Genomic DNA, 218,230 nt, shown 5'->3' with positions numbered 1-218,230 from the left:
TCCAGTGAATTCATTCTTTCATTGCTATGTCTTTCCAATATTTTAACATCTTTTGTGAATCACTGATACTACTGCTAGGTACAGTGCTTCAGGAATACTTGTATTAATGTCAGAGGCAAGAGAAGACTGAGGTATTGCCTTCCCCAAACTTAGTATTCTCATTCATATGTCCAGAATTCATTGACTCTTTTGGATGTACAAGTGGGTGAAGGCCTCAAAGGACAGGATCCTCTTGCCCTACTTGTAGCTCAGGACCCACATTATAAGTGTGTATTCTTAACACTTCTGTTTGGAGTGATGGGAACAATATTTGTTTGCATTCAGTTATGCTGTTTTTGAAACTTACTTATCAGATTGTTTTATCAATCTGTTCTTTTAATTATTTGTCATTCTCCTAACCACTGCACTCTCTGCAAATTTTATCAGCAGTGATTTTAATGTTTTCTTGTAAGCTATTCAAAATAAGTTAACCAACAAGGAGTCAAGATCGATATACTCTTTATGATGACATTTGAAGTCTGTCAGCCATTATTTTATTTAATATGCACCTTAATGATTTTCTATTACAATAATTATTTATTTTAAAAAAATTTATTCTAGTTTCTCAAAGTTTTATCAAGTTAAATACTTTACAGAAGTATCAGTACATTTCTACAACACAGTTACATTCTCACAGAAAAGCATATTGAGTTATTCTGAAAACATGTATATTTCTCCAGACATTCCTATAGATTTGCATTAACTAAATTATCTTTCTTTAGTTCTTTCTTAATGGAGTCTCCTATTAGTCATTCTGTCATATACTGGGGATCGATATTAAGTTGATAAGACTACAATACTTATATATTTTTTTTCAATATTGGCACAACCTTTGCTTTCTTTTGGTGCTCTGGAACTTCTCCAATGTTCAAAAACTGACTGGGAATGAATATTAACAGTCCATAATGCTCTTTGCTGGCTGATTTAAAACTCTTGGATGTGATTAATCTGTGCATGCTGATTTAAGAAATCTAAATTTAGAAGCTGCAGATAACTAGATTTCCCTCGGTTTTTTCCTTTCAATGTAAATCAAAAATATGTGTTTTAAACAGTGTGATTAAAGATCTCTGTTGATCTGTTCAGTCTCCTGGTATTATACTGTCTGTTTGAAAATTTGTGGGTGGACGGATCTCTGAAATTCTAAAGGTTTTCTTTTAAAGGGGAGCTGCGCATTTCTTTGCAGATTACCTTTGACTTACTATGAACCCTTCTGATAAATGTCTGTCAGTTACTTTAGCAATTCATGCCTTATAAGCAGCTCAGTCCTTTTTCTAACCTTCGCAGGAGGTGGTTCTTGTTTGTTTTTCACTTAATAACTTTCTGTGTGCTTTCTCATTCATTTGCAAGGTAGTTCTGAAAAAAAAAAGTCTTAAAAACTAAACCTTTTGATTAGTAAGGTTCTCTATTCCAGAGTCTATATCATGATAAATGTACTGCAGACACTATTTACTGACTCCCTTTTTCAAAAAGTTTTTAAGATATTTAAATCTTTGGAGAAAGTACAGGAAAGAATTTCTGTTTTATAGTGGAGGAAACAATGGAATGACCAACTACATACATGTATATTTGTACATATGTAATGTATAAAATAGTGACAAAATCATAGAACAGTTTGTGTTGGAAGGGACTATTAAAGGTCATCTAGTCCAAACCCACTGCAATGAGCAGAGACATCTGATTTAAACCTGTGATTATGCACATGTTCAAGCTCAACATCCTGAGCATCCCACTGATTTTGCAATAATAAAACTCAGTCTTTGAACATTTACAAGGTGGAGCCCTTGGCTTCCAGGAATTCTGGCCTTGTGGTTTTTTCCTCTGCCACCTGCCATTCACCTTATTTCTTGACTCAGATTTGCATTCACAGTAGGAGTCATAGATGGGTATTTCCTAAATCATTGTGAAAGAGCTTCATAGTTGCTGTCATCTGCATCACTAAAGCATCATTGTAATATATTTCATTAAAGAATCTCTGTGGCATAACTGGTATGGGAAATCAATGATAACAGAATAAATATGCACAGAAATTATAAAATGACTACATTTTTGACCTGAGATATTTAAAATATACATGTCTTGAAATGGGAAATTTGAAGGTACAAAGAAGCAAGTTAAGCCCCCAAATCAATGAATCTGGATATTTCACATTATTTAAAAGAGGTACAGAAAAGGGATTGGGAATGACTTGAGAAAACACATTTAAAATAGTTGTATTAAAAGCGAATGAAGGCTCATGCTTATCCTACAATGCAGCTCTGTGGTGCCTGTTCAGTCATTCCAAATGGACCTTCTTTACTTCCTCAGGTCTGCGTCTCCTTCTCTTGTGCCTTGAATTTTGTGCTTTCTATTGAGACCCACCACACTCGGAGCAGTTTGTCAGCACACTGAAGCTCTTTAAAATGCATGCCATGTGTGCACAAAATATCTTCATTTATCAGATTAGCTCACAGATCAGGCACTATTCAAAAGAGCAGAATGGTGCCAGAAAAAGGATGTCACCTCATCCTGTAGTGTAACTGAATTTCCCCTTCGATCAAATGCTGGGAATTAAAACCAAAATAGACACAAATTACTAATTTTCAACTTTTACACCCTTTTAACTGACAGAGTTAAATTACATTTTAATAAAGTAAATGCTTTTTAAAACCTCTTTCCACACATTCAGGCTGTATTCACACATTCCCTGCCAGCTGCTTCCAAGACAGCTGAGAGATGACCATCTCCTGCACATCCACAGCTGCTGATTGCTGCCCCTCTAATCTGCCTCTGGAACTGCTCTTGTAAATGCTCCTCTACTCATTCCAGCCAGAGCAAACCAGGTTCAGTTAAACAGTTTAAAGGTGCTGACCAAGTCCTTGCTACAGATTTGTCCTGATGGGGCTGTGTGACGATGGCCAAGCCTTGCCTACAAAACCATTCCAAGCACAAGTCTCTTGCAGGGATGCAGATGTTTTAGCAAACATCCATAGTCATGGCATACTTGGTATTGTGCCTGAGGTTAGTTACACAGTCCAGAAGAACCAGTCTCCCACTGCTGGGCTGAAGCACTTTGGGAATATAGTGACATGTATTTCTATCCTACTGGAGCAGGACAGAAAGAATAAAACTTTTGCTTTGTTGGTGCTTTTGTATTTATGAGGTAGACACACTTATCCATTCAGTCTTGCACAAAAGTCGAGTGTGTCCTAAACATCTGTATTAAGTAGGTAGATAGGATCGGTTCTTTCATCATGTAGTGTGGCCCTCCCTGTATAACAAATGTAGCAGTATATTTTATAGTAATCAAGTATGATGTTGAGAAATGGTGGAGCAAAGACAAATAACTTTAATTGGTAGAAGATGTGCTAAATTATCCTGGATTAATTATTGAGTAATATAATCAAATATCAAACCTGATTTCTAAATGTCAGGAATAGCGAGAAGGAAGAAATGCTATTCATACAAACCATCCAATTAAAATCAGAGACTTATGCTTTTGTGTCCTGAATTTAGCTTTCAGATTATAGATTTATATGAAAACACACCCTCTTGTGACTAAATCTCTTCCTACTAACCAACAGAGAAGGATAAGAAATATGAGCTATATCAAATACAGTTTGCACTATTATGTAAAACAACTGGTGTATTGCTTTCACAGCATGTCAGCTGAGGGCAAAATATGTTCTTTCATTATTTTGAAGTTTCCCTACACAAATATAGAAGACAAATGATAGGAGAAATCTGCTTGGTGGGGGGGGAGAGTAGAAGAACACACAAAACCCTACCTGCTATTGTGAGATTTCTGACATAAATTAAAGCATGAATTTGAAATTGATATAATAGTTTTGGTATTACTCTGCATATGAATACAAAATACTTAGAATCCTAGAATCATCAAGGGTGGAAAAGACCTCTAATATGATCAAGTCCAACCGTTAACCCAGCACCATCATGTTTTCTCAACACTTTCAGGGATGGTGACTCCACCACTTCCCTGGGCAACCTGTTTCAAAGCTCAACCTTTCAGTGAAGATATTATTTTCTAATAACCAATCTACACCTCCCCTGGTGCAACCTGAGGCCGTTTCCTCTCACCCTGTCCCTTGTTACTTGGGAGAAGAGACCAACCCCCACCTTGCTACAACCTCCTTTGGTAGTTGTAGAAAGCGATAAGGTCTCTCCTCAGCCTCCTTTTCTCCAGGCTAAACAACCCCATCTCCCTCAGCTGCTCCTTATAAGACTTGTTCTCTAGTCCTTTCATTAGCTTCATTGTCTTTCTCTGGACAATTCCTCTTATTTGATTAAAAATTTTCATACAAAAATGGTTATGCATTAGACAGCATAATTTATACAACCTGTTTCGTGAATAAGCGCTAGCAATGGATTCTACATGACTTGTTAGATTGTTTCTCTGACCCTTATTCCTAGGCACTTATAAATAAATATATTGCCCTGTGGCTTCACTAAACCTTTGAAAAATACATTTCTATGCAAATCTGTGAAAAGTTACATAGTAGTGTCACCCTTAGCATTGCACAAGATGTACAGTACCTTAGCGGACTGTGGAACAGCCTGACAGCTGATGTATTTGAAGCTCCAGGCCCTTTTCAGTAGGGACATTAGAATTAGAGGGCATAAAAAGCTGGACTATGAAGTACAGAGGACAATTTTGCCATATTCAAGAGATGGACTGGATGACCTGCTAGCTCCTCCTATTGATATCTTAGTTATGTACTGATAATACACAATATTCACATAGTCATTTGCTAACTCTTACTAATATTGCTTAAGAGGTCAAATAAGTGATACTCTGATCCAGAAAATGCACCAAGGGAATGCTTGGCAGCTACCAGCCTCCAGACTAATGCTGGTGTGTAATGGCCAGCAGTGACCATGCTGGAAGGTGGCAAGGCTGTGACTGACTCACTGCTTCTTTAACCAACACCACCCAGCTTTCAGGTGAACCATAGCAACAGAATAAGTTAAGCTATAGGCTTATGTTACGGGGTGATGTAGTGTATATCCATCACAGGACTGTAATGAAAAATCACTTTATAGCAATTTTATTGTTCTAATAGACTCTTAGAGCAGGAGGTTATTGTAAATAACAGTTAAAGAGGTTACTGAAATGAGGCTTTTTCGGTTATGAAGACATAATATCTTCAAATGAGGTACTGTATGTCAGATTTGCTGCTCTTTTGCTAATGCAGAACAAGAAAGCATTTGAATACTGATTTTTTTAATCTGAAATGAGATAAGGAGCCTTTCAGGCCCCACAATACAAATAATTAAAAATTGAGTGTATTAGCCACTTGAGAGAAGATGTTCAACCCATTTTTTTTTTTACAAAATCTTTTTTTTTAACTGGAAACCAAAGAGTTTTCAAAAGAGAGCCTGTTTCAGCAAAATTCTTGGATAAAAAGGACCTGCCCCCTTTATTAGCCTGTATGATGACACCCAGACAAGTATCACGGTGTCTGTGAGATCATAAGATGATGGTACTCCCTAGGGAATTAACTGGTCAATATATTGTTTAAACTTTCTAAGAGTTTGGTTTGCGGTCAACATAAGTATCAACATCAAGATTTGTTTTTCCAGATCTACAGCAAATGACCTTTACATAGCAGGAGTAATTGGCAATGATTGTAGACTGTAGTCCACAGATTCCTGTTTTTGGCTATTGTGAGAAAACAAGAGAAAATAAGTCCAAGTCTATCATGTGTGGAAAGTGTCTGTAGTTTTTTAGTGCTCTCCTCAGCCCACCTGTTCTCCATCATGATGGACCCATGCAGTTACACCACATACCTAAACAATCTGCATCTCAACATAGTTCCTCTTGACATTTTCTTCTACTCTTCCTCTTTCACATCTGCAGATGCCAATTCTTTCTGGGCCCTGCAAACTTCTCCACCATCTCTCATCCCAGAATTCATCCTACTGTTACATTCCAGGTGCCAGGGGATACAATCCCTTTATGCTATTATCCACCACAGTGATATTGTATGAACAACAACAACAACAAAAAAAAAAAGCAGAGAAAATACCTCGGCCCTTGCAGGGCACACTGAAACATTATCAGCATAGCCCAGTTCCTCAGTGTATAAATCTTAACTCTTATAAACTCTACTGAGAGTATACAAATATATTGCTTTTAGAAATTTAGGAATTAACCAAACGTTATCAGGTTTTTCAGGAAGAACAGGAGGTATGGCCCTGAAACTACCTTCTGCTAAATTTGAAAGTCCTCATTCAAATTATAGAGCTGCTGGGCGTGTAACCTTTTGGCTGAAATATTTGTAATGATGCTATAGAAAGCATTTCTTCTTGTTTCTGTCTCACAAATTCCTTCAAGGGGAAAAATAAAGTCTGAAATAGAAGTATGTGCTCCTAGGGCTAAATTAAGACTGACAAAGGTATAAGCAACTGAGAACAAGGCATAACAAGGGGAGACAACTACAAATTTCACATACAGTACAGTGAGGGGTCTATTATACATCTTCCATGTAAAACAATATCTTGATCCCCTTTTTAGTCAGAACAGTATTAAATTAGTCTTTTCTTAGCATATAAGGAAAGATACCTACTTACAAGACATCTTTCAGTTGATGTAAAAATCTAGATAGGCTCCACCTTATACACTGAAGACATTTTGAGAATACAAACATGTCAGATACAGAATGAAGAGTCAGACATTTAAAGGGAAATGATGGCAAGCATAATTACCCAATTAAAATTCAGAATTATTTTAAAGAACGTTAGACATATTTTTAATACTGAGTAAGTATGTATTTATTACATGACACTGTTTAAAAGTCCCCAACCCTTTAGGAACACACTGGCCAGAAAGATACTGTGGGATTATTATGGTTATGACCAAATAAATTGAAACATTCATAGCTAATGGTGGTAGCAAATAGTTGAGCATTGCAGGAAGCTGCCATTGGTAATTTACATATTCACTACTAATTGTGCCTGTGCATCATAGAGTTTGTTCATATTTGAATTTGCTGCCCTCTGAACCAAGTTATTTTCCAGTGGCATATATTCACTTTCACTGCAGGTAACTTTCATTAGTGGTAATTAAAGGACAATTTTTACCGCATTATGCTACAGGAAACAAGAAGTGGTTGCTAAGATTGATTAATATCTAAACTAAGTTCGAGACATGTAATCAATCTCATAGGCACAAGAGATTGTTCCTGTTATATAATGAAAAGTAACAGGAAAGAAAAATCCTATTTATTCTGAATAGCCAATGCTTATCCTTTAAATTCTGTTGGATTGCACTAAATGGCCTGATTTATTTTTAAATGTTGCCAACAGAGAATAGCCTCAGTCTATGTGTAATGACTTTTTACCCTCATTATCTGCACAGTCTGTGTCTGGGCTCTGACTGGGACAATACCAAGGAGGATGTCAATGTTATCTTAGTGTGGAAGTGATTTTCTAGTAGGCGACTGCATCTGAGGGTTGCTGTGCATCCAATCCCATTCCTTTTGCCCTCGGTGCTATTGAAGATAGTCCTTTTCAAACACTGCTCAACCACACTCGGTATCGCTTCCAGTGGAAGCTTTACTGTTTCACTGGGAGTTGGAACAGACCCAAGAACTCTAATGTGTTTTTACTTGCTGAAAAAATACTATTATGTTGTGCCTTATTTTGCCATCCAAATATTGTGCTGGGTAATACTATCACTGCTGAATTGCTGTCAAATATTTATTTTTATTGGGGAAATAGCACTCCTTCTGTAGTAGCATGATGTTATCATTTAATTATTTTTTCTTTCCTGCTTTGTGATGGAAAGCTGCAATTCAATGAAGTATATATTTAAATGCAAAAGAGGCACACCAATTAATCAGCACAGAATACGAATGCTTTTAATCTGCATCAAAAAAACTGGCGGTGCTTAGAAAAACACCAATCTTTTAAATAGAAAGTACATAAAAGTAATTCCTATCCATGCTCAGATTTCCTCAAATACAATGAAAAATTGCAATTGTGTGATTAAATATCTTCACAATAATATATTCTTTTAAAGCTTCGCATTATGCTAAGCACATTTTGATGAGTCTTTAATTTCTTTTTATTAAGAATAAAAATGGACTTATATAAATAATTTTAACTGTTAAAAAAGTAAAAAATCCACAGAGATAGCTCAGATAGTGGCTCTGAAACACATATGTTTATTGCTTTCTGGTTTTTATTCATCCACTGTACCAAATACAGAAACTTAGTACTGAAGATAGGAATAAATTAGTCTAGGTATATATAGGCTTGGTTAGGTACAGCCATCAGCGTGAAGTAATCAATTTTGAGGTGTGTATAAATTAGATGACTATTATTACAATCAACTCTGCATTATCTGGGATCATAGGAGACTGGGAATTGAAGGAGAGCAGAAAAACCTGGACATTGGAGATGCTCCCAGGAACACCAGAGACACTTCAGTTCTGTGTATGGTAAATGTAGTCCAAAAGAGTTAATTAATTCTGTGTTCAGCACTACTAAGCGGTCTCAAGGCAGTGTTTGGAGTGTTGCATGAATTTGCAAAGCCATCTTAGGCTCTGCTTCTCAAGGAAGCAGTTATAGCTCTGCAAACAGTGCTTGAGCCAATAAGTCCCACTAAGCCTGGGGTGGCTCTATATGCATTCACTCTGGAACACTTTTGTTTGTGCTATTCTCATACCTTTATCAAGCTGTGCAAAACAGAACAGAAATTGTGCTAAAGGTGTTTTCCGACTTCAAAACATTTCTCAAGACTTTAAGCAGTATTTTTTTTCCTGCTAGGGATGCTCACTCCATAGAGCTGAGTGAGTAGGACACTGCTGATGTGGGCCATCCACCCTTTCAGCGCCTGATTTCAAATCAGGGACACAGGAGACTTGTCTTTGGGTCTGCTATATATCCTTTCACTGCTAATTATGCAAATATTACTTTTTCCTGAGTAAGATGTCTCTCTGTCTGCTTTAGACCAGGAGCTCTATGCAAGGTGAAAAACCTTTCCCGGGGAAATTTTTATTTCATATATACACATCAAAGAAAGCCTTCCATTTTAAAGGATTGGCATCCTCCAACAAACAGCTATTAAATCAGGAAATCCCAACCTACTCTCTAGTGAGTGGGCCAAACCTGCATGGGTCTATTCAGAAAGCTGACTTTACTCCATACCTACCTCTTGCAATAGAATGACTCTTTTCATATTTAAATTACCCTTCCAAAGCCATAAAATAAAGGAAGGAAAAAACCTCACTCGCTAATATAAAGGATTACTCCCAAAAATCCACCTTCTGCTTTAAGTGGTTTCTTTAAAGTCAGCCTTTCCTCAAAATGTTTTTATAACAACATAGTTTAGCCTCATTTGTTACTGGTATAAGAAACAAATCTTGTCATTTGTCACAAATAGCCATCTTCCCTGGTGTAGGTCTAGGAAGAAAGAAATAGACTTTCTTGATGTTCTGAATAGGTATGGTTGCATCACCAGGGTCTAGATCTTCCACTTTTCCCATGCTTCCCAGTGGATGCCTTCTCTGCCTTGGCAGTATTTTGAGGGATTAAGAAGATAAACCTACCTTGTGATGGGCAGCTGGAGACAACAGCACAATGGACCCAGATCGGGATCTGAGAATGGAAGATATGGGAGGAATTCTTTGATGCAGTGAAAGTGGAAAGAAAAAGTCAGGAGGCAACCTGATGGCCAGAGGCTGAGCTGAGAAAGACGAAAGAATGGAGACCAAAATTAAATAGGCCAAAGGAACAGGAGATCCAGTGAAATATGGGAAGAGAACAACTGAGATGACAGATGGAGAAAAAGGTAGTGGACATGGCAGAAAAGGAGGACAGTTGACACCAGAGCACTGCTGAGGAGCAAAGATAAGCATGCAGGAAGGATGAAGAGGAGAGAGTTTTGTGAAAAATGAGGTTGAGACAGAAGGCAAATCCCGCAAGTGAAAATATATTGGAGGAGAAAGGTCATGTCAAAATACAGTAAAACTATTTATTTTTTATGCCACTCTTATCTTGTGCATTCCTGAAGCCACAATTTTGAATCTTATTATTTGTGTGCTCCCAGCAGCTTGGGCTGCCTAGCAATGCCTGGCTGGCTGTGCCGGCTCTGCTGCACAGAGCTCGCCGGCTGCCTAGCAACTGGCACGAGGGTGCACTGGGGTCCCCGGACCAGGCTCAGGGATGCAGTCCTGCCCTAAACACCCCTGCTCCTGTGGCAAGGCATGAGGGAGCATCTCTGGTTGTTAACAGCTGTGACGAAAACCTTAAAAATATTAATTGGAAAAAAGGGCATGTGGAGGTGACCATAAGAGCGCAGAAAGCATGACAAATTGTCACCAAGAAGCAGGAACAGCCCCATTCATCTCTGCAATACTGAGACACCCTGTGATGATAACTGAAATATCAATATGGGTAAATATTCTCGTTCTTCAGTAAGGCTCTGTGGGCTGGATCTAAAGCACAGGAAAGCAAACTAACACAGCTATGCAGCTTCTTGGGCAGCTACTTCTAATTTGGTGTAGGAAATACCAAAAAGGCAAAATTTGGTTCCAGGAAAAAAAAAGTTACAGCATTAAGTAGTCATACAGCATTGCCTCAGTACAGCCATACTTATATAACTACATCACCATAATCAACAAAAATTTTCTTACAAGAACATGAGACTTGGCATTTGGCAGCAGAGCTGATATGGCTGAACGAGCCCTGTGTCCTCTGTGCTTCCAGCTGCCCCCTCAAATCCCTCATCTCCCTTTCCATTGCACTGTCAGAAGTGCTCATGCAGCTAAACAACTGAATCAGGAATCGATCCAGCTAAGAAACAGTCCAACAAAAAATAAAGGGTTATTTTCCAATCAACACTACTGAGGCAAGTACTGTTTGTTCCCAAGGGAAAAACAAAGACACATGCCAATCTGTGGCCTAGAAAGGGGAATAGACAGTTACAGAGCTACACAAATTACAGTGCAGGAGAAGTTGCTTTGATGCTCCTACTTTGATGCTGTTCTAAACAGGTGCATTTAGAATAGAGTCTCATTTTTCTCTCCCAGTCAAAAATGGGTTATGTCCCAGAAAGACAGCATTGCCCCTGGAGATCATCATGCCCCACTGAGGAGGAGCAAATCTCAGATGGAAAGCTGAGACACTGAGGGGTATATAAGCATATTTTACTCTGGATAGGATCTCATTCAGGTGATTATTTATGTGGAGTTTGATGAACATAATTTTTTCCTCTACCAGTCCAGCCACCCCAGCCAGGAAAATTTTAATTCCTAGCTCTCTTACTCATTCGAAATATCTTGAGTAACTTCTAGGTAACTTCTCCTTCTAATCAGCACTTTATTGTCTGGTGCAATTAGAAAGTGTGATAGCTCAAAAAAACCCCAAACCCATCCAAAACAACAAACTAAAACAAAGCAAAAAATCCAACAGAATAAAACAGTTTCTAAAGAAAATACCAGCAAATGCAGTTCAGTTGCACACTACTGTCTTCAGCAAATACCAGCTCAAGTTCAAGATTTATTGGCTGCAGCTCAGTGCTAGATCTGTGGTTCTGCTAGATTTGCCAAGCACTTCTGTAGCTACTCGAATGTCTCTCTGTGCTTTCAGGTGCTTTGGAGTTGCTCAATGTACACACCATGCACAGTCATGGAGCCAGCTTGGATCCATTCCATCTGTGTCAATGAACCCTCCAAGAACCTCAGACACGAGGAACACACTGCAAAGACACTCAAGTGAGCCTGCAGAGAGTCATTTTGAAAGCAGGAGGGCCTGCATAGGACAGAAGTTAATAAGGCCTGCTGATCGAATCAGTTGAGCATGTCCACATCAGAATTCCCAGTACCTCTTATATTGGATGGCCCTCACAGCAGTAATGTCATGGTTGTATGGCACTCAGTTAAAAAGTCCTGCTGGAGTTGACCTGGAGCCAGTTTGGGTGTTTCTGTATCTACCCCAGGTGTATCCCCCAGCTGTGGGGATAACACCCAGCTGTGCCCCGGAGGCTGCAGAAAAGCCACAACGCAGCTGTCACAAGGTGGCGATCTTTGATGTGCTCTTCCAAGGTCTTCTTGAGTTGAGAACACATTTTGACATGGAGTTGGTAGGGGGTTTTTTGTTTATGCAAGGCTTTTTGGGTTGAGATTCACTGGAGGGAATGAGGCTGAAAGCCCTCCTGGAGCCTCTGCTCTACTGCTTGACGGGGATGCATTTCTCGGGAGCCACCATTGCCCTGCTCAGCAGCTGTCTGGCCATCTGCTTGTAAGACAAGGTTGCCCACCAAAGTGAAGCACAACATATATGGCAAAACACACGCCACTGATTTCTCTCATATTGAAAGAAGTTAATGTGCAAGGCCCCAAACATCTGCCGTTTTTTGGTACAGGGGCAGCCATAACATATTAAGAAGCGCCAACAACAGTTGTGCTACATTTGAGGATGTTAACAGCTTCCACGAAGCCAGTCTGTGATCTGTAGGCAATTACAGATCCAAGTCAATGTATGTTAAGCAGTTTGCAGCCAGCCTGAACAGAGAATTCAAATTTGTCACTGTATTATGCTAGCTGAAAACAAGGAGAAGCCAGTGCCCAAGGCAGCACAGTTGCCCTGGGACACATTTAAAGCTTGTCTATATCTCAATACAGTTTCAGAACACTATTTTACATAAAAAGGATACCTGAAATCCAAAATAAAATGTTTTGTTGGAAATTACATGCTGTCCTAAAGAGAGTTATTGAAGCCACTTTGGAAACAATTTTGCTAAGCTGCCAAGTAAATTTCCAGAAGATAGCTATGTAGATGAATATCTATCCCACAGAAAGTGCTACAAATGTATCAGCTCCTTCCTCTCCCCAAACAGCCCTTTCTTGGCACCTGTCTAGCTGTTCCCAGGTAGGGGCTGGTTTTTTGTAACTCCAGCTGCAAAACTTCCCAGGCCCACTGGTCCTTCCCAGGATCCCTATTCTTCATCCTTACCTCCACAGTTCTAGGCTGAGATGCTGGACTTTGCTGACCTCAGAGGGGAACGGAGATCTATGTTTTCTTCTTTCCAATTTGATTTAGAGACAGCAGCAGTAATACCAACCAGAACAGTTGCAAACAGAAGACAGACTCCAGAAGACATGTAAAATACCACATGACTATCCAGTGACCATAATCTGGTCTTACTATAATGTGCTTGAGAGTATTTTTTTCTGATACATTCTAAGCATGCTGACTTTTCACTGCTGTGTGGATTTCTCTGGGACAACTTCTAAAATGCAAGGACTAGCACCGGTTGCATTAGTAACTGTGGGCACACAGCACATGGCATGAACAGCAGGCCATGTTACTCATTGCAAAGGCAGGCTTGGCCATCCCAGCAAAGCAGTCACCTGCTGTTATTGGCTTTTCTTCCGGCAGATTCAGGATTTTGGTTACAAAAAACACATACGCAAGAAAGATTGTGCTAAATAATGACCAGACCCTCGTCTTCCGTACCTTTGCAACAGCCAGAGGAGGACCTGAACAATGATTAACAACTGAGGTAAATGAGTTGCAGGATTAATGTATTTACTCCTATAGTCAAATATTTACACTCTTCTTATAAAACTAGATCCAGGAAATGGCTAATTGTCAGTAGTTATCCTGGGCAGGTCTTCGCAAAGATCTACACGAGCTGGATTCATTATTTCTCCCATCCCCTTGGGGAATAATAACCACCGGAAGGGACTAGTTGCCTCAAATCATGATCCCTGCATCTTTTTTACCAATTTTGTTGTCATCTCTGGAATGGGCTGCCCAGGGAGGGGGTGGAGCCACCCTTCCCTGAAGGTGTTTAAGGAAAGACTGGACATGGCACTCAGTGCCATGCTCTACTTGACATGGTGGTGTTAGGACATAGGTTGGACTGGATTATCTCAAAGGTCTTTTCCAACCTAAATGATTCAATGACCTTTCAAATTCCTAGCTTGTCAGGTGGTCAGATAAACAGACTCTTTTGGTCTCTCCTGCAGAGGGATGCTTGGGACTGGGGCTTTTCTGAGGGGGGTGAGGGAAGGACACCAGAGTCTCCGCTCGCCTCTGGGCAACCAGAGGGACACCACGGTCTCCCCTGGTCTCTGGGTACCCAGAGGAACGGCCCGCCAGCCCCACTGCCGCCCTCCCACCCCAAGGGCCAGGCTGGCCGGTGAATCCCGAGCTCGGCTCCGCCATCTCCGCGGGCGGTGGCCATGAGCGATGCCCGCGCATGCGGTCGGCTCTGCCTACAGCTCCCGACTGCCTCTGCACAGCGGGGGCGGGTTTTTCCCTCTTCCTTTTTTTTTCTTTCCACTCCCCTCGGAGGGGGAAGGATGGGTGGGGAAAGCGAGCGTTCACGAAAGCGAGGCGAGGAGGAATCCCACAATACCAGGCGGGTTGCGAGCCCGGCGCTGCCGCTGTCTCTTTAATGCAAGAGGAAGCGATGCGGAGGGGTGGAAAATGGCAGAGTTGCAGATGTTGCTAGAGGAGGAAATCCCTTCTGGCAAGCGGGCTCTGCTCGAGAGCTACCAGAACCTCACTCGAGTCGCCGACTACTGCGAAAACAACTACATCCAGGTGAGGGGCGGCGGGGCAGCGCACCGGGGGCCGCCGGCAGGGCTCGGCTGGGCTCGGCTCTCCGGAGCGGGCGGCGGGGCCGGAGCCGCCCGAGGGGCAGCGGCGCTTGGCTGCTCCCGCCGCGGCTCCCGCCCCGCAGCCGGTCCCCAGCGTTTGCCTTTTCTTTCAACTTTCCCAGCTGAAGGGCCAGGCTTCCCTCCCCCCGCTCCAGAGGGGAAGGGAGGGGGTTATTATGTCAGTCCGACTCCGAGGGTGTGTCTTTCCCCCCCCTCCTTTTTTTTTTCTTCCTTCCCCCTCTGTATTTGTTTATCATGAGTCACATCCCGGAGACCTCCCGGGGCTGGGGTGGGGAGTGAGTGAGGCGCGGGGGCCCCCGAGCCTCTCTGTCTGGGCGGCTCAGCCCCGGTATCCCGGGTTTCCCCCCGGCTTCCCGGCGGCGGGGCTCCCTCCTGGGGAGCCGGCGGGCCCCGGGGCGGCGGCCGGGGCGGGTGCTCCGCACGTGGGGCGCGGGTGCCGGGCGGCCCCGCACCGCGCTCCGCCGGGGCCGCGCCGGCAGCGCGGGGCCGCCACCGCAGCGGCTCGGGGGCGCGGAAGGGGCCCCGCACACGGGTGACATCACGGAGCTCGGCCGCGGGGCGATCCGCGGTGGGAGCCGCGCCGGGTCCTCCTCGGCGTGCGGGTCCCGGCGGGGCCGAGGGAGCCGCGGTGCTGCGGGTCCGCATCGCGGCCGGCAGCGGCGTGCGGGGGCAGGAGGCTGCCCGTGCGCTGGCACTGCCGTGTGAGCGTGAGGCGGTGTTTCAAAATGGCAATCTGTGCCTCTCGCAGGCTGCCCGACTCAAACACCCTTCAACAGTGATTGCAGACCGGGGCTCTGGTGCTGGAAGAGGCTCTATTGGTTGTAGCGTCTCTCAACCGGTCGGTGTGGATTTTTTTTTCCCCTCCTCTATACTGCCAGTGGTTCTTGGCCTTGCTTTGAGTCTATTTTTATGAAGCTACTTTAAGCACAATTTACTATTATTATTTTTTCAGGATTTACATCACATGACTCTGTAAGTCTGCATACTTGGTCATACTGATGTGGACACAGACCCATCCAGAGAGGCTGAAATGCAACTTTTTTTTTTTTTCAGTAAAAAAATTGAAGACAAAAGGCAAATAAACACGACTTGACTTACTAGACAGCTTGTAAAGTGAAGTTTTTGAATTTAATACTAGATCACCTGTGATGAGTATTTAGTATAGGTTATTAAAGTCTCTGTTATCCATCATTGCTGGTAAACTATTTTACTGTTAAATGGAGCAGCAAAAATGGAAACACAGTTTTAATAATATGAAGTTATTTTTTTTAAAAAAAGAGATATTTGGATTAAAACTGTTCTAACAAGCCATATTTTCAAATTTTGGGGGTTTTTTTTGTGGTATATGAGGTAGTATGAGTTAATGTCTATTTATGCTTCCGAGTTGTTTGCTCCACCCAAAGAAAGCTGCTGATATAAATGCTTCTTAGAGGCGAGGTTCATTTGGTTTTACTCATGGGAAATATGACAAATACATGGCTATGGTAATTGCGGCACAAGTTTTGACCTGTCTCCTGCTCCTGACTTTTTCCCTGTGTCAGAAAGTTACGGAGAATCTTCAGTTACATCATTTTCTTCAGTCATAAAACTTTTCTTTCTTCCAGAAAATAACCCAAAATACCCCACCACTTGAGCAAGTTCCCATCCGGTCATTTGGGGAGGCTTTTCTTTTTCCCTTTTTTTTTTTTTTGTTTAATTTGGTAGCTCATTTTCACCTCAAGTATCAAGGTCAGCTGGATGTGGGATTGATGTGGTCTGTTTTATCTGTGTACAGCTGTGTTTACCCCTCTTGAAAGGAAGCTGGAATTCTAAAATTCCTAATGAAGACTTGCGCAGTGGCTTTGGAAAATGCATACCTCACTCGTATTTTACACGTATTGTACATTTGCTCAGTTAAAATGGTAAATATATTGATAAAATTACATATTTTTTGATGTTTGATGGAGGTGGGTTTTTTAATCAGCACTTGATGCAAAGCCATCTGCTGTCCAGTTGGACTACTGAACAGATTATACTGCCAGTGCCTGTGGTGGGGCCACTGCCGGATTAGGCAGTATGACACAGGGCACTGGGTTATGAGATTTGGGAGTATGTGTATTGTGGGATGGCAAGGGAGAAAAGGAGAGGGAGAGGCTTAACATGCACATAATATAAAATGTATGTGTTTAATGTAATTCAGCATTTTATAAAAAAGACAGACCAGAACAAAGAACCTGGCCCTGAAGTGAATGTTAAAATACTTCACAAGTGGCTACATATTGTAACTTATCTAGTAGCGTTTAACTGAATCACTTCAGCCTCTTTGAAATTGGGTAGCTTGGAATTTAGAGCACTTTCTCTTTTTTTCTGTGGGTAAGGCTATGTGCTCCCTAGTAGGAAAAATTACTGTGTGCTGTCACTCACTCTGCATTGTGCCATTGAGGTGGAACAGGTTTGTCTGACTATTCTGAGTGCTGGCACTAACAATTTGTAGTAATTGTAATAGCAGACAGAACGATGTTCTCAGCCTTATGGTTTATATTCTTTGCTGACTTAAGGAGGAAAGTAATTTACCACCCCAAATATTGCTGTATTCAAGCTATAGCTGTATTTTTTTTTTGTTTAAAAATATAGGAATTTTGTCTCTTTTACTCAATCTGAGAATTATTCTGGTAAAATTCCAGTCATGCTGATTTTTTGAAGGGAGTTTTCCTTCAATGTCTTTAAAGATTCCTCAAAAAAAAAAAAAAAAAGGAAGAATGGGGGGAAAACTCACCTGGTGGGAACTTGGCTCCCAAATGGTGAATGTAGATTTTGGGACAGTAAGTATCCCTTTACTGAAGCATTTAGGAAAGATGACAGCATTTGGGACTCTCAAGCGGAAAACTGCTGTTCTTAGAAAAGCAGGAAGCAGTTTCTTGCTAAGGCACATTGGGACAATATCGGAATGCCAGCCAGTAACACAGTTTGCCATTCAAATCGTGTGTATTTTGGTTATCTAGAATGTTTATCTGTTAGGAAGGGAAAACAATTTGGGAGAAACAGAGCAAATAAGTTTCTAAGGAAGAGCTGCAGTGCTAAAAGTGCAGTACAGGATGGTGGCAGTCTGGGGGGGGATGGGAGAGAGAGAGAGAGGAGAAAAAAAGGAAAGGAAACCAAATATAGAAGTAGTAATTGAAGTACGTAGTGATGGGGTTTTTTTGGTGGTGATTTTGGCTTTGAATAGAAGGAAAAAGGCATTAAGTATCTGATCTGTGACAAGATTTAAAATCTACAGTGTTTCTGGTTGGAAGCTTCAGTAACAATCAGATAGAAAATTAGATTCCTATTTTCTTTTAGATCAGAAATTTAAACTCTAAACAGTTTTAAGAGGAAGTTTTGAACCTTGAATCTTTAACTGGAAGCATTTTGTCTCCTGAAGTAATTTTCCTTAAATATAGATACATTTTGAAAATATTAAAAAAATTTATTATAAGTTCCCATAGCTAATGCCTTCCCCAGATCCTTGGACTAGTCCCTTTTGGTGTGCTTGTAACTGAAAGGTTATCTGAAAATCTGTAACATAAAGCTGAAGATACTAGTGTGGAGTTTCATCAGTATCCTAGACTGAATGAACTAGATCAGAACTAATACAGGAACAACAAGAAATTAAAACACTTGCAGTTCTAGTTATGATCAGCTGAAAGGTATTAACTTCCATAGAGATTCTCCAGTCAGTTTTCCGGCTATATTGAATTATTTTCATGTTTTAACAAACTTATTTACAATAATTAGCTTGTGAAGCATTAGAATGACACAGGAAACCAGCATCTGCAGTGTTATTGCACTGATAACTTTCTTTGGAATAACTACAGTTGACTGGTGTAGCCCAGAGAGGCCTCTCTGTTGAAAAAATGCTGCTTACAACTCTCTCCTACTGTCTAAATTAGGTGTTTCTTTATCCTTGTTTATGCATATGCAGATATATGATTTTCGTCAGTCTCTTTGCTTCTAGACCACTTGAAGATCCATTTGCAATTTTTTGTTTTTAAGATCAAGTATAATTTTAATATGATTGTGAGAACCTTTAAGTGAATAGCTTACACTACTTGTGTAAATTCTGAGCTTGATGGTCTCAAGTGGGTACATTTAGCAGCTTTATGAAAATACATAAATAAAAGACCTTTTAAGGAAGTAAGTGTTGTGTTGCCTAAATGTGTGGTTTTTTGTTGTCATGGTATTTCCTTCTGTAGCTTCTGACTGATATGTGGAAACTGAAGGGTGAATTAACAAGCTGTTCTGGGTAAAATGGACAAATCCAGAGACAGATTTGTTTGACTGCTATTGCAAAAAATTTGAAGTATCTTTCCAGTCAGTAGAGAAATAAATGTAGGGGTTTGAGCAGAAGTGTTGCATGCAAAAAGTTTCATAAATAACTTATATTTCAAGATGCATGGAGGAATTCTTTGTTTGAAAAATTGAATATCCCACACTTCCTATACAGTAGATAGCATGTATTCACCAAGAAATACCTTTTTCTGTGGCATTTCTTCAAATGTTGGTAACTGGTTGGACACTTGATTTCATTGCCTGGTGCCTGGAAAGTGGCTTAGATTAGTTCAGTACAAAGAAGTTCACTCAGAATGTCTAATTCAGGAAATGACCTGCTCTAAAAGGATAAACTTCTTAAATTGTCACTAATACAAATCCTTTATGTGCTGTGAGAACTTGCATGCTTTTATGTTCATAGGTTAATTAGTTTGTATTGAGAGTAAATACAGTGAGTTTTTTTTTTTCCCCTGGTTTTGTTGCTCAGTTTGGAACATTTTACAAAAAAAGCAAATTAAGCTAGTTCACTTGCTGTAACACCAAATATAGTTCAAAATTAGAGAACTTCAGAGCGATGACATAAAATATGAGCATGTCATCCATTATGCTTTGTAGGTTTAAATAATATTCTTTAAGAAAAGATGTTAGGCTATACTTTCAAATGCTGTTCTTTTTTAAGGTAGTTTAAACAAATTTTTGCCAGCAGTATAAAAGGCACTGGGTGTTTTATGTGTAGCTCTTTCTAAAAATGACAGTACAGGTACAGGGTTAGGCTGGTGGGTTAGGCTTGTAGCTTTTCTGTGCCTTGTGTAGGTCTTCTGTGCCTATGCAAGTGTAGGCATTGTCTGTATTTTGGAAAATACAACTTTATATTTAGCTCAAAAGGAGCAATAAGGCAATAGTGCAACTTCACTGAATCAGCGAGTGATTACCCTGCATATGCAGGAAATGGATCCTAAAGTGTTGTATGTCTGGTTTGTGTCCAAAGGAGGTAGATGACATGAGATGAGCTTTTCCGAATTTGAAATGTTTCCATTATTTTTGTTACATTTGGTTTAAGAAGCCAGCAAGATGTTGGCTATTATTTCTGTTCCATTTTTCACTAGTATTACAGCAGATTATGTCAGCACTGTGTTACCTTAATCAGGCGGAGTAAAGTGGATTGGGATAAGCTTTTACAGGTGTGTATTCTTTCTTCCACGAGGGAAGCACTGTCTGCTCTGTTCTGTTTGTGCACATGTCAGAAGGAAGAAGCTTGCAGGTTGTCTGTGGTCAGTGTATGCTAAGTGTGATCTTTGTTCCCTGTGCTGCACTTGCTGTGCCCAGCCCTGTGGAATTGTTGGAAGGAAGAAAGAAGCATGAATAAGAGAGGCAACAGTCTAATACTTACTTCCCTCTGATTCTCTGGGAGTTGATGCAGTAAGTAGCTCTTATGGTAAAGAGAAAACAGATTGGCCTTGGGAAGATCTCATAAAGTGGATCCCATTGTAATGAAGGTAAGAGTACAGGAACAGGCTGAGTACAAGTAGAAAGTGTTGTACCTCTGAGGGCAAAGTTCCAGTAACTATCTGATCTAAGTTTAACAGGAAAAAAACCCCAAACCCTAACTCTGGAACAAAAGAACTGATGCAACTTCCCAATATCTTTGCTTAGCATTTTGAACTGGCTTTGTCTTGTAGAAGCATAAATGGAGTAATGGAATTTATAACTGACTCGGAAGGTCATATAGGGACATGCTGTCAGATTTGGGAACAGAACCTGATTGTGTGGACTTCAGTGCTGTTCACAAGGGTTCCCTATGCCACCCCACCCCTCTCCAAATTGCCTCTGTTATGCTACAACAGAGCAAGAAGTGCGTATCCACAGAAACATGGAGACAGTGTCCACAGAGGCAGTGCAATGAATCCCTTGGGAAAATATGCACCTGAAACCATCACTGAACTCATTAGCAGCAATTGCTTTTCAAGAATTTGATGTATCTCCTCTCATAAAAACCTTGAGGTTCTAATTTTTGGCTTTGCGAACTTCTGGAGTTACATAATGCTCACAGTACTGTTTGTCTGTGTGTTGGTGGGTCTTGGCAGAGGCACTAGAAGATGCCGCTCTATTTCTCATTATTGAAAGCAGTCTGTGTTTGACATTTCTGATGACTGAAATCTTGCTTATCTACAGAACAGTGGGGTGGCATCTGTGTGGACAGTGTCAGTTCTGATATAGAAGGCGTCCTTAAGGGGTAAGAGGGTATCTTGCTCTCTTCCGTGCCTGTGTTCAGTTCCTTTTTAGTGACTTGGAGTCTAAGGAGGCATAGTGTGGTTTTTATTTGTTGTTGCGTGGTAGGAAATGACTTGTGGGCTGTCAGTTACTCGGTGTCCAGGCTTGCTCATAATTACCCAAGCGTTCTTGCTCTCTTTAGTATTTGTGTTACCTGGAGCGGTCTTCCTCTCATGCTATTCCTTCCACCCCATCCTGATTCTGAGCACTGGTGATAGAAGGGGTGGGCTTGGTCACAGAGATCTTCCCTCCACCCCTAAGTAAAGGGAAGTAACTGCTGAATTTGTAATAGTAGATACTGTGCCTCAGCGTGGTTCCTCCCTTTTCCTGACCTTCCTGGTGAGGCAGCTGCCGCAGAGGTTTCAGGTCTCCTGTGGGTTGCAGAAATAGCCCTTTGCAGCTTTGTACAGAGCTCTCAAGGGCCAAGTCCAGGGTGCTGCAAAGAACAGGTCATGATGTGCTCCTGAACAGAGCAAGATGGTATCTGCAAGTGCCTTTCCTCCTGCGCCTTTAGCCTGTCAGTGTGTCCTTCTGACAGCACTGGAGGTGCTCAGTCAAGTGTTTCATAGATTTAGTGCTAGGTATTGAAATAGAAGATAGAGCGTTTCTAACAGGTGGGCTCTTTGAGGAATCAGTTTATTGTATAGCAGATGAAAGCAGAACTAAACTCCCCTCTTGATATTAGAGGGAATGTGTTATTTTCCTTGGGTTAATTAACAGGAGTGTAGGTGCCACCTTTGCTTGAGACTATGCAAATAGCATCGCTCATTACTTATGCAAGCCCTTAATGCTGTTAACAAGAGCCATGCATGCTTTGCAGATCATATATTTGTTACTGTGATGCTGATATTTTAGAAAAGGGGGGATGGGGAACCCTGCATGAGAATTTCAGCTTGGAGTGAAATATGGGTGTAGCATTTTCAGGTACAACTTGTAAAAATCAGCAGCCTGTATTAAGGCTACCTGTATTGGTAGGTAACCTGCCTGCTGAACTGACAAAGCAAGTTAGTTTAATTCTGAAAAAGATTGACTGCTTACCAGGAGACTTTATTTTTAATAATAGTCTTGTTGAAGATTCCGGCTCTAATACGTTTAGTAGGTGCTGAGTTTGGCAAACTGAAAAAGTATCTGAAAATCAAAACTTCTCTTGTACTGGGCCTCTCCTATGGTAAGGTCTCTTCATAACCTCCACAGGTAATGTGCGCCATACTTTATCTTTCGACATCACGGAATATTCTAAAAGAACACTGAAGTTGTCTCTTGTGCGATGAAATACATCTTTCTTATGTTCCTAATGTTTCTTAAGATAGCAGATATATTTGTGACAGGTCATCCCTCCCTCTTTCTTTTTCCTCCTCTCTTTGAAGAGCCCAAAGTAATATATTCTGTGTATTCTTTATATGGCAAAAGTTAAAGTGCAAGCATTCTGCTCCATGTGTGAGGAAGCTCAGATACTGCAGTGATGTACAGTTAAAGAACTCATGGGGAAGATATTCTGCCTCACTATCCTAATTTTATTGTAGCGTCCAAGAGAAATAGGAGTAAAATGTGGTACTGTTCTTAGTTTTGTTAAGAAAGCAGGAACGCCTCTCAGAACTCGTGCAGAGGAGTCTTGCTAAAACAAATGTTGGTTTGACATCCTTAGAGTTGAGTGTAATGTTTTTACTGGGTGGTCTTAAGGCTATAAATAGTTCAAGAAAAAACATTGCTTGTTTACCGCTTGAAGCATAACAATCCTTGGAAAAGAATTGAAGTGTAGACTGCTGGCTACTCTCACAGAAGTGTTTCACATGATTATACTTTTTCAGAGCTATACTTTATCAGCCAAGCGTGGAGTTTTTTGTTGGCTTTTTTTTCCCAGCTAATCTTTCACCAGATGCGTATCTTTACTTTCATTCTCTGATCTCCATGTTGTACTTTGCGATCAGTTAATCCACCAACCAGTATTTGTCCCGCGGCAATCATTGTCAGCTGAGCATCTTATTTGACTTCACTGTAGCAGGTGTGCTACAAGTTAATACTTGAGTTGTGGTCCCTATGCAGTGATTGTGTGTTTTCTGGAGCCTATGATAAGAAAAGGTCTGCATAGAACAAAGAGACAAGAGAAGAACAAGGTGTCCAGGCAGGTGCATCAGATGAATGCATGAACATCTAAGTAGCTGCAGAATGCTATGCCATGGCTTGTCTTTTCACATTCATATACCTAGTAATGTTAGTCACTTTAATGTCACTAAATGTTCCTAGTGACATTTCTCTCTTTCCATGAGCTTCTCTTAGCCTGTGATCTTAATGTGAATTTGCTGATTTCCCTCTCACAGCTCAAGTCTCCTTTCTGCTTGCTGAGATTACTTGTTAGACCTGTTGTCTCATTTACTCTTCTCCTGCTGCCAAATACTGTGGACTTTTGGTTCTGCTGCCGTTGACGCAAGAGTGTTCTCATCACAGCTTCTGCCTCTGAAACTCTCACCCGCTTTCTCTCTACATTGTTTACTTTCAGTCTCATTTCAGATCTCCTCTGAAAACCTATTGTCCCCTGCCTGTTTCTTTTAATTAATATCTTTCTATTATTTAGCTGCATGTTTTACTGCCTTGCAGCTTAAATTATGCAGCTTTTTTTCGTGATGTCTTTCAGACAAACAGCTTCTACTAGCATGGGTTTGAATAATTTGAAACTTGCTGCTACTGGAAACGTTTATATGCATTTCTTTTTTAGATTATCTTTATTGGCACAAAGTTGAGACTAAAGCCTTGGCTCTATCGTGATCTGTAACTACCTGAGAAAGCCAGGATGAGCAGGATACAGAGGAAATAGAAGGCAGCTGGGAAGACGTGATGTGGAATGGGACTGACATGATTCTCCCTAATAGTAAAACTCTTAGGAGGCCTCTGATATATGCAGCCAGGCCTTTCCTTTATAAGAAATTTGTCTTGTTTGGGAAGCTGGTCCTTTTGTTGCTCTGAGACCAAGGAGTGGAAAGGGCTTAATAAAACTTCTCTACTTGAAGGTCTTTGGTTCTCTTAACAGTGAGGGAAAGTGTATGTGTCGGGAGGAAGGGAGGAATGGTGTTCTCTTAACATACCTGTGAAGACACAGATATGCATTAACGAAGTAGAGCTGGACCTGATCTTGGAAGATTTTTATAAAATATGATTGTACCCTCCAGGGTTCCCACTAGAAGCCTCATGGCAGGTGGCCTGGATGATGTTTTAGTCAAGATCTAAAGAGTATCAGACTAACAAGTAAAGAAATGATGGATCAGTGCACTTAACATTGGCAAGATCTTCGGAGATCTGACTGGGGATTGTTCAGCTTTTGATTTGCTGGCTGACTCGCAGGATTTCTAAATCTCTGGGAGGAGTTATTGTTTCTATGATTCAAACTCCTGGCTTTAGCTGCCTTAGATAAAATGTGCATCTGGTTTGGAAGTGCTTGGCTCTACAAGGGCTCTCTTCAAATACCGTGGGTGTGTTTCCTGCTGCAGCATACCATATGTTCACCCAGCATTGAAATGGTCTGGTCGCTGCAGTAGTCCTGAGATTTGTCTTAATTGGCTACAGGTCTTGAATCTAATTTATAAGGTATCCTTAGCTTTGAATGTTAGAGAAAATTGTTGTTGCCATAGATGTAATTGAAGCTTGAGCTCATACAACTGCTGCTTTACTGTGGAAGAAGTCTTGTATCACTTCAGTAGTGGGTGTGTCATTTCATTCCTCTTTAGCAGTCTGTCCTTTAACTAGTGGGGAAGGATAACAGCCAGTGGAAAACTTTCTAGCATACATTCCCTCTTTGAAAACCTACTGTCCAGGAACAAGAACTGTAAAATCAGCTCCTGTCAGTACTCTGCGGTGAATGAATATTGACTGTTTGGAGACGGAGGGAGGTATTTTTGTAATTATGAGAGAAGCTTGTTTACTGGGGATAGAAGCCAAGTATGCAGGGATACGGTACCTGTTGGTTTTCTACTTCTCTGTTGAGGGGAGAAATGTTGCTGGTTTTGGTCCTGAATGTGGGATGTGTGGGGGATTTGAGTGTGTTCCTTGGGCATGGAAGGGGCTTAAGAGCAGATAAAGCATTATCTATGTTGAATAACTTTCTGCCTTCCTGACAGAAAATTGAAATGTTTTGAAGGATGATTGGAAAGCAATTTGGGGGTCTTGAGAAACTCCCAGGTTTCTGGTAGGAGTAAAAGCACAGGAGGAATGGGAGAGGGACTGTGTAACCCTCCTTCACTGTCTTCAGCCACTCTCTTGCTACCTCTGGTGCTGAGAAGGACAACATTAAAAGCAAATACTTTTACTGTTTGTTTCTTACCTACAGCAGAGAGCTGGAGAGGTACCTTTAGTTTTTTTCCCAGACTGGTGTAAGGGGTTACTGCAGCAGCAGTGAGTGGGGGAGTATGAACTGGAACAGGTACTTACTGGCTGAATAACATCCCACGATGCCTGGGGGAATGAACGTGGGGAATACTGTGAGTCATACTTGTCAGTCTCATAAAGCAGGAGGCTTTTTAAAATTGGCCTTGGAGGGGAAGAGGTGTTTAATGGAGCAGTTGTGAAGGAGTTATGCAAATGGAGAACATAAATAATGAGCAAAGACACTCATTTAAGCTTCTTGCCTTCTCAGAAAATTACTAAATGCAAACAACTGCTGTGAAAGTTAAGAAAAATACATCATCATTAAGTGGAATGGGTGTAAAAATGTGGCCATCCTTGATGATAAGAAAATTCACCTTTTATGACTAGCAAAATTAATTTCTGTAGTTGTTGAACTGGAAACATATTTGCTGTTGGTTTGTTTGGGTTTTTTGCTTTCCAGTTTCCTTTGAAAAACAACAAGGCAGGAAAGTGAAAAGCAGTATCCTAACCCAAGAGCTGGTTAGGAAGGGAGGTGGCAAAAAGACCGATCTTCAGTTTTGCTTTGAATATATCTTCAGTGTTTAGACTGGATTTGTATAAAAAGTTTTTCCATTTCTATCCCCCTATTCATGCAAGAGTTAATTTACATGTAAATACTATGTATTCTTTGGTAAAACTGAGAGCATGTTTTTAGGATATAGCTGCTTTTTTTTTTTTTCCTCCCCTGACACAGCCACTTTTTGCTGTTTTAAATTAAAGAGTTTTCAACAGAGCTTATGAAATGTAATTGTTCCAGTCCTGGACTTGCTTGCAGATGCTCACATTGTAATAGGAATCTTATCTCTGGTAGCTAAGCCTTGCCAGCAGACTTAATGGGCTTAAAATTTGCTTGGACTACTACTTCTGCCTCTTGCAGTCTAGGGAGGCCATCCCAAGCTTTGAAGCAGTTGAATATGACAGATACACTGTCCCACATGCTGCTACATGATTGTAGGTGTCCTCCCTTGGCCTCCCCTGTGTTTTAACCCAGCTCCTCCTGGGCGTGCAGATGCAGAGGCAGTGTGGGTATGGGTGGGTCACAGCTGTGGCTGATGTGTTCCTCTTGGGAAGGACTGTTTCTCCAAACACAGCTCCTCTGTAGCTGTAATAAGGCCATCATCTGTCAAGCTGATTACAGACGAGATAGCAAGCTGCCCTGGTGGCTCTATGTCAAGTGCCGAAATGGAATAGTTCAGGTGTTTTACTACTGGAGGGGGAGACAGGGAGTGATGTGGGTATGACTATTCTTATGCATCTGGTTGCATGGAAATGCAAGCTCTGATGTCATCTGTACGACTCTTTACACTTCCTGCATTTGCCTAAATCTGCCCTCTTCTACACTGTACATGAAGGGGAAGCAGTCTTTAAAATCATGGGAAAGGGCATCATAAAAACACCAGTGGAACTTCAACACTGATTAGAACTTAGCTGTAATTGTGTCTGCCAGAGGCATTGCAGCTGTATTTCTAGGAAAAGTTACTCACTTGAAGTACTGCTGTACTAACACCACAACAATTGTCTCACCAAGGACTTTGGTGAGACAAAGTCTCACCAAAACAAAGCAATTCCCTCACTCCTGAACTTGGTCTTCAATTGAAGAACTTTCTTGCTTTCTTCTGTTGGTTTCTGTAAGTTAAGTTTTTACCTGTTGCTGGATGTGGAAATAACCAGAACTAAATGATTTTAAAACACTGTGATATTATGGTAATCTACTCTTCTGTTCATTTTTTTTTGGGGGGGGGGGTGTTGAAGAAACAATGAGGTATTATTGACTCTCATCCCTACTCTGTCTCCTTCTCTTCTCCATTCTCCTGAGCCATCTGTTTGTTCTGTTGTGTGTAGTTTTTAGAGAAGCTAACTTCCTACTTGTTGCAATTGAAATAACCCAGTATTCAAATAAGCTTCTGCATATAAGGTTTTGGAAAGTTGTTGCTAACCATAAGATCAAATTTTAACATAATAAAAAGTAATTATTCAAAAATAAGCTGAATGTAGTGTGCTTACAGCCACTATCAGATAAAAATTGTAGTCAGGTCCAGGAGCATATAAAAGTCTGAGCAATATTAGCAGCTGTTTATGGGATCAGACAGAAACAGAAACTAGGTTGATTTTTCTCCACTTACATGCAAGTTATTGTAAAAACAATCACTCCTTGTATTGCAGTCCATTGCTTTATTACCATGAGATCACTGTATAGCCTGTGTGCTATGTGAGAGTATGTCTTGTGCTGGCAAACAAGCTACTACAAAACTGTGGAGATCCACTGGTTTCTGGTCTTAAGTACGTTGCACCAGTGTTGTGAGATGTGTGATGGTTTCCTGCTGGAGTGAGTGTATTCATCTTTGAGACACTAAATAGTCAGCTGTGTGGAGAATTTGACCCTATAATGGCCATTGTTTTCTTCTTTGTTTTAAGAATACTGTGATGTTTGGGAACCGCCTGAACTGTAAAATCTGGGTAGCAGCTGTGTGTCGAAAGTGACTTTCTTAAATGTGAGTACTCTTCCTGAATTAGGAACACTTGCAGTCCAGACATTTGCTGGATGTCAGAAGGCCTGTGTAACTCTTGGCTCTGCATTTTAGTGTCTTGAGATTCTTTTGGAGCTGGACATGCCTGTTAATGACATTCTATGCTCTCTTTCCCCACTTGCCTCCCTGCTTTGTTGTCCTGGTCCTGTCATATCTCTGACATCTCCATGTGAAGAAAACCTGTTGCCGTGCAGAGTGTACCTTTGAGCTTGCTTACTTTTGGACGAACCCCTTTTTGGATGCTGAGGTTCACCATGTGGCTGTTTTGCACAGAGCAGTTGAGGTTACCCTATTGTCTGTGTTCAGAGCACTGTTGACACGGATTCATAAAATACCAGGTTGGAAGGGGACCTTAAGGACCATCTCCTCCACTCTTTCTTAGCAAAAGCATTATCTAGGCAAGATGGTCTAGCACTTCCCTGAGGAGATAATTCCAGTGACTGACTGTTTGCGCTCATTGTGAAAAATGTTCCTATTGTGTCTAATCGGAATCTACCCAGAAATAACTTATAAAAAGGGAGTCTTCATCTTCTTTGTATCCACCCTTTAAATACGAAAACATCTGTGGTGATAACCTGTGATACCAGGACATGCTGAGATGACACTGTAATTTGATCCTTTATGCTAAGTCTTGTTGTCTTAACCTTGCTTGCTCAGAACTGTCTGATATGATTTCAGGCCTGCCTAGAGGGTAGGGAGGACTAGAGTGAGGATCTGAAAAGAAAAAGGTAATCTTGGAAGCTTGCCTATGAAAGGTTATTGAATTTTAGCATGTTGCTTGTCTTCATGTATAGATTTGTTTTAGAATTCTGGGCTTAGACCTTCTGTTTGATTTGCCAAAACAGAAAAAAAAAACTTATATGTGAGCACTCATGAGTCCTTGAGAGTAAACTGAAGAGGTAAACAATGATAACCATTGTTATCAACATAATGAAATTAAAGTTTTTCACATAGTATGAGCTGAAAAGCTTTGCTCCAAAGCAGGTTACTCTGAGCTGCCTTGATTCAAAGGTTTGTATGACATGAAAATCTGCCCAGTTCCAATTTTTCTCTCCACTTAAAGAAACTCAAGTTTGGTTCTGTATCGCTGCCACTATATTACAAGGAGGATATTAAGGTAACTAATATATGCTAAAGGGACTCCTTCCTACTCCCACCAAAAAAGAAGTGAAAAATAACTCTGATGTATCAGGGAGCATGTCTTGCTAGATGAGCTAAAATTTGTGTGTGGTGCTGTCACTTAAGAAAGTAAACAGAAAGCCATTTTAATTTCAAGCCCTATTACAAACAGAAAACAAAAAATCAATATTTGAGAGACAGTGTATAAAGAAACTAATAGGGAGTTAGGGAACTTACATTCTATTATCTGCTGTATAGCGTGCCAAAATAATCATACGCTCCAAAGCCTTGGGTGGCTTTCTTAGTGTTGAAGGAGGAAGGCTGCTATGGAAGTGCCCAGGTTTTCTTTTTCTATCTGACAGTCTGAGGGTGGCATTAGAACCACAGACTCACAGAATTGTTTAGGTTGGAGAAGACTTTCAAGATCATCAAGTCCAACCATTACCCCAGCAGTGCCAAGTTCACCACTAAATCATGTGTTAAGTGCCACATCCAACACGTCTTTTAAATACCTCCAGGGATGGTGACTCCACTACTTTGGAGCTCTGGTTGGTATCTCTGATGTCAGAGCCTGCTTTTTGTCAGCTCTGAAGAAATTTGTGTTTGATGTCATAAGGCATACTGTCATTACTTTACAGTAAGAAGGTTTCTGTCCTGAAGCTTGTATTGTCTACATCATATAAAACACAGCAAATAAGATTTGGAGCAAATTTCTTACGCTTGCTGCATCTATGGTCTTGTGTGTACAAGACTGTGTGAAAATGGCACATGGACATGTCTGTTTCTGTCATTTGAGTTCAGTGTGGCATGCCAATATGATTGTATGCACAGACTAAAACAACAGGCAGTAACAATGTATTGTGCCAACATATATGTTTATTGTGACATCTCCTTTATTTGATTTGGCAAAAGAACTGGAAATTGTGTTTTCAACAATATATATGTAAATTTCTTGGTTTTTTTAATAGGGAGAGTGGTTTAGTCCAAAGCCAACACGAACACTGTTTGCTGCATTGGGCAGAAAATGCTCCTAACAGAGCAGCTGGCGTGTACCTTCCCAGGCTCCATCTGTCAGAGTCTGCATTGCTTTGGAAATCACATTCCTATTGGATAGATTTGTTTCTTCCTATACTGTTTGCAGCCTGGATTAAAATGAAATTCCTAAGTTGATTTTTTTTTTTTAAAGCTAGTTATTGTTTAAAGCACATATATTTATGTTTGTGTGTGTGTATATATATATGTATGTATGTGTATATATATAGGATATATACGTGTCGCTTAAACTATCCTTGGGAATAAACTTCTCTCCTTAATGAAAAAGCTTTTCTCCCTCTACCTTCCTCAAAAGAGATAATGATTAAAAAATTGAGACTCTTCTGTTTACAGTTACTCAACAGAATGAAAAGCAACTTTCAAGTAAAAGAAAATCTGCAAGGACACAGTGAGGTTGACTAAATTGGTCTCGGCCCATAGAAATGCTAATTTGCTATCAGGGCTATTTAGGACTGGTCAGGGGAATATTATTGATGGAAATGAAGGATTTGCTTCTAGCTGATTGTCTGGCATGTACAGGATTTGGGGGAAGGGCCTGTCTGAAACAGAGTTTGTGAATTACAGGCAGTGCTGGTTGCACTGCCCTGTATGTTTGTTGAATAATTCGGTATGTGTCTTGACCCTTGAGATAAAGTAGCTGACTAGTCAATGATTTTTGTCAAGATAGTGTTTCTGAAAAGAAACAGGCTGAAATCTTGCTTGTGGGCTGCGGTGTAGTAATGGTGGTGATCACCTCATCTTCTGGTGCCTTGAATGAATTCCAGCTTTATTGTGTACGGTCTTTACCTCAGGAGAAGAGATTTCAAGTTCTACCAGTTCCTCTGCGTTTTGTATAGCTGAGTTACAGCATCTTATCTTGGAGAAACTCAACAGACATGGTATTATTTCATACCAATGGGGTTTTTGTTGTGGATGCTGGAAGGAAATTTACTTGAGTTGTAAATGCTAGTCTGGCTGTGTTTATTGAGGATTTCTGCCTTAGTAGATGGGAAGAATTACTGTTTACTGAATGAACTTGAAAGAATTTAATCATCCTCATTTTAATTTTGGGGTTACCCTATTGAGAGGGATCTTGTGGTTAAGAACTACTCTGAATGGTTAGGCGTCCTTCTATGCCTCCTCTGTCTTTAAATTCCTTCAAGCTCCTGCAACAATGTTATTTAAGTGGTTGAGAGGTTTGATATTTCTATTTGACACTACCTATCACTATGTGTAGAGAGGTGTGTTGAATAGTCTGTTCTATTTCTCGTTTTCACTGTCAGTGAGGGATTGACTGCCAGACCCCTGGAGAGAAGGCCTTGGACAGGAGGTGGTCACGTTCAGTGACTGCAATATGTTGCTATTAACAGCTTGCAAGCTACTGGGTAATTAAAGTCTTGAGCTTTCACTCACAAATTCAGGAATGGTAGAAAAGTACAACAAAAGTTATGGCAAAAATCACTTCAGTAAAATGCTGGAGCATTTTGCTACTGCACATATTGTAGCACTGATCTTTGTGATGCAGAATTTTAGTTGAGATTTGCCAGTGATCTGGAACATGTGGTTTTTTGGCTTTAGTTCCCTTTCATATGGAGGCTTGGTTGGTCGTGTCATTTTATCAGGCTGTACTTGGACTAAGTCCCTTCCTGTTCTTTGTCCCCACATAAATGCTTGCTTTTTAAATTTCCCACAGTTGTGTTTATTGACAATAATAATGATGATATGAATGGCAGAGCAGGTGGTTCCAGTAACATGAATAGGGATAGTGGCTGATCTGCTGATGTTGAAGAAAGACAGTAGATGAAGTGTCTGGTGGCCCTCTGAAGTCTTATCTGTTGTGCTGTGGGAGGATGTCTCTTGTCCTAGTATGTTGGGCAAAGGTTGAGTTTAAACTTCTGAGCTAACTCTCCTGATGGCTTACTTCACTTTCCAACAGGGGAATTGAGGTGCTGATCAGCGAGGAACAGTCTATAACTTGTAGGCAGGTAAATTCCAGGCCAAATATAGCTCTGTGGATGTTGGGAAGTACTCAGTGCATCATCCCCTTGAAGTAAATGTTAGTCTAATGCATTACAGAGAGAATTTCTTCGACAGGATGAGCACAGTAAACCTGTTCCAGGAGACAATTGATACATCTGATTGATGCTCTCTTTTTACCTGCATGGCATATGTAGTGTAAGCAACCTGTATTTGTAAATTTTGAAGCCTTAGTTTCCCTTGCCACTTTGGAATGATACATCCCTTAAGGCTCTGTCTGTGATGAGAGAAATCCTGAATGCTCTGTGCTGAGCACCTGCTAGTAATAACCACAGTCTGTTTAGATCTACTTGGATGACTTCCAGGTAGATAGTTTGCTCCTTAAAGTTCTTCAGAATATAGAAACTTGTGGCACTTGCTGCTGTGACTTGCCTGTGTGATTCTCTTCTTTCATTTATAACTGATACTCTGATGTAATAACTATTGGTAACAGGCAAAAAGTCTACCATGGTGCAGTGTGTTTACAAAGCAGTCTAACAAGCTGTATGAACTACAGATATGGGGGAACCTGTGTCTGTGGGCTACCCACTTATTTCTGTACATAGCTCCTTGGTTATTTACAGTGATCTCTGGATTTACAGGTTGTGATATTCAACTTAAATTAACTTTGCCTACTGAGCTAAAAGTCTAATCTAGTGTGTATGGCATATTTAAGCCTTTGAAACACATTAATGCAGCTTGGATGTGGAATACTTGGTCTAAGCTGAACATACATTGTGAATAGTATAGAAATGCCCAAGCCTTTTGCCATTAGGAGTCAGAACTAACAAATAAACCCTTAAGACTAGCTAGGAGTTATTAAAAGCCTTATCAGATCAATGAAGCAGTGTCTTCAAACTCATAGATGCATCTGGAAGTTCCACATAATGTTACAAGCTCTTTCTTAAGGGAAAAGTTAGCTCCTGTTTTCTGAGCAGGGAAACCACTTTTCAGAAATCCATTCCTTCTACCTTGGAGTGTCCCCAGCTAGTTCTCAGGGAGATTAAAATACTTGTCTAGAAGTCTCCAAGCCACTGCCTGAATGTATGTCTTCACCTATAGAAGTTCTATAGAAGTATTTCCAATTGACTTGAAAATGAGGTGCTGTAGATTGTAGCTAATGTAAGCCCATAAGCTAAAAATTTTGGCTGCATGGCTTGATTTGGATATCTGAGCTAAAATGGCAAGACTTTAGTGAAGGAAGCAGATCTTTGAAACCTCAGCTGTAGTATTTGTCGTATCGGGAAGTATACATTCTATAAATGACAGAAGAGAATACTGATGAAAGTATTGATGACTTTTGCATAGTTGCATTCTGTGAATGCTGATACATGACAGATTGCTAAATCTGCAACTGATTGTAGTAATCCTGATTTTCTCTTTAATCAGTTAATGATAGGTGGAATTCTTTTTTTAAAAAGAGAACCAAGAGGTAAAACTGAACAATTATCTTGTGTTTACTTGTGAAGCAAACACAGATGCACTGCACTGTTGGATTTGTTAAATGTGCATGAGCAAAGGCATATAAAACTGAGTGTAAAGCTGTCCCTGTAGCTTGATTGCTGCACATCTGAAGAGGTATACTTAACAGCTCTGTTTAGCTTAGGGATTTTTAGGCTGCTTTAGGGCAGTTCTCTGTTAGTAGTTCAACCTGGATGAGTTTTTCTGTGCTTGAATTTGTACATATTCCAACAGCTGAAGAAGAAAAATGTAGAACAACACATGCCACATATTAAAGAGACATTATTTTTATTTGTTTCTGCTGTGGCAGCCAGCCTTGGTGTGACCTGATGAGCTTCTTTTTCACCTTTATCAAATGGAGTCAGTTCTTCTGGTGGGGAATTTGTCTTAAAGGGAGTTTCAAGCACAGTGAATTGAACTGAAAATTCAAAAAGGGAAGACAGAGGTTGGACAACAGGAATGAGGGTATGGGCTGGTCCATTTGCAGTAGAAAGTTTGACTTCTGAAGATGATTTGCAGTGTGAGCTGCAAATTTTGGAGGAAGCCTGTATGAACTGGAAGGTGGTGGGAATTAGCTGAGAGAGAAAGCTGGGAGGAGAGATGGCTTGAAAACTGCACAGACAATGTTGTGGGAATGTGCCTGTGTGGGTGGTAGTTTGGAGAGGGGAAAAAATGCGACTTGTAAAGATCAGCTGCAGATGGACAGGTTCCTTGATCATTTGACCTTGACATGTCACTGAACTGAAGACTCAGTAAAAGAGCTTCTTCATTCCTTTTGCTGTGGCAGTTGCTTGGGTGCAGAACTTTTTAAGGAAGCTTTATAATTGAAGTTTGCATTTGACAAAAATACATGATATGCAGTGTGGAATGCCATGCAAGTTTAACTGTCTTTTTATGTATCCGCTTGAATTATAGGAGAGGTTTTCTTTTTTTTTTCTCAGTATTAAACCTAGTTATGTGAAAGCAATTTCAAACAGCAATTTTGCCATAGTAACTTGACTGTTAGAGGTCAACTGAGGATACAGGTGAGAGCTTTCAGGAGGGAAACTTGAAAAGCTGTGATCTGTATTTAAAGAACATAAGAACATCCACTTTGCTACTATAGGACATGTAAACTTCCATTTATATCAAGGACAACCAGAGAAAAAACAGTATTTTTGAAACTTCTGGTACAAGATCTTATAGTAATTCTGAACCATCAGGAAAACAAGTCAGTTGACAGTCTTTGTATCATATTCTCTTAAAATTTGAATAGCTAACTGGTGCTTATGTATGACAGCTAAAGTATCTAAGGGAATGTAAACATCTGCATTTTCTTCTATACTGCTCTTAGTTTTTACTTTAAAAGGGAGGTGAAAGTAACAATTTAAGAACACTGGAACTCCCATCTTCTTTCTGTTGCTATCATAATTTTTGGCTTCTCCCTCTACCCTCTCCCCTTTGCTCTCTGTGAAGCTTTTAGCTTATATCTTGTGGACGCCTGCAGTTCTAATTAAAAAATGTAAAAGACTATATGTCAAGTTAGTTCTAATCTAAACAGTTAATCTGCAAACTGAAGTCGCCTGAATTATCTGCAAGGTTTGAAAATGTTTCTAAACTAGTTCTTTATGGGATGTGAAATACATTCCACATCACAACTATGTTAATTTAATCCTGCTGCCAAACTAGTACTTAGAGCAAATAACTAAACCATTTGGTGCTTAGGCAAATGAGGACAAGGCACTTGATCAACGAATCATTAAAGACTAAAAGAAACTTGTTGAAGTCTTGTCATTTGACAACACTCATTAATTGGGTGCTGTGACTTTGTCACCTGTTAGTGTTTAGTCTAACAGTATTTAGTTGAAACTTTGTAATAAGAAAACTGCTTACTAGAGCTACACTTGAGTTTAACATAAAGTTACACTCGTGTTGACTGCTGCTTTATTGGCTGTGTCTTGTTCAGTAAACGTTTTATTTCAGGTACCACTGAGGCTGCTACCTCATTTTCACCATTGCATTTTCACCATTGTCCGTAGTGACGGAACTATAAATTATCAGTTGTTTTCTTTAGTCTGTAGTTCAGTAGGACAGCATTTTTGAGAAGTCATTGCTAGTGGTGTTTTGAAGTTTAAAATGCCTCTTTGGAAAGGTGCTTTTGGAAATTTGTTTCTTGAACCTGTAGTAGTAGTTGTCTTGCAGATTCTTCACCAGCAAAATTTTTTTTCTAGAAAAGAAAATTGACTTTTACTAGTGTTTTCTGGCAGCTAGAAATACCAATACTCTTTTTTAGGTGAAAGGTATTTGCTTGCATTTGGAAATAGTTAAAAATAGAGTTTTATGTACTATGTCCTTAGTACATGTAATAGCTGTTCTGCCTTTTGACAACAGATTGCATTGAACTGTTCTTGCTACTTCACATTGTAGGAAGGCATCTGTGTATGAATCCGTTTGAAGGGTGGCATTAACCAAGTGTTCTAATAAGTGTCAGAACATTGCTAGGAATGTTAGTCATGAATATGAACAAAATTCCATGATTGGGAAGGAATTCACCCATGTTTTAAAAACTCTGTAATTAAAAGGTAGCCTAGCACAGCATGTGTTGCAGTATTTAGGTCACAATGCAACTTTTATAATGTATATGAACAACTTGCCTTCTGGTTTTCTTCTTAAAAATGAGAGGCAGGATTTAAAAATGAATGAGTGCCTGGAAAGTGGAAAACATAGGACTCACTTGAATGCTAATGGAATGTCTTTGTTTCCTTACTTTGTGCTTAAGATTGTAACTCTTGCATACAATGTGTGTAGAGTGTTATTCAGAGAAATCAACAATAAAAATTGAAGTCTAGTTGGAAGGGGCTATTATTATGAACCTTTTCTTTTGGTTGCTAAGATCAACTGTCTATTCCACAAATAAATAAAATTGGAATGAAACTGTGCTAGCATTGAGTCATTACATACTGCAAACTCTTCTTTGTGCAGTGTACCTCTCCTACAAATTGAAGAAAAGAGAATTCTGGATAGCTGCAGTTTGCAGGTTAGGTAACAGATAAAGAGCTGGCCTCCACTGCCAGCTCCCCAGGTGATACAGGGAGCACTTCAGAGTGTGTTTTGTGTGTATGTGTGTTTTCCTCGTGGAGGTGGTGTTGATATCTCCCATCCTGACAGAGAGAAGGGACTTGCTTGGGCCATGCAATTCAAGTTATATAAGTTGCTGATCTTGGACAGTAAGCTGTCCTCTGACTAGAGAGCAATGCCTCAGGACAAATTGAGGACTTTACCTTAACAAGGTGTGATTTCAGTGGGAAAGTGATCCTTTCCATATATTTTTGCCCTTTAGGGAGAAACTTATGCTCCTTTCTGATATCTCAAAATATATGTGTCTTTGCAGTCAATGATGAATCTTCTCAGCTGTCAAGGAAAGTTTTTATTAAGGTTTTGTGTGAGGAGGGATAATTTCACAAATATTCCAGCATGCAGGAGGCCTCTGTCCATGCTATCCTGATGCTCTACGTGCCTTCTCTTGGATTGTAGGAGTAGTAGCCAGCATAGCTGGCGGGTTGGCTTTGTAGATTACATGTGTAATAGGGGCACCCAACTGTGGGAAAATATTTTTTGGTCTCAATTGGCCTGGGCTGCATGACTTCATAAGAGAAGGCAAAAGGTGCATTTTAGTGCATTTTCATTGGGAATTGGAGGCTTTTTGAGAAATGGAGGATCGGACAGGCTGTAGAAACTCAACTCCAACAAATCACAATAGTGTTGTTTTTCCTACTGAATGAATTGTTTCTTGGTATGTAATTTTATTATGGTTCAATATTTTTCAAATTTGTTATCTTCTCCGTATGACTGAGAATTTTTAAAATGTACATGCAGATTAAATACTTTGACTGCACAGTCAGATCTTCTTGATTACAGATTCTTCTAAATATAGGTTGTATTTTTTGTTCCTGTCCTTTGCCCCCACCCTTTTCCTGGCCTGAACCAGATGTCTTGTTCGTTTGCTTTACAGGCTCCAGATAAAAGGAAAGCATTAGAAGAGACCAAAGCCTACACAACTCAGTCTCTAGCTAGTGTTGCTTATCAGATCAATGCACTGGCCAACAATGTATTACAACTGCTGGACATCCAAGCATCCCAGCTACGGAGGATGGAGTCCTCCATCAACCATATCTCCCAGGTAATCTTTTTTTTTTTTAATAGAAGGCTGACAGTGTTGGAGGAGGCATTATTGTGTCTCTTGTGTTATTGAGCTGGATAATTTATGTTGATTTCTTTGAATTCTCTGAGTATTAAGATAGAAAATGGTAAGGCTTTTTTCTTCCAATATTTATGAAAGCCACTTTGTGATGAAGGTCATATCCAAAATAAAATAGCTCCTGTATCAAGAAATTCTGGAGTCATATTTGGTTTAAAGCAGGAATTAATTTTTAAGATTCCAAGATCTGAAGCCGCAGTTGAGGGAGGGTTAGAGGGAAGGATTCTATTTCTGAAGTAAATCCAGTTAGAAGAGCCATGTGAGTGGTGGTGTTTTACTTAACTTTGCAACATATGCGCTAAGTTCATTTGTTTTAATACCCTTGCAGGATGTAATTTCATGTGCTCTGTTGAGGGGCAGAAGGATTCACATGCTGCCCATTACCTGCTCAAGCCAAACTCCTTCCCTGCCAAGCATGAGTGAGCAGACCTAACTTGTACTGTGACTGCAGTATTGCTGGAGTTGTTGCAGTGAGAACATGGAAATAGCTGACAGGGAAGAACAGGCCTATCCCTGTCAGTGCCAGCCTGTATCCCCGTGGCTGAAGCTTCTCCCTGGCTGTCTGCTTCTGGGGGGAAAGAGTTGCTGCTGCTGCCTGCCTTGTACCTGATCATTTGTCTGATTGCATGCTAACTCAGCCAAAAAATGTCTGCTGTGTTTAGAAGTGGCTTGTTGCATAACCAGGTGTGTGTCATACTAGTGCCAGTGAAGGCAGGGACGGGAGTCAATTATTTCACCCTTACAGTGCTGTTTTCTTCCTTCCCGAAGCCTAGCCATGATGATGATGATGATGACAGTGCTGTTCTGAAATGGGCTTGAGTGAGTTGTTAAAAGCCCAGTGTCGTTCTTTCATATGCTCTTCTTGAAATTCAGTCAGATCATTGTTGGGCTTTGATAGTCCTGTGTCTATGTAAGATGTTTCATAAACAAGTCTCAGAGCATTCAACCTAGCATGTTCTTCAGTGCAGCCAGTGAACTAAAAACCTTAGTTGGTCAACCAGTATCCTGTTAGTGGTACATCTTAGACCAAATACTTGAAAGAAAATGCTGCTCGTGGTCCCTGCTGTCTGCCTCCCCAAGGGCCCTGCTAATCTCTCCTTACTGTTCTTTTGGAGTTGTGGTTTCTAAACCTCTTCTTTGAAATGGGAGCGCAGTGGTTCGCTGAAACATGTCAGCAGAGAGAAGATTCCCGTGCACGTGAAAGGGCCCTCCTATTAATAAACCTGTCGAAAAGGCTTGTCAAGTTAATATGTGCTGAGAACTAGACAGTGTTAAAAGCTGTGTGAAGTATTTTAGAAAAGTACCTGCCACTGAAAAAGGAAAGTAAGAGGAAATGCAGTTGCTGTAGATAAGTTTCTTGTTCTGTTAAATATTCAGAGTTCTTGATGCTGGGATTATGATTAAGTCTGAAGAAATGACTGGATACAGGACTGAATGTACAGATTTTCCCAAGCACTGGATGCCCCTTTATACTAAGCACATCTTTTTTACGTGTTTCAGAGCTGCAGTGTGAGTGAAGCAATTATTGTTAAATTCTCATTGGCCCACTAATATGACTAACCATGGAAAAAGCCAAAATGTTTGATACTAGCACAAAAGGTGTTAACCCTCCGTACTATTTGCTGCTTGAATTGAAGGCGCTATGCTGGAAGCTGTTGAGTCACCTGATACATGAACTGTTTGCTAAAGACTGTGAACAATCAGTGCTTTGTAGAGCTTTTGAGGAGTGTTTAGCAAGGTCACTTGCTTGTAGTTTCTGTCTTGGTTGGCCTTTCCTGAAGCTAATCCTTGCTTATAAATGAACCTCTACAGACTAATTTTGTAGAATTAAACTGGATACAGATAATGCACACATACCAGCTCAGCTATTTGCTTTGAAATGTTTCTGCTCAAATGCTTCAACTGCGTTTCTTAAATCTACTGTGCACTTGCTGTGATAGACTGTTTTTAAATGTTTCAAGATCTCCAGAGTGTCTTTCCCTGTGCCTGTATCAATTGTGAATATTTTCATGTCACTAAAGCATGGGGATGAACAAATTCTCAAAATGGCATTCTTTTCCAAGAAAGAAGTATTGCCTAGAAACACAAATCTGACTCAATTACTCAATTTGGAGTTTGCGAAAAAGAGCATCTATCTGTGAAATAAGGTACAATTTGATAGTTCTTTCTATCTGTGAAATAAGGTACAATTTGATAGTTCTTTCTAAGGAAGAAAATCCTGTGGCTCTTCCGACCTATAGGTAGTTTCTGTGCTCATAATGTTTTTCAGTTCCCTATGCATGTTCTCCAGAATGACTCTTGACAAAATGACTGGGTAGTTAATCCTGATTAGTAGCCACTTAGTATTTTTTCTGGGTGTGTATCTTCACTGGAAAAAGCACTCATGAGTGAGGTGATAGATTAGTGTGTTATATTCTTACTGGAGCCTAATTTTACAGGTGGAAAGTGTGCCTGGTTCTGTAGCAAATAAATTACTCAACTTTGGTTTCTTGTTGAGCACAAACACAGAGAGGCTTCTCATGAGTAATCACAGTGTGGTGAGGGAGTGCTGTTCTGAGCACACAGAGGCAGTGAACAGCTCCAGGAGTGGCTTTCACATAGCAGCCAGAGCAACAGCAAAAGCCTGCCCAGCTGTATCTGTATTTTTCTACCTAGATGTCTTTCAGCAGGTTCTGGAGTGACCTGCCATGTAATGATTTACTACACCCAATGTATAAAGCTATGCACACACAGCTCAGCTAACCTATGAAGGTTTAAATCCTTCATATTGACTTTGAGCGTTGCCAAGCTGACTTGACCTTTCCAAGCTGCTTTAATACGGCAGAGCAGAGACTTCACTGTTCTGAAGAAAGTTCGCAAACCCTTCTAGTGTAAGGGATCCTACTCATCCTGTTAGGCGACATTTGGGGGGAAAAGATAGTAAGCGTATGCTTTGGACCAATATGAGAATCAAGACTTCATTAAAGGTATTAAGTTCAGCGAATGTGACACCAACCTACAAGAAGGGCTGGAAGGAGAATCCAGGGAACTACAAACCTGTCAGCCTGACTTCGGTGCCAGGGAAGGTCATGGAACAGATATTCTTGAGTGCCATCGTGCGGCATGTGCAACCAGGGGATTAGGCCCAACCAGCTCGGGTTTGTGAAAGGCAGGTCCTTCTTGACCAACCTGATCTCCTTCTGTGACAAGGGGACTTGCTTACTTACATGGAGGAAAGGCTGTGAATGCGTCTGCCTGGACCTTAGTAAAGCCTTTGACACAGTTTCCCACAGCGTTCTCCTGGAGAAACTGGCTGCTCATGGCTTGGCCAGGAGTGCTCTTTGCTGAGTAGAAAACTGTCTGGATGGCCAAGCCCAGAGAGTGTTGGTGAATGGAGCTACATCCAGCTGGCAGCTGGTCACCGGTGGTGTTCCCTGGGGCTCAGTTGGGGCCAGTTCTGTTTAATATCTTTATCAATGATATGGACAAGAGGATCAAGGGCACCCTCAGTCAGTTTGCAGACACACCAGGTGGAACGTGAATGTTGATGTGCTGGAGGGTAGGAAAGCTCTGCAGTGGGATCAAGACAGGCTGGATTGATGGGCTGAGGCCAGTGGTATGAGGTTCAACCAGGTGAAGTGCTTGCTCTTGCAGTTGGGTCACAACAACCCCATGCGGCACTACAGGCTTGGAGAAGTGTCTGGAAAGCTGCTTGGCAAAAAAGGACCTGGGGGTACTGGTAGAGAGTGACTGAACATTATCCATCAGTGTTCTCAGGGGGCCAAGAAGGCCAGTGGCCTCCTGGTTTATATCAGAAATAGTGTGGCCAGCAGGACTAGGGAAGTCATCATCTCCCCTGTACTTGGCACTGTTTCTTGGGTGTACTCCCCTCTTCCCCACCTCCTCTTGGAAATGAGAGCTGACTTAAACACGTACTTTAAGATAAGTTTTTTTGCTGCTTCATTTCCACAAAGTTCAAGAGAATGAAGATGAGACAGCCAAATTCGTCAGAGGAGAGAGGTTGACAGGGACATCCTTGTTTACTTTGTCAAAACTGAAAAATGTAACAGATCAGCGCTCACATTTATGTCAGAGCAGCAGCAGTACTGGGTGTAGCAACTATTCCTTTTTTTTTTTTTGTCTACATAAACAGTTTTTAAATAGCCCAATATTTAAATCCAAGCATGAAGGAAGCAATAGACTCCTTTTTAAGAAATGATAATTTTCACCAGGGAAACACTGCCTCCCTCAAACATTCAGTGTTAAGATTTTCTTCTGCATCTGAAGCTCTCCTCTAATGCAAAATAGGGCCTATTGAAAAACAATATGTTCTGAAAGCTTAACTCTCAGCAAAAAAAATGGAGAGACACATGCACATCTTTTGTTACCATTAAAAGTTAGAAGCTTTTAGAATAAAAAAAAAACAAAAATGCTGAATTAGTTCAGAAGAATCTTGCCTGTTACAATCCATGTCTAATTAATTGCACGCGTAATTCAAGGGTTGCATGCAAGCAGAAAGCCAAATGTTTCTGTTGTGTGGTTGTCTAGCTAAAGTCAGGGCAACAGTGCAGGTATGCAGATGTCTTCTTGTAGGCCTTCTGAAACTTAACAGCTGCAGCCTGTGTTGAACCACACATAGACACCACCCCCAAATACTAAGGCCTTTTCCGTTGAGTGAGCCACCAGTCAGGACTGGTGTGGATGAGGTTTCAGAGAAGCTCTGCTGAAGATGTTCTGGGGTTTGAAGGAGTGAGCTCCTAAGTGGTAGCAAGTTGGTATCTGATGACAGGGAAGGGGAGCGCAAGAGCTGTTAAACTCAGCGGGTCTCTGATGCTTGAAGAGGCATAAGGCAATGCATGTGCAGTGGGGATTCTTGATGTTTGAGTTTGTGGGAAAGAACTTTCAGAGTGTGCATGTACTTTGGACTAATGTGATACTGCATTTACAGATTGTGGTGTATGATCACAACACAGTCTAACTTCATGTTTGAAAGCTAAGAAGTAGAAAGAGGATAGAAAATGTAACAAATCGTGCTAACGAATGTGGGTGGTCATGCCTAGGAACAAGCAATTATGTGAAGTATTTTAGTACACTTACAGATGGGAACAAAAGACCTTTCCAGATCCTCTTAGTGGTGACTGTGCTTCCAAAGTACAGCTGTCCAGGTACTCTTACCCTGAAGTTGCCTCTTTAAAAAGAAAATGTTTAAAACCCTGACCTTTCTCTCTCACCTGAAGAACATATGGGCTGGATGAAAAAAATTGTTAACTGGAAAGCAAATTAACCAGAACTAGCAAATGGTTGATTGCTGCTAAGCAGGGTCAGTACTGGAGCCCACACTGTTCAGAACATTCTTTGGAGACCATTCAGAACATAAAACATGTCCTCAACAAATTGGGGAATAACTCTAAATTAGGAAAGGTGATTCATATGCTGAATGGCAGAGCTTCAGTACAGAGGAGCGTTATTGAACCAGCAAAATCCTTGGGAAACTGGGTAAGGTGCAAGGCCCTCCACCTTACGTGGAATAACCCTGGTGGGAGGTGACTCTGAGTAGCCATGTGCCGGAAAGAAGCTGGTATGCTGATGGGTGCTGTGCTGGGCATGAGCCAACAACACGAGGCCATCTGAATAAGTGAAGCAGTGTGGCAGGGCTGCCTTGGGAAGAGTGTGGCTGGCAGATGAAAAGCAGTGATTATTATCTGCTCTGCAGTGATGAGACTTCATCTGGAGCACTGTGCCCCTGGGGTTTTTTTTTTGGGTTGTTTGGTTGTTTTTTTTTTTTTTGTCATCCCTGCCTTGCTCAGGAGTGATTTAGGAAAGTGGAGATAGTTCAGGAGAGAGGGATGCTGAGATGGTCAGGGGCATGGAGCATGCAGCCTACAAGGAGAGGTTGAAGGAGTTCTGTTTGTTTGGTCTGACAAAGAGAAAGCAGTAGCTTATGAATACGTGAGCCTGTCTGTCTTTGCAGTTAGTCTTTTACTTGGTAGTGACAGTGTAATGTTGAACAGTTAGCCACAAGTTGAAGCTCAGCAGGTTAGTACATGGAGTTGGGAAAATCGTTTTTATCTTGGAGCACTGGAACAGGTTACCCTCTGCCTTGACTCTTTTCAGTGTTACACTGCACTAGCTAGGTATATACTAAAAGTTGACTTGGTATCGTTGCAAGGCACATTCTAAGTTATAGGAAATAATTGGTCAGTGGGGCAGACAATTATGAAGTCAGGGGAGAAACTGCCACCACATGGCTACAAATTCTTATAAGCTCCACTTCCACACATCCAAAAGTACATGAAGAGCCCAAAAGTATCTGCAGGAACTAGAGCATCATCTTATGTCGTATACAGTAGAAAGAAAGGGTCTTCTATCTGGTTCCCTTGAATTGCTTGTGCTTGTCACAGACACAAATATTCTAAATATGGCAAATAAACTTGTACCTTTTGTTTAGATTAACCTTGCCTTGGGTGACGTTCCCTCTCCTAATAAAGTACTGACAGTTATCTCTGTGGCCTTTGCTTCACATCCTGTTCTTCCTGTTCTCTCTGTGATAGAGGCCAAGGCTCGAGAAGTTGCACTGTGCTTGCTCTGGTTATCTGTCTGCTTATGAAAATTGTTGTTAACTTTGTGCATATCAGCTTCTACATGATATATATAAATTGCTCAGAATGTAGTATAATGTGTAAGGGTTGCCTTGTCAGCTGTTCTGTTGAGAAATTCCCTTCATGTCCATGAATGAATTCACACAGGATCTGATTTCTGTGCAGTTCAGCTGATGCAGTCAAAAAAATCCCCAGCACATGACCAACAAAAAAATCAAAACAAACCTGCCCATGATAGTTACATACACCTATGAGGGCCTTTCTGTGATGGGGGAAGAGCAGCTGTTTTGAAGAAAACTGGAATGCAGGGTTTTGAACATATTTTTGGGGAATGGGAGAACTTGCTAACTTTAATAGCCATTGACTGTAATGAATTCCTTCATACGCTTATTCCCGTTCCAAAGTCCGGTGAAAGGACAGTCCGAATGCATAGTTTTCTATATTTTTTAGACCATTAAAGCCTCCTTACTGCTCAGTGAGTATTTGGCTGTAAGCTCTAGATACCTCATTAAGTAGTAAATTAAGAGGCCCGATGCAGCTTCTTGTTTTCTGAAATCAAAGCAAAAAATCCTGGGACTGTGAACATTACTCTGAAAGGCCTTTTTGATAATTTTGTGCATCAAAGGAGTCGTTGGTGTTTGTGCAGTCTTTTTAATGAAAACCCCTCATATCTGGAAGTTATACCACATAGATGAATCACGTCACTAACCTGCTAAGTCACATATTGGACTTTTCAAGGAGTCTTGGGGTTTCTTTCTTCAGATGCTTCTGGTTAGGTTGTTACCTGAAATTAATTTTCCTTCTATTTCAAGTCTTGGTAAACCAGCATTCTTCACATGTGAATAGCTCCTGGTTTACATTGAATGAAGGTTTTGTTATGTCTGACAGTGTTTTAGTTGCATAAATGCAGAGTATGAGGTGATGATAAGAACATTGTGCTAATACAGCAGAAGGCGATCAGCTACCGAAGCATTTAGTCAGTTGCCATGCCCGTACCATCCAACACAGCCATTTGGGACATTGGTTTTTTTGGGACATGGCAGCTGTAAAGTGTTATGCTTGAGCTGACTGTATTTGGGGGAAAGGAGGGGAAAAGCAAGTACAAGACACTTACTGAGGAACAGATGAGTCTTGGTTGTACTGCATCATTGAAGCTGCCCCTCTTCATAGTCTGCCACTCAAGCAAATGAACACAACCTGCTGGGTGCTTGTGGCTGGACTTCTTGTGCCTTTCAGAAGGGAATAGGGGAATTGCTTGGTGCCTTCTGCTGGGGCACGTAAGTGCTTAGTTAATGTTGATCTGCAGATGGAAAATCAAGTAATGATTTACATGAGTGTTTTACAAGTCAGTACAAATGCTCTGCCACTTTTTATGATGCTGCTGGGTTTGACTTTATTCTCTTTATTGGCAGGGTCCTCTTCTGGGACCTATTGATACCTGTAGTGCATGTCTTGTAAAAGCTTACAGGCCATATACATGCAGAGAACACTTATTATAATTTCCATTTCGAATACTCACTATAGATGTAGAAATGACCACCATAAAATAGGTCTGCCTCTTCCTTAATTTCAAAAAATAGATTACTAAAACTGTCATTTTCCTTTCTAGCACTACTTTCTGGTTCCAACAAATAATTACATTATTTAATGATTTTGCCTAATAGTGTGCCTAATTATATCTTCTGGGCACAAAAATGTAAGTAGTATCTGACCATAGAATCATAGGTCTTGTATGTTGTTTGCTTCCTCTTTGAGAATCTGCTGAATAGCTATGACTTTTTGCTGAATGTATCCTGGTGTGAGTGCTAATGTGCTGTGGTTTTGTAGCTTTAGTTGTTCATGCCTAAAAGCACTTGCTTTTTTCCCTCACATGTTGTCCTAGGGTGATTATTTACAGTGGGTCCATCAGTACAATTCAGTGTGATCTCACACCAGGATCGAAGCATACCTTGCTATTTCTCTGACCGGCTTCTCTGTCTTTGCTTGCAAGAGAGAAATAATGTCTTGTCAACCTGATCTTGTAATGCTATCTCAAATTCCTGTATATGGCAAAACCAGGAGCAACAAGGGTGTGATTAAAAGCTATTAGGCTTCTATACAAAGTAAGAACAAGTAGGATGGGGACCTTAGAGTTAACTGGGATCGTGATGGAAATAGTAAACCAAATCATTGCTTCAGGAAAGGTCAGCTGGGCCATCGTTTGAAAATACAAGAACAAGGAAATTGAATAACAACTGAAAGGCTTGATTTGCATGTAGGAAATTCTGCTTCCTTGTTGAACTCAGTGTCTTATAGGATTGCTTTTTTCTTCATTTTAAGTTATAGTTTTGAACTATGTTCAAAACTAGGCTGTATAAGGTTGCAGGATAAGCCTTCAAACCACAAATCAACCTTTATCTGACTGGAAAGGAGATAAACGTCGTCTTTGGGAAGCTGATCCTTCTTTGTCCATTTATAGGATTTTCTTATGTGTGTTGTTAAGTCAAGTATTGAGCAAGTTACAGCAATGGCCAGATGTACAACAGGACTAAAAGACATGAGTTGTACAGTGGATAAGGTTTGTTTCCTAAGCTAGGCTGAAAAAGGTGTTAACTGAAGTTTTTGAGCAGTGTACATATTTTTCTCTCTAAGAGTTCATAGGCAGTGTGTGGTAAGCTAATAACATGCCAGCTTGTGTGGACTAGCAATTTGTTTATTTTTCTAAATAGTTCTTGAGCTTCTAATTAAAACTTAGATTAAAAAAAAAAGAAACTTAACTTGAAATTATGCAGTTGATCTCTGTGTGTGTGTGTGTTGGCAAATGAAACATGGCATTTGAGAGTGGAAGGATAGTAGAAATATTTGTTATTCCAGTGTTCCATCTCCAGGCACTTTTTGCCTGCTGTGATGATGAGTGAGATGCGGAAGTAACTGAGAACAATCTCCATTTGGGAAATGGAGAAACCTCTAAGTCGTAACAAAAATGTGCTAACTTCATGTCATTATGGATCATTAAGATAAAGAGAGGGGTCCAGTCAAAAACCCTGAAACAAGTTAGACTTTTGTAACTATCTAATCTCTTACCTATGTCACTGAATTTTGGTTTAGTTTCTTCAGACAACCTAAATCTCATGGTAAGAGACAGCACTGACAGAGTTATAAACCTGTAAGCTGATAGGAACTAGAAATCCTTTATTTTATTAGTTCCACTCTGCACACTGAGGATGGTCTGCTCGCCACTCATGTATTACTGTTTTAGCCTTTTCCTAAACTGATGTATTATTAAGCATATCACAACATTAACATGCTGTGTTATGAATGATGTTCATCCTTGTGACCTGTAGACATGTCCATTAGTGCCTTATTTTGACTGTAGCATGACAGCTGACAACAGAAGTGCTCAGTATATTACAATTTTGAAACACTCCTGATGTAGTGGTAGTATTTGACAGTACTCTTGGCATCTGGATGCTAAAACTGGAGGAGAGAACTTCTGGGGGTGTCCATGGTGCTTTGGTTTATATAACGAGTTTTTCCCTCTTCTGAATACAGGCTGTGGCACATTAACAAATAACAAAAAGCTCAGGAAGCGGGGGATGGTTTCCGTAAGCTCTCACTGAGAGAAATTCAAGTTCAGTCACTGGGGATTTTGCTGCTTGAAGCATTCCTCCTGCAGTGCAGTGTGCCGTGCCCCTGGGCTGGCAGAGAATATCAAGCTTCAATCCCAGTTAGCTTGCTTCTTATTTCTAGACCTCTAGACAGGGGAGCAAAAGGAGATTGAGGGGACCACAACTCTAAGCTGCTGGCATTTTATTTTCAACTCAACATCTTTATGAGACTGTATTTCCTTGGGCTGCATTAAATGTGTAGACCTTTAGTCAATGCAGAAATTCTTCAGAGGTTCTCCATACTAGAGCTGGCTGAATTGCTTGGAATAAGTGTGTCTAACATATTTAGTATTTTGGAAACTATTTGAAAAACTTTTTAAATATTGATTTCCATGTGAAGTGTTTGCCTAGAGTACATTTAAGAGAATGCTACTGACTGGCCAACTCCTTTGAGAATATTGAAAAGCATCATCTAATGAGTAGAAACTGAATAAAGAAAATGTGGTGTGAATTTTTCCAAATGCATTTTTAGAAATCAGAGGTTCTGCAAATAATTATGTGATTTAAACAACCATCCTGGGAAAAAAGACTGTGAACAGTCTGCAGATCTTTCTCAGATAAAGATAACTTTACTGTGTACTCTTCCCCTTCTGCCCATTTGCCTAGATTTCTTCATTGTTCTTAAAACAGATGCATGGTTGTTGTTTATATTAGCTATATACTTCTGTGAGTAAACACACTCTATACTGCTGAATGGATGGATATACACAGTTTAAGTTCAAAAAGTTCATTGACCTCTCTTAGGAAAACCAGACTTTACCAAAGCAGTGGGGAGGAGACAGGCCACAGAAGTTTGCACAGCTGTCTTTTTTGTAGTCCATTGAACTGTGTTGTCATGTACCCCTTCATCTCTCAGGGAGATATTTGTCTCCTCACCAACACCTCCCTCCCTGATTAAGGTAGCTGTAGCAGTATATTGATCTCTATCACTTTCTTGTGCAATTAGGTTTCTTGCAAACATTCAGTGACTCTTCAGTGTGTGTTTAGCTGTCCAGCACTGCACAGGTCAGTGTCCATGGTGGTTGTTATTGTGGAGTGAGTGCTAAGGCTGCCTCTTGAAACGCTGTGGTGCCATTCAGAGGCTTGTAACCCACCACAGTGTTTGGAGCACCTTTACCAGGGCACTAGTCTACCTTCCTCGTGTGTAAACACTTAATTGGTCAATATTTCTGTAGTGCATCTCTAACTTTTGTCTAAAGTGACAGTAGGAGATGTCCAGCCTCTTTTTTCCTGACGTTCTCTTGTTCCAGACAGTGTTTTGTTCTCTGCCCCTTACGCCCTGAATTGTGGGCTCAATTATCCTGGAGGCAAGGCCTTGAAAACTGCAGACTACTGGCTGCTTCCTTCAACTGGCTTCTTTCTGTGTATCATCTCCAATGGCTGATGATCTTCTTCTCTCCAAGCCTTTGCAATCAGATTTAATCATTATACTAATAACTGCACAGTGGAAATGGCTAATTTCTGAGCACATGATCAGTGTAACTAATGAATTTACTGTAGTGATAGCAGGATAGCACATTCAGCAGCAGGAACATAGTAGTGTACTCCTCTCTGTGTCTACACACATGACTTTCTGTTCAAGACTTGTATTGTCTTTCAACCTACCATCAAGCTGCAGTGTTTGTGTTCATGTGCACTTACACAGGACCCAGCAAAGATCTCATTCTGAGTGCATGCATGTGCAAGTCTGAGATGTGGTCCTGGTGGAGGGGTTGACTGATGGCACGTTTTTTTCTTGGGCCAAGGTCCTCTGCCATAGTGCCCTGCCTTAGACAGAAAACATTTTGCTGGGTAAGATTTTGCTGGCTCAGTATGGGCTAAGTGCTGCTGGGACTGTTGAGGCCATCTGGATGTTACCAACAGATGTAATTGCAGTATTTCATATCAGTCGTGGCCAAGAGTAGGAAGCTAAGGGAAATCCATTTACAGAAACAATGTGCAACTTCCTGTTTGAGTTGTGTGTGGAAATAAAAATGGCAATGGAGAAGTAGAGCAGTCTTAGCAATTCCATCTCTGCCCTGGCCCTTCCTCCCCACCCTGTTAGACTGGTAAACGTCATACATACTTGTGATTTGATTGTCTGTCTTCTGCTTTTACTTAATATATCCCAAATTACAAGAAGTCTGTATGACTCAGTCCAAAATAGTAGTGCAGTCTTAGGAAATATGTGAGGGAATTTTTGTTAACTCTCCTTTTTTGATAGAGTATTCTTATTGATATTGATAGGTTTCCATGTGCAATACTGTGGAAACTGGGCTTTCAGAAGAAGTTTGGGCTGAGGGAAGTTCATGATGCTTCTAAGCTTGTCCTGTGTTGATGTACTTTCAGAAAGGATAGCTGCTTACTGAAGGGGATTTGAGAAAGGAGAGGCTGCATCAGAAAGTTGAACTGTCTTGTTCTATATTTGTCTTTTGAAAACAAAAGTGATGAGCTTGTCAGATCCTTGTTGTTTTAATATTTAAGTGACATGGAAGAACTCTTTACTGCAATAATATGCTGAAGGTAGTAGTATAGATACTAAGTTGACTATAAAGTGGAATAAGTATACTGAAAACTTGTAAGTGGAGTCTGTAGTGGCTGAGGGTTGTTCCTGCCACCTTATTTTACCGATAAGACTCACAGGCAGTGAGTCTCATCTTGCAGTGGGGAGTGAGAATGAGTCTCTTACAATGGGGACAAGAGGAAAAAAATGACCATTGCTGGGTATCCCTCCACTGGAGTAGCACCTCATAGTGTTGTTTGCCATAGAGGCTTGCTTATGTTTCTGTAAAAAATCTTGAAAAAATCTGGAACTTTAGTAATTCTCTTCTGAACAAGCTGCAATCTTCAGCCTTTGAACATTTAGGAAACAAAAGAAGATAAAAAGACGTTTGATGTATGGTAAGCTGTGTTCGTGGCACTAAGCCAAGATGTTTTGTGGTGTAGATAGTATAGCCTTCAGCCATGTGATGTCTGTTTAATGAATACCTACGAGTAACCCTTGGTGCAGTCCTGACCCAGCTGAAAACTAGCACATCTCCCACTAGCTTATATCACTGCCATCAGATGGCATATGGTCAAAGAGGTATAGAAATAACATTGTACCCTGGTTGATTTGTAATCATAACTATGTCGGTAGGTGGTTAGAAGATACCCAGCATCATTCCGACATATGTTGTCTCTGCTTTGTGTCTTAGGGAAGTGGTCTGTCCTAGGACTGTCAATCTTAGACACCTCGAAAGCCCTGAATTCACATGGAGAAGTGGGGTGCCTGGGAGAGGCATTTTTGTGTAATATGTGAGTTATGTTGGTTTTGGTTGTTTGGTGGTTGGCAGGTTTTTTTGTTTTAAGAAAAGTATGTGAAAATTAATGCAGAAAACATTCAAGCAAATACATGTGACACATGAGAATAATCCATTTAACATAAACTTTATTATTGGAAAGTATTTTATTTTGCTATTAGAGATGATAAAATAAGACACTAAAGAGGTGATAAATTAGAGCTAAGGCAATATTACCTCCCTTTCTCTTGGTGTAGGTTCTGTCTCGTCCCCTCCCCAATTTGACTTGCCAAGTTACAACTGAATGTGAGGGATTTGGCTTTGAGCTGTTTTTTGTTCAGGCATGAGCATCCTGACTTGTCATTGTTACAGCTCCTTACCTTAGACTAACTTTCAGAAAATTCCAACTTGTTCTGTTGAGTTTATTTTTTTATAAGCTTTTTTTAGATGGTTTCCTTTTCAGCCACCTGCAGTGCTCTTTGCAATTGCACATGTTCATCTCCTACGACATTGCTTTTTTTGGCACACAAAATGCTTTTCGTTTGACATACAATTTTGTTCTACTCCCATGGTGGTTCTTTAGTGAGTCCAAACTACTGAAGAAGCCGTTTTCATTTTTCCTTTCTGTCCGTGTGCTTTCCTTCAGTCAAAAATATATTTAGGTTTGTATGTTTTGTTTAATTCTAGACAAGTGCATTGCTTCCCGTAAGGAAAAGAGGGACTCATTCAACCACTTTAAAATGCTGCAACTCTTATGTGGGAGCGTGCATAAGGATATTTTACTGCTTCTTTTTTTTTTTTTTTTTAAAGGAACCTCCTCATGTGTGCATATCTTCAGGAGTACCCATTAAAAAAAAAGTTACTAAAATCTAATTTCATGTACTGAAATACACTCCCGCATGCAGTTTGGATTTTGACTTCACTTAATTAAAAGCATTTATCTGCTTTTTAAGACTGAATACAAACGTAACACATTATGACTGCACATCCCAAATGTTGTTTTGTCAAAAATGTATCAGTAGGATTGTACAGTTGAAACACTTCTCTTTTGAAGTGTCTTCCGCTTTAAAGACTGGTTTTAATTAGCAACTGGTATTAGTTAATCACTGAAGTGTCTGATTGGTTCCCTGTGTAGAACAGTAGAGGAGAGGGGATGTATCTTGTTGGTTCTTTTGTTGGAACCCTGTCTTGGTGAAGGGGAGATGGTGGGTCGGAGGGAGGACTGAGTAAGAGAACTGACTTTCAAAAAAGTGTTTGTTGTACAGTGTGAAACTCAAGTAGATGGTTACCAGTTGTTAATTTGCCATATGCTGTGGTTTTGATCTATGTAGAGCTGGGTCTGTGTTTCCTGTTGTGAAGTGGTGGGGGGTGGGGTTCAGCCACAGCTGAATCTCCTGCAAATACTGGAAAGCATATTCTAGAGTGATCAGGGATTTTGTGTTCAGAACAGGGAATAGCACCATGAAAGCTACTTTTCTCTCTCTCTACTCCCAACATGTGATGCTCAAAAGCCATAGATTTTAGAAGGCAGGTAGAGATAAATGCAAATAATCTCCCCATCTCCCCTTCTCTGTGTCCTCCCACAGAGATCTGCATTAATGATGCTTTTTTTTTCTACCTGTGTATTGCACTCAACCTCTTGAAGAAAGTGTTGAACTAGCAGTTAAATTTGAAATAAATAAAAAGTTATCTAGAATACAAAAATTTGTTGTGCTCCCCATGAACATATATCAGAGATCATTAGAGGGCTTTTTTTTTTTTTAAAGAGTAATGTTCATAATGCACGAACCAAACTGCACCATGTGTCTGTTTGGTTTGCTCAAATGGTTAAAATCTTCAAGTAGAGTTTGCCAAAGCACAGGAAGTGTGACCCATAACTCACTTGTGCGTTTTCATTAGCAATTAAAAGCACAGATGGAAGGTGTTTTGCAGAGAAATCTGGGGTAACTTTCTCTGTTTCACTGTGGTCAGAGCAGGCAGCTGTGGCAGCAGTGCCTGTACCTGTGCCCACCTACACTCTGCCTGTGTCTATTCTCAGCGCTGCTGCAGGTGCACAGCTCCAAGAAGCTGGCCCAAGCAGCAAAGCTACTTGCTTGGCGTAGCACAGGAAGTCTGGCAGAGCCAGGAATAGAACTTCAATCTGCTGTTTTCCAGGCTCTTGCTTCTAGCCACAGACCCATCCCACTTCTTCCCTTCACTCGACTGATGTCCTGGCAGACAGCTGCCTCCTGCGTGCAGGGCCAGCTGCTTCTGCAGCGCTGTCTGACCTCCATACTCCAGATGTTTGAAGTTCCATTTCCCCCATGCTTATGTGAACTTTAGCAAAATGCTTCTGGCATTTCTCCAATGCAACGGGGAGGAGGGAGGACTGTTGTCTTTATTTTTTTCTTTCTGTAATGCAGGCCTCTGTACAGCTGCTAAAAATCTCTTCCTCTGTAGGACTTAAACTCCATTTGCCTTCAGTTACCATCTGCCAGTCTTACTTCCCACATCCCTCTCCCTATTCCCAAAGACACTCCTGCAGACCTCCCCTCCTTATGCTCTGTGTTGGCATCATCTTCCTTTCAGTTGGGGAATGTGGGGAGCAGGGGTTGAAGGTGTGATGAGACACTCTGTGTCTCTCCACAGATATTTCTCATTTATAGACCCTTATTCTCTGAGGTGGCATTTCACAGGTGAGACCTACTATTTTCTGTCAGCTGCCCCATTTTACGTTCTCAGCGTCTTCCGTGACCGTGCTCTGAAGAGAATAAGTGAGAATAACATGAGAAGCTTCTTTCCTTCTGTCCTGTCTGAAGGATGAATGTGTCCTCCGTAGCAGTCCTATTTGCGCTTGGCACCAGGAAAGAAAAATCAGGCATGAACTCAAGTCTGGCTCTTGGACAAGTGGCCTGGTTTCTTTGCTCTGATTCTTGTCCTAGAATGTCATGTACCCGCTCCCGGCCCCTCTGCTCTGTCCTTGCCCCACATCCCCTTTCTGCTCAGTTTCCCCAGCAGAACGTATGACTAGATTTGCCAATAGGGTACTCTGAAAAGCATCTATATAAATAATCCTTTAGCTAAACAGGCCTCTCTTTTTCCTTTTCATTGCTATTGTGTAGGTGTATGTGCCACTCCACAGGTTGTGTTTTGGAAATTGGGGTCCAGTTGGGGTCCACTTCTCGGTGAATCCTAGTCTTCCTTTTGGAAGAAAGGTTAAAGCTGAGGCTATCTGTCTATGCCCAATAATTTTTAAGCGTGTTTCTCTGGCTTTTGTTTTCAGCTTCTTGATTTTAATGAGGCTTTTTTTTTTTTTTTAAACACTTGCAAGCATATGTTCTGTCAGTCAGGAATCAATTTTTTTTTTAAAGTATGTCTTGAAATCAGTGTGGTTTAAGAAACATGCTATGGAAGTATGTGCATTATTCTTTTACATTCAGTGCTTCTGAATTCTAAAACCATGCAGAAAGCAAACTGTCCTGAGTAAATGAGATATCTATGGTATACTTCCCTCCCTGACCATTTCCTCCCCACAACTGTCCTGATATCCCAGAAAAAATATGTATATGAAGGTATAAAAGATCTTAACCTTGCTGAAATCTTGTCTGCTTTATGCTGGTGTCAATTGCTTGGAAAATCGGACAAAATCTGCTAGTGTATATAAAGGAAAAGGTTTTAATTCTTACGTCAGGGGCTAGCTCCATAGGATTAAACTGACATATAATCTGTGTTCAGAAATAATTAAGAAATACAGTGATAAACTGTCAAAATAAAGGCCACAACCAACACTTTATAAACCTTTCTCCCCAGATATTATGGATGATATTTGTAAGATGCATTGTTAGCATTGTGATTATATATATGTATATAGTTTATGTATATATTTTGTGTATAAATATATTTTAAATAGATTTACATATGAGTTACTTCTGGAAATAGGAATTAATGTTTCTTTTGTTATTTCTCCTTTGATCTGTCTAGTACCTTTCCCCCCCTCTGCTGATGGTGAACATTTTAATATGGACTGTGAAAGTTGCTGTATATATCTGTGTTGATGGCCTTAGTTCATTGTGTTAATCTGTAAAAGCTCTTGAATGTGAGCCCTCTTTGCAGGAAAAGGAAGGTGACATATCAGATTATGAGACATGGCTTATCTGGCTCCTCTAGCCTTTTACCTTAAGAGGCCTGGATTTACCAGGACTTCAGGAGATGAAGCTTTCTGGAGAGCTTGTCCTACTATTGTCACTTGTCTGCATGCTGAAGGGAATGTGTGAGAAACTTCTATCTATAAATTTACCAGAAAACATTGCTGCATTTGCAGCTCTTAAATCTATTTCAGTTGCCTCCTACATTGCCAGCACCACATACAAAGCAAACAAACAAGGTGAAACTCGGATGTCTAAATGCTTCAGAGGTGATAGGAGACCTGTCTTTCATGGTGCAGCTTCAGAAGGCATGGCAGGATATTCTGAGGATTCTCAAATGACATTTAGACAGTGGGGTTCAGGCAACTATTAGCCATAGTGATGGGTTGTGTATGTGAAATAATAAAGCCTTGAAATCCTTATATTCTGAAAAGAATTTGGGGAACTGAAAAGACCATCTCTGTTTCTCTTCTCTACTAACTTGCTTGTTGCTGGCACTGACTTTCTTCTGTGGATTGACTGATAAGTTGACAGTACTTCAGGAGACTTGACTCTGGTGACTGTCCAAGGGGCTGTTAAAGATGTCTTGAATTCATCTCTTGAAGGGGGAGGTGCTAAGAAAGAGGTGCTAAGAAAGACCTTTTCTCTTTTTGTTGTGAAAGTGAAAGATAACCAGTAAAAAGCCTCTAGTATGGTAACTTGAGATGAAGATGTGTTCAAAGCTAATTAGGGACTTGAATTTCACACAGTTGATGGCTAACTGGACATGATAAAAGGTTGCATCAAGTCTTCTGCCTTAGAGACAGGATTGGTCCCACTAGTTACTGATAACAGAGCAGTACTTCTGAATGTTTCATTCAGGTTTTTTATATGCTTCTCTGGTGTTGGTTAACTTAACCAGATGTTTGTGCTGAAGAACTGGGAAGAAAAAATGCTCACCAAACCGCCCAGTTTTGGTCTATAATTGAGTTGGTGCATTCACAATTAGGGTATTCAAACAATTTCTAGTCAATGGAATTGACAGTTCTAATTCCCAGTGCCAGTACAACCTCATACTTGGGAGAAGATCCCCATGGACTAAACGAGTGCGTGCATAGCGATAACAAGGGTGAGCAATGCCAGTTGTGCTGACACTCTGCTCTCTGTGTCTCCTGTGAGGCCAGGCTTGCTTAGTCTCAGACTCTCCTGGATAACAGATGGAAAAAAATTATTTTAGTTCCATAGGTAAATTCTTAAGTTTCTCGAACAGTATCTTGGTGGGGATCATACAGTATATATATACTAGTCATCAAGTCAAATGCTTGAATTACTAGCACTTTAATCATGAGTTAATGAAATGTGTACTTTGTAACATTGTGCAGGTATGTGACTGTATGTGTCATAAACCCACAAACTACTCACTTGCCTGATGTGCTTTATACCTATAATTGATCTTTTCTGTAGAATATTCCTCTTGCAGTTTAAATATGTTGACACTTCCTGTGTTGAATAATACTGATTTTTCTGTTGAATTTTCTTTACAAAATAACAGCATAAAATGGTGCTCTCACTGAAGAAGTTAGCTGTCTGTCTGAGCTCATTAAAGCTGGGGATTTTATTTTTCTTTTTGTAGGTCAAACTGACTTCTTACAAGTGGCCTGTACAGCGTGCCTTGTCCAGGGTCTCTTCAATGCCATTACTCTATTATCCATAACTCATCTATTAGAGTCTTATTAAATACAATTTCTTTGTGGAAGTAGCAGTGGAATAAATCTGTATTTCTAAAACAGAAACAGGCTTATGTTTTTAGTCTCATCAGTTTATTTTCATTTCAGGGAAGCTTATTATATGAACTATAGAGCAAGACAACGAAATCTGTAATTTTGGAGAATGACAATGAGGGTTAATATTAAAGCTGGGTCTAGGAACAGATTGCAAAGATTGAGGGTTTGGGTAATTTTTATTTATTTAAAGGATGCTGAAAGCACCTTAGTGTTTCTTAAATTATCTTTCCTTTGGTTAACACTACTATTTATAGTCTGGGCGTGTGAACTTGTAGAAAATATTTTTGGTGTTAGAATGTGTTTAGCATTCAACTATATGTATTTTACTGCTATTACCACCTAAATCTGAAGCTGCGGCTCATTTTTACAGGTAGTAGAACAGAACTTACTTTTCATATGCAAATGTAAAGTAGTAAGCTTAGAATCCAGACAGTTGTCCCAGAGGCTGAGGTTGGACACTAAACTTCCTCTGCGTCACTGTCTATCCCACATATTCTAGTTTTATTGACAAGATTCACTGTGAAGCCTGTGTCTTTGCCCAGTATTTTGTGTCACATCAGGCACAGTTTTTGCTGAAGTGAGATGCTATATTTGATGGATTGCCAGCCTGATGGGGTATGTCAGATCTACTGTTCCAATGGGCTTGTCTTTGATTAGAGGTTTTAGGGCTCTTTTTTTAATGTCATTCTTTTATAAGTCTGTGGTTTTGTTTGTATAAAGTAATTCTAATATACTGTTAACATTTAGGTGTGTATATAACACTGATTACCCTGCAACCAGGGTTTTACTTACTTGAAATACAAGTTAGTATGTTAGTAACAGACCCAACTCTATATTCAACATGAACTGAAAAATCAAGAAAGGGATACAATGTCAAAATTACAGAAAACTGCTGCCAGTAAAGCTGCCTGGCCTTCCTTGTCTCCTCACTAGAGAAAGTAGTGGCTTAAGGAAGCCTGTAGATTTTGAGCCTACATTTCTTTTTGTCTGAGTGGCTTAGGGATGAATTGAAAAGTTACTGGCTTGTAGCAGTGTGCAGCACAGGACATTTGTTTTAAGGCCCTTCAGGATGTGAAAATAAAAGTTCTTAAAACCATTGCATGAAATGACCTGAAAAGCTGTCAGTAAAAATGGTGGTGTAATTTTAGGATTTTTTTTCTCTTATGTGTTTGGATGTTAGGTTTTTTTAAATGAAGGAAATGTCCTTGAAGTGACTTTGTGCTCTTCCTCAAACTCATGTGGTGATTTGAGTTTTGGGGCTTTTGGAGGTGGGAAGGGAGTGTGTTTCCTAAGTGGGTTTTTTTTTGGTTGTTGGGTTAATTTGTAACTTTCTACACTGTATCTTAGTCTCTCTTTTGGGGAGTTTTGTTTGTCCACTCCTTTTACCTGCTAGCCACCACTTTCACTGTTAAGGACTGGGGAGTTGTTCTCTCCCCTAACCATTACTCCACACTTCCCAAAAGCCTGGCAGCTTTTTCCAGCTCCACCACACAGGTCAGTGTGTGTGCTGTTACAGCTTCATTTGTGAGGAACTGGGGAGGAGCAGAGTAGGAAACTTGGAGTTTTCCTGGACAACACTTCTGGAGTACAAATCTAAAGGGTATTTGCCTGGTGTAAATTTGTGGTATTAGTGTAATGAGTTATCCTGTCCTTCAGGACAGCATGAGGTTGGCATTACCTTGTTAGTGGAATTGATTTGATAGAGATTATTCTTTTTCTTTTATTCCCTGTTCTTTACCAGCTGTGCATCCATTTGGTGAGAGAAGTGGTGGCTGTGTGAGTATCTGGCTCATAAATTTGAGTTGCAGTGTTTCAGGATTAAAAAAGGTTGTAGAACCTTGAATTGGTTTTCTTTTTCCCTTCCCCTCCCTCCTCCCCCATATCCCTAGATGTGTGAGCTGTATTAAAATATTAAAGATATCCTCAAATTAGCTTGGCCAGATGTGCTGCATTCTCTATTTCTTGTAAATTGTTTGTTCTGGGCTTGCACACTCTAGCACATGGGTAGAGTGCTATGTACAGCACAGAATAATAAAAGAATGACTATTTGCTGTATCATTGCTGTGCTCCACTTGGCCTTGATGCTACTTCTGAGGAAGCAAACAGTTAAAATTTAACTCTGCATCATGTTGTTCAACTGGGTTTTTCATATGACTTGAAGAAGAAAGATAGTGGAGGCAGCTAATAATTAACAGTTCCTTCAACCTCCAAGCTTAATTTTGCTTCTGGATTAGCTGGCATAGTCCCTAGCACCCAGTTAAAATGGCAAAGGGGTTTGAGTTAAATTTTGCTTCCCAAAGGAAACATGTTGTGCTTTTCCCTCTTCTCCAAATCAATATAATGCTGGACTTTTTGTCACTGGATTATGTTGCCTAGGAGTGAGAATCCCATCCCAATACCCCTGATTTTAAGTTATGCTACATATTTATGTTTCAGCCCAGGCCAAACATACTTGAAGCTGATCTGACTCTTTGCTAATGCTTATTAACCTGTGCTAACCCAGGCCGGCTTGCCATACTTTGCTCCACTGTCTTTGATGTTTAGAAGTAGGTTTTATGCATGAAATCACAAACCAGCTACTGTTTAGCTGTCTTGTTACCATATCAGAACAAACACTTACTCATAGCTACAGATGTCAAATGTGACCAGAGTTTTTTGAGAATTGTCTGTTTTGGCTGTTACCTGGTATGTGTGGCATGTGTCTCTTGCACATTAACTCATCTGGCTGGATAACTATGCTGTCCTACTAAAAATTGTTTGTGTGTCGAGTATTTCCTCTTTTGGAAGTGAAAAACATTGCCTATGACTAAAGAATAAACTTCCACACGAATGTCAAGCAAATAGATACAAATAAAAATAGAAAAATGAGCAATTGTTGCGTGCTTTGTTTTGCATAATGTTCACATCAGAGTTACTAATATGCAGATCTAAAAAAAAAAAAGTAATTTCTTGAAGTAAGATGCTGTCTAGTAGCTCTGATGGGCAGCCTATTGCTCTGGGCAAAGCATATGCTGTGAGCCTTTTCTTTGCATAGGGGTAAAATCCCGCCATGCTTTTCCGGTGCACCAGATGTGGTGGGAGTTGCAGTCTCGTTTGCTTTGAACAGCAAATTAGTCTCTTGCACAGACATGCCTGAATGCTGTTCAAGGCTTACATATGTGCCCCGTTGCTGGCCCTGTGCTATGACAGAGTCTCCTCTTTGCTCTCTGATAAAGTCAGTCTCCTCTTTGCTTTGTTTACCTTACTGAAATCCATGCAAAGGCTTTACAGATCACTACTTCATTTTGGATAAACTGTCTAATAAAATTAATATATGCTCTTTTCTTGTTCTAAGAGTTTTTTCTGTTAACAACGTGTTGCAGTATTACTTTAGTTTCCAAAACAGATATGGTACAGCATCTTTTCCTGGAATTTCTTACCCTCTGCTGCAGTAACTTACGGAATTTTCATTGGTTTAAGGAGGAAAAATCAGACTTTGTAGACTACCTGCTAGGAGAAGATGCATCTTTTTGTACTGTGAAGGGCTTTGTTTTGTTTCATTTCTCTTTTCTTTTGCTATGAACGTTAAGAGAATGCTTAGTATAAAGATGCATTTTTGTCCATCCACTGAACAAAAAATGAATTTATTGGTAATAACAGATTTGTTTTGTGAGAATGAAGTGGAAACATGATTTATTTCAAGGGACATAGCAGTATTTTAAAATATCCGATTTTGAAACATTGTAGTGTGTTTCTTAGATTGGTGTTCTCAGCCTCCTGTATTGCTGTGTTGTTCATTGGCTCTAAGGTTGGTTCTTTTTCTCACCTATGCAGTGCTCATGTATTAGAAAATATGAAGAGTTGCTTATTATTAAAGAGTTTTAAAAGGTAGTTTGAGATCTGCTGTTATTGAACAGAAAGGCTCCGGTTGTATGGAGAAATTGGAAGAGAGATGATCCAAGAACATGTAGCACAACACTCATAATCCTTTTCAGCAAGATCAAGAAACAAACTAAAGGCAGAACTAACATGTATGTTTTACCCTCTAAAAGGAAAAGAACAAATAATAGCTGGATTTGAAAAAATGAGTAGTCTTATTCTTTAGTCCTCATGCTATCATCTGTGAAATTGGCCATCAGAGCAAATGTGGCTGCAGTGGGTGATATCTGATACTGATGTAGTGGTAAATTCTTGATATATAGGATTGTCTCTTGAAAAGGTATTTTTTAAATTCCTGACTTGGGGATTCTTCAGAGCATGAGCATTTAGAACAATAAAGCTTTCTCTAAAGTTTTATTGGAATATTTAATTAATTTATTTCAAGTAAGCTAATGCAGACATACATTTTTAATGTCCTGCATTGCTCTGGAAAATCACAACTCTTAACTTCTGTTAAGATTCTCTGTGCTTCCAAAGTAAAAGAACCTTTTACAATGTTACAAGTAGTCTGTTATTTAGCTCTAAGCTGTGAAAACAAGCTTGCTTGGTATTCCTGCTTTAGGTGCTTCTCCACTTGTGTTCCCACTTATAATCTGCAATGGTATCTAACAAACCTATTAAGGAGGGGTTTATGTCTTTCTGTAGTCAGGAGAATTTAAAATTACTTCAGCATGTGTACCAGTTACTGAAAAAAGCAGTTCTGCTGAAGACATTTCACAGTGAGCACTGAATGCTGGCTTTCCTAGAAATGGTTATCTCCTGGATACTGACCTTGTTTTTTTTCATCTTGCCTCATACAGAAGTAGAGTGAAAACTAATTCTGTGCTTCATCTTTGACTCTGCTTCACTAAACAAAACTTTGCACATCACAACATTCATTTTAGATAAGACTATTTCTAGAGACATACCTAAACAAATACTGATGGACAAGGATTTTTCCTTCTTTCTGAACCTTCACTCTTTTTTTTTTCTCCTATGACAGTCTCTCTAGGAGGAATTGATACTTACAGACTAAGAATTAGTTTCTTTAGTGGAAAAAGTGGTGGCTTGATAGGTTTTGCTCCAAGTGGTGGTTTTTGTCAGACACCATCTCCTGCAATGAGATCCTGAAGTTCTAGTAGGTACTTAAACCAGTAAATTCAATCCCTGAAGCTTGAAATAGGCTTTCTAGAGGTGGGAGTTCCTGTGACATCTGATGCTTGATTTGCACTTGTTCTTCTTCAGCTAGGGTTTAAGCAGTGGTTATATTGCATGTAGAAAAGTGTCTGTTATGTGAAGCTTAGTTTGATTTTTCACGGACTGCTGGACTGGCTTTTCTTTGTCTCTTTAGGTATTTTTCTAATAAAATTATGGTACTCAGCATATTTTATATTCCTTTACTTGCATCTTTAAGGCTTTGTTTTATTCTTTTTAGTAAAGCTGCTATGAACACTATGATTGAAACTAGCCTCAGTGCTGAAATTAGTCCTTCTCCGTGCAGACTCTTACTCTGACATGCACTGATGGCTTTGCTGAAAGAAATTACTGCACAGACTTCCCTAGCTTAGTCCCCCTCTGGGCTGTGGGCAAATTGCTTAGCTTGTCTGTCCTGGTTTCCCAGCTGTGGAGTCGGAATAATTTATTACTAGTGCCAGTCATAAGAACACTGAGGGTTAATCTGCAAGGACTGTATCTGCATAGTGTCTTTAGAGTGTCAAACCAGTAATGTATAATTGTAATTTTATTATTAATATTGGTTATTTCATTAAGGTGTAATTTTCTAACAACATTTGTGTAGATTAAACTCATTTCATCAATAAACTGGCATCCTTCCAGCCACATTAACTTAGTTCAGACTCTTCATCTAACAGTGAAGCCTAAACATGTAGCTAGCTCTATCAAAAAAACCAGCAAATGCCTAAAGAAACCCATACTTTCTTGTTTTCAATCTAGACTGTGGACATCCATAAAGAAAAGGTCGCTCGCAGAGAGATAGGCATTTTGACGACCAATAAGAACACATCAAGAACTCACAAAATTATAGCACCAGCGAACATGGAACGTCCTGTAAGGTATATTCGAAAACCTATAGACTACACGGTGCTGGATGATGTTGGCCATGGCGTAAAGGTAAGAATACCCGGATACCTGAGGGCTCCAAGTAACACAGACCAGGAGATAGGGTCAGGGCAGAATGCTACTGATATTAAAATGATTAGTTCCTTTATGATAGGAAGGATTATGGGTTTGATATGCTCCCACATACAAACATTACAATAACAAAATGGATTGTTTTACAGTGAGGGTTTTTTGAGCAATGTTTGCCATAACCTTGTGACTGTCAGGGGTAGTCATACTGTCAGGAAATAATGGCTCATAATCTTAGGCTAATGACTTGTCAAAAAAAACCACGACTGACTTTTAGGATTGCTCCTTCCTCCTTTTGATTAAATTGTCTCTGCCACTCCCTTTACTTCTTTAGTTATTGAGAAAAATTAAGTCCTTTCCTATGGGGAAACTAGCTGGGGGGTGGGGTGTTTTGGAGGGTGGACAGGAGAAAGGGGGTCAACTAGTTTGCATTTAAATCTCAGTGATTTTTGATGTCTCACTCCCATGCTTTTGGGACAGCCTTGTTTTCCTTTTCTCTAAATAAAAGCCTTCATAAATTTATGTCTACCTCCCTTGAAGTGGTCATAATTGAAGTGAATTAGTATAACACCATTTGCTCCCTGGACATCTTTTTGTAATAATATACCTTTGTATCCCTCTAGAGCAGGCCTTCCAGGTATATTCAGTTTGCAATAATCTTCCTTTGGATGGCATTTATTCAACACCCCAGTATCCTCTAAAGCTTGATGTGCTCTGGTCAGTCACTTGTGCAGCTACATCAGCCTGTCGTGTGCCCTTTGAATGGCTGAGCTCTTGAGGAGCAGATCTTTCACAATTACTTGACACAAAAGAGTACCAGTGTCCCTCCTGCTTTGTAGTAACCCTCCCAGTGGCCAGAGGACTCTAATTCCAACACAAGTTGAAAAGCAGTTCTATACCCTGACAGCTCTAGCCTATGAATTAATGTAGTGACTTTAGACTACCTGATCTTTTTCTTTTGTTTGTAACTAAACCTGTATTAAACCTGGTTTTTTACACTAATAATTGAAGCCAGACTGGATGAAAAACAGTCTTGTGTAGAAGTCTGAAAGACGTGGTCTGAATTTCTATAAAATAGAAACACTGGAGTCAGAGAAATTGGTGATTTTTCAGTACAGTCTGCATTTGAGCACTCTATGAATAGAGAACACAGGAATTCAGTGTCAGGTTATTGGTTTCTGCATTTAAGTGCTCCAGGGATCAAGTGCTGTAGAAGACTTTTAAAAAGTAGAATAATTACTGTTAGTCTCTGAAACTGATGCTTTGCTGAACTACTTGCATTGTGCAGGCTCAAAACAGGTGGTTTGATCCACGAAGGCTGAAGTTGTTAAGGCGTAGCAGTTGCATTTTCCAATATGGCTATTTGCTTTTGGGAATGCCAGTGTCTTTATTCACGTGACCCTCTTTGTTTAGGGGGTGGAAATAAAGTGCTGTTTACCTATTTCTAGGCAGCTCTTATACTATTTTTCTGGTAACGGGTTTTTTTAAATGTTAGTGGTTTATTCTATATTAAAAACTTGGTCTTTTCAGAGGTAAAAAAAAGCTTCTACTAGTAACCAAATTTACCAACTCGTTAGAAGTCAGCTGCAAATTATATCTTGCTATTGTTTCTTCATTGAGTGGTTTGCCTAAGTTATTTTTACAACTGTGGAAGGCATGAAACAGTTGGTATTTTCTATGTAGACTCGTTACACAAATGAAATAAGCTGCCAACCAGACCTCAGGTATATAGTTCAAGGTGGCTGTCATGCATTTGACACCTTCATTAGTGTTGACATTCACTGGACACACTGCTGGACACACTCATTATGTCATTAAGTAATGATATAATTAAATGTTTTAGCCATCATATTAATTGGGTTCCAAGAGTGACACAGATCAAAGCTCTGAAGGAAGTAGCTTACTTTGTCTGCAAACCTAGATGTAGCTGGTGCTGTTATAAGAAAATCAAACCAAAACAACTTCAGAAACCAGATCAGGTCCTGTTGGAAGTCAGCACAAATAACAGATGATGCTGAGAACCTGAGTTGCCACTTGGACATACAAATCGGGGGAAGCATATTGAATTACAAACTTTATCTTGTCCAGAATGGTCTTAGAAGATGCTTTAGGTTCTGTTAAGTGTTATTTTCTTGATCAAAACCTTCACCCTAAGTTGGACAGCAACATGTCCAACAAGGCCTTATAAACCATGTTTTTCCAGAGGAAAAGAAGTTTGAGTTTTGCCTAGAATAATTGTCAGTTTGGCTAACTTGTGGGTCCTTAAATGTCTTCTGCTGTAGCCACTATCAGTAAAATAAAGTACAACACATACATTGGCATTTAAGTATTAAATAAAATTTATGTAACACTTTGAAATCTGCAGATGACAATATTGCTGTTAGTGGGACTCTGTTGTGTTCTGGTGCAGGCTTTGATAAAGAAACAGAAAGGAAACAGAAAGGAAGAGAAATCAAAAATACAGACTGGATTATACCCTGTTTCTGCTTTTATTCATTTCATTAAATATTGATACTAAGAAAAACGTTATTTAAATATGCAGTATATTTTTCATGGTGATCCTGAATTATTTTTTATAAAAAGTGTACATAAAAATAATGTCTCTCAGAGTTAAAAAAACAGAAAAGTGTAATTTTCAGGGTAAATGCTGTCTTCGCCATACATTTTCCATCTGAGCAAATGCAGGAACACCTCCTATATATACTCACAGCTCATTTTCTTTGTCTCTGCTTCTTATGGCTGTGTAGAAGGGATGCAAAAGCAGGTGCCTGCACTTGGGGCAGGAAGAACAGCTCTACCTGCTTCCTTCTGTCTCACATAACATGCAGCAATTTTTGTGGGGGCAGGTGAGGGTGGAGATGGCAGTGATGTAAGCAGCTGCTCTCTATAGCAGGTTTCCTCACTGATGGGAGACATTTCCTCGGAAGGCAGTGCTTTTTCCTCCCCCAGCAGCTTCTTGGTTGAAAAGCTTTTGTAGAGCACCCTAGGATGACAGAGTTGCAGGGACAGTTATAGACAATGTCTCCAAAAGCAGGAAAGTTGCTGTTTTTTATATATGTCCCTATAAAGCCGAGGCTAGCATCAGTCAAAATTAGGAGGGCTTTTAAAGTTGATTTGCTAGCAAGAAGGCTTTGCCTTGCAACACAGTTTTGTGAGGATGGCTCCGAGAAACACACAGGCAGGCATTTCTGCTGGTCTGTTAAATAGTTGCTCAGCTGTCACCCTCTGGGCATAGGGGAGTGTAGCTGAAGTTGTTCTTGGTAAACAAGAGCAACTGTCGTGATATGAGTGTCTACCTTCCTGTGTGGAGCTTGGTTTAAAATTATTAGGCAGAGGCTACTTTAACATTTCCTTCCTCTTTTTCTCCTTTTTTTGTGAAAGGAAAGAAAAAATATACTGTGCCAGCAAATAAATAAGTCAAACACAATTACTCATACAGAAAATCCTTAGTTTAAGAGTGGGGAGAAGAAGGAGGAAGCTTGGAAGCTGTCTTAAAAGCCCTAGAATTTGCCCTTAAAAACCAAATTCAGAGTGGCCTTTGAATTTATTATAATCTCTTTCGATTAGGAGGCAAGTGGAATTGCAGCAATTTGTAAAATGGCAGCTAAGTAGGAAATTGAAATGATGCCTTATGGTACAGGCAGATAAAATGTTGAATACATGCCTAATTGAAATGCCTAATAGCTGTAATGGGATCAAGTTCATTTTATGGAACTAATAGTTCTTCAAAACCAAACTTAAATTGTATGTGAAGATTATTGCTTTTCAGCTTTATTTAAAAAAAAATAATAATTTTGTCACCATAAAAAAAATTTGCATTTCAGCACATTAAAACTATAAGAAGATTTTGAGCCCAGGAAGTCAAACAGGAGTTAAGCATTCAGAAATCTTTCTCAAGCAAATAGAAGTTGGAAGGACTCCCTTAAAGTAGGGATTGGGCCAGGACTTAGCAAACACCAAGCTTAGAGAAGGGTGTCTTGCTCTCACCCACCCTCCTCAGCCTGTCCTACTCGCCTGCAGTCCTCATGCTTTCATCTGTGTCAGTGCAAAAGAAACATGCAGATGAGATGCTGATGTGAGGGTGGAAGGCTACCTAATCGTGCCTACTTACCCTTTAGGGTAACACTGTTTATGTGTTAGCCACTGGAGTATTAACTTTTAAATAATTCACTGTAATAAAACCAAAGTGAGATAGGGATCCTGAACCTGAGCCGCTGCTGCCTTTGTCCCCTTACCAGCCTCTATCAGACATTCACGCTTCAAAGGATGTCATGTTGCCAATTTCATTAATGTCACATCATCCCTCTGGGGTCACGGCCAAACAGTAAATACTGCTGTAGGGTAAAGAACGCTTCTCTGGGGGAAATAGTGACTTCCTGTTGCCAACTCTAATGACTCTGTTGTGAGTGTTAACACTGCGTGCTTTCCGTAGGGCACTTGCTACTAGAAATCAGAAGCATGCCTAGTGTCATCTGATACAATGTAGGTTTCAAGCCTTTCAGCTTGCAAAGAAAACTCAAAACTTTGAGGTCTCTTTATTTTCTAATTTTGAAAATACTTTTTTTTGCGTTAACCTTTTTTATTGTAGTTAGATGCAAAGCTACCAACTCAATTGAAAAAGCTTGAAGTCTTTAAAGGCAGGAATCTTGGTATCTTTGTCTGAACAAGACTACTGAGTGCTGAGGGAACAATATAAGGTTTGTCTATCGTCCATGAGCAGGTTTTCGTATGTTAATAGAAGTTTAAAATGTAAAAAACATTGTAAGGTCACATTTGACGTGAAAATTTTTACCTTTTAGCTGGAAACAAACAAAAATAAAGGAGAGAAGCAATACTGACAAGCTACATCTGTTTGCTGTAACAGAAAGCTAATTATTATGTTGCAGATAATACAGGGAGAGGTTATAGTTAAAAGATAAAGGTAAAATTTCACTGAAGAGAGACTTACCTACATATGTTCAATTTTGAAAGAAATATTGATTTGAACCCTAAATTTTCTCCAAAAAATCTGCTTTAGCATGGACTATAAGGAGATAAAGAACAAAAAAAGCTTCTGACACATTCTGGTAAGAAAATTGAGACACAGGAATCATGTCGTGAAAACTGCACAAAACTAGTGGCAGAAGTGTGTTACCCTGGGTGTCTGACACCCACATACAGCCTGCCTGCTGAAAGGCATCTTTGATTATATATTCTCCATATCTTGATTTCTGTAAGGAAACCATATTCTAGACTTGGGGTTTTACTCTTTCTTTTCCTCAGCCATCCCATACCTTCATATACAAGCACCTTTCCAGCTGCTGCTTTTCTTGCTGTGTCACCTTGTGGTATTCCAAAACTCCTCCACTGGTGAGGCAGGAGGCAATCTTGAGCAAAATTGCCAAGCTGCACACATATAATAGCACTTCAAAAGGTTTACTGGCCAGCTATCTTTCTGTAGGGACTGTCTTCCTTGACTAATAAAGGAAATACCTTTTTTAAGTAAAAGGGGAGGTTGACTAAAGAGTCAAGAGCAATCATAGTTTTTTTTTTTTTCTATTGCAGTTGATGACTGTGATTACTGATCAAAGGTTGACTGATCTTAGGCCAATTATTGCTTTTGCAGACCATAAATATTAAAGTTACAAGTATATTACTTGTAACTTACTATTAATGGAGATACTTACTATTAATGGAGATCAGAGTGGCACACTTTGTAAACTTTTGTTTCCATTGATCAGCACTTATATTGCATGATCTTTAATGATGACTTTCAGTGATTCTAAATATGGCAGGATATAGAGAAATTGGCTCTTTAAATTCAGGAGCTGGAGAAATAGTGAGCGACAAGGGGAAGTACAAGCAGCCTGCACAGAGATTTGAAGTTCCTGCAATCTGAAATTGGAGAGTTCATAGCTGACATGTGCAGGAGAAACTTGCTGGACATCATTGTGATAAGAATTTTGCTTCTGTGTGCAAGTGGCCTTTTGTATGCTTATAAATACAGTTGCTCACATTAATGAGTTGTGTGCAACATCCCTACCCCTAGGTTTCCAAGCACAGTTTGTAGCTCAAATGATAGCTTTATAGTTCCCTGAATCATGACTAATGTTCCCCCACAACTTGTTACTTCGCATGAAAACTATTAAAAACAGTTAAATGGCTCCTCCTTAGGCCAGCCATTGGAGTCCCTCAATGTTCTGGACATCCTTTAGCTACCAGCAGGTACTTCTGATTGCCTCACACCCTATCCATTCATGCAATTCTTGGTCTTGTTCCCTTTGCCCTCAGTTACAGCAACCTGCAGTACTGCCTTTATTTGCAGGTGTTTTTGTACTGTTTAGGCTACCAGAACTGAGTATGCTGGAATTGCCAAAATAGTTGCCTTAAGCAAGTAAGCCTCCTGGTATGAGCAATCATTTCTTGTCCTTCCAAACCCACAGCTAAAATTCTTCAGTCCAGGTGTTCTAAATTCCTGGCATCAGTTATGGGAGCAGCCTCACTTTTGGCTTTGATAAATGCCTTGCATGGCTGTTGCAAACACCTGTTTTGCCCATTGCATTACTGCTTTCCAGTCCACTGTTGGCTCTCAGTCTTTGGTCAACCTGCTCTTCCATGCTATTGAAACCCTGCAGATGTGTCACTGCCCTAGCTGTCATATTTTGGAAATGCAAAAAGGTTGACTCCTATTTTTTGAACCTGAGACTGTGGTTTCTTAGTTTTGTGACAACCCTTAAAGCTTTATCCAGGACTGCCACATGCCTTTTGGGTTTTCCCTGAAAAGGCAAAATTGTTCTGCTTGCTTCTTTAAAACATCTCTCTGTTATGATGGTTGCAAGAAAGCCCAACCAGTACTGCTGCTTACCCTGCTGTCTTGTTTCTGGGAACATCCTGTTCTATCTAGATGTCTGCCTCAGCATCACAAGCATTCCCAGCAAACCTACACGCTGTGTTTTTGTTCTAATCTGTATGTCATCCTGGATGCCGGTATCTGGCTGACAACTGTCTCCTGTGTGTACAGCACTACAAGTAGCAGGAGAAGCGACTCGTGCTCCTCATGGCTTCTGCAGGAGTTCTCAGTGATGCTTTTTATTTGACTGAGCCATTTTCCTTTTGCATCTCCCATCTCTTATTTTATACCCTCTTAGAACAGTCTCTTCCCTCTTCAAGCTGTGAACCTTATGCATGCTGCTGCTTCTCTTCATGCCCTGCATTTCCTTCCTTCCTGGCTCTGACCTTCTCGGTACTAATCAGGCAAGTTGGTGATGGTCATGTTCTGCCAACTGGCTAGCTGGCCTAGAGGCATTTGTAGAGAGATGCTTGAATGTACATTAAACATGTTGCCCACTTTTCCTTTTGGTTTTCTGCTATCTTTTTTTCACCTTTTCCTTAAAATCATGGTGAGTCTAGACTCTGCTGCATAAACTGTTCCCAATTCCAAGCAGTTTTCTTTACTTGCTTAGAAAGCATTACATTTTGTTTTCAGACCAAGAAATGCAGCAATGTTAACCTCATAAGCTCAGCCAATAAATTAAAAAAAAAAGTCTCCTCCTAATTAATTAGCTTGTTAACCATGATTAAATAGCCATATGGTTCATCTCGCTTTGATTCATTTGCTTTCCTCCCTTACTTAGGTCTTTTGGATCAGGAGTTCCTCTCCCATGTGAATCCCAGTTCTTGTTTATATTGACAGCAACAGAGAGGATCTTTTTACTTATAGAAAGCAGTATGACAACAGTTTCTAATTCTTCTGCACAGTCAAGTGTGTATCTGTATATTGTTTAACTCATAGCAAAAGAGATGACGCTCACCTGATGTAGTGCTAGAGACAGAAATAAAGGTTAAGTGCTGTTGGACTTGAGATAAATGTTTAGTGTGTTAAACAGTACTTAGCAGTAGAAAGGCTTGAAATAAGATGAAGATAACTGAATCATTGCTAGATGTTGATACTCATATTGTCACTGCAGCGGAGGCAGAATGTAACAGGGATTAAAAAGGGGGTGGAGATACTCACCATAAATGCTGAGTGACACTGCATAAGCAAAGGAGAGAAAGGAAGCATTTTAGGTTTATATCTTTGAGGCAGGCAAATTTAGTAGTAGAGGCTGGATAAGAAACCATGCCACCCTTCCTTTTAAGCCTTTAAAAAGTTTCTAGCTATGGCTGCTGGTGAGAGACAGGACCAAGAGTTTTTCTCTTTTTGGTCTCCTTTAACAAATTCCTTGTATTATGCCATTGCCCCTGGCAACTGGTGAAGTAAGGGGAAGAGTCACATATTCCTGTGAGAGGAGAAAGCAAATTTCAGTGCTAAAGGCCTGTTTTAAAAATATAATACCTTGGAGACTACTCTGGCATCTTGGAAACTGAGCCTTCATGTTTATCCATGAAATAAGTATGTGGGGACAGAAGTGGTTTAAGTACCTGCCACTCTGGTGATGAACCTCTGCCCTGACTGGGAGTAAATGGGTTGACCTTAAAATTTACTTACCAGAGCTAAACTTTTTCATTTGAATTTTGGAACAGGTTTTGTGTTTCTGTTCTACAGTATGAATAACTTTAGGGCAGTGGCTTTCAACCTCTTTTGATTTGTAAACACCAGCTGTTTTTCAGTGGTTTTGCAGACCCTGTTGGTAATCTCAAATGCACATTGCTGTATAGCATGTTTTATTTACTTTTTTTACTGAGTTCATGGATGCCTTTAAACTGATCTGTGTTTCTTGGAGGAGGAAGAGAAAGTGCAAACCACAGTTTTAAATGCTGTGCCTTAGGAGGCTTCTTCTGGAAGTGACAGTTTATTTCCAAACAACCTAAAAAGAAAGCATGAGGATTGTTTTGGGTGTTTGTGTTTGCTTCCCCCCCTCCCCAAATTGATGAAACCAATCTTTTTCCCATTCAAAAACATGAATGTCTATCCCTGCATCCCATTCCTCCACCCCCCAGGTCCCCCCGCCGAAAAAAATCAGAGAATTTGACTTGAATTTATTTAGAATTTTACATGCTTTCGTCATGAGGTGAAGTTTTTATATTTTTTTCCTCTGCAATCACAAAGGCTGTTAAAATGATACAGTGGAGTCACATAATGACTTGATTCTAAGAGCTAGAATTTCAGAATAACAATCATTAGAGCTGTGCCAACACAGTTTTGAGCAGCCGGTGTTGTGCTGGCTTGAATCAGATTTCAGTCAATAAACCAGAGGTGAAAGGTGCTGCTGCTCATCCTGTTTGAAAATTCCCTTTTCTTTATTTGCCATTCAATGCAGCAGCTAGGATTTCTTCAAAACACGTGAAGGTTAAGTGTCAGAATAACAGGCACGTTTCTTCTGCACATATAGCTGAAACTGTGGTTCTGTGAATGAATTCTTAAATGCATGTTGCCATTGAAATAGCATTCATTTGGATTTGTACTTGAATGGTCAGCAAAGCGCTTTCCACACCTTTACTGCCCATGAGGAGCCTGGCAAACATATCTGGCAAAGCTTAGCTGAACTTAATTTTGACACAAGTGCTTTTCCTCTGGTCACTTTGTCAGACACAGAACTTTCAATGACTGAGACAGTAAAATCTCTATTAGTGTACTGGGATGAGCTAATTATCAGTAGACACAAATGATTTTTTAAAAAATGTGATTATCTGTAGTTTAAGCTGTCCTGTCAGTTGTGATGGATCTGCCATTAATTTCTACCTTTTTCCCCCCCTTTTCTTGCCAACGTTAAGTGGCTAAAAGCCAAGGTAAGAAGTATTATTTCTCCTTTGACCCACAGTGCCTCATGTGACTGATAGTAGAGGCTGCAGAGCCATTAAAACTGAAAACTAGCGCTCTCTTACACTCTCCTCTGCTTTCCATAGGATATTTAGATTAAACATGCTATACTTTTTTTTATTTACAGCATTTAGCGTTTGTCAATATATCTGTGATACATTGACATCTGCATTTATACATAGATACATTAATTTCTCTAACACATATAGTGCTTTGCTCTGAATTTAGTAGATGCCTTGATCCCTTCACTTACATTTTTTGCAGGAGATTTCCCAGACAACCTGAATGACTCTGCTAGTCAAATAGCAGGGCAAATTGAGAAATTCTGGGCCATGCTGGCTGTATTGTACTGTCAGTGTTAAAGTTTGATTTAAATTATTAACACCTGAATGGCTATGAATACAAATGTGGCTTCCCTTTAAAGAAAAAAATTATATAAGAGATTTGTGCGTGAACCTGTCAATTGCCTACCTTTCTGATGTCTGTTGTAAATTGATAGCAAAAATATTAAGCTTTTATTTAGACTTTGTATTTACTGGTGTCTGTCTTGTGTGTAGCTGAAAACTTGCTGTTTGAAAGCTGTCTGGGAATTCTCACTTCATATTCTTACACTTAAAAAAAAAAAAAAAGCTGTCAGTAATAGGGCTGCTCTGTTACAAAAATAAAATCATGTTTTCCCTTATTTCAGCATGGAAATAACCAGCCTGCAAGAACTGGCACCTTGTCAAGAACAAATCCGCCTACACAAAAACCACCAAGTCCTCCCATGTCAGGCCGGGGAACTCTGGGGTAAGAATGGACTGCTTGGTCCTGACCGTGTAATAGAGACTTTTAATTGTGCTTGTGTTGGTGCTTCTTAAATTCATGGGTAGATGACAATTCTGATTGCCTTTAGCAAAAAAATCACAATTACCTTTTCTGTATAAACCCTTTCAGCTGCATTGACTCTTATTTTCCTGATGACCTTTTGAAAGATTTGAAAGGTTCATTATAGATATGGGTAAATGAGGAGCCCGTTGTTTTTGGGGAGAAATCCTTAGTGACACAAAAGAATCTCAATTAGGTTTTAACTTCAGTGGGGGAAAGACCTCATTGGTAAAGTTTTTATCTACTCATTTCTCAATATTAGATGAGCTATGAAATGGATGTCGGTGCTGTATTTGTTGCGTTATCTAAGCACAATTTGTGGCATTGTGAATACAGTGGCAACATTGATTCTTGCAGGCTTGTGCATTTTTAGTTTTATGCTGAAATGAGGAAGGATTTTGCTATTCCCAAGTCCCACTGTGAGCACAGTTCCTTGCATCTATTTTGCTGCTGTGGACCTGTGGGGAGTGAAATCTGCTTATCTTGGTGTGCCAGCAAGTAGTTGTTGCTAGAGACGAAAACATTAATACTTAAGAAGCTCAGTGCACGTGCCATATGGTTTTGTCCATCCAACTGTGTAACAGCTTCCAAAAGGCATCCTAAACGACCTTCTACCTATTTGTCACACTCAGCCTTTCCTTTATGCTATGGGGGACTGAGGCATTGTAAAGCTGGCTGGCTGGTGTGGTTGTGTTAGCTCCAGGTATGTTGTCTGGGAGGGGCAGGAGGCTGGAAAAAATGAAGAATAATGAGACAGAACAAAATGGAGATCAGGAGCAATGGTCAAGGAAAATTAGAAGGAGCAACTGCTTTTGTTGAAGACTTAGTGATTTTTTTTTTTTAATCCAGATTCGATGCTTTGATGGTACTGTTTGTTGCGTATTCCACTGAGAAATTACCCTAGAGGTTTCTTCAGCATGTTTTGTGAAAATTCCCATTGCTCAAGGGCATGAAATCAGTATTCCAATTGTGTCTCTTATCCCAGCTGTGAAGGAGTTGTTTATCAGTCCTGGGAACCTGGGTAGCTCTTTCATGTCCTCTTGGATGCTTGCTAGTGAAACAGCAGCATTGATGTACTGGTGAGCTGCCTCTCTAATGCTCCCCCCTGAACAAACCAGAGCTGTTTGGTTGCCTTAGCTGATGCCTGATAAGGATTAATCAGCTGAATGTCATTTCCAGATGAGCTTGACAAGAGGCAGCAGTTGGCTGAGGGGGAGGAATTATGTGGGTTTGTAAGAGAGATTTCTATCTGCCCTTCTTGTTCAGGAAGTACAGTTCTTGTCTTGAGCAGCCACGTTCTGCCAAAGCATGAAATATCATAGGCATGACTTACCCTAATTTATGCAGAAAAAATCGCTAGAAACCACAGGGATACTACTCTTCTCCCTTTGATCCAGAAGGCAGAGATAAGCGCCTAAATCAGAATGAGCGAAGTGTGTAACAGGGGCCTTTAAGTACGTGCTGCCTGTTGTGCAGCTTGTCCCTCCAAGGCAGGACTATACAAAGGAGTATGGTGGGGAGGGAGTCCTGCACAGAAACGGCTGGAGTGAAAAGGGAAAGGGCTGAAGCGAGCAGGGGTCTCTTGAAGGGAGAGACTGTGGAAACCCTTGGATGCTCAGGTTGGAAGTACCATGTAAGAACAAGTGAATTGGTGGAGCTGGATGGTGGGAGTAGTTGAAGTTGTTCCTCGAGGGTCCTGGAGCAGAGCAAGGCCTTGGACTCCCTGTAGCTCTCCCTCTTGGCAAGGGTTATCGGATCACACTGAAACATAGAGGACAGTGAGGTGGGGAGCTCTGGGGAGTGTCAGGAAAGAGTGCTTTCATCCTCTGTAAGGCTGGCAGAAAAGCAAAGGGAAGGATTGGATTTGAGTGATGAAAAGAAACTGATTTTGGCAGCTTTGGTGCTTAGGAGTTTGAGTTCTTCAGTGAAGCTGAGAAGGACAAAGGAGAAGGTGAGGCATTGCTGAACCTGAGGATGCAGTGGGGTTTTGCTTTTGACAATATTTTTAAATTGCATAGGCAAAATATTTGGTACTGCAGAGCTGAACAGTAGTTCCTATTGCCAGTGCATTTCAAGGTAGCGTACTTTAAAACAATACTTTTCAAGGTAATTTCTGTTGGAAGCACATTGTCTTCCTTGCTTATAATTTTATTTGGTAGTCTTTAGATCTCTTTCTTACAACTGGAATACAAAATTTCTTTACTTTTTCCACAACTGATCTCTTTTGGCAGATATATAAGTGGTGGCAGCTTGCATATTAAAATCATCTAGAGTTCTTTATATAGGCAAACTAATTTACAAACACCACAGTACATGAAAACAATTATAGTATTTCCACTTTTTCCTTTGAGAGGTTTTAATAATAAATTGTTACAGTTTAAGTTTAGTACTGTTGCATTTCATATTGTGAAAAGGAAGTCAATAAGTTTTTTTGAAATACCAGGAAGCTGTATAACTTACCAACTCAGTTATAACCAGTAATCGAACAAATGATTAAATGCCAGTAGTTAAGTGTTTTTGTTTTTGCTTAGCTGGTGCATTGCCAAATTCCGTGTTTTGCAAGGGATCTCTTAGTTACTGGTGAGAACCAAAGAGCTCTGCGACTCAGTACAATAAACACACTGTTCTTAAGGCAGTAAGGGGTCTGGAAAACAGATCTTGAAAGATCCGTGTTATATTTCTGACTCAATGCAGTCTGGTAGGTGACTTTGGAGATCTCTGGGCTTTGCTTTCTTGGGCTGCAAAATGGAGGCAATGAAGCTCTTCTGTGAGGCACTTTTAGATCTGCTTATGTGAGATGAGATTGCTTGATTACTGTGTGAAACAGTGCTCCTAGGAAAAGCACTGGTGATTGCAAATGTCGCTTGTTCTGCGAATCTTGATGAATACTTTTAGCCAAGAATATCTCTGGAAAGCATTTGGAAGGAAAGGAAGAGGAAATTGTTACAGTGAAAGTTTATTGTGTGTGGTGTAGTGACAGGTAAACCCAGAACATTATGTGGATGTAGCTATTGTATGTTATGTAGTTCAAGGAATGCATTTTGGGTGGTATATTTAGTTTAGGCTTTTTTGACCACTTTTTGTGCTGTAGGCCAACTTGCATGCATCTGTCTATGTAAGACTTCTTTAGACAGTTGACTATGACCTGTCTACCCGGCCCAGTGGAATTTCTTTAATATACTGTAATGTGGGTCACTGTGCAGTGATCTCTCATGAAAACTTAAGAAAACAAATGGCTTTACTACTTCATTTATTTATCCTTTTGATCCTCTGATCCTTTATCTTTCTGTCTTCAAATCTTTTTTCCTTTACCAGACGAAATACTCCTTACAAAACCCTGGAGCCAGTGAAACCACCAACAGTCCCCAATGATTACATGACCAGTCCTGCCAGGCTGGGCAGTCAGCACAGTCCAGGAAGAACAGCTTCCTTGAACCAGAGACCACGAACACACAGGTAGAGGGTTTTCTCACAGTAACTCTTTCCTGCCTGGCAAGCTGATGCTTACTAAAGTCACAGAAAAGCTTTGAAGCTTTGGGCCTGTTGGCTTTTTGTTGAAAGGTGAAAAGGTGAGTTATTCTGCCACTGCATCAACAGAACTTCATTGCACTGTTGACTTCCATAATACAAAGAAGTTTCTTCATACTACATGTTCTGAGTGTACCTTTTTTAAAATGTAATTTTTTTCTTGAATTGCAAGACTAGATCTCTCTCTGAGCCTCTTGACTGAGTTCAGGTTTTATCAATTTGATTTTTATCATAGGCCTCAAACTGCGGGGAAAAAAGACAAAAGAATTCAATTTATTTAGAAGCAAAAGGTTAGCTTACTTTTTTAGAGAGCTTCTTTCTTAATATTTTTCTTTTTTTTTTTTGTTAACTCCCAGCAGGCAGTTAAACATGGTAGGTCACTAACAGGGACTGAGAATATTTTGGACACAGTTGATGATGAAATACTGTCAGAATTAAATAACTTCTAAATGTCGCTGCATCGAACATCTTGTTAGCTGGCTACTGTGAATGCTCCATACTCTTGTCTCACAAGATCTTCTTTTATGTAGACTGCAGTTAGAAATTCAGCTGCAACCATGGTTACAAGATCAAGGTCTTCAGCAGGCAGAACGCTAATTCTGAAGGAATTACCTTGCTTTCCATTTCAGATTACTGATTTTCTTTTTTTAGCAGTGTTATTTTCTTAAGATATATTTCAATGATTTACACTTGACTCTTGACTGACTTGTAACTCTCTGGGAATGGTAAATAAACTGTAACATTATGGAGTACTCTTTAATTAACATGGATGAGTGAAAGTGATGTTTTGGCTTCAAAACATCTTGCCTATTTGGTTTCCTTTACATTATTAATTTAATCCATGTAAATTCCAGACTTGAACTAAGGAGCGCTCTTAGATAAGAATAAGGATAGATTCTGTCTGAATTTTGATTCTTTTTCAGCTCCCTCAAGGAAAATAAGTCTTATGGCCTCCAAAGGCATGTGTAGCAATGTTATCCAGTAGTTCACCATAAGTATGTTCTGCATTTCTGGCCTCTGACTTAGATATCTTATTAGTTAGACAAAGTGTGAGCTGGCTGTACTGTTACCTTTCAGATTGTCTTAGAAACAAACTTCTCATATGCAAAAAGTATGTGCATGGGTAGGGGGGAGTGTTAAATATACTGAAAATTATGTACACGATACCCCACACCCCATTCCAAATGGTTTATCCTGTCTGTTCTCAGTTAAAAAGTTACCAATCTAAACTCTGTTCTGAGCAGAGGAAATGTTCCTTCAGCTGACAGCATAAATAATCTTAAATATCTATTTTGAGTTTAGGCATGAACTCTTTCAGCCCCAGCATACTACTTTCAATTATTACAAGACCCCTGAACTACTCCTGCAGTTGTTACTCCATTGCCTAGAACTTGTATGGTTGATTACCTTTTTACTTTTTGAAGCGTTTAATTACACATTTTATTCATAGTGGTGTTTATCAGCTTATCTAATTCCATTTATTAGTATTGTAATGTATCCAGACTTGATTAGCTGCATGCAATTGTAGGTAAAGACAGGCATTTTATAGGGGATTTTTCAACAGTCTGTAACTGAGTTAGGCTAGCAGAGCTCGCACAAAAAGTTGACTGTTGATAAGCTTTTGTAGGAAATGCTGTGCTAATGCTTGTCCTTTCTTTTGCAGTGGTAGTAGTGGGGGAAGTGGCAGTCGAGAGAACAGTGGAAGCAGCAGTATTGGCATTCCCATTGCCGTGCCTACCCCTTCTCCGCCAACCATTGGGCCAGGTATGTGGGACTCTTCCCATGGTGAATTAAGGCTGCTTGTTACTTGCTTGTGTTTGCAGAGGGATTTTGACTGAATGCGATGTGGTAGAGTCTGTCCTGAAGCACAGTCTGCTCAAGAAATCTCTTATGAGTGCTGAGGGACATCTAGTTTTAATTCTTTACCAAAAGTACTTGCAGGACAATCACAGAATAGCTGGGTGGCTAAAACACCTTTGCTGGCTCATGTTTTTACAAGACAATTGAGGGAGTGCAGGGGGAGCAGAAGACAAGTGTATCCTTTTAAAATGTAAATGTATTTTTAAGTGCCTGTCTACAATTTGGCATTTCTGGATGCCCTGATAAGCAGCAGCAGCAGCTATTTATTTCCTATTTAATGGGAAATGTTGTCTTCTGAAATACCCTTCTGACTTTGCCATCTGCAGTGAAAGAGAACCATGCAGTATCTCTCAGCATTGAAAGCATACTTCCATGTCTTTAAGAATGATGAGTAGTGAGAATGGGTAGGAACCTTCTTTATTATAAGATGGTAGGATTATTATCTTGGTAATAAACCAACTCAATCACTTGTTTACTGTGTATATTGCAAGTCCAGAAAGCTAATTTGCACAAGAAAATAGTGGAGTTTTGGTGTAATGTAATTTTGTCATTGCAGAGTTTTCTCTGTTCCTCAGATAAGTCTTCAGTTCCTTATACGCATGTAGGCTTTCCTTTCCCAGGTTTTTCTGATCCTGCAGTGGTACAAATAGGCATGAAATCTTACTATCATCTGGCAACCAGTAAAAATCAATGGGAATAAGGATTGGCAGGTGCAGAACCCTGGGTACAATCAGGGCTTGAGTTTGTATCAGTTAACTGAACTTGAGTTTTCCTATTTGTTCGAGAGGCCTATCAAGTGCCACTGCTTGCTTTCTTTTTTTTTTTTTCCCTTTTTTTAATAATATGGCCTAATTGGGAATATAAACTATTTTACTAGCACACATTTCTGTTCCTCTTGGAGCCCTGCCAGCACCACCACTGCCACCACCTCTCCCGATGGGCAGTCTGATAGGTGAGACTTGTCAGTGCTGAAGTGATTGCAGTCATGCTGCATAATCAATAATCAACTCTTCCTAATGGACTTAGTGAGGGTGTTTTTTCTTCTGTGGTGGGACCTACATGATTTTAATATAAAAATCAGCTCTGGGATTTTTTTGTTTGTTTTTAAACAAATCTAATCTCCACTAATTTCCTGTGGTTAAAGCCTCTAAAGCTAAACGCACAAGGTATGGGCAAAAGGCTGCTATTTGCTTGAAATATGTTCCCAGTAAAGCTAAGATCCAATTAATCTGATCTGTAAGATCTCAGAATCAGCTGGTAGTTGGCTGTGTCCCTGCTGCTGCTGGTTCACTCCAGCACTTAGCTGGAACTAAGGTACAACAGTTGCACTCTGGCTTAAAATGGTAATTTACGTGTAGGGTGATGTGTGTCTCCTACTCTGTGGGCTTAAGGGGACTGGAAAGCACAAAGTGTCTGTAAGTGGCTTGGGTTTGATTCTGTAATGCTGCAGGCAGGTGTCAAACTGGAAGATTTGAGGATATAAACTCACAGTTCTTGAAAAACTGCTTCAAATATTACATATAGGAGTTAGGGTGGGATCTAAAAGTAGTACTTTTCAAAACAGACAGGAAAAGATACCCCACCCTTTCCTGTCACAGGCTGATGACAAAATTGATTGAGTTACGAAATTAGCTTTGGAGGCCTTGACCCACATAACCTTTTGCACTTTCCCTTACTGAAATCTTAAGTGAAATTGACTTTGGATAGCATTACAGGACTGCAAACTTCTGATCACTTGCAGTTTGTGTGTGTGTGCATTTTTAAATATATTTATATCGTACATGTATAAAAGCACAGAACATTTTATTGCAAAACAGTTTTTGCATTTAGGAATTGCATTGACTCATGTGACCACAAATGTGTGAGAGAAATTAGTTTGCAAGCTGTGATTCTTCTATCAGTCAGAGGTTAATCCTAAAGAGAATTTAAATTGTTTTATTAACCTTGAAGTTTGTGCAGCAAGCATGTGGAAGGTAAATATAGGTGTTTATCCTGAAGAATGAGTGACATACCTTTCTGTCAGCTGGCATTGGTGATTCTGATTTGTTAGTGCAAATTCCATCAATATAAAAGCACAACTAGCAAATATGATTGATAAATGTGCCAAGTGCCTGAAGCTCATGACATTTATTTTACTGTTTTGTTAGAGTGTCGTATATTAGATTGGAGACAAATTTGGGTTCACGATGGAAAACATTTGTTTTGAGCAGAATGTGGATTATTTTTCTGTGTGCATTTTAATAAAGGGTATTGTGTAATTGAGATACTTAGGAGTTAGAAGCTGATTCAATTTTCCAGTCCAATCTAGTCTCTCAAAGTAGTTCTCGGCGTTTCTCAATGCCCTTTATGTGAGTGTTGGTTTATGTCCTGTGTGTTTTTTCTTATTATTGATTGTAACAGGAATGTTTGTTTTCTCTGTTAATCTCCTGTTACAGACCTTAAATTATTGAAGAACTGTAATCAAGTATTTCCCATGTTCTGGACTTTTTCTATTTTCTGCATTCTATCACAAGTAATGTTCTGCTTAAGTCTTTTCCTTGGTTCCTCTGACTAATGCTTTTCAGCTGCTCCTGGTTCAGCTCCTGGTTCCCAGTATGGCACAATGACCAGGCAAATCTCGCGACACAACTCTACCACTTCTTCAGCATCTTCTGGTGGATACAGACGGAATCCTTCTGTGACTGCCCCATTTTCTGCTCAACCTCATGTTAATGGCGGGCCTCTTTATTCTCAAAATTCAAGTAAGCTGCTGAGCTCTGAAATCACAAACTGTTTTGAGCAAAATTATTGTAAAAGCATGCATGGCATTTTAATTAATTTATGAAGAGCGTCAATGAGATTACTGCTTTCTTTCCTAAAATAGAAGGAAAAACAAACAAGAAAAACCATATTGAAGTTGTACAGTAATTGCAGTATATGCAATTATACTGTTTTCCCTTCTAACTTGTTTGCTGTTACTCATGACAAGAAATTATTATGATTGCCTGTCTAATTATAGGCAAATTATACTTGGCATTTCAGGTTTGCTTGGAGAACACAAACTAAAACCAGTGTTTTTTGCAGGAGACCTAATATGGTTGTAGGAGTACACTCCCCCCACTACTGGGCTAGTGGCAAGAGAGTACTGTCAGAGCACAATGCTCACATTCCCATTACACAGTTCCTCCCTGCCTCTGTCTCTTTCTTAAATCCTTTCATGATTCCAAGTTTCTCCTTTCCTAGTTTTAAGCCTGACTGTTAAAGAGCTCAAGCCTTTCTGTCTTTTAGTTGATGGCTCCTCTGTGCTTTCACACTAGTAGGAGTATAGGAGGAAATGAATGAGGGAAGGGGATGGATGCCATGGGCAAGTGAGCAGATTTTAGTCGGCAGCCTCCTGCCTACCTACCCAACAGGGCAAATGAGGTTTGCTGCAGAAAGGTGTGCAAAAGAAGGATCCACTTGAGTGTTGGTAGAAAGCTCTATCAAAAAGCTTCTTCCTTTCTGTTTCCATAAATTTTGACTATAAATACACATAGAGGAGAGATAGTGATATAGTGGTTTCCCCTGGTAGTGTTCAGCATGCCAACTCTTTAAACTGCACAGGGATATTTCTTTTAAAAAGAAATGTTGATGTTTGGATTGAAGATCTCTTTGGACCAGTGTTTGCTGTTGTGTACTTACTCTTAAGGAAAGAATGCATATAAAATATTTGAGATGCTGAGGTGAAGAGTTTTCTGAGTGGTTTAGAGGTATTACATTTATCAGAAAGTATTTTCATATGTAGACACAGTACCTATCTTTTCTTTTTTCCAATCCTGATTTTCCTCCTGCTCGCTGTCACCCATATTAGCCCTTCATTTTCCTCCACACTCTTGTTCCTCCAAATTAATTCACCATAACAACAGAAACTCCTTCCTGCTTGAACAGTTGTGTTCTATTGAATAAACAGGATTTTACTTCTGGGAATAGTTCAGTTGTCTTAAATGCTGTGCACACCACTGTTTCTGAATGTTTACATTTGTCCAAAGCAATTTTTTGCTCAAATGCAGGTGCTGTCTCTTAATCTAGCCTCTCCGGTGTTTTCAAAATACTGATTGTTAACATTTTTTAAACAGTATTTTGACGGGTGTGTTTTTCTATGTGAAACTGTTTTCCTCTGTTTCTGTAACTGATGGTTATTTTTTTAATGCTACTGTCTTGACATTAGATCCAGGTCCCACATTTCCTTAAGGTTTTACTTTTCATGCTAACAAATACTCTGTTTTTTCTTAGATGTTTACTTCAATTTTGTGAGACACCCGTTTGTTCTCTCTCTTTTATTGATCATTTATCGCATACAGTTTATTTGATTATTGGTTTTGTAATGAACTAAATGCTTCATTTTAATTCACCAAACATTAATCTTAGTTATGGCTTTATTTAAAACTGTTGCTTACTTGGAAGTACGGAACCTCTTTCAAATTTGATTCCAACTGGATTACCCTGCTGAATTCCCACCTTCACAGGAATTTCTCTGCTTCAGTGCAAGAGAAATTCCACTGAGAAGGGACACAGTATAAACAAATGAGTTGAAGTTTTGTAGGTTTCTGGGTGGGGTTTTGTTTTATTTTTCATTCCCTGCACTTCATGGGGAGGCATCCTGCCAGAGGACAAGTGGCTTGCCCTACTGCTCCCATTTGTCTTTCCTACCTGTGCAGGGAAGAGTTGAACATCTGGGCTGTCAGCACAGCATCTCTGAGAACTGGTGCTGTGTGTCACAAGTGTCATTGCTCATCAGATAGATGCATATTCAAAGACGTGCTTGCAAGTGCTTCCTGGGGAGCTCTGTGCGCTGAAGTAGCCACTTGTAGCTGTCGAAGCCTTTGCCAGCCCATTAGGTTGCTGAGTGCCCTCTAACCCCAGGAGACTTAGTAAAGCTCCATTCTGCTCTAAACCCACCTGTTTTTTCTATCAGCAAGTAACAAGATCCCTTTTTCTATGAAACCCAAAGGCATAGTAAGCTAGCCCATTGCTTCCATCCCACCAGAACAAAATGATGGGAAGTGCTCTCTGTGTGAATGTGAGGTATTGATGTTGGAACACTGTTCTCCTTGCAAAATCATCATATTTGCTTTGTGTCAGTGCTGCTTTTCTGCACTTGATGCAGCGCTCTACTTTGATTTTAGAGAAGGAGTCCAGAATCATGCGAAATATCACCTCTACTCCTAGTAGTGCACTTTGAAAAGATAACTACTAAATTTGAGTTATCCTTATTTAGCAGCAAGACAAAAGCTCAGTTTTATGTGCTCCCCAGGTGAAGCACACAAAATGTGTGAAAGAGCAAGAACCTTCACACGCACACCCTGTGAACTTCCAGACACGCAGCCTGCGCTCGGCTGTTATCTGGCTAAACACGGGCATGCTGTTCTTTTTGATCCTTGATTGGCTAAGCATGAATTCAGCCTTGTTGGAAACACAAGCTTGAAGAAGGTTCTTGTGTGTGTGTTCTTGTTGTTCTTTACATACTTTGTTTTGTGGTCCTGGTTACTGACGGCTGCTTTTGTTTGTTTCTTTTTTTTTTTTTTCCTTTGTCCGTTTGACTTTCCCCGATATGGTGTATGTGTGTGTGCGTGTGTGTTGCTACCAGTTTCTATTGCTCCACCCCCTCCCCCTATGCCTCAGTTGACTCCACAGATACCTCTCACAGGCTTCGTGGCCAGGGTGCAGGAAAACAGTAAGTTTGGACAAGCTGAGCTGTTAAAGGGTAGAGCCTACTCTCTTCTAGCATGCATGGCTGGCAAGTCAGACTCTATTTTGTTTCCTTTTCCAGAAGCTAATACCATCTTGCATTCTAGTGTCAATATGCTATTGGAGCTGAAGGGCACACTCTTCAGTATTTTATAACATGTGCATGATTATTACTGACCCATTTAAGTTCTGAACTGCAAATTTATTATAGAAATACAGTGTGAAATGTGGCATATGTTTGGTGTGAATATAAAAATGTATCTTAATTGAAAATATTAATTTCATGTTGAATCATCCTGCCTTTTCCACTAGGGATAATTGATTAGTTTTAATTAGAAAGGCTTATGTAGAATGTCAAAATACGTGCTGTGTAACCATTGATTCCAATACTGTAGTACTTTTCAGGAAGCTGTACAGTCAGTTGAAAATGTGCAGTCTTAAGATCTAATGCCATTGCAAAGGAGCTTGTAAGGCATCTCTCCTCTCGGCAGCCTTTCATTCTCCATTTCTTTGTGCTCTCTAGTCCGATTTCCCTGCTGAGCTTCTTGCAGCATAGCTCTGCTTGTTAGGTTTGTGAGAGAAATGCTCCCTAGCTATGACCTGTGCTGCAAGGTGTTCTATACTGGTAACCCTGCTTTTACCATTACTACCTGATTCCTTTCAGGTGAGTGTCACTGTGCTAGTGCAGATGTAAAGTCATGTTCTTGATCTGAGGATATCTTTTCCGTAGGAGTACCTTGCAGTTCTTTTGATAACAGACTGAAAGCAATGTAGATAGGGCGTGAAATAAATAAAAAAAATTTTTTAAGTGTTCGGGAACCATTGCAAGGTTTGCTAGGATCTCAGAGGCTCCTGCTACACCGTTGGCTATATAGTTCCCACATCCATTTAGGGCCCTCTAGGTCTGAGCTCCCATTAGAGCATTTAAGTGGTCATGTTCTGAGCATTCCCCTAGAGAGACATCTAGGAGACATCTCCCTCATTCTCATTCAAAATGAAGGTATTTTGGTGTTGTGCTTGGTATATAGTAAGAATCATGTTGATGTAGAATACTATGCCACAGAATTGCGTTGACAAACCTTTCCAAAATTCAAAGTGTAGAGAGAAACCTGCTGAAGATGAAGGTTACAGAATGTCTTCACTTGCAGATAAACTTGAGAAAATTGACACCTGCTTCTGAATTGTTCCAAGTATTGTCCTCCTGGAGATAACACAGCCCTTGGGAGAGCAGAGGTGAAAGGGACAGACTTATTCGTGTGTGCAACGACAAAATGCAAGCTGACTTGTGAATGAGATTGCAGCAAAATAGCTGAAGCTTGAAATCTGGTCTTAAGAATTGTTCTTTTTATTTTCTTCCTCTTAATAGTCCCTTGGGTTTGAAAGTTATATAACAAGTATGGCTTTGAGCTGCTGCTGCCTCATTTTGGAGGCAGGGGGGTGTGTGGCAGTCTGCGCATAGGCTCAGCAAAACTGGCTGTAGAGGCTGTTGTTGAGTTTTGGCATTGTGTGCTAGACTTTCATCTGCCTTGTTCTCTGCAAGAAGTCTCTGGGGGAGTGGAGTTAGGGGGACGTGGGTGGACTTGTCTTTTCCTTATCATAGAGATCTGTGGGTGAAAGCAACATCCTCTGCTCTGTGGACTTCTTTCAGAGGACAAGGATAGAGGGCTTAGAAATGATGCAACACCTTTTTTCCTGCGCCCTGAGCCCAAACTGTGGGTATTGCCTCAGAGAGGTTTCCAGTGTGTCTGGTGCCCGGGGACAACTGATTGGATGTAAATTGCTGTACTGTCACACCCAGTCCTTTCAAAAGGAGTATGTTGGTCCCCATTTAAAGAACAGGGATGGGAATACATAAGAAAAGATATCTCAACTTGGAGCTGTATAAATACTCATCCTTTTACCCTTTTTCATTTAGTCTGGCTTTTTGTATGCTTTTTCCCCCTCCCCTAGGAGAAGTGATGCTACCCTAGAATCTGCTTAAGTTTAGAACCAGGAAGAGTCTAGGTTAAAGTCCAAGAGGCGAGGGGATACTTCGATGGGGTGGCACTTGTCTAATTTTCTGTTCCATTCTCTGCCCTCGTTTAAATGTGAAGTTCAATTGTTTTAAATGTTTCTCATAAAGCTTGCAGTTTCTGCACTACATCTCAGTTAGAGTATGTGTTGGCGCTTTTACACTTGCATTTCCTGCCCTCTTTTCTTCTTTTTAAATATGCAATTTCATTGTTCAATAAATATAACCTTTCTTTGCATTTAAAAAAATTTTTGCATTTCTTAAGGTAAGGATTTCTCAAGACACAAAGGATTGTTGTTTCAATACTTTTTTTCCTGGCTGCAGACAGAAACTAAGGGGAGAAATACTTTTTGTGAAAGATGTGCTGAAACTACTGCACAAAATCAATCCATTCATAAACGGTGTTGTCATGTGCCTGTGGTGGATTAATGAGTCCTGCCTGTGAGTGCTATTCAGTAACAGGGGCAAGACATAGTGCTCACTCCACCAAAGACTTTGTTAGTCTGTCTCCAAGTGACATAAATGGGCTTCTGTATGGGAGAGGAATCCTTAATACAGTGGCAGCCAGTCTTACTAATGGAGAGAGCTGTGGGGTGTGCAGCTCAGCTGATCAAGTTGAAGAGGAGCTGGGCTTGCAGGTGGAGCAGAGCATTGACTCTTCAAGTGTAGGGAGCAGGCTGGATGCCAGTTCTGAGGCAGCCTCTGCCCCAGCAGCTCCTACCAGCTTCTGCCCCCTGGCAGCAGATCTGGCTTCCCCTGTACCAGCACAGCCAGTCTGACCCAGCAGGGACATGGGAGCTGTGCTCAAGCCCCGTGTCAGGAGCATGGGGATGAAGAGGAAAGGTTTGTCACCACTGGAGTAGCAACCAGGTGAAAGTAAAGGGTGTTCAAGCAAACAGAAATCCTATTTCTAATCTCCTGTGCCATTTTAATTAGCAGTAGCTAAAGCTTCGCTCAATGCAATATTCCCTTACTCTGTAGCTTGGCTTTCTTCTCAACATTTGTGTGCTGGACCTGCACATCCTGGAGCCTGATAGCTCATTCTATCAAACCTTGCCTAGAGCAGTGGTTTTCAGCCTGTTTTCAATGTGCAGAATCCCAAATCACTTGAAAATGAACCTGTATTGCTATGTAACAAAGTTGATTTTAGTGACAGTAGCTTCCTTTCAGTAACTTCTGGCTTCTTAGTGCTTACACCTATGTCCGTGTGTAGTGGACCACAGCTCCCAAGGAATAGGATAAGTGACTTGATGTCTTGCCTCTGAGCATGCCATCTCTCTCCTTTGCTGCCAGCTGCTGTGAACATCACTGGAATCTAATTCGATGAACTGATTTTAAAAGTGATTGTACCATAATGCCTTTCTCTTTTTTCCTTTTCCCAAAGCAACTTGTAATTGTGATGATTGGAGAATCTCAGGGCAGGAATTTGACATTTTGGATTATACACTTAATTCCTTGAGCACTTTTTCCCTAAGAGGAGCAGCTGCCTGTTGTAGTTTTCCATTTATTAATTAAATCCTGAATGTGTGCACACACACACAAGCTAGTCTGCAAGATAAGGATCTGTACAAAGCTTTTCTTCTGCAGAAGGATTACTTGGCTTTCTCTTACCTGTTTAAATCTTAAATACTAGTCTCTTCCCTTTTTTATGATCCACACCAGATCTTTTTGTCCCCTTAATGCTAGCTCTGAGAGAGAAGGAATCCAAGGAAGCAGTGTTCAGATATAAATTAAAGTGATGGTTACAGACAAAGGATTTGTTAAAAAAAGATGAAGCTGCTGGCCCAGTCCAGAGGCCTGTTGCTGCCTGGCTCAGAGGGTGCCACTCGGAGTCCTCCCATAGCTAACGCTGCAGCGCATGGACGTCGGAGCAGGAAGCTTTCCTCTCTGCTGATGTTCAGCTTATGCCCCGCAGCATGTGCTTTAGTAGCATTTATACGTAGATTTGACCACTAATAACAAATATAGTTGTGTGTTGTAGCTGTTTAATACAAAGCCTCTTGTTTCTAATCAGTGCATGGAATTATAGTGCATGCTATGTGTGTTGTCCCCCCACCCCTTTTATTTACAGTGTACAGCCTCAGGTTTGTTTGCATCTCCACACTGTTTTTGATTTAAGAAAAAAAAAATAATCTCCAAACGTTTCTAGTTGCTGATAGCCCGACTCCTCCCCCACCTCCACCCCCCGATGAGATGCCGATGTTTGATGACTCTCCTCCTCCTCCACCCCCACCTCCTGTGGATTATGAGGATGAGGAGGCTGCTGTTGTGCAGTACAGCGATCCCTATGCGGATGGAGATCCTGCTTGGGCACCTAAAAACTATATAGAGAAAGGTAAGAGAGGCGTTGCAGCTGCGTTAGTGCAATATCAGAGGATTAATGGTATCTGAAGGGAATGAAGGACTTAATGTGGGTCTGATGAGAACAGTCATTGTCCCTCCTAAGTCTGAACTCGATCCATGCTGTCCTTAGTTTGTTTGTGGCTACACCTAATGTTATAAGATACAATCCTTTTTTGGACAAATTATAAAATACCATCAAGCATTCTGGGACAGATGAAAACCAAAAAGCTTCTTTATGAGATGCAGATGTAAATTGTATGGCTTTCATCTTTTCTGGACTGTGTCTTTAGCTACCTCAGGATTGCTAGGCAGTCTAGAAACTGTTGCAAAAAGGTCAGAAATTGAGCTGTATTTATTGCATTGAACTAGATAGCTAGAGCAGGTCATTAGACTTCCAGCTATAAAATGTGTTGAGGAAATATATCAGTGAGTCCCCCATCAGCAAACTACAAACTAATATAGTAAATGTCTCTTCCCATGAATAATAGAGATGCTGATTTCCTGCCTAAGACATCAGATTTCTGAGAATATATATATAGGTGTAAAGTAGTAGATTCTTGGAATTCCTAAAGCTGATCAACTGCATAAATCCATGTTAACTGTTTTGAATGGTAAGGCTATGATGTCTAACTCTGTATATTCATAGTGGTAGTTTTTAACTCCACTATTGTTGGTGGCAAGACTTACTTTCCTTAAGGTGATCTCTGCTTCATTAGTGGCACACAGTGAGTTGGAGATTGGTAAGAGTATTCACCAAGCACGTACTGAAAAATAGCGGATGTTGCTGTAAATTTGCTTCTGCTTTCTCCTACAGTAACGTTTCTACTTGCACGCATTACAGCTTCTTGAAAATTGATGCCAGAACTTCCTATCATATGGAAGCTCTGTAGGAAAGACCATCCATTTGTTGGAGTAGCTTAACACAGTGATGTGTAGATCCCACACTGAATACAGTGTGTGTGTGTATATATATATATATATATATAGCTCCAGGGGCACTAGTGAAATTATTTAAAAAAAAAAAATTTATTTTGAGGTAATCAGACCAGAAATGGCTGCCACACTTAAGGAGTCAGTTATTTCATACTTCAGCTTTAGGTGTCCATATGCACTGCTTTACTGTGTCGCAGTCAGATGTACCTCTCTGTCAGCAGCTTAACTGAGCGTTCAGTGTAGTCACCACCCACTTCTTATTGCTAGCTAATGTTGCAAGGAAAGTAAAATTTCATTTTCTGGACTTAATGTTCAACAGGGAAAGCATGTGGATTCATTATGGAAAATCCCAGGATAGCAAACTAGTCTTTTAATATTTTTTGAAGTACAATTGTTTTTTAATACTGGTGCTATTAATAAAATGCTAAACATGTCCCTTTCCAATCCACAGTTGTTGCTATATATGACTATACAAAGGACAAAGACGATGAGCTGTCATTTATGGAGGGTGCAATCATTTATGTGATAAAGAAGAACGATGACGGCTGGTATGAAGGAGTTTGCAATCGAGTAACTGGCTTGTTTCCTGGGAATTACGTTGAATCAATCATGCACTATGCCGATTAAAATCCTTTGCTTTTCAAAGTTGGGTCTTGTATTCAGTCATACCATGATTATTTACAAGGGGTAACTAAAAGCTAACAGGATTGTCTTAATATACTTTCAAAAAAATTGTGCCCATTTCTTCAGGCCATACTGTTTTAATGGTATGATTGAATGTCCATCTCTGAGTCTCTGGGGACAGTATGTCTTACCTGATGGCAATTTGTAAAACAAACAACTGTCTATAACTGGTTATACTTATTTACTTATGCATTGTTAATTTTATGACCAGCCTAAATATTATGGGGAAGTAGGGTATAATATTTAATGAACCATGATCAGATTGTGCCATTACATTTTTCAGTACAGCATGGTAACTAACACTACGTTAGACTAACATATTAAAATCTGGATGAGAAGTTTAATGTTAGTGCTGGTCATATTACTTTTTGTTTAGACTCTTTGCTCATTCTTGAACTATATTTGTTTAAAGCATGCATACAAACTTATGTATTGAAATATACTTTTTTAAAAATCCAAGATGCTTCCAATTGTTGTAATCTTTACCTGGAGTATTCTCACTAAAGTCTATTACAATGAGTTGTTTGGGTCTAAGGTGTCCATGTGAATCAAAAAATGGGTGGTCTTATGTATGTGTAATTTGTACCCAAGTTTTTTTAATGAGTAAATTTACATTATGACTTTTTCCATTCATAAATATATAAGTGAACCAAAGGTCTTGTCCATTACTTTGTTGGTTGGCTTGGCAAAGAAGGCTGGAATACTAAGGTAGCAAAATCGTGGCTGTGTTATCCCAGGCAATGTACTGAAAAGCAAATGTTTGTAACGTGAATTTATCACTGACAGAGGGAAAATAAATTAGATCTGAAACCCTGAATTACACACTTACACATACTCTTAAAGGTTCTTTTCTTCCAACATTTAATTACAGCAAGGATTCTTGATTTAATCTAGTTAGCTAGATGCAGTAAAACTTGGACACCATCTGTAACTTACAGTTCTCTGAGGAAACTCTGTGTGGCTTGGTGATGTGCCCTGCTGAGAAGAGACAGTGAGGTGTCCTCCAGAGAGCACCCAGGGGGCACACACAAAACAGGAACTTGGCCATTGTGTTAAGACATCACAGGCAGAGATAGAGATTGTGTGCCTCCCTGTTCTACAAATTCTGTGGCTGAAATAACCAGAAAAGGAATGTGGTAGTACTGGATAATTACTGTGAGAGGAATGTGTCTGGGACTTCAAAGCAGGCTTCTAGAAGGGTACTGAATATACTCTATAAACGAGCAATGGAAGGGGATGGAGTTGCAGGTTTGACTGGCTGGTGAATCATTTAGTTTTAGTGTGAGTTAGAAATACTGAGCCTTTCATTATCTGAACTGCAGCAATCTCAAATTCTGCATCTTGTTAACTGCTAGCAAGTAGCCACCAATAGTGTACCTGTATTTCATTACCAACTGGAACTCACTGATGTATTTAACCAATTAAAATCTACATATAGTCTTTTATAGTAAACTGGTGTCATATGTACAATTCCAGTTGCTTCTGTTGTTAAACAGCCAGGGAAGCATTCAAACCATTTCTCTTCACAGGAGTTTACCAGCCCCTGTGCATGCATGATCTGTTTATTAGTGTAAACAAGTGAAATTTGGAACAACTTCAGTTCTTATACACTGATTTATATTTATTCTCATTGTGGCCTTTGTGCATCGACATGTAAACATCTTCCCCATCCCCCACAATCAACAGCCCCCCACTAAAACAATTGTACAGCACAGTTTGATTTGCTCTGAATTGCATTGCTTCCCGCAGTAAAACACTTTTAAACTTTTGTTTTTAAAAAAAAAAAAAAAAAAAAGTTTTTTTAAAAAAATAATTTTTGGTAGCCTGTGTTGGAAGCAAATAACTTTTGAAATAAATGTAGGCACAGTCTGGTAAGTAGCTGCCAGGACGAGTGGAAGGAGTTGTCTCACTTGTCTCGCATGAGAACCATTTCTGTCAGGTGGACGAGGGCTTCCCTCTCGGGGGACGGCCGCAGCTTGCGGATCTCTCGCGTGGCCGCGTGGCAGTAGCGCTGGGCGAGGTAGGTTGTCTGCTGCACACCATCACTCTGAGGTGGAAAGACAGCGAGAGGGAATGGGTAAATGATCAGCCTCCCTCCTGCCTTTTGCCTCTCCCAGTGTACAGGGGTTTTAAGGTCAGTCAGTACCCTGAACGCTTAATTATATTGTGCAGGGGAAAGGAAGAGGATTCGTTCTGTATTCATGGAATCCTACAGACCTTCCCCAAAGTGTCAAAATACTAAAACTCATCCACGCTAAATTTAAGTATACTTAAAAAACAGCACTGGTATTAATAATATATTAGAAACTAATGGTTTAACCCCTCCCCTCCTGCCCTAAGTAGGGATGTGCAAAAAAATGTGCTATTCTGGAAAAATAGGTATTAATTTTGCACAGACCATTATTCAGTCTTTTCAGACTAGCATCAGTTAAAACTCATGGGGTGTGCACTGCAGTTACAAGACTGACTGGTAATGATGTGCCACTTACACCAGTTGTTGGATACAGCTACTCCTCAGCTGAAGGAACTGAGTTCATGCATGAGCTTTTTACTTTTATTATGTGGATTTTATGCTATGGGAGGGAAAAAAAGAAAAAAAGCTCTTCAGTACCTATCATTTCTTCTAAAACACTGTGCCAGTAAGACAGCTGAAGAGTTCTAACTTGGCACTGTACATTGCATGCTACTTAGCAGGTAAATGACAATGCAGCCCTGCTATTTTACTTCGGAGACAATGAATTTCAGACCAACTTCAGTAGGGAAAGCAGAAATATTTGGTATCAGTCTTACCTGCAACACATATTTCCAAGCACGTTCAACATCTCCTGGCCTACTGAATCTCCTCATTATCATAGCATTCATTTCTGGAAACTAAGCACAAAGGGAGAAGGTTTTTGTACTGCTTTTGTTTTCCATGTAGCTGCCTGCCATGCTAAGGTCAAAACGACACCGAAGTACAGACCTCTTCCCCTGCCACTCTTGTTATTAGGGGTATAGCTTTAGGTTCATACTTGCAGTCTGCATAGGACTGTAGTACAGCACAGCCCAAGCATTTAAACTGTCTGGCTCTGCTGGCTGTAGCCAGTTGGTAGCAAAAGGTAGCATCTGCCATTTCATCATGTTGAGCAGATAATCTACTGTGGTAATTTCTGATGTGGCTACTCCCTGGAGTATAATCTGCTTCAGGTATTTTTTTATCACAAATGATGCTTAGTGTTGGCACAGCTCAAAGAAGCACCTCTTCCCCCCCCATGTACAACAGTGAACAAAAGAGGTTTGTTGTTTAGCTGTTATATCCACTTATAGTTTCTATTGTGCTGGTATTTTATATACACAGGCTCTGCCCTGTGGAAAGCTCAGGACTGATTTTTTTTTTTTTTTAATAAGAAAGAAATGGCAACTATAAGGTATTTTGTTTTCAGTCACACAGCATTTGTAGTTAGCAGTCCATGCTCAATTCCCTACAAATCAAGTAGTCAGTTGTGTGAGAAAATCGCATTACTTATCTAAACATGCAGGCTCTTTCTTCAGATAGCCTAGAAACAGAAAAACCTGGTGCTTACTAAAAGTAAGGTCACAATTCAAGGCACCTACTCTGCAGAAAAATTCTTTTTAAAGGAAAAAGCTCTTGGTTCATCTTGTTTGAAGGATTAGAGTCAAAGAAAGATGATTTTATTGCCATACACTTGTAAACAACGATCCACTTTCCTAGCACACCTTTGGTCCTGAAACTGCAGCTCCATAACCTTGTTCGGGTAGAAACGCAGCATCCCTAAATGTTGTTACATTTCCTTACTACTCATATGTAGTCTTCTTGGAGATGCATTTACAAGTTTCCTGGTGACTCATACATGCATACTGGATCACTTTTTATATTTAAGCACTAAAGGATAAGAAAATCCCCAAACCTATAAGGCAAAGCTAATTGTTATTAGCCACTCTGCAGATTTCACAGACAGTGTATAAGCACTGGACAGGAATGCTTATAATAAAAATAAACCCTCATTCTTCAGCTGTACTACTTTAGCAATGGCTTTAGAATTAGCATATACTAGTGTATTTCATTAAGAAATAAATGAGGTGGGGCTTTTTTTAACCGAGTGAACTAACTTTAAATACTGAATAAATAGGTATCACATCAAGCTAAACATTTTTATTTTCTATAAAGGCATCTCCTTAATACTCTAATGCACAAAGATGTATTTCAGAGGGAGGGGAGAGAAAAAAAGGCAGCTGTCACTAAAGATCCAGAGCATGTTAAAAACTAAAGAATGTTTTTCAGAAGACAACTCGGGGATAACCAGCTATATGAAGGGGTCTGCAGGATAGTAGTAATATTAATTTGAAGAGAAAAGACAGCCTATAATTAACAATTACATTTTGGACTGTCTTCAAGTCCTGGCTCAGGAATTTTTATTCTCAGATACAAATAGATGAAACATCTTTCAGAAGCAGCAAAGACAAGTGTCTGTTAAAGCTCCACATTTTTTTAGCGCTTATGCCTTGTTTATGTATCTGTTAAGTCTGTAGTGCTGTTCTTCCAGTTTCTTGAAAACAGCAAAAAATTTTCAGCAGAGAAAATTAAGTTAATGTGGAAAACTTTGTAAGATGGTCGAGTTATCTTTCAATGCAAAAATATATGCTTCCCATCTATCAAAAATATGAGAAAAAAACATTTAAAATTGACCTACAAAGAGCAAGATTTTAAAACAGAACTGACAGATTTTCTTTTCTTCTATTTTTATATTATGAACTAATTTATCTTATAAAGCTAATTAAAAGATAGGTGAATTTGAAAGTCAGAGACAGAAAACCCAAACAAATTAATAATAGTTTTAATTTAAAAAATTGGAATATTCAACACCCACAAGACAATCAGTGTCACCCATTCTCTGCCAAAATCAAGAGTATTTGCAGTATGTCATTTCTCTCTGTAACTTTAGCACACACAAAACCAAACTGTTTCACAATTGCATCCTCTTTCTCTGCTTGAGTCTCTCACTGTTCTTTAGATGACTCCAGTTGCTGATGACTAACAGTTCTGAAATAATGATTCAAGAACATGCTTGTGAATCCCCCAGATGATTACGTGGGGAGGGACTGAGAATATGGAGAAAATTGTTCTCAATGTGCATTCGTCTGCATTGTTAATTGGCCTATACTCTGTGCTTTCCTGTCTTTTCTGAGTTATGGATCTTTGTAAATGCCCTAAGTATAAGGAAGCAAACACGTTCTTATGTTCCACCTCGCCCCACTCCAGGCTCTTGTAAGAAAGAGGGGGAAGTAAATGTCAAAGTTGTTGAGGGTTTGTGTTTTTTTTAAATGATTTAAAACTTTTCCCATGTCAAGCTCTCAGCAGTTCCACTGAGAGATCATAGACTAGAGCTCTGCTGGAATTAGATGTGCCAGTTTTTGTATGATGCTGTGAAGTTTGGTAGGAGGGACCACTTTTTAAGTCTCAAATCTTCTTTCCTCTGGTGAACCAGAAACTTGAGCAAGGCACATTAAACCAGTTTCTTCCCCATTTATGGATTAGCACCAATTTTAATGTTTCTTTTGGTGCTGCTTGCATTCCTGTTTTCCTTGAACTCCAAATAATTTTTAAGGCACTAAAAATCTTGACCCATTTTAAACTTGTTTTATTTATGACACTCCTTCTCTTATCCAGCCTTTAGAAGGGAAAGCTTCCCACATTTGTAACTGGATAATACTTGAAGACAAACAGATGAAGATATAAAATCCAGTAAATAGAGGTAGGCAGGAATTTCAGTTCTTGGCCCCAGGATGGATACAAAGCCCAGAACCCGGCAAAAAAGCCTACATACACAGTCAAGCCTGGGAAGAACAAGATGTCTCAGGAGAGAACATAAGCAAGAAGCTACTTAGGAATAACCTAAATAAAACATGCAGATACTCTGTGAGTACCTACAAGGGCCTAATAGAAAGAGGAGCTGTGCAGGAAGGTGATTCTCAGTCTGTCAGAACACGTGTGCACACAGAATCCATCTGATCTTGAATGCACAGATTTTTCACACAGGCCCAGGCCCCGCTTAATGCGGATGCTGTAGCCTTGATGTGTTTGAGCTGGACCTGGGTGTGTGCTGTGAGGAACAGTTTACACTTTCTGTTTTGAGGAAGCAGATACGTGTTGACTTACCTGTCGACAAGCAAACAAGACGGGGCCTGTGGCCAATCCAAGCTTGAGATCTGCTGCTGTTGGTTTCCCCAGACGGTCGGCACATGATGTAAAATCCAGCACGTCATCTATTAGCTGGGAAAAAAATAAATATGCAGATTATTTAGAAACTTTCTTTTTAAAAATGAGAACTAAATAATGAGAACTACATACAGAATAATACTTGTTAAAGAGAAGATTTGCAGAAAGGATTAAGACAGCCCACTTTGATTTCTAAAGCAGTTTGGAGAATTTTAGACTTTAGATTCCTTTTAGTTCAATAAAAGCACTACCTGAAAAGCTATGCCAACATTTTTTCCATACTGGTATGCAATCTCATGAACTTTGGGATCAGGGCAGCCTAGTATTGAAACCTGAAAAGACAAAAAAACCCAAGTAAATAGAAATCTTTAGTTAGCATCCACTTTTAGTCCCTCACCATAGGTGTGACATAGCCAGCACAGGCAGGAGGGATCTGGGAAAGGAAAAAAAAAAAAAGCTGACTCAGGGGCACATTCTTGCTTATCTCTGTTCATGGAGACACACAATGAACCAAGCTTACTAGAAAACAAGGCTGAAAAGCAGTGTGATATTAAAACTATATTCAAGTCTGGTCTGGAAAGAGATTAGCTTTATTAAATATTTATTATACTTAAAAATTATAATGCAGGGATAAAGAGAGGAGATGTGGATGCACTCCACATGCAGGCTAGTGGTTGTACACAGTCCAGTGATGGGGAAATTAAATTTATTACATACATAAATCAGCTAGGGGACAATTGGAGGTCAGACAACAGATAAATGGACATTACATGTCTCATAAAAAATCACAAAGCTGGACATGTTGAACCCAGTACAGGGGCAGTTGAGATAAGGAAGATTATTTTTAAGGTTATGTTAACTGTAACTGACTTGCTCAGGAAGATGAGTTAATTAGTTTGCAGGCAAAGGTACTGAGGGATAATTAGTGGCAAAGAAAAGACAGCATACCAAGCTGGCAAAAGTATCACTAAACTGAGACAAACGAAACATTTTAATTGAGTACAGATAAAGAAATCAACTATCTGAGAGACAGAAATAAACTGAATAAACTCCACAAAACTAAAATACAGGACATAAATTAAGGTTTGAGAATTAATATCTTGCCTCAAAGTAAGGCCACTTATGCTTTTGCATTTAAGCATTGAGTATACACTTCACAAAATCAAGTTGGTTATATTTAAATATTCAGATTTGTTTCATCCTTCAATAAAGCAATTAGGAACAGGGGGCAAAAATCCATCCTGGTTTATTGCAGGCATTCCAAATCTGCTGTGACTAATGGAAGGAGTGAAAATACATTTTATTTAACGTAAGACTAAAAATATATGCTGGGAAAGCCACACAATATAAATATATATATATATATATAAAACCCAAATATATTTATATATCAATTCCTCTTTAAGACTATGTAAAAAAAAAGATCATAAAAAAAAGCCCAACACCCAAACCAACCCCAAATTAGAAGGAAGTCCAGTAGTAGCTTAGAAGGTGAACATGAGGAGGGAAATAAGAAACAACATTATATTCTAATAAATGTGATGGCACAAGATTAGAGATTATTTTATGCATCAGTGCACTTCATAACTGAGCATCAGAACACCTCCCACTCATAACCTGCATCCATGGATAATAACTAAAACCCAGAGGAATCTGGATGCCTAAGGCATTAACAGCATCTCACATTTCCCAATTTTATTTAAAAGAGGAGGACAGTATAGCAGGAAAACAGTACTACTTATGTCTAATAATCATACAAAATCCTGAAGGCTATTAAACAGAGTGAACTGCAAATATGAGATATTTAAATAGATGTTGCTAGAGACTATCAAACTAGAGTATTTTGCCCTTTTATCCTCCTTTTGGTACTTGTCTCTTAAATGGTGGTATTTGCCCTAGAGATCTAACATATACTGCTGTACCATGCCTAGCAAACGTCTGTTTGCTTCTGGAATATAAATCACATAATATCCGCCAGGCAGGGGGACTGCATCTACCCTGTTTCAATAAAATCTTTACCTACCACCACATTTCATCTCATGTGGAGGAGTAAAATATGGATTTCAGTAGAAAAAAATCCTGGTGAATGAATGGCAAAGGATCAGAATGGGCACTAGTTGGCAGAGGTGGAGAGGAAGTACCGTGTAAAGAGAGGAGCTTCCTCATTTAATTTGAAAAGTCAGAAAGAACAGAGCTACTCCTGTTGGTGGACAGTTTTCAAGGGACACAGATATCACCTATACAAAGAATCCTGCCAGTGTATGTACATGCAAAAAACAACTCTTAGATACAGAATATAACACAAGAAATATTCATCAATGCACAATTAACTCTTGCATCTTTGCAAGAGAAGACTGCCATAGCTCCTGTTCAGGTTATGAACATTTCTTGTTCATATACAAAAAGAAAGACAAACAAAAAGACAAAATCCAGGAGATTGATTTGCCAGTCATCCTCAAGTGAGCAACCCTCTAACCATGACCATAAACCTGCAACATGGCTGGGTCATGTCTACCAGGGAGTTCCTTCAGGATGCAATTTCTCAAAATGCTCTTGTAGATTATTGCCCCCACCTGGACACTCACCAGGATGCAGCCAGGCAGCTTGTCAATCCCAGATGAAGTTTAACTGAAGCCATACTGGGATAATAGCATGCATTTGCAAATACAAATCAGGGTAACCAAGTCAATGCAATGACATGTTTAAATTATAAAGCTCATCCCTTAAAAACATTCTGTAGCTCCCCTAATAGATATGACTTGTTGATGACAAATTTAATCTTGTAAGAATTCAGACCTGTCCTCCACTAAATCATGATGAAAAATCCTAATACCAGGTGGAACAAATTCTTTAGAAATGTTCTCTAAATTCAATAAAGCAAGTCAAATCTGCTCGGTATTATTTCAAACACACTTTTTGCAATAAAAAGTTGTTTCTAGTATGTTATATGAGAGACTGTGAATCAATCTTGCCTCTTTACTGAATTTTACATCTGTAAAATATATAATCGGGTCTGGGTAGATAGGTCCCGCTCTGATATTTAATATGTGACAATATGGCAGCTGGTGTTGAAAGCACTTGCACATTTCTACTGCTGCCCTGCAGGTCACAGAGGAAAACCTGCTGCTGTGCCAGGATATGCTTGTATAAACAGTACAAGAGATGTTTGTTCTTGCACTCCTAGATTTCTGAAAAGGAAAAGGCTCTAAAATCTTCCCCTTTTCGAGACTTTCTCCTCCGTGCCCATCTCTAGAAGCAGTCAGGTTCCTGCCTTCTCATTCATGGCTCATCCACTGCTGTTCTTCTAGACAGGAGAGCTGTTCCTTCTTTCCAGTAGAATCACAGCATAGTTTAGGCTGGAGGGGAACTCTGAAAGTTATTTGGTCCAGTCGTCTGCTCAAAGCACTCTACTTCACAGTTAGATCAGGTTTCTCAGGGCTGTGCCCAGTTGACTTCTGAGCAACTCCAAGGATGAAAAATCCCACACTCTGTCCGGGCGACCTGTTGCAGTGTTTGACCAACCTCATGGAGAAATTTTTCCTAAGAGCCAACTGAATTTTTCCATGAACTTGTCCTTTCACTGCACATCTCTCCATCCTCTCTGCCCCCTCCAATTTTCCTTCTCCTTTGCCTTCTCTACTCCAGACTAAAACCAGTTCTTGGCATATCATCTGCTCCAGTCCTTGCTATCACGGTGGCCCTTCGATGAACTCACTCCACAGTGTCCATGTCTGTCCTGGAAGAGGGAGCCCAGCCCTGTGGTCTCACACATGCTGGACAGAGAACAGTCCCTGCCCTGGATGTGCTGGCCATGCTGGCAGTGATGCACCCACAGTGTGCCTGTCCCTCCCTGCTGCGGGCACATCCTTACTTCCTCCAGGATCTTCAAATCCCTTTTCATAACTGCTCCTGCCAAGGGGGTGGTGAGGGCCTCCTGGAAGAGGGAGATGACTACCCAGCAGAAACCTCCACACACTGCAGACAACTATCTTGTCCTGAACCTGCATTTTCATGCATTCGACCTTTTCTCAAGTAACTAACATTTTAACATGCTAACCAAATACCTGTTTATGAAGAATTGTACTTTTACAGAAATTAAGATTATCTGCCTGGATATCTGTGAGACATTTATTCTAATCTTTTTCATAGCAAAAATTATAAAGAAGAAATATCCCCAAAGGACTGACTGTATTTTAAATAATAAGGAAATTTACTGGCTGACTGTCATATCTGATACTACTGATGCTATTACCCTGCATCTGTCATTGGCCATTATTGCAGTCTGTGTGCTTAACTGGGCTAGGGGGACAAATTCTGCTGGGGGGGATCAGAGGTCTTATTTTCTTAGACACCAGATCCACACTGTTGTAGGTTTTCTGATGGAGCCCTGTGCACACACTAAACGATGAACTAGTTACAGCAGGAGCTCACAGGTAGATCCAGAGCTGCAGACTATTTGTTTTCTTCGGTCCCTAAGGCAGACCTTCCACACACAGCCTTGCCTCACACAAGGAGGCTGCATGCTTTCTCCTAATACAGAAATCAAGAATGTCAAGTGCAAATTTCCACTTATCTCAAAGCAAGCATGATTTAATCCCTCTTCTGAAAGTATGCTGTGCAAAATATAAACGGCCTTAGGAATTCACATTATAGCAGGGTAAAAAAAGAAAGAGAACCTGCTTAAGTTATTTTGCCATCTCCAGCTTGCCTGATGACTAAACAGAAATTCCACTTCAGCTTTATTGTTTCTGAATTCTTGAACCAAAGTCACCTCTCGTGTTTCTTTGAAAAATGCCTTTCAGTAACTAAGGCTTCAATGACCGTCTGGGCCATCTGCCACCATTTCCTTTTGCAATTTATTACTTTGACTGAAACTTTGTAACATTCTGCCATGCAGAAATAAACTGGAGCTGAGATGGCTCTAACATCTTGAACAGACTATTCTGTCTATAAAAAAAGTATTTTGCTAACTTAAAGGACTTTGATTTAAATGCAGTAATGCTTTGGCAGTGCAGAAGGTATCTAATACAGTGAACTAGACTGGTGTTGACAGACTCTATAATCTTGCTTAGACATTTTTCCAGGAATACTCTACTCTTCCATCTCTAAGAATGTAGAATGCTAAGATGCCATCTGATCTTGTTTGACATCTTCTTTCCAGTTAATACTTTTATTTTATTTTTGCACAGCAACAAATCAGTTTTTCCCTATCATTAACAAGAACTGAACTGCTTTTAATGGCACACTAGCCTGGTTGTAACTGATGTTCTGAAAACCAATAATCTCTTTCCTTAGCTTTGTCCCTAAAAACAAAATATGAATACTCTTGATTCCCTAACTGAATTTCAAGCTAGAACTGATGATCTGGATAATTTTCACTACAGAAAACAGATCTCCATTCTGATTCCGTCCATTTCCTTAGTAGTCAAAGTCATCTGAACAAAAATGTGTCAAAACCCAAACACACCAAAAAACCTCCAAAACTCAAACAAAAAAAATTCCCTTTTCACTGCTATCAATGGACCTCTCCTAATCCATGCAGAAAGAAACTGAGGGAGACATACATATACAACTCATTACTGCTCTGTGCAGTAAGTATGGTTTTGCCATGAAGACAGTCCTTTCACTCAGCTTTCCTTTATAACACAAATCTTACAGCATATAAAATTCCAGCAATTCAGCAATGGAACAACTCGGACCAGCCACTAGAAGAAAAGCAGCCAAACACCACCCCCCCAGCATTACAGCCTCTATCTTGAGAGGAGTGCTTAAAGCCTTAACTCTTGCAAGTCAGGAAAAGGAAAAAGCTCAAATTAGCACATTTGTAAGGAGAATCCACTCAGTGGGAAGGTGATTTCTTCTATCTGCAAAGATTATTTTAGAGAGACTGTCAAAGTGAACAGAAAAACATGTATGTTTTTACTAGGATAGCAGAATAATGTGATGCTCTTTACAAGTCCAGGTGCCCACTGATATAAAAGAAGACTTGCAAAGAAAATTCTTGCCAGGGTCATACTGCCATTAATATGAACAATCCAAAAGATTTAATTTCTTTCCTCCAACTAGAATGAAAGACATTTTCCCTCCCTATAAAATCCATGTCTCTCATTCTGTGTGATCCCTTTGATACAAGCAATTTTCCACTGCTGTCTGTTGCACAAATGTACCAGTTCTCTGAGAACAAAACAAGATGATTAACATTAGCACAGATTTTTAGTCTAATTCTCTTAGAACTCCCTCTTGCTATGGAATACACCAGAATACACCAATCTACTGCCTTTAATTAAAAAAAACCAAACTCTCTTGGGGTAAGATTACTGCCCACCTTCTCCATTTTCTGCACTAAAACTAAACATGTATTTTTGAATAAGAACATAATCTTGAGTTGGATCTTTTTGTAATCAAGTAACAGAACTGAATTACAGATAGAATTGGATATAGCAATTGATAATTAAAACCCGCAGACAAATCATGTACATGCTTCTGTTCTTTCACAATATGGTCTACAGTATAAACAATTAATTGTTTCTTCCCACTGTTATCATGTAAGGTCTCACTACCAATGAATAGGGACAGATGCCAAAGATGACTTAAAATCAAATTATAGGCTCAAGAATGATCAACTGAGACAAAAACTACTGCCTCAAGGTTGGAGAATTTCATAAATTAAAGGCTGCCACTGTGATCCTTATTTTGAGTCAAGTGAGGATAACAATAAATCCGTGTATGAATAAAAAACAGAAAAGAAAAAGTGCAAAACAATATTGGAGGCTACACAGCTGAATTGTGATAATATTCACAGTCTCAAACCCGTTCACATTCCGGCTGAATACCATTTAAAGGCTTTGCTTTGGAGGGTCTCCAGAGAAAACAGCAATAACTGGGAGTTTAACTGTGAAGCTCACAGTATGGTGTGTTAACTTGAGAAGAGACAGACGTACATACTGCTTTACAACTGTTTGCTATAAGACTCGCAGTCTTCTTAAAAGTCTTCTCGAGGTAGTGAGCAAATCTCTCATTCTCGTTTTCCTTGGAACCCAACTGGAGGAATTCACCTAAAAAGATGCACAGATGGGTGGTTTTATTTATGGGTTTACTGCTTAGGCAAGCAAATCTGAAGAATAAATAGAAAAAGACCTTACCACGCACCAGATCTTCAATCACCTGAGTTAGAACAGAGACGATAGTAGTATTTCCAATTCGGGCTAAAGCTACAGAAGCAGCTGAGAGGATGAAGTCACCAGCTAGAACAGCCTAAGAATAAAAAAAACAAAACAAACTCTTAAGTCTTTTCCAGTGTTAGTAGAGATGATACAATTTCCTTTATTTGACAGATCTACTCACATCACATAACTTTCCAGCATAAAGCACAAATATCTCATTGTAACAGAAAACCAGAAGATCACCAAATATTGAAGTCAGAATAATTTTTGAATCTTATAGTGTTGTTTGTATTTTTCTATATAAGCTCTGTCCTCCCTGTATGCAATACCTGAACATGTGTTTGCCTATGAAGTTTTTTTTGAACATTAATTCTCTATTTGACCATTCTGTTGTGACTGCTACACCACGTGAACTCTGAACTGCCGTAAGTTCTGGTGCGTCAGCAGTGTATTTCCTTCCTTGCATTTTCTGATTAAGACCTTCCTTGTAATGTGCTATGAAGAAACACCACTCTCAAAAAAAATTTCCTGCTGACTGAAAACATTTTTGTTTTCACTACTGATCAGACTAATATACAGTGTTCAGGATGAGGTACAAGTTCAAGGTGTTCCAATAGCACTGCAGAGAATGGCATAGGGAATGTAAAATCAGTAAGAATCACAGAATGGGTCAGGCTAGAAGGGACTACACGGTCATCTGGTCCAACCTCCCTGCTCGAGCAGGGTCATCCTAGAGCACATGGCACAGAACTGTGTCCAGACAGTTCCTGAATCTCTCCAGTGAGGGAGACTTCACAACCTCTCTGGGCAACCTGTTCCAGTGCGCAGTACCTGCATGGTAAAGAAGTTCTTCCTCATGTTTAGGTGGAACTTCCTGTGCATGTTTCTGCCCTGTGGCTCTTGTCCCATTGCTTGGCACCACTGAGCAGAGCCTGGCTCCATCCTCTGGACATCCTCCCTTCCGATACTTACAGACACTGATGAGGTCCCCTCTCAGTCATCGCTTCTCGAGGCTGAACAGGCCCAACACTACACACTACAATCACTCATTATCTAATGTTTTCAACAGTTCAGAAAAGGAACACACATTTGTCTCACCCACAAACTGTGTACACCTCTTCATACTTTTTCCAGCGTATCCCAAGACCTAGGGATAGTAACTTCACAAAACTCTAGGTGTTTGTGCTTTGCTGAAATTCAAAGGCAAGTCTTGCACTTATTAGCAAACTCACCTTCCTCTCTCCCCAGATTTGATTAAGTGTCCTTTTTCCTCTGCGAGAATTTGCATCATCAATAACATCATCATGAACTAGACTGGCTGTGTGGATCATCTCAGCAATTATGGCCACAGAGCGCTGGCTTGCTTGCACCTCCCTAAAATAAAAAACAAGAACTGTCAAACAATTAAATCAGTTACATATCGTGCAATACACTAAAAGAAATCCCTACTAAAACTAAAAAATGTTTTTCTGAAAACAGCTGTCGCAGCTTTTCTGTGGTCTGAACCCATCTTCAAACCTGGAATTGGGAAGACAAGAGAAGTTAACATCACATTAATACAGTAAGTGCAATAGGATGTTTCCATCCTTATTAAAGGCCTATTTCTACCTTGCTGCATTAACAGTACTGCAAAACTCCTTCATTATTGACTCTAATCCCTCTAAATCCAGATTGCAATAAATAGCACAGCATGAAGGACGCTTGGTTTCAAGGAGATGGAAAACAGCAGAGAAAAGAATGCCAGGTACCTTTGTAGATGAGTTTAAAGTTTTCCTTATCTCTGTATTGCTCTACCTATTAACCAGCATCACAAACTCCAAAGCTAGATGACTCTACTAACCAGCAAGCTGGAGAGATCAGAAGGCACAGAAACCTGTATTCTACATCTGAAAGACATAACTCATGGATCTTATCCTTTATGTTATCTGATTACCTTAAAACCTCAGAGGTTCTTCAAAAGCCTAAGGACTTAACTGGAATTATACCTCAATCACTTTAGGACTGTAAACACCAACTACCTAACACTTACTGGATTTCAGCCTTTGGGATAATCTAACACTGATGAGTCAACTCTCAGTAGTTCGCACCTACTTTATTTTTTAAACTAAGAGAAAAGAAGGTAATGGAACAACCTAGAAGCAAATATCTAGGGACCAAGACTGGCAAAATTAGCATAAAAGAGCCTACCTAGCTCTCACCAAGGACCATCTACCCCAGTATCCAACTGCCACTATCTTGTTCTGTACCATCTTTTTTTCTACCTCTTTTCATCACAGGTTACATGCAGGATCCCAGAAATGGCTATCCCAGCCAGCTTTGTCTCATAGCTGTAACAAGTCCACATGGACATAAAACACCAACAAAAACCCAAAACCAAAAAAAATCAACAAAACAAAAAATTACTTCTGATATATACATACCCTACTTCTGGTATACAGACAACACAGAAAATCACACTATTTTCCAGCAGAACAGAAAAAGAACTGAAACAAAAGACAATAATTCCAGCTCAGCTGTAGGGAATTTAAAACCTTCCTGCACTGCCTATGTCTATTAAAATGTAGTGATTAATCACAAAATGGAAGAACATCTTGCAGTGTGCTGACATAACACTGCATTCTGACACCTACCTCTACACAGAATTCTGCATTGCTGTCAGTGGGAGTTTTACATCCTGAACAATAGCAGGATGAATGCATAGCTCCCAGGCTCTGAAAATGTGGCTTTTACACAACAGAAAATAAGAGCTGGAAACCTTCATGGTGGTTTGAAGGCAAGTTTTACTGTGGAGTAATAATTTAGTCAAATGCTAGTTCAGTGTAAATAGTTTTCCAAAATAAACTATTCTTACTAAGTAGGAGAAAACTTACCTTCAAAAAACTGTAAAGGTCTCCAGCCTCTTTCATGCACTGGTCTCCTTTTGGGGATTCCCTTTTTCATTAATAATGTCAGCAGACTGGACTTCCTGCTGGGAAGCAGCAGTAAATGGCAACACTCAACCGACACACCAAAATCTTTCAGTAGTATGAAGACAGTACAAAACCAGATATTTCAAAAGCAGGTTTTGAAAAGTTCTGCATTTTAGTGCATGTCATCTCTGACAATGACTAAAAATGGCACAGGAATGCTAATGGTTCGTGTGTCTGGTTTCCAGAATGTTATATCAAATGTGATAATTTAATCTGAAAGCTTTTTTTAAACTACTATTTCCATAATGTCTCAACCAAGATTCTTTCCGTTGCTGGCAAAAAAAATCTGCAATAGTTTCCTACGAGCATCTTGTGAGAGTAATTCTGAATCAGAGCATGCCTATTTTAGGGGAAAACACACAAGAAAGAGGATCCTTCTCATTCCCTGCCATTTTTCATTCAGCTTTGCCTGCAAGACAAAAGCAAAAAGTGGCAGTAACTCAAGTCAATAGATAACTGGGCCCGCACTTACCCAGTAAGTGGAAAGATGCCATTTTTAGGTCATTCTCAAAGTAAAGACACCCCAAGATGATACGTACTCACACAATTTTTTTGTACAACTGTAAGTTTATCTTTTTACACATGCAATATATTAAATTTTAAGTCCTTGAGCATGTTCTGTTTTTCAGGAGGACCTCCCCTGCTTGATTCTGTGATAAGGTTCTATAGACTTACAGTACCTTGAGGTGTTTTTCATTACAGGACTTATTTCATGTACACTGAACAAAACCAAGGCTCAACTTATAGGTTAAAAAAAAATCCAAACACATCTCTCCCTACAAATATCCCTCTTCAAAAAAGACAACCCCCCCCCAGACAGTGAGGGGGGAACTCAAAATGATGCAAACCAGTATTCACACTCTGAAACAAAGAGCTTTGCGATGTGTTTGCTAGTAAGTAAATATTTTGCCAGTTTAAAGATAGGAAATTGCAAGAGAACTTGAAAAAGAACTTGCAAAATTTCTGTTATAACCACATTTCTCCAAGTACATTTCTGCTGTTAAGCCCCTGTGGCTGAAACAACCATTACAGAAACACAGTCTGTGACATGGAGGGCACTACAAACTAGGAGAAGCACAAATAATGTATGTGTTAGTATGGGAGCAAATTGCACAGCAGCTGAAAACCAGCAGAGTACAGGCTTCTGACAACCACCATCTGGGGGAGTGAAAGAGGACTAAGGTTGCTGGCAGGTCCTCATATCTTTAGGAAATATTATTCTATTGAGTTTAGCCAGGTCATTACATAGAAATGTTTCTCACACTATTCTAATGAATTTACTTCCGTTTTCCCCCCCTATTTTCTCTCTTGAGATGTCTCTGTACTTCCTTGGTCCTTTCTTTTTTGTCTCTCTCATTTTGGTTGCAGAAATAGAAATAAAAACTCTTATTTGCAAACACCTTTGGAGAATACACTCTAAACAGAAACATTAGCTCCTGTCAAGCTAAGTGGTAATTCTGTGAAACTTTGCACACAGGTATGTGAAGAAATGCCAGTGGATGTGTGAAATTGAGGGTTTGTATGACCTCAGCTTAAACTATTTACAACAATTCTCACTCTCACACATAGCTTAGTTGCTATCAATAAGCAAAAAGCCACTGCCCAAGGGACTTGGACTTCTGGCACTTAGAACTTCAAGAGAAAACAAACAACATACCAACACAGAACAATTTGAGTGCTTCAGCCACTTATATTTTTGATAATAGTTCAGATAATTCTTTATTACAACTATCATTTTCCTTATTATGACTACAATAAAGTGACCTCACTCTAGAAAAACAGTTAACTTGCTGAGGGTATTCTAATTACTTCACCTTCCTCAAATCTCAACAGAAATGATCATGTCACCTAACCTGTAAGCAGAGATATCTGGGCATTCCACTCCATTCTCTTGAGAAGTCTCAGTTACTCTGGTGAGACTCTGTGAAGACAAAGAGGTCTCTCTGCACTGCCTCCTAAGATCAGGACCTATAACCTTACTAAGTTGAGTCCTTTTATTGTAACAGCCAAACAAAGCAAAGTATTCCTTTTATACAAGTATAGCACAAAAGAAGAAAAAAAATAACCCCAACAAATGAAAGAGCAGGCAAAAGCATGCTGGGTCTAGCAAGTTATGACAGTTCAGAATGGCAGCAAGATGAAGCAGAAGCTCAACATCAGTAACACAAACCCCAGAAGCGGGATAAAAAAAAGAAAAATGCTAGGGATGAACAGCACAGGATATTGGTTCACTCTGCAAGTCTACAGATACTGCAGTCAGTGTCTGACTACATGTGTGGGAACCAAAGCTTCAACAAAATAAAACAAGTCTGGGAGAAGAATCAATATTAACTGAGGAAAAGAATGACAAAATACTTTAAGGGAAATGACAAGTTGAAAGAGGAAAAACATCTTAAAAAAGTGTTGTGAGAAGCAGAATGAAAGGCAAGTAGTTTTCCCCTAGGGTCTACAGAGAGAGTAGCAGACTTACAAATACACAGTGTTTCCTTCTCTACATATACAATTTTCCTTACAAACATTAATAAGTTGGAAGAACAATTCGTAACCTGGAAACAATGTTGCTTTAAGAAACAATAATGAAACCAGTATCAGCCTGAACTGGAAGTATATATATATACAGAGCAGGTGTAACACAGCCTGCTTCGAGAAGCTTGAAAGCAAAAGAAGAAAATGCCCATAAAACTTCATTAGCTCACAGGAAGTGGGTATCCACAGTATGAACGTACATTCTTTGGGCATGGCCCAGCCAACTCTCAAAAAACATCGGTCATCATGCATGAACCAAAGAGCAGTACAGTGAAGACTTGTACCAACATATGTGATATTTAATTACAATCACAGGCTTAGAGAAATTGGCAAGAGGCAAAGAAGAGGAAGGTAAATACCCTGAGATTTCATTATATTTCTTTGGTGAAACATTTGTTCTCCCCACTCAGACTTTCATTTTAGAAGCAACATATCAGAGATAGTGACTCAGTCTGGTTTATACAAGGAACATTCAGATTATCGAGGAGGCTTTTAAAACACCGAACTGCAACAGATGTACAAAAGCTGCCAAATGACACAAGCACATATAAATCAGAGGACTTATGCTGAGGGCTGGCTACTGCAAAGCAAACACCTGCCCCAGGCATATGTGTCACTTGAACTCAGAGATCACACTTTCTCACTGGCATAGGGCAGGTCTCAAAACTGGTCTTGATGGTTTCAAGACACGTGGACAAAAATATGTCCTTGAACATATACATATGCCAGAAAACAGCAAATATGTTTTGAGCACAAAGGCAAATTCAGTCTTTCTACCACTATTTCTCTTTGATTCACTCTTCAACTCCCACGCTATATGACATCAGTTCCAGCCTTCTCAGTATTGCAAGCATAATTTCGTTCATAAGCTCCTCATGCTACACACTAGAATGAGATAGAACTATTTTTTTACTGTTATTCTGACTAGAAAGATGCTCCAAAAACTCACTGCCCCAGCTGTTAAAAGTCTCCTAAGTTTCCATCCTCTTAGCAATAGAAGTCTTTGTCTTAATAGCTCTTTCACCCCATTCCTGATATATTTGCAGACAAGTCTTCATTCTCCCTAATTATCTCTGCAGTTCATGCCTGAAGCTAGCTGGACTTCTTCTGAACACAGGGATCTGACACTGAATCTGATGATTTTAGAAAGTGTTTTATACTGGTTATACTAGGGTTGACACACACTAGGATAACTTTAAGATTTTTCATAGAGAAGGTGACTGCAAACCACAATGGAGTTATGCCCTAATGGGACACACATAAGCCTGCAAGCTCAAGCAGAAATTTTTGGTTTATTGTGCTTCCTTACATTTCAGCATGGATGGCTGATCATCAAGAATGGTTCTGTCATCAGAAAGTGCCATCATTATGCTCCTGTTTTTCAGGTCAAGACCACTCACGAAAATATTAAGCCAATCAGTGCTGTGACAAAGGACATCCCTGAGGAGTTTCACAACCAACATTATTCCGTTTGCTATCTCTAAGACAATGATATAGAGCAGTCCTGAATGGAGAACAGAATCAAACTGAAGCAAAGTTCACTAATCCTGGACAATGTTTTTGCAAAACAGGGGGAATTGGCACACACAGGACAGGACACTGCCAACTAGGTTTTGCTTTCTCCTTTGAAACTATATTCACATAGGAGGGGGTATTCAGGGAGAGGTACCATAAAACAGCAAAATATATGCTATGCTCTGAGGTAGTAATCAAGTCCAGCAAGGCATTAAACTACTACTACAGGAAAGTTGATACAAGAGCTCAGAGAAATCCCCTGTAACACTGACGAATTAGTCTAGAAATACTTCTGGAAAGGGACCAAAGATTTGTTATCTGAAATTCTATACAAGGCAAGACTGGAAGTGTAGCTGGAAGGCAGAGAACACTCCACCCAACGTCTTTCCTCAAAATGCAAACACAGCAACTGATAGGAACGTGCAGAGAGAAGCATTTGCTGTGAGCCAGAGCAAGGAGTGATAGAGAGTATAGGCGAGCACGATGTTCTGCTCAGTTAAAACTGCTTTCAAAAGACAAGCTCATAAGGATTACACCAGCTCCAAGCTTAGAATCTTACATTATAATATAGAAACTTGCTCCTAGAGGGTGAAAAAACCCTCCTGACTGTTTTGAACGTCTCACAGCTTTGAATATAATCATACCAATTGCTTAATGGCTTTTCTGCATAATTACTGAAAAAGCCTATGAGAGTCTGTTCTCGCAGCAAAGTTCTTACCTGTAACAAGAGCTTAATAGGAACAGGAATGGTTACAAATGAAAATACTTTAAAGGAAGTTCATTTAGTTTCTAATAAAGCATTTATGCAAGAAGCTCGAACTGACAAAAAGCCTTACAAATATCGTAATTTGGCAACATTATTTATCCATTACCAGTTACAAGTGCAGTCCACAATTTTATACATGGAAAAATGTAATAAATCCAGCAGTTCCTTTTGCACTGGTAACTACAAAAATATAGCTTCAAGATGGAACTTAAATTCAGGTTTTACTGAGGAGCGTTTTATTTTCATAAAGTTACTAGACATATTTTTTAGAAACACAAGAATTATAACTTTCAAGTATGATTAATATATCTAAAAGTGACCAACTCACTTGGAATTATTATGGTGAATGTTGCAAGCCCGAGCCATTAGCACCACAATCATGGGTCGAAAAGCCTTTCCTTTCCCATCAAAGTAATAATCACACATTTCCTTAAGTTCTGCTGCAGAAATAAGTAATTCCTACATAAAGGACAAGAACGTTTCAGCATAGAAGTCACAAAGTCAATCTGTTTAGTGTAAGTAAAACAATATGCATGTAAAAGGTTATTGCCTGCGTTCGTTCCACCCAGTGTAAGCTGAAGTTGTTTTTAAAATTACTATGAGCAATCTGAAACATAAATGTATTTCATCACTGCAAATCAGGAGAAAAAAAATTGCATCTGGTTCTATAAAATATCAGAAATGCTCCTTTTGCCTTCAGTTTAAGCTTCAGACATTTGTTCATAAACATAAATAATATTCTTTCAATAAGTGTCATCCAAGTTGATGGTTGGTATTAAAAACAATCATTGCAACATCCCAGAATAGTCACCAAAATCCCTTACCTTTTTAATATCTTCATAGAGATTCTTCAAGTCTTTTCTACCAAGTTGAAAAGGGTCTTGGTATTTTTCATCACTAACTGTCTTACTGCAGCTGCACAAGTGGGATGTACTTGTATGATGAAACCTGGTGATAGTGTTTTTTAAGACAATAGTGTTGTTAAAAGCAAACTTTCCCTGATTCCTCAAACGGAAACATTTGAAAGCATTTCCTCCTCCTCTTTCCTCACACAAGATGTAACCAAAGGGCTAAAATAGATGACGCCATCAATACATTCTTTTCAGCCAGATAGTAAGGTGTAAGCACAGCACAGCTACATATTGGTGATCATACATTTTTAGGAGCTGGCAAAGCGCCTTTGGCAAACAGGAACACCCTCCCCCCCAGCCTTAACAGATTACAGAAGTCTTCTGAGATATATAAAACTACATTTCTCTCAATGTACTCCTTTTGAAGACACTACAGATAGTATAGCCTATGGTTGGAGATAAAGCCTTCATCTTCCCGTAATATAAGTATTCTGTTAATTTCTTCCCTCTCTTGTAAACTCCTGGAAAAATATTCCTGAACTGGATTTGAAATTTTCTCATTTGCACACCCAGCTACATTATAAATTAAATCAATACTTCCATGTAGCATGATGATGCTATGAATGTTCATCAGGAAAGGGGGGAAGCTCTACCTGTATGCATCAAGCGTACACCTGATTTACTTTTTTTGTTTCCTGGAGTTGAAGTTTATGTTTCTTATTATATTTCCTTTTCCAAAATGAACCATGTATATTCTCTTGCAGCATACCTGCTTTGCCTGCTACTCTCAAGGACAGAGGACTTGGATTCAGACTCAGCACCACAGCAACAGTCTACACAGAATTATCCAACTACGTACTAGAGTGAGCAAAGTTTATAGCTCACAGGTATAACTACTCAGTTCACCCAACAACTGTGTCTTTACCCATTACACAACAATATGACTCTCCAACTTACCGCCAAAATACATTACATATTTTTGGAAACGACAAAGCTGAACTTCTTTGGGTAAAGTGACACATCTGTACAAAATAAAACCAGGGTTAATTTATTAGAGCTTTAAACTGACAGAAAACATTCACTATAAAAAACATGTATCTGTTCATCAGCACTACTCTATTTCTCCATTTTAACAACCCTGCATCAAAGGGAGTCTCATAATCTCCTTCCATATCACATGAGTGATAACGAGAGAATGTGCCAACAGACACATTAAACTGACTCTTCCGCTCAGGAGTGTTGGACTTTCTCCCCTTGCAGGACCAACCCAGGAGCCTTATCAGTTAAATTACCAAAACTGCTCTAACGAAACCTTGCTTTTGCACTTGTGCAAGGTGTAATTTTCCAGTGTTCCCTGTCTTGCAGATAAATCTGGACTGCACTAGTCAAGGCACAGAGAAAAGGGCAAGAACTATTTCAGTAAACCAGTACACTAACAGAAGAACATGTCCTTGTTTTTCCCTGAAGCAATTTCAATTCAGCTTGTTGCTTATGATAATCTACACCTGCCTATCTCCCTGCTAGATGTCCAGAATCTAACTTCCAAACCTAGCAATGTCTCCAATGATCTCTGCCTGCAGACATAGCCCAGGAGCCTGAGGGAAGGCACAGTCCCAAGTACATGATGTCCAGCTGAGAAAGGGAGTACAGCTTTTGCTCTGCTCCTGGCAGTCGGGCCAGGACGACCCAGCCCTGTCCTCCAACGCAGGCTGACTCAGGGGCCGTGCTGGGCTGAGCCAGCCTGAAATCACTGCAATCCACGTGTTCACCAAACTGTCTCCGGAAAAGCCTGCAAAAGAATACTCAAGAAGACCTAGGACTAGAGAACCTGCTTCTCAGGCCTCAGTGTCTCCTTGTTTGTAGATTTAAGTCTCTCCTTGGACAAAGGGAGCGAAACAAAAGCACTGTAATGGCTCAAGGACACTCTTTCATCCTCCTTGCGTATGAAAAAAGGCCATGCAAGGACACAAGGGAAGTACAGAAACCCTAACACTCTGCAGCTCACTGCTGTGACTTCAGTGTCCAGCCCTACGGCTGAGACCTTTGTAAGTTGCTCTCTCGTACATCTCACCGTGTTCTGTTGTTAAAAAATAGCTGATCTCTTGCTAATCTTCCTTCGACGAGGGCACACACAGACTCCCTCCTTTACACCGCTGCTTAACACTGTATGGCTGGCTCATGTAAGATGCTGGACACATCAGCCAGAGCCCTTTACCGCGGGTCAGAACAGCCGTCTGGCCTTGTGAAGAAGCTGTAAACGAACGCAGCGAGAGAACTCCTGCGTTCCTCCCACTACGATTCACACACAAACGCGTTCAAAATCTCACACTAATAAGAACCGCTTTCCCTGCTCCCACCTAGAGAAAGCTCTGCGAGGTTCACCACACTAACCAACGCTGCCCCGAAAACCCTTAACCCAGTGTTTAACCTTGCACCGAGCGCGCTCCTGCCCCTAGCAAGGAGCCCCTGGCAGGGAATCGCCTCCGGGCCTTCGCCCTTCCCGGTCGGGAGGCTGCGGAACGGCGAAGGCGCGGCGGCCGCGGGGTGACCGCCCGGCCCCGCGCCCCGCCCGGGCCCCCTGCCCCATTCATTCCGTGACCTCCCGGCGCCCGCCGCACTCACCGCGCTGGGGGCCGGCGGGGCGCGGGGGCCGGGGCGCGGCACGGAGCCGAGCGGCGGCGCCCGGCGGGACGAGGCGCCGCACCGCCGCCACCACCACCACCACCGCAAGGCCATGGTGTCCCCCAGCCCCGCCGCGCCGGCACCGCCTCTCGGCACCGCCGCGACCCGGACGCGGAAGGCCCGCCCTCCGGCGGGGTGCCGGCGGAACACGTGGGCGGGCGGGGAGGGCAGCGGGCACCGCCACCGCACTCCGGCCGGGCGTGAACGGGGACGCCCGGGCAGCGGGCACCGCGCACTGCTTGCGCCTCTCGCCGCCTTCTCTTTGAAGGAGGGAGACCTCAGGCCCAGTGTCTTTGGGGACTCGCTGAAGGTTTGGGGACATGTGGTGGCCCCCTTGGCTGGCCGCCTGTCTGGCGTGGGGCTGTGTGGCCGCGCTGTGCGGCTCCCGCGGGCTCTGCCCGGCCCCGAACGCCTCCCGCCCCCAGCCGGGGCAGTGCCCGCGGCGCCGGGGGGCGGCGGATCTCTGCGCCTGGGCCTTGTCCTCCGACAGCCTCCTAGGTACGGCCTGCCCTGCCCCGGCTGTGTGCGCCTGCCCTGCCCCGAGGCTCTTGCTTGGTGGGTTGTGGCAGCTACTCAAGCAGAAACTAAGTGAAGACCTGATATACACAAATACTACTTCTAAAATTAAAACCAGACTGGCCGTAAGGAGCTTTTTTGGTTGGTGTTTTCTTTTCCGAGTCCCAGTTAATGCAAAATTGATAACCTGACACCTGACTGGCAGTACACAAAACGTTATAGCTCTCAGGCACACAGAATTGCCTGTAATCATTATGGTAATTTATATGATAACATTACAGAACTAATTTCATCAGGTGACAAAATTCCTTGTGAGCATTAGGAAATAATAGTCAGTGATAAATCTTGTGTCAGCTGGCTATAACAGGATTTGTTAGTAGAGGTATTGACAAACATGGTTAACAGTAAGGGTCCAGAGATGGCTAACTCAAAATTTTTAGAAAACAGTGTCTATAAAGTATTAGGATTGTATAATTAATGCGGAATTGTAAGATTGTTGCAAGCAAAAATCCATAAAGATGGTAAACCACATAGTATTAGTAAAGTGTTTTAAAACAATATTTGTCCTCTCTTACCATGGATTGGGGCACAGAATAAGTCCGAAGGAAGAATGAAGCACATCTTCTGAGTACATATGTTATGCTACAGCGAGAACTACATCTTCTGAGCCTTTCATTCACTGTTTACATTGCTCAGAAAAGACTTCATAGGGTTTCTTAGGTTACATGGTGATCATTGCTGCATATGGACTATATACAGCAGTTAATGGTGCAAAGTGACTTAAATCTGTTGCACTACACTGTGCAGCACTGAACTACATTCAGCTGTGGGAATAGCTGAACTCTGTCTCATATAAATATCTTTTAGAGTTGTATTTAATGTAGTGCAATATGAAACTGCTTAGATATGGTTTAGATCTTAAACATAGCATGCCCTGCTAGATTCTTTTAACTGCAGAATTCAGTCTTTCTTTTCAAAAATTCCAAACGGAATAAAAACCTAAATTTATTTGGGCTTGCTTTTCATGCAGGCTTAATATAGATTGTGGTAAATACTTGAGTTTTAGTTGTTTCTGAATTATTTTTATTTAAGATGAAAGGCATTAGAAAGATATGATTAATTTTTAAAAGACATTTTTTCTCTCTTTCATGTTTACAGATCCTTTTCCAGTTGATGTGATCCAGGAAAATTATGTCCGTAATGTGAGAAACTGCATTTTTTCAATTGTTTATCCTACACCTTTTAAATCTAGAGTTCGTCTTGTAGCTGTTTCAAAGGTTGGTTGTTGTTTTTTATTCCTCTCTAATTAGTAGAGATTGTTAATATGTGTACTAAAGTATATTTTAATATTCATGTCCTATTTATTGTAAAAGCATCTCATCACTATATACTTTAAACATATTTAAAACATACTTAAGCATATATAAAACATATTGTGGACTGTCTTTTAGTAACAAAATCTGTAGAGAAAACATGTTCATTACCACTGACAATTCGATCATTTTCAAGTACTAACTGTATTCTTTTTTTCTCCAGGAAGTTATTGAAAATATTTTGGATCTTGATATATCTGTCAAAGGAACATCTGATTTTCTTGAGTTCGTCAGTGGTGGGAAAGTGATACTTGGGTCTGTTCCATTGGCCCATAGATATGGGGGTCACCAGGTAACTGTGGCACTCATTTCTTCCAAGTTGAATTATGTAGCATTTTCATGTGAATTATACCTTGATAATACCTGTAAGTACCTGAACACTTATTAACATTTTGATTGCAGATTTGATTTTCATAAGGGGCTGCAGGTGGAAGAAAACTGTAATATTCTTTCTCAGTACCATGTTTACTTCCTCTGCTTCTGTTTATTCCTGAAGCAAATTGTCTTTTTGACTTCCATTAGCTGCTGACTCTGCTTAGCACCCCTGCAGCTTAGCCAGCTCTGATTCGTGACAGGTATTATCAGCTCAGAGGAGTGAAGAAGGGCAGAGCCTCACTGCAATACCATGATTAATAAGAGTTAAGCTTTATTGCAATTGGTGTGATTATTAATGGAGAAGAATGGTAGAATTTGGTTTGTAATTTCCAATTAAAAATACCAAAACAAGCCATGTGAGTTTAAAGGCTCGTTATACGAGGCAGGTCTGTACCTGTACATCATAGCTGGAAGGTGAAAAAAAGTGGGGATTACTGCCATTATTCTTTTTCTTTGGTTTTCTGATTAATTATTGGTGTGAGTGTGGAAATAACAGCTTTAGGGATCAACCTCATAATGACTGTGTGAGAAAATGTGTCATTATATTGTGTAGAACACAGAGAACCTACATGTAATTTGTATTGTTTCAAGCATAACTGTTATAAATGGTAGAAGAAAATAACTTGATTTTCATTTTTGTCAGTTTGGTACCTGGGCAGGTCAGCTGGGGGATGGAAGAGTCCACTTGGTTGGAGTATATACAAACAGGTGTGACTTTTTTTTAAATGACTGATTCAACTCTGTGTTCAATTTAGTTGATTGATGGATAGCTCAAGGTGTACTGTTAAAAATGCTAATGATATTTTTGCAGGCATGGTGAGAGGTGGGAACTGCAGTTGAAAGGGTCAGGAAAGACCCCATACTCCAGGTAAGTTGCAGTTGTTCTGTGTACACCAAAATTGAATGTTTTCTTTTTGAAATTTGCTTTGATTTTATGACCTATTCCTTATTTCTCTGTTCTTTGTAGGAATGGGGATGGAAGAGCTGTGCTTCGCTCTTCTGTTAGAGAGTTTTTATGTAGTGAGGCCATGCACTATCTTGGAATTCCTACAAGCAGAGCTGCTAGGTATTTTTCTTTTCTTTTTCACAGTATCTTCATTTACAGGTAATTTTGTGACTGAGTTTCACTGAGCATCAATAATGCAGGACAGTTAGTTTCCAAGACAATAGGTCTTTTCATATGGGTGCTATCAGAACAAAATATATCCCTCCAGTTCCATAGATTTTTGGATAAAACTTTCCGATAATAATAAGCTCCAGCAATTAATCACATCACTTTTGTCTCTGCTATGCTTTGAAATACTACTTCATTTGAAAACAATATTGTGTACTATCTGGGTCTAGTGGTAAGCAGCTGTTGTTCACTAGTAAGACTGTCTTAACAGAATTACCTTAGTTTGAAATGTGGCTCATCTTGTAAAGAAAGTAAAAAGTGGAACTTAGATTGAGTGATTATATCTGGCACTAACTTGCCTCTCCATAGTTTATGATATTTCAATCAAGAGTTTCATCTCTTTAAAATACAAAGAAATTGTTCTCTTACCACTGACTTGCAAAACCAGCAGGGCTGGATTCCTGCCCTGTAAGCAGTAATAATACCTTTAGTGTATGTGGATAATCAATGACATTTTTCATGGTTAATAAATGAGTCTTTTATTACACTAAACTTAAACATTTGAATAAATTTTCCTAGAATCCAGCCAACTAGGAAAATGTTGAAAGTGGCTATTTTTGTAGTTATAGTCAGTCAGTTGCACATTTTAAGATTGGTGGGAAAAATTGTCAGTGAACAGATGTTAATACTGGAGGTAGTACTGAATGTAGGCAATTGCTCTCAATTCTTTATTTATGCAAACACTCCTTGAGCAAAGAGATTTTATAAAAAAAATTCCAAAACTAATTCTCTTTGAATCAAAGGAGACTTAATACTTCACTCATTTGGATGATTTTCTCAGAATCAAGTAACTGATTATCGTGTTTAAAATGTCAAGTTGATTTTGTGTTCTAAGTAGTCTCAAGTCTGTACTCCAACGTTTAAGGCTTCAGAGAAAGTAAATGTTCTGCAGAAAAGGCCTGTATTCAGCTGCCACATGTATTTGCAAAGTGTCTGCAAATCTCTCTAGCATTAGTTCTATCACATTTACTCTGTTGAAATGCAGTGCTTGTAAAAGACATTTTTGATGGTTTATTCACTGACTTCATCCTGAGACCCTTTGCTGTTGGCTGTTCATGCAGAACTTTAAATCTGTCTGAATATCAGCAGGAAAGCATCAGGCAGGTTATAGCCTCTCTTTGCTGTCGTCTCAACAAATTGTTCAGTGCCAAACTAGTATGAAAGTACTCTTTAACTCTGCGCAAATTCTACTGAGCACACAGCGTGCTTTAGTTCTCTGCTGGCAGATTGGTTAAATGCCTGGCTCTCTTAACTGCTGTACAAGATCTCCAGACTGTTTGCAAGACCTAATTTGGAAAAACCCCAGCTGACATCCATATTCTTCCCAATGGGGAGCTGTTGTACTGAGGCTGGTGGGATGCACTTACAGAGGTCTTGTCACATCTTGGCAGAAGTGGGAGGAAAAGCCTTACAGCTTATCCCAGAACACCCAGCAGGTTGGTTTGCTCTATTAATGTTAAGTACTGTGTTCCCAATGGGGTGCTACAGTTTATGACTGTGCTGCCAGACAAAGAACACTTCATACAGTACAATTTCAGTCACATACTGGGACTAGCAGTGAGCAGTGTCATGCATTAGGTCAAAAAAGTGAGCTAATATGCATAGTTTTCAGAGTGGTCTTTACTTGCATAGGGCTTGATGTTCATGCAAAAAAGCAGGCAGAGCATTTTGGAGTGTAAAGTCCAGCCCTTAAGTGAGAGCTGAGTAGGGAGGGATATAATCCATCCATCCTTCTGTGAGTGCTGTTCCAAGCTTCTTTGGTGTAAGACCAATTTCGGTGCTCCATTTCCTGTGGTTGAGTGTACACCTGGTCTGCTGCTGCCTTCTCTCCAGTAATGGTACTTACTAACTAAGGGACGATTTGAAAACTACTTTTATAGTGGGAATGTATCTTTATGTGGCTGCTCAGCTACCTGGCCAGCCCTTAAGTGTTGCATGTCCATTAACTTGTATTGGTAACTAAACGTTGATGCCCCTATGGATTTTTTGTCAGCAATAAAAGTAGTGCTGGTATTCTACAGAAACTTTGCAGAGAGCCTGCTAAGAGTTACAGAGTCAAAAGAAACAACCCTTCTGGCAGAGGTCTGTTAAAAATAGGAAAATTTAGTAGCATTATTATTAGCATTATTATTCTGACTCCTGTCCCCTGGTGCTCTGATACACACAATATTTTGTAAGTATCTGAGATTCATTCCCTGTATTTGAATTTTTTAATTTTCTTTTAAAGGGTTAAGATTTTCTTCTTCCACCTCACTTATGTCAGAGTTTTTTTACTCAATCCTACAGACATACCAATTGGTTTCAAATGAGTAATTAAAAAAAAAAAATCCTAACGCTACTTGTATCAGTACAGCTCCAGTAATGGGAGCAGATTGATTTCTAGATACATTTTCCCACCTTCTGGAACAATTCACTGCCTGTTTTTTGCAGTTAAGAGAACATTCAATTTGAATATCTACTAGATATCTTCAAAAATACTGAATGTAATAACAGTAATTTAGTTTCAAAGCCACAGTTGCTGTTGCAAGCAACTGCACTGTGTAAGGATTCAGAAAATTTCATTATTTTTTTGGTACATATTTATGTATGCATACCCCACATTTTTGGTCCAACTGAATTCTTTCTAAAATTTTATGCTTAAGTATGTAGACCTTGAATCTAGTGTACTCTCAAAATTTAACTCTTGGGAGTTATTTTAACACCGTGACTGTCTTCAGTCATGTTTATGAATGGAATATTAGGTTTGCTTCTTGATCTTTGCTGTGTACCTCCAGAAAAGTTTGATTCTGTCTCTGTGCTGTCTTCAACTCCCTAATATCAGCATATACAAGTGGCTGCATTAAATATTAAATAGCATGCCACCCAACTATTTTGAATCATGGAATCATTGTTTGGGTTGGAAGGGACCTTTAATTGTCATCTAGTCCAGCCCTCCCTGCAATGAGCAGGGACACCTTCAACTAGATCAGGTTGTCCAGAGCCCCATCCAACCTGACCTGGAATGTTTCCAAGGATGAGGCATCTACCACCTTTCTGGGCAGTGTCTCACCACCCTTTGAGTAAAGAACTTCTTCCTAACGTAATCTAAACCTGACCCCTTTCAGTATAAAGCCATTTCCCTCATCCTGTCACTAACAGCCCTTGCAAAAAGTCCCTTTCCAGCTTTCCTATGGGCCCTCTTTAGGTACTTGAAGGTGCTGTAAGGTCTCCCCAGAGCCTTCTGTTCTCCAGGCTGAACAACCCAAACTCTCTCAGCCTGTCCTCACTGGAGAGGTGCTCCACCCCTCTGATCAGTTTTGTGGCCCTCCTCTGGACCCATTCCAGCAGGTCCATGTCACTCCTGAATAAAAGAATATTTTCCAGTTCAACAAGCAAAGATAAAGAAAAATTATACAAAATTAGCTAAATTATCCTGCTGCTAGACTCTTGAACAAGAAGTCATCTTGGCCTATTGAAGGGATAAGACCTCCTTCAGAAGATAGCACCAAGCATTTCTTCTGCCGGATTGTTTGTGTCATCCCAATTCCTTTGGAATGGAAACATCCTACTTGTTAACCTTAGAGGAACATGATACCTTTGCATAGTTTGTGAGGATTGATTTTTCCTGATTTAACAGAAAATACAGTGAAATTACGTATTTTGTTTCATAAAATTAATGTAAGTTGTGAAATATTTTAGAGCAAGTTGTTCCAAACACTCACAAATCTCAGTATTTGGGTAAATATGAAAATGTACAGGATGTGCAGAATTTCAAGGCAAATGAAAGGAAGAGATTGTTTTTAAAAATCCAAGCACTACTACCACTGAAGAAGGGATAATTGTAACGTATCATTAGAATTATGTCTTTTTTTGTGTCTTGAAAAGTTCCTGATTGCTAAACGTCCTAGATCTGTTCCCAGAGTTCCTGAGACAACAGTTTTGTCTCATGTAAAGGGCAACCTCCATCTGATGCAACAATTTGGTGTCTAATTTTTCTGTCAAGATTTCACTGTTGTCCTCAGGGAAACTGTGACTCATTTAATGTTATAATCACACTAATCAGTCACTGAGGTTCCAAGTGAATGCAGTTTTTTTTTTGAGTGCAGCCCTCTTGCCATGAACAGTGTGAATAATGAAAATTGGACAACATTATATTAAGTACAAAATAAATACACCTTGCTAATGAACCTTGATAAGCCTTGGCTTACTCTTTGCCTATGTCATTTTAAAATACAGAGCTATGCCACCAAAAAGATATTTCTTTTTATGAACAAAATGAATTTATATAAAATATGACTTAATTGCAAATTATTTTTGCTGAGATAACTTTTTAATGTTCATTTCTTGTGCATTACAGCTTAGTTGTAAGTGATGATGATGTGTGGAGAGACCAGTTTTACAATGGAAACATTAAGAAAGAAAGAGGTAATGAACATATTTTGAAATAATATGTTACAATGCTGTAACTTCATTCTCCATGCAAAAATGTATAATAAAAAGTACTAAATAGGTTTAATTTCATTTACTGAGATATAAAACTTGTCCTGGGAAAATCAGCCTGAAACATATCTTGGTTGAAGAGATGAAGCCCTATGAACAGGTCTTCTATGATTGTGGCATATGTGTTGCAGGAATATAATTTTCATTTTCACTTGCCATTACAAAAATGATATAGGAAGATTTTCCATTGTTTTGATAGCAGTACTAGGGTGGTGGGAATGCTACAGTGGCTGTGCCATTGCTACATTATCTACACCTGCTCTGAAAAAGAGTGGGATGGCACAATATGGGCAAAATCTGTTGATGTTGGTTCTTTCTCTGTTCCTACTGTCTCTGGAGTAATTCTAGTGTTAATGCACTAACAGAATTTTGCTTATGGTTACTGGTATAGCAAATTAAGCTTTATCATTAAAAATGTATGTGTAGTGAAGTAATATTATACACTACACATATTCATCTGTTACGTGTTAAGCATACTTACAAAAATACCAGTTTAACTGTGAATATATAAATTCTGTGTCTATAGAAATAACACATGATGGCTTTTACTATGCAACTGTTTTATTTTGCTGATAATCTGTTTACATTTAAACACATATGTCTCTATATTTAAGGTGCAATAGTGCTACGTCTTGCCAAGTCATGGTTTCGTATAGGATCCTTAGAAATCTTAGCTCTTTCGGGGGAACTGGATTTACAAAGGTTTGAATTTAATCTCCATAGTAACTGTAGTGGTTTTCTCAAAATTGAATATATATTAGAATGCATGTATACACTTGGAATTTAGACATAAATTATTTAGAAAGTAAGATTACATAATTTAGAAAGGTAACCTGCTATTTTTATACAAGCATTCAAAAGATACCTCATCAGGGTAAAAAGCCTGGGTCTTACAAAATGAGAAAGGTTTTGTAGCTGAAATAACTCTGGTAACTAAGCACTAGGGAGGAGTTGTTTGCTTTGGAAAGATTTGTAAATTGAAAGTATAAGTTCCTACATTTTTCGTAGTTGTCTGTGAAATATGAAATAAATCACTAGCATAAGTATGTTGTATAAAGTGTGCTCTCCAGAAATGGGCAGAATTAGAGAAGTATGCTAGGTAAGAAATCATTGCACAGTTTTAAGCCTCTCAGCGTGACAAATTTTTAGATCTACTGTAAATATTTAAAAGGAGCACTAGAAGTTGTTCTGGGATGCTCACAAATGAGGAATAACTCATAACAGCAGTTGTACATTGTAGTAACTGATAATTCAGTTTAATTTCCCACATCACTCTACACAGCTACTATTCTTTGTTTTGTTTTCTTTTATTTTTTAATCTCAGCAGATTTTTATTGTAAAACTGAAAGACTGAATTAGGGAACTGCTTTTAAGTTTTGTTTTGGGGTTTTTTTGGGGTTAAAGTATTTTTTGGTTGAAGAATTCAGCCATAAAATTTACTTTTTGAGAATTCTGGTGAAGAATTATTCCTTGTAATTGTATACATTTTTTTTTTTTGCATATGCAAATGCTATTTTCCTGAAAAATGGATATTGCTGCATGCAAAACCAGATCCTGTTCTGCTCTGGAGGTTTAATGTGTGGAAATAATTTTTACTCTGTGTGGCAATCTCCAGCTGTGTTTATGACTGGAACCGTAGGGTTAGGTTTTATCTCTAAGCATTTGGAAGAGCTTAATCCCATACTCATTGGAATAAATAGACTAAGTTTTCTAATAACTATTTGTGGCAAGGTGTTGATTAGCAGTTTGCTGTTGGAAAACAAGAATTTTGAATGATGAGTTCTAAAAGTACCAGTTTTGTTTAAAGAATTCTGCCTCTCCTATTACAGAAGATTACTGGACTTTATCATCCAGGAACATTTTCCATCAATAGCTATGAATGATTCAAATAGATATCTGGTAAGTCTTTCTTAAAAGTTATTTTTAATTTCCACAAGCATGTGAGCAAAAATTACACAACGCTCTTCAGAGTTTCAGCTTTTAAAAGGTTTTAAATTTTGAAGTAAGCTTCCAGGTTTTATTAGCAAAAGTTTGTTAATTCTATGCAGTAAAAATCTGCTTCTTGATTTTTTTGTTTTCTCAAAATCAAATGTGAACATTCTTCACCACTTTTCGTTACGGAAATGTTTATTGTGAAGCTTCCATTTTCTGTTATTTTTTTGTTCTCTTACTGCTCAAATTTTGAGTGAGCAGTGGTCATGAAGTTTTTCTAGTATAAAAGTAGTATATACAATATATTCTAGTATACAGGCTAGTATATAGAGTGTATTTTTTTTTTAATTTTAGTTTTTAATTTCTTTTAGGACATCTGTAAATACTTACTGAACTATAGTCTTTGCTGGATAAGTTTATTATGCACTCACATAATTTAGAATGTGAATGAAAAGTCCTGACAGAGAGAGATATAAGTTTTTTAAAATAGAATATATTACATATTTCTAAGGTGAATAAAATGTTTATGTCATTTACTATTTTTGATACAGAGGACTTAAAGTAAAAGATGTCTTTGATTTTAGGAATTTTTCTCTACAGTCGTGTCAGAGACTGCAAATCTGATTGCATTGTGGATGTCTGTGGGGTTTGCACATGGTAAGCTGCATTGGCTTTACAGGAGGGACTTTTTATAATCATATGCTTAAAAATGGGGTTTATTTTTCACTTTTGTCTTCAGTTCTTCTGCTGTCTCCTGGTGGGAGCGTGAATTCCCAGAACTGCTGCAACAGTCCCGTGTATAAAGACAACGTGTCGATGTCACGTACAAGTTTAACTGCTCTGAATTTGATCCATCCGCATAAAAACCCGGCCCCTTATAGTGCGTAGGGCACAGTGCTGCCCGCCTTTGCTCCAGGTTTCCATTATCGAGGATAAACTCCAGCGGTGCGCTCCGATCCGGCTCCGCCCTGAGGGGCCCGAAGGGGGAGCGGCGCCACCTGGCGCGGGGAGCGGGGAACGCACCCAGCGCTTCCTCCTCCTGCTTCGAGCAGCTGATTGTCCAGAGCCTCATTTCTCAAAAGTAGCCGCTCCAGGGTTCTCAGATTCAGTGGATCTGTTTCACAGCAGATTTCCTACAGGCTACGGGGTCAGGTGGAATTTTAACTTTTGTTCCTCCTTTTTGTTTAATTGTAGGTGTGTGCAATACAGATAACTTCAGTTTATTGTCCATAACAATAGATTATGGTCCGTTTGGATTTATGGAGTCCTATGACCCAAGTGAGTGTAGCACCTGGTTTTAATTTTTTTTTTTACTTAAAATAAATTCTTTTTATTAAATTATGCAGTTTCAATGTGCATGAAAACTCCTAACATTATTAGCAGAAAAATCCTAAGCATATGTATTGTTTGAAGAGCTTTAGGGGAAAAAATTGTATCAGTGGCCAGTTTCGTGATAGACTATACAGGTTGCAATAATGAAATATTACTGTTAAATCAATTTTCGTGAGAATGTTTCCACTTGAACTTCATCAGTTGAATAGATGCTACAACAGAACCTTAGAAAACTAAAAGTTAGATATTGCTGGAAGTAGCCAAAAGCAAAAGTGTAATACAGTAATTTTGTGTGCATCAAGCTCTAGTTTTATAGTCACAGCAGCTAATTATATATTTGAAGAAAACTAATCAAACCTACACAACCTTTCTTTGAAAGTATGAACCCCGTCTGGGATTGATATATATAGGTCCAGTATGTACATAAATGCATATTATTAGATTATTGTTTAGAGATTGTATCTGAGTAAGCTTCAGAACCAGCAGTGATTATCTCACTGTGTGTTTTCATGAGCTTGCAGCCTCAAATTAAGGAAATCTCGTGAGAATAAATGTCATATTGTTTTTACTGTACTGAATTATTATTATATATTATTATATATTGAATATTCTATTATTGGTGGGTTGACCCCAGCTGGTAATTAAGGACCACACGCCACTTGTCCACTCTCCCCTGCTGCAGAATGAGGGAGAGAATTGGAAAAGCAAGGATGAGAAAAAGCTTATGGGTCAAGTTAAAGACAGTTGAATAAGCAAAGAGCAAAAAAAAAAGGGACAGGGGCGACCAACAAGTTGCAAAGGCAATTACTCACCACCTCCCACCACCACACAGATGCTGAGTTGGTCCCTGAGTGACAGCTGCCTTTGAAAAACTACCCCCAGTTTTAATTGCTGAGCATGATGTTATAGGGTATGGAACATCCCTTTGGTCAGCTGGGGTCAGGTGTCCCAGCTGTGTCCTCTCTGAGTCTCTTGGCCAGCCCTACCCGAACTTTCTGGGGTTGCAGAGTGAGAAGGCCTTGATGCTGTGCCAGCAGTGCTCAGCAGTGCACCCTAGAGCCAGATGAAAGCCTTTAGAGTTAAAATTCAGATTTGAACCACTTACCAGATCTCACAGATGTGTCACAGGTCTCCTCCTTAATGCTCTGTTTATTGTCAGTGTCCTCTGGGGACTCAGGCAGTGCTGTGTGCATTGATCAGCTTACCTGCATTTGACCTGAGCAAGGAATTCATGCTACATCCACTCAGACTGTGTAGATAGGCATACGTTTTAGTTCTGGATACTTATAACTTGCAAAGCAGGTATTTGTTATCTCCCAAATAATGGATTTGCATACTGGAACACATTAGCCCTAATTTTTATGTGAATACATAAAGGTTGCTTGTACAACTGAAAAAAATCTTGCTTAGGTGTCCTATGAAATACATGTTTTTTATACATGTGACTTTTACAGAAATACTTATAAATCCTGAATCCAGTTGAACATTCGTTTGTTTAATCTGTTTGCTAAATAGTAGTGCTATATGTAGAAAAAACATTGTTTCTAAGTGTAAAAGACATTGTTTTTAATGTGAAAATAGTCTTTTTCTGTTTAAACATTAAATTTATTTTGTATCTTCAAGTAGGAAAATGTCACTTGTGACACATGAGAACTTGTCTGCGAAGGATGTATTCCTTAGATTTGCAACTAATAGATCTTGAGTTAAATCACTGTAAATAAGTATCCATGTGATCTGACTTTAAATATTTAGTAGCTTTAGGTCTTTTATGAGTTCACTCTCAATATTTTAACACTGATTGTTTATTGTAATTGCTCTGTTATGGAAAAGTAGTGTTTTGTTTGAAACAGATTTTGTTCCAAACACATCTGATGATGAAAGGAGATATAAAATAGGAAATCAGGCAAATGTTGGGCTGTTTAATCTGAGCAAGCTCTTACAAGCCCTAAAACCTTTATTGGATCCCAGGCAAAAGCATCTGTAAGTAATCTTTAAAAATATCTTAATGCTTAAAAGAAGTAGTGAGATGAGAGACCCTCTAATCACCATATGCATAGGAAAGAAAAATATTAGCTTTTAAAATCTTTTTTTTTTTTTAAAGTGGAAATTGATTCTGGATTAATTATTGGCTGGAATAAGGTTGGAGGGAGGGGAGAAAGGTGTTGACTGGTCATAAATAATAGCAAAATAGGACCACAAAGAGACACTAGATCTTGTGTGATTCATTCTCCTTTCACTAAGGTAGGACCTTTGCCTCTAGTTTTCTGTTTTGTCTAGCTCATTCTTTAAGATGCTTACTTATGAAGACCATGCATCCTTCTGAAGTAACAAGGTAGTATTTTAATAGCCTGTTGTAAAGATTCTTCTATGAAGGATGGATCCCAGATGATTCAGAATATCAGTGTTTCTGAGATATCAATCAGAAGTAGTTTTCTGTGTTTAGTACACAGTATGATTTTACCCACAGGGGCATTTTAGTTCAATACAACTTGACATTTCTTTTGTTTTTGCAGAGCTTCCCAGATTTTGGAGGGGTATGGTGAGCGCTATTACAGCCGGTATGCAGTTTCAGAACTCAAACCTTCTAGTCACAGTACTATAAATTATATTATGTAAAAATTTCCTAACTTTATTATTATTTTCAGTTTCACAGAACTATTCAAAGCAAAATTGGGTCTTCTTGGGGAGAATGAGAATGATAACTATTTGATTGCTTTCCTCTTGAAAGTGAGTTTCCTTTGCTAATTTTGTTGGCAAACATCTGAACTTATAGCCCATACTTGAAAAGCACTAATAGAAGGATCTTTATTTCACTAGATTATGGAAGATACCAAGGCTGATTTTACAATGACATTTCGAGAACTGAGTGAAATTACTGAAGACCAGTTAAGGGAGCTCCATATTCCTGAGGTATTAATACAAGCACCTAGTTTTAAGAATACTTAATATAGAACGAGTAAATCAAGTTGGACATTACCCTGATATACTAGAGGATGTCTCAAGCCTGATTTATCTGGGAAATATGTCATTGTAGCATTATTAAGGGAGAGTAAGTCTAATACATCTGTGTCATGCTACTACCCCTTGTTAAGCCTGTGTCTGGTAATGAAGGATATGTTAATGAGAAGTGCTAATGGAAGGTGCACTAATGAAGAGTGATGAAGTCAGATTTTCATCCTCTGGTACAGGTCCAATATGAGTAGTCATAAATTCTTATACACAGGTGGGTATGTGATTTTCTCCACATTTAAGGGGATCTGCTACGAAGACCTTTCCTCCCCCTCCCCTCCCTTTTTTTTGTTGTTTTGCTTAAGAATACCTTTTGTCCAACAAGTGAAGTTGGACAGGGCTCATAAAGAAAATTTCAAACTCAGGTCAACTGAATTATTCCTAACATGGGTTTACGAGGTGGCCTAAACCTCTGCTCTCAGGCCCATCAGCTTGTCACAGTATGTAATGGTAAGTGAGATCCCATCTCGTCATAAACTCCTGCTACAGCCCTTTGCTCAGAGTGGCTTCTGCCCTTTCTTGAGCACAAGATTGGTTTTAAATTTAACTTAAAGCATAAGAACACATTTTGCTATAGTTTCCTGCTCAGCCTGCTATCCTATCCTGTGTTGCTGCTAGCTCAGCCTAAACATATTCTTCAGGACCACGTACAACCCTAAAAGAGATGAAAATATTTAAAAGAGATAAAATTTTTACCTGGATTTAGTGCAATCTTTAGAAGTGGAAATATAGCTCAAATGTTTGAATTGGAGTGAAATACTAGGCAAGTAATAACTGGGTGCCCTGCCAGTGAGGAGGCTGGATGTGCACGGGAAGCTGGGAGGGCACAGAGCCAGGACAGCTGACCCGAACTGGCCATAGGGATATCCCACACCATATGGTGTCATGCTCAGCAAATAAAGTAGGGGAAAACTGGTGGAGGGCCACTGTTTGGGAACTGGCTGGGCATTGGTTGATGAGCATCACTTGTTTTTCTTCAGTTTTATTTGTCTCTCCTTTTGTTATTTTTCTTTTCATTACTATTATTATTATATTATTATTATTAAATTGTTTCAATTATTACACTTTTATTATCTCAACCCCTGAATTTTCTTACTTTTAACCTTCTGATTCTCTACCCTATCCTACTGAAGGGAAGAGTGAGCGAGTGTTTATGTGGGGCTTAGTTGCCAGCTGGGGTTAAACCACAGTTTTCTTTTGCTTACTTTGGATTTTGCTTAACAGGAAGAAAATTCTGATTACCTGCCTCTAACTGTTTCTTTCTCTTTAGGAGTTCTGGACTCTCCAGGATCTGAGTGAACACAAATTATTTTCAGAATGGGTTACTATGTACCTCTTGAGATTAAAACGGTAAGTCTGATGCCTTTTCAAGTGTGTATTTGCCAGAATCAGGCAAATTTTCATAATCTTTGGTGGGTCTAATAAACTCGCCCAAACATGGTTTTATATGCCTTTTTTGGTTCTAGATTGTGCTGGATTCGGTAATAATTACTCTTGTAGTTCTGTTTTGACATACAGCTACATAAAAATTACATGGGAGGAGTGGTCTGTATTTTTATGAGATTTTTTGGTTAACAATTTTTGTTAAAATACCAGTCCTACAGATTCAGTCCAAAAATCACAAACAGGCCTTGCAAATACATAGGAATGAATAGTGTTTAATTACTGGTAACATATGTATATATTTACTATGTAATAACATTGCTTTATGATGACAGCAGATGGAAGTTGAACAGTCATGAATACACAGACTGTGTTTGGAAAATGCTGATGTTGCATAGATAGGAACACTGATTCTTTTGTCTTAATAAAGAATGTAATGTGTTTTTCTTAGTTGTATATGGTATGTATGGCTAATAGTAGTGAAAAGACACATATATCATGTACTTGGAAATTTTATTCAGTAAATACAATTCTTAGGAAAAATTAATACAGGATACAAAACCTACAAGAAGGGGTACAGTCTTTTCCAAGTCTAATCATTCTTAGAGATTCACACCTGCTTCCACTGAACACAAAAGCAGAACACTTAATGATTTTAATGAAAGTCAGATAAGATATTTCTAAAAATAAATCGGCATAATCCTCATTAGCTAAAAGCACTTTCTGTTTTTCTTCTTTTGGTTTGTTTTCCATGTATAGTAACAAGGGTGATTCAGACAGCAAAAGAAGAACAAGAATGACAAGTAAGTAAAGGATCCAAAGGAATTGGATAATTGGAAAGGACAAATACTTCTTTACAAAGGTTTCTTTAGTGTTAGTTATTTTTCCTGTCAGGAAGAACTAAAATGTACCGTTCTTCCGAATGGGAGAAACTCTCATTACACAGCTGCAAGTCTTGTAACACTGTACATTCATTGTGGCTGTCTCTGGTTTCATCCACTCTTGTGATTAGAATTTAGCCATGTGTGTATGGCTACACCTGTGAATATGTATGTACTTTTTACAAAAGCCAAATGACCAAGAAATTCCTTGGCTACCATGAGGCTCGCTTCCTCCTTAGGTATCTTGCCTTTCCCCTCCTTAAAATAATAAATCCTTAATTTGTCTGTGTTTATAGAAATTGGTCAGACACAAATCCCTTCCATTATGAATACAGTCATAGTCAGATCAGTGGCTTGAAGTCTAAGTGTGTGAGAATGCTGTGGCTGCTGCCCAAGTTGTAACTCTTCGTTGTAAAGTAGGGTGCTTCCTGAAAGGGCCCCTGGGATTTGATTTCCTTGTGAGAGATGCCCTTCCTCTTCCTCTTTTGCTGTATCAGCTTTTCCTGAGTGCTAGTAACATCATTTTTATCTGCACTTCCTTCCTTCAGCAGTCTGGGAATGTCTTGGTTTGCATTACTCAGAACACTGGTCTTGTCTGGTGATGAACCTTCAGTGACAGGAAAGGTTCTGGTAGGCATCCTGTACTGGCTCAATGGACCAAGATTTGTCTTATGTTTAAATATGCCCAGAGCCTTTCAACATGTTATACAGAATTCAGGTTTCTGATAGGCACCCACTTTTTTTTCTTCACCCGGAGAAAAAACTCCTTGTGAAAGGACTATCTAGTCATAGAAGGCAGAGGAAGATGCTTTGATGCTCCAAGTCATTCTAAACACAGAATGGCAAAGGTACTGCATTTTTACATCCATGCATTTAAATAGATCACTTAGATGCCCCTGTGGTCTCTTTAAAATTGTTCGGTTTTTTCTTTTCGTTTGTTTGTTTGTTTGTTTGTTTAAGATTTGCTTGTAACAGCTGTCCCTTGTCAGTACAACTTGCAGCAGAAATCTGGCTCAACACAGTCAACTCTGCATTTTTACCCAGCATTTCACTTTAAAGACAAAACTGTTGTGAGTCTTCAGATTTTTATATGGTTTGGGAAGTCACACCTAAATTGTGTATTGCTGTCTTTGACTGACCTTGAATATTTTGCTGTTAGCACCTCATTATTCATTACCTTTCCCTAATTGTTAGTATGTGTCATAAGATACCTCACTTCTCAAAGTACATTGCCTTGAATCATTTGAAGTTGAGCACTTATTTTTATTTTTCTCCTCCCTTTATTTAGTTTTCAGTTCTTAGTAGTACTTTATCTTATACTGCCTAAATTCAGCTCCTAAGGAGTTGATCACAAAAGTTTTGACAATCCAAGTCTATAATTGTATTTCTTTACAAAAGAAGCTTGTAAAAAAAAAGTAGACCAGATCATGCTTATAAGGCCACAAAATTTCTTTTGCTTTGTCCTTTTCTTATGTCGCTTGTCTTACTCTTTCATAATTATCTTGTCACTTGTGTTAATTACAGATATTTTTAACTCTACTGTGAAACTTGTCAATTTGCAATGGTTAAGAATATATTTCTGAGACAAATATTCTCCTGCTAATATGACTCACGGTTTTAATGTAAATTATAATTTTTTATATGAGTCATATGTTAACTTTTTCGCCTTTAAAATAGTCTTTTTAAGTAGTTAACACACTTTACTATTGAAAATCTATTTACTGAACTAAATTAAATACTTGGCCAGAAAAATTAAAAGAGAGATTAAAAGGAAAGTTGAAAAAGTAGTTTTTAAAAAATACAATTGAAATGCAACATTAAAGGCCTTTATGGCTAAACTTCTGTTATATGATATAGGAGTATCTAAGTACATATACTTTAATGGATATCTTAATAATTACTTTTTAAAATAAGTAATAAAATATTCATTTTTATGATCTCCAGGAAGGTATTGACAACATTGAAATATGCTTTCCAGCAATGTAGCAGGAACCTAGGCCATGGTAAACTCATCACACTTGAGAAGTTTGCTGTGTTCTTAATGGGAAATTCTTTATATATCAATGTCATGTTCTTTACCATTCTAATTTTTGTTTGACACTTTGGCATCACTGATTGTACAAGTTTAAAAAAATCCTTTTAGCAACTCATAAAAATAAATAGATTGATTAATTCCTTTTCCTTTTTATGCTTTTGTCCTTGATCTGCAAATTAAACCTTTTTGAAGATTTCAATGACATGTTTCAATGACTGTATTTGCCTTTTGTTGAATATGTCTAACTAAATTTAACATGATTTACTCTTGGTTTCAGCTGTTAATCCAAGATACATACTTAGGAATTGGATGGCAGAATCAGCAGTGCAAAAATCTAATTTGAATGATTTCTCTGAGGTAAAATTATTTCTTTTTTTCTTGACATATTTAATAATAATTGGCATAATAGCTAATGGAACAGTTTTTGCATTTACACTTTGAACTGTACTACACTTTGACCCACATTGTACTATCTAACACCAATTACAATTTAAAATATTAACAAAATTATTAATAGCATTAGTTATGAATAGTGGTGACTATATTAATAGTAGTACTAATAATAGTAAGCAATTCATGTGATAGTTTCTGGAACCAGGAGGGTGGTGGAAGAAACTTTCCTTGTTTGCAGAAAAACATTTTGTATAAAAACGTACCCATTTTTCATTGCTTCCAGGTCCGTCTCCTCGAGCAGGTTTTACAACATCCCTTCCAGAGACAGGAGGCTGCAGAGCGAGCAGGCTACTCCCTGCGCCCCCCAGCTTGGGCCAAGGATCTGAAAGTAAGCTGTTCATCCTGAGAGAAATTTGAACAAGGAAGAAAAATGATTCAGGTCGAAGCTCAGGCCTTCAAATAGGATTAATGGACCAAGCCACAAGAACTCTTCTCCCTTATGCTTTGTGGACTGGAATGTGCTACTTTGTTAGGCAAGACAAGATCTTGACCAATTTTTGTTGAAGTCTGAAGATTAAGGAAATGGATCAGTATGTGTGGTTGCATCAGCCAATTATATTGGTGTTGATAACTCTGCCTTTCACATTCTTCTGTGCATTACTTTGAGTAACAATATTTAAGTTCTGCCAAGCTGTCACACTTAACCTTTCAGAATTCATAGCTGGTCAGGTGGGTCTCAATAGCTTTTACTGACTGATCAATTTAAAATCCATCTAAGCTAGTTTTAATAATGTGGTATTTTGATTAATTTTCTTCTTGCTGTTATGCACTGGTCAAATATCATTGCATTCTGCAGACATACATTTTCTTAAGTCTTTTGCAGAGCTGGCACAGGGGATCATCTTACACTTATACCTTGACATCTTTTCTCTTTCTGATCTTCTTTTGTCCCATTAAACTGACAACAGAGATTTAAAGAAAATTCAGTTAAATAGTGAGCAAAGATGTCTGTCTTGGGAGTGACTTATCCCAGAATAAATTTTGGTGTCTTTGCTGGTGTCAGGTGCCTATCAAGCCTGGGCCACTGCTCTTTGAAAGTGTATCTTTTGATACTAGTAGAAAGATTGTTGGTGCATGCATAAAAAGCCTCAGGAAGATTTTACCAATTGGATCTGGAAAAGGATTGTCTTGGAAATATCTCACTATGTATGTAGTCAGGTAAATATAGCTTTTCTATTCAGCCACCTTATGTTGTAAGGGACTTACAAAAATCTTGCAGGAAAAGTATTTAAAGGTCTTTGAGCCCTAGGTCTTGCTATTTATCCTTGTTTGATACTCTAGTTCCACAAAATTTAGTGTATAATTAAGGCAAAATTAATACATCAGCAATCATGTCTAACACTGTGCTAGAAAATTTACAGGAAAAAATCACTTATCTGAGGGCTTGTTACTTCTTGATGTTACCTTGTCTGTTCCCAAATCCCAAATGGATTGTTTTAGGATCTATTAGTGGTATAATTAAAATTTCACAAATCTACTTCTAGAAATATAATTAGTGTGGAAAAAAAATTATATTAGAAATCTTTTAGGGACTAAAAAAATATTTGAATGCCTTTACTTCTTAGCTATAATCAACACGATTACTCAGGGTGGTTTCCCCTCAGATATACAGCTGTTCAAATGTAAATGCAGTTGTTCAAATGTGCCTCATAATGGGAGGCACAAAACAGATATTTACAGTTTTCTGAAATTCCAGTCTGAAGTTTAAGCAACTTAGGCAAGTTCAGCCTGGGTTAGCATTCCTTGTGCAGGTAGAAAGTGCCCTCCTTGGATCACTGGGATCAGTGTTTGAGCTGGCACCACCTCCAGACCAAAGGTTTGGGCTGCTGGGGGCCTGTTGAAACCCTTTAGCACTGGGCTGTGTTCCAGCCCACTGAAACCCTGGCACTGATGCATCTTCTCGACAATTCCAAGCAAAATGGTGTTGTGAGGAAACGTGTGAACGTCAGCATTACCACCTAAGGGGGAGTGGGTTGCACTCAAGTAAGTGATGATTTAAAGAATGTTTTTGTGTCTGCAGGGGAAATGCAGCAATTAGGTGAAAGGGGAGATCTCCAATTCATGTTTTACCAAATGTCTGGGAAGTTTCTGTTTTGTGGGGGCCAAACATGGCTGCCTGTACATCTTTACCTTACGGATTAACTGCATAAATACAGAGCATTTTTATATTGCATTTTTCTTCAAAGTGTTTTATAAATGTTGAATCCTATTAGGGGCAAGTCGGCCTCTGCATCACCCACAGTTACAGGTAAAGAAAGCCTCCAGCATCACCATCCACATCTGGTAAAACCAGAGCAGCCCAAATGAGAGCTGTTTTACAAGCAGTGGCATGTACTGCTCCCTGTGAGGCTTCTCAGGTTCTTAAAAAAATGTCTGAGAGAATGAAGCAAGCCCTGAAAGTTGGTTTCACGTATTCCTGTGGCTGCGGAGAGTAGGTCAACTCTCTCTCTTCTCCAGGAGTTTATTCATGGACTCAGTCATGTCTTCTTTCCTGGATTTATGTGAAGGCAAATCTCCATTTTCTTTCCCCTAGTTTTACCATGAGTTTACATAATCTGATTTTAGTAACTATTCTGATTTCATAATAGTCAGTACTGACTGTTAAAGGTGATCACACTGCCTTAGAATATTCCCCAAGACCATGAGAATTCCTAAGTCTTAATGATACCTAATCTGTTCTGTGTGTTTCCCTCAAACAGAATATGCGTATTTCCCAGTTCCTGTGAGGCTGTCAAGGATAACTGCTAAATAATAGTTCTGTTCTGTAGTTTTGCCACTATCCATTTAAGTTTCTACTTTTCCACTCTCAAAGTGCCTGGCAAAGAGTGCATGAAAAACACAAAGCAGATGGTTATCCCAACACTATCTTTTAACTAGGTTTGGTAGAATTAGAGAAATGAGCCCACATCGTGCTCAGCATTTGGTACCATGTCCCTTTCCACTTCCAGGTTTTAATCATTATGGTTTATTATGATAATGCAGACATTAATACTGTGTTTGATGATATATTCCCTGAAATCCTTGGCTGGCACCTGTCTTTCTGGAGCTGCTTCTTCCCTCATGTTACATGAACAGAGCAGGGATGCAAGAACAGATGGGGAATAACAATACTGGGGCTGGTAATCAAACAGGTGTGCTCAGTCCGTGCTCTTATGCTCTTTCTGTACTGGAGGACAATTTTGAAGGGACGGCAGTGCTGATCCCCCACATATGGACTTTTCCACATGACTCTAACCTTTCTAATCCTAAGGACTGATGAAAAAGCGATGTCTTGAAGGACGTCCTTCTTCCAGATTAGAGATGTAAGAGCCCAAAGGAGATGGCAGCTGCTGAGACTGCTTCCATTTGAGGTATGGAGAAAGGTTAAAAATAACATGCTGCAAAATACTGTAAGCTCTAGTGATATACATACAGCCATCATCTACAGACCATTTGTATGGCAATAGGTTAGATAGAGGTGGAAGGATTAACTTCTATTTTTACAAATGCTTTGAATTACACCATTGGAAGATCTTTTTGTATTTTGCAGCATGTTTTGGTACCAGATCAAGCTAAATAATTGTGTATCATTAAGATGGCAGCTTTGTTCTTTGAATGGAGTTTAAATCTTACATTTCAGAAATTCAGTACTACCATGTACATACACAAAGTAGTCGATAGAGGTCTAATCATCACAGCATTTTATTTGATTTCTGGAGTTCTCTATAGGCCTTAATTATTTTTTGTTTTGAAGAAAGTTCAACTTCTTTTGTGTAAGATTAAGTGAAAGAGTTACGATTGCAGATGTAAATTGTATAAAATTGAGTTTATTGTGCTGTAACAAAAAAGAAGGGAGGAAATAGGGTGAGAGGCTGAGCGTTCTGATGAGAAGAATGAATGCTAGAAAAGCCTTGTAGAAGTCTCAGTGCCTTTTTGAATCAGAGAAATTAGCTTATTGTGCAACATTTTTATAAGGACATGTCCCACTTTATTTTGATGCTGTGTGTATATTTCATAAAATTAATTTGATTTAAAAATAGCTGGATAGCAGACAGCTGTTGTCACCTGTGTTGAAGATGTGTACTCCTAACACCTTGTCAGAAAATGACACCTAGCTCTTGAATGATTCCACGTAACACTTACCTCAGTTATATATGGAAAGGGATTGGGAAACAGTAATCCTCTTTTCTGGTTTGGTTTTTTGGGTTTTTTTAACTCCTAGTTTTAACCCTCCTACTTTTAACTAGTTAGTATTTTCCCCCTGCATTTTTAACTTAAGGCTCATACTAAGCTTATAAGCCCTTGCACTGATCTCAAGAGCATTTCCCAGTTTGGCTGTTTGAAGGTGCCAAGATACCTTTTGAATGCCCCAGCATGTCAATTAAAAACTTCCAGGTAATATTTGTGTTAGTGGTGGGCACAGTGAGAACCCACCACTCTCCTCGTGAGAACTTTTTGCTTAGTTCAGGAAAAGCAAGGGAACTAGAAAACCAGTAAAAGCTGGATGGACTCTGTATTGGTAAGTAAGAGGACCAGAAAATAGTCCCCTGGCCCATGAACTGGTGCCCTGACTGGCCACAGCTGCACCATGGCAGATCTCTGTGTGGGGAGTGAAAACTGCTTTAGACTTGTCCATGTTGTCTTCTGGGAATGTGCCTGTCCTAGGCAGTTCCTTGAGTTGTGTCTGGGACTGTGCTTAGGCCCACTTGGGCGGTGTGGGAAAGCACTGGGCCAGCACTCAAGCTTGCATCCTCCTGCTCCTCTTTATTTAGCAGTAGAGACAGGGGTGTACAAGCTGTAGTGTCGTGCCACCAATGCCAGCTCCTCAGCCACGGGCTGCAGAGCAACAGACGGTTACCAGCAGTCGTGAGACATCTCCCCTCCCCATATGCAATGCTTACACTGCTGACAAGGAAAGGAAGGAGGAAACAGAGTGGTTGTTCCATGGCTGTACTTGAGTAACTGTGTTGATGGGCATGATTCCTGCAGGAAAAGCATCCCTTAGCTTCAGCTTGTCTCAAGTGAGAACAGATTCAGCTGTGGGAAGTCACATGAAGCTTGTTTTAGTGACTTACCTGGCACTTCCCTGGCTGAAGCATCTCAGTTCTGCAACAGCTTCAGTGCATCCCCAAGTTCCTCTTGTATCCAACACCACCCTTCACTCCAGCTCTGTCCAAGAGCCTGTACTTTCTGCTTTGACCAGGTACCACACACCCCTTCTAGTGGAGCTGAGCATGTTTTACCTTGCCTTGCTCCAACTTGTCAGGGGTCTGGCTCCTCAACGTCAAGCACTGGTTACAGCCTTCTTATTTCTGCCAAGCTTGTTATGCATGTATGAGGGTATTGACAAACCAACCTTAAGCCAAAAATAAGACTAGAGGTGACCCAAAACTTTCACAGGCTGTGGCACTGCCACCAGCTTGTCATTCTCTTGCCTCCACCACCACTTCTGGACGTAGGAATCCATTCTGACAAACACATTTTGCTTTTTATGCTTTTTTATAATTCAAAATACAGAAATATATTATTTATATTATCTTAGAAGATCAAGTGTGCATGAGAAGAGGCAAAGACTGGAATTATAAAAAAAAAAGACTAGAAGGTATAGGCAAAAATTCTTTAAAAATATTTTAAGTCATTCCAATTGGCAGTAAAACGCCTCTTCATTAACTGTGACACTTTGTGCAGATGTAAAATAGAAGCTATTTTTATTTGAGAACTAACAATGAATGCTTCCTAAATGAACAATGGACAATTAAATGGGGAGAACAAATGAAAAAATTGTAGGAGGAGACATTCCTATCAGGTACAAGATAATTACAAAGTCTTTCACAAGACAGATTATTTCTAGGTACAGTTTGAAGACAAATGTTAACCAACAGAAGAAAAATCCTGCTTACCAAGGGAAGCATACATGATTTCAAAATAAACATTTTTATTTGTCTAAGGTTAACCAAATAAATGAGATTTCAAGACAGCAGCTGAAAATGCTGACCAGGTATGACCGAGTTACATATAGAAACAGGAGTGTGTAACATTTGGGGTGACACTGTCTGGAAATGGTCCTGGCCCTGACATGCATCTCAGAATAATCTAGCTGAGGTTTTACTTTTTAAGACAGACTATTTAAAACATTTTTCAAGAGGGTCTTTTTATTGGAAAAAACATCCCCATAGGCGGGGGGTTTTTCAATAAAGAACCTTTAAGGGCAATTCTGTGAAAAGGGATCTTCCCACTTCTCAAAATTCACATGAGAACATTGTTGTATTTTTCCTTTAGCTCCAGTTCCACTAGAGAGGCAGCCACAGAAGATGCATTTCACTTGCTGGCTGGCTCTGGAGTGCTGCTCCACCACCCCTGGCTGTCCTTGTGGAGTGAAGCAAGACTCTCCAGTCAATTCTTACCTTGGCCTGGTGCAGGAATGGGAGTCAAGAACAGGGGGTGGTGAGATGTAGGGGGGGAAGGAGCAGGCTCTAGAGACAAAGAGGGGGACAAAGGGCACCCCACCTTCTTGAGACCCCCAAAAGGAACTCTGAAGGAGAATTCCTCCTGGAAGAGCCTGATCCAGCGTGCACTTCTATGATGCCTCACAAAACCAGCTATGTCTTAAAGTCCACCTGCTCCCAGAGTTCAGGAGTTGTTGCCCCTCTTCTTCTCAAGAGCTTTCATTAGGTCAGACATGAAATCTGCTTGCCTGCCTCCAGCCCCAGTGGGAGGTGGCCCAGCTGACCTTGGCTCTCCATCTGCTCCTGTGTTTTCTAGCCTTTTTGGAGGAAGAGGCACAGGTTTCTTTGCTGGAGGTGGTGGCGGCTTACTGGAGACAGGTGGAGGTGGAGGGGGCACTGGCAGGTCTCCATTACTGCTGCTGGAGACTGGTGGTGGTGGAGGCACAAAATCAGGAGGTGGGTCACAGAAATCAGACGGAGGTGGTGGTGGAAAATCAATCATCAGTGTAGGTGGTGGGGCTGGAAAGCTCTCTGGATCTGTTAGGAAAATGCCGCTGTCTCGTTTCACTTTGGGGGGTAGAATTGGTGAAGCAGAAATAGCAGATGATCGCCTTTCAGGTGGAGGAGGAGGCTGCAGTGAGTTCCTCTTAATCAGGACTGACTGTGGCCTCAGCAATGACTGTGCCATGCCAGGTGCACTGAGGTTACTTGACTTAGCCTTAAATAAGCAGAAAAATAAAAGGACAGACACAGTCAGTGAATGTGTAAACTAATGCCACTGCCTAAGAACAGTGAAAAGATGTGAAAATACACAAGAAAAGTGTAGTAGAGAGTGAAACAAAGTAGAGTATATTTTGTCTGAAAAGTGAAAATAGTATTCTGTTTTCTTTCCGAGCTGCCCACAGAGTTTTGACAGTGGAAAACCCCCTGTTGGCAGTATGGATAATGCATCTTCAAGTGCTTTAGCACAAGATGACTGCTTTTAAAAGCACAAGATGAGTGCTTTTAAAATTTCAAATAATTGCAGTTAGTAAGACTAACATCAAGTAAGTATCTTTATTTACCTGACGTTTACTACAACAAGAAAGTAAAGACACTTTCTTGATGTTCCCTCAGAACTTAAGGAAAATTGCCAACCTGTGCTGTGTTTTTACATCCCAAAATACTGAGCAAGATTTAAGAACATAAAAAGCAGATGTAATTTTGGATCTTGTCCTCATTGTGTATCTCCAGCTCCCCTTTTATCTGTGATGGCTGGATCTCTGGATAAAGCTAAACTAATGAAGTCAAAATTCTCTGCCAAATTCATTAGACACAACAGCAGTGAATGGAGAAGGTGAAGAGATTTGGGCATTTGAAGTGCCTGGATTCACTGTCCCTGGCACTCTGCAGCGTGGTGTGACATGCTCTGACCCGCAGGGTACTGCCTGGGCCTCTCTGTGCAAGAGGGAGCACAGCAGGGAAAGATTCTCCACAGGCAACCTGGCAAGGGCCACTGACAAGCCTGGAGAAGGTGTCTTCTGCCTCCTGGACGAGGCACATGCACACACTGCTTCTGCTTTTGAATTCAAAATGCAACAAACAGGTCTCTGAAGCCACTAAGTTCTACCCATGACTACTTGTGACCCAAGGACATGAGACATTCCAACCCTTTGACAATTTTTTTGAAGTAAAAATTACTAAAAGGATCCATCATACAAGTTAAGAAAAATAAAATGTAGGATACCAAATCATTATGGAGATGTTAACTTTGACAAAATTTTAGGTGGATTTTCTTTTTAAATTGTGTTTGCTAGTTGACACTGAAGATAAATAAAGTCCATTTGGCGATAATCTGAATTCTTTTTTTTTTTTTAGGTAGAAACTGGTAGCTGTTGACAGTTACTACACAAATATTTTTTCTTGTAGACATGTGGAGAAGTCTGCTGTCCTGAAAACAAAGCTTTCAATTCTAGCTATGCTCTGTTATCAGTTGAGATCCAGTGAGCTTAGTGCTCGAATGTAGCACAGTACACCCTGAAAGACTTCAGCTCGATCCTTCTGTCCCAGGCTTGTTGGGGCTGTGAGACCAATCACAGAATCACAGAACAGGTCAGGTTGGAAGGGACTACAGTGGGTCTTCTGGTCCAACCTCCCTGCTCAAGCAGGGTCATCCTGGAGAAAGTGAACCTTGAATACTGACCAACTCTCTTGAACCCATCCTCCTTGCAGAGCCTCTTCCCATGGGATTCTTCCAAGAGGATCCCTCAAGAGGCTAAAGGTAGTTCTCCCGAAGTCCATGGTTGTAATCTTGCTCACTGTCCTGCTACTTCTTTGTTCAGTACTGAGCTCTACAATCTCATGGTCACCACAGCCAAGGCTGCCCCCAACCTTCACATGTCCAACAAGGCTTTCTCTGTTTCTAAGTAGAAGGTCAAGCAGCACATTCCTTGTGGGATCCTCCACTACCTATGACAGCAAGTTGTCATCAGTGTTTTCTTAGGAACCTCCTGGACTGTTTGTGCTTCGCTGTGTTGCTTCTCCAGCAGATGTCAGGGTAGTTAAAGCCCCCCACAACAACCAGGGCCTGTGACTTTGAGACTGCTTTTATTTGCCTGGAGGAGGCCTCATCCACTTCCTCCTCTTCATCAGGCAGCTTGTAGCACACAACCACGACAATATCACCCTTACTAATGTGCCCATATCCCAACCCATAAGCTCTTGACTTGCTCATAATCCTCACAAAGACAGAGCTCGATACATTCCAACTGTTGCTTCACATAAAGGGCAACTCCACCCTGGTGCCTTCCTGGTCTGTCTCTCCTAAACAGCATGTAGCTGTTCATGACAACATTCTAGTCATGCGAGCTATCCCACCACATCTCTTGTAATCCAGTGAGATAGTGAGATCGAAGCCCTGTGACTGCCCACAGATCCAATAGTTCTTCCTGTTTGTTTGCTTCTTCTAGAGAAAAGTGCTCTGCACCCCTGCAGTCAGCAGCACTAATTCTGGCATTAGCTAAATATAATGCATATGCCTCCTCTACCTCACTCCTTGCCTACAAAGATGGAAGTAAGTCAGACACAAGAGGAGGGAACCGCTGGCTGAGTTCTGAGAATGTGATCTACTCCAGAGGAAGTGGGGTCCAGAACAGAGAAACAAGGAGGAACTCAAAGACAGAAACAAGAAGTGTAGGACATGTAATGCAGGTGAGAGAAAAATTCTAGGAATTGAATTTCATTTGTCCTGTGCACTTCCTGCATGGTGGAGAGATTGAGTAATGAACTGCAAACAAATGCACGCTTTTTTCTGTAGGATGTTTCTGAAGTTGTCATACTGTACCCTATGATATTTTTATAGCCAGAAACGGTACAAGCACACAAAATTTGGAGCTTAACCAAGGAATGCATTTAAAGCCTAATGAAAATATGTAATGTTTTCCCTTACTTCTTCACACTTTCTCCTTTCTTACACACACCTCTTCAGCTGTGCAGTGTTCCCTGCTGAAAACACTACTTGTATACTTCGTGTTTCTAAGGCAAGACCTTTTTTTCTGGCAGAGACAGAAGACACTTTGAGATAATCCCAATAGGCACATTCCTATTCCTGCTACGCGAACTCATGGCTGCTTGCTCTGAAGAACAGAAGTGGTGGTGGCTGTGCCTTCACCTCCCACCAGTGGCTCCTGGCTTCTTGTGCAGCACACACACTGTTTGCAGCGTGCAAAGCACAAGGAAGGGCAGAAGGAATCAGCCACTTTTCCCAGGAGCCAAATCCTTTTCATAGTAAGTACAGTGGAACTTTGAGGGGGGAAGACAGTGGGTGAAAAAAATCAAACTTGAAGAACTGGTTCACAGGTGACATTTAACTAGTGCACTGCTCACCTGTGCCTCTGATGTATCCACTTTCTTCTGAGTGTCTGGAAATTCTGCACTGAAACGACGAGTAATTTGGGGAATCTGTCCATTTGATTGAACAGTACCTGTGATGAGGGAAAGAGAGAAAGGGAAGAGAGTGTTACATTTTTGTGATATTAACCAGATCAGGGAATAGCCAACTAAGAAAAAGGCTATAAAAATGTCTTTACAATTTTCACAAGGAACCACTTGTTATAGGGGTTTTATATATAATTCACTAAAATGCATATAGATACCTGTTTTCTACTTCAGGCTCATTTTGTGACTTTTCATATTCAGTTAATTACTTAAGGAAAATAAACAAAGTACCTTACATTAAAACCTTTACCTGTCCACATGCCTCCATGGCTGTGGCTGACAATCCTACAGGAAGTGCAAGCGGCAGTATTAAGAAGATGTGACAGAAATTATCAGAGTGTGTACGGGTGTTGACAAATGAAGAGCTTTCTTGTCTGACTATTGTAAATGGTGATTATGGAAGGGGACCACTAAGGCTGATGCAGGAACAGAGATGGGAAGCTGGCTTTGGAAGGGAAGCTAAGCAGAAATCTAACTGGCATAGTTAAAGTCCACCCTCTGGCCTGCCGCGGTTTGAACATCTGTCATTCATAACAGCATTTTGAAGTTTGCAGTGTGCTGTAGTGTTACCACATTCTCTGTTTTTATGGCATTTTTTTTCCTTTAATTTAGACTAAAGACTAAAAGTGCCACAGTTTCATATCAATCAGTCATGGGGGCTGAAGGGCTGAAGTCCTACAGAGGGGCTGATCCACTTTCTTTAGTCAATGAGATAACAGCTTAAACTTCTCCCCATTTGTAGTCAGGAAGATTTGTGAACTTCACTGTCTTCTCGGATTAATGCAGATCTTCAGCCTGTCTAAGTTAAAGCTCTGCAAAACATCTGCCCACCATTCCTGCGTGTGTAAGGGATATGCATAAATAACCTGGTACTGTCAAATGGAGTAAGTGAATGTGAGACCAAAGGACAAACTTATGAGTTTAATTATGAAAAATCCTCGGCCCCTGTATAGTCTGATGAGGATTAAATAAACCCTCCAGTTTAGTGTAGGATTTTTGGAAGCTGTACATGTCAAAGTACAGCTTTGGTGCCTAGGGATATGCTTTACCTTAATGACTGCCTTAGCTCTATTATAATTTACAGTTCTGATATCCATTAAAGTTCCACTCATGTATTTCTCAGATGCCAGTGAACCCTTAGCTGTCTACAGTGTAAATCTAAGAACAGTGATGGCTTTAATCTTGAAGTGTACTTTACTGATTAGCAAAGAGGTTCCATGACTGTGGTAAGAAATAGAATAAATTAATTTTATTGCCATGACTGCAAATTACATGACTGGCAGAGAAGTAAGACAAACTCTACAATGTACCTAATTTACTAGGGCTATTTAGGCTTCACGGGAATGACAGGAAGTGGTCTGAAGTCCTTATATTTTGTGCCTGTGCCTGCATTGTTGTTCAGCATTATTTAATCCAAAGTACCATTTGGATCATTCAAACTATAGTCTTGACTAACTATAGTCTTTTGACTAACAAAAAAGTCAACGAAGAGAAAACCAACCTTGTGGCTGTAAGTGCTCAGTGGAAGGAAATGTAAATCCCTGGGTTCCGTGGCTGTGCCCACAAGTAGAGCAAGTTACTGTCTCTCCTCCCTTTGTCTGCTGTCCATAGCAGAGCAAGAGTCTGGTCTTCACACTGCTCAAAGATGTTGCTGCCCTCAGTCATACTGAGATCTAACTAGATGAAGGAGAGCAGAGAGACATCCACTCTATCTAGTGCAAGGCAAAATGTTCTACTTGGCAAATATGATATACCAGAAGGCTGGGACACAGTAATCTGTTTCTTCTTCTGTTAATGCAAAACTTGAAAGCAACACTTGATCTATCATCTCCTGCCACACACCTCCACATATGCTATCACATACAAAGTCAGCCAGCTAATGGACTCCCAGCCAATATATGTGAGTCCACGCGGGCTTTTTTATTTTTAATTAAAATGTTATAGTATTCTTTGCAAGTCAACGTCTCCAAAATTTTATGGTAAATTAGTATTTGTTTTAAGAAAAAAAAAGTAGTCCAAATAGAAGGCAAAATATAGATACCCAAATGCAAAATATTCAGCCTTGTAGTGATGAGGAACATCTTAATAAAGCAACTTCTTTAATCTTTCAAACATTGTGATATTGTGCTGGACCACTACATACATTGTTTTTTTTAGCATCCAAAGACAGTAAGGCAGAGAGGGAAACAACATATTTTGCCTGAGATGTGCCTGGCACTTGGGACACTTCAGAACCACAGACTTCACAGACTGGGGTATATGTGAACACACAAATGCTGTCTACAGCAGAGTGTCCAGGGAATAGTGGCCACATGGTATGTGAGAACAGAAGTCCCAGCTGCCTTCCTTTGGCAGCCACTGAAGTTAACAGAGTACAGCCCCTGCTAAACTCACACAGGACTGTAGTTTTCTATAGCAGATTTTAGCCTATACTGAAATCAGTCCATACAAATGGCTATAGGGCCATCTGAAAACAAAAGAAAACATGCTTTGTTCCATTTCCAAAACATGAGCAAACAACTGCTCACAGTCAGGCAGTTCAGGTTCTAGTATTATAGTTGGGCCCCAGGTTTTAAACAGGGCAGCAGTGATAACTGTAAGACTGCCAGAATCACAGCAACTTGCCTCAATTAGAAGGCTAATGATCCTTCAGAGGTATTTCCAGAGAGACAATATACAGTACTAAAATCTTTCTAGGCTACTTAACCATTTAATGCAATCCATTAGTTAAAATTAGCAGTATATTCTATTGAATACATGCAGTGTTAATGGATTCTAGTCAGGAGCTGAAGTCACACAGATGTCTATATAGTCTTTATAAGGCCTCAGTCCTGCCCATATCTTCTCCAGATTGCAGCATCAGCCTGGAGCCCCACTGGCCAGCCCTCTCTCTACTGCTATCAACACCAGAATACAAATGTTCCACGACTGTCCCATCCACCCTCACTCCACTAAACCCCCTCCCCCAACCATAAGAAAATCCCCTGATCTCAAAACAGTCTGTTACTGGGTCTTCCCACCCCAGAAATCCATTTACTACATGATTTGATTCCAAGGGACAGTAGGAAGACCACCCTGTATCTCACATGTACTAAGACTAGGCGAACTGAAAGCTTAGAAACGTGACTGGAGGATCTTGTCTACATGAGAAGTCAGAATATTAACTGCCAACACTGATTTTGACTTTGACTGTCTTATGACAACAGGAAGTACTTGGCCAGCATGCCCTTCCTAACAAAGCAAGGATATCTTAAGCATGTAAACTAAAAACATTCATTCAAGTTACAGCTAGTATCATGCACTGTTGTATTTGTATCATAGTAAGACTGGTAACAGCAGCATGATGAAGCTACTGAAAAAGTAAGGTTAGAAAATAACCCAATCCTTTCTTACTCTTGTGTCTTTCTCTTAACACCCACATTGTTACCATGCAAATGAGAGAAAGGCTAGGAAAGAGAGTGGCTCATCCTGTAATAATCACTTTCTGAAGTGATCAATCTCTGAATATCCCACTAAACCTTTTTACTAATTGAAAGAAAAATTCCAAAACAGCCAGTGTAGAGAAGGGCAAACAGAAAGCTTCAAGACATGGACCATCAGTCTGTAAAATGTAGACAGAGGATAAAGATGCCAACAGAAAAATACCCTATTAAGTTATGCAGATTTAAACTGATCTTCAGTGAACTGTCTTTCCAAATTCTAACTTTAAAGTGAGAGCTCTGCTGCTGACAGACCACTGGCCTGTCTACAACAAGATATTATCTTGCTGAATCAGTAGGACAGTTTTCTGAACAAAGACTATATGCAACACTGATGGTAACAGAAGAGGGCAATAAATGTGACTTCAGCTGCTGTGACAGCCTTGGTACCTGCTGATGAGGATCCTGCAGGGGCAGCTCGTTCCACTGTTCCTTGATTCGCCCACAGGGAGGACAAGCCAGCTTTCTTCACTGCACATTTGTAATTATCATAGAGTGTTCTGCCATACTGCAAAACAATCAAAACAATAAAATGAGCATGTGTTAGGCATGACATAGGCCAAGCATTCATTTTGCTCTTGGCCTACTTTTCTGACCCTGTTTCTTCCTACTCAGTTTTGTTAAAAAATACCTTCTACAAGTGGTGTGCCCTTTTCTGTACAGGGCCAGGTGGAAAGCATCTCTGTAATGGCACAGTAAAACATGACTCCCCATGACTTAACACAGTCCTACTGATACCATTCTTACATTTTATGTTTGTTTCAGTGTTTGTAAAATTCTTGAAACTTGGCTTTAAAACCAACAGTTCTCAGTAAATATCTTTTTCCAATCTTTTTCCAAGTATTACATTTTCAAACTGGAGACCTAAGACATTGAATCACAGGCTCTAGAGCAAACAGCTCTGTCAGTGTAAGACACAAAATAATTTGATGTTCACCCCATACCTTTGCTGGATGTCACCCTGCAGCAGAACTGGAATAAAAAAACCCCCAAACTAACAGCTGAGAGAAGCAGGACTGTATAGGAAGGTACAGCCAGTACCAAGGCTATGTATAAATCCATCTCTAATGTTTTGTGCAAAACAAAATGGGCTGTCAATTAGGATCTTCTTGAAGAGGGTATTATTATTGAGCCAGATAACTGTGCACTAAGTTTTATGAGTACATGAGTTTTATAGCAACTGAACTCACTCTTGTGTTAATAAGAAAAATACACTGATAACTAAAGTACAGGGACATTGAGCAAATCCATCCTCATCATGCACTTCTGATCTTTCTATGGTAAAATTAGCATGAATGTCCATTCTTGTCACAATATTTCCAGTTGAGGTGATGACAGTCAGCAACCTGAGGAAGACAAGATTTTACAGAAAACATACTTAAGTAAATTTACTTTTAATCTCACCTTGGCAATTCTTATTCCTGTTACCCACTGATGCAGGGTTGCTCGATCATCGCAGCACAAGTACTTGATATATTGTGACTCCTTCTGAATCTGGGGGTGCTGAAAGATATTAATTCACAAAATAAGACAAACACAGAAATTAAATCACTATACAAAAGTCTGAGGCACTGCACAGTGACCTTGCGGGAAAACAACATGAAGATGACTTGAAAAAAAAAAAAACACAGCAAAAACAGAGTATAGGAAAATATAAAAAAGATGGTGATTATGAACTATACATAAGTTGCCACTGGCAGCTTTTGCTTCAATTAATTTTAATGCATTGTAATATGAATTCAAGGGCTACAGAAATGTAACAGTGGTCTAGAGTTCAATGTCTACAGTAGTCTACAAATGCTCTGGGGTTCAAGGACTAACACTCAATGTATAAACACTGGAAGGAAGTCTGTTTCTCATTGTGCTTTGTCATATGAAAGGCACCCAGACTGAATGCTGAACATAATTAGTTTTCAAAGAGTATGTTAAATTTGTTTAAGCATAAACTTTGAGCTGAAACAGATTTTTCTTCCAAACTGACTGCTTTTCTTCGGGCTGAGTTCTAGCTTTCTTACTATACATTTTGATTGTGCTTTACTCTTGCTGTTGTTTACAACAGTTATTTAAAACTGTGATATGTTCTAGATAGATGATGATTCAAAGTGCAACTCTATCAGAAGTATTCTTTTTCATTTGTTTGTATCAGAAACCTATACAATTTTTAAACCTTTTTTTTAAATTTTGGACAAAAGTTAGGATCTCTTCCCCTTACTGATCAAGGTAGTACTGGTATGTGCTGACATACTTTTCCAACTCAAAGACCACCAAAATGCTGGGCTGCCTACTTGCCTAGGACTGAAAATTCTCCCAAAGTCTCCGAAGGAATTTGGTTTCCCTGCTACAGCAGAGAAGGATGTAAGTCTTTAGTAACTTGGATGGAATAACATACTGTGATCTCTTGATATGCAAGGAAAAGAATGAACCCAAAGAAAAAGGCTTAATTATCCCTTATTTACATGTTCATTTCTATCTATATTCTTAGAAATTTTAAGTACACATTTAGTGAAATACCGTGAATGCACAAAAGAATAGCCAAATACACTCCAAGGATCCACTGTTGTCACACCACTCTCTTTTCAGCCAGTGCAGTTAAAAACTCGAGGCATACCTACACCTAGCAGCAAGAACCCTGGGTTTATACCTATCATTAAGTGCCTTTCAAAGCAGAGCAGTGCTGGAGGTGGAGAATATGGCAGGATCCCTCACAGTGCAGAGTGCTGTGAGCAGCCTGCCAGCCCTGGGCTCCTGTAGGTGCCAGATGTCTCCACAGATGCCTGCTGGTGACTGGGACATCCTGGCACAGAGGACACCCCTGTCCACAGCTGGGTGATCCAGGGGTTCAAAAGCAGAGCCAAATACAGAGGCCTTGCTCCTCAGCCATGTTTCCCTTGCTCTCCCCTCAGCACTGCAGACATCAGGCTTCCCTTGCTTGTGCTGACCCAACTGTTCATGAGGCCACACTCTGATTCCAAAAAAAGGGAACTGGTCTTGATTAAATATAACCTATTTCATCATGCTGTACTTTTGGGGTTTTTTAAACCCAGCAGTACACAGCATGACCTCACACAGGGCATGGGGATAAGGGCCACTGTAGCTTGGGGAGACAATGAGTGGCAAGGGATGGATGAGAGGATGGGACTGCACAAGGCTGTATTGCTGCCAAATCCCTGCATCATCAAATTATGGAGCAAGAGTGAACACACCAGGGAGATAACTGTGAGGAAATAGAAACCAAAGGGATATTACTCTTGAGAGGTCTCAGTGGCAGATGAGTCCCAAGGCAGTCCCTGTGTTACAGGTCCCTGCGTGTTTGCACTCACCTGCTCACACAGGTCACCCTGTTGGCCATTTTTCTGCAAACACACAGTTGACCATCTCCCCTGGACAACAAATATGCGAAGTCTGCTCCAGCCCTCTGGAAGGGCCCATGGCTATCCTATTCTATTACATTGCTCTGGAGCACTCCAAAGCTGAGAGCTAGGGACAGCTCACACTGCAAGCCTAGAAATGCCAGCTCACTGTCTCCAGGTGCCTTAACTGCAGAGCAGACACCATGCCCACCTCAAGGACCCTCACCCACCAGGTACACTCGCACACCACCCCTTCACACAGTTCAACATACAGAGCTGTATCTTGCTCTTATACACCTCTGTCATGTATCAAATGGAGGCAGTAACAAGGCCCCTGGACAAACAGCTTTTTCTCCAGCTCCCAGCATCAGCCCCTCGTCTCCTGCAGCCTCAGACAGCCTGAATGCTGCTCAGAGTGGGCTCCGCTACTGCAATACGTGGCCAGGACACAATGCCTAAAAATCCTTATTACCTTCCACCATTTCTCCATTATGTGACCAAACACAGTGAAAATCATTAGAGAATTCAGTCTGAATGGTACCTTAAAACAGCAACTGTAAGCAGGCACTTTTTTGTGCGCCAGAGTACATCCCATACCCCTGTGTTACATTATTATCAACGGAGACAAAAGAACCAGGAGGTGCAAACAAAGACACTGCAACCCTGGGTAAATTCAATTCTTCAGGCATTTTTCAATCAGCAACTAGCAATTTTGCTACAGTGTGTAAGGTCCTACTGAACCCAGCAGATGGCACCCAAAGCTTTCAAAAAGGAAAAAGACAAGCTTTATCTTTTTTTCCTCCTCCTTTTTCATGACAAGGAAGTCCACTGGATCTACATCTTTCCCTCATTTTCAAACACCACACTTACCAACAGTTTTTTAGCACAAGAAAAAATAAAAGACTTCTATCTTTTAACAAATGATTCATGCAAACATCTGGAAGAGAGTCCAAACTGTGTAACAAGGCAGAGAAGGTTGTGGCAGAGAGCAAGCAAAGTAAATGATGCTGCACATACACACAGCCCTGTCATAGCAATCTGCTTTTGGGGTGCTCAACAGGGGCTGCTGCAGACCTCTCCTCTGGGGCACTCTATGGAAGTGTTAGTTTCACAAGAACATCCCTATTGTGAAAGATCAAAGGTCCCTGAACCCAGTATCTGGACTTTGACACAAATGGGGGAAGAGAAAGAACAAGATAAGCATATATGATACTTCCTTCTCTGTACTCTCACTGTCTACAACTATTTTCAGGTCAGGCGATTTTCTAAGCACATGGGATTTCTCCATATTTAGGTTCTCCTCCAGATACTTCTTCAGCTTTTTATTAAACACAAAGAGTTCTGGCATCCACAACATCTTTTAGCAATAATTTCCACAGTCTGCCACATACTCTGTGAAGAACTACCTCCTTCTTCTCTAAACTGACTGCCAAGAGCTTTGTGTAACATTCTTGTTTTGGAAGAGACATGAATGCCTGACCCCCACCCACACCTTTCTATGCCACCCCTGAGCCTAGAGATCTGAATCATATTCTAGGGAATTTACCTCTTTTTTAGCCTATAGGCTTCTAGTCTTTTCAGTCATTCCTTCAATTTAAAGTAATTCCTTACCTTTGCTTATCCTTGTTGCTCCTGCTTGATACTTTTCCAAGTTTATTATACATCCTCTTTGACATGAGAGAACCAGAACTGCACAGGTGAGCAGAAACCATGAACTTGTGCCATGGTAAGGCAACATTTACTGTTTTATCATCTGTGTCTTTCCTAATCATTCCTAATGCTTGATTTACATATGACAACCACTAAGCACCGAACTTCAGCCTCACAATGGCCTTCCAGAATTCTTCAATCTGCTCTTTCCTTGATGATCTGAATAACATGACATCAGCAGCAAACTTCCTTACCTCACTGCTTATCCTGACTATGACTATTTTGAGACTCTGGGGTTCTCACCATCCTGAGAAGTTGAGAGGGAACTGTCAGTGAACAAGGTGAGAGTGTCCCTTGCTGGACCTCATGGGAGTAACTTACTAGCTACCCTCTAGCCTATTTTTTTACTGTCTATTGTCTCCACTAGGCAATCCATCTTAACTACCGATATTCACCAGTGGGGCCTACTCCAAATTGCCCCAATCAGTTCCTTGATTAAATTACTTCAGTCAGCAACCACGATTAAGCACAGAGTCAAAATGTGCTGTCAATTAGGGACCAAACTAGCAGGCTGCTGAACCCTCAGCTCTCAGAAGGAAAGTCAGACACCTCAGAGCTGTTCAGACACTCTATATCTTCTCTTTGTAAAAGCTGAGAACTGTACCCTCTCTCACTTTCCAAGAAGCAGCAGAGGCACTGGCTCTTTTTACATATAAATTCATCAATGACACATAAAGCTTAACCTTGTACTGGACCCGTAGCCCATTGAGTCAACTGGAAATATCCCCATCACCTTTACTGGGCTTTGGATTGCATCTAAGGAGGACTGTTCCATACTGCCAGTGCAGAGGCTGCCTACAGCAGTTGTCTGCAAGGCCAGATCACAGAGTCAAACACCAGCAGCACCAAGTTTAGTACTGAAGGTTTATATCTATAGAAGATTATTATTAAGTAGCCCAGATGGAGGCATTTGGCTTCCTGTCTTTAGATCCATGAAGCACGCTACATTGTTATGCTACAGAGTAGCATAACAAAATTACCCTACTAATGTTTCAGCCAAGAATTGTCACACCCCACCCCAGCAGTTGCTCTCTTGGAAGAACTGTACCATAATGAAATTGCTTCAGCAGTACAAATGGCAGAAGTCTCTGCTGTCAATACTGACCTTTACAAGCTTGACTTGCCACTAAAAACTTCAGGCAAAATCTATTAGATAGTGCATAAAAATGGTGACTCAGGGTAAGCAATTCAAAGAAGAATCTAGGCAGCTGGAAGTCCCTGGAAATGATGACTTAGTATGAAAGTCCCTAAATCCCTATGATTCTATGTGGACCAATTTCCTCCTTTCACAACTCCTGTGTCTCAGAAGAGCGCTTAAGTACAGCACACAGATGTAAGGAGCTGTAGTGACTATGCAAGCCTGGTTTTGCTAAACTAGATTCAGAGGTCACAGCAATATCATTCATGACAGCCACGTGAGAAATACTGTACTTTAAGGCAAAATGGCACTAACCTCAATTAATGTTATGCATCTCACACATAGAGACATATAATTTATTTTTTTATAGGGTGCAAACCGTGTCCTGAGAGGATCATTAAAATCATCTGACAGCAAAGTGAAAACATCTTCTCTGGAAAGGTTAAGCACCTTTGCTTCTGAAACATGCAGCACCAAAATGAAATACAAAAGACAACTGCTTAAAAAGCAACCACTCTAGAAGACATAGTTTGAATGAAAAGTGGGAATATGCAAGTAGAAGGAGACTTCAGAATTTTTCTCCCATTAAAAAAAAATGTAACAGCACTTTGAAATAATACAGAATACAGTGAACTTTTTTCTGTCGATGCCAAAACTCCTAATAATGATGAATTAATCACATCATTGAGCCTGATTTTGAAAGTATTAGAGTCTGACCACCTCAAAAGGACATGCCATGTTTCACCCAGAAAAGCACTGAAGAGGTTTGGAACAGAATCTAGTGTTCTCTTATGACCCACTGTCTATAAGCATCAACTGTCCAGAGATAAAGAAAGCAGAAGCACTTGAATATAAAGAGGTTATTTTCTGAGGAGATTTAAAAAAATATTTGTCCACAGATTACATTTTCAGATATAAAATAAATTCTTTGCCTAAGGAAAAAAAGATAGAACACATTGAAAACCTGAAGAAATGGGAACTGAATGACGCGGTTTCTGTGGTCTCTGCCAAAACAAATGACTAAAGGCCATGTGTGCATGAAATTGGAGATTATCCCAATAAAATGTTCTTTCTCTTTGCCTTCTTCCAACACTGAAGATGAAAAGTAAACTGAAGTTATTCAGGCATCTCATTGGATTCCTTGCCCTGAAATATATGGATCATTGCTCAGTTTCTGAGGCAGAAACAATAGCCAGAAGCATAAAGAGTGACTAACTTTGGATCAAAAGCTTTGGTTTTCAGCTGAATTTTCACAAAATGGTCAATATTTTTGGATACCTTAACTGTTACTGATAAACTTGTGCTGTGTTGAACTAGCTTCCCAGAAAGGACGAGACTCTTCTGGTTCCCATGACTGCAAGTAGAATTAATACTCAACACCTTTCAAAAATCACACTGAAGTAGTTCAAATTTGCAATCTATTTAACTATTAAGAATGGTCAAATTCTGATGCCATGCACTCCTTGCATGAAGACGATCAGGCTTAAATGCTCTTTTGAAGACGTGTGAACTCTACAGATAAAACACTAACTGTCCTATTATAAGGAAATTATTCTTTTGACCTACATTTCTCTAACAACTGAGGCAAATTTTTTAGATCATTAAAAATATATGTAATAGCCATTGTAACCAAAGAGGTCTGCTTTATGCAGGAAATAATATTTTCCGAAGCTATTATATTCCACTCCTCACTGTTCATTCCCTGTCCTTATTCTCCCCATTGTTTATACATTAATCTTGCAAAACTATGCACGTATTATGACTGTAATCCCACATATCTGAAAGTGTTCTTCAATAAAAAGTATTTCTGCTTTTGCTTTCTCAGTTTATCTAGCAATGAATTTTACTCTGAAACACTTACCTGAAGCATTCCTGCTAACTCAATTTCCAAATCTTTCACATAAAGAAATAAAAAATCTCCTGTTTTCTATCCTTGTTTCCTGCACTAGCCCTTTGTTCTACATAGTTGTTCTTCATAGTGTTTTCTATCTCAAACACTGCTAATTTTCACCTTCTACCTTCTTAAGTGTCATTGTGTGGAATGCATTATGTACAGGACTCAGTCTGCGATGGAGCACACCAGGTGTGAGGGAAGAGGGAATCAGGAGCTAAGCAGCTAAATACCAAATTATCTGCTAGAATGATGCTGCTGTTACAAACAGAAGCTATTCTTCTTGAAAATTTTATCCCAAATTTCTTTGGATCATTAGGAATTCTTTTAAAAAATTGTTTTCCAAATGATGCCAGGAATACTTAACTGTTTTGACTGCACAGGAAAATGTACCCAGCTGTGGAAATAGAGGATGATTTGCCTTTGTCTCAGTTTATCCCCAGGAAACCAATTTTTTTCATCCTAGATTAATTCAGCATTATGCACCATTACCTCCAGATTACTCAAGCATAACCAGCACCAATAAACTATAATTAAATCCTCTCTTTGTCACAGGCACATCAGACTGACTAAACCAGCAAATTTGCATATAGATTACCTTGCTATTTGTCTGCTTTGAAAGATTTTTCAACATGGTGTGACAAAATCAGCTCCTGGACTAGTGTGTGCGCAGATGCACACACAGAGACATCCAATGCACAAAATAAACATTATGTTCACAATTTCTGCTCCGTGCAAGAGATGCTGTTGCTAGCACGATGAACAGATTCATTCCTTCCCGGTGGAATCTCTTGGTTCTGAGGACTTTCAGCTTCAGAATATGAAATGAATTACAAAAGGTCTCATCCATTTCCACAGCATTTCCCATGTAACATAGTACATGATGAATGAGAAGATCCACAGGGAATCTATGCATATTGCATTTGTAAATGCAAAGGTAACTGAGGCACCAAACCACTCCTACTTGCTGTGTGAGGTGTGTGAAATTGTTTTTTCTGTGAAGGAGAGAGATTTTTGTTCCCTCACTGTTCCTCTCCCAGGAGTGACCAGCACTCTCCACAGGGTGGCAGGGAGAGCTGTGCTGTGACCTTCTCCTGCCTACTGTGCTGGGAACGGAGGGACAGATCTGACCTTGACAGATGCAGGTTTGAGGGAGGGTCTTCTTTCACACTTAGCTGCCCTTTCCTTTCTTCTTTTCTGCATATGGAGATCTCTGTTAAGAAAAGACTTGCTTTATCCGATGTCAAAGTAAAGGGTGTGATCTTGAAATTTATGTAAGCATTACATTTAGGCCGAGTAGAAAATAGGAAGAATCTGCATGTTTAGAGAAGCAGATGTCTCGGAAGTATTTATTTTATTCAGAGGCTCTATTTTTAATATGCCCAGGGTTCTTTGTGTTGTTTTTTAAATGTGGGACTTCCCTTGAGGGAGGAAGGCCTGTTTAGCAGTGGTATAGAACAACTGCATTTAAGAAGGTTAGAGCTCAGTGCAGATCAGGAGCCACTGGGAAATAAAATAGTTCTTCAAGTTTTATAGCTGCCCCAAGGCCTAAGAATTCCTGAAAGCCAGGTCCACTGACGCATCTGTGCCAGGGTACACTCTCATCCTCAGGACCCAGCCATGTTGGTTCTGGGCTGCTGCCAGGGACAGCTACAGGTGATCCTGCTCTCAGTCACCAACCACCAGCTGTGCCCTTTGCGGTTGGTCCCAGCTGGGCTTTCTGCTGCCTGAGAGTAGCTGATACGAGGAAGTAGCTGCTTTGTTCCGTTACTGCAGTTGTGTCCTGAATCATCCTGATAGGAAACTCCTCAATAAGCTCAGCAAAGTGCTCTCTCTTTTGCTAGTAAACATTGTGATGTGCTTTTAAATAGTTTCTGGCACACCACCCTTTTGCCCATTATGTCCTCAGTGTCTTGATGGTTAACAAAGAAGCAAAAACCACCCCATTTTTGTTGTAAACTGTAGTAGATGCAGTGCGGTGCTGACATAATGGGAAGAAATTATAGGAAAGGAGCATTCACAACACATTATGCTTCTCTAGCTGTAAGAGGAACATCCTACAGGGTGGATCTGCAGACAAGAATACTTATATTTGAGATAGTCTAGGTGCAGCTTCAAAATCACAGACTGCAAAACCCACCCCAGCTTCAGGCTAAGTATCAAAGCAACCTGCCCATGATGTGCATAATCTTGCTGTTGCTACACTAATACCAGTACCCAAGCCAGCATCAGCTAAGTAACCCAGGTATGATCACTGAAGTTGAAATGGCTAGATTAAAGAAGAAACAGGACAAGCGGGAGCTATTGCTCCTGGGGATTTGATGCATGTTAGCTGGGACAGGCACTAGGACTAAAGACTCACTGTCTCTGCAAGCTCCACACCTCACTGGAGCCTAGGAGAAAGAACTGGAGAAAAAGCCCACATCCCATTTAGAGAGATCCAGGGTGGAGCAACATTCAAAGAAAATTCAAATGTTCAGAGTCATGAAGACTTTGAGGCAACACCCATATTGTTCATGTCTGTGTCAGACAACCTGAGAAATTGCATTGTTCTAACTAAAACCAAGTCACTAGTGTTGAGATTAACATTAGTTATAGTGCTCCTCTTTCCTTTAAGTTCTAGGCAATGCCTGGCACACAGACACAAAAATGCATTCTCATTCTGCTCATTCTTGTAATATTTCTCGAGTGCTCTTCCCTCCTTAAAGACACATCATAAAGATATAAAGATGACCAAGGTTGGGGGGCAGCAAAAGGAAATGTTTTATCTTTTCTCCCTGCTAATATGAGACAAGACCTTCAAAGGCAGGAAAAAAATGTTACTGTTTTTAGTCGAGTTATTTGTGTAGAAGGCTCATCATACAAATGGGGACTGGAAGAAAAGCAAGGACATTTCCTTCAAGCATGAGGCCATATTCAACTGCAAGCCAGCCCACTCACTGGCCATTTGCTGCCATTTCAATGAACAAAGGGCATTTCCCTGTTCTTGAAGTAAGGATGCCAATTAGCTTAACCGGTTAGAAATAAATACAGTATTTTTTTCAACTCAATGCTCAAGGCTGGGAAATTATGTCTGGTTCTGAATTCAGTAGGATATTCTGCCTAGCACAGAAGCAAGGTACTGCTGAAGCTGCTACACCCTTGTGTTTCTCCTGCACCACAAAATATAATCTGGTCTCTTGCCTGTGAGCTGGGCAGTTTCTTTTGTTACATTTGAGACAGCAGAGCAAGTAACTTTGCTGATGAGTGCTCACTGTTTTGACACAGCAGTTCCTAAGAGGGTCCTCAGAAAGTAACAATTCTTTAAAAAAATGCAGTGGTATGCTATTATTCAAAAACATTCCAAGTGGCATTACAGCTTGCTGGAGCTAATAAGGGCTGCAGGCTAAAATTTTTCCCCAAATGTGAAAATTTCCTTTGATTTACAGCCACCTCAGTGAACAGTCAGCATGGGCTATGGCTGCTACTCTCTCAGTTACTTTCCCCCATTTGTTGTAAGACAGATAATCTTATCCTGCAGCCAATATAAGCAACTAACCAGAAGAGAAGCTCCACAAATCCCACTGTCCCGAGGGACACACAAGGGAATGGAAGAGCTGTGAAGACACAGCAAAGCCTTGGCTGTGGAGAAATTTCCAAATGGCTTGGACTAAACTGGGCATCCAAATTCCTTCAAAATTTCTAGGTTACCAGTATAATAAAGACAAATGTCTACCCGTTAAATCCACTACCTGTTGCTCACTGCACCTGTCTGCAAAAGTGATGTCATTTCATCTTGAGGACTTCATTCTCAAAATATGGCAGGATGAGAAATCATCAAGGATGATGGTTTGTTTTCCTTTGACATGTCAGGACAAGTTTCTCCCAACAAGAGAGATATTTTCTTCTGGGAGACTTCCATATAAAACCAGACAGGAACAAAATGTGACTAAGTGTGACAGATGGCTCTATGTCACTGTCCATACACTTTTGTGTCACCAAGCATCCAATCAGAGAGACCGACTTTTAACTTTGCTCTTTCCCTCAGCCCACAGATCTCAAGATGTATGACATCCTCAGCTCCAACCTCCAAAAGTAAGAGAAGGATATGACAGAACTCACTGCAGCAGCATGCCTTCAAAAAGGTACATGTAGAATTCAAATTAATATACAGAAATTATAATAAATATTAAACTCTCCATTGTACCACCATCAGAAAGCCACCCTAAGTGAGAGACTTCCACTTCTGAAATAACAGATTTGAAGATATCAGTACTTGCCCATACTTCCTGACCAACTCCAACCACTGCAAGCGACAATCATTAAAAGAAGCCAAGATTGAAACTGAGCCCATAAGGAATTTACCAAATGATGATTTGTAGGAATTAAAATGAAGAACAATCACCGTAAAATAATCTACTTATCACTAAGTCGTGTTGCTCAAAAATAATGATCTGATCAATATGATGTTTACTGCAAACGCATTTTAGAAGCATCAGAGCAAACAGTCTTGCTAAGTAGGTTTCATACATTTATAAGCCTTCCCTAGTGAGCTTTTAATCTTGTTCTTCTCATTTCACATTAAGGGTACGGCACTAACATCACACACGAAATAAAGGAAGTATTTTAGTTGAGTTGTGCCTTACTGCTAGTGAAACTAACATACCTCTTTTCACAGAAGATGGTGGTAATTATTGTGAACAGTTAAACACATTGCTACATGCATTCAAAAATCATGCTTTTATTCTCATCTGAACAGAATGTGAATAACTGTCATTAAATTAGTCAGATACTTCCTTGACCAGTCATCTGTTTAGAAAATCAATTTCCCCTTATTTTTTACATCAGCTCCCCTTTTCCTTTTTTTCATTAGAGGTTGTATTTTTCAAAAGAAATACTTACCTGTTAACTTCAGAAGGCTCGCCCCTATTTTACAAGAAAGGATAAAATGCTTCTTGCAGAGCATTTTGTGGAGGACTATAGTATTAAAACTGCTCATCTGTGTTAATTAGATACATCTGTTTCAGAAAATATGTATGTATCTATAAACCACTTCTGCTTGGCCATATGTAAATTAGGCTAGCAGACATTTTGGAACATTTTTTCTGAGATGGCAAGATACTGTGTTTTCTAATACTTTGTTTGCACTGCAGGTCTTTAAAAAGAAAAGCAGCAACAAATCTTCTGCCTTGTACACAGTAATCCCCCTGTATTCTAAAATCTGTATTAATGACAGATAGCAAGCAAGGCCCAATTACTGCAACCTCAAAGCTTCATTTCTTTCTGATTTAAGTGAAAAGCATAGGCTTCTTTTCCTTTTCTGAGAGGAACGCAAAATTCCCAGCTTACTTGCAGTGCTACTACCTGGAAAGGCAGCAGTGAGATACTCATTCAATAGCAAGCATTGATTTTCATGAGTGGATGAACAATGTATTTTGCCCTCCTGCCACAAAGAGTTGTGCAATAAAATATGACAAACGAGAGGTCTATTCCCGCAAGATTTTGTGTCTCAGTTCAACAAACCCTCAACAGGTATGACTATGCTGCAAAAAAAGTAGACATACTTTTTAGTATCTAATCCATGGTGCTCATAACATCAACATTAGGGACTGCCAGTCTCATCATACATCTGCCCTGTGTGCCATTTGTCCAAATGTGTCCAGTCACCTGAACAGTCAGCATATTCACTCCTGTTTTAAAGACAACTTTATAGATGCAGTGTAGACACATATCATAAAACTATCAGTAATAAAATTAAGGTTCTAAATGTATGTTGCCGATCAATAATGAAGCAAAGAAGAAATTACACATGATGTTGCAGGAGCTTTTTATCTAATCAGGGTCTCTGGAGCTTCACATTTAAACATGTTTACAAATAAAAGAAAATGTGTGACATTTGCCGAACTTATTTTTCCTGTACATTACCTTTAAGACAAAGCAGTGGTCTGTAGGCGCCTTGTATTTCACTTTGTGTTGATAACCGTAATACACATTCACATTCTCAAACTGAAGGAAGCATGCCAGATCCCGTGATGTCTACAAATGAAAAGCAAGCACATCACTGTTAGAACAAACTGAATTTTGATGTGAAACTCATTAATAGGACCTTTTTAAAGTGCATGAATGCCAATGTGTATTGTTCCTGATACTGTCATGAGGCTGACTGAAAAAAAAAAAGACTAATTTTAAGTGTGTGCATTCTTAAACTAACAAGTGGAAGAGGGTAAGTACATATTACAAATAATATATATAACACTGCAACAGTTCGCTCTTGTTCTGGTTTTGCTGTGCTTCATTGCTTTGTCTGGAGATTTTTTTCTTATGGATAATAAGACCAAAGAGAATACCATAGTAAGAAACCACACTGTTACAATTCTAAGTAGAGAAAGAAGGTTTGAGGTTCTAAATTTCTTCAAGAGCTTGTTTTTCTTTTGTATATGTAACACACAAACTCTCATCAGGACATACACACACATTTCATCTGTTTTGCTCTGAGTTTTCTTGAATCTCCTGGCATCATTCCTTTTCTGTTTATCATAGTATTGTTCACAATATATTGCTAAAATAACAAGGTTTCTTCTGCTGGCATATTTCTCAGTGAAGAATTTTGCATACAAAGCATAACTTTAGCAGTCCTTCGGGTGGAAATGCAAAAATAGCCATGTCACATGGTCAGTGTTGGCTAAATCAGGAAATTGTAGGGGAAAAAAAAAGAAAACAACAAACCACAAACCCCCTCTACCCCTAAGAATGAGGTTATATTTCTGCATAATTGGTTCTTCTATGCTGTTCTCATTGATACTTTCATTACAATACACCCTTGAGTTGGCTTTATCTACAAAATGAGTTTGCAACTAAGATTTGTGGGGAGAGGAAACACTACACATTGTATGTAGACAGGCCTTCTCCCTCTCCCCTTTCTCTGCTGCAGCTGATGCCAGAAATTTTATCAGTGACTGTCTGGACCTAGGTTCCAGAATGTGCTCAAATCCATTCAGTATATAACGAGTTGTTCTTTTCCCTTAGGTACCAGACAGTGGTGACTAGGACCAATATGAATGTAGCTGATATTTTCTTGGAGTAAGAAACATATTTTTATGCAAGGGACTAAGGCACTTATTGTCAGTATTTGTGCAATGTTAACACGACAAAGCAACTTTTAAACTGTATCTGCTATTCTGATGCTGTTGTTTTGTGACCCTGTCAATTAACAGCCCGTTTTGGAATAGGGCATAAGTAGAGCAATGCTGAAGAAAGAAATTAAGACAGCAGTGTTGACTGGTGCTGGTTTGTTAACAAAAAACCCAAAACAACAAAAACCACCACAGGCATGCGTATAAAATTACCTGAACATGTCCCTGTATTTTCATGTTCACCATGTATTTTACAGCCAACACAAAGTGCCAAAGGTATGCCAGACTTCTTTCTCTCTTGTGACAAGTGATAACATGAATATACAATGAATTTAAAACAGCTGCAGCAGCTGAAGATACTATTGTATGCTAATTCTTTGTTTCTGTACCTCAAAGAAAGATCACTCTACCCACAACTGAATGACGTGCAAGGTGCATGTGCACTCTTCACACCATCCTGACACGAGATGAACTCTCACAATTTAAGGGCTTCGACTGAAGAGCTCTACTGAATTCTGCTGTAGTGCTTTAAGATGTTTAACACTCTCACTGCACTTCACTCATCTACCACAGATAACTGTCTCCACAACAGGTGTGTGTACCTGAGCCTCAGCTGTTCCAATACAGAGTGCAGTAACTAAGATAACCACTAAACACAGATTTGAGCTCAGAGATTTGACTTCCTCTGGAATGGCTAAGACATGGATATGCATCCTTTTCCTCTAGGCTGTTACAGATGCAGGAGCAAACAGTTGACTGGTACTATTTGAAAGAGCTGTGACTATCTACCAAAGAATCAGATTCAAGGTGCTCAATCCCTGTGAGTGGCTGAGTCGGTAATATAGTGATTTTAAAGTGCTCACACTGCTCCTAAAAACGGCTCAGTTATAAGCAGGGTGATATACAGGGTGTTACATAGGCTGTAACAACTAAAGGCAATAAAGTGTTAAACAGAGTTACAAGGTGACTATGTGTACCCTATGTTTGCAGGCTATCACCTGAAAAAAAACCCCCACTTTCCTCATTTGCATTATGATGAAAAGTCACTAAAATGGGTATCATTGGATGATGAAAAAAGGCTGAGTAACTTTCACAACACGCTTGCCCTGTCTTGGCATTGTACTACTGGTCATCATTGGAGGCATGCTACAAGGAAAAGTCCAAGATGGACTCTGCATTAGACTATTCTTACACTTTTTCCACCTTAAGTGCCTTCCAAATAGCATTTCAGATCCTAATCGATAGGATGTTGTGTGTGCAGTATGATTTGAGGAGTGAAAGCTGTTACCTCAGAGTCAGACAAAGTCAAAGTAAATAGATGTGAAAGCAGCAAGGTAACTTGTGTTTCACTGCAATTTAGTTATAAACACAGGTCACTGGAGCAGCAGAACAGCATTCCTTTACAAGATATAATTTTTTTCCTTTGTAATTTAGTCAGGAAATAGCAGAACAGTTAAGTTTTAAAGCACAAATCCTAACAGTAAAGTTTCACCAAAATTTCCAAATATGAAGCACTAGCAGAGCTGTAAGTGGTAATAGAAGTTGTTTTCAGAATACAAAAAAAAATATAAAATACCATCAGTCCCAGAATCCACCATTCTATCTCATCACTGTGGAAATGAAAAGCCAGCCACCCTTAAGTGCAACACGTTCAGGACCTGTCGCTTCTTTAGTACTGGCAATTCAGACTCTAAATATTTTGCAATACTAAATGTCAGCACATTTGATTCAGACAGGTAGATGCTTCTGTCTCACTTCTTTCTACACAGAAGGCAGTCTTAAAAAGCCTTAAAAGGCACAACACATTCTCTAGGTACAGATCACTGTAGGAAGAAAAGTATAGAATTTCTGCACACTGGTTACTGGTGCAGAAAATATCAAAGTAAAATTCTACCTTTTTTGTGATAAGAAATAAGTTTACTTGACAACTTTTAAAAATACTCTTTCGCAGGGAACCCATATAACAGTGAAGCATTTTGGCAACATAACACCAGCTGACAAGAGCTTTGCTGTTTTCTTTCCCCTACTGACTTCCGCAGCAGTGCTATTCCCTTAATGCTTTTATCTATCTCTAGAAATCAAAAGGAGAGAAACGTGACAGGATTCAGTGACTACATTCTAGTATTTGCACAAGTGGTGTAGTCAAAGATGAACCATAAAAACCCCAACCTCTCAGATGCACCAAACAGTGCTCTTAAAATGTCATCTTGGGAGTTTTACACTTTCACCTCCATGAATTGTTTTATTGCTAAGAGGATTATTTGGCTTCCTGACCTTGGTTTTTCCTTTGGGTACATAATAAATTCCAGAAGCTCGTAGAAGAAAATAACGCCTCTTCCAGGACTTTTTTCCATCTTCTTTTAAATAAAGGGCCCCTTCAAGCTCTGGCACAATGACAGATGTCCCACAGAAGCTTTCCTGTGCAACAAGAACAACATTGCACAAAATAAATCAATTTAAGCACAATCCTATTAATAAATAGCAGAAAAATGCTTCCTTGAAAAATAAAGATATTTCCTGTGACAATGAACATATGAATATGGGGAATGCAGGAGATGAACACCTTAGACAGGCAAAGGAAACTTTTCCAAGATAATGTGGTAACTCTGCCATCCAAGTTGGGTGCTCACACTGAAAAGGAAGGCTTTCAAAACCTCCATTCCCTAACAGGTCAAGCAAAAACCTACAAGAGGTTTTAACTAGACATAGATATGCTCAGTGAAGGCAATAGAACAAAATGGTTGGTCCTGTTGCTGCGTTTTTTTCTGTACTGCTGTATTTATAGGTTCTGTAGAGAAATACTTCTGCAGAGAGATTCTTTAGAGACTCCTCAGAGCTCTAAGAACAGCCACAGAAAAACTCCCTCTGTCTCTGCTTTCACCTTTAAATATCTGCTAGCACTTACAACACTGTTTAAACAAATACACTGTCTGCTTGAAGGACCTATTGGTAATTACTATTATAAAAATATATAAAAATTACTATTGGGTAATTTTTAATGCCAACACACTTATCACTTAAAGTTGGCATTTAGAATTCACCAGGACTTTTGCTGGGTGACATCTGATGTCTTCATGAGATCTAATTTTGAAATGTGAGTCCTCAGTCACCTGAGAAAAAGCATTTCCTTACTGAACTTTTACTAAACTCAAAATGCTTGCTTAGAGAACTGTGACAATATTTTCTTTCAGATAGCTCTGGGTTTTTCTCAGGCATGCCACTGAAGCAAACTTAAGCAGGAAAGGCAAGAGGTTAAACAGACTTTCTGGAAAAGTGGAAAGGTTCTTTTTCTGTAGTAGTACAGCTAATAATTAGAGAAGGACATCTACTTCTAACCCAAAAGATAATTGCTTGGTACTGGTCAACCTTAATAACCATAAAAGGTCCCAAGGGCTGGCCTAAGGGTGCACAATCTGCATTTTCAATGAGGGTCAGCAGATGCAGAGGAAAATTTACCTATTAAACTCGAGATGCAAAGATGCCAATGAACACAGAACTCTGTTATTACACACTTGCCCACAAAGAACTAAATGCTGTTATTGCAGAGCAGATGAAGATGGTGGCAGGATTTTGGTGACATTTGCATCATCAACCTAATAAACTGACTTACCTCCAGTAAAGCCTCTTTGTTTTTATCATTCATTTCTTTGCTTTCGTTCTTCCCTTTGTTTGCCAGGTAGAAATTCTGATGAAGACACAAAAGAAATGGATGTTGACTATAAAGTCAGCAATATAAGTAACTAAATTACAAGAAACCCACTCAGTAGTTACTGAGTCTTTCAATACTGGGTAGCTGAGTCAGCAGGTGCAAGAGGCAGATGCTCATGGACCCTTCTTATAGAAAAATTTAATCACACCTGCCTGCTTACGAGTTTTAATTCTTTATTTTGAATATAATTTGAAAGTAATCCAAAATTACTTTTACCCATGTGTATACAGCCTCCCAAAATTAAAAACAGCGGCTTATAGTTTTGCCTGTTTTTCTAGATCAATGGGTTTGGTTTTAGCATTCCAATTTTCAATGCTTCCTTTATTATTACAGGTGGTAGAGAACCTAACATTTGATTGCATGCTGATACACAATGAATGTAAGGCAGTATCGAAAAGCTAGAAAGCCTTTCCTAACAACCCAATCTTGCAGTTTGGATATAACTCAGCTCTTAATTTTTATTAAAAGTGCTTATATGCTAAAACATTTATCCAAAGTTATTACTTTCTGCTCATATTCTGCAAAGTATTTTTATGCATTATTATATATTAAAATATATTAAATGATTATATATTAAAAAATCTAGAAAAAATTCAAATAAACGATCACCATGATATCTTGGCACATGTGCTCCAGCCTACTGAAAGAAAAGCCTACTCTCCTCCATTTCTGTGCCAGAGGGCTGTGAAGCTTCAGCCACCCTCAGAGGACCCAGTGCCTATCTCCCCCTGCAAACAGGGAAGCACAGCACCTCATGCATATACTTAGCAGTAAAAATAAATTCACCCACTGTTAAACAGCAACAACAATTCTGCATCCATCTTTGTTGTACAGGCGGACAAACGGACAGCACTTGGACATACTTGCAAATTCTGGCAGTGGGAAGGTAGCTCAGGAGCATGCTAGGACTTGTGTGCTGGAGCACATGCAGTGGCTTTGCTCAACAGCAAGAGGGGCCAGACAAGCAGAGTCTGGCTGGCTGCAGATTGTAAGGCAGCTGCAAGTGAAGGAAGCAGGTAGGTCAAGGATGCCATGCATCAAGCAGCATCTGGATCCATGGTCTTGAGGCCAAAATGATAACACTCAAAATTCTCATGTTCTATAATTTTTCAGTTTATCTGACTTTTTATCTCTCTCCATTTTTTCACGTCTCAAGACTATGAGAAGGGGACAATATATTTACATGCCTAGAACTCCACAACAACTAAACTGCAACATAAATGCAAACATTACCAAAATAAAAGTGAGAAGTGTGTAAATGAAGGAACATGCCATTGCCACCATATAAGAAAGAAACAAACAAGCAGCAAATCTGCCCTGCCAGCATACCACATTTACAGCAACAAGGTCTATCTGATCTTCCACACAACCACATCTTCTTTTTCAAGCAGTGCTGTGAACAGCTGTCTGCCAAAACACAAGCCTCATAGCAGATGGTTTTTGGAGAGGCACCAGGAGAGGAAGGAGAAGAGGTCTGGATCTCAAAAACAGTTCTTTAAAAAAACTGCTTTCTTAGAAGTTCACATTAAGTCAGACGGGATATCAGAAACACAGCCACCTGCAATTTGGCATGTGCTGATGCCATGTCTATGCTATGAGAAACTTGAACGTTCAGTACAATAGACAGTTATCCCAGGAAATGTAGTTGGCTTCAGGCTGTCAGGACGTATTTTTAGTCCACAGCCGAAGGTAAGCAAACACTAAGGACACAGCTTTGCAACTACATCTGAAGACAGTATTCACAGTGGAAAAAATCCCAAGCCAGCTCAAAGAACCCACCACTTAAAAGTGTGTTCTCAGTATAACCTAGTGATACCTGCCTATGCAGTCCAAAATCGTAGGTCTGACTGAGTGACAATGCTCCACTCATCCCTCTGGAAAAAAAGATGCTGTTCTGAGCAGCTGCAGCCCAGTCCTCTGTGCACATGCAACAGGTCTTCTTGACAGGCAGCACTATCACAACCCTGCTGGCTTAATGTTGGCACACCCACTCTGGCACTGATGAAAGTATGAAGAGAAATCTGAGAGCACTGTTAGGCTGGGTTGGACCTCCAGACTTTGGGATGGATTTGGAAAGTAGACGGACATGCAAGCTGTAAGTATTCTTCTACAGATCATTATAAAGGCATAGTACAAATCCTAAAATACACAATGAAGATTTATCAAGGTAAGTACACCTTATCACTGTCTGAACAAGGCTTGGCTCATCAGCTTTACTACCAGTGGGAGAGCATTCATCTGGCTCAGTCAGCCTTCCGTGCACTGATAATAAGAAAACAAAGCTCCTCTGATTACAACTGATTCACGTTCAGGCATCTGGCATTTATTTAGCAGAAGCACAGACCACCCTGTACTGACATAATCAATCGTAAAGAGAAAGTTTGCAAAAATATCCACGCTGGATCTCTAACACCACAGCTTTTTCATTAGGGAAACAGGGCTCTGTCACCTAACCCAACGCTACACAGATGTACACTGTCATCTTTCACCTGTCAGCACACATTTCATTTGTTACCAATTACCTCCTTTACGTCTTTGCCCTGAAATCTGGAAGTACATGGTACTTATTTGTCAGTGGCTAAAAACCTGGGGAGCAGACTGTACACTGTACTTGTTTTATCACCGTGTGGTCTCCTATTTTTGATGAGAAGCATTCATCCTAGAGGAAGCAAACCACATGAGTCCAGAAGAAGTCATTTCAAGTCCAGTAGTCAAAGGTCATGATAAAAGGCAAGCTCTTTCCTGTGTGAGGACACCGCTGTGAAATGCATGTTTGGTTTGCCATGTCAGGTCATTAATGGGACAAGATATGGCTACAGGGCAGCTTTCCACATATATCTACAGATTTGAGAATTAACTATTTCTTACATTCAAAAGATGAGTCTATGCATAAAATCTTTCCACTTAAGGCTACAGCCATCTCCTTTTGTGTGGAAAGGCAGGTAAAAAAAATCAGGCTGTATCTCTCTCCACTGTATAACCCTCAAACAGTGGAAGAAGAAAGTGTTTTCATTAGTTTCAAAAAACATCTATGGTGGCATGTAAGCAAACCAAACTTGGATCATGGTAGAAACAGTAGCCTTAACTACTGCGCTGATCATCGTTCACATCTCTATATCTATAAAAAAGCATTTCCTAAATGAAACAGCACCTCTCTCATACCTTTCACCCTTTTTCATACACAGCCTCATACAAGTGGGAATACAGCAGCAACTACTTGTCAGTATATAGCAAAAAACAGGTGTTCCAAGAAAGTATGCTCCCCCTGCCCCCCCTACTGCTTAGGCTGTATTTTTGCTTTCAAGCTACTGCAAGGTCCATCAAGGACACATCATGATATGAGTTGCAGGTATGACCATGTTCTGGTTTATTTTTTTTCTGCACAAACCATACTGCATTCAGTACACAGTTGAAATTATCTGAAAGGGGATGTGAACTGGCCAGTTCTTGCCTCATTTTGGGTGCAGTTTGGATGAGTGTAAACAGGGAGCCCATTGCTCAAAGAAGGTAGTCACGAGTATGAAGCAGCTGCCTTGTTTGCTGCACAGTGTCCCCGAAAAGTGCACTCTAAAAACATTAGAAGATACGTATAATTGCTCTGAAGATCACAAATGTAAATAAATATACGAAGCTAAAGGCCAAGTTCTTTGAAACCCCAAAAAAGAGATAGAGATTAACATTACTAAGCAATGGAAGTACAGCGAAAAACACTTCCCTGTTCTCACTTCTATTTCTTTGCACTTTTGCCAGCATACTCAATAATCAGGTTCCCTGCTACCCCTTTATGTTTCCTTCACTGGGTAACAGTGGAGACAAAATAAAAACCTTGACTCATAGGAAGTGGCCAAACTGGTGAAAAACAAAAGTATCACCTGCTGGATACTAGCCCAATTTCACTGACTTCAAAATAAATATTCAAGCATGAAACTCACTACAGGTGTCCAGTTATGAAAGACATTACGAGTTCTTACTCCACCTCCTTCTGACGCTGTTGAGAACTCTTGCTTTTCAGAAGAAATAAAATGTCAATTCAGTCATGGGTTCTCCATTGGAAGGTGTAGCTCTCACTTCTGGCTCACATATGAAGGAGCAGAAGCATAAAGTACTCACTGTATAGACTTCCAATAATTTTCATAAATACTGTCCCATTATAATTAAAAAAAACCAAAACCAAAAAACCCCACATGCACATGCTGTTTGACTGCACTGTTTGACTTTATCAAAAGAAAAACACAGGAAATCAAAGTTCATGCAAGAAAAAGTGAAATACAACGCTCTAAGAGCATGACCAGCAATTTAGTCAGGAGTTTAAATTCAGCTACCTCTTAAAAATAGCTGTGTTTCCCCCATTTTTCTTTCTTTTAGAGTATCTTTTAGCTGAGAATTATTCTTTGAGCTTTTGAAAAGAGGTCTTTAAATCTGCCAACCTCTCCTTTCAAGACAAAAGCACAGCATCACTCAACCACATGACAAAGCATCACCTTTCCCATGTGTTTTCTTTATTTGCCCATGTACCAGTACGTATTTTTGTTTCACTCTAGTCATAGACTTGTGATGCTCCATCTCTGTGGATGAGTCACTGAGAGCAAGTTCCCTGCTGGGTAAGTTATATCACAGTGAGGAAAGGGCAAAAGTGTGCCTGTCTTCGTGGAAGAGGGGGACACCTAAGGATTGTGCTTTTTTCTACAGTGTATTCCAAACACTATAAAAAATATTTTAGAAACAAAGTCGAAGAGAAATATTAGAGAACACTGCATGACAATAATGATAGTCCTCAAAAAAAGCCACTGGCATTAGCTGAGCAACACGTTCCTAGCATAGACACAGAGAATAAATCCTGCCTTTCAGAACCTCAGTTGCCTCTTAGAAAATGAAATGCATTTAACTAATTGTTGTTTAACCTATATCAGCTCTACAACTACTTCACAGAAAGAAACAATGAACATTGGCACAGGTCACAGACCTTCTCCAGAGGTCCACCTGTTTCAGGAAGGCATCTGAACACCTTTATAATAAGATTTTTTTAAAGCACTTAATTGTGTCAAACCTCTGTAATGAAAATTTTGTATCACTGATTTGTCTAAGAATAAATTGTAGGCACCTGTCCACCTTTGGAATTTGCCTCTTTTTTTCCCAGAAAAGTATCTGCGAGTTATAAAACTGTGAGATCTCCACAAACAACCTCCAACTGAACAAGCCCTAAATACAACCAACAAAGAATTCAACTGCTGCTGCACTGGCACCACTTGGTGTGCCAAAAAGCGCATTCTGCAATTTCTGTACTCCCAAAATGAGTTTACGAGGCAGCCTTGACTGAGCTAGGAGGAGGCTGAAAATACTGAGAATACAGTATCACACCACTAGATTTCAGTTTCCCGTTGGTTACACTACAATTTCCACATGTAGTTAGTTAGGTAATAATAGACCCTGCCCTACCCCACCCCAGCTCAGCATTTCCACTTGGTTTACCTTTTCAGGGACTTACTCCAGATCACGCATTTTACCATGTTTTACTAGTGTGAGCTCTGTCTGTACAATACTGATTATTTTCTGCCACAAAGACAGTTTGCTGATATTACCTGTCTCACAGTGTTTGAATTTACTAAGCCTGAGAGATGGTTAGACTTTATTACTGGCAAAATATTTCAACGGTATGACTGCCGCAACTACTCAGTTCCCTTTGACTGTTCATTTTAGAGCTTAGAAGAGGGGCTAAAGCTCAGTGACTGCAGACTGGTCTATATCCAGTTAGGATGGGAGAATAGAGTTACACTCTTGTTCTGGTTTTGGTTTAGGTCATGCTTATTTCTAAATTTCATTCCAATCAAAATGACCAGAATCCTCATCAAAGATTTACCTCCTGTGAGAGGTTTAGAGCCCTGCCCAAATAACATTACTAGTGTACAAATCAAACGTGCATTGAACCTCTGCTGCTAGGTATGTCTATGTGCATTAGAAAGTATGACACCTTGAGCCATCATGTATGTTTTAATTACAAACTTGGCTTTGCTGTTTCATATTAAAAATCAGCATCATTCCATGTACACTGCAGGATAAGTTTTCTTTGCCTGACTGTGGATACTTGTGTCAATGAAGGAAACTTCCTCTCCACAGGTTTTATTTGAAACATTGGCTCATTCTATAAAAAAACAACTTCCTAATGAGCAGGTTGGTGAGATTTGCTGCCAAATTATATATTTGACTCAATTTCTGGCAATACTGAATTGCTGATTTTTCTCTAGCTGCTCTCAGGAACAACCCAGATGCTCAGTCAGCTAACAGGACACTGACAAGGGGAAAAGATCTTGTGCCCCAGAATCCATCAACCGTATGTGCTAGGGTGTTTGTAAATATGGTTTTGACTACAGAGCACAAGAAATACACAATTTGTGTACACACCCATCCCTCAATAATTTAATGCAATTCAGTGTGCAGACCCTCTACAAAGCTAGACACGAGTTACTGTTCACCCAATGCTTCTTCCCAGTATAAATGAAATCCAGATAAATTCTCTGTAGAACTCAGCATACTCTTCATGAGTTTCACATACAACTGGCAAAAAACGGACCTTAAAGGAAAGGTTGATTTTCATCAGTAGAAATAGTGGAGAAGCTGTAATAATGACAACAGCCAGATTTTTACGGCTGTGCCATCTCACCTCAGTTCTAAGAGCTGTGCCTAAGCAAAGGCTTGTGCTGGAGGTGAATTTTATGCTTCATTTTTTAACACTATAGATGGGACTTTTAAATTTACATCAGGAAAAAGTAGAAAACACTAATTTTCAAATCCTTGCATTCAACATTCTGGGGTTTTTTTGGTTGAAAATACAAGTTTTGCTTTCTCTGACAGAGCTGAAAGCAAATTATTAATGCAATAGGCAGCATGCAGACTAAATGACCTAAGTTTAGACTCTAATCCAAATACCATGTTAGCTTACCTGGGGATTTTTAAATAAAGCATATTTTTCCTTTTTCTCCAAAAACAGAATCTTATTCTCAGTGTCTCGAGTCCAGTCTGATAACACTGCAACAACATTTTCATGGTCTTCAAAAAACCTTTCTGGAGAGATAGAAAAGGTAATGTCAGACATTCAGACTCTTTCTCCCCTCTCCTGAGGCTGCAGAAATTCCTGTGTAAGAATGTAATCATTATCTGATGTTCACGCATAGTTGGACAGTCCAGTTCTTTTCCACTACACAGATAGGAGTAAAACCACATGAAATTGTGTCACATGGAAGTGCAAAGCAGCTACAGAAGATGTCTTACATAGCTGTGGCATGCTCCTGGATTCCTCCTGCATCTCTATGCTGTTGCTTCAAGATCACAAAGGATGGAAATGGTGATCCACCAGGAGTAGATGGTTACACTCATGTCTTTCAACGGCTCTCTGCTTTTGTTTGCTTTTGTTTTTTTAAAGTTTGCAGTATGATCAGGGAGGTACATATTCACTTTGGTGAATCAACTGAAACAAATGTAAAAATTTATTTCCTTGTCTTTTTACTTATTGGAACAAATGAAAAACTGCTTTTTGTCAGCAGGGAAGAATTCTATCCACTGAAAATAAAATGTTTGGTTTCAAGCAACTGTATTTAAAAACACAAATAGAAAAAGAGAGGAAATAGGAAGACAGACTGAGAGCTGATGTGAAGATATACTGGTTCACCCACCATCGCTGTAGCTAAAAACCTTACCAGGGGTGTGGGAGACCTAGTGTCAGTTCTATCCCTTCCTGATCTGCTCTGAACCCAGGTCCTCCACCCAGGAAAGCCACAGGGGTATGCTGAGGTTAGGTGGCTCTGATCTCTTCTTCTGCAGTTTCACTTATATAAAGTAGCTGAACAGTAATATAAACCCCCTTTCAAAGGAAAAGGAATTGAGCGTCATTTGACAGGTCATTTTGGAAGGACCCAGCCCATACTCTTCTACAAATTCAGTACTGGGATAGGGAATTCACCCAGCTCCAATTTTCAGTATGATTTTGACAGTTCTCTGGGAACAGCTGTACTTCTATTTCAGTGATCTGATGATGACATCTTCCAATGGCCTAGGCTGGCCTAGTGTAAGAGGAGATAACACAGCATACATTTCCTAAGCTTTCTTTAAAACTTCTTGTTACTTCTGACAAGAGTTCAGTACATCCCATCCAAACTAAATTTTGTGAATTAATTAAATTCACAGAATGGGATTAGCTTCAGGACCAGTCCACAAGTAGATGTCAACTTTTAACAACATAAACAACACAACTCATTTAGCAACTCATAAGTAAAAAATAGAAATAAAAAGCACTTTATAAAACCCAGGTAATGGTTTGAAGAGTAAATAGTACCTTATAGCCCATGATAGCCATAAAACAATTCTCAGATCATAACACACATTTTTGCCACATACACTTTTGTTTATTTATTTCCCGCACCAGGATTTTCTTGTATAAATGGTGTGATCTTACCATCCTCAGGAGGGTCTTTTTAAAAATTGTTGTTACCAAAAAAGAAAAAAAAAGTCAAATCTGGATGCCTATTATAAGGCAAGAGTCTTTACTGTAAAATACATGCTGGTATGTACAGGCCAGTGTTATATTGCCATCTCACTACTGAGATTACTTGCGATATTTAACATAATTAATCTAAAACCGTAGTTTATTTTATTTGCAATTATAGTCTTTCAAAATAACTGTATATATAAGATAACTTGTCAAAGATCTTGTGATATAAAATTAGCTTGGACCTTCGGATTAGCATGAAATACTTGCTGCTCAGATTTGCTTCTTAAAGTAAATGTAATTTTATTCTTTTAAATGCCTGAAAAGCAGGCAGAAAGATGAACTGCAGAAAAGCCTGTCTTCATGCTGATAGTAATAAAGCTATCTAAAACAGCCTAGAAATATACTGACAAGAATAAAGAATAGTTCATATTGTTTTGATTTTGAACAAAATTAACTACATGTTGCTGTGCACTGGAAGCAGAAGAAAGAATATGTACCATTCCACTCATACTGAAATTCCCTTCTGCAAACAAAAAGGCTACATTCCCAGCAGATTTGGACCTGGTAATAGATGTCTGCATCAGGAGTTAATAGATTTTTCTTTTTTTTTCCTGAACCAGCTACAGGTTTATTTCCTTTGGTACTTTTCTTCTGTCCTGACTTTTAAAATGATTTTTATTCATTACGAGAGTAATTTCTTACTATACCGATACCCTAACACTAACCCAAACCATGAAGCACTAGCTGGGACTAAAGCAACACAAGTAATTTTTATTTACAAAAAAAAAAATAATCTAACCATTAACCCAATGTTTGTATCATATAATCTCACTGATACCTTCAGTTTTAACTGCATGATAGGAAATCTAAAATGTCTATCCAGATTATGAAGAAACACAAGTCCATTCTTTTTAATGACTGTGGAGATTCAGAAAACAATCTGTTTATGTGCTGTCATCCTAACACTCAGACATGTTTGTCCAAGTCACACTAGACAAAACGGAGCAACTTTCTAAGACAGGAAAACACCAAAATTATTCAGTGACTTTTATGAGATTTCTAGGGTCAAATGACATTTGCAGTCTTTCCTTAGTTAAGATAAGCAGGCACAAAAGAATGCAGCATCATTATCTTAATCAAGTAGCAAGAACAGATTGGTAGTAAAAACCTGTGCCAATCTTACAAGCAGATGAGTGCCTCCTTGCTCATGACCAGTCAGGCTTTTTCCAGCTATTTTTAAATTTCTTTAAAAAAGCATGATTACACCTGGGGCTCTTTTAAAGTGCAATATTGATATTTGACTTTATTTGTGCATTTTCACATCTCTGCTAAGGGACTGTAAACTAAGAACATTAAAGGCTGTTTGACCATTTCCCATTTCTCTAGGTCAAATGTGACCCTGAAAGAAAGTTGTGGCAATTTTCCTTTTCCTTTTGATGTCAATACCTTCGCAGTCTGGACAATAAAAATATTCTGAAATAATTCACAATTAGAGAATACTCCGATCTTAAGCAAACGTTGAAGCCTTTTTCAAACAAGACTCATTATGTTGCACCAAACAATATGTAAGTTTTGCACACCTGTTTCCTAGGGACCTATAGGCCAGGTTAATTACTTCCTAAATAATAACTTAGCCTCAGCAGAGCTGCAGAGCCATCAGAGAGCAATATCCTGTTCACAGTCACACTTTAAGAAAACAACTACCACAAATGAAAAGCATTAGAAATTACTGATATGCTTCTCACAGAGTCTTGTTTAATTACAACATCTGTTTGGCCAGTATGTAACAGCCTGCTGACAGCACTCAAGCACTGCATCCTCTCTTCAAAGAGCAGAGTTGAGTACTGGTGTGTTTGGGCCTGCCACCACCTTGAAATTCACATGGCCCCTTCATTTTTTGTAAAATAGAATAGTGGAAATGGTGATGGGCAAGGAGCCTTCTGCAGTTCAGAGCACAGCTGAATGGACTCACTTCTACAGCAAGAACAGCTCTATATATTCCTGCAGCATCCCTCAGCTTAGAGTCTGTGATGTTCCAACTCCAGGGGACACAGAGGCAGGAGAAATGTTATTACATTTTCAAGATTACCAACAGCACAGTATGCACCATATCTATTTGCTATATGCCATGTCACTACACCACTTACCAATCTGCAGCTCTGGGTACATTTCATACAGACACCAGTCGACGTTGCAGTCGCAGTGGGTTTTCTCAAAGAGATTGTCTAAAACATCCCGTGTCACCTGACGTTCATCCACCATCAGTGACTTTGTGCTGTTATCGTACATGTGCACCTTGATAACGAGCTGAGTAGAGTCACAGAAGAGTCAGTTAACTTCAGAAGCAAGAAAAAGGCTAGTCTGAATCTGCTAACACAGATAAGAAAGATTAAGGCTGAAGGTTATTACTGATTCAAAGGCACTCTGTGTCCCACAGCGAGCTTAGGGAATAGAACACCTCGGAAATTTTCACATTATATTGCCACCAAAATAAAGACCTTTTCTCAAAAAAGAAAATTGAAGCTTCTCCTGTGCAAGACTTCAGGAAAGGTGAAATTGCTAGGGAGAAAAAGCAGAAGCTAATCTCTTCTTTACATCTACTACATGTGCAATTAAGGAAAATGCTTGATAGGGAAAGCAAGTACAAAAGGACAGAGTATTCTTAATGTAAGCAAGAAATGTGGAAAGCTTAGTTTTAACTGAGAAAAAGAGCGTGCATTTCTTTCAGAGGAACAACACAAGAAAATGCTGAAGTATGTAAAATGTGAAAAAACTGCAAATACATTATAAGGAAAGTACTTAAAATGCTCCATTAGTATTGAAAACAGTAGAATAATTCTCTACAGGGTCCGTACGTGGAAACTGGAACCAAACTGGTGAATTGGGAGGACTTTTCCATATACTCCTGTTTAAATAGCTCCTTATTTTAAAATGTGCACATAAGAAGCAAAGTCTGCCCTCCTGAAGTCCAGCGCTGTGAGCTTGCTTTTCACTATCCTCCCTGGCCTTTGCTCTCCACTTTTGGTAAAAGAGAGAAGATTAGTTTTCTTGACAATTACTTAATCAATTTAGAATTCAGGAATGGCACAGTAATGTCATCATAGTGACACAGCCATAAGATTGAGCCCTACTGGGTGGGAAAAAAAATGGGGGGAGGGGAATCTCCCAAAGGAGAATTGCTAACATTGCAAGGAAAAGGGGATGACCAATGAGCAATCTTAATATTTAACAAAGGTCAAGAAAGCCAAAATTGGTGAAATCCTCCCAGTACATTCTCTCAGAAGTAGCATTTGTACATGAACAGGAAGTGTTCTGTGGGAATCATCTCAAGTCTTGACAACCCCAAATTTATTGGATGCTTCAATTATTCTTGGAAGCCCTGCAGGCTCTGATCTTCAGCACTTCTCATCTTCTGTTTGAGCAAGACTGAAAGGTCATGATTGTTTTTTCTTCACATCCATTTTTCAGGGTTACTGAACACCTGCAGCTCCTGTTGAGTTCAGCTGGAACACTAGTTTACGATGAGTGGGCATAATTACATGACACACTGCAGCAGTGTGCAGACACTGGCTGGAAGCTTTCTAATTTGTTGGTCTAAGATAATTTCTATTATCCTTGTACATAACTACACTGCTGTGAAAAGATTTAGCAAGAAGAACCTCATTAATTTAATAGGGTTTAGCTAAATCCACATCCACTATAGAAGTTTAATACTTCTGAAACTAGCACAGCATAAGTAAGCAACATTTTAATGTACATTCCACTTTCTCTAAAGCAACCTATCAGAAGTGTGCTTTGCCCCAGAATTAAAAAAAAAAAAAAAAAAAGGCACAGTTTTCCAAATCATCCTAAAAATAAGTCCCTCAGGTGGATGACAAGACAGTTCCAGAGAGTATCTTTACAGATAAAACATGAAAAAGCCTAGTCACTTGAATAAGAACTTTATTATTAAAAATTATGATAATAGATACTTAGCTAGTAGCTCTTACGGTAGCATTTACTATTTTAAGGCTCACCTTTTTAACTTTGGCTTCCTTCAGTTTCTCTAATGCAAGTTTAATCTTGTCAGCTTTGGCCCGTGCCTCTCGTTCTTCCTGAAAAGATACAAGATACTTGGTGTATTTCTTGTTAAGTAATGCAGCAATTTATGTTTACTTGAAAAGAGTTGTTTCTTGTTATTTATACCAAGAAGGTAAGGCTTGCCATGGGAAATTTCATAGATACAGGGAATTCCCAGCTTTCCTTGAGCTAATATCCTCCAGCCAACTTTGATTTACAAATTCAGTGCTTCCTTTTGTTGCCCACTCATACAGTTCTTACATGATCTGTCCCTCAAAAGCTACAGGAATGCCTGAAAACTGGACTCTTCTATGTTTCTGCACGTATAACTGATACAAAACAGGAGGTGAAGGAAGACCCAGCCTAAATGAAAAAGCACTGTGGAAGCAGCTGCTTGGAAGAAAACTCACTTCTCAATAGGGTTAACAGAACTAGAGTTTTTAGGATCTTACTAAAAATTTGGCTTGGAATTATACGACTTATAACTTTATACTTTCTGTTAAGTACATTAATTTACTTGAATTATTTCACTTGCCACATGAGCTCTTACTGCATGGATACTTACTGAGAGGAACAACTCCTTCAACCAGATGACATGGCTTTTTATTCTACTAATGGACCTATTTGTATTAACAGAGACACAGCTAGATAGTGCTCAAGTTCATTCCAGCTTTTGCTGAATGCTACAGTAAGATTCCCAAAAACCTCTGTATCACTGGGTTCTTTTTTTTAAAGCAGCTGTTATCAGTACCATGCCTCTCTCTTAATACCAGTGAGGTTTGTGATCCAAGAAGACTCTGGATCCCCAGATGCTGAGAGTTTTAGGTACATATACCAAATGCCCGTGCCTACTGTTGCCTCTGTGCCTACTGTATTGGTTGTGACCATTTCTTTTTGCCATCTGTCTTCCAGAAGTCTTCTCCAGTAACATACAGAGTTGGAAAAGCACATTTTGGACAGCAAGTCACTGTGGCTCCTGAGGCTGCCTTGGACTCTTGGTACTACTGAAGGACTCTGTTCCTTTCCAACTTTACATCCCTGCTGCCTCAACTGAAAACTGTCTCGTCTTTGTCTTCTTGCCTCTTTGCTAATTTTCGCTGTCCCTGTTGCTCTCATACTTTCACAGTCTCCTTTGGTTTAAAGGGGTAGGACCAGCTATGGTGCTGACAGGCACCCAACTTCCAGTCAATGACTGTGGAAGAAAGCTCCTGCCCTGCTTCTACACAAGATTTTTCTCTGTTATCTTCAGCCTCCATTTTCTACACTACAGTCATAATTTTACTGGTCTTCACACTAGGAGAACTGATTGCAACTCATGGAAGATGCGTTTTCAAGAAACTAGGCCTAACTAAGCATTGCCATCACTTCCCTGTTAGAGAGATATCATAGAATAATAGCAAAGAAAGAGCTAAGAAGGTTAACTTATTCATCTCAAGTTTTGAGGCAGGTGCAACCAAAACTAAAGTACTCCTAACTGATACCCCTTTTGCTGAATTAAACATCTTTTGATTATCACCATTTCAAACATGCTTCTTGTTGCCAAATTCTCCACTATCAATACCAGACAATCAGTTAAAAATAATTATTTTTTTTTCTACACAGGTATTGAAATTTGCACTGCTATAGCTCAGCAATGCTTAACTTAGAGAATCCAAATAATCTTTTGTAGTTGAACAGAAGTTCTAGGGAAGGAAGAGCCTCTCAGGCTGTGGCCCTCCCCTTATCACCCTTCTTCAGGAAGCAGAAAAAACATCTTAACCAAAGTGGTTGAGTGGGGCATGGGCAGATTTTCTGACGAAAATTTTAGGCAGGTATAACTCAGGCTTCACCTGCATGTGACCTGTGTTGAACAGAGCTCACACATTGTACAAATCTGTGCATCAGAGCCCTCACCTGAGAGCCTTCATGTTTTCATAAGCTTTGTCTGACTAAATGTAGAAAAAGAAAATACGTTATCAGATGCAAAATTTTAGCACTATTAGAGAAATGCTTTGACAAGCTACAAGATTTTTTTTTTCCTGCTACAGTATCATCACCACATTTTCTGGAATCTTTAAACAGAAACATATAAAGTCATACAAATAATGCCACAAAAAATGTAGAAGGCCTTATTTAGCTTAAAGACAGTTGTAAAAAGAAATGTCAGAATTGAGGGAAATTTATGAGACACTTCTATGCTTTCCTGAAAGAAAGGCTGTACTTCTTAATTTTGGCACACTTAAAGGTTAGAGAACAGACTTAGTATCACAGCTGCATTGGGAATAACTAACACTATTCTTATTTGGCTACACCAACCAGAAGTGTTAGACAAAACTTCAGCCTTGATTGGCTCAAGAATCACTCTTCAAGAATCCTGCCTTACAGGAACATGGTTTTGATGATTCCATTTACAGCTGAATTTCATTTTACTAAGCAGAAATGTCATGTCAAAGCAAATACTAACCAAGACAGTGAATATTAATTTGAGATCAATTATTTCCATATTAATTTTAAATGGTTATTACCTCCATCATTCACACTGCAACCTGTGTAAGAGCCCTGTAGGCAATTTTGTGGACACTATGCCACAGTGGGTATGTCATCAGTATTTAAATACAACATGTATCATAAAATGAGGCAAAGGCTGCAGGAGAAAGCAGAATCAGTGCCCCAATGAGGAAATCATCTACTGCAGACATATTCCTTAGAAATGCTTCTACCACCTGCTCCCATCCTTCTCTGCCCCACTCCCTGTATCTGCAAAGAGATCAGATAACATCAGTAGATTTAACTTGGCACTGTTTCAGAGGAACACTTTAATTGAGGGAGAAGTGACTTTAGGCTATGTTTTTTCATATAGAATTCCAATTGTGTTTAGCAAGTATATCCTCTTCTCACTCTGAAATCTTGTTTGACCCTCAGGCAATACAAGATGCCAGCTAACAGACATTTAGCTCAGTGCAACACTAATGGGAAAGAACTGCAGTTAATTTCAGTGAGCTTTAGATCACAGCATCATAAAAACGCTGTTTGGAAGAGAGGTCTGAAGGCCCACAGCCAGTCTCCCTGCCCAAAGCAGCACTAGATCAGGTCAGCCATGATGTTCCTTTGCAAAGTTTGGAAAAACTTGAAAGACAGACAATCTGTGATCACCAGATCACAGCGTTACACCACCATCTGAAATAGAAAAGGTTTTCCTAATGTCCTGTCTGAAACTACAAAGCTACAACTTGTACCTGTTACCTAACATTACCATAGAAGAATTTGGTTCCACCAGTTTGCATCTACCCTTCAGGTATTTTTAGGATGTCATTAGATCACTCCCCAGCCTCCTCTGTCAGATTAAACAAGCCCAGCTCCCTCAGCCTGTCCTTGCTGGGCCTTGATCACTCCCTGTCCTTGGCCATCCCATTAGCTCTCTGTTAGACACTCTCCAGTATCTCCACATCTAGAGTGGAATGCAGTATTCCAGGTATGGGCCTGTCAGTGCCAAGAGAAAGGAATAATGGGTCCCTTAGTTTGCTGGCCATACTCCTCCCAACAGAGGCCAGTTTCCCATACTGAGATGACTTGCACTCATGGTTCTTATTCACTGTGGTATCCACTAGCATGCCTTCTCCTCTTCACTAGGGCTGCTGCTCAGCCTGTCATCTCCTAAACTGCGCAAATGTATGGGGTCATTACACCCCAGTCACAGGACCTCGTACCTTGCTGGGTTTCTGAGGGTTTTGCTGGCCTAGTCCTCATGTTTTCAAGGTCCCCTCACACGAAATATCTGCCATTCATCTCGTCAATCAGTGCCCTTAACTAAAAGCATCTACAGCACATCTGCAGGTGGGTTTTTATGTCATCACTCAGGTCACAGATAAAAACGTTAAAGTATACAAACCCCAGTGCTGATCCCACTTGCTACCAGACAGCAAACCACTGACTACCAGCCCCTGAGTCTGGCATTTTGGCCAGTCTAAGCCCATCTAACCAGCTACCCTTCCAGACCATACTTGTCAGCTTCCAAACCCTATTAAGAAGCTTGGTACTTTCTTGAAGGTATAAATCAAGATGGGGACATATTTGTGAGACAATGGATAGAGCTGAGCTTAATAGCATCTCTTCTACATCAATTATACTAGTTAAATAAAAGACTTCATCTTATAAAGTTGTCTAGCTGCTGCTTTTTCAAATGTTGATATTCCTTTAAGACAGGAAGTTTATTATCTTTGAGATGCAAAAAAATGGCACAGTTCCTCTCACATGAAGACTTTCAGTCTTCAAACAGCTCTGAAAGGTCCTATGCATCAAATGAAGCTTTACCCAGTGAATCAGTTTTTGTATCATCAGAAATGTCCTCTTCCCACCCAATTTTCTGTTCCTTTTGCTGAATATCTGCTGTATGATGCCAAACACAGGGGAAGCAGTGATGTAGAGGTGACTCATATTCAGTCCATGTGGACTTCTAAACAGTAATGAATTGACCATGGTTTTAAGTAAAACTGACTGGTACAGTTCTACATGGGCTGACTGAGCACTTTTCACGTTCCCCAAAATATTTCCATTCCCTAAATGCAAACATCTTATCTCTGTCATAGTTACTGCACACATAAACACTGATGAAACACATAAACGCTGAAAAAGATGATTTCATGTTTTTTGGGCTGCATCACTCTTCTAATTCTAATGCACACGCTCTCCTCACAGGGCTGTGACAAGGTAGAATTCTTACATTACCTACCTCTCCACAACCTCACATCAAAGAAATTAACTTCTAAAGCTTCTACTAGAAATATCACATTTGATTTCAGTTGTTCAGCTCTGTAGAAACACAAACAGGGAGGAGGTTGTGATAAATCTGAAAACTTTGACACAGGTAAGCCAATTGTTTATGGTTACCTGCTGATAACTTTAGCACCTCCTAAGTAAAGGGCATTTGTCCCCTATTGCAGATGGTCTTCATTACTTCCTTTCAAAGACAAGACCAAGAAGAGCAGAGTGATTCTGTGTTAGGATTAGGAGAGATACTTCTTGTGCTCAGCCTTACACCTGATCTCCTACCAAATGCTGAATATCACACAACTGAACAGCTTTTCCTATTGCAAGAAATCACTTAGGCCAGGGATGGATCTGGGAAACATCTGCAGAACTGTCTTATCAGTACCAGTAGCACAGACTGCTCTGAACGAACGCAGTGACATCTTCACAAAGTGGAGGGATCTTTGGCCATGTTTTGCACTGATGCCAAAGCCAAGTTCTCTATAAGAAGATATTAACTGATCAGTGCTTCTTAAAAATGTTCAGTTATAAATTATTTGTTAGATTAAATCATTTGCGATGCTTTATGCCTGTATTGGGCTATCAAAATGATGATTAGAAAGGTGAAGGAGTGGACAATAGGTCAAGCAACAGGCAGAAACTGCTCACAACAGCAGAAATCTCACTCCACAGTTCATGCATGTCTCATCATTGCAGAGCTTTCCCATGATGTATCTACCTGGGATATCCACAACCTTTCCAGTGCCAAACACCACTTGCAAAATTACAAGAACAAGTAAATGCTTAGAATAAGGTTCCACCCAGACTTACCTGGGTAAGTGGCTCAGAAGGAGGTGGAGGAGGTGGTGGTGGAAGGTCTAAATCAGGGTCTGGAGGTGGAGGGGGCAGGTCATCCCCAGACTGTCCAGTAATGGTAACATAGAGACTTGATTTAGAACAAATGTCACTATCCAAGCCCGTTGAAGGCTGAGCGACTGTACTTTGCTGGTTGCAAGAAGATTTCTGTGCTTGTAAAGTTCTCTGTTCAACCTCATTTATGTCTGCTACAAGATCAGCCATTAAAGCATCCAGGTCTTTGTCCTCTAGGGCATTTAAGGATTCTGAAAAGAAAAACACAAAATGTGTCAGAGTGAGTGCAATGCAAAACACTGTTTCCGGTTCCGTGGAGATTAAATTGCAGAAGGCATGGTTACTGTAAGGTACAAGGGTTATGGGAAAGGAAACATTTTACATGGGGCGGGAAACAAATGTGCTTTAGGAATAGCCATTAATCTGCTCATACTGAAGTTCACAGTACAAGGAACTCTATGAATATAAACTAAATCAGACAGGAAGCTTCAGTTCCAGTGATACAGACTCAGGCCCTTATGATGTTATAAAACATGGTCCTGATTCAGCAAGGTCACTGGGTACATGCTTAGTGATATGGGTGCAAGACATTCCATTAGCTCCCATTAGGCTATTCACTTAAGTGCATACATAAATGCTTAGTGAGTTTTGGTATAGCAACAAAATGTGTAACTGAGGCCTAGATCAAGAATATCTTCATATATTACTACTATTCTACAACTCTAAAATTAGCATGAAGCAAAATCAAAAAGCTCTAAGACACAAGAAATTGTATGGTATCATTTGTAGCACATCAGTAATTGTGTGATCAACATTTGTGACATACCACATGGGTGGTATGTCACACATAGGCTTTTGAAGATCCTTTAAGCAAAAAGTAAACAAGACCATCTGTTTTAAAAGCATCTTATAAATCAGATAGAAATATTGTAACTTTTCCCTTCTGTTTTCTACTCTGACAGAGTATAAGATAAAATCCTATACTGGAACTTACTATGTAATTTCTTTTGTAGTTTGAACTAGCTGTGATGTAAGAGATACTGTAGAATAAAACCCTTGTAGGATGATTTAGCTTTCTAGAAGAGAAGGTTTTTATAAGATCAAACAGATTTTGCAGTTTAAATTTCTTTAAAGAGTGTAGTTAAAAGATAAATAAATCACAAATTGAGAAAACTTTAAAGTGAGATTTTGAAAAGGGATGGAGAATGCTGAACTGGATACTGACAAATGCTTAAATATTCCAATAAACAATAGATTATTCATCAGACTAAGTGTGAATATGCCACTAGACCATCTCAGTTTACCCTGCTTTACCTGTTAACAGAGTATTTAATAAGTTTTTCTCTTCAGTGGGAAAGATGGCTTACGGTCCTCTGTATTTACATAGTTCTACCCAATTTGCTGGTAGAGTCATTAGGAAACCTAACAGAGAACTGATCCCGGGACAAAACGAAAGGTTAGCACCAACTCAGGCAAATGCAAACAACCAGCCCCCAGTAAAAAAAAGAAGGAAAAAACCGCAAAAACCCAGCATGTACAAAATCATAGGGAGTGTTCTTTTTTTAAACTCGGATACATTCCCTCATTTGGTTTGTCACACAGCATCAACGAGCAGCTGTACATGCAAAAGTGGCAGTGCAAACCAAAATGAGAATAAGCAATGTAAAGTGGAAGCTGAAACTTCCACTGAACAAAAATGCTTACACAGTTCTGACATCACACTGAGGAACTTTGTCTTCTATCAAGTTAAATCTTTATATTAAAAAGGCTGCATTTTAGGAAGTTATTTGGGAGACTTCTCATTTTTGTTTTCCTCTACACCCACACCTTTTTAAAAGTCTGATTTTTGTTTAGACTGACTAATGTCCCAAAAAATTGGCCCCTTTCAAGTTTCCTAAATTGAGACAAACAAATATACCTCCCTCTCCAGCAAAACAGGGTTTTTTTGTTTGGTTTGGGATTTTTTTGATCAAGGGTATGTAAAGATTTTCTTCTCATTTGTTGCTGTGAGCTATGTTAAGTAAGCATAAAAGGCATGAAAGAGTCCATTCAGCTACTTACCATTTAAATCTTTAAAACCAACTGTAAAGCTGAATTGATCGCTGGACTCTTTGGGGGATGGAGGTGGTACAGTCTCCACTCCTAAACTCTGTTAAGGTAGAAGAAAAAAACAGGTATCTGATGATATAATTACTATTACAGATATTAACATTTCTAAATCAATTATCTGAACTTATCTAATGAAATCAATTCTTCTTCAAGGAACAGAATGACACAAACTGGTTTTTAGGATTATGCCTAAACAGGTAAACTAACTAGGGCCAAGACGAGGGTTCAAGCACTGTCTCGCAATCATGTCAAGGGTTTTGCATGCTTCTCAGTCCCATGTTGATCCATGGCAACAGCAACTCTTGTCACCACACCAGCAACACCTAGGCTTGGTGCAGGGAACAGCAGAAAACAGGACTGCTTCTAATCCAGACGGTGGACAAAGCCAGACTGAGTTTTAGCTTTCTTTAGCTTTTTGGGGGAGGGTGAGAAAAGAGCTATGTACATATTTAAGCTACAGTGTCATTTTCTCTCCAGAGTGTTTTATTTACTAATATAAATGTAACCTAGCTGTTGCTTTCTTCTGCTCTTTGAAAACACCCCAAACCCAAATACAACAAATGAAAAGACACGCTGTTGCAATGTAAACTGTAAATGTGTTTAGTTAAATAGAGAATTCCTAGTTTCTGGCAGAAAAGCCCAAATCTGAACTTGCATTTCTTTTTCAGCCTTGTTATGCAATGTAAAGGTATCTCTGTGTGCTTCTATCATTTACACATATTTTAGGAACATGCAGATTGGTAAAAAAGTGTGGAAAACTATCTCCACTCTTGGTTTGGAATTTAAGAGTCTAAAGAAATTAAGATCCAAGTCTGTTAACTGAAAGTCTTCAGACTTTCAGACAGGCCTGTCTCCTTCTCCCATATAATGCTGATGTAAGAGGTGATGCCAGAACTTTGGAAAGAAGGAGTCAGTCTCCATTTTAGGAAGACTCTATTCCATCAGGTAGTGCACTGGTGAGCAGAGACACAAGAGGTTCACTCTGTTGGCATCAGCTGCACTTGTCACAGTGCTATGTCCAATCTGAGGAGGTAAAATTTATCATAAGCAGTCTTTTGTTAATTTTCAAGGCATAATAATAACATGAAATTACCATAAACCCCCTCCTCTTTATATATATAGATATATGTATAAATAAAATACACACTATTATAAAGAGCCCTTCAAGAGCACAAAGGGCCAAAATGTTGTGATTTGACAGCTAAGAATGTCATGTGAAATCTTGGCTTTCACACAGTTTAAACACAATTTCTATTCTGAGGCCCAGAATTATTGGTATCTAATTTGTCAAGCACTGAGATTCACCAAGAAGAAAGACCCCCTCAAAACAGAGGCTGTAAACAGACTCACACAGAATCCAAGATCACAACTTAAGTGTTTTTGAGCATGCATTTACTAAAATACAACAATATTATTGTCTTTGTAGGGTTTTTTCCTAGGAATAAAAATTATCCTTTCATTAGGTTATGCAGGAAGTATTTAATGACTAGAGCTTTAGAAAAAGGCTCATGTTCTTTTATACTTTCCTCTCAAGAGTGTATTCTACACTGGCAATAATATCTCTGTAAATTCTTGAATGCCACCCTAGCTGTAACTTAATATTTTGCCATATATAAAGATTATTTTTATGTATACATTCAAAATGTTGCTTTCATTTCCAAAGTTCACATTTGATACTTAGGCTACATCCCATTTACCCATGTATGCAAAGCATTCAAGCCTGAAAACACAGACTCAGACTCTTCCTGTTATGACAAAATCTTTCAATTTCTTTGGACCAAGTCCACAGGAATTTAAATTGGTGACTTGGAGTTTTTTTGAGAAAATGTCTTTCGTAAGCAATTAGTTCTCTTAAAGAACCTACCCTGCACTGATATTACCTTCTACTTCAGGCCACTTGTTTTAACTGTCAAGTAGAAAAATTTAGTTGAAGGTTTTTCAAAATAATATATTTGTATTTATTCAGAGTGGAAGTATATGAAAAATGTAGAAAATTTACTTCTTTTCCCTGACGCATAATAGCTATTTCACTAATTCTGACGGAAAAAAAATAATTATTTACCTGGGTCAGCATATCCATCTCCCCAAGCAAATTGCTGAACATTTCATCTATATCATCACAGGTTTGCTCCATCTGAAAGAAAAAAATCCACAGGCAGAAAGTCATCAAAAGTTCATTTTCAAGGCCAGCAATGGTCAAAACCAGAAGACAGGCAATGTTCTTTTGTATTGTGTTCACAATTAACTTTAAAACAATTGTTCATGACTTGCAAAAATGTGAATCCATAACTTAGAAGTAACTACTAACAGATTAGACTCTCAATATGCTTAAACACACACTTGGGATCTACACTCATCAGAAGTTCCAACAATCTCTTTGTATTATCTACATTTCATAGGAAGTCATTAGCTAAAAAACCATGGTTGTATCTTACACATCAAAGAAATGTAGTCTGTGAGAGATGGAGAGGGAAACAAAGTTTAAGGTTAAGAAATTTCTGCATGTTTCATCTTGAAACCCTTCTTTCTTTGGCTTAGACAACTATTACTACAGGAGTTTACTGGGTGTCATCCAGGGCAGGACCTGGTTATGGTTAAGTACTTGACCAACATTTGGCTCAATATTTCTTTTTTTTTTTCAAATATCAGTGCACTGAGAGAACTCCAGTCTTACCTAACCTGAAGATACCTGAGGGTCAGCACTGAAACAAGGGAAATGGGTACATGCTGCATGACAGTAAATGGTTGTGCTTGTTGCAAGAGGGCAGGGTGAGGACAGGATTGGTGGTGCTGAGATACGGCAGAGACACACCCTCTGTAATAATCCTCTTCCTCTTTAAATTTGTTCCTTTGCAGGGAAAGAAGCACTGTAAAAAGGGTGTCTGACATGGAACATTACTAGAGACAAGAATTAGAAACATGATTTTTCTTAAGAGGCTCAAGCCTCCAAGGGACCGAGAACTGTGACATTGATTGCATAAAACCAGGTGTCAAACCAGGGCCGAACTTTAAACATTTAAGTAGCCCTACTGGTTCACTGGGTTTGTGTGCACCTGTGTTGGGTTTACGTGGCTTCTGTGAGAAGATACCAAGAGCTCCCCCATGTCAGAGAGGGACAATGGTTCAAGTTGGCTCCAAGATGGAGTTCACTGGCGATGCTGGTGGCACCTCTGTGACAACATATTTAAGAAAGGCTAAAAAATGCTGCACAGCAGCTGCACGAGAGCAGTGAGAAAATGTGAGAGAAACAGCCCTGCAGACACCAAGGTGAGTGTTGAAGGAGGGAGACATGTTCCAGGTGCCAGAGCAAAGACTCCTGGGCAGCCCATGCAGAAGCCCATGGTGAAGCAGCCCATGCTGTTCCCCCGCAGCCCACAAAGGATCCTGCTGGAGCGGATATCCATAAACTGTACCTTGTGGAAAGCATCCAAGTTGGAGCAGTTCTTGAAGAATTGCAGCCTGTGGGAAGGTCCCACATTGGAGAAGTTCATGAAAGACTGTCTCCCATGGAGGGCCCCCATGCCAGAGCAGGGAAACAATGTGAGGAGGAAGGAGCAGCAGAGACAAAGCATTAGGAACGGACAGCAATCCCCATTCCCCTTTGCCACTTGAGTGGGAAGAGGCAATTGTCAAGTGACCTCTGTCCTTATCTCAAAACATGAGCTTTTCATTGTATTTTCTCTCCATGTTCTGCTGAGGAGGGAAAGTCATAGAACAGCTTGGCAAGCAGCTGGTAGCCAGCCAAAGTCAACTGACTGCAGCACCTTACAGGATGAGGACCAACCTGATGCAAGAAAGCAATCAACTGAGGACAGAAGCAACTCTAATGACAGTAAAGACTGGAAGCAAAAGAAGACCAGCAAGTACACTATTCTTCAATCTTAATGCTTTTCCTTTAATAGAGCACCTTGAGCCACTTGACTATTTCACAGTTAAATTATAAAGGCCACTGAATCACTAAAGTCAGTATCTGATGTTTGAAAATCTTTTTGGTTACACATCTGTAACATGACAATACTGGAGCAATCTGAGCTACTCTACTTACTTTGGACTTCATCTTTCTAGTATCTATGTAAGCATGATTGGTTTAATTTCCACTTGTCCTCTTACCACCTGTATTATTCCTGGCACCAGAACTCACTAGGCATAGCATGTACAGCTTTCATCAGTCAGGCTCAGGGTACAATCTACCTCCTTTAGACCTTTTTTGTAGCCAGTGTAACTAAACAAGGCACAGGCAACTGGGAACTGAACTTTGAACTTTCATATTTCTCTCAGATCCCAGAAATCAAAGATTTAAGAACTGGATACTGTTAAAGACATTTTAATAAGATGTGGTTGGCAGGGCTGAGGGTAACCCTATCCCAACACTGGAGATGGCACAGCTATGCCCATGGAACAGGGAACACACATCACACAGCACTGAGCAAATGGAGAGTTAAAGTCATCTTTTTGCTTTATTTCCAGCTGACTAATCCACACTGGATGGCTCCCTCTCTCTGTCTGTATCACACTTACACGGAGCTTTGCATATAAAATTCTGTTTCTGTAGATTCAGCAGTATGCTGGGTGGCATATGATTACTGAATCTTAATTCATTTATTTGAATCAACAGCTGTGCAGCTTCCTACCCACCTGGTACTTGGAGAATCAATTTTCACAGAAAGGATAGACAAAATGGCACTTATTTGATCAAGGAGAGTGAAGATACATTTGTTATGTGACAAAAAATGGAGCTGCAGTTCATACTGAGAAGTATCTCATCAGTGTTTAAATAATAGTGAATAATTTTATGTTTTCCTGTTTTCTGATTTAGGAGAACAAAATATCTTCTAAGGAAATCTAATCAGTTCTAGCTATTTGTATGTTTTTGAGGGGTTTTTTTAAGCACTAGTTAGATCAACTTTCGGGAAAAGGTCTTCATACAATTCTTTTGACAAACTGAAATTCTCCTTTGCTGTATTTTTTCAGAACAGGAATATAAAAATGACAAAAAATTACTCGAGTTGCAACCAGTTGCAGCCTCTTATCAAGAGAAGGAGTAAGAACTGTTTAAAAAGAAAAAAAAATCAAACCTAAGAACACTCCTCAGTAGTTAACAAAAAAAAAACCTAAACAAAAAGGCAAGAGAACGGAATATTGGACAATATAAGACTTTTCACTAAATTACAGGATTTGTAGAGGTTCCAGTAAATTTGGAGTTCCTTCTTTCCAATTATATGATTTTCTGAATCTTCAGACACATTTGATTCATAAGAGAAATGTAATCCTATAAAAAAATCAATGTGCAAATAATTCTGTAAGAATTTTCAGTGTTAAATTGGAGCTGAGTTAGTCACTGATGACTTTTCCTCACTGATGTTTTCAAAATGACATTTAATACTTGGGGTTTTTTAACCTTAAGCATGTGGTGGAAGGGAGAAGGCATGAACATATATTTTGAGAAGGAAATGTGTCAGTGTCCCTTTCCTGTGTCATTTTTAATGAACAGACATCCACCATCACTAGCTGGATAAAGTCATGTTGTCACCAGGCCATTGCCTCTACTGGTGTCTTTATCTTCTCTTGAATTTTTATTGATTGGGTTTAGGAAAACAAAATTACTATTATAATTAATAAATACCCTGGAAATATTTTTATATTAAAACACACTGAATGATCTCTTAAACTGATACGAGAACTCTACACATTCATCAGAGATTTTGTCAAGAACTAGAAAAACAAAAGACAATAAAATGAGTCCCCATAGCATGGAACTGCAAAAGAGTGTCCATCCACTCTCCTCCTCTTTGACTCCTCTCCACTCCTTTCCATTTTGTTTATTTGATTGCCACAATAGGAACAAACAGACAAAACAATCTGCAGATTTGGAAACTATCCCACTGGATGTTGCTCCATTTTGGACCAGAAATTCAAAGTGAAATGTACGAGCTATTATTAACAAAAAAAAAGGGAAAAGATTTACCAAAGTGCTCAGAAGAATATTGAGTTTCATGCTCAGTCACAGAATATGCTGAGTTGAGTTGAACGGGACCCACAAGGATCATCAAGTCTAACTCTTAGCCCTGCATAGGACCATCCCCAAGAGTTACATCATGTGCCTGAGAGTATCATCCAAACATTTCTTAAACTCTGTCAGGCTTGGTGCTGTGACCACTTCCCTGGGGAGCCTGTTCCAGTGCCCAACCACCCTTTGGGTGAAGAACCTCTTTCTATTATCCAACCTACACCTCCCCTGACACAACTTCAGGCCACTCCCCCAGGTCCTGTCACTGGTCACCCCAGAGAAGAGATCAGTGCCTGCCCCTCCTCTTCCCCTCATGAGGAAGTTGTAACTGCAATGAGGTCTCCCCCTCAGTCTGCTCCAGGCTGAACAGATCAAGCAACCTCAGCCACTCCTCATACAGCTTCCTCTTAAGGCCCTTCACCATCTTCATTGCCCTCCTTTGGACATTCCCTAATGGCTTAATGTCTTTCTTATATTGAAGTGACCAAAACTGCACACAATATTCAGTCCTCCTCTACAGTAACTTTTCTGTCAGGTTTTTCTCTATTTAGTACTAATACCAGGAACTCTTAAAATCACTATCTACTACAATAAACTGAAGACAAAAAAACCGCCCAGAACAGCACTTTTACAATAAGTTTTCAAAGTTATACATAAGATTGTATGCAGAGAAAAAAATCAGAATTGAAATAAAATGAGGAAATTATGGTTGTCACAAATAAACATGCTAAGGAAGGCCTTGTGCAAAGGCACGTATGTGAAACCTAACCTATTTTTAAAGTGTTTGATTTTCAGACTGATGTCTTCTAGACCACTCTTTGAAGTCACACCAAGCATACAGTCAAAGGTATTCCTTGTCTTTTATTTCCCCAGACTTTCACATTCTCAAATTTTCACTGAGCTCTCATAACATTTTCTTAAATAGTCCCACCTTTCTCATACTGTATATATCTAACAGGTTGGGACATTTTCTCTTCAGTTTGCTATTCTAACCACCAAGTCTCACTATTTACTTTACATATAAAACCCTCACAGGTTTATTTAATACATAAGTATTGACTCATTGTATTTTGACTCATCAGTTCACCCCACCATTTACCAGCAGTCCTCCAGACACGCTAAATTTATTAATTTTTTTAACTTCCCAATTTCAGACTTAGCAGCCTCCTTACTGATAAAAAGAATTTAAATCTAAATTGAGACACGAATAGCAGAATTTTTGTATTTTGTTGTACTTTTTGTACTTACAGCATCTTTGTATTTCAGCTTAAGAAAGAATATGGTTTCTGTGTATTTGCTTCTACTTCTCCTTGCCTTTAGTGTCTGTCTTTTTTCTGTCACATGCTTTGCTGCCATTTTCCAAAGACCTACTTGCATCCATTTTGGTGCCCCAGCCATTTGCTTTTCCCAAGAACCAGCCTTCCTGCCCTGGATGACAATGCAAAACTCCTGTGCACTGTATTTCTAAATTTGGCAACAGAACCCCACAAAACTTCTCTCTTCTGAATATCTACTCCTTATATATGCTTATTTTGAAACTGAGATGTAAATTTCTAAATTTTTTGAGCTACGGACTAGGAAGCTGGAATTAAATTCTCACTTCTAACATCAAAGAACTTTAGCAGATGCACAGGAAGAGATGGATGAGAAACTCCCCGCTCCAACTCACTGCGCTTGCAATGAGCAACATACTTTACTGACAGTGAACAACAGTATCTTTCCATGGGGATGGTCCAGTACTCAAGGGCACCAAAGAAAAACACTGAGAAATTCCTTGCTCAGATACAAGAATGGAGAAGCAGTCCTTGTACTCACTCTCAAGCTGCACAATTCTAGCTGGGTTAACTGGAACCTCACCTATATTGTTGTGTCATGCACTGACAGGTGGAGCAGGAGCTGCATTTTCAGGTCTATAATATGAACTCTACAATTATAATCGGGATATGACTTCTGCATGGTTGCATACATTTTGATTTGTTAAGATATTAGAGGGAATAATAAAACCAACTTTATAAGAATGAAGAAATTTTTGTGATTTGCACATTTACATAAGACAATAGCACTATGTCTATAAACAATACATGGGAAATTGAGTTGTTTGATACAATCTTTAACACTTGACAGGAAGCTAGCAGAATGAGGAATGAAACAGTGGCACAAAATTCACTCTGCTTAAAAAAAAAAAGGAACTATTTAAAAATATAATGAAATCTGACAATGTGATTACATGGTGTACATAAAAAAAACCTAGGCATGGTACTATACTAGGCAGAGTTTGAACAGTTAATACCTGATAGGTCTGAGAAATACTGAAAGCTAGTCCCTTTCAGCGGAAGAGTGGTCTAAGTCACATGGTAAAAAGGCTTCTGCACTTGCAGTTAGAAAACAAGCTCAAAGCCCTTGTGAAACACTGAACAGGAAACACCAACAGTATTGCACAGAAGATACTCATCTTTGCAACTCAGTCTCAGTTGAGTGGATGAAGCTTAAACAACCTAAGGGCTACAAACAAAAAAAGGAATGAGGAACGGCCTGGCATCAGTGGATACTTACAGCGGATTCATGCTATGAACAGTATGAGGAACAGTCCACTTAGTGATGTGGTGAACAGTTAGAGACACACTTATTAAATTCATATGCAAATGGCAAAGATAAAAATACATGAAGTGTATTTTGACAAGTCACACAGGAAGACCAAAAGCACACCTTCAGCTCCTAGTCCCTGCACTACAGCATGTGTCAAAGCACCAAGTCCACCAAAATGAACACTTGCTGTTTGACTATTCAGGTTACCACTAACAGCGTTGCAACTTCCTGCTATTGCTTAATTCTGAAAGGCTTTCTGTAGTGGAATGAAATCTTTCACATTTTAGAGAGACCCATCAGTAGCCCAGTGATTAAAGTGCTCAAATCAGAGATTCCCCCTTACGTATTACAGACTATGCAATGTAGAAAAGTCCATATCAAGGACAGAGAAAAAGAAGAAAATTAGGGAAGCATGACGAAAGTGACAGAAATCCCACCATAAAGAGCAAAGCTGGAAAGAGGGCAACTGTCACAGGAAACAGATGTGAAACTAGGGTGATAAAAAAATGCATCAAAACCTAGAGGAAAGTTACTGAGACATCATTTCATCCTGACTTATAACACAAAATCGATGGGATAGTAAATGAAAGTCTGTTCCAGGAAAATGGAACTGTTCCAGGGAAATGGGCACAGTGTAACTGTGAAACTCATCATCAAAACTGGTGAGTAAGCAAGCTGGTTTTCTCTACAAGCAGTTATAGCTAGAAGTGTTACTACTGCAGAGAGCTTCAGGCAAGGATGATGAACCTCATGTTTCAAGACCTAAAATAAAGGCTCCAGCAATTTGGAATCAGAGTAAAGCTTCCATGATAGACACGTTATACCATACCTTCCAGCACAAGATTTCTTATATCTCCTCCTGAAGCATGTGATACTCACCACTGAGTAAGACACCTTTCTGGCCAAATTGACTGCAGGTCTGAAATAGATCTAAAAGGTTTCTTACAATGACTTTACAGTTAGGTGTCAAGAAAAATTCATACTACTCACGTCTCCTATATAACTAAGTCAGGTAGGATGGAAGTTCCTTAACCAGCTGCTTCATCATGTTTAGTAAAAAGTCTTTAACAGACATTTAGGTACATTTTTATGAAGTAGAGTAAAAGAGAACATCTATCTGCAGAATTGAGCCTAGAGGAATATAATCCAATTTGTTATTAATTCTAGCAGATACTAAGAAAGGAAATAGAAGTTTTGGAGTGATGAAGTCAAAATGGTAGCTGACACAGATTACTGGCACACAGGAACAAGATCTCCATTCCCCCAACTTATCTTCTCCTGGGAAAGCCAGAAAGATGGATAGAAGTGTGGACCCTGAGCTCACAAACCAGCTTATCCAGGGTCATTCCTCTTGTGTTGATAATGTGTCTGCTTCAGGTCTAGTCAGGTATAAACAACTGCAGACGTATGAGTTATCAGAAAATACGAATCTCAGTTCTAGGTTCCTCCCATTCCCTGCCATGGTGGCAGAGGAAAATAATAAAAGAGTAATGTAAGTCTAACTAGCACAAATTTATTCAGTTTTCACATTCCGTCCCATAAACTGTAGCTTGTTGATGTTGGTGTAATATTTTCCTTCCTTTTTTCCTGTTACCCAACATTGCTATACAGAACTTGCATGACAACAAGAGACTGTTTTGTACTTTAAAAAATTGCCAGCAAATGACAATAGTCTAATTATTAATTGCACATTTGCTACTTTCCCTGCTACTTTCCCTGGAACTATTCCCTGCATTCCCTTATCTTTATGTCACTGAGCTAGAGGAAGTGTGTCTTGTGGCTCTCTACTAAATGAAGATTTTGACATTTGCTTCACAATCCATGAAGTAGGCTGATCCCACATTATTAGATTGTCTAGCAAGCATAAAATGGCAGTCGAGGAAGCCCACATATGAGAGAGGAAGGCATACAGGGGTCTAAAACGGAAGAAAATCCTTCCCCTCCTCAATTCCCAATAGAATCAAGAGATGTTGAGTGTGGAATAATGAAAATAAAAGCACAAACTTAGAAAGAGTGGGCAAAAAGGAAAGAAAAGCTACAGTACCAAATTTGAGTGCCAGAACTGCTACATTGGATATGTAATGTCTCATCTTTTCCAACATTCACTCCCTTCCACAACAAGCCACTAGATAAGCACAAGACATCCTATAAGGGTCCACGACACAACTGTCTCCCTAAACAAATAACTTATTCCTATGCTATAGTCACTGGTAAAAGCTCTAATCACCATCTCTTATTATCACATGTTCTTATTACTGCCAGAAATGCCTAAGAGAGGGCACACACAGTATAGGAACGGAACACTGAAAGAGGAAAAGACATTAGTATAAAATGCTCTAACAGGTTAAGAGTGAAGCAAAAGGGTGAAAGCAAATCTGTAAAAATTTTTTGAAAGCCACCTGTTTGTTTCATAAATAGTTCATATATTAAAATCAAATACAGCAAGTAATGCTCTAATATGAATTTATAGACATTTCATCAAAGTACAGTGCTCAGTTACCACAGTGGAAAACTAACAGTAGAAACAGTAGAAAAATTAAATGAAGACTTTTTTTTATAAACCTTTTTCTCAGCTTTACCACTGACTGAAGAGTCAGGTACAATTTCAAAGTCCACTATTAATTTTTCTCTTAGCAAAGCTGTTTCTTTCAGTCTATATAACAAACGGTTATCACAAGCAGCTTTAATCCATGGGTTTCAGATGAAGATCTGTAAGGAAAGTGGAAGACTGGAGTCATCACAGATGGTATAGCTGTGGTTGCTTTGTCATAACACAGAAAGCCCTGAACAGCACAAAGGAAATAGTTATGAAAAGAAAATGCAGCAAGAGGAGAAGAACCTTGTGACATTTCTATTTCCATTCTTCCATCTCTCTAGATTTTCCATAAGAAGGAAATGTCACTGTTTCCCTCTCTTTTCTTCCTTAAAAGTGGAGGAAGGATGGAACAACTGATCCGGTCACAGCAGCTCCATCATGACACAGGGGAAACAAAAGAGGTCAATCTAGTGACAGAAATGAAAGGCTTTGCTGCATTTCATGGAAGAATATTGCCTCTATGGGACAGAACTGCAGTTAAGTTTATGCTGAATCCCTTTCTAAGACTGGCATCCAAAACCACTTGTGTTTGTGTTTGCTCATTTGTGTTTGCTCTTTCAAACATCAGGTCTGCCAGCTTCCCCTCAGTTATGAGGATGTGGTCACCAAAGTACAAAACTAAGCCATAACTACAACAAGTATTTGGGAATGTTATCTCTGTTCATGTTTTTGGCCCATATTCTCACTTGCTCAAGGCTATCTCAGAAATAAGCCCTCCAAGCCACATGTACAGCAGACCTTTCAAATATAAGATTTCATCAAAAAGCACAGAGAACAGTAATGTATGCTTGACTAACATTAATTTTTTTTTCATTTGCAACTGAGAGAAAAAACACATCACCTTTCAAAAACGCTTTTTGGGCTGATACATCCTTCTTGTTTTTGTGCTTCAATGAAATCCCCATAGCAAGTGAGGGAATGGGGGCTTCTAGTATTGTTAGAAAGTACTAGAAAAATCTTCAAAAGTACATCAAAATCTTGCTCTGAGGCAGAAGAAAACTAACCATGTGTCTGCAGTCTGGATTACCTGAAGATGCAGTGAGCATCAAAATGGATCAACTAAGGCCACTGAGGAACAAGTTCTCATTTGCTGCCAATATGGACTTGATACCAACAGGTTAATTGATAATTCTTTTGAACTTCCCTGCTCTCCTGATGAGTTACCTTTGAGGCAGACACATTATTTTGCCTAAAACTGGGGACTCAGAAGGTCATTTGCAATTTTTATCAGCAAAAGCATCCAGTGAGTGATTTTGGCTCCTAGCTATTCTCTCTATACTTGATTGACTAGCAATGCTGCTAGAAGCAGATTTGCTCCCCACACATCCCCACTCTCCCTGATGGGTGTAGGTACAATGACAAGATTTTCACCAAAATTTTTATTGTATCAGTTGGGACTGGCTGAGGACAGCTGAGGACCTTCCGTTGGTGGTGGTATCAGCCATGCAGGGTCTGCTCATCACTGACAGCAGATACACAGAGTTTTATTCTTTATTATTAATGTTACATGTCACACTTTTACATCTGCTGCTTTAGATTACAAGCAAACACAGAGTGAAAGTAAAAGTGGAAACTGACTGAGATGTATCCAATGCAAAACTTCCATCAGAAATGCCTGTGTATCTATGTCTAAACAGAGCAGCACAGAAAAATTCGTTTTGTATATACTGAACCTTCTTTTTCTTCTAGGATTCATAACACATCTACTTCCCAAAATACTCCTAGTACTTCTAATGACTGTAGCCCTAATTTATTTGAGCCTAAACTCATAGAATGCTGGATCAGTGTTCAACAAGACGCAACAGTGCTGTGTGCAGGCTGGTGTAGCTCCTGGTGGCAAAAAAATAGGAGCGCAATTAGCTAGCCACAGGTCTTAAAGGTCACTTTGTTGGAAGAAAGCTTTTGAAACTAATGACAGGCTTAAACTTTTTAAACAATCATTACCAAACTAGTTTGTGAATTCCCACAGTAAAGTTTTAAGTCAGATCAAAGTCATCTGTGCTTCCTTCCCATTCACAGCCCAGGAGCAATACTATAAATTAATGTTGAGGGGTGGTGAGGAACACACGCTCATATATTCTGATGCAGACACTCAAAAGTCTCCTACAGAACCTCGAGAAGCACATGGTACCCAGTTTCTTTCTTTCAAAGTGCAACATACATCTTCTACACTGGCAGCTATATTGTTAATTTGGGTAGCCATGGATCAATAGGCTGGATGATAAGGAAAGCTGCCTAAAATGCCTGCTTTTCCGAGAGCCATTTTACTGTATCATGGATCACTCCTAATTGTGAAAAGCCATACTGTGGGGTTTCTATGACATCTGCATCTGACCTGGTCTTCCCAGGCTCTTTTCAGACAATGAATGGAAAGAAAGGCAATTTTATAGAGCATGGTAGCTGTCTAAAACCAGGCTGCTGAACCAAGGTTTAGCAGTATCTATCTCTCTCTAAAAGAGACTGTAAAGGTGACTCAGAACCTCAGGTGACTAAAATGCCAATGTCTAAAGGTGGTTGAGGAGAGCCTGTAAAGCCCAAGAAGTGCTTTGGATGGTCTACATGGATGCAAATTACCACTGTCACTACAGACCTCCCAAAGGGAACAAACTAAAGCTTCCATATTGCTGCAGGCAAATAAGAGGTCTTATTTTCACTTTCACCCCAGATCAGCACCTGACCACATGAAGTCATCATCACAACAGGTTAGATGGGCTTACAACAAAACAAGTCAAGACACATTGCAAACAAAGATGAAAAAATGGTCTTTGGGAAAGAAAAATACATGTAGTTTGCAGCAAAAGCAGGAAAGGATAAGGGCGTTGATATCTGAATGATATGTAGGAAATCCAAATTCAGCTACATTCCTGTAAAACAACCTCTGAAACCGAAACATGCTTTTAAGAAAATCCATGTTCCCAAATCATCTTCTCAATGGTCAGACATTCATGAATCTGCAAAAAAGACAAGTCCTCTCTTGAACAAGGCAACCCCTTCTCTCAGCTGTGGCAATACTCCAGGCTGGTAGTTTTCTCAGACATTTTACAGGGCCAAAAACATACAATAGCTCATCCCTCCATCCACAGGTTGCCCAAGTCCTTCCTCTCCCTTCACGACTCATGGCAAGCATGACAAGGAAAGCTTTCTGCCTCTTTTTCCTCTTATTGCTGTAAGACATTTCTTCTAACAGGAAAGGAGCAACACGGCAAAAGCAAAATCTTAATGGGTTGGGTAAATTTTTTTACTACCTAAGAAATTTTGGGCCACAGTACTGAGTTAAACTGTTCCAACATCCATATGAGCCCTTCTGCTCATACTGTTGCCCCTTCTGTGCAAGCTGTTACCCTATCAAATATGTTAGTCTCTTTAAAAATTACAAAAAAGATAAAATTTTGAGCCTGATTTACAGGCTGAGTTATGGCATGTGATCTAGTAGACACTGGCCAAGTATAGTGACTTTTGATCTGTAAAAATCAAACTTAGCTGTAATAAATACATTTGATAACAACATAAACCAGCACTTCAAAGGCATCATACCCTGCTTAAAGATACTGCACATCTGATAATCATGAACTCCAGCATGAACACTTAAAACACAATTCACTCAATAATTACTTTGAACCTTCAGTCATTTTCCCTCCAAACACCAGAGCAGTCTGTAGTAACCACAGGAGGTATTTGAAAAAAAAAAGAGAAGACGCAGAGAATGTTTAAAAGTACCCTTTCAGACACAATACATTTTTCCAGTTATGTGCGTTCCCAGATTGATCAGAATTTTCTGGGGATATAAAACAAGAATCACTCAGTTATCTGTAATGCTTCATTGATTCAACCTCCCAAAGACATTTGTAAGCCACATTTCAAACCAAATTATCTCCATTTTTAATCAATGCTTCCACAAAGCATTAAGTACAATTAAATGCAATAGTTTCCTTAGAAAGTTCACAGGGGAAAACAGAACTGAAGAAGTTCAGCAAAAAGTTAAATATTGTGGTTTAGACATAAAATTTTAACCTAAATTCACATTTTTTGCAAAGTTACCAGAAAAAAAAAATTGTAAAGTTAGTGAAGTTAGTGAAGACAAATGATTACGAATCTACACAGGTGGAACATAGTCCTTTGGAGCACTGGGGCTTACCTATTTGATGTATTAAATCAAGCCCTGACTACATTTACACCACTGTTGAGCAGCAGCAGGGTAACTAACTGACAGTAACATCAATAGAGTCATATGTGACATGAGTATTTTCTGGATGCAGGTTTGGAAGAGATGACAAACCATGCATGTCATGTAATTCATAAAAAGAAGTAGAACCAAAGAGGAAAAATGACTGCCAAAATTCTGAGAACAGAAGTTCTGAGGGGCAGAGTCGAGCTGGAGCCAAACAAACCAGAGTAATCAGAGTTATGTGGGGCAGGAAGTGACTTCAAAAAGTTAAGCTGCCAGTTTGGCGGAACCCCGCATATTTTCTTTGTAGGCTGTATTCCTGCATGAAATTTTTAATGACAGTTCAGACAGGTTGGATCATATGCTTCCTAAAAGACACTACTGCATACATCTTCCCAGTGTGACAATGAATGAATTTAATAACTTCTCTTTTGGTGCACAAAGGATTGAAAAACCACCCCCAGCTTGTGGAGACTGCATTTCAGTTACTTCTCTGTGGTGTTCAGCTGAGGGTATCATGCGGGATGGACCTTCTCAAACTCAGACGACATTTCTAGTTCTTCCCTAAACCATGTGGCTAAATATACCACCAGCAGAGATGTAAACTGTGTTCTTGGGAAGTCTGTACTTGCTGTTTTGCCATAACACCAGTTTTACATGCTTAGTTTGAGAGGTTATCACATTCTCGTGATGTATTTTCTGGTCGTTTGGTCTACAGTTTTCTCTCGCCTGCCTTCACTTTCCTAACGCTGCCACCTGAAACAGGGCACTGTGCGACCCTCGGGATCCCACCAGCCTCATGAGGCTGCAGGGAAGCTTTGGCAAACCTGCCATGCGAACGATCAACCTCCCAGACGCTCTCCCAGGGTCTGGGCAAAGGGGAGGTCTGACTGGGATTAACCCTACCCAGGAGAACAACCAACACCGGGACCCAGCACCGCGGCACGAAATCCGACGACCCCGTTTCAGGCCACCGAGGCCACGCTGTGCCGTCGGAAGGTCCCTGTCCCGAGCGGCGAGGCCGGTGTGTTCCCTCTGCGGACCGACGCCCTCCGGGGGCACCACAAGCCGTGCCCAGAGCGGGGTTTGCCGCACCTCCCCACCCCGAGCACCGGTGCCTGCGGGCCGGACATCTCCCCACGGCGAGCAGGACACCGCACACCCCCGCTCCGCCGCAGCCCGGCGCCTCTCCCTTCCCGCGGCGGCCGCCGCGCCGGGTCCCGGGCTGGCGCCGGGAGCCCTCGGGGGTCCAGCCGGTCCCTCCCTGCCCAGTTTACCTTCGCGGGCGGGCGGCAGGGGCCGGCGGCTCCCGAGGCGCTGCGAGGGGGCGCGGGGGCAGCGGGGCGGCTCGACGGCACCTCAGCACAGCGGGAGCTCCCCCGCCCTCAGCCTGCCGGGAAATGGGGCCGCCCCGCGGGCTCCCTCAGCCCTGGGGCGGGAGCCGCCCCGCTGCCCCCAGCGCCGCCCTCCGCCCTCGGCCGGGGACAGGCGGTGGTTGGTGCCCGTGTACCCCCCGGGGAAACCCGGCCGGCCTGTGCATCCCAGCCTAAACCAGCCCAGCCCTGCAGCCTCCCCCGGCCGGGCGCTGTCGGCTGGGCATCGCTGTCAGGTGCCCTCGGGTTTTCAGGCAGAAATGTGTTTCTTTCCCCGCTCTCTTTAGTGACTCTACGTCTTCTCTAAACGATGCTGCCGGCAAGGCAGCGAATTGCTTTCATAGCATTTTTATGTAATTTCATACCTTGGAAAAGGACTGGTTTGAAGTGTGCTTAGATTTTATTCACTGAGTAGAAATGATTCCATAAAATGTGAAATTCCATAAAAAGATGGGGAGGAAAAAAGAAATCAGAGGTTTCCATCTGATGTTAAATAGGCAGGTGTCAAAATTCAGTGTAGCCTTGGAAGGGTTCATATCACCAAGCTAAAAAGATGAGATTTTAACTGTTGCAGGCTACATACAAATAGACCCCTGTCTTGATTTAAAATCCTATTTTCAATGTCAATAATTTTGCCAAAACAATGCTTTTAGCAGATTTTTTTCTTATGTATCTAACGCACTGACAATAAAGTGAAGTGAAAAAAGGTGAAGATGTCACCATCTCCAGCTTCTGTTACTTCAGTTCAGAGAAGTCATCAGGTGGTTTGGCTTTGTCTTGTGCTTATGGGGAATTTGTATTAAAATTCCAGATTTCCTTCCAAAGCAGCCAAGAAATCCCATGTTTTGTTCCTCCAACACTGCCAGAGATAAAATAATTATAACAGAAGGATGGTAGCATTTTAAATTACCACCATGTTTTTCACAGCAAATATGTTTCAATGCTTTAAGGGGTAATTGCTTTGAAAAATTCCAGCTGAGACAGCTCAGCCAGATTTAAGAATGCATTTAGGGAATAGTACATTGTTCTGCTCATGTTATTTAAAGAAAACCCAAATCATTTCATTGAGAAGCTGGCTTAAATTTACCAGAGACTTTGCTGAGGTCAGAGCTGTCTCTTTGGTCAGGCATGTGAAAACACATCTAAATTTGGCAAACAGCATTTGAAAAATCATGCACATAGTTAATAAACAGTTATTAGTTCAGCGACTTGGGAGTCTGACATTCCATGATACTGCATATTCTCTTTGCTGAGTTTCTTTGCAGTTGCTCCCTTTGACTTTTGGTATCATCATGGTGCCAAGGGAAGATGTAATTTCAAAAGATTGATTGATAGTTAATCTTTTTTTAATTATCCTAAAGTCAATTTTTAAATCAGTACCTTGCACTGACCACTGTGCATGTATGAAAAAAATAATATTTGATGGTGCATTTTGTTGTCAAAAAGTATATTTTGACTTCTATATGTGACCTACCAGTAACATGGGCACACCCTGATTACAGTGGTTTCACACTTATTTTGCTATTGTTAAATACATGACCAAGGTATTTGTTATGATAATGTAGAAAACATCTATTCTGCTTGTATGAAGGGGCTTTTGTTTTCTCTGTCTCTAGACTTTTTCTGGTCCTCTCCAAGTATCCTGAAAAAGGCTGAGAAAGTTGAATGGCAGTATTTTTCAGCTCTCATTACACCTGGCTGTAACAGAAAGGTGTCATTGTCTCTAAGAGGAACATTGGAGATGAGAACAGCACACCTCTAGAAATCAAAGAGAAAAATAAGAGAAATCCCAGAAAATCTTGAGTGCTATCTGAGAAGCTTTTGGGCTGCATTCAGGAGCACAAGGATTGTGATCCTGTGGGATGGGTGGAGGCCATCATGTATTCATAAGGAAGAAATGTGGTGAGGGAAATGCTATGGCAGACATGAACTTGATTAACAGTGTGTCCTAATGTTAGAGTGGCAAAGCTTGCGGGAAGAGGAGGTGGAAATAAGTAAAGCTTCCCAAATTGTTTTATCTTCTCTCAGATAAAATGAATATGCAGCAGAATTCCAGCCCTCCATTCTGCTTGGTCTTCTCTGAAAGCTTTTCATTTTCTAATGGAAAGAGGAGACATGCACCCCACCCAAGTTTCACAACAGTTGTATGACTCAAGATCTAACACATGCAATTAGAAATGGTTCTTTTCCTTTTATCCTGGCTGAGCAGATCACTGTGCAGATATGCTGTCACTATACACCCTCAGCTAGGGAAGGAGGGGGAAGAGCTTTATTAACCTCCACAATCCTTTTGGATTGCATATACTAATAATGTACGTTTCTATAAAGCAGCAGATAATTTAAGAGTTAAAGCAGAACATCTGTTTTTGAAAGGAAACAGATAGATATATTTCTAGTGTCAGGAAACCAGCCATTCATTGGAAAAAATTTTTTTTTTTTTTTAACCATGAGTGTGTTCCCTTAAATTTTATTGAAATCACTTTATACACTGATAATGTCATGACTTTATAGAGATTGACCTTAATTTTTTCTACAGGGTAAATGAGACACTACACTGACTAAGATCTTACCTGCCCAGGGTAATGCAAGATCAGCCCATAACCCTCAGTGTTATGAATGGAAAGGCTGCAGATATGTAAGATATTTCTAAGCCATTGTGCCACTGGCCAACATTGAAAAAAAAAAAAAAAGAAAAATAAATATCAATCAGTGTATTAATTACACCTTTTGTCATAACAAAACACATAGAACAGAATTGAATTGTTTTTTGTTTATTCAAACAAAGTAATGTTCAGATGGAAGAATGAAGGTTTTGATCATAGAGGATAAAGGTATATATACAAGCTACAAAACAGGATAAAAAAGTATCAGTTTAAGGCAAATGATATCTGAAGGCTGAAATATCCTCTTTTCAAGCAGTACTCTGCAGATACTGAAAATCTTTGGTACAGTGCCCAGATGATCCTCTGGGGTACACCAGATAATTTCTTTCACCAAGACACTGTTTTTTCCAGAAAGCTTAAAGAGGTTGCAATTAGTGTAAAGTGAATCACATCACCACATCAGACTGTAATGTCAGGGCATTCTGGAAAAATGTTTGGCATCTTCTTAGATGATAAGGCCAAAAGCAAATGTATAGCGATAAGCAGGTAGCAACTATAGGTTTTACATTCTTCCAATAAGAACTAATTCTCTTTAAGGGTGGTTTGGGGTTTTTTTAAATCCATTTGTGGTTGTGCAATACTGCCAAAGACCTGCAAACTATAGAACTTCCTATGAGAAAGATGGAAAGCTCTCATTTGAGAGTTTATATGGAAGAAATTACCAATAACAGCTTTTGAAAAATCACAGTAAACCAAATTGAAGTACAACTGCATTGAATACAAAAGCTAGTTAACAAGTACATCACATAAAATTCTTTAAAACTAGAGCAAATGAATAAGCTAAAACTCAGTGTGCAAAAGAGCATTCTGCCCATCTGTCCTTCCATCCTTTTGAAGGCATCTTTAAGCAACTCAGAACTGAGAATAGAATTATTTCTCCATAACTTATATGCACTGGTTCTTACAGTGAAAACCATAAGCAAAACAAAACCTCAACCTGGATGAAAAGCTGAAGATGTTTTAATCCAAAAATGTTAGCAGTGGAGCTAGCAAATTCACACTTTTAACTGCAGAAAATCAGAAGTACTTCCAAAAAGTCTATGATCAAAAATTAGTTACTAAAATTCTGTCCACTATGATTGTTTTGAAATGGATTTCCACTTTTTTCTTAGTCTGTGTATGGCAGGGCCTCAGGTCAGTCAATGGCTTCCATTTCTACATATAGAATATATTCAGGTAACAATTTAGATGTCCAGGCTTTACACTGTTAAAATTTCAAAGGTCTTGATTAAAAAGTCAGAGTTGCCTGAGGGAGACTTTTTCATTGGGTTCAATGAGTTTTAGATCATAGCCTAAGTTTTCCAGCTGTCATATATAAATATCCATACATGTGTACATCCATATTTTTTTCTAACTGTATGTAGAGGATATATATCCCTTTCTGTTTCTTACAAACATCTGTTCAAGTCAGCCCACTTCTTCACCCTGAGAGCTGAGAATCTAACACAAATTGCAGCTGAGGTAGGAAAAGCCTGCCTAATGCCTCTTGTTTACTAGCTTTATTAATCTTATGATAAAATGAAACTGTCTGCACCCTTAAAAGGAAACCTGTAAATGTCATGAAATAGAATATTGAAATCTCGTATAGCTTATTCAAAATGCTACTTGTTATTAACTAGAAAATTGTAACCTGAAGGCCTTCGTTTGAAAATGTCAGCATTTATTATTAACATAATTTCTTTAGCTTTACAAGATAGGCTTTTAGGTATTGCTCAGAGCAATGTATGCAAAAGTTAGCTTAGTGAGAGCTATCATTTTAACTGGACATTTGATTTTATTAATGCTGTGCGATAGATTTCACATGCATGACAAACTAAGCATGATATAAGTAAGGTTTTGAAGCTTCTTACTGAAGTGAATGTAAAAGGTATTCAAAGACAAAAGAAGATGGAATTATCTGGCTTTATTAAAAGCAATAAATTTATGGTGTATTTTACTAACTTAAGGCTGCTCAGCCTTTTCCTTACTCACTTTTTTCCTCTGTGAGTTATTTCCCTATGCACTTTTCTTTCCTGATGGCTGAAATGTTGTAAGCATGATATACACAGGTAGAATGTTCATTTGAAGTTTCTTCCATCCAAAGGTCAACCTGTGTTAACTTGTGTGAGAACAAGAACTGAAATTGGTCCTCTGGTCATTCCAGTTTGAACTTTCTCCTTTACTTGCTACATGTTAACTGCTTCATTACATTCGCATGAATATTAAAATTTACCATATTACCTAGAGGTTCAAGGAAAGCTTAAGGGAAACACTTAATGGTCTTATTTTGACTATACAATAGTAGTTGCAAACAGCTTTGTCATTTTATTTTGAGATTTTTTTTCTGTTATTCAGGGTTAAAAATAAACCTGTACCACCCCCCACCCACTTCTCAGCCATTCATTATTTTCACAGTGATTACAGAAAGCTCTAAGGAGATAATTGTCGGTACTTTTTTGGTTGTCAGAAAGTATTAGCAAAATTTGAGTACGTATTTACTCTTCTTTCTGTCTCAGTGGGTAATGTTCAAGTACAAATGCCAGATTACATCTTTTTGCACATGCATTTGATTTTCTGTAGCTGAATGTCAATATTAGGCTGCAAACTTTTCTGCTGTTTATAATAAATGTGTCTGTCACTTAGAGCATGTGTGTAGTGTATAGCATTTGGCCAGACATAGTGGGCAATACAGGGTGAGAAACAGCATGGGGAAAGCAGAACTATAAACTACCTGTATTATCTTTTCTAATGTGAAGAAGAGTAAAGTAGAGTTTTGCATAATCAGTTGTTTCCCATCAGCATAAACACTGTCTGCAAGGAAATGGTGGAAACCTTCAGAAATAGTCATCAGGCCTATTTTTTTCTACAGTAGAAGTTCCTGATAGTTCCTGCAAAATAGGTTTCAGGTGTGTGGCCCTTACAGCTTATAAGGGGACAAAGTAGAAAGCAGTGCTTGCTTCAAGACCTTCAACTAAATATGGAAGCAGCTGAGGGAAACTATCTTGGAGTTTCATCTTCTAGCCCCACCTCAAAGGGAGATGTGTATGAGATTAATTCATGCATATGGAATTCACAGCTGGAATTGGGATACACAGTCAATCCTGTCTGGTAGATCCCAGTGAGCCAGATCAAGTGATGTCATAGCAGTGCAAGTTGAGTCTGCAGAATAAGTACATGTAATGCAAAAACTTTGAGGCTAAGAGCTTTATCATGCCACAACAGCTTTGACCTGTCTTGGCCAACTCAGAACATTATGTTAAATGTGTGTGAGATACAGGACAATCTTTAAACAAATAAATATTCATTAGTTTCTACCCTTCAACAATCTTGTATGGTGAATGCTGAGAGAAAAGCTACTTGCTAGAGCTTAATACTCTGCAGTTGTGGTATCAGCTCATGATCCATGATTTACATGACTGCTGATAAATAATTATAAGATTGCCAGGGAACATTTTTATTTCCATATTGTCCATAAAAATTTGCCTCCATAAAACTGTAGATTATCTGAAGGGTAGTATTTACCCTGCCCAGGTAACATACAGTTGAGTTCTGAATATTACTTTTAAGAATTTGGAGACCTTGACCTTTCTGTCTTCTCTTCTTTTACAGCTTTCCATGGTCTATAGCTGGTGTTGGTCTGCAACCACATGTCTATGAGTAAAGCAAGAGTCAAGGTGAGACTTATCTTCCATTGTACCAAGAAATTACATCAACCCACCTGTGGCCAGATGTGTCACTTTTACTTGAGTAGCATCTCACATGATTCACAAGAGCATAAGACAATGATTTACTGAGACAGATCTAGTAGTCTGTGTTTTCCAGATAAAGTTGACAATATAGTTTTTCCATAAAATACAAGTTGAATATGAGCTCTATTTGTATTTAACAGAATCAATAATGTGTAAAAGAGGAACTTGACAATAATAACATTGTACTTCCTTTGGTAACTTTTTTTTTAATTTTAGGAGGAGGAAGTGAATTCTCACTTCCCCTTCCATTGAATAAGTTATGTTTCTTATTCAACGTTGCACAGTTGCAATATAGAGTTGGTATTATTTTTAGAATATAGTTATAAGTAATATATTAAATACTGTCATATTTCCCTCATATGAGTGTCCATTTGTCAACAAAAAATTGAACTCTTGCATAATAGTACAGCCATCTGCTGACCACAACAGAGCTTTGTATGAGAATAAGGAAAAGCAAGCTTTGACCCAGCAAGAGAAGTTAAAATCATTCAACAGCTTAAGTATTCCAGATAGAATCATATACTTTACTAGTCTTTCATGTTCCTGAGGATGAGGATTCCTATGTACTAGCTATGTCTGTGGCAATTTTAAGTTTCTTGCAGGACGCATTAAGGCAGGATGTGGCTTTGGGGTAAAATTTTTGCAGAAAGTATTTCAAATAATGTAGCTTGCTTTTGAGAAAACTTTTTCTTCTGCCCTAAAAATACAATAAACATGAAAGATCTTTGGCTGATAATGTTTCTCTTTAGTAAGAAGATTATTTTCTCACATAGATTTAACAAATAACTTCAAGCTTTTAATCAGTTTTGTCCAGGACTTCCTTGAAAAGGGGGAGTTTATTGCTGTATTTCAGCAAAGCAGCTGAGGAAGTGCTTGTCCCATACCCATGTTCAGTCCACCATGTTTGGTGTTTATATTCTGTGCTTCTTATTCATGTTGAGGTTTCTGTTTCTACTCCTGTTTACTTCAGTAACACTATTCTCATCTCTTGTATTATCTCTGGACATAATTCAAATTGTTTGTGTACTCTTCATATTTTACTCTTCAGTATTATTTTTGCTCATTTTCAAATGAAAATCCTTTGCAGCGGCATTTAAGTTTATCCCCAGGTGACAGAGACCTTTCTAAGTACTGGTAGCTGTTGTAGAGTAGCAAGTATGTGTAGTACATTGTCCCTGAATTTAAAAAAACCTTTTGCAGAGGCTTTTTAGAAGTTTCAGATGTGAAGAATAAAATGTGAAGGATCTTGTAAATTTTAATAAATCGGCAAAGAAGACATGAGAGCTTATGAGTCTATAATGAAAGCGAAGCAGTGTGGAATGTGGAGAGTCCATGGAGGGACTTGAAAAAGATCAGTAGCTTGTGTTTGATATAAGTGGGAAGCCAGTGCCAGCTAAGGAATGCAGAGGCTAACTGATACAATAAAAGCATTGGGCCTAGAAAATAATCTTCAGAGCAAGAAAGAATAAATGAGAAGGGAAAGACCACATCTGGAAACCAAGAATAAGGATATGAAATGAGAGTCTTGCTTCAAGCTTTGATGTATGGAAAGAGAGCACCTATTTTAGAGGTGCCGCAAGAAAATAATCAGCAATCTCTAGACACAGCTGACCTGAGAGGATCTGGGTATACATCTAGCACAAAGATGATGCCCAGTTTACAGAAGGGAAGGAAAGCATGTAGAAGCAAATATTTTTTCAAATCTTCATTGGCTCAACTTGAACTTGAGTTGACAGCTGAATAAAGAGAAAAGTTGAAAATCATACATTTTAAGTGAACCTGGAACATATAAATGTGCATTCCAAGTAATTTCAGCAACTGGCATGCACTCGTTTTTTTTAAGGGATCAGTACTGTCACATACATGGTATGCATTTGATTTGTTTCCTTGGAAAACTGTGTAAAACAAACTTTGCCTTTGGGTGAACTGTTGTAAAGATAATAGGATTTTCAGAGATCAGTGCAGCACCTTTAATTTTTTTCTTTGATTCAGTTTTCTTTTCCTTTTCTATGCAGAAAGAATTCCATGCCTTATGATGTAGACACTTACAAAAGGAACATCTCATTTATGTGAACATACTCCAGAAAAAAAGTCTTAACATTTACAAATTTGCAAATATGTTCTTGTCTCACAAAGTGAAGATAGTCTTGCTTGACAACACTATATACCACTTTTCCTCTATAAGGGTCATATGAAATTAAAAGTATAAACCTCTTCAACTAAAAATGAAAATTTCCATAGATTTAATCTCTCTTATGAGCTTCTTTTCATCTAGTAACTCTGGGTCTCACATTTTCCAATGTATCTGCATCAAACATTTCTGTAGGGTAAGGAAACCTGCTCTTTCCTTTAAAGGACAAAAGACTGAGAACAAAACAATGGAGAGTAACATGAAGGAGCTAAACAAGGGTGCAGAAGAGCTAAGCTGTTTTTTCAAATCTGCCCCAGGACATTTGTAGCCAGGTTGCTAACGGCATTTAAAGCTACCTAAAAATGTCAAGAGAGCTAACTTGCCTCGAGCTGTATAAAGTGTTTGGCTTCCATTAGCTATGTGACTGTGCCTAAATGCCTGGAAGTCTGTACCTTAACTGTCTATGAATCACATCCTTGTGGGTGAAGAATGGAGAGAGGGCACTTCTGTAGGTCTCAGATGTGTTCTGAACATACCTCCATTAGACTGTGACCTTCTCACAATCTCTGGCCAGGTAAGTACCTCCGAGAGCTGGACAGGTGATTTAACTTAACCACAGCACAGAAACTCTAAGGCAGCTCCTGAAAATACAAACACAGGATGTAAGTGAAACTAGTGTAGTACATGAGAAGAAAGACACACGTATTTAGCCTGCTCAACAGCCTTTTTCTTTACAGAAACAACATTTTTGCCAGGTTAATATTATTTCTAGAAACAGAGGCCAAAACAAACACTCTTCTTGGACTATCTAATGAAAATCTATCTTGAGTAGAATAAACTCAGCTGGGTCTCGATCAATCAGTGTTTGAAACATTTCCAGTTTGACTGTTAATGTGATTTTTTGCCAAAATCTTAGGCTTTAAATTTATTTTAGAACTACATTGTTGAGGAAAAGTCTTTGTAATTGATCCTAGCCTATTTTTAGGATTACCAAAATAGAGTCTTGATGGTGGGCAAATAGCCACAGTGAAAAAAGATCCCTAAACATCTCACAGCTTGGAGCAAAGATCAATGTAAACTGTTTACAAAGGGTATTTGAGAGACCACCAGACACTGGGGCATTATTGAGAGGAGCTTTGTTAGTTACTGTGCAGATTTCTGCACTAGGAACCAAGAAAGTTAATTTGCTTCAGTCTTATACAGAAAGAGTGTGGTTCCTTTCTCAAGGAGAAAACTTTATCCTTATTAGATTCAGTTATATAGAAAGGCACAAAGAGAAGCTAATATGGGATATTTGTTGTAAGAAGTTTTATAATAGCTTGGAAAACACAGAGAGCACCTGATTTACATCTGTAGTAAAGCTCCTTCACGTGAGGTAAATGAGGATCAAGTCTAGAGTATTTAGTAGGTTAAACAGTCTTAATTTAGTCATTTTCCCAAGAATAACTCCCCTTTTCTTAAAATTCTAAGCTTGCAAATGGAAATGCACAGGTCGAAATTGGCAGTTGCTACGATGCTGCCTATCTTTGCAGAAGCCATTCACAGCTGTGCCATTTTCTTGGGTATTTCTGAAAAACCTTTTCCTCTATATGAAAAACCTTAGTTGCTCTTGGATGAATGAAGATGAAGATAAGGAACTGGAAACCTAAAAATGCTCCATGGTACCACTACTGTGCTGCTTCTCCCCTTGTTAATCTGGAAAACTAGAAATTATCATGAAATAAAAGAAAGGAAAAACCAGCCTTAGCAATTATTACAACTGAAGGTTTCTTCCAATTTTTGTCCTGAAGGCAAAAGGCACCAAGATACATTTCCATCTTTCTTGTAGCTCTGCAGCCTTGCTTTTTTTGAAATTACACTGCTGTAAGTTGTGTACATAAAGATTATCTAGCTGTCTTCTTACTTGTTCTCTTTGGCAGCTTCAAGACTGAATGGTAATATTTTTCAACATTAGTTAATTATAGACGACACTGAAGATTTTGTCATTTTGAATTCCAGATTCAAGTCCTCATTTTTAAAAGTCATTATATGTTCATCTAAAACAAAAGTAGAAACATTATGAGATTCTGACCTGATGTGTCTCTGGTCTGGAATGCCCACTGGAAGATTTCATGGATATACTTACCTTGGATAGTTTTCATTTCTTCACTGTTGGCCAGTGCTTGACATAGTAATTGTTTCTAACTGTTAGACACAAATTTATAAGAAGGAACGTTGCCAAAATGTTTTCAAAATGTTAGGTATATAATTTCGAACACAGTTGGGATTTCTTTTGGTTTGTTTGTTTGTTTGTTTGAAGTTTCAAGAAGACTAATTTTGTTAGAATCCATCAACTAAAGCAAAAAATAAACTGGACCATCTAGTTCTACTTCCATATTGACAAGTCCTGGTTTGGAAGTTTTGGAAGTGAATGTTAGATCTCTTAGTCTGTTCTTGTTTATAACATAATTCAAAAGCCTCTACATATACAGTCTGTACTAAGCCAAATATTTTTTGTTTTAGAGGAATATTGTTTTCTGATTTGAAGAATTTCAAAGATAATGAGTCCAGTCTTGCACCCAGACAGCTCCAGATTTTCTAGGGTTTGGGTTTTTTTTCTGCTTTGGTTTCCTGCATGAAATCCTGACACCATTTTTAGCTGCAGGCACTTTACCATTGACTCTAGTGAATCCAGGACCTTTTCCTCATTTTTCACTCATATTAGCTTTTAAAAATATTTTCTTTAACCACCATCTCTTTTCCCTATAGGGTTCTTTGATGTTCTGAGAGTAGTTGATACATTTTAGTCCAACATATACTATACTTACATATGTTTACTTTTGCAGGGGCCATGGAGTTTTGATAGGTAGTAACTTGCCAGTGATTTATTTTATACCAAATATTTAACACGTAAGTATATACAAACTCAAAGCTTTTATTAAGGCTGTAAAATAAAACTTTCATGACTCAGGAAATGCCAGAATTAAGGCTGCTGATGTAAATTAATTTCAGCCACATTCTCTTCATGCAGTATATGGCTTTTTATATGGCATCTATGCTTTTTTCTGTTTAGCACTGCCAGAGGCTAACACCTCTCTGAGTATGTATTAATCCAAAAAGTTAAAAGCTGGCAGAAGTATAAAAAAACTCAAATCATATTTTATAATGGGAAAATCTGAGACAGTTTTACTAGTAAATGATAGTTTCTGCTACTCCTGTAATGAAAAAGAGAGACAACAGGTTAGATTTGTGGTTGTCCTCTGGCCATTAGAAACAATATAATGAAGGAAATACAGCAGTTAGATATCTCTTGTACTAGAAGACATTTATTTAAAACACATTATATGTCCGGCAGGGGACCCTGCTCCACAGCTCTTGATAGCCTGAAAGTACATATGTGTGATGTACCTCAAGCACACCTTCTTCTCTTAGTAGAAGACCTGCATGAAGGCTTCTGAATGCGAAAGAGTCTTCCAAAACTTAGCTTTGGAGCTGCTCAAGAGAAATCTTCCCTCATCATTTGCATGCTGTTCCCACTACCATGATATAAGGACCCTGAGGAACAAGATAAGCTCCTTGTTAAGGTCATTTGATCAGGAGAATTTCTGGGCAACCTGGTGATCTGTATTTAACTATAAACCTACAAAATAGCATGCAAAAATGTCTGTCCAAGAGATTCTCTCTATCCAAGTATGAATACATTAACAAGGATTCTGTGCTGCCCTTCTAATGCTTATGTGGCATTACTGCAGGAGTGCAGTCAGCAATTAGGAGAACAGAAGGTGACTCAAAAGACTATTACTTCAGGAAGCTGAGACTTGTAGCACTGAACTAATGCTGACCAGCTAGTGTAGCCAAGACTGAGATATTTTTATCATTGTGTCATCCAGCTATGAATGCATCTCTTGGAAACGCCATTCTGCTGGCATGCTTTCTGTCAAAAGTTGCTGGTTCACTGAGAGTGAAACATTTCATGAAAGCTTATCTCAGTGAGCCTCATAATGGAAGACAGATAACTTCTGATAGTTCACTGCAAGGCAGGTCAGCTGCCAGTTTTCCATTCAGTCAGATCTACTCCTGTGTGATGGCCTCTTCCTTGTCTCAGGGATCCAGGTACACAAGGACCTCCTGGTACTCAGGGCTCCACTGCTCTTAGAAGAAATCATTGCCTTTTGGAAATGCTGTGGATCTTTGTTTCTCAAACGATGTTGTTAGTGGAATGTCTATTTCCTAGGAAATGCTTTAACAGTTTTCATTCTAAATTGGGACAAATTAAGATTTCAAGCCGGTAAGATTTCTCAGAAAATGCAAACTCTGAGCCCTGACCAATTCTAAGTATTCGCAGTATGCTCCAGCTGTAAAATCCTAGATTATGTGAAGTCTGAGAGCCTGAAGGCTTATCCACAGGGCAGATACAGCTCACTTGGAGGAAGCAGTTGCAACACAGAGCATCTCTGCAGAGCTGTGTGCAGCCCTGCAGAGCACATTAGCACACTGGTATGAGGCAGCAGACTCTTTTGCAGAGAAACTACACTAGGTTGCAGAAACAGTTTGAAGCTGTGGTATATGCATTCTCCTGCTCAGCTATAGTACAGTTAAGAACTACATTGTGAAAAGTATCTAGTTTTTGCTCAGCAACTGGAAAAAAATATTTGTATTTCCTATCTTTGTACTGTTTTTACCATAGAAGTATAACTCACAAAAACTAAATTTGTACTACCACCCTAATTTGACCTGCTTTTTTTATCAATTTACACAAAAGTTATTTCAGGTTATTCCTTAAAATTGTTTGGATAATCAGGCCATTCCCAAACTTACTTAGAAAAGGAGATTCCTCTTTTGTTTCTAGTTACACTGCAGAATTGTTGCTATTGCTTCTGTGCAGGTGAGGACTGGCAGTATGGGTCATCTGAGATCTATGGCACTAATCTTCTTACAGAGAATAACTCTTGTTTTTTCCAAATCTCAGTACCCATATGACAAGGTAACAACTTCTTGTGTGTAACTTAACAACAGTAAAGTATATCCTTTGAACTACGCTGTTTCCCTTTTTCATTGTTTTCATGAAAACTTAGGATCTCTGGGTGGGCTATTGTTTTATTATTGTCATTATTCAATGGGGTTTCCACATCTTCCTCTTTTGGACAGGTGTGAGTTTACAATTCTTTTCCCATGCCAGTTAGGTGATAAACTGTTACCTGTAAAGGGCTGACAGTCTAGGTATCTAAGGGAGG

The 218,230-nt window shown here is 39.6% G+C and overlaps 4 protein-coding genes and 1 long non-coding RNA gene across 19 annotated transcripts; 3 read left to right on the top strand and 2 right to left on the bottom strand.

The window, feature by feature from the left end:
* The first annotated feature begins 14,332 nt into the window (after positions 1-14,332).
* On the top strand, positions 14,333-91,931 carry ABI1 (abl interactor 1). Of its 11 annotated transcripts, XM_064635939.1 has the most exons (12): positions 14,344-14,592; positions 37,770-37,937; positions 63,238-63,414; positions 73,126-73,140; positions 73,860-73,960; positions 77,354-77,494; positions 79,230-79,330; positions 80,304-80,378; positions 81,991-82,167; positions 85,032-85,118; positions 89,293-89,478; positions 90,871-91,931. In XM_064635939.1, exons 1-12 carry the CDS (start codon positions 14,476-14,478, stop codon positions 91,044-91,046), a joined length of 1,521 nt encoding a protein of 506 aa, XP_064492009.1. In that variant the 5' UTR covers positions 14,344-14,475; the 3' UTR covers positions 91,047-91,931. The 11 variants fall into 11 exon arrangements, with proteins under 11 accessions (XP_064492039.1, XP_064492062.1, XP_064492025.1 ...); XM_064635955.1 differs by lacking the exon at positions 80,304-80,378 and having other exon boundaries at positions 14,342-14,592; XM_064635947.1 differs by lacking the exon at positions 73,126-73,140 and having other exon boundaries at positions 14,343-14,592.
* Positions 15,194-17,381, top strand: LOC135402679 (uncharacterized). The gene is made up of 2 exons (XR_010425210.1): positions 15,194-15,507; positions 15,622-17,381. It is a non-coding gene; the product is annotated as an uncharacterized LOC135402679 (long non-coding RNA).
* Positions 91,932-92,703: 772 nt separating the features above from the next.
* On the bottom strand, positions 92,704-115,965 carry PDSS1 (decaprenyl diphosphate synthase subunit 1). 3 transcript variants are annotated; one of them, XM_064636030.1, is made up of 12 exons: positions 115,733-115,886; positions 114,068-114,132; positions 113,084-113,207; positions 112,588-112,718; positions 105,716-105,857; positions 104,463-104,574; positions 104,266-104,375; positions 97,572-97,652; positions 97,261-97,374; positions 93,894-93,974; positions 93,593-93,676; positions 93,040-93,150 (listed from the first exon to the last, which is right to left on the bottom strand). In XM_064636030.1, exons 1-11 carry the CDS (start codon positions 115,844-115,846, stop codon positions 93,611-93,613), a joined length of 1,140 nt encoding a protein of 379 aa, XP_064492100.1. In that variant the 5' UTR covers positions 115,847-115,886; the 3' UTR covers positions 93,040-93,150; positions 93,593-93,610. The 3 variants fall into 3 exon arrangements, with proteins under 3 accessions (XP_064492109.1, XP_064492116.1, XP_064492100.1); XM_064636039.1 differs by lacking the exon at positions 93,593-93,676 and having other exon boundaries at positions 92,704-93,150; positions 115,733-115,965; XM_064636046.1 differs by lacking the exons at positions 93,593-93,676; positions 112,588-112,718; positions 113,084-113,207; positions 114,068-114,132; positions 115,733-115,886 and adding an exon at positions 107,354-107,442 and having other exon boundaries at positions 92,704-93,150.
* Positions 115,966-116,101: 136 nt separating this feature from the next.
* On the top strand, positions 116,102-138,752 carry LOC135402593 (protein adenylyltransferase SelO-like). 3 transcript variants are annotated; one of them, XR_010425189.1, is made up of 20 exons: positions 116,102-116,347; positions 117,467-117,585; positions 117,845-117,973; positions 118,700-118,764; positions 118,868-118,924; positions 119,024-119,122; positions 123,567-123,634; positions 124,324-124,411; positions 125,539-125,608; positions 126,226-126,298; positions 126,836-126,919; positions 128,824-128,953; positions 129,487-129,531; positions 129,619-129,700; positions 129,791-129,883; positions 131,253-131,332; positions 132,125-132,168; positions 132,795-133,094; positions 134,559-134,638; positions 134,958-135,009. XR_010425189.1 is itself a non-coding variant. In XM_064635923.1 (19 exons), exons 1-19 carry the CDS (start codon positions 116,113-116,115, stop codon positions 135,078-135,080), a joined length of 1,707 nt encoding a protein of 568 aa, XP_064491993.1. In that variant the 5' UTR covers positions 116,102-116,112; the 3' UTR covers positions 135,081-138,752. The 3 variants fall into 3 exon arrangements, 2 of the variants coding, with proteins under 2 accessions (XP_064491993.1, XP_064491983.1); XM_064635923.1 differs by lacking the exon at positions 132,795-133,094 and having other exon boundaries at positions 116,102-116,290; positions 134,958-138,752; XM_064635913.1 differs by lacking the exon at positions 132,795-133,094 and having other exon boundaries at positions 134,958-138,752.
* A 1,652-nt stretch (positions 138,753-140,404) lies between these two features.
* On the bottom strand, positions 140,405-204,612 carry APBB1IP (amyloid beta precursor protein binding family B member 1 interacting protein). The gene is made up of 14 exons (XM_064635899.1): positions 204,400-204,612; positions 189,831-189,902; positions 187,721-187,808; positions 185,621-185,910; positions 180,022-180,099; positions 178,153-178,312; positions 174,461-174,582; positions 167,425-167,499; positions 166,089-166,232; positions 162,607-162,717; positions 150,018-150,116; positions 149,004-149,121; positions 145,024-145,121; positions 140,405-141,877 (listed from the first exon to the last, which is right to left on the bottom strand). Exons 2-14 carry the CDS (start codon positions 189,900-189,902, stop codon positions 141,344-141,346), a joined length of 1,989 nt encoding a protein of 662 aa, XP_064491969.1. The 5' UTR covers positions 204,400-204,612; the 3' UTR covers positions 140,405-141,343.
* Between the last annotated feature and the right edge of the window lie 13,618 nt (positions 204,613-218,230).

This window comes from Pseudopipra pipra, chromosome 1, assembly GCF_036250125.1.
Source record: "Pseudopipra pipra isolate bDixPip1 chromosome 1, bDixPip1.hap1, whole genome shotgun sequence".
NCBI classification, from domain to species: Eukaryota; Metazoa; Chordata; class Aves; order Passeriformes; family Pipridae; genus Pseudopipra; species Pseudopipra pipra.
This window is presented reverse-complemented; position numbering and strand designations above follow the sequence as displayed.

Bases quoted from the DNA above. Each gene is read 5' to 3' on its own strand.
- ABI1 (XM_064635939.1), top strand. From the start codon at position 14,476: ATGGCAGAGTTGCAGATGTTGCTAGAGGAGGAAATCCCTTCTGGCAAG. The intron at 14,593-37,769 runs GTGAGGGGCGGC...TTTGCTTTACAG, and splicing joins GCGAAAACAACTACATCCAG to GCTCCAGATAAAAGGAAAGC. The intron at 89,479-90,870 runs GTAAGAGAGGCG...TCCAATCCACAG, and splicing joins TAAAAACTATATAGAGAAAG to TTGTTGCTATATATGACTAT.
- APBB1IP (XM_064635899.1), bottom strand. From the start codon at position 189,902: ATGGAGCAAACCTGTGATGATATAGATGAAATGTTCAGCAATTTGCTT. The intron at 167,500-174,460 runs GTAAGCTAACAT...TGTCTTCATCAG, and splicing joins CTTTATTTAAAAATCCCCAG to AATTTCTACCTGGCAAACAA. The intron at 166,233-167,424 runs GTAAGTCAGTTT...CTTGTTGCACAG, and splicing joins ACAAAGAGGCTTTACTGGAG to GAAAGCTTCTGTGGGACATC.
- LOC135402593 (XM_064635913.1), top strand. From the start codon at position 116,113: ATGTGGTGGCCCCCTTGGCTGGCCGCCTGTCTGGCGTGGGGCTGTGTG. The intron at 124,412-125,538 runs GTTTGAATTTAA...CTCCTATTACAG, and splicing joins GGGGAACTGGATTTACAAAG to AAGATTACTGGACTTTATCA. The intron at 134,639-134,957 runs GTAAAATTATTT...CATTGCTTCCAG, and splicing joins ATTTGAATGATTTCTCTGAG to GTCCGTCTCCTCGAGCAGGT.
- PDSS1 (XM_064636039.1), bottom strand. From the start codon at position 115,846: ATGGCCTTGCGGTGGTGGTGGTGGTGGCGGCGGTGCGGCGCCTCGTCC. The intron at 104,376-104,462 runs GTAAGGTCTTTT...GCATCTTTTTAG, and splicing joins GATTGAAGATCTGGTGCGTG to GTGAATTCCTCCAGTTGGGT. The intron at 93,975-97,260 runs GTAAGTCAACAC...CTTTGTGCTTAG, and splicing joins TCTTGTTTGCTTGTCGACAG to TTTCCAGAAATGAATGCTAT.